A 278,841-nucleotide genomic window follows, 5' to 3' on the forward strand; every position below is an offset into this window, starting at 1 on the left:
ACAACAATTTTTTTTTTTCTTTTTTTTCGGTACGCGAGCCTCTCACTGTTGTGGCCTCTCCCGTTGCGGAGCACAGGCTCCGGACGCGCAGGCTCAGCGGCCATGGCTCACGGGCCTAGCCGCTCCGCAGCACGTGGGATCCTCCCGGACTGGGGCACGAACCCGTGTTGCCTGCATCGGCAGGCTGACTCTCAATCACTGCGCCACCAGGGAAGCCCCCGAGACAACAATTTTAAGTAGTGGGTTCCCAGCTTACCCACACTTCTGTCTGACTTGGCTATAAATTGGAGGTTCCCACAGTCCCTCCTGCACAGGTGTGATAATTTGCTCTAACGGCTCACAGAACTCAAGGAAATACTTGACTTACTATTACTGATTTATTATAAAGGATACAAATGAACAGCCAGATGAAGATGTATATAGGGTGAGGTCAGGAAGGGTCTCAAGGTGTGGGAGCTTCTGTTCCCATAGAGTTTGGGTTGTGCCACCCTACTGGTAGCTTTCTGAACCCATCATTTAGGGTTTTTATGGAGGTTCCATTACAAAAGCATGATTGATTAAATCATCGACCACTGACGATTAACTGAATCCCTAGTCCCTCTCCTCTCCCTGGAGGTCGCTGGGTGAGGCTGAAAATTCCAGTCCTCTAATCATGTCGTTATTTTCTCTGGCAAACAGCCCTTCCAAGAGTCACTCCATTAGCATATACTCAGGTGTAGTTGACAGGGGCTTATTATGAATAACAAAAGACACTCCTTTCACCCCACCACTCAGGAAATTCCAGGGGGTTTAGGAGCTCTGTGTGAGGAACTGGGGATGAGGACCAAATATGTCTTTCTTATTATATCTACCAAGCCCCAAATCTTAATTTCCAACCTGTGAGGACATGTTTCCTGGACAGTTTACCAATTCTTCAACATTCACACAGCCAAATCCGACTTGACTACCTTCCTTCATTTTTAATCTTATTAATAATTGTTATATTATGGAATTATTAGAATAATTACTTATTAACTTGCTTTTTTAACCTCGCACATCATGGCTAAGTAGAAATTTTAGGGCCAGTGGAAGGGACTGGGAAAAATTGGTCATTTAAAAACTTTGATCGTATTGAGGCAGGAGATAGATGGGCCCCAGGCTGAGCAGCCAGAGTTTGTCCCCTGTGACAGATACTCCAAAATAGCAGGAGGGAGGAGAAGCTGAGCCCTGCCCAGATAAGAGATAAAAGACCACATATTCCTCATTCTCCAAGTCAAGGAGACCTTCCTGACTACACAGGCGCAGAAAGTCTCCTTGGAGGTCAGTAAGGGAGGGGGCACCACCCCATAGTAAGTGATGCCAACCTACACATAGGCCTCTTTGCTAGAATCCATCTTGGCTAAGAGATGCACGCACACACGCACGCACGTGGGAGGACCCTGAGATATACCAAATACGGACTCAAAACCAGGCAAAGGAAGATGATTGGTCAAAGAAAACCCAGAAGAAATGCCCCATAAAAGTGATTCAAACTACCAAGAGGTGCAACTCCCTCTGAGCCCGCCCATGTGTCTATCCATAAGTACTCTTTTTCCTCCTAGTAAACACTTTGCTTGTTTCACTACTTTCCGTGTCTTTGTGGGAATTCATTTCTACAAAGCCGAAAGGCCAGGGCCTTGTCACTGACCACTGGTATAGTGGGTAGGATTCAGCACTCACTACCGCGGCCTGACTTCAGTCTCTGGCTGGGAACCAAAATCCTACTTCAAGCTGCTGCAGGCCAAGGCCACCTGAGATCAGTATTGAATCATCATCTGAAGTAGCTCAAATTTGTCTTCTTTTCCTTTTTGCTGTTTTAATTCAAACCTTTATTATCTTTCTAGTAATAGCTTCTTAATCGATCTTGACTCACATCTGCCCTCTTACTCCGGTGCACCTTGCAGATTGCTGCCAGAGTCTTAACACGAATCTGATGATGTAATCATCCTATGTAGAAATCTTTGCTGCCTTGCTGTGTCCTCAGAATATAAGGTGCACACCATTACCACGCCATTCAGCATCTTCCTCCTTCTGACCCACAGTATTGTCTCTTGTATACTCGGGCATCAAAGCTGAGGCATCATCTCTCTCATCCTGCTCTCATCCTGCTCTGTTCAACACTTTGCCTTTGCAAGATGTCTTTAATAAATTGTCTTTAATAACCTTTTTGCTTTTGGATGTAATCCTGAGCATCCTTCAAGGCTGCTTTATGTATTGTTTTCCCTTTGAAACCTTCCTCAGCACCCTAGGAAGGGCTCTGTTATGAGTTGCTCCTCTTGTATATGTCAGTATTCCTAGGATCTAGCAAAGCACTTTGAGCATACTGTTAGCTTCTTTTTAAAATTTGAAGTCCTTATTTTTAGAAACATCCTTAAAAATGTAGTTTTTATTACCATTTAGTTCTTTACCTGGTACATTTCCTTTGTTTGATTTCTTAGCAAACGAAACTAACATCATCATCACTGTCATCAACACTTTGACAAACATTTAACAGATGTCTAGACTGCTTGCATGCAATTAGGGGGCAGAAAGATTTAACAGTTGGTCCTGCACCACCAGCTCAGTCAGCTCCACGGTAGCCCTGAAGTGATGTTGCGTGATTGTACTTCTTCCAGTGCTGTGCTACCATACAGCCCATGGTGAGTCCTAGCAGAGACTGTGCACAGGAAGATGATGTGCTACTAAGTCTCCAAGTTTCACTTGAAATTCAAGGTCTACCCTGATGCACACTTCACACATTTCTAAGCTTAGTGACTACTCCCTTATATAATTTTAAACAGGTCTCAAGTCAATTTTGCAGTTAAACAAGTCTAGTCGGTTTAGTTTTGTGTCTAAATAGCAACAGATTTCTCAGTCTCCTAGGAAACTGCATGGCAACTAGGAACTCTTTAAATATAGAGCATGCCAGGATCTCTTAAATCTTTAAAAGCAAGGACACTATTAACAGTTTATATAGGTAAGCATGATGACATGGCAGAATGAAATAAAGTCAACTAATGACTGAATCTAACCAAACCAAACCAAACAAACTCAAACAAGTAATTATTTATCTTTAATATCTAACTGGCCCAATATTTTACCATAATTTTATTATTCTATAAAAGGATCACATCCTACAGGTATAATAAAATATATAAAAATGTTGAATGTCAGTCAAACAGAAGTACCTATGCCATGGGATAAATTCTTCTATTTTTACCGACTTGTATACTTGTACAAAGAATGAGTAATTTAAACGACCTTAAAACCCTCACTAGTTTTTGTAGTTATTTGATCGTATTATTGTTAGTATCTATGTTAATAATGTAGATATATAAAGGGTTAGTATTATAAACTGTAAAAGTATATCACATATTAATCATGTTTATTAGACTGAAAGGTCATCAAATGTGCACATGAGAGGTGTTCCAGACTGCTCAAAGCATTCTTCAGTTTCTCTTATTCCCAAGCTCCCCTTGTTCCTTTACCTCTCTCCTCTCTGGCTTGGCAGGAACCTTGCTAGTTTGCGTTGTGTTACACCTGTTGTGAATTAACAAGCAAGTGATAAATAGCAACAGTGGTGACACTGGATCTAGCTGTAAAATGGTTGAAACCATCCAATGACCTCTACTGCTTTGGACATTCAGTTTGGTTGGAACCAGTAGAATAGCTAAATTTTTGTTTCCCACAGTCCAGCAATTCTTTAGTGGTTCTAAATACTCAGGAGAAACAGTCACAGGATTTTCGCGACGTTTTCCTGGAGCATGCTGCCACCTCTTGGCCAGATGAAAGCAGGGCACCTTTTGTAGGATCCCAGTGGAGCCTGCAGTATAATTCCTCATTCCCACTAAAATTTAATGCTTTCTGAACAGAGTAATTTGGATTTTCAACATCTAGAGGATTCATCAAATATTTGAATTATAAATAAAAATCATATAACAGCCAAAGGGACCAAATAATCTGAAATACTTCCCACAGAGTTATACAAGGATGCTGCAAAAGAGTAAACTCTATTACAGCTAATTTTGAGTTATATAAACAGAAAGAAAATTAGCCTTGGAGAATTTTATAGTGAAACTCTTAAGGATCAATTCCTCTTATGCTTATTCAGTCTTATAAGTTTGTCATCTCTTTTTAACAGAGAAAGGTTTATCGCAGGACCAAAAGGGATGTCGGCTCCCCTGGCCCCGAGGGAGCCACCAACTGATAAACCTTTCTCTGTTCCAGACTCCGGCGTTTTGTTATTGTCTGGCCTCACTGTGCGTCATTGGGCACATGGACTTGCATCTTGGTAACAAAAATATCAATAGAGTCAATAGGTGCTACACCTAAATTTTTTGATATCTAATCAAATCAACAATGTCTATTAATCATCATCAAGCCAAACACTCTACTAGGTTCTGTGACTACTACAGTGAATAGAAGACAAAGGGTCCTGCCTTCTGGAAACCCGTCTAGAGGGTGTCATGGAGACATCAACAGAATTCTAGAACACAGTAAGGTGCATTATACATAGAGTACTTTGGGAGCATGCGGGAGGAACTCTCAACCCCATCTTGGATTATGGAAAATAAAAGACAAAGCAGATTAATGTAAATAGTCTTTAATAGGCACACCAGTTTGCAGCTGACTACAAATTTATGTCTCCCCTAACAAAAACTTAAGCCCCAGTTTTATATTGTCAGGTTTCTATCCAAAGTGTATATTATTCATTGTAAATTTCCCTTTTTCTTCTCTCAAGGTAAAATACTTAAATTTGGAAAAATTGTGTACTCTTTCCATAGTTAAGATGTAAATCATTTAATAACTAAAGCTTAGAAATGACTAGAAGCTATGAAAGTTATATTTATAGTCTCTCTGGGTTTAATATTTAGTGTCTTAGGAATGATCACTTTTACTTTTTTATGATCACTTACCAATGTGGTAATCATGCTGCCCTCCCATTTTATAATTTAGGCTTATGTTCTGTAAAAAATTGCTTCTTTAAATAGATTTTTAGCTCTGTAGGTCTGAAATCTTTAAGAATATAATTCCCTTCAGCTTTTAAATTTATTTTGTTTGAAATGAAAGGACAAGGAATACAGTGTAGAAGTTCCTCAGAAAACTAAAAATAGAATTACCACATGATCCAGCAATCCCACTCCTGGGCATATACCCAGACAAAACTAATTTAAAAAGATACATGCTCCCCAATGTTCATAGCAGCACTATTCACGATAGCCAAGACATGGAAGCAACCTAAATGTCCATTGACAGAGATATGGATAAAGAAGATGTGGTACATATATACAATGGAATACTATTCAACCATAAAAATGAACAAAATAATGCCGTTTGCAGCAACATGGATGCAACCAGAGATTATCATACTAAGTGAAGTAAGTCAGAAAGAGAAAGACAAATACCATATGATATCACTTATATGTGGAATCTAAAATGTGGCACAAATGAACCTATCTACAAAACAGAAACAGACTCACAGACATAGAGAACAGACTTCTGGTTGCCAAGGGGGAGGGGGTGGGAGAGGGAAGGACTGAAAGTGTGGGATTAGCAGATGTAAACTATTATATAAAGGATGTATAAACAACAAGGTCCTACTGTATAGCACAGGGAACTGTACTCAGTATCCTGTGATAAATCCTAATGGAAAAGGATATAAAGAAGAATGTCTGTATGTGTATCACTGAGTCACTGTGCTGTACAGCAGAGATTCCTACAACTTTGTAAATCAACTCTACTTCAATTAAAAAAAAATGAAATAACATGAAAGTTATCAGTCTGGGATGAATGAATGAATGACTAAAATAAACAAGTACATAAGTAAACAAATGAATAAATAGGTAAACACACACAGTACACAGATAATAAGCTGTTGGAATATTTCTCTCAAACTTTAGGTTGCTGCTGTAGTTATCTGTAGCTCTTTGGTATTTCCTACTAGTCATCTTCCTACTGCAAAACTGCTTCCCCCACCCCTGCCAATTGTCCACCTTCATTGTTGTCTTTAAACAATATATTTTTTCTCTTTAAAATAGTGTGGCATTTCTAGACCTCAGAATTTCATAAAATTCAGTTGTTAATGCCTTTAAAATTTGCTAAAATACTTTTATGATTGTTCCTATTTTTAAGTAAATTTAAACTAATTTCTTAGACTGTTGAGTGGGAAATCATTTTTCAGTATTTTGACTCAGGGGCTCTTGGTAGCATCTTAAGACCTCCCAGTCTCTGATTACGTGTTTATAAGAATATTTTCAGTCTATTCAAATTGCTTGGGATACCTTTTAATGGAGGTTAAAATGAATAAAATAATCTTTTCCTAATCTGCTTAAAAGTTGTTTTAAAAATCTAATATTTTGAACAGATAAAATTTTGAATGATTCAAAAAAGTAACAAAAAGTATAAAATGAAAAATTTTTTCTTATCTACTCAGTTCCCACCTACCTGCCTACCCCTGGATAGCCAATATAAGTGGTTTATTATATATCATTACAGAGTTTCTTTTTGCATATAAGCAATGTATATATATATTTATATTTTCTTAAGTTACCCTTTTACTCAAAAGGAAGCATACCATATATTCTGTTTTCACTTTACTTTTTTAAAAAAACTAATAATAGTTTTAATAATAGATACCTTTCTGTATTATTTAACTGAAGAACTTTTCCATTTTTTCACAACTGCATAATATTCTATCATGTAAAATTTACTAAACTGTAACTTAATCAGGTTATTGCTGATGGACATTTAGGTTGTTTCCAATTTTTTGCTGTTATAAACAGTGCTACAGGAATAACCAGATATGTTTTTAAAGAGGATTATTGATCTTATTGTTTTCTGTGAATATTTTTCCTCATTTATTCTTTGCTTTTTTGCTTTTCTTCTTTTTTTTTGAGATTTTTTTGGTTTTGTTTTTGTCATGCAGAACTTTTTGATTTTATATAGTCAGTTTTGTTAATTGTTTCTTCTATGGCTTCTTTGTTTTGTATCATGGTAAGAAAAGCCTGCCTTACTGTAAGGTTAGAAAGAAGTTTCTATTTTCTTCTAGTACTTTCATTGCTTTATCTTCACACCTAAGTCTTTGATCCATTTAGAATTTATACTGATGTAAAGTGTGGGTCTAACCTTTACTTCCAGGTGGCTGTCCAATTGCTACAACACAGTTTATTGGATATTCCAACTTTCCCTGACCAATTTCAGATAACACCCTTTATATATACTTAACTCCCAAATGTATTTGATTTATTTCTTGGCTTCCTATTCTGTTCCTCTGGGTTTGTCTGGCTATATATGTGTCAGGTTTTCTAATTGCTTTTGATTAATTAAACAGTATGATTTTTGTTTGCTTTTGTTCAATAAATTATATGGCTAGTAAACATCCTGTGCTTTGGGAGGCATATTTTGATTCTCAAGGTAGGGTGTGAATAAAGTCAGAGAGTAGAACTGCCCATGCCTATCCTTGATATGCTCAGTGTCTAGTTCTCTTGTTTTCAGCCTGCAGGCCAACGTTTTCTTAGATGTGTTGGAGAGATGCTTAAAACATTTTATTAGTCATATAGGCTCCCTGATAAGAGCTGTATGATTTGGACATGAAGTAGATCGTGTAAATAATCAAAGATGAAAAGAGGACTTGATCTTGCTCAGATCTACAACAAAGGAAAGTCAGAAATATGCAAATAATCACTTAGTACTCATAGAACAGTTTTTCTTATAATGTATTATTTCAGTTATTTCTTGCCATGACGTGGTAGATAATGTTATTTTGTTTAAGGATGACAAAACCAAGGCACAGATTGGTTAAATGAGCTCAAGTTCACACAGGGGGTGGTGGAGCCTGGATTTGAACTTAGGCAGAGCTTTTTCTTTGTTTTGTTTTGTTTTCGAGATAACTACAGACTCACAGGAAGCTGCAGAATAGTACAGAGAGGTCCTGTGTACCCTCTACTCAGTTTTCCCCAGTGATTACATAAGATGTAACATAACCACTGGGGAAACTAGATACAGGCATACTTCAGTTTATTATGTTTTGCAGATATGTTTTTAACAAACTGAAGGTTTGTGGCAACGCTGCATTGAGCAAGTCTATCAGTGCCATTCTCCCAACAGCATTTGTTCACTTGGTGTCTCTGTGTCACATTTTGGTAATTCTTGCAATACTTCAAACTTTTCCATTATTATTATATTTGTTATGGTGATCTGTGATCAGTGATCTTTGATGTTACTATGGCAAAAAAAAATTACAACTTGTTGAAAGCTCAGATGATGGTTAGCTTTTTTTTTTTTTTTTTTTTTTTTGCGGTACACGGGCCTCTCACTGCTGTGGCCTCTCCCATTGCGGAGCACAGGCTCCAGACGCGCAGGCCCAGCGGCCATGGCTCACGGGCCTAGCCGCTCTGCGGCACGTGGGATCCTCCTGGACAGGGGCACGAACCCGAGTCCCCTGCATCAGCAGGCGGACTCTCAACCACTGCGCCACCAGGGAAGCTCGATGGTTAGCATTTTTAAGCAAAAAAGTATTTTTTAAATTGAAGTATAGTTGATTTACAATGTTTTGTTAGTTTCTGGTGTACAGAAAAGTGATTCAGTCATATATATATATATATATATGTATATATATATATATATACACACACACACACACACATATTCTTTTTCATATTCTTTTCTATTACAGTTTATTACAGGATGTTGAATATAGTTCCCTGTGCTATACAGTAGGACCTTGTTGTTTATCTATTTTATATATAGTAGTTTGTATCTGCTAATCCCAAACTCCTAATTTATCCCTATCCCAACCCCTTTCCCCTTTGGTAACCATAAGTTTGTTTTTTGTGTCTGTGAGTCTGTTTCTGTTTTGTAAATAAGTTCATTTGTGTCATGTTTTACATTCCACATATAAGTGGTATCATATGGTATTTGTCTTTCTCTGTCAAACTTACTTCGCTTAGTATGATCATTTCTAGGTCCATCCATGTTGCTGCAAATGGCATGATTTCATTCTTTTTTATGGATGAGTAGTATTCCACTGTGTATATGTACCACATCTTCTTTATCCATTTATCTGTTGATGGCCATTTAGGTTGCTTCCATGTCTTGGCTATTGTAAACAGTGCTGCAGTGAACTTTGGTATCTTTTCAAATTTTAGTTTTCTCTGGATATATGCCCAGGAGTGGGATTGCTGGATCATATGGAGACTCTATTTTTAGTTTTTTAAGGAAACTCCATACTGCTCTCCATAGGGGCTGCACCAATTTACATTCCTACCAACAGGGTAGGAGAGTTCCCTTTTCTCCACACCCTCTCCAGCATTTGTTATTTGTAGACTTTTTAGTGATGGCCATTCTGACTGGTGTGAGGTGGTACCTCATTGTAGTTTTGATCTGCATTTCTCTAATAATTAGCGATGTTGAGCATCTTTTCATGTGCTTTTTGGCCATCTGTCTTCTTTGGAGAAATGTCTGTTTAGGTTCTCTGCCCTTTTTTTTTTTGATTGCATTGTTTGTTTTTTTGTTATTGAGTTGTATGAGCTGTTTCTATATTTTGGAAATTAAGCCCTTGTCAGTAACATTGCTTGCAAATATTTTCTCCCAGTCTGTAGATTGTTTTTTGTTTTGTTTATCGTTTCCTTTGCTGTGCAAAAGCTTATAAGTTTGATTAGGTCCCATTTGTTTATTTTTGCTTTTCTTTCTATTGCCTTGGGAGACTGACCTAAAAAACCATTGGTACGATTTATGTCAGAGAATGTTTTGCCTATGTTCTCTTCAGGAGTTTTGTGGTGTCATGTCTTATATTTAAGTCTTTAAGCCATTTTGAGTTTATTTTTGTGTATGGTATGAGGGTATGTTCTAAATTCATTGATTTACATGTGGCTGTCCAGCTTTCTCAACACCACTTGCTGAAGAGACTGTCTTTTCTTCATTGTATATTCTTGCCTCCTTTGTTGAAGATTAATTGACTGTAGGTATGAGAGTTTATTTCTGGGCTCTGTATTCTGTTCCATTGATCCATATTTCTGTTTCTGTAAACAATAAAGTATTTTTAAATTAAGGTGTACCTTTTAAAAAAATAATGCTGTTGCACACTTGAGAGACAAAAGTATGGTGTAAACATAGCTTTTTAAAAAAAATTTGTATTGGAGTACAGTTGATTTACAATGTTGTGTTAGTTTCTGCTGTACAGCAAAGTGAATCAGTTATACATAATCATATATCCACTCTTTTTTAGATTCTGGTCCCATATAAGTCATTACAGAGTATTGAGTAGAATTCCCTGTGCTGTACAGTAGGTTCTTATTAGTTATCTATTTTATATATAGTAGTGTGTATATGTCAATCCCAATCTCCCAATTTATCTCTCCCCCCCCAAGCATAACTTTTATATGCACTGGGAAACTAAACAATTCATGACTCTCTTTGTTGCAATATTTGCTTTATTGTGGTGATCTGGAAGTGAACCTGCAATATCTCTGCAGTATGCCTATAAAAGGGTTACATCTTATGTAACCATGATACAATATTAATACTAGAAAACTGACATTGGTGCAATGTGTGTGTATAGTTCTATGCCATTCTATAACATGTAGATTTGTGTAACTGCCACTGTAATTAAGATACAGAACTATTCCTTTACTGCAAAGAGTTCCCTAATGCTATCCCTTTATAGGCACGCCCACCCCAACCCTAACCCTGGTAACTGCTAATCTGTTCTCCATATTTTTAATTTTGTCATTTTGAGAATGTTATATAAGTGGAAAAATACAGTATGTGACCTTCTGAGGACTTTTTTCACCCAGCATCATGACCTTGAGTGCCATCCAAGTTGTTGCATGCAGTTTGCTGCAGACAGCGTATATCTGGGTCATGGTTTTTATCCACTCTGCCAATCTCTGTTTAAGTGGGGAACTTAGACTATTTTCATTTAATGTAATTATTGATATCTTATAGCTTAAGTATTCCATCTTATTTTTCATTTTCTGTTTGTTCTCTCTGTTTCTCCATTTTGCCTTCCTGTGGGTTGCTAAAACATTCTTTGGAATTCCGTCTTAATTCATCTATAGTGTTTTGAGTGTATGTCTTTGTATAGCTTTCTGAGTGGTTGCTGTAGGCATTGTATTATGATACATAACTTATCACAGTCTACTGATGTTGGCCTTTGCCATTTCAAATAAAGTATAGAAACCTTACCTCCACCATTTATAATGTAATTGTCTTAAATATTGATATTTCCTCTACTTACATTTAGAACCACATCAAATAATGCTATAATTTTTTTACTTCAACCATTAAACACAGTTTAGAAAACTCAAGAGGTGAAGGCATGTCTATTGTATTTGCCTAAATTTTTACTCTTTTTGTTCTTTCTTCCTTCCTGATGTTCCAAGTTTCCTTCTTTTATCATTCCTTTCTGATTTAAGAACTTCTTTTAGCCATTCTTTAGGGTAGCCTGCTGGCAACAAATTCTCTTACTTTTCTTTCATCTGAGAATGTCTGATTTTCCTTTCATTCTTGAAGGATATTTTCATGGATATAGAGTTTTTTTCTTTCACTGCTGCAAGAATATTCAGAGTCTTCTTATGTGTGTTTTATATATAATGTCCCAGGATTTTAGCAACGCTTAGCAGGAGGATTAGGGAGAGGTACATTTATGCCATCTTGTCTTGGAACCAGAAACCCATTGGGCAGTTTTTAATATTTAGTGTTATTTGTATTCAGATTTGGAAAATGGAGACTCCAGGAGTTATCCAACATGTAGTTGATTTTTTCAAATATTCTAGAATTATTGTCAGCGGTACTAAAATCATATGTCCTGTATATATAATGGAATATTACTCAGCCATAAAAAGGAATGAAATTGGGTCATTTGTAGAGACATGGATGGATCTAGAGACTGTCATACAGAGTGAAGTAAGAAAGAGAAAAACAAATATCGTATATTAACACATACATATGGAATCTGAAAAAATTCGTTTAGACGACCTTATTTACAAAGCAGAAATAGAGACACAGATATAGAGAACAAACATATGGATACCAAGGGGGGAAAGCGGGAGGGGTGGTGGTGGTGGGATGAATTGGGAGATTGGGATTGACACTATTGATACTATGTATAAAACAGATAACTAATGAGAACCTACTGTATAGCTCAGGGAACTCTACTCAGTGCTCTGTGGTGACCTAAATGGGAAGGAAATCCAAAAAAGAGGGGATATATATATGCGTATAGCTGATTCACTTTGCTGTACAGTAGAAACTAACACAATATTGTAAAGCAACTATACTCCAATAGAAATTTTTTAAAACATCATATGTCCTGAAGCCACCAGAAAATGATGTCAAGAACAAAGCTTAAGATATTGGATGCAAACTCTAGATGCATTTCTAAGAAGTGTAAAATAATTTATTTACCAACAGAAAAAGATATTAGAGTACAAATAAAAAAGCCAGCTGAATATGTCCAGTGTTTGTCACTCAGTCTGTTTTAGATTGATTACTTTCTGGGAGCTTAATGGAATAGCTCTTTGAGAAAGGAAAGGACTCCTTTCCAAAATTACGCGTGCAGGGTTTTAGTGAGACACACACTCATTAGTGTTGATTGGAGTTAAGTAACTCATATCACCTAGGGCATTTAGCTCGCTTTGTTAGTGTCTAATCTGGTGCCAGACTCCCAAAAGGCCCTGAATTTGGCAAGGCCACAGTAAGATGAAATGCATAGCTGTTTCTTAAAAAAAATAAATGCAGTCCAAGCTGTTCTCTATAAGTTTTAAGCTTAGATTTAATCAAGTCTAGCCAAAATTATTCCACCCAGGAGCTATTATCACATTCTTCCTTTTGAAAGCATCTAAAACCATGGAATTGTTGGCAGTCACATCCAATCCTTTAGAAACGAAAAATTCTTATAGCCTCCCAATTCCTAACTCCAACTTCCTTTTCCTGTTTAACATGTTTGTGGAGTTATTTGGGAAAAAAAAAGATTTGAGTTTTAATTTGTAAATCTTCAATTTAATGCAAGGTAACTTTCTGGTAATGAAAAGGATACTGAATCTGGGAGAAAAAGTAATTGGAAAGCTGGTTTACAAAGGGATTAATACAGATTTATTTCTCTCTCTCTCTCTCTTTAGTTAGCAAAAGATAACATAAGAACAAAACCCAAGAGATAATGGCAGTAACCTCAGACTGACTTTAAGAACTACCAGTTTTTATTTATTTAAATACTTTTTGAGCTGAAAAACTCAAAGCTGGACTTAGCCATAATTCCCCCTCCCCCATCCAAATCTGTTTCTTCACCTTTTTTAAAATAGATGTTTACATGAAAAAGAAAATACTTAAAGATGTATATGTTCTACTAATACCTTGTCAGAACCATCTGTGGTTTTGTTTGGGATCTCTTTCTGTTTATGCAATAGCCACCTGCAGCTTAATAAACAGATACTTTTTAATTGGTTGGGCAGTTCACGTTAGGGAAGGCCTTTTAGAGCTGATCATGCGTGGTACAGGATGTGCTCATTCTAAACAAAGTTGAGAAATACATGGAAGCATGCTTTTGGCTCTTTCTTAAATCAGTACCCTGTTTCTCTTTCCTGAGTTCACCCATTTCTACCTATCCTGAGGCCTGATTGTACTTTCACAGGGCTGTCGGCAGATCTTTGCTACCATTAGCTTAAGGTATATATACAAAATGATTTAAGTAAGGTAAGGTTCCTCCCAATGTGTTTTGCTTTTTAAACAGGATCTTTGGAAGATAAAAAGGTGCTTTTCCTCTTCCACTCTGCCTGCCTGAGGCCAGAAGGAGTTAGTTAGCATGCCATCTTGAAGGAGTATGAACCCCTGGTCTGTGCCTGTTTGATATACACATTAGACTTTTTATGAATTATGGAAGCACTTCTGGGAGGAGAAGGGCTCCAACGTGAACAAATCACTGGAGTCTAGCCATCCGGGGCTCTCAAGGGAAGAGCTTAAGCTAAAGGCCTTCCCTCACTGGGCCATCAATCCAAATCAAACAATAAATTGCAAGTGACCATCTGCTCTCTTAATCATGTGCTTCTTTCTTTCCTTGGGCAGGCTGTCATCCTCTGGTCTGGCCCCTTTTACTAATTAGCTGAAGCTTGATCTTTAGGTGAACCACAGTTTCATTTTATCCTGAATGGAATATGGGTTTATTTATTCTTCCACTTGGTTAAACCATTTGAGGGAAAATTTAAAAAATTGTTGTTACTCTGAAGTTTACAAAAGCTGGTTATTTAGAATCTGGGTTGATATTTTACTTTTGCTGGGTACCTTTGAATGCTCCCAAATGAATGGTTTTATTTTATTCCTTTTCTCAGCTTGGCAGTGAAAATGGTAATGTTTACATTTACTGTTTTTTAGAGCTAGACAGTATTCTTTGTTGTTTATTAAGTTTATTAAGTAATACATATATATCACAAAGGATCTAGTTATATTGTATAAAGGCAAAGTTTAGATAACTGGTGCTAACAGTTTGGTATGCATCCTTTTGCTATGTTTATACGAATACAAGATGAACTCAGTATTTAAATGTAGCAAAGCTATCGGGGAATATTTCTATAACGTGGTGGGGTGGGATATTGGAGTGAAGGAGGGGAGCTTTGTAGGCAAGACGGAAAACCCGGAAGCTTAAAGTCAGATCTGAACTACATTAAAAGTTGAACTTTCTGAAGACGATAACCAGTTTGGGAAGTTGTTTATGATTCCCAAACAGTTGAATGTTTATTTCATCAAGCATAGTGTTTTCAAGGTCCATCCATGTTGTAGCATATATCATGCCATTTAGGCAAGGAACTCCAGAGTCATGGGGACCTGGAGAATATTCTAGAATGGGGATGTTTCGTGCTAAGAGGAGTGGAGAGGAGGACCAGAGTGGGGGCTCAGGGTCCTCATACAGCACGTGAGGAGCAGCATTACGTTATTTATTGAAGCAAGTTATTAGAAATGTTGAACTGCCTAACAATAGAGGGAAGGTTGAGTGTATCCCCTTAATAAGAAGCCATAAACCACCAAAAACTTTAAACTTGGAGGTTATATAGCAACATGGAAAATGTTTATTGTGTATAAAATCCAATGTGAAATGTCCAGACTGTAAAATTGAATGGATACTATGACTTTAACTATAATACATAAAACATCAGCTAAAGAAGTTCCACTTCTAGGAATGTATCCCACCAATATACTCTCATATCTGCATAAATATATGAGTACCAGAATGTTTGTTGTGGCATTGTTTGTAATAACAAAAAATTACGAACAAGTGATTTGGTATTTTATAGGGACTGGGTAAATAAATTATGCTACATCGTACACTGAAATAACATGCAGGCATTAAAAAGAGTGAGGCAGCTTTAAATACCAATATGAATGCGTCTCCAAGAAATATTTTAGGTGAAAAAAAAAAAGCAAGGTGCATATAATATACTCCTTTTGGTGTAAAAGAAAGGATTTTATATATATGAAAAAACAAGACTAGACGGGGATAATGCAAATGATAATAGTTTTAAGGTGGCAGGGATGTGCATGGTGATTTTTCTTCATTTTCTAAACATTCTTTAGTGCTTTTTTTTTTTTTTTTGTGGTACGCGGGCCTCTCACTGTTGTGGCCTCTCCCGTTGCGGAGCACAGGCTCTGGACGCACAGGCTCAGCGGCCATGGCTCACGGGCCCAGCCACTCCGCGGCATGTGGGATCTTCCCGGACCGGGGCACGAACCCGTGTCCCCTGCATCGGCAGGCGGACTCTCAACCACTGCGCCACCAGGGAAGCCCTCTTTAGTGCTTTTTAACTTAAAAAGGAAGATTAAGGAAAAATGAATGCCTAAGCAGCCATGAGAGGGAGGTTTCATGAGCCTTAATCACCTCTTCTTATGCTGCTGAATTCTGGCACTACCTAAATTTCAGCAGACTTGTTCATATCACAAGTCTTCATTGTCCCTGTTGTGTTCAGAGGCAGAGTGTTATGATTTGGCTTCTATTAATACAGTCATGTAAACATTGAGTATGTCTGTACGTTATAAAATGATGAAAAATATGGTTTCTGAACCTCATTATTGGGTTGCACGATGTAGCTACACTCAAGAGAGAAGGCTGAATTCTAGAGAAATCTCTGGCTTTGGCTAAGATTTACCAAATGGTTCATTTCTGTTAATGATTTTTGGCACATTTCTTATGAATAAAATAAGGCACCTGGATGCTTTTTTTAGCTTTTCTAATTGAGCCTTAGCTTGCATCATTTTATCTTTAGATATTGTACTTCCTTTCATACCTACCCTTCTGACTCTTGATAACTGTTTGGTCCTAATAGAAGAATTAAGGCAGATAACTTCTACAGCAAAAGGATCTGGTACTATTTTGAAAAGCCTGGGGTATTGTGGTGATAAAATCAATTAAATCTTCTGAGTTTCTTCATTCTCTGTGTTCTGCAAGACTTAGCAAACTCATAAATATCTATTATTGGCCTGCTTGGCTATATAGGTGACATTTCAAGGGCTAAGCTGGTACTTATTTCTTATTAGCAGCACCTATGGAAGTGCCTGACTTATTACTCCATGTTAGATTTCCAGTTGGTGCTAAATTTCTACCCTAGTTCTTGCGTTCCAGTACTTTTAATTTTTTTCCAAATTCTTGGTAATAATTACATAAATAAATTACTCTTTTTTTTTGCACAGATGAAAAGGAAATGATCCTAGATTGATTAAATTTTATTCCAGGCACAGGCAAATTGTTTATGATTATAGCTTCCTTAATTGGCACGTAAACTAACCTTTAACTGTAGCTTATCTCCTAAAAGATATGATTCATTAAAATTGGAGAAATCCTCTTGATTTATGCTTACAGTTTTCATGTACCCTTTGCTGATGCTTCATTCAGATTAGTAAGTAATCAGATTGCCAAGTTATGCTCACAACTGGTGTTCTAATTAGTTTGGGATGGCAGCTCATTCATTTGAACCCACATAATAAGCTGGGAAAAGGGTGTTATATTTTTGAATTGAATTGTTGTCTCAGATCAGAATTCTGTTGCATTTTTTACCTTCTAGTTTTTGAATTTAAAATCTCTCTATTCAAGAGACAGCACATTCTGTATATTTATTCTGTAAACTTTGCCATATTTTCCTCTAGGAGGTTATCAGATTGATAATGGAGAGAGTAAGACATTTTATAAGCAGAGTTCCTGACTGGTTTAAAAATTATGTCTTTTCCCTTGTAAAATTTGGCAGGCAGCAGAGTATGTTAAAAACAACATGGGTTTGAAGTAGGCCAAGGTTGGAATGCTAACGTACTAATTACTAGTTACTTTCACACAAGTTACTAGATGTGTACATTGGCAAATTAAGCTTTCTAACACACAATTGCTTCAAATATAAAGTAGGCATATAATCTTTGTCATGCTGGGAAGTTGTGAGACATAATAAGAGAATATATAAAACTCTGGCATGTATGATTTTCAGTTTGGCCTTCAATTCAATAAATGCATACTACATTCTCAATATCTCTTAAAAATAAATCTTCTTGATGACTTCTTTTTTTTTTTTTTTTAACTGCTCCACATGGCATGCGGGATCTTGTTTCCCCAACTAGGTCTCAAACCCATGCCCCCTGCAGTGGAAGCTCGGAGTCCGAACCACTGGACCTCCAGGGAACTCCCCTTAATGACTTCTAAATAAAAGGATACGTCACAGAATACTGTGCTATAGTAAAAGAATAATTGATATTTTATCATCTGGACACCTCTCTTATTCAGTATTTCTGCATATCTATTATATAATAACGATGATTAATGTTTATTAGTGTAACCCTGAGCCCAGAGGATCCTCCCAAATGATTAAAAATAGGGAATTCATATGATTTCCTCTTTAAGCATTTTTATTATGTTCTAATTCCTTAAAAGTCAGTAATCCACTTGATTGGGTTTCCTTTTGGGTACAGGCAAAAAGTCCATGGTTTAATACTACATATTACTTTTAACAATGATAAATATATATATGAAAACTGTCTGCTGACTAGAATATAGTTTTTCATAATCATGCCAGATAACCAGTCCATTGAAAAGTACTAAGAATAACATAATAATACCACCCATTACCCAGTGCTTCCAATGTGCCAAACTCTTGTACGTTTCTCATCTGATCTCAACATCTAATCTTAACATTAACTTGGACCACGAGGGATGTGTAGTATTATTCCAATTTCACAGATTAAGGAAGTCAGAGAGGTTAAATAAATTGTTCAAGGTCATACAGGAAGTGAGGGACAGAACACAGACTTGAGCCTATAGCTGTCTTACTTAGCCACCTTACTCCAAAGCTTGAGCTCTTAACCTCCGTGGAATTCTAGACTGCCTCTTATAACTAGCTTCTCCTTAGTGTTTTTCTTATGCCTTGTGGTCAAACCCCTTTCTCTGAATGATTCTGTGCTAGGAAAATGGATTGTGCCTTATTATTATGTGTTCTGATATACAAGTCAAGACTATTTCAGCAGGAGGGAAAATGTACTGGCAAGTAGCAAAACAACACCACATCTGTGAGGCTGATGGGGTAGAAAGGTCACACCAAACTTAGCATCATTGTTGAAGATGTGGGGGTTCAACAGTGTGGAAAGTCCATTGTGAGTCATTTCCCTATGTCATGGCCAGAATATAGTAATGGAAACGGTACATTTCACACCCAGTAGAAAACAAAATCAAAGACTGGGAGGGCTTGCTGGTAATATCTGCAGAGAGATGACCTGGCAACATTAACCTGTGACTGAGAAGGATTCTAATCTCTCAGTGGAGACACCCCTAAAGTTGGCAGCCATCTAGACTGTTGTATGTGGGATATGTGTTTTTTTTCTGGGCAGAGGGTCCAACAGCACTGTCAAATTCTCTATGGTACTCATAATGAAAATAGTTAAGAATTAGCTCATCTAAATTTAGCCTTACAAAGTGATTTAAAAAAGTTATAAAGATATAATTGAAGATACTTTCTGAGGATGTAATTATGTATGGTTTTATGTTAACCACTCCAGATAAAGAGAACTTTATGGGCAATATTACCTAAAGTTTAAGAGCAGTAAGTTTTGGAAGTCAGTGAGTGGGTTTGAATCATTATAACTGTCCTAGCCATTTCTAACTTAACTTCTGAGGCTCAACTTCCACATCTGTAAAATGGGAATAGTAATATATACTTCAGTGGGTTGTTATGGGGATTATATGAGGGAAATTGAATTATCTGAGCAAAGAAAAATATAAATTATCCAAATAGAGCAAACAGTATGATAAGGGTTCATAGGTATTCAGTATATGATTATAGTCAGAGTCCCATAGCCTTTATTTCAAAACTTAAAACAGCTAAGTGAATCTAGCCCATGTCCAGGACACAGGAAACATAACAAAAAGAGTAAATTAGTTTAAGTCAAGGAAAGTGACTTTTCAGCAAAATTGAGGCAGGAAGTGTGAGAGAAGGCAGAGAGTTTGTTGTAGATGAAGCAAATATCCAGGTTACCTTGGGAAGGCTGGGTGGAGGATTTAGGAGTGATCTGATTGAGCAGTTGCTGGAAGAATGTGATGCTGCTTTGAGGTTACCTCAGATGCAAGAGTGGATCACACACCATAGGTACCATGTTCAGAGCTTCAGTGTTTAATTATGTAAATGACTTCTTGAGGGGATATTCCAGCTGCTTGCAAAGCCATGCCTCATTTATTATAGTCATGAACACACACAAGTCCTCATATTGAAAAATATATTAGTTTGTAATTGGGGTGGGGGTGGGAGATGAAAAGGAAGGCCTTGATAACTAAAAATTCTCCAGAGGTCCCATTGCCCTTAATAACAGTCAGAAGATGGGCAGGCACAATCCTTCACCTCAAGCAGGAGAGAGACTCCTTCACAGGTCAGCTTTCCTCAGCCTGCTTTTAAAAGAAGGTGTTAGTACAATATAAAAGAAATGCACTTTCACAATAAAATTAAAAATTTCCCAACAGAAATTGAAATAAGAGAAAATTTTTAATGACAATCAGCAATCGTCAAAACTTGAAGATGGAAACTAACATTTTAAATTAGCTATTTCCTTAATGTAATAATTTATATTAAATTTCCTAGCATGGAGCTTGTAGCATAGTAGGCTTCACATATTTTTTTCTCCCCTGCCCTTTCATATCTTTCCTGTTGAATGAAAACTTCAGAACTCAGTAGGGAACCTGGTCACAATACTACAGTGGTGTTCTCTAATGAATGACAAGGCACATTTATGTGATAAAATATCTTTTTTTTAAAACTTTCAAAATATATCCTGCGTAAGATTTTCATGCCGTTTCAGAGCTAAACATTCTCTGTTCTCCAAGAATATGAGAGCTGAAGACTTTTAACAAATAGAAACGGGATTTTTTTTTTTTTTCTCTGCAGTAAAGGCCATAGAAAAGTTTATGGACTTGTCCTTGGCTTTTATGAATGGGACGTGAAAACACCCACTTCCCTTTCCCAGAGACTGTTTCAGGGAAAACCTCTTTTCTCATTCTACTTATATTCTAAATCCTTACACAAAACTATTAATTTATATTTGCTGATTTGACTGAATGTATAATCTCAATCTTAAGGCATTTCAAGTTCTTTTTGGCAATCACAGGAAGTTTCCATGTTCCGAAAGGGATGTTCAGTTTACTTTCTTCTTTAATTATGAGTTTTTAAACCTATCAGAAGTGATACGTTTTGATTGAAAGGATATCTAGATACTATGATGGGGTGGTGAGGGACAATCAAATCATGAAGACTGTTCAGCAAGCAGCAAGTTAAAATTGACCTCCCGTCCTTGGTACTATCAGAACACCAATAGCCAGGATTTGTCTACTTTATTCAGATTTAAAGGGATAAATTCCAAACCTCATAGTAGTATCCCGTTGCTTATAGTGACAAACATCATTACTTTTCATCCAGATGACCCATAATTTTGTGTTATAAGAGGACTTTGGGCTAAATTTTTATATCTATAGTCATTAATTTTACATGAAACATGATAATTTTCTAGTGTTTTCTCTTGTTTTTTAAACAGCATATTTTGGTAGCACAGTATTGTCCCAAATTATCCCTTAGGGGACATAGTAACTTCTAGGCTTATAGCAAATTGGGAAAAGATGCTGGATAAAGATCTAGAAACCTTAATAAGGTGTCTGAGAACATCCAAATGCCAGGATAGATTTGGGACCCTCAGCGTCTCCCTGTGTTTCCCTTGTTAGAAGTCTCACATAGAACTACAATGAACCTGGGACCCACTTGAATGATTAGTGGCAAAAGTAATCTGCTCTGGGTACCAGCCAGACTTGGAGAGCTTCAGGAGTCCCTGAAAGGGCGGATGAATTTTTGAGAGCTCTTATCACAGTCAAAAGCTCACAGGAGTGGGTGGCAAGCTGTGGTCTCTGTGGTCAGACTGTCTGGTTTCAAGTTCTAGTTCTGCCGTTTACTGGTTGTACAACCCTGGGAAAGTTATTCAACCTCTCTGTGCCTTAGTTTTCTCATCTGTAAAGTGGGAAGATGATAACAGCAGAGTTGTTTCGAGGATTGAATAAATTAATTTTTAAAAAGCCGAATAGGGCCTGGGACATAGTAACTGTGCATGTTTAGAAAAGAAACTACCAGAGAAGAGGAAGATCAATATAGTCTAGAGCAGGAGGTGGTAAATTATCACCCGTAGGCCAAATCTGGCTTGCCTCTCTCTTTTTTTGTAAATAAAGTTTTATTGGAACACTGCTACACCTATTCATTTATGTACTGTCTATGGCTGTTTTCATGATACAACAGAAGAGTTTAGTAGTTGTCACAGAGACCTAATGGCCTGCAAAATCTAAAATATTTACTATTTGGCCCTTCACAGGCTCTGAACTATGGTCTTCATTCTTTTACATTAGTGTATTTCCTTTATTCAATAGTAAATGCTTTTGCCACAGATCCAGCAAAAGTGCTTCCAGCCACTCTTTCCCTCTCCAAATGCGTGGGAGTCTGTAGGTCATGAAACTCCCACGAAGCAGCATATTATACCAAGCCAACAGGCCGCCCATGTCACAGAATGAATTGTGACTGGATCTTTTGTGGTGGTACTGTGGACCATTGAGACTAATATGACAATTACCTTCTGAGTATTTATGTGAGATAATTTAATTTTAGAGCTCATAAACAAGATCAGAGTTATGTGGTTTAACAAAAGGTCTCCTTATGTGTACATACTCTTGCCAAAAACATGATGAAATCCTGAAACACGGCAAACTTAATGTGCACTTTTAGATTTACATGTGGCAAACAGAATTGAGTAGCGTATCTGTTCGTAAATATTCCTGCTGCTATTAGCTATTAGGAGGCACTTGGGAAACCTGGATAGTTCTATTCAATATGAAAATGATTTCCTCCCTCACTGTGGAGCCCCCTCCCAGTAAATACACTCATACCAAAACCCTGCAGGTGATTTTTCTTTTTAAAATTTTATGTTCACTCGTACCTGGCCTTGCTTACGCTGCCTGCTCATTGTAAAAGGAACTCCTGTCTTGAGGCTGCCCTGGTGCCGTGTCTGCCAGAGGCTCCAAAAGCATAGCAGGATACAAGAAAAGTTAAGTCTGTACTGGTACTAGGTTAAAAATTAGATTTGGTTTATTTACCTAACTTTTCAGGTAACTTTAACATTAAAAACAACCTTTTTTCTTTCAACCCAATTTGAAAACACCAGGCCCAGTCATGCCTACACGTCAACTGGAAAAGAATTGGTAGAGGAAAATGTGTTCAAATTAATTCAAAGTTATTGAAGAGATACACAACCACTCAGCAATGCACTGATAATCAGGGGCTTTTTTTTTTAAAGGAGATGGTTTTATTACCTTTGCTGACAGCAAAGGCCACCAGTGATCAGTTTGGTTCAGCAAGTACTTATTTAGTACAGATTCAGTACAAAGCTTGTGTGGCCATACTTCTTTAAATTAGATATAGTGGAACCAGTTTTCTAATTACCTGACTATAGATTCGAATAAAGATATTTTAGCAATTTTGATTTTTAAACACAATATATATATAATATAAGCATTTAATCACTGTAAATATAATAGTATGTATGAAAAAAGGACGGTAGTCATCTTATGAAAAATGCATACTGTATAAAACCTCACTGATAATTAAAAGAAGCAGACCAAAATAAGATATCACTTTTTACTTACAGATTGGCAAAGTTTGATAATGTGCCATGTGTTGGGTATGAGGGGAAATGATGACTCCCATACACTGTTGGTGGAAGTTTAAATTTGACAAACCTTTTTGGAGGGCAGTTTGGCAATAGGTACGAAAATATATTCCTTTGACTCAGCAGTTCTGCTTCTAGGAGTTTATTCTACAGATATACTCACACATGTTCAAAGATACATGTACAACGATATTCATTGCAGCACTGTTATAATGGTAAAAAGCTGAAAACAGCAGAATTTATAATGCATTTGTTATGGACTGAATTGTGTTCCCCCCAAATTCATATGTTGAAGTCCTAACCCCCAGTATCTTAGAATGTGACTATATTTGGAAATAGGGCCTTTAAAGAGGTGATTAAGTTGAAATGAGGTCATCAGGGTGGGGCCTTAATTCAATATGACTGGTGTCCTTATAAGAAGAGAAAGAGACCAGGGGGCACACACAGAGAGGAAAGGCCATGTGAAGACACAATGAGAAGGTAGCTGTCTGCAAGGCAAGGAGAGAGGCCTCAGGAGAAAACAAACCTATTGGCACCTTGATCTTGGACTTCTAGCCGCCAGAACTGTGAGAAAGTAAATTTCTGTTGTTTTAAGCCACCCGGTCTGTTGTATTTTATTGGGCAGCCCTGGCAAACCAATGCAGCATCCATCCAATGAAGTACTGTACAGTTTCAGTGTAAGGTATATTATCCTCCCATTTATTGGATTCAAAAACATTTTAAAGATATACTATGGTATGCTTGTATATTCATAAACATTTTGCAGTTTTTTTGGGGGGAAAGTCCTCCTAAGTGGGGCTTGGGAGTAGGTGAGGGAGGCTTTTATTTTTCATTATATACCATTTTGTATTGCTTGAATGTATTTCTAAGAACTTATAGGTTTTATAATAATAAAGCATCCGGTTAAAATAGATAAAAGCAAAACAACATTCTGCCTAGAATATAAATATTATTTGACAGATAGGGGATGGAGTACCCCCCCCGACACCATACATACTTATAGAATAGTGTTTGTTTTATTGTCGTTTTTTCCCATTGAATTTCAGCATTGAGGAATTTATCCTAAGGATAGGATCAGAGATAGGTAAAATTATAGATATTCAAAGGTGCCCAATGTAGCTATGCTTATGAGAATGAAATATTGGGAATTTAAACAACAGGGTGTGGTGTAAGACCTAGAGTTAAGTTTCAAGATTATGTACTGCCTTCTGCTATATTTAAAATAGATAACCAACAAGGGCCTACTGTAGAGCACAGGGGACTCTTCTCAATATTATGTAATAACCTAAATAGGAAAAGAATTTGAAAAAGAATAGATACATGTATATGTATAACTGAATCACTTTGCTGTACACCTGAAACTAACACAACATTGTTAATCATCGATACGCCAATATAAAATAAAAAGTTAAAAAAATAAATAAAAAGATGATGTGCTGCCTTGACATCTGAAACTGTGTGTGTGGAGAGGCTTCAGTGGCTTAACTGCAAATTCCCCCCCCCCGCACCCCCCCCCGCCCAATTCTGCTCCCTCGGATAAGATACACTGGCCCAAACCTCTCCTTATTGGGGGGCCAGGCACAGTGCTGCTTATCCCTGAGTAGTGGGTTTCAGTTTCCTGCCAGTCTGCAGGATTATTCAGAGAAGCCAATGGCACCCTCCTGCAGGCACTAGGGGTCACCTCACCCTATTGTTTCAATGGAGCCTGCCTCTCACAGACCCTGCTTGTTCACTCTGTTCCCGGGGGGGTAGCCCCCAGGCGGCTCCATGTGTTATGCAGTGTCTTCCCTGGGACGTGAGTATATGGGAGCAATAAACTGTTGTTGGTCTCATCGGTCCAGGTATCATGTATCTGGCCATCCCTGTCACCCTAGGGCAGGAATCCCTCCCTCACCAGTGGGGTGAAGTGGAAGTAAATAAAACACAGGGGATTGATGAATTAAATTATGGTACATCCAAAAGCCAAAAGGCTATACAGTCATTAAAAATCTTGTAAAATATTTAATAATATGTAAAACTGCTTATAATATATTAGGCTTAATAAGTAAACACTTTGAGATGTTGTGTCATCTGTCAATCTCTTGGTGGTTTTGAGAACTAAATGGACACAGGGGACAGTACTTGGAGGAACAACAGAAAGTCCCCCAGGACTCCAAGAGTTTGATTAATGGTATCAGACTTTTAGACTGGAAATCCATGGAGGTCACTTCTTGCCCTGATGTGTTGACTCATCTGAAAAATGAAGAGGTTGGACCGCTTCCTTTTTTATCTCTGAGGTCTCTTCTAGCTGTAACATTGTGATTCTATAGGATCAATTTCAAGGGGAATTGCATTCCAAGCAGCAATGTTAGAGTCACATTACAGTCCCCTGAGCGTAGTGACAGTACTTCCTGCATTGACACAGGGACCAGGGCCTCTTTTGGGACTGCTTGTGTATGTAAGACACACACACACACAACAGAGGCACACGTACAGTCTCTTTTCTACTCTCTGTCTTGGAGAATATAGCAATAATTACCTGCACACTAATATGCCTAGTGAAAAATTGGCTCTTGGGTCTCATGAAACCCCAGGACCATCATTATGACGTGTCAGAGCATTCCACAGTGTTGGTTGGGAAATGGTACTCTAGGAATAGGGAGACAGAAATAAGCCCTATTCCTAGGTATTTTTTCTTCTCACCATTTTTGCCTTTCAACATTCTAAAGAACTTGAGCAGAAATATTCATAGTAGTCTTTACTGCTTAGATTCTCATAAAAGAAAAACTAAAGCCTAGACCGTTGAGACCTAGAGAGAAAAAGCATAAAATTTTTTGAGAGATCAAATTTCATTGGAAATGATTAATTTCAAAAGTATTCAAACTGATAATTCCATACCATAATATAACATGTAATATGATATAGAAGGGAATAAAGTAGTAAAGGGAAGGCGTAAGAAAACTATTTAACAGACTTGGATTCCAGGAGGCCCCACAGAGGTCAGAACTATTCTAAGGTAACACTGGAGCCCATTTACATTTATCCTGGAGAGAGAAAACCTGAGATTCTCCAGTAATTTAGGAGGTAGTTTAACATGGTGGTTGAGAACATGATTTCTGGAGTCGGACTGTAATAGGGTTCCAACAGGAATCAAACTATACGTTCAAATTAGGTTAATCTATGGAGGATTTAATTCAGGGACAGTTTACAAGGATAGAAATCCCATTGGATAGTGTGTATCCAGAGCTAGTAGCAATATAGCTGTTACCAGCTCTGGCTTGAAGGGATGAAGGAGTGGGGGCATTTGGTTCCTGGAACCCTTCAGGAGAGAATCATCTAGAGAGCCACGTCTTGAGAAGAGCAGTGATATCACTTGAGGGGCATAGAAACTTGAGGTGACTCCACAGGCAGGAAGCCCAGGGAATAAGCAGCCCAGCCTTAGTCTCCTTCTTCCCTCTGACCTCCTGCCTCGGCTCCTATGGGCTAAACAACTGCCATCCAGAAGGCAAGGAAGCCCATTGATGCGATTCACAGAGGTCAACCGCCTGGGTATAAAATTGGCACAATTTATCACATTGGTGCAGAGATTAGGGTGGAAGGTAGATCTGGGGGGACAAACGAAGAGGTTCAGTGCGAAGACCCATCTGAGTCTGGGTTGAGGCCTTGCTAGTTCTTAGCTGTGTAACTTCGGGCAAGTTATTCGGTCATCATAAGCTTATTTCTCATATGTAAACTGGGCTTGATAATCCTATCCAGAGTCATTGTAAGGTTTAAGCGAGCTAATTTAGATCATGCTCTGTGTGGTGCTTCACTTGTAGAAATGAACAATAAACGCCAGCTATTTTCGTTGTCATCACCGTATCCTCCTCCTCCTCCACAGATCATGTTTCTCAATGCACGACTACCCTGGGTTTGATTTCAAGGATCTATTGACTAAGACAAGGATCCCTTAGGGGCGGTTTTGATCCCTTGCAGAGGGGAAGCAGTGTCTCACGCTGATTTTTATGTCCTCTCAAGCCAGGGCAACAGATTTATTGTTGAAATGACCTGATACTTTAGTTACAAAAAGGTTTTTTTCTTGTGAAGATAACTTTTAAGATCTATTCTCTAAGCAACTTTTAAATATGCAGTATGGTATTAACTATAGTCACCACACTCTATATTACATCTCCAAGACTGGCTTATTTTATTTATTTATTTATTTATTTTATTTTTTTTGTGGTACGCGGGCCTCTCACTGTTGTGGCCTCTCCCGTTGCGGCCTCTCCCGTTGCGGAGCACAGGCTCCGCACACGCAGGCTCAGCGGTCATGGCTCACGGGCCCAGCTGCTCCGCAGCATGTGGGATCTTCCCGGACCGGGGCACGAACCTGCGTCCCCTGCATTGGCAGGCAGACTCTCAACCACTGCGCCACCAGGGAAGCCCTGGTTTATTTTATAACTGGAAATTTGTACCTCTGAACACCCTTAACCCCCTTTTTTTTTTAATGTTTCTTTTTACATGAATACATAATGTTGTCAGAATGTGATAATGTCTATTGTCTGGTAATAAGTTTAGAAAGTCCATCAGACACAAAATATCACCATAGTGGGGAAAAGGACAATCACTAAACATGTTAACTGCCATGATCCTTGGAACAGTTTCTGAAAAACTGTGTGAACTTTTTCTGGAGCCTACCTGTGTGCAATTCATTTTATTTTTGTTTAAAAACGTGCTGTTTTAAATTTGTGTTTAGAAAAGGTATCTGTGCATCTCATAATAAAACACAAAGTGAATAGTACATGACATTTCATTGAATGGGAAAACATTACCTTCTTGACAGTGAGTACAGCTTAATTCATCAGAGAAGGAAGATGTGTGAGAAAATTTCTTAGAGGAACATGTCTTTATAATTATGATTCCTTGGATTGTGGTTATTTTTATCATAACAACCATATATTGAAACCGTGTGAAATGAGCCAGTTAAAAATCAGGGTTCTGGGCCTCCAACTGAGGTGTCCTCCATTCACAGTTTGTCAAGTAAAGTTCTTATTACATAACCCCAAACGTCTATGGCAACAATATCCCATGATCTCTTCATACTCCCTCATAGCCTCAAAAAGTTACTATAACATGCTGCACTCGGGACCCAAGGATTAATATGTGTCCGAGACTTCCGTGCTTTAGGAAGGTCAATTGAGAAGAAAGTCTTTTCATTTCATTTCCTTTCATTTTTTAATTTCAGAGAGTACTAGTTATCCCATTGCCTTTGTTAGAACTGCTTAAGGGATACACTGCCCTTTTTCACTTTAAACAGTTAATGTCAGATGATACAAGGAGGAAAATAAAGGTTAAAAATGAAAATGTATGTCAATATTGCATGTTTCTTTTTCTAAGAATTCAAAATACTTTTCATGATGTATAATAATTTCATAAAATATCAGATTTTAAGTAAAATCCATGTTAATCCCCTTCCCTCACTCCTCAAACACACACACACACACACACACACACTCACGCACGCATACATACACACACATCATGTGCCAAAAGGGAAATCAGCCATTGTCCTTAGAAATGGTGGTGGTTTGGTTAACTAAAAACTCAAGTACATCCCAGACCTCATCCAGCGTCAAAGCTGAAATGTTGTGGAAAATCAACTCCAGAAGAGCATGGGAGATATTTCCTAACTTCACCAAAGTTTTTTTTTTTTGTAATGGAAATCTATAGTAGTGATTCATACAGTCTCCAAATTGCAAATTGATTTTGTTCCAAAAGTTCACTTGTAAGCCAGTTGTCATCGCTCAGAACTCATTTTTCCATATAAGCAATGTTTTACTGTTCCGTTCCCAGGCTGGTTCCTGAAAGCTTATTTAACACATGTGCAATTGAGCAATGCTGCTCTAGACTCGCAGATTATTAGTACCTGAGGTATCTTCAGAGGTCTTCAAGTTGAGTAAAAACATTAACTCATACAAAGGATGGGAGAAGGTAAGTGACTTGTTTGGGGTTATCCAGCAGAGCCAGGACTGGATCCATGTCTGACTTTCAGGTTGTGACCTTTCCAGTGTCCTGTAATTTATAAAATTAGACCACTATTTACCAGCTTATATCTCTAAATAGTTTACTTCTGAATAAGTATGTATCGCTATAGCACTTGGAAAATGCTTTCCCACATAGTAGGCTCACAAAATCTTCACAACAATCCTATGAAGATGGTAGAGCAGATGGTCTTCCCATTTTAAGGGTAAAGACATGGAAGCTGAAAGAGGTGAAATAAAGTATCCGTCGACACACAATTAGGAAGTGGAGGACTTCGGACTCAAGCCCAGCTCTTCGGAGTCTGAGGCCAGTGTCTGCTCCTCCGTAGACATTCTGGCAGGAGTGCAGCCCAGGGCTTGCTTGCACACCAGGTGTCCCGAGCAGGGAATGGCAGCTGCTGTGCAAGCTGGAGGCTGGGTCAGTCCTGGAGCTGAGGGGCACCTGCCGAGGGAGGCTGCATGGCTGATGGGGCAGCAGAGGGGAGGAGAGAGGATGGGAGGGGAGATCAAGGGCTCCGGTGATGGTATAGCTTAGGGCAGTTCCTGGCGCCATGGTGGGGTGTAGGTGGTGCTCCGTGGCAGGAGGTTGAAATGAACGGGTGAGTTGTGCTTGTTGATCTGTTCACATCACTTTTCCTTAGGAACTGCCTATACATAAAGGTGAGCTTTAATATATCATCTAGCATATGGTCGACAGTTTAATTTTTTAAGTTTGTGTGGATTAGACCATAGTACCTTGATATAAGTAGGCACTTGTAACGTAAATCCTTATTGAATTAACCTAACTGGAATTAACCTAAAACTTCTTTATAAACAGATGAAATGGCTACAAAGTGCCTTAAAACAAAACCAAAACCAAAACTAATCCCCGCTTGAAGAGCAAGTGCTTAACTGGGCAATATAGGCTAATAATTTTACTAAGTCTCCCTTTACAGCTTTATGGATTTTAACCACTACCTTTTTAGAAAGAAATATTTACCTATAAAAACAAACCTAATGAATATGGAAGAAAAATTGATGACGGCTACAGGGTTTTAAAGGCTCTAACATTTTTGAGCATTCTGAATGTGATTTTTAAAATTCCCTGAAAGGGAGAGCAAGAGAGAAAACTTTAGGAAGAGTGTGACTTTCCCCTGGCGTGTGTCACTGCTGCTTGCCACTCAGCCCTTCAACCTGCTGGATAAAGGTGTTGGCAGGTGTGGGTGTGGTTGGGAGCATGAAGATTCCTCCTGCTTGTTCAGTAGTAAAGATGGAGTCAGATTCCAATGTACACTGGTGGACTAAGGGGGGAAGACATAAAATCTGCAGCAGCAGCCTGCAGTCTGGAGGCTCGCTGCAGAACTGACAATGCTTCCAGAACAACATCATGTTTCAGTGCCACGTGCCACATTTCTAAGCATTATGTCATGTCGGGATTTAATTTGCATTCCTCAGTGCTTAATTTTCATTGTGAGGGTCTGTTTGCTCACTGATGCTTTCAATTTATTACCCTCCTATTGCAAAATGTAGCACTCAAAGTTGCTGATCCTGTTAATGTTAGGAAAGGGAGGGGAAAACCCACATGGCAGGACATGGAACTAATTTATGAAATGATTGGAAATCTGCATCTGCCTTCTGCTTTATGCCATTCATTTTACCCCCCAACTTCTTTGTCCCACTCTTTCCTCTAATTTTTGGTTTTTTCTTGTTCTATGTTCCTTTTACTTTCTTTAACTCTTGTCTTTCTCCATCTCCAGATTTCACCTTATCTCCTAGTTCTTTTTATGCCTCCTTTATATATAATCCTTCCTCTCCCACTCTCTTCTTATTCTTTGAGTCTCAGGATTCTTTCCCATTCCTCCTCCAGAACTCACGCACAGTTACCCCCTACCCACCTACTGTCTTTGGTTTATTCATTTTTCTTTCTTTGTCCGTAATAATGCTGTTTATTTTTAATTATGTCTTGTACTATAAGAAAGAGAGTCTGGTTCTAAGCTTGTGGGCTCTATCCTAAGGTGCCATTTGAGAAGAGGGGATAATTTTCACAATCTCATGGTCTAGGATTACTGAACCATCTCAGAGACATTGGAAAAAAGGTAGTGTATGCATCCAACATACTTGCCACATTTGCATTATTATGTCTGCTAATAATAACTATGTAATGATGAGTTACATCTACTTTGCAGGTCTTCCAACTTGGTTATGTACTAGTTCAAGCAAATGTCATAGTTTCTATTTTGGAGAGGCAAGGCAGCACAATATTGTGAGAAAAATCATGGACTTTTGAGTCAAACAGATGTGAATTTAAATTTTGGTTCTGCCCTTAATTAGCACTATAACATGGGCAAATTATTACCATCGTTATTGATTTTTTTAATTATGAAGTATCTGAAGCTCAGAAAGATGTATATACAATACCATGTTTAGCCACCATTGTAACTTTGTCAGATCTTATCATTTTGCCATATTAATTTCAGATCCCTTCCTTTTTTGTTAAGAAATAAAACGTTACAGCAATTACATAGTTGCTCTGATTTGCAGTTTCTTCTACTCTGAAATGTGTCTAATTATATTTCTACTCCAGAGTCGTTAGAATTAAACAGCATGACATATCTAAAGGGTCTGCCGTATTTTAAGGCATGTAGACAAGTTGTTATGTAGACAATCATGAATAAATCACTTTAGTGGCCTTTTAAAAACTTCAAATGAATTAAAAAAAAAAGACAACATAATTTTGCTAATTCTAGGTAGGCCCTAACCTTGATTTTGTTACTAGAAAAATAAAGATGATTTTCTCTACCACTGACTTAGAAAAATAACTCCAAATTTAGTATTTCCTGAGTCTAAGTTTTTCTAAGTATTAAACTTTCACAAGTATTAGAATTTTTTTCTTCAACATCTTTATTGGAGTATAATTGCTTACAATGTTGTGTTAGTTTCTGCTGTATAACAAAGTCAATCAGCTATATGCATACGTATATCCCCATATCCCCTCCCTCTTTGTTTCCCTCCCGCCCTCCTTTATTTTTTAACACCTTTATTAGAGTATAATTGCTTTACAATGGTGTGTTAGTTTCTGCTGTATAACAAAGTGAATCAGCTATACATATACATACATCCCCATATCTCCTCCCTCTTGCGTCTCCCTCCCACCTTCCCTATCCCACCCCTATAGGTGGTAACAAAGCACCAAGCTGATCTCCCTGTGCTATGCGGCTGCTTCGCACTAGCTATCTATTTTACATTTGGTAGTGTATATATGTCAATGCCACTCTTTCACTTGTCCCAGCTTACCCTTCCCCCTCCCCGTGTCCTCAAGTCCATTCTCTATATCTGCATCTTTGTTCCTGTCCTGCCCCTAGGTTCTTCAGAACCTTTTTTTTTTAGATTCCATATATATGTGTTAGCATATGGTATTTGTTTTTCTCTTTCTGACTTACTTCACTCTGTATGACAGTCCCTAGGTCCATCTACCTCACTACAAATAACTCAATATCGTTTATTTTTATGGCTGAGTAATATTCCATTGTATATATGTGCCACATCTTCTTTATCCATTCATCTGTCGATGGACACTTAGGTTGCTTCCATGTCCTGGCTATTGTAAACAGAGCTGCAATGAACATTTTGGTACATGACTCTTTTTGAATTATGGTTTTCTCAGGGTATATGCCCAGTAGTGGGATTGCTGGGTCGTATGGTAGTTCTATTTTTAGTTTTTAAAAGAACCTCCATACTGTTCTCCATAGTGGCTGTATCAATTTACATTCCCACCAACAGTGCAAGAGGGTTCCCTTTTCTCCACACCCTCTCTAGCATTTATTGTTTGTAGCTTTTTTGATGATGGCCATTCTGACTGGTGTGAGGTGATACCTCATTGTAGTTTTGATTTGCATTTCTCTAATGATTAGTGATACTAAGCATCCTTTCATGTGTTTGTTGACAATCTGTATATCTTCTTTGGAGAAATGTCTATTTAGGTCTTCTGCCCATTTTTGGATTGGGTTGTTTGTTTTTTTGATATTGACTTGCTTGTAAATTTTGGAGATTAATCCTTTGTCAGTTGCTTCATTTGCAAATATTTTCTCCCATTCTGAGGGTTGTCTTTTGGTCTTGTTTATGGTTTCCTTTTCTGTGCAAAAGTTTCTAAGTTTCATTAGGTCCCATTTGTTTATTTTTGTTTTTATTTCCATTTCTCTAGGAAGTGGGTCAAAAAGGATCTTGTGTGATTTATGTCACAGAGTGTTCTGCTTATGTTTTCCTCTAAGAGTTTTACAGTGTCTGGCCTTATATTTAGGTCTTTAATCTATTTTGAGTTTATTTTTGTATATAGTGTTAGGGAATGTTCTAATTTCATTCTGTTACATGTAGCTGTCCAGTTTTCCCAGCACCATTTATTGAAGAAGCTGTCTTTTCTCCATTGTATATTCTTGCCTACTTTATCAAAGATAAGATGACCATATGTGCGTGGGCTTTTCTCTGGGCTTTCTATTTTGTTCCATTGATCTATATTTCTGTTTTTGTGCCAGTATCATTCTGTCTTGATTACTGTAGCTTTGTAGTATAGTCTAAAGTCCAGGGGTCTGATTCCTCCAGCTCCGTTTTTCTTCCTCAAGATTGCTTTGGCTCTTCAGGGTCTTTTGTGTTTCCATACAGTTGTGAAATTTTTTGTTGTAGTTACTTGAAAAATGCCATTGGTAGTTTGATAGGGATTGCATTGAATCTGTAAATTGCTTTGGGTAGTATAGTCATTTTCACAATGTTGATTCTTCCAATGCAAGAACATGGTATATCTCTCCATGTGTTTGTATCATCTTTAATTTCTTTCATCAGTGTCTTATAATTTTCTGCATACAGGTCTTTTGTCTCCTTAGGTAGGTTTATTCCTAGGTATTTTATTATTTTTGTTGCAGTGGTAAATGGGAGTGTTTCCTTAATTTCTCTTTCAGATTTTTCATCATTAGTGTATAGGAATGCCAGAGATTTCTGTGCATTAATTTTGTATCCTGCTACTTTACCAAATTCATTGATTAACTCTAGTAGTTTTCTGGTAGCATCTTTAGGATTCTCTATGTATAGTATCATGTCATCTGCAAACAGTGACAGCTTTACTTCTTCTTTTCCGATTTGGATTCCTTTTATTTCCTTTTCTTCTCTGATTGCTGTGGCTAAAACTTTCAAAACTATATTGAATAAGAGTGGTGAGAGTGGGCAACCTTGTCTTGTTCCTGATCTTAGAGGAAATGCTTTCAGTTTTTCACCATTGAGGATGATGTTGGCTGTGGGTTTGTCATATATGGCCTTTATTATGTTAAGGAAAGTTCCCTCTATGCCTACTTTCTGCAGGGTTTTTATCATAAATGGGTGTTGAATTTTTTCAAAAGCTTTCTCTGCATCTGTTGAGATGATCATATGGTTTTTCTCCTTCAATTTGTTAATATGGTTTATCACATTGATTGATTTGCGTATATTGAAGAATCCTTGCATGCCTGGGATAAACCCCACTTGATCATGCTGTAGGATCCTTTTAATGTGCTGTTGGATTCTGTTTGCTAGTATTTTGTTAAGGATTTTTGCATCTATGTACATCAGTGATATTGGCCTGTAGTTTTCTTTCTTTGTGACATCCTTGTCTGGTTTTGGTATCAAGGTGATGGTGGCCTCGTAGAAGGAGTTTGGGAGTGTTCCTCCCTCTGCTATATTTTGGAAGAGTTTGAGAAGGATAGGTGTTAGCTCTTCTCTAAATGTTTGATAGAATTCGCCTGTGAAGCCATCTGGTCCTGGGCTTTTCTTTGTTGGAAGATTTTTAATCACAGTTTCAATTTCAGTGCTTGTGATTGGTCTCTTCATATTTTCTATTTCTTCCTGATTCAGTCTTGGCAGGTTGTGCATTTCTAAGAATTTGTCCATTTCTTCCAGGTTGTCCATTTTATTGGCATAGAGTTGCTTGTAGTAATCTCTCATGATTTTTGTATTTCTGCCGTGTCAGTTGTTACTTCTCCCTTTTCATTTCTAATTCTATTGATTTGAGTCTTCTCCCTTTTTTTCTTGATGAGTCTGGCTAGTGGTTTATCAAGTTTGTTTATCTTCTCAAAGAACCAGCTTTTAGTTTTATTGATCTTAGCTATTGTTTCCTTCATTTCTTTTCATTTATTTCTGATCTGATCTTTATGATTTCTTTCCTTCTGCTACCTTTGGGCCTTTTTTGTTCCTTTCTCTAATTTCTTTAGGTGTAAGGTTAGGTTGTTTCTTTGAGAGGTTTCTTGTTTCCTGAGGTAGGATTGTATTGCTGTAAACTTCCCTCTTAGAACTGCTTTTGCTGCATCCCATAGGTTTTGGGTCATCGTGTTTTCATTGTCATTTGTTTCAAGGTATTTTTTGATTTCCTCTTTGATTTCTTCAGTGATCTCTTGGTTATTTAGTAGTGTATTTTTTAGCCTCTATGTGTTTCTATTTTTTACAGTTTTTTTTCTTGTAATTGATATCTAGTCTCATAGGGTTGTGGTCGGAAAAGATACTTGATACAATTTCAATTTTCTTAAATTTACCAAGGATTGATTTGTGACCCAAGATATGATCTATCCTGGAGAATGTTCCATGAGCACTTGAGAACAAAGTGTATTGTGTTGTGTTTGGATTGAATGTCCTATAAATATCAATTAAGTCCATCTTGTTTAATGTGTTTAAAGCTTGTGTTTCCTTGTTTATTTTCATTTTGGATGATCTGTCCATTGGTGAAAGTGGGGTGTTAAAGTCCCCTACTATGAATGTGTTACTGTCGATTTCCCCTTTTATGGCTGTTAGTATTTGCCTTATGTATTGAGGTGCTGCTACGTTGGATGTGTAAATATTTACAATTGTTATATATTCTTCTTGGATTGATCCCTTGATCATTATATAGTGTGCTTCTTTGTCTCTTGTAATAGTCTTTATTTTATTTTTAAGCATTTCCAATGACCCTCTTAATTCTTTTTTTTTAAATTAATGTTATTTATTTTTGCTGTTTTGGGTCTTCCTTTCAATGCATGGGCTTTCTCTAGTTGTGGCAAGCGGGGGCCACTCTTCATCGTGGTGCACAGGCCTCTCACTATCGCGGCCTGTCTTGTTGCAGAGCACAGGCTCCAGACGCGCAGGCTCAGTAGTTGTGGCTCACGGGCCCAGTCGCTCCGCGGCATGCGGGATCCTCCCAGACCAGGGCTCGAACCCGTGCCCCCTGCATTAGCAGGCAGACTCTCAACCACTGCACCACCAGGGAAGCCCAATAGTCTTTATTTTAAAGTCTAGTTTGTTTGATATGAGAATTGCTACTCCAGCTTTCTTTTGATTTCCATTTGCATGGAATATCTTTTTCCATCCCCTCACTTTCAGTCTGTATGTGTCCCTATGTCTGAAGTGGGTCTCTTGTAGACAGCATATGTACAGGTCTTGTTTCTTTATCCATTCAGCCAGTCTGTGTCTTTTGGTTGGAGTATTTAATCTGTTTACATATAAGGTAATTAGCGATATGTATGTTCCTATTACCATTTTCTTAATTGTTTTGTGTTTGTTTTTGTAGGTCTTTTCCTTCTTTTGTGTTTCCTGCCTAGAGAAGTTCCTTTAGCACTTGTTGTAAAGCTTGTTTGGTGGTGCTGAATTCTCTTAATTTTTGCTTATGTGTAAAGGTTTTAATTTCTCCTTCATTCTGAATGAGATACTTGCTGGTTAGAGTAATCTTGGTTGTAGATTTTCCCCTTTCATCACTTTAAATATGTCCTGACACTCCCTTCTGGCTTGCAGAGTTTCTGCTGAAAGATCAGCTGTTACCCTTATGGGGATTCCCTTGTATGTTATTTGTTGCTTTTCCCTGCTGCTTTTAATATTTTTTCTTTGTATTTAATTTTGATAGTTTGATTTATATGTGTCTTGGCATGTTTCTCTTTGGGTTTATCCTGTGTGGTACTCTTTGTGCTTCCTGGGCTTGATTGACTATTTCCTTTCCCATGTTTGGGATGTTTTCAACTGTAATCTCTTCAAATATTTTCTCAGACCCTTTTTCTCTTCTTCTTCTGGCGCCCTGATAATTCGCATGTTGGTGCATTTAATGTTGTCCCAGAGGTGTTTGAGACTGTCCTCAATTCTTTTCTTTTTTTTCTTTATTCTGCTCCCTGGCAATTACTTCCGCTATTTTATCTTCTAGCTCACTTATCCATTCTTCTGCCTCAGTTATTCTGTTACTGATTCCTTCTAGGGTATTTTAAATTTCAGTAATTGTGTTGTTCATCACTGTTTGTTTGCTCTTGAGTTTTTCTAGGACTTTGTTACATGTTTCTTGTGTTTTCTCCATTCTGTTTCTGAGATTTTGGATCATCTTTACTATCATTACTCTGAATTCTTTTTCAGGTAGTTTGCCCAGTTCTTCTTCATTTATTTGGTCTTGCAGGTTTTTACCTCGCTCCTTCATCTATAACATATTTTTTTGTCATTTCATTTTTTTTTTTTTTTGATGGGTGGTTCTGTATTCCTGTCTTACTGGTTGTTTGGCCTGAGATGTCCAGCACTGGAATTTGCAGGCTGTTGGATAGAGCTGGGTCTTGGTGCTGAGGTGAGGACCTCCAGGAGGCCTCACTCTGATTGATATTCCCTGGGGTCTGAGGTTCTCTGTTAGTCCAGCTGTTTGGACTCAGAGCTCCCACCTTAGGAGCTTGGGCCCGACCTCTGGCCTGGGCACCAAGATACCGCAAGCTTCATGGCGCAGTTGGAAAAAAAAAAAGGAAGAAAGAAAGAAAAAAAGAAGTAGTACAATGTGAAAGAATAAAAAACAAAATAAAATTAGAAAGAAAAAATATATTAGGAAAAATAAAACTATAATTGAAACAACTGCAACAAGGTAAACTAAAAGCACAACAGAAAAAAGAAAGAAAAAGGGGGGAACAAATGAAAACGAGAGAACAATAACGAAGTATAAAGAATAAAATAAAATTAGAAAAATAAAAGATTTTTTAGGAAAAATAAGAATATAAAAGAATCAACAACAATAAATCAACAAGATAAAACAGAACCCCAATCTAAAAGGGGAAAAAAGAAAAAAAAAAAAAACCTTGGCCATGGGGGTGGAGTTTAGGTGGGTGTGGAACTTAGGCAGGGGTGGGGTTTTGGGTGGGGCGGGACCTAGGCAGTTGTGGGGGGTGACATTTGAGTGTGGGGCAGGGCCTATGCAGGGCGAGGTTCAAGCATGGGCAGGGCCTCTGTTTAGTACCTGCACAGAAGGGGAGAGGCAGCACATGGAAAGGAGGGCCTCTGGAGTGTGGAGTTCTGGCGTTTGGAGGTAGGGCCCTGTGTGGGGGTGTGTGGGTGGGGTTTAGGCCTAGCGCATTGGAGGGGGTCTCAGAGGGAGTCTCCGAATGTAGAGGTGCAGCACTGGGTGGCGGTGTAGGGGCGGGGCTTGGGCACTGCACTGCAGGAGGGAGGCTCCAAGGGCAGAGGATTAGGCTTCCCGGTCCCTAAGTGGACAGGGAAGGCACTGGCCCCGTTCCCTTCCGTTCCTTCGTGCCCCTCCCCCACTGTCTCCCCCAGGGTTTCCCCCGTCCACGCTGGACCCCTAACCGTGGGTGGATCCCGCTGGGTGTAGGAACTCCTCCCCTCCCCCAGCCACCCCTCAGGGGCGCTGGTCCCGGAGGTCCGGCCTTTACTTTTGCTCCCCCTTCCCTCCCTCCCACTCCCTCAGGACTCGCCCGGCTGGAGGGGGCCTAGGTGGGCAGAGAATCGGGCCTGGGATCTCAGCAGGTTCCTGGGGGCCCAAGTGGGCAGGGGAAACCTGGCCACTCTCCCTTTTGATCCTCTGCCCTCTCAGTGGTTCCCCAATTTCCCCCTTGGGGTGTGGGGTCCCTTCCCCTCCCCCAGCCGCCCCTCAGGGGCGCCAGTCCCATCCCACCTCCACTCCTCCTCCCCCTTCACTCCTCCCCATGTCCCATGTCTTACCCGGTCACTGGGTGTTCCTCCCGTCCCCTTAGGTGTCCGTGGTCCCCCACCGGTGCCTGGTAGGTGCCCTAGTTGTGAGGAGACGTGAATTTGGCATCCTCCTAGTAGGCCATCTTGACTCCGAACCAGGTATTTGAATTTTTAAGTACCAACTAGTTCCTCATTAAATGCATTTTGAAAACTCATATTTTATAGTCACTTGGCTACTTGGTAAAAAGTGAAAGAGTTACTTTTCCTGGCACATGAGGTTTGAAAGTCTTTCTAAGTGAATTTTCCAGATGTTGGGATGGGAAGTGTTTCCTTCAGTAGTTGATTCTGCTGCAGCAGCAGCTGCCCTAAAATAAGCTGTTGTCCAGGCAGATGAGGAAAGAGTGTCCCAGGTGGGGAGAGGGTGGCACGTCAGGGAGGCGTGATTGCCAGGGAACCTAGGAGGATCACTGCCTAGAAAATGCTAAGGCTGTCTGAAACCAGCTAAGCAGTGGAAGCTTGTCATTAGTTTGTGTTTATTAAGTGCTTACTGAATGCCAGGTGCTACTCTATGCACTTGGGATTCAGGGATGAACCAACGGTCAAAAACCCCTTTGTCATGGAGGTTACATTCAGAGGGACGTGGAGACGAGGAGATAATAAGTAAAAGAAATAAGTAAATTTATAGCATGTTAGAGGCAATAAGTGCTATGGAGGGGAAAAAACAAAGGAGGGGAGGGGGTTAGGAAATGCTGGGTGGGGGCACGGTTTACAATGGCTGTGGCTTTATTTAATATGTTCATTCATTTATTCAACAAACATTTGTTGACAACCATGTTACCTGGGCCATCTGGGTAGTGTAGCAAGACAGTTCAGGATCAGAAGTTACTTAAGGCATTTCAGCTTTTTAGGTTAGGGAGGGCTTCTTGGAAGAGGAGACAGTTTTGTTCTGTTTTTTTTTCCTCTTTTTAAAAAAATTGAAGTATAGTTGATTTACAATGATTCAGGTGTACAGCAAAGTGATTCAGTTTATATATATATATATTCTTTTTCAGATTATTTTTCATTATAGATTAAGGTACTGAATATAATTCCCTGTGCTATACAGTCCTTGTTGGTTATCTATTTTATGTATAGTAGTGTGTATCTGTTAATACCAAATTCCCAGTTTATCCCTCCTCTCCTCCCCCTTTGGTAACGATAAGTTTGTTTTCTATGTCTGTGCATCTATTTCTGTTTCATAAATAAGTTCATTTGTATCATTTTTTTAGATTCCACGTATACGTGATATCATATTTGTCTTTCTCTGTCTGACTTACCTCACTTAGTATGATAATTTCTGGGCCCGTCCGTGTTGCTGCAAATAGCATTATTTCATTCTTTATGGCTGAGTAATAGTCCATTGTATGTATGTATGTATATATATATTTTTATATATATATATATGTACACACACACACACACACACACACACATACCACATCTTCTTTATGCATTAATCTGTTGATGAACATATAGGTTGCTTCCATGTCTTGGCTATTGTAAATAGTGCTGCTATGAACGTTGTGATGCATGTATCTTTTTGAATTAGAATTTTCGTCTTTTCGGGATATACGCCCAGGAGTGGGATTGCTGGATTATATGGCAACTCTATTTTCAGTTTTTAAAGGAACCTCCATAGTGTTCTCCATAGTGGCTACACCAATTTACGGTCCACCAACAGTGTAGGAGGGTTCCCTTTTATCCACACCCTGTCCAGCATTTATTATCTGTAGGCTTTTTGGTGATGGCCATTCTGACCGGTGTGAGGTGGTACCTCATCATAGTTTAGATTTGCATTTTGAGGAGACAGTGTTGAGTAATAATAAAGAGTTGGAATCGATGGGACATAACTGGAAGTTGGGGCTGACTGAGGCAAGGTGTCCAGGACAAGGCCTGGTTCCGGCATGGCAAGCTGGGTGGCAGTGGTTCTGTCTCATTCAGTCAGGGGATGCAGGAGGAGATCGGTGGTTTGGGTGTGGTGATGAGCTCTGTCTAATGCCTTTGGGAATCTGGGGCAGTCGAATAGATGCGCTCACAGCAGAGAAGTCTGGCCTGGAGAAACCACATGGTGCAGTGGGGGATTCCTGGCAGGTTGTCCAGAACGCATCGTGCTCATAAGCACAGCTCCCTTCTGTGCAGAATGACTTAGAAGAAGAAAGGGGTCTCACAGACTGCCTGGTGCACTCTTTTATGTGGGCCAGCCACAGATCTTTCTGTCCCTGCCCTTGTTCCCTTCTTATGATCTTACACCCATGCTTTAGGATTAATCTTTGGGGGAAATTAAGGAACCCTTGTTTAAGAGCTCAGGCAGGTCAGCCTTGTGGCCACTCATACGCAGAACCTCAGCACCTATCACCTGCCTAGGACCTCGACCACCACACAATTTAATAACTGGGCCTTTATTTTCCCAGATTCTAAATCCTGTCCTGATACCAAGTCTTAGACTCTTACTCCCTTAAGACTAGTTCCCTGCTTTGACCTTGATAGTTCAGTTCCGTTTATTCCTGAGCACTTGCAAAGTATCGAGCACCAAAGGAACCATGCAAGGTGCTGAGATTCAAAAATGAGTTAAACATGGTCCCTCACAGACCTACTGGAGAACGTACTTGAGGATATGGGGAGGGGGAAGGGTGAGCTGTGACAGGGCGAGAGAGAGTCATGGACTTATACACACTAACAAACGTAAGGTAGATAGCTAGTGGGAAGCAGCCGCATGGCACAGGGATATCGGTTCGGTGCTTTGTGACCGCCTGGAGGGGTGGGATAGGGAGGGTGGGAGGGAGGGAGACGCAAGAGGGAAGAGATATGGGAACATATGTATATGTATAACTGATTCACTTTGTTATAAAGCAGAAACTAACACACCATTGTAAAGCAATTATACCCCAATAAAGATGTTAAAAATAAATAAAAATTAAAAAAAAAAAAAAAAACATGGTCCCTGCCTTTATGGAGCATATTAGTCTAGTAGGACAGCTGGTCAGATAAGCATGCAATGATGATACTGTATGATTTGGTATAATAATAGAAGATTGTTTTCTGTCTAGAGGAAGTACAGTTCTGCCGAGGAGTAGGGGTACTAAAACCCAATCCTGGCCTCAGAGCCACATGTACCTGCTGTAAGATTTCCCTGTTGGTGGCTTCCCAACACTATTCCTCACTCTGATTTTATAGGACTGACCCATCAGTGGCTCTAAGCATTCTTTTGGGAGTCTAGACACTGTGTTTTGCCTGGTGCCTCCACTGCCTTTCTCTACTAAAGACCTGAACTGAGCAGCCTGTGTCCCTTCCCTCTGTGCCCTCCCATCTCACTTTGACCTCATGTGTACACTAGTTCCTAGTCCCCATTCTTAACATGGAAATTAACCCATGTAAGAGTCTCAAATCTGTATCAGAATTTGAATCCATTGTCCTGGAGTCCTAGCACAGTGCTCCTCCCACGAAAGCTCCTGGCCACGTATTTGAAAGGATGATGAGGAATCTGCATTTTCAATAAATACAGTACGGTGGTTTTAAAACACACCTGCAAATTCTTTGACATTCCTCCTATCAAAAGGTGGAATCTAATCCCCCTCTTTGAGTATGGACTGCCCTTTGTCATTTGATTTTAGAGAATAGAATGTGGCAGAATGACAGTGATTGACTTAAAAGGCTAGGTTAGAAGAGGTGACGTGGCTTATAGCTGGCTCTCTCTTGGGATGTTGGTGTGTGGGACCCAGATGCCATGTTGTGAGGAAGCCCAGGCCACACAGAAAGGCTTTGTGCTGTGGCTCTAGTCCAGCTAAGGTCCCAGCTGACAGCTAACTTCAACCACTGGACTTGTGATCAACGAGCCTTCAGATGCTTGCAGCTCTCAGCCTTTGTGCCATCTGAGATGGCTCTGAGTGAAACAGAAATGAGCTGTTCCTGTTGGGTTCTGACCAAACTGTATATAAGACACTAGCTTTTGCAGTGGTTTTTGATATAGCAGTAGATCATCAGAACACATAATAAACAGAATTACTGGTCATGTTAAAAGTTGTTTGTAAGGTATCTGAAACCTTGATTTTGCATAAGGAAGGCAAAGAAAAATAGCAAAACCGTTCCTTCTTGTACTAGAATTGTTTGATCATCTGTGAATCACACACATTTATAACATTCTTTTGAAGAACTAAATCCTTCTCAGCTTTTGTATGGGACTGATTTGTCTATTTGCAGTTAGTTATGCCTATCTGTACAAGTGATATAATTTCAGTAGATTCGAGCAGAAGGAGGCCAGTCTCTAGTTTCTTACGTGTTATTTTTTTAAAAAAACAGCTTTATTGAGGTATAATTGACATTCAATACTGTACATGTTTAAAGTGTGTGCAGATAGTATTGATACATTTTGACCTATGTACACACTGGTGAAATCATCATTACAATCAAAATAATGAACATATCCATCACCTCCCAAAAGTTTCCGTATGACCCTTTGCAATCTCTCCCTCCTGAGAGATCTGAGGCAACCACGTTGATCTGTTTTCTGTCCCTGTAGATTAGTTTTCTAACGTTTCATATAAATGGAATCATATTTTTTATATATATATATATTTGTCCTTTTTTATTCAGCATAATTATTTTAAGATTCCTCCTTGTGTTACATGTATCATTACTTCATTCTTTTTATTTCTCAGGAATATTCCATCATATGGATATATTACAATTTGTTTAACAATTCACCTGTGAGTGTGCCTCTGGGTTGTTTCCAGGTTTTGGTTATTACAAATAGAACTGCTATGAACATTTGTGTACAAATCTTTGGGTGGAATGGCTGGATCATATGGCAGGTGTATATTTTACTTTTTAAGATATTAACAAATTGTTTTCCAAACTGGGTATACCATTCTACATTCTCACCAGCAGTGTATGAGTGTTTAAAGTTGCTCAGTTTACTGTCACCAACACTTGTTCCTGTGAATCTTTGTAATTTTAGCCATTCTAATAGGTGTGTAGTGGTGTCTCTTTGCTATTTTAATTTGTATTTCCCTAATTACTAATGATGTTGAGCATCCTTTCATGTACTTACTTGCTACTTGTATATCTTCTTTGATGATATCTGTTCACATCTTTTGTCTATATGTCTGTTGGATTGTTTGTGCTGTCATTTTGGAATTTTGAGAAATCTTTATATATTCTGGATACAAATCTTTTATAAGATAAATGCTTTGTAGGTATTTTCTTCCAGTCCGAGGACTGTCCTTTCATCTCTTAACAGGTTTTAGTTTTCATGAAGTCCAGTTTATCAATTTGTTTTCTTATGAATCATGCTTTTGACGTTGTAGCTAAGAAATCTTTGCCTAACCCAAGGTCATAAAGGTTTTCATATATGTTTTATTTCTGAAGTTTTATCATTTTAGGTTTTACATTTAGGTCTATGATACATTTAAAATTAATCTTTGTATAGGGTGTGAAGTATTGATCTAAGTTCACTTTTTATGCATATTCTAGCACCATTTGTTGAAAAGATCCTTCCTCCACTGAATTGCTTTCACATCTTTGTTGAAAGTCAGTTGGCCATATATGTTTGGGCCTTTTTTATAAGCTCTTTAGGCATTTCCATTGATGCACTTGTTTATCTTCATGACAATACCACACCATCTTTATTACTGTAGCTTTATAACACCTTTTGAAATCAAGTAGTGTTAGTCCTTTAACTTTGTTCTTTAAAAACACTTTTTCTATTGTTATTCTGGATCCTTTGCAGTTCCATATGAATTTTCTAATCATCTTGTCCTCGTCTGCAAAAAGTCAGCTGGGATTTTGATAGGAATTATGCTGAATCTATAGATCAGTTTGGGGAGAGCTGCCTTCTGAATAGTATTGAGTCTTTTGACCCATAAACAATGAGCAGATTTCCAATCATTTAAGTGTTCTTTAATTTTTTCCAGCAATGTTTTATAGTTTCAGTGTATATATCTTTCAATGTATATATCTTTTATCATTGTGTAAAAGATGTTTATATACATCTTTTTTCATATTTTTGATGCTATTGTAAATAATATTTTATTTCAATTTCCAATTATTCATCACTAGTCTATAGGTACATAGAAATACAATTGATTTTGTACATTGCTTGTATCCTGCAGTGTGTTAAATTCACCTATTAATTCTTGTAGCTTTAAAAAGTATTCCTTAGGATTTTCTACATAGAAAATTATGTCATATGCAAATGAACACTGTTTTACTTTTTGCTTTTTAAGCCAGATGCCTTTTATTCCTTTTCTTGCCTTATTAAACTGGCCAACATCTCCTGGGACATCCCACAAATGGATTTCCACTTGGAATTTCCCCCAGTCAGTAAGCTAGGTAAATCATAGGGCTCACCTCATTTGTTTCCTATTTCTCAGGAATCACTGTCCACAACTGTATGATATGCAGTATCTTGAAAACCATTGTTTCATACATTTTGTCTGTTTTTTGCTTTTATTTTTTAACCTTTCAGGTAGAAGGGTAAATCTGATCCTTGTTACTCTATGATGCTTGGAAGTGGAAGTTCTTATGTATTCTTAAAAAAAAAAGAAATTCATTTACAGGCTTTACTTTGATAGTAGAGTTCAGTGTTCAGTTTACTTAGCCTAAAATTTATCTTCTCTTTCACCCTTCAGACACCAGACCTGACATTACTTTCACTAAGAGATAGAGTGTTGTAATTAAAAGCTCAGATTTTCTTCCTCTTCATGAGAATTATCAACTTTCTGATATACTATATAGTTTGGTTATTTATTTTATTTATTTACTTTCTGTCCCTCCCCCTCCCAACAAGTGCTGTGAAGAAAAGGATTTTTGTCTGTTTGATTTCTGCTGAGAGTCAGATCCTAACTTTGCCACTTTTACTAACTGGACTATATACTTCACCTCTCTCTGCCTCAGAATCATCATTTATAAAGTGGGAATAATAGTGCCCATTCTCAGTGTGTTGTTGTGAGGATTAAATGTGTTATGTATAGCACTTAGAACAGCGCATGGAATATAGTAAGTCATTTTTCTTAGAGATGTTACTGAATATTCCTCGCTAGAGATTGGACAGGGTAACAGGAGATGATAAATGCAAGCTCAGCGCTCTCAGGTCAGCCACCAGCCAGTAGCTCTTAACACAGTTTGGATGGGGGTGTATATTGGAATGATCCATTTACGTATGACTATTAGATTATGTGCAGACGTAATAGCTATCCTTTTCTGAATTAAAAAAATTGAACATTGACTATTAAATTAGTAAAAGGGCTCTGATGACCTAAAGGAAGTAAATAGTAAAATTGTGTGCTTTGTGACTCTCTGTTTCTCATCAGAAAAGTAGAGATAGCTGAAATTCTTGTGTCTAGGTATGTTTTAGAATTCAGATATTTTTAGAAAGAAAAAGGTGCATATGTATTCTATAATACATAGTATGTTACATCCCAGTAGAGCCTGGGACTGTGCCCTCAAATCCAACACATTAACTCATTTGGCAGCAAAATGTATGGATGTTCACACCAAGTGGATAAATACTGTAAAAACCCAGTTTTGGTTCACGTTAGGTTTTGCCACAAAAAGAGTTTCCTGTATACTTAGGAAAATACATTTGGGTTTTCAGAACTTTTAAATTTTAGAATTGTGGATGTGAATTATGGACCTTTTATCATAAGATTTGGGAGAGGATTAAATATATAAAGCACCTGGAATATAATAGGAACTCAATCAGTTATTATTACCGTTGTTATTCATTGCCTCAATATTATTAGTAGGAAAATGTTGTAGTAGGATAGTATTGTAGTAGTAATTATTTCAAGACTGTAGAAGTATGCAAATATAAAGAAAAATAGACAAATGGGATCTAATTAAACTCAAAAGCTTTTACACAGCAAAGGAAACCATAAATAAAATGAAAAGACAACCCACAGAATGGGAGAAAATATTTGCAAATGATGCAACTGACAAAGGATTAGTCTTCAAAATTTACCAATGGCTTATGTGGCTCAATACCATAAAACAAACAACCTGGACTTCCCTGGTGGCGTAGTGGTTGAGAATCTGCCTGCCAATGCAGGGGACATGGGTTCGATCCCTGGTCGGGGAAGATCCCACATACTGTGGAGCAACTAAGCCCACGCACCACAACTAGTGAGCCTGCACTCTAGAGCCCGCGAGCCACAGCTGCTGAAGCCCACGCGGATAGAGCCCGTGCTCCACAACAAAAGAAGCCGCCGCAGTGAGAAGCCAGTGCACCACAACAAAGAGTAGCCCACGCTCGCTGCAACTAGAAAGCCTGTGCGTGCAGCAACGAAGACCCAATGCAGCCAAAAAATTAATTAATTAATTAAAAAAAAAGCCCTCATAAAAAACAAAAAACAACCCAATCAAAAAATGGGCAGAGTGGAGCTTCCCTGGTGGCACAGTGGTTGAGAGTCTGCCTGCCAATGCAGGGGACATGAGTTCGTGCCCCGGTCCGGGAAGATCCCACGTGCCGCAGAGTGGCTGGGCCGGTGAGCCATGGCTGCTGAGCCTGCGCGTCCGGAGCCTGTGCTCTGCAACGGGAGAGGCCACAGCAGTGAGAGGCCCGCATACCGCACAAAAAAAAAAAAAAAAAAGAGAAAAAAATGGGCAGAGGCCGTAAATAGACATTTCTCCAAAGAAGATATACAGATGTCGAAGAGGCACATGAAAAGATGTTCAACATCGCTAATTATTAGAGAAATGCAAATCAAAACTACAATAAGGTATCACCTCACACCAGTCAGAATGGTCATCATCAAAAAATCTACAAACAATAAATGCTGGAGAGGGTGTGGAAAAAAGGGAACCCTCCTACACTGTTGATGGGAATGTAAATTGGTGCAGTCACTATGGAGAACAGTGTGGAGGTTCCTTAAAAAACGAAAAATAGAGCTACCATATGATCCAGCAATCCTACTCCTGGGCATATATCTGGAGAAAAACTTGGTTCGAAAGTATGTATGCACCCCAAGGTTCATTGCAGCACTGTTTACAATAACCCAAGACATGGAAGCAACCTAAATGTCCATTGACAGATGAATATATAAAGAAGATGTGGTACATATATACAATGGAATATTACTCAGCCATTAAAAAGAATGAAATACTGCCATTTGCAGCAACATGGATGGACCTGGAGATTATCATACTAAGCGAAGTAAGTCACACAGAGAAAGACAAATGTCATACGGTATCACTTATATGCAGAATCTGAAAAAAAATGATACAAATGAACTTATTTACAACACAGAAACAGATTCACAGAACCTAGGGAATGAATTTATGGTTACCAGGGGAAGGGTGGGGGGAAGAGATAGATTGGGAATTTGGAATTGATATGTATACACTGCTATATTTAAAATAGACAACCAACAAGGACCTACTGTATAGCGCACACACACACACACACACACACACACACACACACACACACACACACACACACAAAAGACTATAAAAGTAAAGCCCTGTTAGAAATGTTACCCAGTTTCCTTGTTCATTCAAGCCAGGTTGAAACTATGGGTGGTGTTTTAGGGAGGGTTTAGATAGAAATAAAGGGACTGGGAAGCCCATTCTTCGTGGTCTTTCATACGTTTACTGGGGATGAGGCAGAGAGTCTGTTGATAAGTGTACATAGTGGAGGTGAGTAGGAGCTCTAGGTAGCATTGGTTCCCCAGATACTGGGAACTGCCTTTTTCCTCCTCCTCTTCCTCCTCCCCTTTCCCCTTCTCCTTCTCCTTCTTTTATGTACTCAGTCTCATGACTGTCATCTCACGAGACAAAGGAAATTACTTTAGCCATGGGCTAGAGGTTGAGGTTCACATGTAGGTGGTGGAAGCCTTGAACAAAGTGTTCTTGATCCTCTGAGAGTAAAGAGATCATTCGTTATTGCCTGCATGGGGGAAGGTGAGACTCAAACTTAACATGAGTTTGCATATTAATGAGTCTGCATATTAATGAGTCTGCATATTAATGCTAACAGCTTTCCAGTTACATTTCGGTCATTCACTGATTCAGTAGCACCTTGTTTTGCTCTTCTTTCCTGGATTTAGGTAATGAACAAACTGACCAACTTGGGGATTGCTAGGTTGGGGTAGGTTCCTAAGGAAGCTGGTAGACTTACGATTTTTCTAGTAGTCATCTTGCCTTAACTGGAGGGTAAGGTGGTTTATGAAGGCTGATGCCTGGTGCCTCAGAAATATCATAGACTTTGGAGTACTTTGAATCCTACCTACCTCCTCCTTTGTAAGTGTGGGCAAGTCTTTTAGCCTCTCTGAGCCTCAGTTTCATGAGACATAAAAATAAAAAGAACAACAGCCTCCTTAGAGTTGTTAGAGTTAAATGTGCAAATACCTAGTATATTCTCCAGTGCATAGCATGTGCCCCATTAAAAGTAGCTACATTATCTGTATACTTTCTTAATTTTTATCTAGTAAGAACATGCTAAGAATGATCATTTGAATTTTCTTTATAGTTAAAAAATGATGATGAATTGTAACAAATGTGTTAGTCTGGTGAGGGATGTTGATAATGGGTGAGGCTACGCATGTGTGGGGACAGAGGGTATATGGGACATCTCTGTACTTTCTGCTCAATTTTGCTGTGAACCTGAAACTGCTCATAAAAAAATAAAGTCTATCAAACAGTAATAAAAATATGATGATGATGTGGTAACTGCAATAGCAGCTGTAGAGATATTCAACATTATACAGTAAAACAGGTTATTTCTCAAATAATTTAGAACATGATGCTGCTGTGGAAAGAACCTGAGGTTCAGTAACAGAATACCTGGCTTCCAGCCTGAGTTTTACTGATTGTATGAACTTGAACAAATCACTTAATTGAATTTATCTTTACTGTCAGTAAAATGAGGATTATGATGTAGACTTTGTCTACCTCCCAGGGCTGATGTGAAGATCAAATGAGGGAATCTATATGGAAGCATTGTGTAACACTCTGATATGTCATAGAAGGGATAGGGTTTGGGTTTTGTAAACTTATTCTTTTCTTTGCCTTTTTGGCAAAAGGACCCCGGGTTCTGATCCAAGGGAGAAGGGTTAATCATAGGGTAATAGCCTGCATTCAAACGGAGTCTCCTCCTCCTCATTTCCTGCCAAAGCAACATTTTGGTTAGAAGCAGGGGAATACTGTCACTGAACGCAGTGGGAAGAGGATAGGCAGGGAAGAGCCTTTAAAAATGAAGTAAAATGAATAAAACACACAGAAATTCCCTATTTTGCCCTTTCTCATTTAATACCTAGCTCATTTCTGGCAATGTATACCTGCTTCCCTCCTCCTGCTGGTGTTTTCATTTATGTAAATTTCTTTATTTCCTTTTATATAAATCAAATTAACAGTGTCATTATTTGGAACATAGAGAATGCTTGCTGCTCTGTGCACTGAGTGGGCCAACTTGGCTATTGTAACCCCAGATCATAGTTTTTTCTTCCTGTACTATGTTGTCAAGTGGTTTTACTTTTATTCCAAGTGCTCTCCTTATTATAATAGCCCTTGAAAGGTAGCCTAGAGTTTCAGTGACACTGACTTAATTACTAAAAGGCCCTGGGAAAGGCGGCCTGGCACAGTGGCAGGAGCACGGGTTTGGAATCCTCAGACCTGGCTTTGAATCCTGGCTCTGCCACTTGATAGCTTTGTGACATGAAAAGTCAAGTGACCTGTCTGAACCTCACCTTCCTCACGTGGAAAGTGAGGATAATACCCCTCTGCTTTTTAGGGTGGTTTATAATGGTTATAAATATTGGTTTGGCCAAAAAGTTCATTTGGGTTTTATGGAAAAAACCCAATAGCTTAGGACAGTACTCAATACAGGGAAGTCTGGTTTTTTTAATCCAGCTATAGGCAAGTCACGTAATGTTCCTGAGTGTCAGTCCACTCAGGTGTGACAAGGGGATCACAGCAATTCCTATCTACCAGGGTTATTCTGAAAATTAAAGATAATGGAATTAAAGTTCTGGGAAGTGGTGGGAACTGGCTCTTCTTAATGCTGCTTGTTCAGTGGCTGAGTTTGCAGCCAGAAGGACCTGGGTTTAAATCCTAATTCTGCCACTTAGCTCCTTGAACATCTTCCCCTTAGAAAAATGGAGATAACATCTTCCTTGCATAGTTTTTGTGACGATTAGAGATAATGTATAGAAAACGTCTGGCACTTTGGTAAAACAGCTCAATAGATGCTAGGATTATATTGTAATATGCAGTATAAGTACATCACTAGGGTTTGATTTGCTAATTGTGATTCTTCCTTTACTGGAAAATATCCAGTAACTGACAGGAGTGTTTAAACTTTAACTCTTGTCTTTCTAGACCTGTGAGCATTGCAGCAATGGAAAAACCGAGTTCTTGATTTAGTTAAAGGAAGAAATGAGGCTGGGCAGATGGCATCTGGTCTGAAGGCGCAGTATGGGGAAAACAGTTCAAAGTTTTTCAGGCTCATGTGACAGTGGCCTCTGTTCTCACCCTCACACCTAGGAAAGGTCCAATAACCTGAGTCTCTCGGCCTCCAAGGGAATTAAGCTGAGTTTATTCCTGAAGTATAAACTTTCAAACAGTGGCTCTTTTTTTTTTCCCTTTTAGAATATGGTTTGGAACCTGATGCCAAAGCTAAAAGGTTGATTGTATATTGAACCAGAAAGCTAGATAGCTGGTCCAGGTAACTCAAACCAGACATTTTTCTAAAATCTGAACCAATGGATTAAATTTAGTCATATAATTTTAATGGTTTTCTAAACTGTTTTTCTGCCTGTGTGGATCCAATTCAAACATATAATTGCCAATTAATAGTGCAGCATGTTTTCTGACTTTCGGCTTTGTAGACCAGCTTGCCTGTAGAAATTACAAGGCCGTTGTGCGATCCTCCCTCGTACTCAAAAGAGAGGATCTTTTTGATTCTAGAGTAGAAAGATGATTCCCTTATCCCCAGTTGAGTATCTTATCAGTGGAATGATTGTAAAGTAATAATTACAAAGTTGCTCTGGAATCAAGACAATCAGTTAAAGAAACCTCAGTTTCAGGGCACATTGTTGCAACCTGAATAATTTGAAAATGTGGGTATCTAACCAGATCTCAGCTCAATTTACTGCATCCAAATAATGGGTGCATTGGTTTCCTAGGGCTGTCATAACAACGTACCATAAACTGGGTGGCTTAAAATAACAGAAATATATCGCTTCAGAGTTCTGGAGACAAAAATCAAAGTGTTGGCAGGATCGTGTTCCCTCTGAAGGCGCTAGAGAAGAGTTTGTTCCAGGCCTGTCTCTTATCTTCTGGTAGCCTCAGGCATCCCTTGCCTCACAGATCATCACTCCAGTCCTCTGTCCTCACATGGTGTTTTTCCTGTGTGTCTTCACAACATTTTCCCTCTGTGTATATCTGTTTCTGTGTCCAGATTTCCCCTTTTTATAAGGACACCATTCACATTGGATTAGGGCCCACCCTAATGCCCTTGAGGTCACATTCTGAGGTACTAGCGGTGAGGACTTTGACATCTCTTTCCTGGGGGACATGATTCACCCCATAATGATGGGCTTGGGTTTCTCACCAAAGAAAGCTTGTGAACTTTTCAGTATTCACCCTGTGACTAAGGGACTCTGCTAATCTCTCCCTCTCCATCAGATGCATCTCTTAAAGGCATGAAACGTTCACAAATTCCAGGGGCTATAGTTCTTACAGAATTTCTTGTAAGATAAAGAACTGAGAGTTTAGCTGTATGTATATATGACTTAAAATTTACAGAGTTGGCAAACAGAGATGCTGATGCAAATTTTTTTGTTGACTAAGTACATAAATATCCATGGTCAATAGAGCAGAGCTAATGTAGAAAAGATTTAAGAGGAGGAGGATTTAAATTGGAGCTTGAAGTGAGGAAAAGAGGAATTTATATTGCTAGAGAGGTTGGGGAAAGTCAGTCTAAAAAGGGAACCGTGACACAGATAAAACTTCAGAGAATAGAATGGGCAAGTTGGTGGTCTGGTGGACTTTAGTCAATTAATATTCACCCAGTGTGTCTATATTCTAGGCCCTTGGAATATCTCAGTGAACAAAATATAAAAATCACTGCCCTGATGGAGCTTGTACTCTTGGTGTGTATGTGTGTGTTGTGGGAAGAAACAAAATAAACAAGTAAGTAAATATTAGAAGGTGATAAGTACTTTAGAGAAAGAAAAAAAAATGTACGGTAGGGGAAAGAGGATTGGGAGTTGGGGAGAGGGTGGCTGCAATTTTAAGCAGGCATTCAGAGTGGGCCTCACTAAGAAGGAAACTGTTGAGCAAAGACTTGAAGAAGGTGAGGGGACCCTATGGCTCTCTGAGGGAGGAACATTCTAGAAAGAGAGAAGCACCAGTGCAAAGGACCTAAGGGAGGAACGTGCCTGAGATGTTTAAGGAACAGCAGGTGGCCTTTGTGATCAGAGCAGGTTGATCAAAGGGGAGAAGAAGGAAACCAGTCCATTGTGAGGACTTTTGTTTTTACCTGCGTGAAACAGGTAGTCTGGGTAGTCGTTACTGAGTTGATGCGGAGGAATGAAATGATATGACTGATGTTTAAAGAGGATCCCCTTGGCTATCCAGGGGACAAGGTTGGAAGCAGAGAGAGAATTTTGGAGGCCATTAGGTAACCCAGGTAAGAAATAATGGAACCTGGATCAGGGTAGTACCTGTGAAAGTGATAAGGAAACAGACTGGATCCTGGATATAAGGTTTTCTTGAGGGCTTTCTTACAGCCAATAGGATTTTCTGACAGATTGAATGTGGAGAGTGAGAGTCAAGTGTAACACTATAACTTGTCTTGAGCAACTGTAAGGATGGAGTTGTCATTAGCTGAGAACAGGAAGCCTTGTAGGGGCAGGATGTTTGTGGGATGGCGTAGGGAGAAACTGGGACTTCCATTTGGGACACAGAAGTTTGAGATGTCTATTAGACATCCAAATGGAGATATTAAACAGGCAGTTGTGTATGTAAGTCTGGAATTCAGCAGAGAGGTTGGAGCTGAAAATATAAATTTGAGAGTCTCTGGAATATGAAGACGGGATGAACTCTCCAAGGTTGTGAGTGATGATAGAAAAGACATCCAAGGACTGAGCCCTGGGACCTTCCGACGTTAAAAGGAGAAAGAAGAAAAAGAGACTGAGAAGGAGTAACCAGTGAGGTAGAAAGAACAGCAATAGGATTTGTTTGACTAGCTGAGGGTTAGTAATCTGTTGAGACAGGACAAGGGATAAATTGGTAAAAGGACTTGAAGACCAAGCATAGTCCCTAGATTCTTTTAGAGGCTGAAACTAAGGCATAACTTGATAAAAGATTTGTCTAAAATGACTTCATGGTAAATATCTCCTTCTAATCCCAGTCCCTTGATTCAATCAGAATCCTCATGGTTGAGGAAAATTTTGTAATGTGCAAGGTTTAGAGATATGTATCCCACTCTACCATGGAATTCGATAAGAGAGGCTGTTTCATTCTGAGTTGTTCAGAATAACAAATTCTTCATCTACTGGGTGTGTGTGTGTCTGTGTATGTATTTCTGATCAGTGGCATTTTAGAGAAGCATCCACAAAGCCACCAAAGTTAATAGGTCAGTATTACTTTCTTCAAACGTAGTTTTACTCACAAGCTTGATAAAGGCTAGAGGGTGCAGGCTCAAAAGCCAGACTTAAGGAAAGAGTTCCCTGCATCCTGTTTCTGGTCTCATGCTCTTTTGTTTTTGTTGAGATAATTTGTCTTGCTTGTTGATCTTTGACCTGAGACTTAGGGTTTTCTTTTTTGCAGGATGAAATTAAAGTTTGAAATTAAAGACCAGTAGATTCCAAAGGAGACTGAAATAATACCTTCGGAAGTTCAAGTGTGATGTAACAGTATACTAGAGAGGAAGACGTGGAAATTCAACAATATCACACAAGAGAGCTGAAGAATCAGAGGTGGTGGTTTGGCACCTCCTATGACACACAGATCCCAGGTGGGTCATCCCGAACTTGGAAAAAGAACATGTAGTAGAATTTTCACTAATTTCTGTTTGTGGCTCTAGGGTAATTGCTGACTAAACTGATGCTTCAAATAAGTAACTAAGTGTTGGCATTTTATAGCCTTTGAAACTTGTTTTTAGACATTTTTTGGTCTGATTTCTCTGTCGCCTTTTTGATCTAAACTCTCAAACTCTTTCAGAACTGAAGCAGGAAATTTAGATTTAACCTCAAGAGTCAATGTTTTGTCTTGTGTCTCCTCTAATATAATACAGATGTGAGGATGGCTGTATTTTACTTGAACACTTATTGAATTTCTGCCTTACTCCTTTCTCTTTCTAATGGGAAACAGTCTAACTCTAGTCCTCATTAAACTCAGAGAACCCAAGCTGTAATCTTGAGAATGTACATGGAGAGAAGATATATTTAGGTTATTTACTTAGGTTACAAAGCCTTAAACTGCTTCACTATTTGAGGAAAAATATCTCCTGTCTATGAAAGACAATGAGAAACAAAGAAAAATGTTAAAGATTTAAAAAGTGTTAAAGAATTGAAAAAATGGCCCTTCAAAATGCTCTTTTCTGACTAGAATGAGTGTCAGTTCATTACCTGGGCAGTCTGTAATGTAGTGAGATGTCCCTTTTGAACACTCTACATTCTAGCTTGACAATGCCTATATTTCCTTTCTTTCTTTCTTTCTTTTTTAAAACATCTTTATTGCAGTATAATTGCTTTACAGTGTTGTGTTAGTTGCTGCTGTATAACAAAGTGAATCAACTATACGTATACATATATCCCCATATCCCTTCACTCTTGCTTCTCCCTCCCGCCCTCCCTATTCCCACCCCTCTAGGTGGTCACAGAGCACGGAGCTGTTCTCCCTGTGCTATGCGGCTGCTTCCCACTAGCTACCTATTTTACATTTGGTAGTTCATATATGTCCATGCCACTCTCTCACTTTGTCCCACCTTACCCTTCCCCCTCCCCATGTCCTCAAGTCCATTCTCTACATTTGTGTCTTTATTCCTGTCCTTTCCCTAGGTTCTTCAGAACCATTTTTTTTTTTTTAGATTCCATATATATGTGTTAGCATATGGTATTTGTTTTTCTCTTTCTGACTTACTTCACTCTGTACGACAGACTCTAGGTCCATCCACCTCACTACGAATAACTCAATTTCGTTTCGTTTTATGGCTGAGTAATATTCCATTGTATATACGTGCCACATCTCCTTTATCCGTTCATCTGTCGATGGACACAGGTTGCTTCCATGTCCTGGCTATTGTAAATAGTGCTGCAGTGAACGTGGTGGTACATGACTCTATTTGAATTATGGTTTTCTTAGGGTATATGTCCAGTAGTGGGATTGCTGAGTCATATGGTAATTCTATTTTTAGTTTTTTAAGGAACCTCCATACTGTTCTCCATAGTGGCTGTATCAATTTACATTCCCACCGACAGTGCAAGAGGGTTCCCTTTTCTCCACACCCTCTCCAGCATTTATTGTTTGTAGATTTTTTGATGATGACAATGCCTATATTTTCTATCTACAAAGCTAGTTCTCCCAAATTGTGCTATTCCAGAGAACTGCGCAGACTGAATATTTCAGCAACTTTGAGATCACCATCTCAGCTTCCTGTGGCATAAATCTTCTGTAGGTCAGTTGGGCAGAGAAGGGCCCAACTTGTCCAGTGACTGTGATACAGACAATGACACCCAGCTCCTTTGGCCGAAGTGCTACATTTATCTATCAGTACTGATCCAACAATCTGAATTTTTTTTTCAGGTTGGTGGCAAATGTATTTCAGAGGGAAAAAATACTTCATAGTGTAGACGTGTAATGTGAGCTCATTTATATGGTTTAGGAATGATTTCTTCAGTGGCCCAGTGACCTGATCTGCTTCAACTAGTCTAAACATGTGTCACAATTATGTTTGTACCTCTCTTTGGATTTATTTGATTAGAGGCTTTCTTGTTGACTTGTGTTACAGGGGAAAATAAACACGTATCCCTGTCCTCAGACCAGTCACTGGTTTGTTTACTCTGATGGTTGCAACCAATCATGAAACAGAGCTCTCCAAAGATGGCATGGTGGCCTCTCCTAGGACACAGTGAGCTTTCGGTCGGTGTAACCAGGGACAGACACGACCCTGGCATGCAGCCAGGTGGCTTCATGGCCAGGGTCTTAGAAGGAGACTCATGACTGAAGGACCAGTTGGTCTAGATGGCTTCCACATCCCCTTCTCACTCCCAGCTGCTTTGATCAGTGCATTTGATTCAATCCTTTCAGGACTGACAGTATCTGGAGAGCTTGGTTAGTAAATGAACAGTTTGGAGTCATGTTTACATCTGGTCCATTGGGTGCCAGTGAACCAGCTAATAATCACATGTGTACACTTGGCCATGGTGTGGAGAATCAGCATTCTGTGGGAGGAACATTTAAAATCACTTTTTGTTTTGGCATTGACATTTTCTTTGAAATTTAAATTTTCTATCATGTCCTCATTAGAAATGCTGGGCATCTGATTTTAAAAAAAAACAAAAACCCCAAACAACCTATGTTAGCTGACACTTCTAAAGTAATATATATTTATAAATATATAAGAGTATAATAATAAAACTAATGATCATGTCAGCAGTACCACTACTGTGGCAGAGTGCAATTTGGTATATCTGGTCAAGAATTATATTATTTTCTAATAAGACAGTAAAATATTTCTATTGTTGTCACTATGGTACACCTTACCATTGTGGAATTATAACAAATCCTCATTTATTCCCTCCTCCCGATCCTGCCGTGTGTTCCTTGCTTTGCATAGACGTTACATAACATTTACATGTAAGTTTAAACCTAGAAAGGTGAACTAGAAGGTACTAGAGGAAAGAGTACGGAGCTGTTGGTTCAGATTGTTCTGGGTTTGAAACTCTGCTGTGAAACTCATCAGCTGTGTTGCATAGTTTCCAACTTCTTCGATTCTTTGGAAAAAGACCCTGGGCTTCATGAAATTCTGCTTGATGTACATCCTGTGTCCAGAGAGACATCGTTCATAAGAGGGACCGTTATTCCCAGTTGGGCCTGGGGCATTAGCGGGAACAAGGCGCAACAAAGTAGTTGAGAAGCGACAGCATCCTTTTTCATCTGTGTTATTGGCTTGTCCCTTGTTCAGTGGTTGATTGGAGATCAAAGGTGGAAGGGAAACCAGGGTGTGCTCAACAACAAGGATCTTGATGTTCTTGAAAGACAGTATTTAGCTCAAATACTTCTGTGTGGCAAAGATGAATGCATATTAGATTTCTGAGAGTTTTTGTGATGACCAGGAAGTCTTCTAGTCAGTATTTGTTTGTTTTTCTTTATAGGGCGTATCTGAAGAAAGCCCCAAAGAAAGATGGTTTTTATGAAGCTTTGCTCCTTTTGGTGTTTCCTGCCTTGTTTTCCTTCCTTACTCCAAGGGCAGCCTTGCTCTATGTGATGTATGACCAGGCAGCCCAGACTTCTTTTTTTCTTTTTAAAGGATTTGTTTGTTTATTTATTTATTTATGGCTGCATTGGCTCTTCTTTGCTGTGTGCAGGCTTTCTCTAGTTGTGGCCAGTAGGGGGCTAGTCTTCAGTTGGGGTGCACAGGCTTCTCACTGTGGTGGCTTCTCTTGTTGCGGAGCACAGGTTCTAGGCATGCGGGCTTCAGTCGCTGTGGCTTGCGGGCTCTCTAGAGTGCAGGCTCAGTAGTTGTGGCGCATTGGCTTAGTTGCTCCACAGCATGTGGGATCTTCCTGGACCAGGGCTCGAACCCATGTCCCCTGCATTGGCAGGTGGATTCTTAACTGCTTTGCCACCAGGGAAACCCCAGACTTCTTATATTCATGTCTGGTGCTGCATTCTCCAGTGTGTCTGTAGAATCTCAAGGCCTTGCTAGTGTTGTTTCCCTGGCAAAGGCTCTTCCAAAGTGGAAGTGTGAGTTCTTGAACCAAGCTTGCTCTGACCAAGCCAGCCAGTATATACACTGCACATTTAGTAACGGCCTATCTTTTCAAAAGAGAGCTAGCTTCAGGCCTTCAGGTGCTGGGATGGCAAAAGTTTTCAGGATGCCCTTCTCATATTTGATGATCCCACATCAAGACTTGGAATTTATATGGATTTATATATAGAAGATTCTCAAAACTAAAGTTCTTGGATGCAAGGAACTTGAATTTAAATCACGCGACTTATGTGTTTTGACATTCATACCTGCTGATGATCACCAATTGTTGTGTAAGATGACTTACGGAGGATCTAGCAAAATATACTCTGAATCATGTGACATTGCTGTTCTAATTTACAATTAATTTATCATGGCATGAATGACAGATTTTAATTAGTTTGGTTAATACAGGGGATGAGAAGTCATATAGTTCAGTAGAAGCATCAGAGGGACCCTCATATATGTGATCATTTTTGTCAGACACACTGAATCAGTGAATTCTTTCCTTCTCTTTGGGAAGATGTTGCACTTGGGTGACATAGCGGGAAGCTCAGTGATGTTGGAGAATGTCTGTAGATAAAACTGATCTGTGTCCAAACCATTCCACTTGATAGGCAAGTGGCTTGGAGTTGCAAAGACTGGGGCTCCTAGAGCTGGAGATGGGTTCAGAGGAAGGGCAGGGCTGGCCTGGCCCTTGGGCTGCACAGCACAGAGCCTTAGGAGATTGAACAACAGCATCTAGACCAAAGCCCGAGTCGGGTGCCAGACTAGGTGAAGGAGCAAACCAGAGTAGAGAGAGGAAGACTGGGCATGAGGCTATATAGCAAGGTATCTGAGGCCACTAGACCAAGAAAGTGAGGGTACAGGGCAGGCAGGAGGCAGAACACAAGGGCCTGGGTCAGGGTCTGACAACCTAGCTAATTGGAGAGCTATGTATAACCAGCTTACTCACTTGGCAGTGAACATGTCTTAAGGCAAATGCACTGTGCAGAAGATCTGATCACTGGATACCCTAATTTTGATTCCTTGGGATCCCCGGGCTTGCAGATCTGACTCTTCTGGTTTCGGAAGAGTGAACTCTGGAAAGTGACTGGGTTATCCCCAAAGAAGCTGGGGAAATCTGACCCTTCCCTCCTCTACCTTCCCTCACCAGTCAAAAAAAGTAGCAAACCTCATAGCAGGTCTCAGGAATGTTCATGGTTAATGGAAAATGCTGGAGAAGAGGTAGGAAATTTTGGTCCTTTATAACTGGTTTGAAGCTTTACATTCTGGCAGCTGAAGATGTATTGAGTCCTCATTCCCTGTCATCTGCTTTTGCTATTTGGCCTGCAATATCATGCATTTAATGCATGTCTACTCTTGAATTTTTGTATGGGCCTATAAATATTAGAAGTTAACAGTGAAGGGGACAGGGACATTTTAGTGGAGTAAGCCGTTAGATGGTCTTGGTTTCCAGTTTCCTTTCGTTAATTGATGGTCTGCTCATTTTAATCTGAAATACAAAGGAGCTATTGAAGTGGAGGAATGTTTTCATGTTCTCATATCAGAGCCACATGAGCAAAACATTAAAGAATAGTACTAGTTCAAATGGTTTCCAAATCAGTCACATTTCTCTATAATTTTCTCATTCTGATTCCTGTTTGTATTTTCTGTGGAGGCCAACTTGTGGTTGTCATAGCAATTCCTTTTTTCTACACGAATCTCTGATATTTCGATTTTTATTATTTGTACCTCATAGCAAGTCAAGATCTATTAAAATCTAAATATTTTCTTTAAAATAACCAGAATAGATCTTTAACCTTCACCTCATTACTCCTAATGTCTTTTGACCTCTGATTTATAGGATTTCTTAGGATTCTCTTTTGATGTAATAAGAAATAGTCCCGTGAACAGGGTGGTTTGAAGACGATGAAAGTCTGTGAGTCCTGGTACCCACCATTCTTCCCTTTGCTTTTAGCACCTTCAGCGGCTCTGAAGCCATTGGGTATTTCTATCATGGCTGTACACAGGTGGTCCTGGCTTAAATACCAAGAGTCTTTGCTGGATTTTGTTCCCTTTTCTTTCTCCCATCCTTATTATTTCCTTCCGTATGCTTTTAGATTTTTTTCCATGCAGTTTTCATGTATTGTTTTGACTCTACTAAAATTTTTCTATTAAAAAGTTTTGTTTGAAGCTGGCAATGATCCGATTCTTGTCAAATCCATAGCTTCTCAGAATTTACCATTGTACCTTTTCTGTGGCTTTGATATTGTTGACCAGTCAATCCTCCTTGAAGCTGTCTCCTCTGGGTTTTTTTTTTTTTCCTCTTTTTTGTCTTTCCATCTTCCCACCCATCCAGTGGCTATGTCATGAATACCGTGCAGGGTCCTGCATTGTTCTGGTTATCTGGCTTGGCCTTTCCCAACGTCTCCTAGGCTCTTCTTTAGTTCCTGCTCCAAAAAGGAGCCCCTCATCCCAGGTTCTGCCTTGAACAGCTCCAGGTTCCACATGCACTTCCTGGGTGGGCTTATTCACCCTCTGGATGCCACCTGTCATGAGAGAAGGCTAACTAACCCTCAAATCCATATCCCTGGTTTGGACCGCTCACCTCCACTGCAGTTCTCTGTCTCCAAAGAGCGATTGAGACATTGCAGGACATCTCCACTTTCAGGACCTGCCATCTAACAGTGGGTTCATATCTTCTCTCCCAGTTCCAACCTGGCTATTCTCAACTACCAGAGGCACTAGCTTCCTGCCAGTTGCCTAGCCTAAAAACCTTTAAATCTTTGACTCTTACTGTTTTGCATTTTCTATATCCAGTTTAATATGAATGGTCGCTACTATTGGGCTGGCCAAAAAGTTCGTTCGGACTTTTCTGTAAGATGCGACCCAAAACCCGAACGAACTTTTTGGCCAACCCAATAATTACTTCACAATACTTTTCCGATCCCAGCCTCTATGTTTACTGTCACCTTCTAATGTTACAGGTGAGGCCATGGAGCTTAGAGTGCTTCTTTGCCTCTTTATCAGTTACAACATAGAAAAGCCAGGACCTGATCTCCTGATTCAAATGCAAATCCCTGGTTGAAGACCATGGGTTTAGAGCAGTGGTTCTCACACTTAATGGTCTCAGACCCTATTTAGACTCAAGAAATATTGAAGACTCCAAAGAACTTTTATTTATATGGGTTATAGTTATTGATATTTATCATTTTAGAAACTAAAACTGGGAAGTTAAAAATACTAATTCTTTTTAAAAAGCAATAATAAACATTATATACGAACAAAGAATATTTTTACAAAAAATAACTTTTTGCAAAACAAAAACAGTGAGAAAAGTGATATTATTTTACATTTTTTTGGCAAATTTTCTTAAGGTCTGGCTTAGTAGAAGACAGTTGGACTGTTAAACCTGCTATTGCTGTGATGTCATCCTGTAACCCTGGGAAAGATCCGCTGTACACTGACTGGTGAAAGGATGGGAGTGAGAAAGGCAGATAACATCTTAATATCATCATGGAAATGATTTGATTTCAAGGACTCCCTGAAATGGTCTTGGAGATCTCCAAGGGTCTCAGGACCATATTTTGAGAATCACTGGCCTAGAGGGTTGCTAAGTCTTTTTCTGACTCAACATCTTCTTGTTCTTGTCATGACCTTTCCATTTTTGTTTTGAGGTTTATATAAGAAAAGTTCAAAGTCGAACATAATCATGTAATCAGAATCTAATATATATTGAGGAATTCAATCTCTAAAGCTTGAAAATACAGCATATGATGAAGTGGTAGCTTTTTAAGAATCATGATGTTAAATTTCCATGCTCATGACCAAGAGGCCACACTTCATTGTTTTCTCCAATTCTGTGTTCTCATCTCTCTAGTTCTTCTGACCACCTGGATTGTAATTTTCTTTAATATAAAGCTAAATTTTTGTTATTTGTGTTAATGGAGAGCAAAATGGAGATATAGGAAATAACTCTAAACTCTATCACGGCGCCTTTCCCCTTCTTTATTTGGTAATCAATCATACACTGAGTTTTGCTCTGTGCTCAAACTGCTCAATGCTGGGATATTAAATTTATAGCCACAGTGGTCCCATCCCTGAATTCATACCTTGGTATGAACACAGGCTTAAACACCAGTAATCACAATGTAATGTGTTAAGAGAGAAGACCTAACTCCTTTGAGAGAAACCTGTGGTGACACCAAGCAAGGTCATTCTCTCTTTTAAGACACTGCTAGATGAACAATGATCTCCAGTCCCCTTTTGGTCAAAAGAAACTGTTTGGAACATGTAGATCCAACGGTTTCCAGTGTTTAGTGTTGATCAGAAAGCTTATCATCTATCAGTTAACTGTGGAAACTTTTTTTTTTTTTGTGCGGTACGCGGGCCTCTCACTGTTGTGACCTCTCCCGTTGCGGAGCACAGGCTCCGGACACGCAGGCTCAGCGGCCATGGCTCACGGGCCCAGCCGCTTCGTGGCATGTGGGAACCTCCCAGACTGGGGCACGAACCTGTGTCCCCTGCATCGGCAGGCGGACTCTCAACCACTGCACCACCACGGAAGCCCAACTGTGGACTCTCTATTCTTCTAGAGACTGAACATAAGCCAGAAGAGTATATCATGGTGGGTAGATTGTGGAGAGAGGAGGCAGGAATTTAGAGCTAGAAACGAAAATGGTGGTGATGGGGATCTGAAAAAAGCACTAGCGCAGGGACTGTCTCTGGATGGCTGCTTCCCTCTCTGGAGAACAGAGAGAGTATCACCTTTTCACACAATTCAGGCATGGATTGAGAGAAATAATACCACCACCACCACAACTGCTATTACTACTATTACTACACTACTAATTGTAGCAGGCAACAACGTACTGAGTACAGGCATACCTCAGAGATATTTTGGGTTTGCTTCTAGACCACTGCAATAAAGTAGATATAGCAATAAGGTGAGTCACACAAATGTTTTTGGTTTCCCAGGGCATATAAAAGTTATGGTTACACTACACTGTAGTCTATTAAGTGTGCAATAGCATTATGTCTAAAAAATGTACATGCTTTAAATAAAAGTATTTTATTGCTAAAAAATGCTAACCGTCATCTGATAGGGTTGCCACACACCTTCAACTGTAAAATGCAATTATCTGCAAAGTGCAATAAATTGAATCACAGTAAAATAAGGTATACCTGTACTGATTATGTGCCAGGCACAATGCTAAGCTCTTTGCATGCATTATTTTACTGATTGATTGAAGTATAGTTTATTTGCAATGTTGTATTAATTTCTGCTATACAGCAAAGTGATTCAATTATACATATATATATATATTCTTTTTTATATTCTTTTCCATTATGGCTTATCACAAAATACTGAATATACTTCCCTGTGCTATACAGTAGGACCTTATTCTGTATATAACAGTTTGCATCTGCTAACCCCAAACTCCCAATCCATCCCTCCCCCACACCCTCTCCCCCTTGGCAACCACAAGTCTGTTCTTTATGTCTGTGAGTCTGTTTCTGTTTGTAGATATGTTCATTTGTGTCATATTTTAGATTCCACATATAAGTAATATCATATGGTATTTGTCTTTCTCTTTCTGACTTACTTCACTTAGTATGATAATCTCTAGGTCCATCCATGTTACTGCAAATGGCATTCTTTCATTCTTTTTTATGGCTGAGTAATATTCCACTGTATATGTATACCACATCTTCTTTATCCATTCATCTGTCAATGGGCATTTAGGTTGTTTTCATGTCTTGGTTATTGTGAATAGTGCTGCTATGAACACAGGGGTGCATGTATCTTTTTGAATTATACTTTAGTCCAGATATATGCCCAGGGGTGGGATTGCTGGATCATATGGCAACTCTATTATTAGTTTTTGAGGAACCTCCATACTGTTTTCCATAGTGGCTGCAACAACTTATATTCCCACCAACAGTGTAGGAGGGTTCCCTTTTCTCCATACCTTCCCCAGTATTTGTTATTTGTAGACTTTTTAATGATGGCCATTCTGACTGGTGTGAGGTGGTACCTCATTGGCATGCAGTAGTTTATTAAATCTTCATAACAACCCTCTGTAGAGGCAGTTTTCACTCACCAATAGGTGTATTGTGCACCTCCTGTGTATCAGCTCAGGGGGCTAGATGCTAGGGCCGGAATGTTGAGCCATACAGATACAGTCTATGTGGCTATGGTGCATGGAATTTAGTAGCGATGACAAGATTAGAAATTAGCCAAATAATTACACTGATAAATATACATAGGTGATTATACACTGTGCTGAATGCTCATGTATGTAACTGTTATTTGTTGAGCACCTATGATGTGCTAGGCTGTGGCCATACAGCAGGGCTACCATTATTCTCCCTGTTCTAGATAAGCAAACTGAGTAAGTTTTAGCAAATGGCCAAAAAACTTGCCAGGCTTCAAAGATGGGTCCTTGTACACTGTTCTGGTAGATGAATCACTGAGCGCATGTTGGGGTGTCAGGGAACGGACCGCCTGCAGGGTCACCGCCTTTGCCGTGGTTGCCATCAGACGTGGCTAAAGCAGAATGTGCTGGTGGGTCTCACTAGGCAGTTGGGAGCTAAGATCCTGATGAATGTGGCAAGGCTAGGTTTTCCCCCTGGACATTCAGAAGTTGGGAATACGGAGAAAGGTGGACAGTGTGATTTCTATGTTGAAAGCGAAGAGCCAGTCCAGTGAGGTATGTTTTTAAAATTATCTCTGAACTGTTTTAAAAATGTATCCAAGGGACTTCCCTGGTGGTGCAGTGGTTGAGTCCACCCGCCAATGCAGGGGACACGGGTTCAATCCCTGGTCCAGGAAGATCCCACATGCCATGGAGCAACTAAGCCCGTGCACCACAACTATTGAGCCTGTGCTCTAGAGCCCGCGAGCCACAACTACTGAGCCCGCATGCCACAACTACTGAGCCCATGTGCTGCAACTACTGAAGCCCCCACGCCTAGAGCCTGTGTTCCGCAACAAGAAAAGCCACTGCAATGAGAAGCCCATGCACCGCAACGAAGAGTAGCCCCCACTTGACGCAACTAGAGAAAGCCTGCGCACAGCAATGAAGACCCAACACAGCCAAAAATAAATAAATAAATAAATAATAAAATTTTAAAAATCACTAAAATGTATCCAAAGTATTTCCCATAAATAGTCTTTTGGAAATAGCCCAGGTTTTCTCAGTATAAGGAAGGCAGTTTCAGGGAAAGGAAGTTTTGGGGAGAGAGCAGCACAGAAAGAACAGGAAACTTTTATAGATAATGGCGACTTTTAGTGTGCTTCCTTTAGCCATAGCTGCCTCGCTGGTTACCTGGACGTGTGCTTGTTTGTTATTTTGATAGTGAGTGATCATCACATCAGAGCCCTTTCACTGGCTCTTTCTCCTGGCCCCATGGTCCTCTCTGCAGTTACAAGGCTTCTGGAAAGCCTAGAGGAATTGATACTTGTCCTGTTCACGGCGTCAAAAACTGTATCATGGGCTTCCCTGGTAGCGCAGTGGTTGAGAGTCCGCCTGCTGATGCAGGGGACGTGGGTTCGTGCCCCGGTCCAGGAAGATCCCACATGCCGCGGAGCGGCGGGGCCCGTGAGCCAGGGCCGCTGAGCCTGCGCGTCCGGAGCCTGTGCTCCGCAACGGGAGAGGCCACAACAGTGAGAGGCCCGCATATCACAAAAAACAACAACAACAACAACAAAAAAAACAACAAAAAAAACCTGTATCATGTCCACTGCAGAGGGTGGGATGAGTATATGATCATTTTTTTCTTCTTAGGAGTGAAAAGAGGTGCCCGAAATGAGGTGGGCGCAGGTGAGCCTCCATGTCCTTATATTTGAGAGGGGGGTTTAGGAAGGTGGGTGTTGTATGTAAAGGGGGTGTCCCTGTGGCCTCCACCTGCTCTACTGCCCTGGGAGGGGATACCCTGAGTGGCAGCAGGTTGGGTAGACATGCCCGTTGGCTGGAAAGCTAGTAGAGGAGAGTGAAGGGAGAAAACAGAGATCATTGTTTAACTTGTGTTGAAAATTCACTTTGAACCTGTATGTATTTACTCTTCCTTATTTCATTTGCTCAGGAAGTGACCTCAGAGCATATAAGTGAGTGAGAAAAAACAAATTAAATCTAAATACCCATGAAAGTGACATTTCAATGCAAACAACATATTTTGAGCACTGACTATGGGTAGAGGATAGCAGCCTCTAAAAGCAGAGTTTTATTTCACATTTGACTTTTCTCCAAATGCCTCCAAGGTAGGAACGCTAGGCCTCACTCAGGGAACTGTCCCTTCAGGGACTTGGGTTTTTGATTGTTATTTGTCGGGAGTCAGAATTTTTAAGCACCAGATTGGTCTGGCTCGTAGTCAGGCCATGTGGTCACTGGCAACCATAGGTTGACTGCCCCTGGGTTAGACGTCCACTCTGGACCATCGGCTGTGGTGGAGAGGGGGCAGGATTCTGTGGTATAATATACGGCTGCTAGGGCTGCTCCTGCAGGGGTGATGGGAGCAGTGGGCAGTAGTGAGATGTCTAGTACCAGGGTTGTAGTAGTATAATATCTATATTACCTCCTTCACAGGACTATCAAAGCCAAAACTAGTAACAGTAGCTACTATTTATTAACTATCTACTATGTGTAAGGTACTTCATACATGTAATCTCATTTATTCTTCAAAACAAGTTTGCCAGGTAGGTTTTCTCTACATATTCAGAAGAGGAAATGGAGACTAAGAAATGGTATGTGGTCTGTTGAAAATCACACAGCTAGAAGTGGGGTGGCTGGGATTTGACTTCAGGTCAGAGCATTTTCAAAGCCTATTCTCTTTTTCCTCCACGCGGTTATTTGGGAAACTATTTTGCAACCCGTAAAGGGTTTTATAGATACAGTTAAGATTTTTATTAAAATATTATCCCTTCTTTCCCTGCAGACTTAGGTTTGGACTTAGTCCACTGACAGATGGTGTTTCCTATCTCTAGGATAATTTTGAGGGTTATGGGAGTAACAGCCAGTAGTTTCATATTTGCAATCTACACTGAAAACTGCCTTATCGGTAAATTGCCAAGAATAATAGAAAAAACAGAAACTCACAAGTCAGATCTTACAATGCTCTGGGGAAAACTGTGACCCTGCGCATGGGCCTCCTGCCTTCTCCATGAGCGGTGCGGTGGCCTGCACTTCCAGCCGTGTCCCGGCCAGGCTCCTCAGCCTTCAGCATGAACTGCTGCCCCACACCCAAGGTGGGCTGACTGTCAGGAAAGGGACTGGGTCTTGATAGGTAGCCTTCAGTCCTAGAGCTGCCCTCTAGTGCCGGTCAGGTCACAGAAGGGCACACTCTCTGCCCTGCAGGGTCCACCTCAGCCTCCACGGCGAGGAGTTGAACCTGTAGCAGCCCCACCACACACGCTGTTCCTCTGGATACTCTTCATCCTGGGATGAAGCCCGAAACTCCGGGGGCTAGTTCCATGTACAGACAGTTTTGGTCCCTGGTAGACTAGTCTTTACTGAACTGAGTCTTGGCATTATGTCATCAGGGATAGTCCTGATGATTAATAGGGACAGGCCAGTTAGACCATTACTGTATTTGCTGTGAGATACTGTGAAAGTCAGGTTCCCTGCATCGTTAATTTCTTAGGAGGAGGAGCCATGGAGAAATGTCTCTTAGGCCTAAGTATATGTACTCCTAAGCAACTGATTTGTTTTCAGCTTATGGACACTTTGGAGTGATGATTACTTCCTCTCTGTGCTGGCAAGTAGGAAGGTCAGAGATAATTTTCCCCCCTTGGTCCTTGTAAAGTCTAGAAGACCTTTAGGGCATGTGTGAGGCCACTGACATACTGCTGGCTTCATTGTTCCCTCCTTCTCGCTGATGTCCTCACTTATGTGTAATATACTGCTTTAAAAAATATGTGAACTGCTTCAGTTTAATTTCTATGGACTGAAGCAGGTATGGATTCAGAGTGCCTCTTTAGAGTATTCGAGGGACAGTGATATGATATTTTAGTAGTAAAAAGTCACTGGTGACTGCTGCGTTTTGCCCATGCTCGGTGCTCAGCTTTTGAAAACAATTAAATTGGAGGAGAAAATAAAAACACTCTTCCCTTACCCCTGCCTTCTTTTTAGCTTAAAAATTTCTTATGGGTATATCTGAGGAAGAATTAGCAGCTTTCTTGGATATGTGTTTTACATATAAAGAGAGCTGTGTTAGGTAATTTTTTTCTCCCTCAATTTCTCTTGAGGAGACAGTTGAGTGAGCCTTTGAACATATACACCTTTCCATGTAAAAAATGTGCCCAGGAATAAACACCCTTTCTGCGAAGCAGCAGCCACTTCCTGTTCTGGATTCCAGGGCATGGTTTCTCCCAAGGAGCAATGTTAATGGGCCAAATGACCAAAGGCCTTCATGTTTTGTTTTTTTTTTTTAAACATATGCAGATTACATTTATTCAGCACTTACTATGTGGCACATGTGATACGTGTTCTGCTTATATTTTCTTTCTTTTAACATCTTTATTGGAGTATAATTGCTTTACAATGGTGTGTTAGTTTCTGCTGTATAACAAAGTGAATCAGCTATACATATATCTATATCCCCATATCCCTCCCTCTTCCGTCTCCCTCTGACCTTCCCTATCCCACCCCACATCTGTGTCTTTATTCCTGTCCTGCCTCTAGGTTTATGAGAACCTTTTTTTTTTTTTTCAGATTCCATATATATGTGTTAGCATATGGTATTTTTCTCTTTCTGACTTACTTCACTGTATATGACAGTCTGTAGGTCCATCCACCTCACTACAAATAACTCAATTTCGTTTCCTTTTATGGCTGAGTAATATTCCATTGTATATATGTGCCACGTCTTCTTTATCCATTCATCTGTCGATGGACACTTAGGTTGCTTCCATGTCCTGGCTATTGTAATACAGCTGCAGTGAACATTTTGGTACATGACTCTTTTTGAATTCTGGTTTTCTCAGGGTATATGCCCAGCAGTGGGATTCTTGGGTCATATGGTAGTTCTATTTTTAGTTTCTTAAGGAACCTCCATACTGCTCTCCACAGTGGCTGTATTAGTTTACATTCCCACCAACAGTACACGAGGGTTCCCTCTTCTCCACACCCTCTCCAGCATTTATTGTTTGTAGATTTTTTGATAATGGCCATTCTGACCGGTGTGAGGTGATACCTCATTGTAGTTTTGATTTGCATTTCTCTAATGATTAGTGATACTAAGAATCCTTTCATGTGTTTGTTGGCAATCTGTATATCTTCTTTGGAGAAATGTCTATTTAGGTCTTCTGCCCATTTTTGGATTGGGTTGTTTGTTTTTTTGGTATTGAGCTGCATGAGCTGCTTGTAAATTTTGGAGATTAATCCTTTGTCAGTTACTTCATTTGCAAATACTCTCTCCCATTCTGAGGGTTGTCTTTTCATCTTGTTTATGGTTTCCTTTGCTGTGCAAAAGCTTTGAAGTTTCATTAGGTCCCATTTGTTTATTTTTGTTTTTATATCCATTACTCTAGGAGGTGGGTCAAAAAGGATCTTGCTGTGATTTATGTCATAGAGTGTTCTGCCTATGTTATCCTCTAAGAGTTTTATAGTGTCTGGCCTTACATTTAAGTCTTTAATCCATTTTGAGTTTATTTTTGGGTATGTGTTAGGGAGTGTGCTAATTTCATTCTTTTACATGTAGCTGTCCAGTTTTCCTAGCACCACTTGTTGAAGAGGCTGTGTTTTCTCCATTTTATATTCTTGCCTCCTTTATCAAAAATAAGGTGACCATGTGTGCGTGGGTTTATCTCTGGGCTTTTTATCCTGTTCCATTGATCTATATTTCTGTTTTTGTGCCAGTACCACACAGTCTTGATGACTGTAGCTTTGTAGTGTAGTCTGAAGTCAGGGAGCCTGATTCCTCCAGCTCTGGTTTTCTTTCTCAAGATTGCTTTGGCTATTCGGGGTCTTTTGTGTTTCCATGCAAATTGTGAAATTTTTTTTCTAGTTGTGTGAAAAATGCCATTGGTAGTTTGATAGGGATTGCATTGAATCTGTAGATTGCTTTGGGTAGTACAGTCATTTTCATAATGTTGATTCCTCCAAGAACATGGTATATCTCTCCATGTGTTTGTATCATCTTTAATTTCTTTCATCAGTGTCTTATAGTTTTCTGCATACAGGTCTTTTGTCTCCTTAGGTAGGTTTATTCCTAGGTATTTTATTATTTTTGTTATAATGGTAAATGGGAGTGTTTCCTTAATTTCACTTTCAGATTTTTCATCATTAATGTATAGGATGCAAGAGATTTCTGTGCATTAATTTTATATCCTGCTACTTTACCAAATTCATTGATTAACTCTAGTAGTTTTCTGGTAGCATCTTTAGGAATCTCTATGTATAGTATCATGTCATCTGCAAACAGTGACAGTTTTACTTCTTCTTTTCCAATTTGGATTCCTTTTATTTCTTTTTCTTCTCTGACTGCTGTGGCTAAAGCTTCCAAAAGTATGTTGATTAATAGCGGTGACAGTTGGCAACCTTCTCTTGTTCCTGATCTTAGTGGAAATGGTTTCAGTTTTTCACCATTGAGAACGATGTTGGCTGTGGGTTTGCCTTATATGGCCTTTATTTTGTTGCGGTAAGTTCCCTCTATGCCTACTTTCTGGAGAGTTTTTATCATAAATGGGTGTTGAATTTTGTCAAAAGCTTTTTCTGCATCTATTGAGATGATCATATGGTTTTTCTCCTTCAGTTTGTTAATATGGTTTTTCACATGGATTGATTTGCATATATTGAAGAATCCTTGCATTCCTGGGATAAACCCCACTTGATCATGGTGTACGATCCTTTTAATGTGCCGTTGGATTCTGTTTGCTAGTATTTTGTTGAGGAGTTTTGCATCTATGTTCATCAGAGATATTGGCCTGTAGTTTTCTTTTTTTGTGACATCTTTGTCTGGTTTTGGTATCAGGGTGATGGAGGCCTCATAGAATGGGTTTGGGAGTGTTCCTCCCTCTGCTATATTTTGGAAGAGTTTGAGAAGGATAGGTGTTAGCTCTTCTCTAAATGTTTGATAGAATTTGTCTGTGAAGCTGTCCTGGTCCTGTTTGTTGGAAGATTTTTAATCACAGTTTCAATTTCAGTGCTTGTGATTGGTCTGTTTATATTTTCTATTTTTCCTGGTTCAGTCTCAGAAGGTTGTGGTTTTCTAAGAATGTGTCCATTTCTTCCAGGTTGTCCATTTTATTGGCGTATTGTGACTTGTAGTAATCTCTCATGATCCTTTTTATTTCTGCAGTGTCAGTTCTTACTTCTCCTTTTTAATTTCTAATTCTGTTGATTTGAGTCTTCTCCCTTTTTGTCTTGATGAGTCTGGCTAGTGGTTTATCAATTTTGTTTATCTTCTCAAAGAACCAGCTGTTAGTTTTATTGATGTTAGCTATTGTTTTCTTCATTTATTTTTTATTTATTCCTGATCTGATCTTTATGATTTCTTTCCTTCTGCTAACTTTGGGGTTTTTTTGTTCTTCTTTCTCTAATTACTTTAGTTGTAAGGTTAGGTTGTTTATTTGAGATGTTTCTTGTTTGTTGAGGTAGGATTGTATTGCTATAAACTTCCCTCTTAGAACTGCTTTTGCTGCATCCCATAGGTTTTGGGTCATCGTGTTTTCATTGTCATTTGTTTTTAGATATTTTTTTGATTTCCTCTTTGATTTCTTCAGTGATCTGTTGGTTATTTAGTAGTGTATTGTTTAGCCTTCATGTGTTTGTGTTTTCACAGATGTTTTCCTGTAATTGATATCTAGTCTCATAGAATTGTGGTCAGGGAAGCCCTAGTCTGTGTCTTTTGGTTGGAGCATTTAATCCATTTACATTTAAGGTAGTTATTGATATGTATGTTCCTATTACCATTTTCTTATTTGTTTTGGGTTTGTTATTGTAGATCTTTTCCTTCTCTGTGTTTCCTGCCTAGAGAAGTTCCTTTAGCATTTTTTGTAAAGCTGGTTTGGTGGTGCTGAATTCTCTTAGCTTTTGCTTGTCTGTAAAGGTTTTAATTTCTCTGTCAAACGTGAATGAGGGGCTTCCCTGGTGGCTCAGTGGTTGAGAGTCCACCTGCCGATGCAGGGGACATGGGTTCGTGCCCTGGTCCGGGAAGATCCCACATGCCACGGAGCGGCTGGGCCCGTGAGCCATGGCTGCTGAGCCTGCGCGTCCGGAGCCTGTGCTCTGCAACGGGAGAGGCCACAACAGTGAGAGGCCCGCGTACCGCAAAAAAAAAAAAAAAAAAAGTGAATGAGATCCTTGCTGGGTAGAGTAATCTTGGTTGTAGGTTTTTCTCTTTCATCACTTTGAACATGTCCTGCCATTCCCTTCTGGCTTGCAGAGTTTCTGCTGAAAGATCAGCTCGTAACCTTATGGGGATTCCCTTGTATGTTATTTGTTGCTTTTCCCTTGCTGGTTTTAATATTCTTTCTTTGTATTTAATTTTTGATAATTTGATTATTATGTGTTTTGGTGTGTTTGTCATTGGATTTATCCTGTATGGGACACTCTTTGCTTCCTGGACTTGATTGACTATTTCCTTTCCCATATTAGGGAAGTTTTCAACTATAATCTCTTCAAATATTTTCTCAGTCCCTTTCTTTTTCTCTTCTTCTTCTGGGACCCCTATAATTCGAATGTTGGTGTGTTTAATGTTTTCCCAGAGGTCTCTGAGACTGTCCTCAATTCTTTTCATTCTTTTTTCTTTGTTCTGCTCTGCAGTAGTTATTTCCACTATTTTACCTTCCAGGTCACTTATTTGTTCTTCTGCCTCAGTTATTCTGCTACTGTTTCCTTCTAGAGAATTTTAAGTTTCATTTATTGTGTTGTTCATCATTGTTTGTTTGCTCTGTAGTTCTTGGTCCTTGTTAAATGTTTCTTGTAGTTTCTTCATTCTGTGTCCAAAGTTTTGGATAATCTTCACTATCATTACTCTGAATTCTGTTTCAGGTATACTGCCTATTTCCTCTTCATTTGTTAGTTCTTGTGGGTTTTTACCTTGGTCTTTCATCTGCTGTGTATTTCTCTGTCTCTCATTTTGATTAACTTACCGTGTTTGCAGTCTCCTTTCTGCAGGCTGCAGGTTCGTAGTTCCCGTTGTTTTTGGTGTCTGCCTCCAGTGGGTAAGGCTGGTTCAGTGGGTTGTGTAGGCTTCTTGGCGGAGGGGACTTATGCCTGTGTTCTGGTGGATGAGGCTGGATCTTATCTTTCTGGTGGGCAGGACTGCATCTGGTGGTGTGTTGGGGTGTCTGTAAACTTATTATGATTTTATGATTAGCAGAGACGCAGCCTCTCTGCTAATGGGTGGGGTTGTGTTCCTGTGTTGCTATTTATTTGGCATAGGGTGTCTAGCACTGTAGTTTGTTGGTCGTTGAGTGGAGCTGGGTCTTAGTGTTCAGATGGAGATCTCTGAGAGAGCTTTCGCCGTCTGATATTACGTGGGGCCGGGAGGACTCTGGTGGACCAATATCCTAAACTCGGCTCTCCCACCTCAGAGGCTCAGGCCTGACACCCGGCTGGAGCACCAAGACTGTCAGCCACCCGGCTCAGTAGAAAAGGGAGAAAAAAAAGGAAAGAAAGAAAGAAAAAATAAAATAAAATAAAGTAATTAAAAAATATATTATTAAAAATAAAAAGGTAGTAAAAAAAAAAAAAGGGAGAGCAACCAAACCAAAAGACAAATCCACCAATGTTAACAAGCGCTAAAAACTATACTAAAAAAAAAAAAGAGACAGAACCTTAGGATAAATGGTAAAAGCAAAGCTATATAGACAAAACCACACAAAGAAGCATACACATACAGACCCTCAAAAGGAAAAAACATATATATATAAAAGGAAGAGAGCCACCAAATCAATAAACAAATCTACCAATGATAATAAGCTCTAAATACTAAACTAAGGTAAACATAAAACCAGAAACAAATTATGTGCAGAAAGCAAACCCCAAGTCTACAGTTGATCCCAAAGCCCACTGCCTCAATTTTGGGATGATTCATTGCCTATTCAGGTATTCCACAGATGCAGGGTACATCGAGTTGATTGTGGAGATTTAATCCACTGCTCCTGAGGCTGCTGGGAGAAATTCCCTTTCTCTTCTTTGTTCACACAGCTCCTGGGGTTCAGCTTTGGATTTGGCCCCGCCTCTGCGTGTAGGTCGCCTGAGGGCATCTGTTACCCACCCAGACAGGGCGGGGTTGAAGTAGCAGCTGATTAGGGGGCTCTGGCTCACTCAGGCCGAGGGAGGGGAGGGAGGGGTACGGAGTGCTGGGTGAGCCTGCAGCAGCAGAGGCTGGCGTGACGTTGCAACAGCCTTAGGCACGCCGTGTGTTCTCCCGGGGAAGTTGTCCCTGGAACACGGGACCCTGGCAGTGGCGGGCTGTACAGGCTCCCAGGAGGGGAGGTGTGAATAGTTACCTGTGCTCGCACACAGGCTTCTTGGTGGCGGCAGCAGCAGCCTTAGCGTCTCATGCCCGTCTCTGGGGTCCGCGCTGATAGCCGCGGCTCGCACCCGTCTCTGGAGCTCCTTTAAGCAGCGCTCTTAATCCCTTCTCCTCGCGCACCAGGAAACAAAGAGGAAAGAAAAAGTCTCTTGCCTCTTCGGCAGCTCCAGACTTTTTCCCAGACTCCCTCCCGGCTAGCTGTGGCGCACTAACCCCCCTTCAGGCTGTGTTCACGCAGCCAACGCCAGTCCTCTCCCTGGGATCCGCCCACCGAAGCCGGAGCCTCAGCTCCCAGCCCCCACCTGTCCTGGCCGGTGGGTGAGCAGACAAGCCTCTCAGGCTGGTGAGTGCTGGTCGGCACCGATCCTCTGTGCGGGAATCTCTCCACTTTGCCCTCCACACCCCTATTGCTGCGCTCTCCTCCACGGCTCCGAAGATTACCCGCCCCCCGCCCACCTGCCGTCTCCGCCAGTGAAGGGGCTTCCTAGTGTGTGGAAGCTTTTCCTCCTTCACAGCTCCCTCCCAGAGGTGCAGGGCCCTTCCCTATTCTTTTGTCTCTGTTTATTCTTTTATCTTTTGCCCTACCCAGGTACGTGGGGAGTTTCTTGCTTTTTGGGAAGTCTGAGGTCTTCTGACAGCTTTCAGTAGGTGTTCTGTAGGAGTTGTTCCATATGTAGATATATTTTTGATGTATTTGTGGGGAGGAAGTTGATCTCCATGTCTTACTCCTCCGCCATCTTGAAGCTCTCTCTGCCTCATGGTTTTTTGTTTTAAGCTCAGGTAACTGGACAGTGTCCATGTCTACAGGACAGGAAGGTCCCTGAATCTGTCTTTGAGACGGCTTAGCTTATGAGACATTTTCTTTCTCTGACATAACTTTCATGCTGGTAAAAAACTGTTCCATTGGTAGGAGGCTACATTTCACCTGCATCATAAATGTATCAGACTGGAAGAGAGTGTCCTAGTAGTAAGCTGTGAACTTGAATTAGACTAAAATTCTGAAATCATTTATGGGAACTTTTCATTACTTCTGTAATTTCTAAAGCCTCATTTAAATGGTCAGATTTGACCAATACATTTTAGTGAATAAGATAAATGTATCTTAAAAATTTTTTTTTAATATAATATACAGGTAACCTTCAAGACTGAAAGGAATACCATAGTGTAAAATATGAGGGGCTCTTGCTACACAGAAAGAAATGTGTACTTTATTTTCTGAAAAAGAATGCATTTAGGTACTGGGCTAGTTGGTTATGAACAGCATCAATTCAAAGGTACATTAATGTGCTCTTGCTCTTTAAAAACAATTTACACCCTGTCTTGATAAAATAGTTATAAAATATAAAAAGAAACCTGTTTAAGAAATTAAAACTTGGCAAAAGGTTCAACATTTTAGGTCAGTGGCAAGAGAGAAAAAGGCATTCAACAAGTAAGCTCCAGCTGGGCGTTCCATTCTTTTGTTCCAATCCTAAACCCAACAGGAGGAGGCAAGGCCTTAGCAAATGCATCTTCTGTGTAAGCCCTACTGGGGTCCAGGTCACAGCCTGGGGGAAGGGTCTGCCCTTGGGCAGTCTTGTGAGCTGAAGTCCTGGTGCCATCTGAGGGTCAAGGGTTCAAAGGATTTTACGCTTTGCCTTCTGTTAGGCAGTAAAGCCCGAGCTCTTCCAGTGAATGGAGAGTGTCTCATGAGTTCCCAGTTCAGCAAAACAGGAGCTGTTAGACATACAGGGAGATGCTCTGTTCTCACACTTGGTGCTGTTTGGCGACTCTGCGTTAGTGCTGAGAAGTTGGGTCAGTGACTATTTACTCATAATAGCAGCCTGAACGGTCACGGTGGCTGTGTTCTAGCCATTAAGAGGAAGCATAAGAAAGGTCAGAGAAAGGAAGTTTGTGTTTAATTTTAGAGAACTGGCATCTTGTAACTCGAACTTAGTGTAAGTATATTAACTTTTTCCCCTTCCCTCTGGACTCATGGGCCTACCCATAATACCAGTAGGAACACCACAAATTTTTATCGATGATCTCAGATTTAATAAAATGGAGCAAACATGTTATCTCACCACTTTTGAACTGTTTGTGATGTGTTTAGAGTCCACCAGTGTGCCTTTTAAGTAAAATGAATCACGTGTATTCTTGAGTATTTGTGCACAAATGTCTAAGATCTAGTATTTAAAACCCTAGGGTTGGTGAATTAAATGGAAACACGTGTGCTTTGAGTATGAGCTTTCCCAACCCAGGTAACGGCTCAGACTTCCATCACGTAAGTACCCTGTGGAGTAATGTGTAGGTGGAGAGCAGTGGTGGTAGCTTTATTTTCCTGCTTCTCTGCTTTTAAAAGGAAAGGGCCTAAAGGCAAATGAATGGAAAACAGTTGCCAGAGGACAGTACAGAAACAAAACTGGGCTCTAGGTGGTGCTTGAAAGCAGGTTCAGTAAGGCTGGCATCCTTCAGGGTAAAAGGGTGTCCGCTGAACCTCAGTAACCTGGAGGCTCCTGGGCAAAGTCTTCAACAGACTGTCGTCACCTGTTCTACAGGGTCACCAGGAGGGCAGTGGGCCAGTTCAAATACATTTTTTCAGTTATTCCTGTAAGATTGGTATTCCATTTATGTCTATAAATCATCACTGTTAAACTCAGCAAACTGGTAGGCGGGGAGGGAGGAGAATACACTTAATCAAAGAGCTTTTGCCAATCACAGGTCGTTTTGCCACAAAGCTTTACATCGAAACACCTGCCTGCTTTTGCCCAGCCTTTGTGTTGTCCAGATGGAGCAGGTGAACCTGCAGGAGCGAGGCCTTTGTTTGCTTTGCAAGTGGAATGTTCCCTAAGGGAATGAATGGTGTATCTTTCTTTTTGGTCAGAAAATATTTTTGGCAGGGTTTTAGAAAGGTAGTACAGCTGCTACATTGGATATCAAATACTAACCTGTAATTCCTGTTAAAACATTTGCCGTCAATAAAAACAAGGCCCCCCACCATGTAAATCATAATAAAATGTGGGATCTATGTGTGAATTTACATAAATAGCCAGTTCGTATAACTGTGCTCACTCAAAAGGAAACCTTTAGCATAAACATTTAAGACTCTATAGATCCAGGCCGATTTTAACATATACCTTTTTTTTTTATTAAATATGTAAAAAGATAAATGCAAGTCAAGTTATTCACATATTCAGAGACAAAAAACTATTCTACCATGCGACAGTAGGTGGGTAATGTAAAATGAATGTGATACATCTGAATAAGACTTTTTCATCTATTATGTCATTACTTATCTATATTTATAATTAACAATACATATGTTTACATTCCTTTCAGTTTACATTTAATATATAACAAAAGCTTTATGGTGTACTATTTAGTAAAAGTAATTTGAATGCATATTAAACCTTAACGGAATAATGGGAATACTCACCAGGGAAGGGAGGAGTTCCTGGTTCCCTTCTGGAGTTTACTTCTCTCGGGTCAACAGGGTGTGTCTTTGTCTTTTCTTTTTCTGCTTTTCTGCTCTTTTCTCTTTACCCCCTGCTTCAATCACTTCCTACCTGATATGAGCAGTGGAAGTACTATAACCAGCTGCGGCGGGTGTGAAGGGGACTCCAAGACCGAAGTCTGGCTTCTGAGAGGGAGGAGCAGAGCACACACCAGGGGATGCGTCTCGGCCCAGCATGACGACACGTGACGGGGTCCACAGAGGAAAGCACGCACTGCCTGCCGAGATGAGAGAATGACGGGGTAAAGCCATCAGGGAGAAAGGAGCAGTCCTGGGAAATGAGAGGTGGTCTGCACAGAAGCTGGGGTGCAGCCGAAGAGGACCGGGATACTTAGCTGTCAAAGATTCCCCAGAGCATCAGTGATGTCCCATGCGATGCAGGGCAGTGGAAGACGTTTCAGATGTTGACAAAAAGAGAAGTATATAGCTCCTTTCTAAATAAATGAATAGTCTGCCCCAAGACTCCGGGAAGGAGAAGGAAGGATGACTGGCGAAAGTTGTCTTTGCCAGATATATGGCCAGTGTGTTTGTAGCTGAGAAAGTTGGGGATTTGGGGAGGAACAGAGTGGCTGAGTGTCACTGGTGAGGCTTATGCACGTTACCCAGTAATCACGTGCACCCACATGATGGGAGTGTGGTTCCCGATCCACCTGGCACTGGGTATTACTGACATGTCCAAGGCAAGCAAAGAACTGCCCAGGAACCACTGAAGGATCACCTGCATGGAATTATTTATTGTGCCTCTTTACAAGAGCTGTTTAGAAAGAAGGAAACTCAGTGAGTGCAACAGGCTTGGCGGGGGGGGGGGGGGTGCGGGGGGGGAGGGGGTGGGGACGACACACTGTTAAGCACGATGCTGCGTATAGCACGACCACTCCCTGCGACCAGGTGTGGGAGGATGTCACCGCCGAGAGCCAGGCCGTATTCCAGCCTGAGAGAAACGAGCTGCCGCTGTAGTGCAGAGCAAGCAGGAGAGAGAAGAAAGGGAAACCAAACCCCATGAAACATCTGTCCAGTTCTGCACAGTGTCCTGTAATAACCTCAAAAATACAAGCAATCTTTTTCACATGTTACTCAGTAAATACCACTCTGCCACAGAAGATTTATTTTGAGAAGACTTCTTTTGGTGGAAAGCTTCAATGCTAGAATTTAGGATTAGTATGTCATCAGTTAATAAAGAAATGTCAAAGCTTTATGATACATAATTCAGAAATTTATTTTAAGCTTTTCAATTAAGAGGAAAGTGGGGTGGGCACACTTGTTTGCTGTTTGTTTTTGTTGTACCTGCTAAGTCAAATAACAAGTGAAAGAAAATCTAAAGTCAGAAACCGAGTGAAATGAATGATCCAGGAAGGGAAACCATCTGTCAAAGGGCGGGGTGGGGAAGAGGCAAAGATTTGGAAAGATACTAAGAAAATGTGCAAATCTTAGTTAAAAAAAATAAGGAATGCTTTTAATTCATTAATGTTTCCTCTGTTTATGAACTGCCACGATTTAGCGAAGGTCAATGACAAGGAGGGCCATAGTATTGAAGAGGGGGAATTCTTTATTCCACAAGGCATTGGGAGTCAGATTTTCCTGTGCTGTCATTCCAGTGTCAACAGCAGACTTCAGAACCAGGATTCTCCCTTGGGCTTACGCTCCTATTCATAAGGTCTTCACTCCCAGCCTTCCAGCATGATGCGGGACCCTGCCGCCCGGGGCTGCACACCCTGAAGTCATTCTTTAGTAGGAATCCCCTAGTGTGGATGAGAGGATCTGGGCTGAAACCCACAGGAGGAGGCAGGAGGACCTGTGCCCATGCAGACCCCCTCTGACTGCAGACAACTGATGACAGCTTTTGAGGAGAGTGGCTCCCCACCAAAGAGGACCCTGAGAAAGAAAAGAGCATGAGAATCTGGGTGGGGGGAGGCGAGGGAAAGGGCAAGCAGTTAGAGGGCCAAGTCGAGATGGTGTTTTCCTTGAGTGAATGTCTTTCAAAACTAACAACATACTGTGTGGTTGTCTAACATGCTGATGTCTGAACACTGCTGGGCCCTGACGTCCTAGTTTTGATTCCTTTTTTTTTTTTCCCTTTTGTTTGTGAGTAGAGGGAGAAACTGACTTGGTGTTTTTCCCCGTGAAATAAGTCACTGTCATATGGCTTTCATATCAAGTATCTCTTTCCCTTTGTTCCAATTTATTATCTGACCAAATTTATGTTCAGAGGTTAGACTTGCAAACATCAAAGCACCACAAATGTGTGTGACATCTAGTGACACTGGGTTGAGAAATGCCAATATAAATACCATATATCAAATTACCATTGTTTCACACCAGGATAAAAAGGGGGTGGGGTGGGGGTGGGGACAGTTGTTCTGGAAAGAAATGCAAAGAGCAGAACCAATCTCAAGCAGCCAGGTGGTGAAGTTGAAGGTATGTGACCCCGTGATGTCTTGGGGAGGCTGCCCACGGCCGCAGCTAGTGTGTCTTGGCGAAGGAAATGGGAACCGAGCGCGGTGGCTGGCATGGGCGCCGGCGCAGTGATGGGACAGCAGGCTGGGAACAACCGGTTTCTGATGAGCTTGAGGCCACAGGTGTTCCAATTCTCCAGAAGAAAAGTTCCCACCAGAACGGAAGTGTGGAGAGCTGCCGAGACGGTTCAGTACTCTTCCTGCTGCTGGGGCTGCTGTTCGTGGACTTGTTCCTCTGCTTCCGGCTCCTCCGGGTGGCCCTCCTGTGGGGCAGGGGGAGAGGTTTCAGCTGAAGCGGTCCACTGCCGGCAGCCCTGCAGCGTCCCCAGCCCCACCATCGCTGCGCAGCACGGCATCGCCACGGCTTTTGCCACGCAAGTGCCTCCCCGCTCCCAGGAACGGCCCATTCTGGAGCGCGGCCAGCAGGCTTTAGGCACCACGTTTTCCTTCTGACCGTTTTGGAAGGACGTCATCACAGAACATACGACATCCTTTCCCACCCGCTGTACGACAGTAAACCAGATGCAAGGACTCAAGAGCGTCACGATAACCACGAGTGAGCCTGCTGTGACACAGCACAGGGCCCCAGGCCCCTGCAGTGTGTCTGATGGCTTCCTGTTTCCTGCCCTGCTGTCCTCCTCCTCACCTGGTAGCATGTCTGCTAAGCAGACTCCGTGTTATAATCTGTTACTCATCTGATGCAGAGAAGCAGCTCGTTAGAGTGGGTAGGTAAGGAAAGGACAATAACTATGGTTCTGGGTTGCCCCCAGCCAGACGGCGTCTCCAACAGGGGAGCTCAGGAGCTTGTGCTCAGGGACTTCGGGACATCTATTTTGGGTATGTGAGGACTTTTTTTGCTTACTTTCTGATGGTTGAGGTGTTCCTCTACTTGGCTTCAAATGACCTATTTACTCACTTGCGTATAACCCGGGGAAGCACATCATGAACACAAAACTCCAGGGAACATAAACCCTGGTCAGCTATATCTGCCAATTCTTTTTTTTTTTTTTTTAATCTCACAAAGGATAATTAGCTCTTTACTACCCAAGCAGAGGGAGCGTAGCTAATCAATAGGGCCGACTGCTCCCTCCAGAATGCACAATGCTTTTGCGATGCAGTCGGGAGCATACGCTGGGACGTACAGACGTGCTTGTGTTCGCTTGCACTTTGCAAACCCCCCTTCTGTCTGGCCCGTATTCCCTTTAGCCAAGGACACACCCGTCAAGATCCAACTCAAATACAGCAGCATCATTTCCCCCGATCCCTGAGCCAGGATTCTCTCCCTCCTCCTGCATTTTTGCTTCTTCCTTGGCCTTAAAACTTTTGACTTGTAATCTTGTTTGTCTTGAACCTTGTGGCCTCGTCCACTGGATCCTGAGGGTACTGAAGTCGGGATAGGGCCTCATCCATCTGTGTCAGACCTTGCTTACTGTACAACTCAATGCATGTGTGTCAGGAAGAAGACATCAGAGAGGGTGCACGAACAGATGATCGAGACTATCAGACAAGGTCACGTGCCACTTGTCTTCTGAGAGGCAGCATAATGTCAAGGTTATAAGCATGGAACTGGAGTTCATCTCCCAGATCCATTATGTACAAGCTGGGCGACTTAACTCTTCTGTGCCTCGGTTTTCTCATCTGTGCAAGTGGGAGATAGGCCAAAAGCGCCCATTTACCAGAGTTTTCGATGAGTGTCATTGGTCAATGAATCGATGGAGTCACTGAGTTCAACAGAGAGCTCTGAGTTAAAACAGGTGAAGTGCCTAGAACAGTGTTTGGCACATAATATAAGTGTGAGCTGTGATTCTTTTTTCTTGGTAACTCATTGGAATATGTTCTAGAAGTAAAAATAATTTTTTAAAAAATAGTCTTTTCTATGACAAGAGCAGAAAATGACATCGTATTGAAGACCTGGGCTCAAATCTAGCACCGTCCCTTACTGCCTTGGTGTCTTCAAGCAGCACATTATTTAATTTAATAAACATTAGCTCACCCCATGAGCACACCCCGTCTTCATACCTAAAACTGCTCCACCTCTGAAATGTGAAGGCCCAAATCCTACTCTCCCTGCCCACATCCTGCTGTCCTTCGGGACACCTCGCTCCTTAATTCCTTAACCACGATGTCCTCTGACCTCAGAGCCCCAAGCCCCGCTTTGCTCCAGGCTCTGCCAGCTCGTCCCCGGGCCGGCCCTGCAGCGTCCTCCACAAGCCTCTTTGCCCACCGCTCAGCACACGTTGAGGGTGGTCCTCTCGGCTCAGTTAGTGCCTCAGGGACAGAGGTGCCCTCCTGGGAGCAGGAGAGCACCTCTTGCTGGGATAGAACAAGCGAGGAAGAGCCACCAGCCTCCCTCTAGTCCAGGGGCAAAGAAGGAAAGTCACACTCATGGGAATTGACCAGGATGGTGGACCAGGAGCTCCGGGTGTCTGCTCTGCCGCACACTCCTCCCCACGCCTTTCTCACTGCCTTCACCCCAGAACGGATCACTCCTCTGAGCTTTACATCCTTGATTCCTGCTTCCATCCGGTTGCACACTGCAGCCCTGTGTGTGTATGGGCGCGTGCTTGTGTGTCCCCACTGGCTGGCTCCACGGCTGCCTCTTCAGCCAGGCTCTGAGCCTCTGAGTCCCTTAAGGGGTAGAGATGTTGTTGTATTCGTCATCCTAACCTGTTAATGCCAGTGTGGTGCCTTCCGTATCATATTGCCCAGACTTCAGCTGGTCTGAAGTGCACTTTTCTTACATAATCGTTTCTGTGAGTGTTAGGCTGCTGATGGGAAGATCGTCAGAAATGAGGATCTGTTTGACATTTTACAGAAAATCTTATTTGCTCACATCATGGACTGCGAGTTAACTGTGGGATAATGGATTTAATTCAGGACTGAGAGTCAGAAGATTTGGATTCAAGTAACTGTGGGCCTGTCAAACCAGCTGCGGGAAGAGAAACGCACTAGATAAGGCTCCCCCTCGGGCCTCCTTTCCATACTTGATGAGCCAGGGGGTGGGTGTGGTGCCCTTGTCTCCAGCTGGCCAAGGGCAGCTCCCTCACTCACGGTGCACCGCTGTGAGGTCATGCATCTCATCTGCAGGAACTGCGGACCCCAGATCACTCTTATTGGGTACCGTGGCTATAAAGAACAAACGTCCTGGGTTACCAATGGATTGCTAATGCTTGGGGTTCAAATTAAGGTGCTCTGAAAGTCTGGCAGGACGCACCTGTAACTCTGAGGCAGCTGTAGCCCATCACCACTGGGAGCTCCCCACCCACGCGTGGAGGCACTCACACACCAAAATGATCTTTCTCTTATGCCCCACGCAAGACTGAAGAAGAACTTAAACGCACAGGTGAGGAGGAGGCCAGGCGAAACCTAGGCCAAACATGTGACTAAAGCACTGGGGTGCCACCTACTTAATTAAGTCTAATATTTGCATATAAATCCACCCACAGCTGTGAGTGACGCTTTGGAGTTCCTTATTCTTATAATAATCATTAGAAGGAGAAGCAAGCAGGAAGACAGTACTGAAGAATGCTCTCGGCTACTGTGGGAGGAGAGCGGGGACAAAGGAGGGGAGGAGGGGGAGGGCCGTCAAGAAGCTGGGCTGCAGGGAGTGGGGAGAGGGCATGGCTCCCACCTTCCCAGATGTAGGAGGCAGCGCACAACAGGCTCATCTGCCGCCACTCACACCAGCGAGTCCGGCTGTTCTGTCCTCTCTGCTTTGTTCCTGCCATTTCCTCTGCTGAAAAAATACTCCCCCGTCTTACCTCTGTAACTGCTGACATTCCTAATCATCTTTCCACGGCCAACACAAATGTCATCTTCTCTGTGAAGTCCTTGCCTGTCCCTCCAGGCTCTCTTTATGTGCTCCCCACACAAGTTTATTTATGTCTCTATTACTGCGTTTATCACAACCTGACAAATTCCAGTTAGTGGTGTCCCTGTCTGTCTCAAGGGGACTGTGAGCTCTTCTAAGGCAGGGGCTGTGTCTGTTTTCTATAAACCCAATGCTGCGTCCAGTGACAGAAACGCAGGCTGAATTCAAAAGATGTGGCCTGAAGGGGGGAGTATCTTTAGGTCATTCGACAGTGGCTTCCGTGACAGGAACTCAGGAAACAAGTGTCTCTGTATTAGCAGGTGACCCTCAGCCTACAGATCCACAGGGCAGCAGCTAACCAACGACGTTAAGCCCAGACACCTGTGGCCCCTAGTTAAGTAGTAAAGATAATGAGAATCATGATGCGAGGCACTGGACGGCCAGCTGGCCATCTGCTCTGGAAACTTCCATTAGGTTTCTGTGACTGCAAACTGAACTGCCTCTGTTTACTTCCACACTCAAAACTCTCACCTGGATTTCTACATCTTCCAAACATGTTATCCTAGGATTGCTTGATCAAGAGAATCAAAGAGCAGACATCACTAAATAAAGACTGAAGGAGGAGGCCTCTCCAGGGAATGCCTCCACCTGAAGTGTCAACGTCGGGTCCATCTGTGGTGAACTGAAGAGCAGGCACTCACTGCAGCCTCTGATTCCTCAGCACCCCTCTCATCTCCAGAGGGAGGCAACCAACCAGAAATCTCTGCCTCTCGGATGTGCACAGAAGTCCGACCGGCGGCATCATGCATAAAGTACCGGCATTTTTTCCCAGACATCATGCCCCCCGTGGCTGCACGTCCACCTAGCACTGAAGTGTGTGAATGGCCTGAAAACAGGACACAGTGTCAGGGTCAAGCACAGCGAGGGACAAAGGAGGCTCCGAGAGCTTGCGGGTGGGTGCAGTGGCCCAGCAACCTCTGAGCACATTTTTTCCCAAGTGATGCCTTTCCTAGGCAAGCGTGGAAGCTTTTTAAAGGCTCACTGCCTCAATGGTAGAAGCTGGATAAGCTGGGAGGCTACCACAGAATCAGGACTCGCTACGCTTAGGGAGGGAGGCAAACGCTTGCGGCTCTAAGGTGTCTAGGACGGTTCCATGAACCTCCAGGAAGGGAAGCAGAGAGCAGAGCAGGCCAGCCGCTCCTGAGCCTCTCGCCATCCGCCTCTGTAAGAAGTGTCATGTGTGTGCGTGTGCAGCATGGAAAATACCGTGCAGTGTCCAGGCACGTGGCAGACAGCCTTCGCCTTCTCTCTATATAGAAACCGAAGTTTAAAAAAATGGGTCTTGTCACATTCTAAACAAGGACGCTTGGCATATTCCAGCTTATTCTCTATAGAAAACTCAGCATAGCCTGATGTGTTTCTTTTGGAGCTGTCCAGACACAGAGTTGCATTAGAAGTTATCCTGGAATGAGAAGAATTAAGGCAGCAGCTGCATTTGAAGACTTTGCACTGGTAACCCACACGTGTTACGTTTGTGTTAAGTCTGTTTTCCCTTCCAGATTCCAGTAGCCTGGTTACTGCCTCTAAATCTCTTCCTGGACTTTGGATACTCCTTAGCTTACACTCAACAGTGATGCCACTGTCTCTCTCTCCTCCCTGCCACGTTTCTCTCTATTTGATGACATCAGCACAGTGCCAGTCAGAACAACGAAGGTGGGTTTAGTGACACTACCTGCCAGAAAAAAATGGAGGTTCTCGCCGGATGAAAAACTGGAGATTCTTGCCGGATGCTGAATTAAACAGACTGCCCAGAGAAAGAGGCCAAGACAATACTTTTGAAGGTGTCAAACAACAAAACAAGGTGAAGGGAATTATTTGGAGAAAATCCAGGCAGGAATTTGACTGCTCCCTTCTTCACATACAGAACACGTGCAACTCAATACTGTCAATTAGACAAAGTCTGTCCTGCAGTTTCCCCCAAGAGGTACTGCCTTTACTTTTTCCCTTCCCCATGGCACCCAATATACTGAGAGGCAGGGAACATAGTCCTTAAGATTCTGGGCTCTGAGTTAGAGAAACCTGGGTAGTGACGGAGCTTATTAAAAATGGGTCATTGGGCTTCCCTGGTGGCGCAGTGGTTAAGAGTCCGCCTGCCGATGCAGGGGACACGGGTTCGTGACCCAGTCCGGGAAGATCCCACATGCCATGGAGCGGCTGGGCCTGTGAGCCATGGCCGCTGAGCCTGCGTGTCCGGAGCCTGTGCTCTGCAACGGGAGAGGCCACAACAGTGAGAGGCCCGCGTACCGCAAAAAAAAAAAAATAAATAAATAAACATGGGTCATTGAGCAAGTAATTTTTATCTGTAAAGCAGAGATAAGTAATAGTACACCACATAAGGATGTGGTGAGAAATATATATATAGAATATAAACGTAGTATCTAGCACATGCTAAATGCTCAAGGTTAGCTATTACTACTATCATGTTCCCCATTTAAAAGGTGGCTCAGCTTGAGGTTATGGGGAGGGGGAAGGGTGAGCTGTGACAGGGCGAGAGAGAGTCATGGGCATATACACACTAACAAACGCAGTAAGGTAGATAGCTAGTGGGAAGCAGCTGCATGGCACAGGGATATTGGCTCGGTGCTTTGTGACAGCCTGGAGGGGTGGGATGGGGAGGGTGGGAGGGAGGGAGACGCAACAGGGAAGACATATGGGAACATATGTTTATGTATGACTGATTCACTTTGTTATAAAGCAGAAACTAACACACCATTGTAAAGCAATTATACCCCAATAAAGATGTAAAAAAATAAAAAAAATAATAAAAAAAAAAAAGGTGGCTCAGGCTTGGAGAAGGGAGGGCACGAACTCGGGACTCGAGTTCAAATGCAAATTACGCTGCTTATTCACTCGGGAACGTTATTTAACCTCTCGGCTGCCTTAGTTTCTCTCATCTATAAATGGGCTAACACCCATATCTACCTAATAGGATTCTCCAGACAATTAAAGGAGCTGATACATGTAAAGCCCTTGGCCTTCCCCCTCATCTCCCATCCCAAGAGTTTAAGGAAAGGACCTGCTAAACCCATTAGTCTTAATGACTGATGATACTCTGAAGTATTACTTCTTTGAGGGGCGTGTGCGTTAACTGCCCATACACTGCAAGAATGGCTCTCTGAATCCAGGCCTCGGTAAGCTGGTGCTGGTGTGTGTGCTGGAGGTGTTGGAGATATAAATGGTCTAACAGAAGCTGAGTGTAGTCATCCAGGAAGACACTCCTGAACTCTCAGGAGGCAAGAGCTCTTGCCGAAGGCCAGCCCCACCTGCCATTAGCTAGGGATTCAGTGGCCCTGCCAACCCTTAATTTGGAGTTCACCTAACGGCGCTACCTCACAACGACTCCTCCTTTGGGACAAGATCTGGCTCGAGGTTAGCATCAGAAGGCTAGAGGTGAGCATCAGCAGGGAGATTCCATCCTGCAAGCCGCCTTGCTCCCGCGAGCGGGCACCGTCCCGGATGGGCAGCAGCACGGTTCACTCGGGCTCACGGGGCTGCTGCACAGACCTCATCGAATTCAGCCTCAAACAAGCTTGTGAAGAGAATAACCATAATTCGTCTCGCGCTTGACAGATGACAAAGCACTCTCTACATACAGAACGTCATAAAAATGCCACTTTGGGTGGTGCAGATACACACACTACAAAGTAACCTTTGGTTTCTTCCGTCAGATCTGAAAATACTGAGAATATTTTGTAAAGCCGTCGCTATCTCTGGGACCTGGGCAGGTGGATCCCCAGGGCTTCAAGATCTATAGCGTGAGCTAACCGAGAAAGAGGTTTAAGAATATATACATATCCAGGGGAAACAAAAAAAGTGCTGGAGAGTCCCCAAACTCCAGACAGTTTCTTACAGTTTAGGAGAATTTCAGAGCTAGGATTTTAATCTTACACGGAGTAAACAACTGCCTGGTATTCGGCTGAAATAAGATAAAAGTAAACTTGCTGGTGGCTTCCTATGTTCTGTGGAAATACCAACACACGTGCAACTCGACCACAGAGCCCTCAGGGCACCTGCAGGCCTCCTAATCACACCTACCCAAACACTTCCTCAGCCCCAACCTGGCAGCAGGACGCCTGCAACCCTGGCCCGTGCTCTCCTGCCTTTCACTGCGCCGCCCTCATGAAAGTGAAGCCCCACGGGGCTCCCACTGCGGCTGCCAGGGCCTCTCCCTGCCTGTCTGGGCGGACTTGGGGTGACCTGCCTTGGGCCCTGCCGTTTATCCTGCCCCTTCCCCTCCTCGCTTCCTGAGACTCATGTTCCTCCGCTGCTCCTCACATCGGCTTTCCATGCACAGACGGAGCCACATCCTGGGTCCCCCCTCGGCACATCCACTCGTGGGGAGCCACCCTGGTGGGCAGGGCCTCCACAGAGGAGGCCTTCCAGAAGTATTTTTCCACAAAGGGCTGTCACACAATGCTGCTCTGTACTGGCAAAGTGTAACCAAGACAACCAGCTATGAAGGAAAAAACAGTTGTGGGACTTCTGGGGATGGGAAAAGCATCTAGATTAATTTTTCCTTTAACCACATTCTGATCTGTGTGAAGAATCTTTGCACACATTCTTACTGCTCATTTGCTCAGAGAGCTGAAAACCACTTGAGATTTGGCTGTGTAAGCCTATTTTTCTCAATCGAAGCCCCCCGGTCCCCTGCCCCCAACAACTGGCAACCATCCGCGCATCTCTTCCCAGATTGATGAATGCAGGTCCCATAAGCATGGGTCAATGGATCACGACGCTCGTGCTTATTCCTCTGGGAACATCACATGCACTGGCTGAGCTGCAAGCCTCACTAAGGTCCCAGGGCAGTATCTGAAGGCTCGGCGCCACTGCACTCGGACCAAGAGCATCACTCTGGGACACAAGCCTCAGGGCTCTGCTCACACTCACGTGTTCTTCCGAAGCGTAGAGGACTTCCATGAGTCGCTGCACGAGGTCATCGTTTTCCTGCCCGTGTTCCTGGCAGAGGAGCTCAATCTCTCTCAACTTTCCGAAGTAGAAATCCCTCTCCTTTTCCACGCCTTCAAGGGCAAGTTTTAACGAATGTACCTGTGAGGGAGGGAAGGTGGAAAAGAAAACCCTCAAACGACAGCATAAGAAATAAATGACCAACTGTGCCTGCGTATAAAGATGCGAAACATGAAAAGACAGATGTGCAAAAATAACCAACATGCAGGTCCGGGGAGAGACGAGGGGCTGCTGCTGGAGCTTGAGCCTGGGCCTGAATGCCCAGCTTCAACAGCACACTTGTCACTCCTGTCAACCGACCGTTTATACCCAGAGGCCCGGGGATCCTTCTGCCCGAGACAGTTCCACCCGGGCTCCGAGTCAGCCTTCCTCTCCTGGTAACTAACCTGGGCTGGGGCACATCTTTCCCCCAACTGGTTCATCCTCTACAGGGAGGGGAGAGGCGAGAGCGGGAGGAGGGAGGGGCTGGACTGTGGTCCCTTGAGACGCGCTTTGCGGAACCTCCTTTCTTCACGTCACTTGAGAGCCGCCCTCGACTTTGGAGCCCTTCATACATGTTCCTGAACCAACCTAGACAAATGCTCCTACTGAGGGACTGGGGCATGGCTGCACAAAGAAAACTGGGTGAGACTAAAAGCAGGCTGAGTGGACCTGTCTTAACTCCTCTAGTTCTGGCTTCGAGCTCATCACGTGAAAGGCGGGAAGATGTGGAAGCTCCAGTCCCTCAGCAGAACAGCCCTCATTCCCTTTTTTCTCCCTTGATGCGGGTTCAAGGGCCTTGCAGCTTCTCACCGTGGTTACGGAGATGGCGCTGGTGAAGGGAAGAGGGCAAGGGTTGAGGCTGGCAGAGCCGTCACCTGGGCTGAAGAAACACCACAGGCAGTGTAGACAGATCTGGTCTCAAATTCCAGGCTGCAGGCCGAGCAGCTCCACACAGGCCCAAACCATCACCCCCTTCCTGCTCTCGGAGAATCCCTCAAGTTTTCTGAACCCTTTGATCATTTATATTTCTGCAGAGAATATCTTTAGGAGGTGAATTAGGTCTCTCATGGTTCTCCTCAGGAGAAATCTCTCTTTCAGTATATGAAAAATCACCCTTCACAGACTTCCAAAGATTACATTTGGAGTGGAAAATCTGTTTCTAGTAACTCCGGGCCTTGGTACATACTATTTATCTGTCTGGAGTTATTGACTCGTTCAAACAGATACTCAGCACATGCTGTGTCCGTCTCCTTGTGCACCTGGCAAACTTGTGTCCATCCAGTAAGACTCAAGGATATGGTTTTTCCGCAGAGTTAACCTCACTGATGCCCTCATGTAGCTGGTTCCAAAGCAAAGGAGGATCAGTTGCTAACTTTTTTTTTTGGCCACGCCTTGCGGCTTGCAGGATCTTAGTTCCCTGACGAGGCACTGAACCTATGCCCCACTGCAGTGGAAGCACGGAGTCTTTAACCACTGGACTGCCAGGGAATTCCCTCAGTCACTAACTTTCAGCTCTTATTTCTGATAATACTATGGCTTGGACATTTGTAAAAACTGAAGGCAACCCAGTTGGCTGAATTCTAGAGGAAAGAAAACTGTTTATTCTAGAACCTCCCCCCCACCCCGCCCAGACTCGACCACAGACCCATCTCACGCCTGCACTGGTGCCACCAGCGGGTCTGTGGTAGTTTAGGCGTCTGCTGTCTGCCAGCTCCCCTTCCCTGTGTCGGGCAAGAAGGGCCTCTGGATGCCTCTGACCCACGGAAACCAGGCTTGTCAGCCTCTCAAGTGCTGTGGTCTGTACGGTGAACCAAGAGCTGAGGCTTTGTAGAAACACCCAGCCCAGGTTGGCCTGTGCTGCTATTCCAGAGGCATGAGGTTAACAGATGCACAGCTATAAACTTTCCCTGGTAAAAACCAACAGGAGCTAAACTACTTGATGAAAGATCCGTTGGCAAATGGGATGCCATTTTCACAGTCCCACTCCGATGCCTCCTTGCTCCCGCACGTGTCAGAGCAGGAGCCTAAGCAGTGGAGGGGATGCTGGGGATGGACCCTTGAGAAAAGTCAAGGGGAAGTTCTCTTCTCCCAATTCTCTACCGCTCAGGTGTCCACACACTGTAGATCCGCCCAGCCTTCCAGTCCGAGCCACGGACAGTGTCTGTGCGGGCTAACCAGGCCCCACTCTTCAGCCCCCGTGGTCCCCGAGCACAAGCAGGGACCCCATCCCACCACCTGTTTGCTCACCTACTCTCCAGAAACAACCCCTGATTATTTTAGTCATGTCTTCTCCTCCCCTGTGTCTTTTGGTTCATTTCTATCATTGAAATTCTCTAACACAGTGGTGCTTTCATAGCATGTCATGGGAGACTGCCCAAATCAAGGCATGAGGCCAAGTGAATGAGAATTCTTAAAGTTTACGGCACTGGTCACTTTGTCTATTACCACTGTAATTCAGTCTTTGGTCCGGGCATTTTTACTTGGCCCTTCCTCGTCTTCGTGTCCTCAATTCCAACACAGTGATGACTGTGAGTGGCTCCCCCCAGTTTGGGGGAGCACCCTGTAGGCTTCGGGGACAGAAAATGGAGGGAGCATTAACATAGCCTTGGAAATACAGCTGAAGGAGGCGCTCAGTAAACAGCTGGTGAATGAAGGCTTACGATGTAGGATGGGTCCGACCTTCCCTCTGGGGGACAGATGGAGGTGCGGGGACACTCTCCTCCATGTGAATGCATGGGGGGACAGCCCGGGAGTGAGGCCTTTGGAAGTAATGAAGGAATTACAAGCAGGAGGAGGAAGGCCACTGGAATGTGCTTCTCCTTGTCGTCTCTAGAGTGGCATTTTGGATGGGACAGCAGTTTAGCTGAAGCATCGTAGAGGGCTGGGGCCCTTGGGGCTCTGTGTGTGATTGGAGAGCTACTGGGAGCCCAGAGCCAGCCCCAAGGAGAGGAAGTGGGGCTGGTTGGCGAAGGCCGTAAGCGAGAGAGGGGCAGGCAGGATCTCGAGGTTCCAATGTGTTTCTACTTTGGGTTGGTGGTTTGGGAAACTGGGTGTGGTAGGGGTAGATGAAGAAACATTTGATAATAAAGATATCAAAAGAATTTGAGTCCTACGGAGAAAAGGGTTATAAATCTAAAGTATTACAGACCCACACCCGACTCTCTTCAGGTCTACTTGCTTAGAGCCTCAGGCATGTGGCCCAAGGCTAATTAGGGCTGTCCTAACTGCCTTTTTTTTTTTTAAAAATTTTATTTATTTTTGGCCGCGTTGGGTCTTTGTTGCTGCTTGCGGGCTTTCTCTAGTTGCGGTGAGTGGGGGCTACTCTTCATTGCGGTGCGCGGGCTTCTCATTGTGGTGGCTTCTCTTGTTGCAGAGCATGGGCTCTAGGCACGCGGGCTTCAGTAGTTGCGGCACACGGGCTCAGCAGCTGTGGCTCGCGGGCTCTAGAGCTCAGTCTCAGTACTAACTGCCTTTCATTCTAGAAGAACTCATTGCTGGAAATTGTATAAGGGCTCAAACTGAGAATCAGCAGGTAATTAGAACATTCCACAGTTTCTAAATCAAAGTCCTACGCACCGGATGACTTAAGGTTTTACCTTTTTCATTAAAGTGTTCAGAATTGTAAAGAAACACCCTAGTTAAGCAACTGCTTGCTTTTTAACTAGATTCTTGTTTGCAAATATACAACTATCTCAAAAACTGTTTCCAGACTCTTGCTGGCTCATCAAGAATCAGATTAATCACCGGGATCTGCCCATGCCCAGTGAGTAGCTGGGAACAGCCTGGGCACCTGGGATAATGGCTTTTCTCCCAGGGGTGGGAGTGGCCAGGATAAAAGACTCTCCTCCTGGACTTCCCTGGTGGCACAGTGGTTGAGAGTCCGCCTGCTGATGCAGGGGATGCGGGTTCGTGCCCCCCGTCCGGGAAGATCCCACATGCTGCGGAGCAGCTAGGCCCGTGAGCCATGGCCGCTGAGCCTGCGCGTCCGAAGCCTGTGCTCCGCAACGGGAAAGGCCACAGCAGTGAGAGGCCCGCGTACAGCAAAAAGACTCTCCTAACTCAGGGCAAGGGTGGATGGTTTCTGCACTGGGCCCTATGCTACCAATTGTTTTATTACTTTTAAACTATGTATACTCTTGGGCAAAATTAGCTATTGTTAGTTAGAAAGCGTACCTAAGCTTTTATATTGAAAATTTCGAAGGCAGTAGACCTAGATTTACTGCAATCCTAGGGATATTAGATAAAAAGGAAAATTCTATTTAACTGTGGCCTTTCTGATGCCCTATTCCTGGGTTCAGTGCTCCTGTGTACTTTCACTCTTGCGGGAAGTGTTCGGCCGTTTGGCTTTTGCTTGTGTAATAGACAATAGTGTGTGGCTGCTATCTGTAAATTCTAGGAGGGAAGGGAAGCTCTCTATCTTGCTGCCATTATATTATCAGCATCAAGTATAGTGTCTGTCACATCGAACAGGCTTAACAGATAGCTGCTGAAAGAAAGGAAGGAAGGAGGGAGACTAACCCCTGATGCCTTTAACACAATCTAGACTGGCTAGAAGTGGCCATGGTCTAGCCTGGAGCTCCTAACAGGCACTGAGGTGTACGGGAGGGCAAGGCTGGCCTGCAGACCTGCATTTACCTAAAGCCGAGTCATCTGTCCCTCTGCCTCAATGTATAGCTTTGAGATTTGTGACTTAACATCTTTTATTCACAGTGGGCCACTGATTATCTGCCCCAATAGTTCCTTTCATTCTTACTTGCTTGAAGCCACTGATTCCCGCCGCTTCCCTCCCCGTATCCCAAGCCCACAGGAGTTTGCTCATCTCACCCCCTGACACCTGTCACTGCTCCCAGAGACACAGCTGGGGATGCCGAGTTACCTGTTCATTAAGCTGTATGACCTGTGTTTCTAAATCTCTATCAGATCTGGATGCTGAGCTGCTGGACGAAGCCCTTTTGGCTGATGAGGGACGAGAAGGTGTGGATCCTGGTTTAGACGCTGGACTTGATTTAGCCGCACCTGAAAGGACCCAGAATAAATTATGAATATTGGCAACATCAGAAATGCTTTTTAGGTATGTAGCAAAAGTGTGATATAAAAGGAATTTACTCAGACACAGAAGAGACACTGCCAGTGATCTCTTGCCAGCACAGAAGAAGCACAGATACGCTTAGAAAGAGTGTACTCGATAAAACGACAGAATCATCCTGGGCAACTTACTTAACCTTTCTGAGCACTGGTTGTTCTTCTCAAGTGACATGAGATTAATGCAGTTGTCCCTTCTCCCTCCAGAGAGATGAGAACAGATACAAAGGGATTTTAAGTTTGTTTGTTTTTTTTAAAGAGGAAAGGTTCTTTGATAAGCTCAGAGCATCACCATAATTGAATTTCTAACACAGACCTTATAAGAGAGTAACACTTTAGGAGAAATATCAATGCACGTGTCTATTTTTTCCTCTTTTAATGTATTTCCTAGTTTTAGCCATTAAAAGAGTCTAGGAGCCATGATATCTCTGTAGCAACAGGCACTCCTGGTGCCCAAGTCCTGGTTTCTAAATGTTATTCTGCAATAAAAGGGCTTCTTGAGATATGATATGGCTGATTCCAGGGCTGGGGCAGGGAAAGGACAAGGTGGGCCTGGGACATCTCATGTCAAAAAGCAAGGATGGGGCTTCCCTGGTGGCGCAGTGGTTGAGAGTCCGCCTGCCGATGCAGGGGACGTGGGTTCGTGCCCCCGTCTGGGAGGATCCCACATGCCGCGGAGTCCGGAGCCTGTGCTCCGCAGCGGGAGAGGACACGGCAGTGAGAGGCCCGCATACCGCAAAAAAAAAAAAAAAAAAGCAAGGATGTGCTCAAGGATTAATGAATGTCAGGGGCCAGCCCAAAGGGGCTCCCAACTGGCCAGACTTGGACCATTTGCATACCCAAAAGAGTGATGGCTGTAATGTATTACAATGCACTGAATAAATAAAAATCTAGTCCATAATGAGGGTAGGGGAGAGGGAGAATCCAAATATCTCCACAGAACACTGACAGCCAGTAAATGCTAAAGAAATGCTAGAAAAATCAGTTTTGCAATACACATAACTGATTCAGGAAAGTTTCATCAATTGACTCTAAAACACTGAGAAGTGTCTGGAGGACGGGATGTTTACACGTGTCAAGGTGTTACCCTATAAGTTGCTTATCAAGGGTGAAAGATATGCCTTTACAACAGGGAAGCCTGAGGATTGGGACCTTAACCAAGTTATTCAGTAGCATCACTAATAATGATAGAAATTGGCAAAAAAAAAAAAAAATAGGACCATTGATGTCAGGTAAGAACTCATCTACCTGAAGCTCAGCTCATGACAGGCTCTCACTGTCTAGAACTTGACAGACACAGGAAATGGCCTCTGCAGCCAAAACAGATGGCACAAGATATATGCAGTGAAGTCTATACACTCCATGGGTTTAGAAATTCAGGGTCCCAGGGGCCCAGCCATTCCCTCTTACTCAGAACAGCTCAGTCTGGTGTAGGTGCTCCCACTGGCCCAATTCTCCACCACAGTCCCCCCCACTCTGCTCCTCTGGTTCTTGGAGGGCAAGGAACTCATCATACTCAGCTTTGCAACCTCAGTGCTTAGCACAGTACTTGGCGGAACACATATTTGGTGAAGGAACAAATGTTTAAATACACGAACAAGTAAATAAAACCTGGTTGTATGGTTTCCAATTTTACAGTTTACTGGTACTAAGAGATTAGAAAAAGGCAAGCACCCTGGCAGCAGTTACAAGTTTCAACCAATCTCCTAATTACAAAGTAGCAAGCAGGAAGACTATAAAATTCCTATCTGTATGTCTTCAGAGTCGTGAGAGATGCAGAGTCATACACACCCTCAAGAAGCACTGACAGTAACATACCGTTTAAAATACATGCCTGTTATAAAGAAAGAAAGAATTCTTCTACAAATACAGGGAAATGCCTAATATATGTAAAACTGAGGATGCTTAAGTTAGGAATGACTTAAAAAGTTTGAGTATTCAAACCTTCAGTGACCTGGAAACCTCAGGTCATGGAACCTTATGCAGCGGAACTTCCCAAGTTGTCTAGAGAGCGGATGCTTTGCTTTGCTCAACAGCTGTGAGGAGGCTTCATCACTGGAAAAGCCCAGAAAACACACTCCTGGACATAGCTTCCGTGTCCCATTGGCCAGCTTCTCTAACTCCACGCTAAGCCAACAGGGTAAAGAACACAGCGTGGAAAACAGCAGGAGAGGCAGGGCGAGGACGTGCTGACCTGACAAACAGCCTTCTCCAAGGGTGGCCACCAGCCAGCCTCGCTGGGGAAGCAGCTTTTGAAAAATCAAGTTACTTCAGACCTTTTCATGAGCAATCTGTCGTATTTTAATATAAAAATAGTCTAACAGAAAGTGGCTCAAAGACTGTCTATGACCAACCCCTCTAATTTACTAAATACATATTTATTAAGTGCCTACCATGAGCCCTGTACTGGAAGTCCCTGCTCTACAGGAGCTCATGGCCTGGTGGGAGTGGGTCATTTAAGAATGCCCACAGACAGAAAGACAAATACTCTATGTTATCACTTACATGTGGAATCTAAAAAATAAAGCAAATGAATGTATATTTAAAAAAAACAAACAAACAAAAAAGCCCAGGCATGGCCACACTCAACATTCTCAGGAAAAAGGCAATGTTCTAGACATGACCACGGATTGGGATCGGGCTGTGTTCCCTCTGCCTGAAATTCTTCCTCCCCTCCTTTGAGTGACTATGTCTAACAGCCTTCGGGTCTCAGCTTAAATGTGGTGGCTCACACATCCTTCACACAGCACCCATCAACGGTAATGGTACAGTGATTTATTTAATGCCTACTTCTCCCATTAGACTTAATCTCCACGAGGTAGGAGTTGAGTCTGTTTTGTTTACTATTTTATGTTCCCAAGGCCAAGTACAATGCCTGACCCAGAGGAGACACTCAATAATAAGTTTTTATAACTCATGAAAGCACGCCTAGGACAGGCATCTATCCAGGGTAAAGATCCCAGGGGAAGCTCGAGGAGCTGATGCCAACCTCAAAGTCACTGACAGCAGGAGCCAGCAACACCTGAAGGAAACGAAACAAAACCCACCAGCCTCCCAGAAAGAGATCTCTTACTTGGTTTCAAGTTCACCTTCCATTATTACTTAGGCCCTGTATAGATGGAGTCAAGACAGTAGTTCATGTGGGTAAATTTAAATTCAGTCAGTAAACAGTTAACTCTGAGTAGGGAGGAGCAAGATGGTTTGTGCTGGGCTGTCCTATCCAAGTCTCTGCCATGCTTCTGTCCATGCCTCTTCTGAAGAGAACAGCTCTGGGGAAGGGGCTTCCCCTAGAGAGCAAGTGACCCACCCACCCAGCCTGGGCAGGCCTCCCTAAGCAGGTCAGCAGCTATGACGTGGCTGGTTGCAGGAGCTGAGCGAGGTCCACCAGACACACTCATGTTCTTATACTCTGCCTCACCCAGTCTCATGTAAATTTTCAAAGAAAAGCGTGGAAGGAATAGAAGCTGATTGCTTGTAAAACAAGGTTATCACTGATTATATTATCAGGACATCATCAAATGCAGCTTGGAAAAACCTGAAACGTTTGATATGAAGTTAAAGTAGAAGAGGCCATGGCAAGCCAAAGCCCCACGTAAGACCAAGTTATCAGGGAAAGAAAGCCTAAAAATACGCAGGGGAAGCTGGCTGGGAGGGAAATGGGGTCACGGGAGATGCCGGGTGGCTCACGGCAGAGAGGCCAGAGCTGCTGCAGTTACTGACGCTGTCCCAGTTCCAGCTTTTTCCTGAAGAAACACATTCCTTGCTACTGACAGAGTCCAACTTTACTGTGGTTCACAGGGTCTCGGCATTAAAGTGGCATCTGTGTTTCACGGATCCTGTAAAGGTCAGCTGGGGTGCAGAGCCCCAGGTCCTTCAAACTGGCTCACGTGCATGCAGGCTGTGGGTCTCTGAGACGAGAAAGATGAAAGCAGTGAGAGTCAGACCTGGCATCCCCCTGCTGCAGGGCAGGGAGGGGACAGTGGAGAAGAGGGGGTCTGGTCCACGCTCTACCCGCTACGCTCCCTACACGGGGGACAGAAGAAAAGCTTCTGCCCCCAGAATATGGACAAAGAAGGGAAAACAAATTTGAAAAATTTAATAGTTCAATTAAGTAATTAGAATTTGAAATTTAAAATGAGAGGGGTTTTGAAATTCTGATTAAGTTGTTTGGAAAGAAACTGATAATCGAGGGAAATGCATGTCTGATGAATGAGAATACAAGAGGTCAGCACCAAGTTAACTGTACATTTCTACCTTCTAACGAATAAACGCAAAGAAATGAAAGACCAGGAAAGACAGAGGGAGATCTTAGTATCTTCAGAGGTTAAAAGTTTTTAAAAACCACACAAAGCTCATTTTCAAAAGAATGTAAACTGAGCTCTTTAAATCCTCACAGGCTGCAATTTGATATGAACGTAATTGACCACTCACGGCTATCACTTGATTAAAGCTAAAATACTAAAATGTATAAAGATGAAAATGCAACCTTTTGTTCATTGTGTTGAATGATTTCATGGTTTAACTTATTAGAATAAATAATGATAGACAATATCCTGTATTATATCACGCTCATTAGTCAGTTAAACACTAGGTTTTTGTTTATTTGTTTTACAAGCCTTGCTACCTTCTTTCAAAACACCATGCCCTAAGGAGTACCCAGCTTCTGGGGTGACAGATATTCTTTTTTCACTTACCCAGGCTGCTATAATAAGGATGTTATCAGAAAACTGTACAATGTCAGTAAATTTAACACTGATATAATACTTTTATGTAAATTAACATTCATATTCCATTTTTGTGAAGTGACCCAATAATGTCCTCTATAGTGTCTAATCCTGGCTTTAGACACTGAGGATCTCAAAAGCTGCCTTCATGCTTCCCTAAATGCCTCCAAGTCCACTGGTGATTTCACTACTGGGCCTTCCCATGCCTCTCTGCTCAATGATGCTTACACGAAAAACATTTTACATAATAGCTTTTAAAGGGAGTACAGCTACTTTGGCAATAATAATAATAATACAGATAATAGATTTTTTTTTCCCTGCAGCTATCAAACATTTCAATTTTTTTGTCGAGCTGCATTTAATGATGTCCTGAAAATATAATTAGTGGTAGTCCTGTTTTACAAGAATCATTTTTCCCTCAAGCTTTTCTCTCTCTCCACTAATTTCCCCTTTCAAAATAAAAAAGGAGTTTCAGAAGCGGCGGAAAGTAGACATAAATTCCTTGCAAGTCCCTATAATTCTCTGACTTTACCCATTGGATATGGACATGATTTACAATGCTAGTCTTTGAGCAGTTGTCTTAATTAATGCCTTCAGGAGTCGGGGTATAAATATGATGCTAAAACATTTTAAACCATAGTTGTAAAATACAAAGAGTGGCCTGATTCACTGCCTTAGTGAAGCCAGAGCACTGCTGTGTCTAATGTCAATAATTAGTAGCTTGCTTAATGTTTATGGAAAATGTGCCAACATTTTGGGCCTATGAGGCCCAATGAATTCATAACAATGAGCAAATAAAAGCACTTTATCCTTTTTTATACTTGGCTTTATCCTTCGCAGCCAGGGTTCTGATGGAATTTAGAAATTCTTCTCACATAATCTGCCGTATTCTTTCTGCCAAAATCATAAACAGAGGAGCTAAAAATATGGCATTAATACTGTTGACAAGAACCACAGAGACATTAAGAACACACACACACTCAGGAAGCAACCACGCTTCTGGTCGTCCCCAGCTTCTTCCCTACTTTGAGAGCATCCCCCCAGCCCCCCCGCCACTGAATTAAAAAGCCCATGGCGGGGAGTGGGAGGGATGAAATGGGTGAAGGGGATCAAAAGGTAAAGCTTCCAGTTATAAAATAAATAAGTCCTGGGATGTAATGTACAGCATGGCATTACACAGTTACAGTAATAATATACTTAGTAATACTGTATTGCATATTTGAAAGTTGCTAAGAGAACAGAGCTTAAAAGTTCTCATCACAAGAGGAAAATAACTTGTAACTCTGTGTAATGATGGTTGTTAACTAGATTTGTTGTGATGATCATTTTGTAATATATATAAACATTGAATCATTGTTGTACACCTGAAACTAATAATTTTTTTGTTTTTTTAAATTTATTTTTTATACAGCAGGTTCTTATTAGTTATCTACTTTATACATATTAGTGTATATATGTCAATCCCAATCTCCCAATTCATCCCACCACCACCCCCTACCCTGCTTTCCCCCCTTGGTGTCCATACGTTTGTTCTCTACATCTGTGTCTCTATTTCTGCCTTGCAAACTGTGAAACTAATATAAGGTTTTATGTCAATTATATATCAATAAAAACAAACCTAAACCCCACAGAACTGAAACATGACAGAAGATACCTTGTACCTACACTGATTAATCATTTGTGGATGGACCTGACATCATTTCCTTATCCCATTTACCTTGGCAAACAGGTTTTATTGTTTAACTGAGATATGAACCAGGTAAAAATAAATAAGTAAATAAGGCCACTGCTGGGGGAGAGGATATGGGGTTGGACTGATGAAAAGAGACAATTCCCACAGGAAGAGGGTTTCCTAAGTGATTAAACTGACACCAGAGCTGTCACTTGCGGAATGACTAACAGCTCCCACACAACCCTGACCATCACAAATTCAAGATCTCACACTTTCCTTCGAAAATGTCTCCATACCTTCACTTTGTAGGTTCTGTAGTCTGCTCTGCCCTGAGAGCAAAAAAAAAAAAAAAAAAAAAAAAAAACAAGAAAAACCCCACCTCAGGGCTTCCCTGGTGGCGCAGTGGTTGAGAGTCCGCCTGCTGATGCAGGGGATGCGGGTTCGTGCCCCGGTCCGGGAAGATCCCACATGCCGCAGAGCGGCTGAGCCCGTGAGCCATGGCCGCTAAGCCTGCGCGTCCGGAGCCTGTGCTCCGCAACGGGAGAGGCCACAACAGTGAGAGGCCCGCGTACCGCAAAAAAACCCCCAAAAAACAAAACACCCCTCAGAGGCCAGTGTTGTGTCCAAATGGAACTTTAACAGGGGTTCTGGGATGCCCTGATTCATGAGGTCTTTAAGAGGGTGGCTCTTTTAGTCTCAAATTAGTAGTTCAGAGCCCTTATGGCTTCTGTCCCACCAGAGCAGCCACTGGCAAAATTGGGCTCTTCCTTTTTGCCACTTTGGTGTCAGCTTATAAAAGTGGGCAGCTCCACTTCTGAGCAGCTTGGGGAGGGGCTCCACACAGCCGAGACTGAACCACATCAATCCTGTGGGAATGAAGACCTGGTATGAACTGGGTGTCCTTCGTCCTCCCCGAGGGAGGCAGTGGTTAAGAGCGGGGGCGCCCTGCAGCCTGCAGCCTTCGTAGGAATCCTGGCTCTGCTGCTTGCTTGGTGGCGTGACTTTGCTGCCACCCGGATTTCTTTATGTTCTACAGAGTCAGTAGCAGTGCCTCCTTCCCAGAGCTGGGAAGAGTACCTGAGTTAATACATGGAAAGTTCCTACACAAGAGCCTGGCACACAGTAAGTGTACCCGATCATTATTACTCAGCAAACGAGGCCTGATTCAACCAATGACGAGAAAGCACACGGGTTTCCCATTTCTAGACACTAGCAAGATAAAAACTAAACTGCTGAAATAATAAGGAAATGAGACTCATTTTATTTAAAGAAAATCTTTATAAAGAAAATCTTTATAAAAACTGGTTAACTCATAACCCACCAGTGGGCTCCCAGGCTTCGGTTCCCCCATTCCGCACTCTCTGTCTTGAGAACTGGTGGACTGTCACCCAAGTCTCTGTGCGCCTTCTGAAATTTCCCCAATTCACTCATTCCTGCCGCAAGTATTTACTGCACCCCTACTGTGTACCTGGCAAGCTACAGGCACTTGGGATAGAACACTGAATGAAACACAAAAGATGCTGGGCCTTGTGGAATTTACATCCTAACAGGGAAATTAGATAATAAACGGTAACAATAATAAATTAATAAGTGACATAATAAACTAGAAAGTAAATGCCATGGAGAGAGGCAGAGCAGGGCAGGGGTAAGGAGTGCTGGGTAGGGCTGGGTGAGTGGCGGTTTTAAACAGGAACTTCAGGGAAGGCCTGAGCGCCCATCATGATCCCCTCCAGTCTCAACCCCTCACTCAGAAGGGTCCACCCAGACCCTGAGTCCACCCAGAAGGACAGGGGTCAAAATGCCCAAGTCCCCTTGGTGACAGTCGTGCAGCAGCCCAGCAGGGATGCAAGGAGGCGAGATCCACACCGGGTGTGCATGGGGCTCACCCCAGCTCACAGCCTCCCTTCTCACAGAAGACGACGTGTGTTGTAACAGCTCCACAGTTGCAACTTCCAGGATCCCTGCAGGGGACATGCCATTTACAGGAGTCACCTTGACTTCTTCAAGGCCTCGTTGGGAAAGTGAGATCTGAGCGAAGACCTGAGAGAGGTGCAGCTGGCCTTCCGGACGGCCAGGAGCAGAATATTCCAGGCAGAGGAAAGGCCCAGCGCCAGTGCCAAGGCGTGGCCTCGCCTGCTCGGCAGCCAGTCCAGATGCTGTAGCAGAGGGAGCACGGGCGCCGCGGGAGGAGGGTGCAGGTCACCAAGGACCTCACGGGCTACTGCTGGAGGCTGGCTTTCATTATGATGGAAAAGGTCAGCCATGGCAGGGTCCTGAGCAGAGTGACATGGCCTGACTTGGGTTTTAGGAGGCCCCCTCTGCCAGCTGGGAGGCTACTGCAGTCATACCCCTGGGGACGAGCAGTGAGTGCTCAAGATGAGTTCTGGTTTTGGGAAAGCGTTTACAATGCTACAGTTTAGAAAACCCTACGATATACCCTATAGAACAGGCACCAAATATCCAGGCATTTATCACAACTTAAGTTGTGCAACATCAACAGCAACTAAGAGACATTCTGGGATCAACAGCATCTGCTCTTGGTTCCAAGGGGACGGCTGAAGGAGGACGAGGCGGTGACAAGAGCTGTGAGTCAGCTGGTGTCCCTCCCAGCCTACTCCCAGCTCGGGGTCATCACACAGTGTGCTGACCGGCTCTGCCCTGCAAAAATATGCCAGAGCAACACCGACAGCCAGGGCCCAGAGCCCCAGTGCCGGAGGCTTCCCTGACCGGTGGCCACTGAGATGGGCGAGTGGGCCTGACTCAGCCGAGCATGTCCAGCCAGTGTGAGCATTCAAGAACTGAGCTACTTCTGCCCTGGTTACTGTCCCTGCTGGAGATGATGTGCTTATTTTTAGCCATCATGTGATTCTCCAATATTTTCCAGGCTCTGCTTGAGTCACTCTGGTTTTGGAGAATTTTTCAGAGGGAAAAAAAAAATGCAGGAAAGAACTCCTCATCTTAAAATTAGCTCAAATATTAAAAATTCTGATGTGTAAGAAGTTACATGAACGTGGTATATATTTCTTTCGATAAGCTGACTTTTCACACCTCTCACACCCTGGTAGAGAATTAAGTGTGCTTTGAAACGCATTAGGTGCCAAACAATTACTATCTTAGTTCAAATTCCTGTTTTTAAATTGTTCTCAGAGCAATTTTTCTCTAGAAACGGTGAGGTTCCCTCACCCCCGTGAAAACAAGATGCACCAGAATCCCAACAATAATTGAGGGGAACACTCCCTTGCCTGTTTGCTGCAGCAGTAAGGAAAGCTGGTGATTGAAAGAGTCCAACAAACTGAGACAGCCTGCTGAGAATAAAGACACACAGGCATCACCATGACAACAACATCACTGTGTCATGCATTCCTGGCATACATCAGTCATTTAAGCAAAAAGCTTAGGAACCAAGACGGCCATTTCAGGGGAACACAACTATTTAGTTCCTTTACGATGTTCAGAGTCCTGCTGATTCCATTGGCAAGACCAAGTGTTTCAGGTTGTTTTGCTGATGGTGGGAAGTCTGCTGTGCTCCACTAACACTACCTTACCGGGACTCCCTTGCAAAGAGAGACAGTCTGAGGCCACAGAGCCGCTGGAGCTCGGGGAGGTGAGAATCAGAGCTGAGCCCCACTGGAATCATCCACTCTACTCTACTCCAGCTGGCTCCCGCTCCAGGTTTTCTGCTTCCCCCAACCATTGACCAAGCCAGAAACTGTGCATCATTTATCCTTGGCTTCCCCTGTCCTTCACCTCTCATATCCCATCACCATCAAGTTTTGTTGACTAAACCTGCTTAAAAGTCTCTAGAACCCACATGGCCATGACCTTTATTCAGGCCAACCTCCACTCCTACATGTTTGGCTGCAACAGCTTCTTAGCTGTTGTACTTAAAACCTTTCAGTGGGCTTCCCTGGTGGCGCAGTGGTTGAGAGTCCGCCTGCCGATGCAGGGGATACGGGTTCGTGCCCCAGTCCGGGAAGATCCCACATGCCGCGGAGCAGCTGGGCCCGTGAGCCATGGCTGCTGAGCCTGTGTGTCCGCAGCCTGTGCTCTGCAACGGGAGAGGCCACAGCAGTGAGAGGCCCGCGTACCGCAAAAAACAAAAACAAAAACAAAAAACCTTTCAGTGACTCCCCAGAGTCCCCACAGTAAACTGTAAACGTCTGTGACTACAGAAGGTGACTGCGACATCTTCACTTCCCACTATTCCCACCTTTGTGCAGTCCTCTCCCCTGGAATGTGGGTGGGACCTGGGGCTTGCTTCTAACCAACAGAATATGGGAAAGGGGATGGGATGTGACTCCCCTCATACGGAACCCAATTCAAAGGGAGTATAGAAAATTCTTCAGGTCAAAACTCTTTTCTATTCCTGCCCAACATACCAAGGGACAAAAAAAGGCACCAATGATAAAGAAAAATAGGCTCACTGGTGATCTGTGATGTTCTGCTCATGGACACTGAAATAAATGGTAAGCTATGGCCTATTTGAGGTTTGACAAGTTTTATGGTGAGGCTGAGAAGCTAAATGCCAAGTTGTTATATCTATGGAGAGAAAAGGAACGATCCATCACAGGAACACGTGCGGTTGAGCTGCAGAACTGATTAATAGTTCAGCATGTAGAGGGAGCAGCTATAAAAGAATGGCCCAGTGCTGGTTATGAAAGGACCAGCATTGTTTAACAAAGGGCTAGGATGGCTTGCTTCCCAGGTGCAGCTGGGGCAACGATGGAGGCCCTTACCCTCTTCTGCAAAGTCCGCTGTGAGGGCACAGAGTATGACATGCTGAAATTCGGGCCAGTTTTGTCTGAAGCACTTACTCTTCACTTTGCAATCACCCAGACCATTAACTCAGAGAATTATCTGAATTGAAGGATTAAGAAATCAGAGATAAGTAATCCCACTAACCTAGGGCTCAGTTTTCTGGGCCTTATACACATTTCTACTTCGGGGCTGATAAGAGGCCTGGAACAAGTGGCTTAACGTTTCCTGCATTTACAAACATATATCAAATATAGTGACTCTCACCCAAGAGCCTATTGCAAGGATGACGGGAATGTTTTTGAACATTTAAAAATTATTGCTCTTGGGACTTCCCTGGTGGTGCAGTGGTTAAGAATCTGCCTGTCAATGCAGGGGACACAGGTTTGATCCCTGGTCCGAGAAGATCCCACATGCCGCGGAGCAAGTAAGCCCGTGCGCCACAACTACTGAGCCTGCGCTCTAGAGCCTGCGAGCTACAACTACTGAAGCCGGCGTGCCTACAGCCCATGCTCCGCAACAAGAGAAGCCACCGCAACGAGAAGCCCATGCACCACAACGAAGAGTAGTCCCCGCTCACGGCAACTAGAGAAAGCCCATGTGCAGCAACAAAGACCCAACGCAGCCAAAAATAAATAAATAAATTTATTTTTAAAAAACCCTTAAAAAAATAAAAAATAAATAAAAATTATTGCTCTTTAAAAAAATAAATGCCATTTGAATAGAACAGCATGTGCTGTTTCAAACCTTTACAACAGTGGTCGCCAACTTTTTTGGCACCAGGGACCGGTTCCGTGGAAGACAATTTTTCCACGGACTGGGGGAGGGGGGGATGGTTTAGCAGTAATGTGACACTGGGGAGCGATGGGGAGCGGCTGTAAATACAGATGAAGCTTTGCCTGCCTGCTGCTCGCCTGCCTGCCGCTCGCCTGCCGCTCACCTCCTGCTGTGCGGCCCGGTTCCTAACAGGCCACGGACTGCTACCAGTCTGTGGCCCGGGGGTTGGGGACCCCTGCTTTATAACACTGGAGGGCCTTTTATTTCCTCCATTCAGTATGCAATTTGAATTTCGTTTGTGAAAATTTACGCGGTTCAGTATAGTGTGGGGAGCAGATAAGAACATAAGACCATATCCATGATATTTGAGAGGGGCAATATAATAATATAATGGTTAGAGAGCATCGGGCTCTGGAATCACAGGGTTCCCTATTTCCAGTGTGTGACCCTGACAAGTTGCTGAACCTCTCTGTGCCTCAGTTTCCTCAACTTTAAAATAGGGGTGTAATGGGAACTCTCTACCATTTAGGATTGTTGTGAAGCTAAACTGAGCTAACACAGGCTAAGTGTTTAGAACAATAGCTGGCATTTAGTATGTATTCAATACTTACTCCCTCTATATTTGATGACTCCCTCTACATTTTAAATGTTTTCCTTTTCCCTAACTTCCATTAAAAATTCTATTCATATTAGATTTGGATTTTGAGAGTTACACAACAATAACACCACAACATTTTGTAGGTTTTGATCTCCAAGCTTGAAAAAATTCCGGTTTTAAAAAAAACGAAACTCTGACATATTTTGATCCCCCAAAGCCAAAACAATTAAAAATTATAAACTGAATTAGTAAATTGTCTGTCAAAGGTGCTGTTTCCTTAAGCAAACTCATTGTGATGGAAATGAAAAATGCAGGGCTCTTCCTTGGAAGAAGCCCTTGGCCTCTTACACAGGCACTGCCAGAAGATTCCTATCTGAAGCTCCTGAATTCTTCATGACTCTTTGCTCCTCTCTGTGCCCAATATTCCAAACTCATAGATACTCAGTCTCCTGGCAAGGCAGAGCACTGCTCATATGTGATGCTGTGGTTTTATCAGTGTTATAGATACGGAAATGCCGTTTTAATTATTCTTCGAGGAGAAAAGTATCCCAACGCCTATCTTATATATTTCACATACGATAGATGTGTAACTGGAGGAACAAAACCACCAATACCCCTCTTCTCCTTCTAGGGAGTAGGGAATGTCATCTAAGAATTTAATTAATTGGACCATCATAATTTTTTCCCATTTTCTCCAGGCCTACTTGTAGCTAAGGGTGTAGCCATTAACTGGTATGCAGCTTAGCAATGGGATGGTTTCTCAACATGAACAGGCCAAGGGCATGCAATGCTGATATAGGGCAGGGACTGAGTGAAAGATACATTGTTCAGATAATAAGGAGACGTGCTAACACCTATTTGAAAAGAAGTCTTGTTAATTACGGGACTGGTAAGAAAAATGCATTTCTTCCTTGTTATGAGTTGATATTGCATGATCTTTTAAAATTAACATTGGATCCTTGAAGTAAGTAGGTATAGGGATAGTACAGTATGTGGTTAGGTGACTGGGGACTGTGAGACAGCAGTACCAGGCAGATATACACTGGGAAGTTGTAAGAATAAATACCCCTGACTTCTCTTTGATGGAGAGATCATGAAGGGACCAGAAAGGTGGCACTGCCTGTGCCTATCCTAACAGGGTTCTGGAAAGTAAATGCCATTATGGACTGCTTAAGTCTAAAGAGAAGACATGGGAAATATTCATTTCTTAGAGTAAATGATAGCTTTGGGGTGAGACTAACATTTATGTTTAAAGGGTGGAGTTTCTCAAAAGATAAATGAAGATTTGCATCCTGGCAATAATAAGGAAAAAGGTCTTGTATAATGGTACAGGCTTGAGGCCAAGGTTAGAACCCTTGAGTGAAATATAACTTTTTGAGTACTTTTTACTTGGACTCTGAGTTAATACCTGTTACATCAGAAACATCAACACTCTGCAGAGCAATATAACAAAATCCAGAGTCTCCATAATATAACATCACAATGTCTAGGACACAACCCAAAATTACTCAACATATGAAGAGTCAGGAAATGGTGGAATTAGCAGACAAGAACTTTAAAGCAGCTATCATAACCATTCCCAGTCAGGTAAAGTATGCTCATAATAAATGAAAGATAGGCAATCTCAAGAGAGAAAGAAAAAAAATTAAAACTGAAAAAAAAAAGTTGAAATTTAAAAAATGCTCAGTAGTAGAATGTAGATGACAGAGGAAGAAGAGGGCTAACTTGAAGATACATTAATAGAAACCATCTAAACAATAGAGAGAATACTGGAAAAAAATGAGCCTCAGGGACCTGAGGGATAATTTCAAAAGCTCTAACATATGGAAATATGAAGTCCCAGAAAAATAGGATAGAGAGAATGGAGCTGAAAGAAATTTGACAAAATAATGGCTGAAAATCTCCCAAATGTGGTAAAAGACATAAACTTATAGATTTAAGAAGTCTAATGAACTCCAAAACAAGATAAGTTCAAAGAGAACATCATAGCCACACTACTGAAACCCACAGATAAAGAGTCTTGACTGCATCCAGAGAAAAACAACTTATCATTATAGGGGAAGGTGATTAGAATGAGTATGCATTTCTTATCTCTAGAGGTCACAGATAGTGGAAAGATATCTTTAACAGGAGGGAGGGAGGAATAAAAGATCAGTCTGAATTCTTTACCTAGGAAAATTTTCTTTAAGAATGAAGGTGAGGGGCTTCCCTGGTGGTGCAGTGGTTGAGAGTCCGCCTGCCGATGCAGGGGACACGGGTTCGTGCCCCGGTCCGGGAAGATCCCACATGCCGCGGAGCGGCTGCGCCCGTGAGCCATGGCCACTGAGTCTGCGCATACGGAGCCTGTGCTCCGCAACAGGAGAGGCCGCAACAGTGAGAGGCCCGCGTACCACAAAAAAAAAAAAAAAAAAAAAAATGAAGGTGAGGTCTTCCCTGGTGGCACAATGGTTAAGAATCCATCTGCCAATGCAGGTGACACAGGTTCAAGCCCTGGTCCAGGAAGATCCCACATGCCGCGGAGCAACTAAGCCTGTGCCTCACAACTGCTGAGCCTACGCTCTAGAGCCTGCGAGCCACAACTACTGAAGCCCGCGCTCTACAAGAGAAGCCACCGCAATGAGAGGCCCGTGCATTGCAACGAAGAGTAGCCCCCGCTCACCGCAACTAGAGAAAGCCCGCACACAGCAATGAAGACCCAACGCAGCCGTAAATAAATAAATAAATAATTAAATTAAAAAAAAGGTGTACTTTGATGCACAGAAGTTTAAAAAACAAAAGAATGAAGGTGAAATAAAGACATTCATAGAAAAAGGAAAACTAAAAGAATTTGTTGCCATTGCACCTGCTCTACAAGAAATGCTGAAGAAAGTTATTCAGTCTCAAGAGAAATTAAATTAGTAGGGAACTCAGATGTTCAGGAATGAATGAAGAACACTGGAAATGGTAAAAATATGAAAAATAAATGAGTTTTTTCTCTTAATATCTTTAAAATTCATATGACTATTTAAAGCAGCATTGCCTAATAGAAATATAATGGGAACCATGTAAGTAAACATTTTCTAGTAGCCACATTAAAAAAAATCTTGAGATGAATTTTAATATATATGCAAAATGTACACAATATATGCAAATTATAATTTCTATGTGTAATCAATATAAAAATTATTAACTAGTTTTATATTTTTTCCCATACCAAGTCTTCTAAATTCAGCACGCATTGTATACCTGCAGCACATTTCAAGGCAGAATAAGCACATTTCAAGTGCTCACAAGCCACGATGTCAGACAGTGTTGATTTAAAACAAAAGTTATAACACTGTCTCGTGGGGTTTATAATGTAACACATATGACAGCCAAAACAAACGACAGTGGAGGGAAGCGTTGCCAGGGTTCCACATTTTACATGAAATATTAAGTACACTGTGAAAAGGTAAGAATATATACGGTAATCGTTAGAACAGCCACTGGAAAAGAAAATCAATGCAAAGCGGTACCGTTAAAAAGGCAATGGATAAATTAAGATGGAATGCTAAAAAATATTTTTAAAATTCAGAAGCCAACAGGAAAAAATAAACGGAGAAACAAAAAACAAAGGGGACAAGCAGAAAACAAATGATAGATCTAAATCCAACCAAATCAATAATTACATTAACAATGGACTGTATGCTCCAATGTCCAGAGATTATCAGAATGAATAAAAAATGCAAGACCCAATTACATGCTGTTTGTAAGAGACACACTTTAAATATAAAGACAAAGATAGGTGGAAATTTACCTATTATGGAGAAAGATACACCACGCAAACAGTAAGCATAAGAAAGCTGGAGTGGCTATATTAATAATTAGATAAAATAGACTTCAAGACAAAGAGCATTACCAAAGATAAAGAGGGAAGCCTTATAAAATACAAAGGTCAATTCATCAGCATGACTCAACAATCAGAAATATCTATGCATCTAACAACAGAGCCCTAAATACAGGAAACAAAAATTGAGAGAATTAAAGGGACAAACCGGTAATTCCACAATAAATGTTAACACTCTCTTTGCAGCAATTGTTAGAATGAGACAACAACAACAAATCAGTAAAAACAGAGATGATCTGAATAACACCATCTACTACCTTGATACTGATATTTCTAAAACACCATACGACCAACAACTGCAGAATGCATATTCTTTTCAAGTGACACTGACCAAGGGAGACCACATTCTGGGCCAGAAAATCAAGATCAGAACAAGGATAAAAAACCCCACTGTAAACTGCTACATTTCATTGCTTCTCCTAAAAAAAACCCCCCAAAACCCCCAAACTTTTGGGGAAAGTAAAAGCAACTCTTCTTTCCGCAAAGGTGATAGGCGATGCTTACTTAAATTTCAGGTACTCAAAGAATATGCAAACACTGGTAAACAAATAAAATCAATAAACATAATCACTTTGTTAAGGTTGTAGGAACAGCCTTAGAGAACCCAAAATCAAAGATAATTAAGAGTGAGAGTATTCATATACTCAATACAGTTTTTGAAAGTCGCTGTTAGGATTTATTTAAATCTCCATGTAGGAATTTAATTATGATCATTCAAATGCTTTATTCTATTCAATTCTAATTCTTAGGTTGCTTCCTTTTTGAAATCATTTTTCTAGTATTTCTACTAATCTTATTTTGAGGCTACAATGCCTAAAGGAAAGTCCCTAAGGAAAAGAGAAAGCTCAGAATCAATTTCCATAGCAACTCTAAATCCATCACACTATATTTGTATATGGGAGTTTGATTTCAATGCATTAATATATGTGGATTTGCAACATGTCTAAGCTGTGGTTGCTATAGGAACCGCAACCTCAAATTTCGTTTTAAGTTTAGTTAAGTGCTCACACATAAAAACTGATCCCGCTGACAGCTATCTCGAGTTGCAGATATGGCTCATAGCAATAAATTTATAAACATCATGACTCACGATGACATATGCACTTAATAGATATCTGTCATTATAAGAATGTGTATTTTAACATATGCTCCTTGTTGGGAGATCAAAAGCAATTCAAGACGCAATTCCTCAGGATGTAGACAGAATAAGACTTGCCAGGCAGCCATCCACCCTTAGCGACAGCCTCTGCTCATGCTGAAGCTTGTTACGGCCCAGGTAAGTCACCCAGACTTACACACAGACACGGGTTCTATGGCTTCTCTGAATCCACGGAATACTGGTGTCTATACTGAAATGGCAGAAAAATCTAGCACGTTTTATAGTCAGGACATGCAAATGACTTTTAATATTAGTTTAAGGATATATTTGGAGAGAGAGAAAGCCACTGCAAAATGAACCAAATATCCCAAAGCCAAAAGGAAAAAATAATTAAAGATCATCTCCTGTTTTCGATTACACCAGACGTTGCTTGTTTCCACTAATACAGATGATTAACGGCCAAGGCCTAGAGATGGGCACAGAAATTACTGCTGAATGCTACTGACCTGGCATCACTGGGAGATGACTGGCATAGATATGTGAATTTCCCAGACAGCTGACCCTCACCTCATCAAACACTTTAATCTGTCTTAAATTTTGGATGGACACAATCAGACTTATGTACGACGAGGATGGTCTCGAATGGTTTCAGACCAGAGGCAGACAGGCTAGTTTAGAGACTGTAAAATAATTCATGGGAGAGATGATTATAAATAGAAAATTAAAATCTTAAGGATTAGAAGAGAACTCTGAGTGTATCGATTAGTACATGCTGGTGTCACACAGATCTTGAGGGCTACTGAGAGACACGGAGCTCTTTCATTCAGCAATAGAGATCTCAGGCTGCTGGACTATTTATAAGGTTTCATTAAGAGTTTTTGGCTCTTCTTTGACTGATGTTCACATTTTGTAGTGCTATCAGTATACTCCTTGCCCTAATAAGATACACGCTGAGAAACCATATCCCCATGTTTGTTATAATTATATCCAAGTCAAGAAAGAGCAAATAAAGGGGGGTCGAGAAGTACAAGTTTCCAGTTATAAACTAAATAAGTCATGCGGGTGTAAAGTACAGCATGGGGAATATAGTCAATAATATCGTATTAACTTTGTATGGTACAGATGGTAACTGGAATCATTGTGGTGATCATTTTGCAATGTGTACAAATGCCAAATCACTATGTTGTACACCTGAAACTAATACAATGTGGTGCGTCAATTAGATGTCAATTTTAAAAATAAATAAGTATATATAAAAGAAAGAGCAAACAGACTCTGGGTAAGTATTCTAGGAACTCTCCCTTGTGGAAAGAGTAAAGTGTATGAATTTTATAGCACAGATTTTACAACACCTATTCTGACTTTTAGAAGACGTTCTGGCTCACACTTTCTTGGCTGTTTTCCCAAGAGTTGGATACATGACCTCTAGAAAAAAATGAGGTCTCACTGTATTTATAGGAGCCTTTCTCCTATTATAGCTTTTAAAACAATGTTCTACATGTGATGTATACCTTGCTAGAATTTTTTCAGTATAGTTTTACTACCCCACCATGTCCAAGAGTCAGAACATGTCTCATAAAAAACCATCTGACTGGTTTGACTTCTGGAAATATCCTTCCTCCTTGATTAAGACCAATGAGGTAAACATGGTCGAGGTATCAGGAACACAAGCCTTGGCAATACTGTCTTCCAGAACATTAAAAACCAGATTTATGATCTGCTGACTTTAATGTGTTTCCTGAGCTTTGTCACCAGAGAAGTTAAGCTCTGGAAACAACGTATTTCTTTTCCAGGTTCATGGACATTCTTTCTATCAAAATGGCACAAGTTTCTCTGTGGCTTTTGTGAAAGACAGATGAGGGAATTCCTTGAAAATGAGGCCAAGGCAGCATAATGACAGTTCTGTTTGGGGGCGGGGTGGGGTTAGAATGGTTGGTGCCAATTTAAGGACACGTTATGACTGTAGAAGAAAAATGTTCTGAGGCCTGTCCGGTTCCACTGCTGAAAACTTGAAAAAGTAGCAGCTGAGTTTCAAGATGAATCTGTACATCATTAGCAGCTGCAGAAAAAGAGCTTGCGGTGAGAGCTACCAGCTGCTCTTGGTTTTCCTACCTTCCTGTCCCCCAACTCCATCTGCCTGTGTCTCCCCAGCTCTGAAGGAGACACACCACTCCCCTTCTCTATCCTGGTCCTAGAATAATGACACTTTCTGACAAAAGCTGAAGGCCCGTTTGAACTGCAATAAACTTTTGTTCCCCAAACTCCCTGTGGCTTCATTTTTACCCAAACTCTTCCCAGCACTTCTGTTCTGAAAAAGGTAAACATTCCCTTTCCTCGCCAAATCTCTTTCGATGCCCTTGACCCCATTTTTTCCCTCCAGCCCCAGGGTCATTGTTCCACCAGTTTCCCCTCCTTTTTCCTATTATTCCTTCTCACGGACCTTTCTCCCATCTTATAAACCTGCTCCTTGTGCCGTGTCCTAAAAGCAAACAAAATCAAATCGAGGACAATACCGTTCTCTCCCCAATCTTACTTCCTAAAGCAACTGTCAGCTTTTTCCCCGACACCAACAAAATGTTTTTATTTCCTCCACTTATTCTCCTGATTTGGTGAAGGTGGAATCTCCTCTCGCATCACTTTCACGTTTGTGTGTCATGCCCTTGTTAATAAGCCGCTGCCATCTAGGTGTATGGATTCAGCATTTCTACAGACCAATTCTCTAAAGAACTCTTAATCACCTCCCAGGAGCCAGATTTCTTTCTTTGGACTATTTTCAGGCTTCATCCTATCTGATCTCTCCAACAATTAATACTCAGCGCTGTTGGTGATCCCTCTTTCTAAAAACGTCCTACTGTTTGTTCTCTGATGTTGAGCTGGTTTTTCCCCTGATGTTCCTCCTTTTCTCAGCTTCCTCTTTTTCCTCTTGCCTCTTAAATGTATGTATTCCCAAAGATCTGTGCTTCATTTAAGCGTATTTATTCTATGGCGTTGAAGTTGGATTTTTATGCTGTCTCAGTTTCCTTCCTCCAATTCCTCAGCCCCCTCCTGGACCCATCATTCCACTGAGTGACCCCAAAGGACCCTTCCAGTCCTCGTTGTACTTGACTCCTCAGCAGATTTAGACACTGGTGACCGTTCTGCTCCCTTCCTTCTATTTCCCTGACACGTCATTCCTTCATTTCTTTCAATCTTTCTGGTGTCTTCCCTGGTCCTATGTAAGCCCTTCCTTTTCTACCAAAACATTAAATGTTCGAGTTCCTCAGGGACTCTACCCTTCTCACTGGGGACTCACTTCCAGCTTCAATTACCTGGATATGGAAGACTCACCAATGTTTACCTCTAGCCGACACTTCCTTGAGTTCCAGACACATGTCCACACAGTTTAGTATTAGTCTTGTTATAATCATTTCTAATAATTCTCATTGGAAGTTGGGCATAAATAAGGAATTTGCATTCTTACAGAATTAAGGCTGTTGACTTAACAAGTGTGAACACTGGTGTTCAGGATGGAAAAACATGGTTTCTGAGGATTTCATCGTTTAACTCTGCAGTATCACAGCTGATGTTTATACTAATGACCCTCATCGGACAAGAACACATTCTGCTTGGTAAAGTCTGTTTTCTACACAAGAATGTTTGTAATGTATTTTAGAAAGATTTTTCTCTAAAATAGTTAAAACATTTTTTAAAGTTCTAGGTATTTATCCTCAGTGACTCCACTTTGGGATGAAGTTGGCTAAGTGAGGTCTTGCTGAATGTTGTCACATAGAAATTGGCACTGCCCACACGGGAGACAGGATGGATATTTCATGAATTTCCTCTGAAGGATTATAGAAGATGATCCATATTTAAAAGTGTAAATCGGTTCTCAGTACGGCGCAGGAGGGCCTGTGAAAGTGACTCTAGGATTTCATTGTTACGGTACCTGCTGTCGGGGAGTTTGCATGGTGAGACTTCTTGGGCAGGTTGAAGATCTGTTCGCCGGGGTCGGGAGGAGGAATTGCATCTTGCCCTTGTCGTGCTTCTACGGGGTCATACTCCTTGCCATCGTAGTTAGCATCATAGAACTTCTTAAACCACTGAATAAAATCCAGGTTGTCCTGGAAACGCCCTTTCACGAGCTTTTCCACTGGAATTACCTGCAATATAAAATCACCTGGTGAGTCACGACCCTCAGCCTTGTTTGTATTGAATACAACTGAAGTGTTCCCTAAATATAACTTTACACCTGCAATTCATGTCTGCTGGCCTCTCCCCCAGTGTCTTAGCCAGTGGTACTCCAGAATTCATATAATTTTTCATTATATTAAAGAAAAATTAAAATGTCGTAGTTGGTTCTCCTGGAATATTTAATACATCTGAACAAACCATACGAAACAAGGAATACCCTGAGCTGTCAAGAGGGGCTGACCCTCTTCGTAGAATGTTTATTGCCAAAGCATATCCCCCCCAAAACATGGGTCTGGGATGTTGTGCTGTTTCAAGGTTGAAAGGTTTTCCTTATTTCTTTGTAACACTTGGTCTAGCTGTGTTGGAATAAGCTCTTAAAAGGACTGTAGCTATTAGAGAGTACGAATGAATAAGACTCAAGTCAATGAAAACTCACACTAATCTAACGGTTCCTATGAAACAAAATGAGCTTTCATGGAGTGTCTTTACAATGTAGAGAGACAAGCATAAAATAAAAACAACTAACCACAAAACAGGGCTCAGTAATTCATGGGTTACACTGGAACACAGTTAATGTGCCAGGGGGGTACACGTCTTAAACAGGTTTCTTTTTGTATTTTGTAACTATCTTATCAAGACTGGGTGTAAATTAAGTGTTTTTAAAGGGCAGTCTAAAGAGCCAATCAGTATTCCCTTTCGAGGTCTTTTCATTGTACTATTTAAGTATTTTCATGTTTTCTGACTTATAAGTTTTGTTTATGCTGGTATTGTGATCGTTTTAGAAAGTGCCTTCTTGGAGCATAAGGCCCTTTAATTAACATGCTACTATATTTTGCTCTCTGCCAAACGTGAACATTTATAAACAGTTTTAGATGATGATGATGCATTAGCCATTCAAAGCAGGCACTTAACTTCTGTTGACTTGACTTAGCAATTCCTATCAAAATGAAAGTTCCGGGGTCATAAGTTCAAAATCTGAGGTGGCGAGGAAATATTTGTACATGTGCTTCCCACGTGCTGTCACAGGCTATGACAAACATGAACAGGGATCACTGTCTCTATACCAGGATCTTTGGGTAGAATCATAGCATATTAAGCTAGAGAGGCCAACAAAGGTCATAAAGGTCAGTGTTCCTCCAGTACAAGAATTTTATCTTCAAATTTCTTTTTTTCTTTTTTTGGGCCACACCGTGGCTTGCAGGATCCCAGTTCCCTAACACAGGATTGAACCTGTGCCCTCGGCAGTGAAAGCTGGGAGTCCTAACCACTGGTCTGCCAGGGAATTCCCTATCTTCAAATTTCTTAACAATGGCTGACCCACTCTCTTGAGTGTACACTTCTACGGAGATATGGAGTCCCCAACTTTGTTACATAGCAAGTTCCGTCAATAAACCTATGAATGGGTGTTTCTTTCCTTTTTGATCTAGAAGCATGTATAGAAAAATGATACAGAAGTGTACAGAGAAGTGATGCTAGTAAGGAAGAAGAATCTATATAACTCTGGTTTTGAATAAATACAGAAGGAGCTAATTGGAAATTAACCACAGCAAAGGATATCAAGTTGAAAAGGAGTCAAAAAATTAAAATGTTAAAGAGGATATATGTTTTGCAATAAAAATTGTGAGAAAATGAGAAGCCAAAATTTTCTTAATATTTTGATAAGAATGCTTTGATTTAGGAAGATATTAATTGCATAAATTAAAAAATATATAGAGTTCAGCAAACTTTTCTTTCCTTTTTAACCTCTATCTCTTATAACCCAAAATTTAAATTTTTTTTTTTTTTTTTTTTTTTTGCGGTACGCGGGCCTCTCACTGCTGTGGCCTCTCCCGTTGCGGAGCACAGGCTCCGGATGCGCAGGTTCAGCGGCCATGGCTCACGGGCCCAGCTGTTCCACGGCATGTGGGATCTTCTCGGACCGGGGCACGAACCCTTGCATCGGCAGGCAGACTCTCAACCACTGCGCCACCAGGGAAGCCCCCAAATTTAAATTTTTATTTCCATAGCCTATTTATTGCTACTATCTATGAAAAGAAAACTTTCTATTTCTCCCCTGCTGTTTTTTCTCTTTTCCCTTATTCAAAATGCATTTCTTTCCAAACTGTTCTCTCCAAGAGCTATATCCTAAATAAAGACTATGAACGTAATATGTATTTGAATAGCAGGAAACATGCAGAGCCTGAAGGGGCTTCAGCAATAGTCCTCTATGGGGGAAAAAGGACTCTAGTCTAACTTCATTTGTATCACTCTAGAATAAAATGATGAAGTTCAAAGTGGGTGAAAGAATATTTTATGGACATTGAGTGAGAATCTGAGTGTATATACTGGACACTTTAACAAGCAGTCCTCACTTTAATTTCATAACCACAGGGAAGGGGGTTTTAGTCCCATTTTACAGATGGGTAAACTCAGACTCAAATAATTTAAATAACTTGCTCAAGTCATGGTGCTGGGATTCAAACCCGTGCCATTTCTACCGTACCATGCTATTTCTTTAAAGAAACAAAACACACAAAGAACCACAGTGGCATCTGGCAAACATAAAGATTTCTCATCTGCAATGCTAATACAGATTAACAACATTTCAGCACTCATAATTTCTGTTAGCGTTTTTAGTCTAATGGCTACAAGTTTAGAAATCTCCTCAAATAAAAACCTCATGCAAATATGGGAAGTGAGGGTTGGTGCTTTATGCCCAGTACAGGACCCAACCTACTATAGTGATGTCAAGATATATCCCATTGACACATTTTTGGATTTTTGCATCTCTGCATAAAAACCATTTTAAGCAAAGACAATGCATTTTATGGAGGTACAAGTGTGTCTCCTACCTTATCAACATTCATTCGCTTAAACGATGCTTGCAGAAGCTTAAAATTGTGAATGTACTCATGTTCCAACTTCGCTTGAAATTTTACTTTCTTCAAACTAATGCAACCAGGAAAGAGCATGTCCATGAACTGGCAGTAGGCTGCTCCTGGAAAGAGACAAGAAAAGGACCAGTGTGAGTCTGACTGTACCACGTGCGACTGAGGGTTGCTGGGCAGGAGGGAGCTGGGAGCCCAGAGCCCTCAGCCCTCCTGCCGTGTGTGCTCCTTTCCTCATTGCACCCACATCTCCTCATCCACCAGGGGAGGGTGCTGGTGGGCAGGGATGTGCCTTGATGCAGCTCCTGCCACTTCCCCATCCCTAACCACTGTGATACCGACGCTGTTCACCAGAGCATCACCAGATTCCACAAACAGTGAACAGAACTTCATTCTTCAACACCAAGGAAATCAGCGTATGAACAACTCTTCTTAGCTTCTATCAGAAAAAAAAGGAACACATTTTTCCTTCCATCTAGCTGCTACTGGCTCCAAATCATTAAAATACATAAGAGAAAAATAGCAGAAAATTTCAACATGAGCAAACTACATGAAATATGGAGCTCAAAAAAATATGCATACGCCGCCCGAGCTGTTTTATGTCCACCCTGCAAAGTGACTGAGGTGAAACCATTTAACGAAGCCAACTAACACCAAGAACAGTTGTATACCGATTTAATTTCAGTCCAGAGCAATGAGGTTCCTATATTAACGTGAAGGATGGAGACATGGAGACGCTGAAACTTACAGAAGTTCAGAGTCATGCCGTTTATGACTGAGAAATAAAAATAACAGACATGTTCAATGAGTTCCCTGAGGAAACAGTCATAGAAAAAAGGATATTAGTAAGTCTTTCATATATATATATATACATTTTATGCAGAACTCTTAGATCATAACAATATCAACTAGAAAATCCCAGGAAGATCATACATATCGACTCACAAAGGCTAAAGGCATTTAGAAATTCCAAGCCAGAATGATTATTTTTCTTTTACAAGTAGGAAAAGCAACTGAGTGGTGAGAATGGAACAAATGGCCATTTCTGTGTTCTTTCTTTCTTTGCTTCTCCAGATCTCTTGGTCTGTTTCTGTAACGTGTCAACGATATGCCTTTCTGAACATAAAGGGTTCTCCTCCATCCTTTGGTATCAAGGTTTCTGTGAGGAGCCTTTCATTCTGTTTGGGCGACTCACCTTTGCACAGGAAGAGCCCACTTGGTCTCTTCTGTCAAATAGATGTTGAGCATCCTTTACTGAGATAGGAATCCCAGGAAAGAGGGAACCAGATATTAAGAATCTAAAGGCTGCTACAACAGGAAATGGTGGGGCAACTCATAATTTGTAGGCAAGAGTATAAAGTGATGAAATAGAGGCCACAATAAACATTACCTCCAGAATCCTTATATCTGTGATGCTTTCCTTTAGATGCCAATACCCTAAGTACAAACTGGTACTTTTGTAGTCAAGCAGATGGGTTCTCTTAAAAACAAGACAAAATAAAACAAACCAAAACAAAAAACACTGGAGGAGGTGAGAGAAGCATCAATCTTGGGGGGCATTCTGACAGCCATCATCCAATTATTCACGTCCTCCTTTTGAAGCGCCACCAGATGGAGCCAATACCAAAAGCCATTCAACATGATTTTTATACAGATGGGGGTGTCTACACACAAGTGTCTCATTACCTGCTCTTTAAAGAGTTATTTTCACTTTTGTAGTGGTTAGCATAAAATTTACTTATGGAGACACCAGTATCTATGTGTTCGTACAAATCCAGCAAGCAAATCTTCCAAAATTAAAAAGCAATAACAGCTTTTGAAACAAACAAGAAAACCCCACCAAACTTGAATACAGAGCGTGAAGGAAGAAATGAAAAATCATCTCTGGTCTCATCATCCAGAGAAAACCACTGTTAATATTCTGGCATATAACATTCTATTTTTTAAAAAATTTAACAGACCATGGTTCCCTTTCTGGATCATTAAATATTCGCTACTGACATTTTTAATGGCCTTCTGATTTTTATATCATGCTTAGCAACTTTCCCAAGCCAAGATTACATAAATATTCATGTGTATTTTCCTTAAGTACTTTTATGGTCTCAAGTTTCACATTTACATTCTGAATAGACGTGGAATTTATTTTGGCCTATGATATAAAGGACGGTTCTAATTTTAGTTATTCCAAATGTTAGTGGAAATTTTTGGCTCCCCAGCATTTGGACACCTTCCTATCTGACTTGATGCACCAGGGCCCTGCCTCTCACCACAGTACCAAAAGTGGGCAGATATCCCCTTCCCAACACCCAGGGTAAGATGCAGGCCTGTGACCTAGGCTCTGCCTTTGGATGCTCTTGCCCGGGTCTCAGAGTCTTAAGGGAGTGAGTGAAACATGCAAGGATCATTAGAATTTGGTCATGGTGGCAGCGGTGGGATCTAGCAGATGCTTCAGGAGCACAGCAGCATCCTAACCATCCTAGTCCAGTGGCTCAAGGGAGGATCTATTCCTAGTTTCTTCACATCTTTTGGATGCTGTCACCTTCTGAGCTTGGTTCCCCACTGACTGTGAGAGCTGCCCAATGTGATTTCTGTAAATCTGTCTCTGCTTAAACTTGCCAGAATTATTTTCTGCTATTTTCAACCACAATTGCTGACTGATAAAATTAGCTAGGTGTTGAACACCATAATTTCATAGATAATCTATACTTTTCCCACTGAGGAAGCACTAATTTTACTCTCTCTGTGACTTTCCAAATACATGCATTTAAAGTGTCTTCAAGGGTTTTTTTTGGGGGGGGCAGGTCCTGTCCCCATGATAGTTTCACAGTCTTCATTATTTAAATACATATATAATATGTATTACTATCCGTAGAATAATTTCTCCTCTCCTTTTTCTCAAAATTTTCTTAAATTCTGTCATGCATTCGTTCTTTTCATTATAATTTTGAATTATAATGGCATGAAGAAACTAGATCTTAAAATTTTAGTCATTTATTGAGATAGCCTAATCCACCAGAGGGCAGACAGCAGAAGCAAGAAGAACTACAATCCAGCAGCCTGTGGAAAGAAAACCACATTGACAGAAAGACAGACAAAATGAAAAGACAGAGGGCTACGTACCAGATGAAGGAACAAGATAAAACCCCAGAAAAACAATTAAACGAAGTGGAGATAAACAACCTTCCAGAAAAATAGTTCAGAATAATGATAGTAAAGATGATCCAGGACCTAGGGAAAAGAATGGAGGCAAAGATGGAGAAAATGAAAGAAAGGTTTAACAAAGACCTAGAAGAATTAAAGAACAAACAAAGAGAGATGAACAATACAATAACTGAAATGAAAGATACACTAGAAGGAATCAATAGCAGAAAAACTGAGGCAGAAGAATGGATAAGTGTCCTGGAAGACAGAATGGTGGAATACACTGCCGCAGAACAGAAAAAGGAAAAATAATGAAAAGAAATGAAGACAGCCTAAAAGACTTCTGGGACAATATTAAATGCACCAACATTCACATTGTAGGGGTCCCAGAAGGAGAAGAGAGAGAGAAAGGACCAGAGAAAATATATGAAGAGATGATAGTTGAAAACATCACTAACATGGGAAAGGAAATAGTCACCCAAGTCCAGGAAGTGCAGAGTCCCAGGCAGGATAAAGCCAAGGAGAAATACAACGAGACACATAGTAATCAAATTGACAAAAATTAAAGACAAAGAAAAATTATTAAAAGCAACAAGGGAAAAACAACAAATAACATATAAGGGAACTCCCATAATGTTAACAGCTGATTTCTCAGCAGAAATTCTGCAAGCCAGAAGGGAGTGGCATGATATATTTAAAGTGATGAAAGGGAAGAACCTACAACCAAGATTACTCTACCCAGCAAGGATCTCATTCAGGTTCAACAGAGAAATCAAAAGCTTTACAGACAAGCAAAAGCTAAGAGAATTCAGCACCACCAAACCAGCTCTACAACAAATGCTAAAGGAACTTCTCTAAGTGGGAAACACAAGAGAAGAAAAGGACCTACAAAAACTAACCCAAAACATTTAAGAAAATGGTAGCAGGAATATACATATCGATAATTACCTTAAATGTGAATGAATTAAATGCTCCAACCAAAAGACACAGGCTCACTGAATGGATACAAAAACAAAACCCATATATATGCTGTCTGTAAGACACCCATTTCGGACCTAGGGACAAATACAGACTGAAAGTGAGGGGATGGATAAGATATTCCATGCAAATAGAAATGAAAAGAAAGCTAGAGTAGCAATACTCATATCAGATAAAATAGACTTTAAAATAAAGAATGTTACAAGAGACAAGGAAGGACACTACTAATGATCAAAGGATCAATTCAAAAAGAGGATAAAACAATTATAAATATATATGCACCCAACATAGGAGCACCTCAATACATAAGGCAACTGCTAACAGCTATAAAAGAGGAAATCGACAGTAACACAATAATAGTGGGGGACTTTAACACCTCACTTACACCAACAGACAGATAATTCAGACAGAAAATTAATAAGGAAACACAAGCTTTAAATGACACAATGGACCAGATAGATTTAACTGATATTTATAGGACATTCCATCCAAAAACAGCAGATTACACTTTCTTCTCAAGTGCACATGTAACATTCTCTAGGAGAATGTACACACATCTTGGGTCACAAATCAAGCCTCAGTAAACTGAAGAAAACTGAAATCATATCAAGTATCTTTTCTGACCACAGTGCTATGAGGTTAGAAATCAATTACAGGGAAAAATAACATAAAAAACACAAACACATGGAGGCTAAACAATATGTTACTAAATAACCAAGAGATCACTAAAGAAATCAAAGAGGAAATTAAAAAATACCTAGAGACAAATGACAATGAAAACACGATGATCCAAAACCTATGGGATGCAGCAAAAGCAGTTCTAAGAGGGAAGTTTATAGCAATACAATCCTACCTCAAGAAAGAAGGAAAATCTCAAATAAACAATCTAAACTTACACCTAAAGGAACTAGAGAAAGAAGAACAAACAAAACCCAAAGTTAGTAGAAGGAAAGAATCATAAAGATCAGAGCAGAAATAAATGAAATAGAAACAAAGAAAACAATAGCAAAGATCAATAAAACTAAAAGCTGGTTCTTTGAGAAGATAAACAAAATTGATAAACCTTTAGCCAGACTCACCAAGAAAAAGAGGGAGATGACTCAAATCAATAAACTTAGAAAAGAAAAAGGAAAAGTTACAACAGACAACGCAGAAATACAAAGCATCTTAAGAGACTACGACAAGCAACACTAAGCCAATAAAATGGACAACCTGGAAGACATGAACAAACTCTTAGAAAGGTATAACCTTCCAGGACTGAACCAGGAAGAAACAGAAAACATGAACAGACCAATCACAAGTAATGAAATTGAAACCATGATTAAAAACCTTCCAACAAACAAAACTCCAGTACCAGATGGCTCCACAAGTGAATTCTATCCAACATTTAAAGAAGAGCTAACACCCATCCTTCTCAAACTCTTCCAAAAAACTGCAGAGGAAGGAACACTCCCAAACTCATTCTACAAGGTCACCGTCACCCTGATATCAAAACCAGACAAAGATACTACAAAAAAAGAAAATTACAGACCAATATCACTGATGAATATAGATGCAAAAATCCTCAACAAAATACCAACAAACAGAATCCAAATACACATTAAAAGGATCATACACCATGAATAAGTGGGATTTATCCCAGGGATACAAGGATTCTTCAATATACGCAAATCAATCAATGTGATACACCATATTAACAAACTGAAGAATAAAAACCATATGATCATCTCAGTAGATGCAGAAAAAGCTTTTGACAAAATTCAACACCCATTTATGATAATAACTCTCCAGAAAGTGGGCACAGAGGGAACCTACCTCAACATAATCAAGGCCATATATGACAAGCCCACAGCAAACATCATTCTCAATGGTGAAAAACTGAAAGCATTTCCTCTAAGATCAGGAAAAGAAAAGGATGTCCACTCTCACCACTATTATTCAACATAGTTTTGGAAGTCCTAGCCACAGCAATCAGAGAAGAAAAAGAAATAAAAGGAATACAAATTGGAAAAGAAGAAATAAAACTGTCACTGTTTGCACATGACATGATACTATACATAGACAATCCTAAAGATGCCACCAGAAAACTACTAGAGCTAATCAATGAATTTGGTAAAGTTGCAGGATACAAAATTAATGCACAGAAATCCTTTGCATTCCTATACACTAACAACAAAAGATCAGAAAGAGAAATTAAGGAAACAATCCCATTCACCATTGCAACAAAAAGAATAAAATACCTAGGAATAAATCCACCTAAGGAGGTAAAAGACCTATACTCAGAAAACTATAAGACACTGATGAAAGAAATCAAAGATGACACAGATGGAGAGACACATACCATGTTCTTGCACTGGAAGAATCAATATTGTGAAAATGACTATACTACCCAAAGCAATCTACAGATTCAATGCAACCCCTATCAAATTACCAATGGCATTTTTTACAGAACTAGAACAAAAAGTCTTAAAATTTGTATGGAGACACAAAAGACCCCGAAGAGCCAAAGCAGTCTTGAGGGGAAAAAACGGAGCCAGAGGAATCAGACTCCCTGACTTCAGACTATATTACAAAGCTACAGTAATCAAGACAATATGGTACTGGCAGAAAAACAGAAATGTAGATCAATGGAACAGGATTGAAAGCTCAGAATAAACTCATGCACATATGGTCACCTTATCTTTGATAAAAGAGGCAAGAATATACAATGGAGAAAAGACAGCCTCTTCAATAAGTAGTGCTGGAAAAACTGGACAGCTACATGTAAAAGAATTAAATCAGAACACTCCCTAACACCATACACAAAAATAAACTCAAAATGGATTCAAGACCTAAATGTAAGACTGGACACTATAAAACTCTTAGAGGAAAACATAGGAAGAACACTCTGACATAAATCACAGCAAGATCTCTTTTGACCCACCTCCTAGACTAATGGAAATAAATACAAAAATAAACAAATGGGACCTAATGAAACTTAAAAGCTTTTGCACAGCAAAGGAAACTATAAACAAGATGAAAAGACAACGCTCAGAATGGGAGAAAATATTTGCAAATGAATCAACAAAGGATTAATCTCCAAAGTATATAAACAGCTCAGGCAGCTCAATATTAAAAAAAACAAACAATGCAATCAATAAATGGGCAGAAGATCTACACAGACATTTCTCAAAAGAAGACATACAGATGGCCAAGAGGCACATGAAAAGATGCTCAACATCACTAATTATTAGAGAAATGCATATCCAAACTACAATGAGGTATCACCTCACAGCAGTTAGAATGGGCATCATAGAAAATCTACAAACAACAAATGCTGGAGAGGGTGTGGAGAAAAGGAAACCCTCTTGCACTGTTGGTGGGAATGTAAATTGATAGTAGCCATTATAGAGAACAGTATGGAGGTTCCTCAAAAAACTAAAATAGAATTATCGAATGACCCAGCAATCCCACTACTGGGCATATATCCTGAGAAAACCATAATTCAAAAAGACACATGCACCCCAATGTTCATTGCAGCTCTATTTACAATAGCCAGGTCATGGAAGCAACCTAAATAAATGCCCATCAACAGACGAATGGATAAAGATGTGGTACATATATACAGTGGAATATTACTCAGCCATGAAAAGGAATGAAATGGGGTAATTTGCAGAGATGTGGATGGACCTAGAGACTGTCACACAGATTGAAGTAAGTCAGAAAGAGAAAAAGAAATATCGAATATTAACACATATATGTGAAATCTAGAAAAATGGTACAGATGAACCAGTTTACAAGGCAGAAATAGAGACAGAGATGTAGAGAACAAACGTATGGACACCAAGGCGGGGAAAGCGGGGTCGGCAGGGGGTGGTGGGGTGAATTGGGAGGTTGGGCTTGACATATATACACTAATATGTATAAAATAGATAACTAATAAGAACCTGCTGTATAAAAAAATAAATTCAAAAAAAATTTAGTCATTTATTATGTAATGATAGAGGTTTATTGAAATATAATTCATATACCATAAAGTTCAATCTTTTAAAGTTTATAATTCAGTGGTTTTTAATATATTCACAGAATCATGCACCTATCACCACTCTCTAATTCCAGAAGATTCTCATTAGCCCCCCCCTCCCCAAACAAACCCCATACATATTAGCAGCCACTCTTGATTCTCTCCTCCCACCAGACCCTGGTAACCACTAATCTATTTTCTGTCTCTACAGATTTACTTATTTTGGCCATTTCATATAAATGCAATCATAAAATACGTGGCCTTTGTGTCTAGTTTCACTCACTTAGCAAAATGTTTCCCAGGTTCATCCATGTTGTGGCACATATCAGAATGTCATATTCCTTTTTATGGCTGAATAATATTCCATTGTATGAATGTAACACATTTTATTGATTGAATCATCAGTTGATGAACATCTGAGTTGTTTTCACTCTGGGGCTATTATCAGCAATGCTGCTATAAACATTCATGCAGATGATTTTGTGTGAACCTAATTTTCAATTCTCTTGGGATATACCTAGGAGTGGAAAATGGTACCACTGTGTTTTAACATTTTGAGGAACTGCCAGACTGTTTTCCAAAGCAGGTGCTCCATTTCATACTCCCACCAGCAACATATGAGGGTTCAAGTTTCTCCAGATCTTCACCAACACTTGTGTTTTTGATTCTAGCCATCCTAGTGTGTGTAAATTTTGATTTGATTTCCCTAATGGCTAATGATGTTGAACACCTTTTTCATATGCTTTTTTACCATTTGTATAACTTCTTTGGAGAAATGTTTATGCAAATCCTTTGCCCATTTTTAAAGTGGGTTAAATGCCTTTTTGTTGGTGAGTTATTAAGAGTTCTTTCTACATTTCGGATACAGGTCGCTTATCAGATATCTGATGTGTAAATATCTTCTCCTGTTCTGTGGATTGTCTTTTTCTTGATGGTATCCTTTGAAGCACAAACCTTTTTCATTTTGATGAAAACTTTATCCATTTTTTCTTTTGTTACTTGGCTTTCGTCACATCTAAGAAACCACTGCTTAATCCAAATGCATAATGATTTCACTTACATTTCTTCTAAAAGTTGTATGGTTTAGTTCTTACATTAAGGTCAATGATCCATTTTCAGTTATTTCTTCTATATGGTGTGAGGTTTGGATCCAAACTTCATTATTTTGCATGTGACCAATCAGTTATCCCAGCACCATTTAATTATCTTGGCACTCTTGTTAAAATCAATTAATTATAAATATATGGGTTATATCTGGACTCTCAGTTCTATTCCATCTATACACCTATCCTTGGGCCAGTAACACTGTCTTGATTACTGCAGGTCTGTAGTCAGTTTTTAAATCAAAAGTAGAAGTCCTGGAACTTTGTTCTTCCATTTGAAGATTGTTTCAGCTATTCTGGGTCCCACGAATTTATCTATTAATCTCAGAATCAGCTTGTCAATTTGTGTAAAAAGGTAGTTGACTACTTCTGCATCTCTATTCCTGCCCTGCAAATAGGTTCATCTGTACCATTTTTCTAGATTCAACATGGACACGGGGTGGGAGGGAAGGGGCGAATGGGATGAATTGGGAGATAGGAATTGACATATATACACTACCATGTGTAAAACAGATAGCTAGTGGGAACCTGCGGTATAGCACAGGGAGCTCAGCTTGCTGCTCTGTGGTGACCTAGATGGCTGGGATGGGGGGTGGGGTGGGAGGGAGGTCCAAGAAGGAGGGGATATATGTATACATATAGCTGATTCACTTTGTTGTACAGCAGACACTAACACAACATTGTAAAGCAACTATACCCCAATTAAAAAAATAAAAATAAAAAAAAAACACAGAATGTTCTTTGTGGGGAAAAAAAAAGTAGATGAGATTTTGACAGGGACTGAATTGAATCTAGAGATTAATCTGGGGAGTACCGCCATCTTAACAACATAAAGTTTTCCAATCCACGAACATGAGATATCTTTCCACTTAAGTTCCTCCAATGATATTTTAAAGTTTTTAGCATATAAGTCTTATACTTCTTTGTTAAATTTATTCCTATTGTATTCTCTTTAATGCTACTTTAAGTGGAATTGTACTCTTAATTTTATTTTTGGATAGTTAATTAATGTTAATAAGGTTGATTTTGGGGTACTGATCTTGTATCCACCAACCCTGCTTAACTGACTTATTAGTCGTAATAGTTTTTTGTTGGTTCCTTAGGATTTCTACATACAAGATCATGGCTCTGCAAACAGAGATAGTTTTACTTCTTTCTTTCTAAGCTGAATGCCTCATTTCTTTTTCTTGCCCAATTGCCCTGGCCAGAACCTCTAGTAAAATGTTGAATAGAAGTGCCAGGAGTGGACATCCTGTCCCGTTCCTTGTCTTAGTGGGGAAGCATCTATTCACTGCTAAGTATGATAGTAGCTACGGGTTTTTCATAGATAGCATTATTATCACACTGAGGAAGTTTCCTTCTATTCCTAGTTTTAGTGTTTTTAATCATGAAAGGGTATTGAATTTTGTCAAATGCTTCTTTAAATATCCACTGAGAGTATCATGTGGCTTTTGTCCTTTATTCTATTAATATGGTGTATAACACTGATTGCTTTTCATATGTTAAGACAACCTTGCATTAATCCTATTTGATCATGTGCATAATCCTTTTTATATGTTGCTGGATTTATTCTGCTAGTATTTTGTTGAGGATTTTTACGTCTATATTCATAAGAGATACTGGTCTATAGTTTTCTTGTGATGTCTTTGTTTGTTTGTTTGTTTTGGGCCACTCTGTGCCACATGTGGGATCTTAGTTCCCTAACCAGGGATTGAGCCCATGCCACCTGCATTGGAAGCACGGAGTCTTAACCAATGGACCGCCAGGGAAGTCCCTGGTTTTGTTATCAGGGTAATATTGGCCTCACAGAATGAGTTGTAAAGTGTTCCCCTCTCTTTTGCTTTTTGGAAGAGTTTTTAAAGGATTGGTGTTAGTTTTTCTTTAAATATTTGGTAGAATTCACCATTAAGTTATTTGGGCCTGGGCTTTTCTTTGTGGAAATTTGTATTGCAATTACTAATTCAATCTCTTGTTTTATAGGTCTATTCAGAATTTCTATTTAAGTAGTTTATGTCTTTCTAGGTATTTATCCATTTCATCTAGATTACTGAAAATTATTGATTTTTAAACATTTACTTCTATTGTTACAGAGTTATTACTCATAAGTGCTAATAAATTTTCAGTTATGTCTCTGGTTTTCTAGGGTGAAATCAACGCAGAAAGTAATGCCTTTGTTATACCATATATACATGTATATTTTTTGTATATACATGTATATACAAAATATATTTTGTATATTTTTTGTATACAAAAAATATGTACCAACTACCTTTCCAACCACCATGGAGATAATAAAAATGGTTTCCTTCTTTGATTAATATGATCAGTCATAATCATTGATTTCCTAATGTTGAATCATCTTTGCATTCTTAGACTAGTCCTACTTGGTAATGTTTACAAAGTCTTCATTACAGTGCTGGTTTAGATTTGCAAACTCATAAGTGAGACTGTGTGCAACATTTATTGTGTGCTTTTGTCTTATTTTCTTATGGCTCTTTTAAGTTTAAAAAATAAATATAAAATATGGGAAGGACTTCCCTGGTGGTGCAGTGGTTGGGAATCTGCCTGCCAATGCAGGGGACACAGGTTCAAGCCCTGGTCCAGGAAGATCCCACATGCCGTGGAGCAACTAAGCCCATGTGCCACAACTACTGAGCCTGTGCTCTAGAGTCCGCGAGCCATAACTACTGAGCCTGCATGCCACAACTACTGAAGCCCACGTGCCTAGAGCCCGTGCTCCGCAACAAGGAAAGCCACCACAATGAGAAGTCCACACACCGCAATGAAGAGTAGCCCCCACTCACCACAACTAGAGAAAGCCTGCACGCAGCAACGAAGACCCAACGCAGCCAAAAATACATAAATAAGTAAATAAATAAATAAATTTTAAAAAATTAAATAAAAACTTGAGTGCTAAAGTTAAAAAAAATTTTGATTAGAATCCTAACTGCACAACTTGCTACCTGTATGTCCTGGGCTTTTCACACCTTCCCTATGCATTTCAGAGCCCCATGAGCATCAAATAAGCTGACTAATTTTTTCAATAAACAATGAAGAAAGGGTGGATCACATTAAGATTTCCAGTAAATGGCATGTTATATGATCATTTAGGTATAATATCGTATGCCATCTTCTAGGGTCAAAGGAGCCTCTGAGAATTTTTAAGAATTATCTTATTGACTTTGTGAACTATGCTAAAGATTTCTTGCTATTGCCTCTGGTTATGTCCATTTGGGTATTTTCAACTTCCATTCCTCAAATATCTAGTGCTTAAAGAGACATCAGGAAAAGGATACCTTGACATTAATTTTTGCTACTAAGAACATCATCAGTGGTTCTTGTAGAGCAGGAAACCACACTCAGGCATAACCTGAACAAGGCTGCCATGTTCTGATTCCCATCAAAGGTCGACCCGCCACCTCTTCTCTGGATCACGTCTCCCCTCCCGTTCTCGTTGATGTCATTCCTGCAACTATCCTCACCCTCTCTTGCAATGTCAATTTCTTTCCATATGGACTGTTCTTAACATGTGCAAACATGCTCTAGTATCATGTGACTTTGACAAAATAAGATAAAAAAGCTTCCTTAACTCCACATGATCCATTAGCTATTATGCTATTTATCTCCTCCTATACACAGCAAAACTTGACAAAATTGTCTATTTCCATTGTTTCATCTACCATTCAAATCAGTTCTGTTGTCTTCCAATCTTACCCTGTCCTGGTCAAGGCCATCAATAGCTTCTCTGTTACTGAATCTAACAGTCACTTTTCTTTCTTCATCCAACTCAACCTCTGAATAGTATTTGGCTCTGGTGACCACTCCCTCCTTGAAATTCTGTATTTTATTCCTTAATTAGACAAAATGGGTACCAACTAACTTGAAAATTCAGGAATCACTGCCATTGTCCTGAAAGTCTAGCCAGCCACAAATTAGAATGTTCCTCATTGAGAGGTGTAGAGATTTTGGGGTCATTTCATTAATCTCGCAATAATGTGGGCCTACATTTTACACAGATCCCACTTTCATCGAATTATGCCAAGGCTGCCGTTATTCATGTACTGCCCCTTGCTAAGGATTCCACAGTGGTTCCTATGAAACCACTACAAAATCCAAACTCCTTCCCTGACCTGCAGTGTCGACCAGGCCTCTGTCCACCTCTCCCTGGAAGCTCCTTTCACACTGGCTTCCTTGTTACTCCATGTTCTTGCTATTCAGATCAAGGCTTGGACGTCACTTCCTCAGAGAGGTCCTTCCTGACCATGCCATCTGAAGTCACCCTCCAGTTACTCTACCACCTCATCCAGTTTTATGTCTGGTATTTTACTGTTAACTCATATGTTGGTTTGTGGTTTACTGCCCCCCTCACTGGAATGAATGTAGGTTTCAAGAGAGTCTGCACTTGAATCGATCTTGGTCCCCTCTGTATCCAAGCCTTTACTGCAGAACCTGCCATAGTGTGGGCTTCAATAAACATCCGGTTAATGAATGGAGGTCTACAAGTTGTATAGCAGTTGAACCACAACAAGGGATGGTAAATGATAAAATTCTAATGTTACCAAAGTCCCAAATATGAGGTATTCCTGGAAGAGTTGCTACATATTCTTTTAAAAATTGATGGGGTATGAATACATTAAAAACAGAACAAAATAAAACAAGCAAACAAAAACCTAACCAAAACAAGAGCCACTCTGGAAATCAGTCTTCAGTAAAGTGAAAAATAAGCTTCAAAAGGCAAAATATTAGATATCACACCAAAGTAAAAGCATTCCAAATTGTAGGATGTTGTGTTCACCAAGAGATTAACTATGATGGGCTATGCTCTAAGCCTATCAGCTCAAGGTGCTACTGCAGTTATGAAGGTCAGCAAGATTCTGGAAATAATCAGGAAATGAGTAGAAAAAGGGAAAAGATTCTGTCTTTGTACAGTGCCATGCTATGTCTGTGCCTATAGTCCCAAGGATGATTTCAGTTGTTATATATCAAAAGTGACATAATGGAGCTGAAAAACTTGGGGATAGGAATCTAAAAGGAACAGTTGGGGCACTGTATAAAGGCAGAACTCAAAAATGAATCTCCACACTCAAAAGATTTGAGGATGTATGATTTCAGTGAGTGTATGAAATCATGAAAAGCATGAGAAGACAAATCGTCTCATTTTTACCAGATCCCAGGACCTCAGGAGAAGAATATCAGGATAAACTGACATTTTTAAAAGGAAAATTTCAGATAACAAAAGGGAAAGGAAATCTTACTTTATAAGTTTGTGGACTGCATTATGCCAAGAAATATAAGAAATGAAAACACCTACATTTGTATAAAATCTATTAAAGCTTCCATATCTATTTTAAACATTCTGAACCCCACAGAGATAAGTATTTTTAATTATCATCATCCTATTTTAGAGACTTGGGAACAGGCTCAGAAAGTCATTCAGCTAACAAAAGTAACAAAAGTAGAATTTACACTCTGTTCTGAACTCCAGTTAAAAATTTTTTTTCTTCTTCTCTATGCTGTTTCTAGGGATTATAAAATTTTAGGGTTCAAAGAGAGTTTAGAAAATTTGCTAGATTATAATTTTATAAGGAGTCACAAAGGAAACTGCAAGAGAACATATGAACCTTTCAGACTGACAGGAGGAGTGTCAGCCATACGTTTCCTCTTCATAGAACAATCCTGGGCTAGACAGATAGCTCATTAATCTGCTCCAAGGTCATGGTTTTATATTTTAGTATATATACTCATAATAACTTTATTTTACATATATAGTGTATATATGTAAATATAATAAGCACATCCTTTCTCAATAATATATTACTATTCACTTTGTTGTACACCTGTAACTAATACAACATTGTAAGTCAACTATACGCCAATAAAAATTAAAATAAATAAATAAATAACATTCTATATTCCTTGAAAAAAAATATATTACTGCTGTCAAGATTTCACAGTACTCTCCCAGAAGTGGGACACAATCTGTGGAGAAGATATCAAGCTATTTTGGGTTCAGCCACGAACCGCTACTCAAATTGCCCATCTGATTTTCTCCCAGGCCAAATAAAACAAACAGCAGCCCTTATACAGAAAAGCCTATGTCATTGAGGTCTTCAGTTACTACTTTTCTACAATCTTACTTGGTACCGATGAAGGGTCAGAAGAAAAGAACGACAACGTCTATTCACTGGACACATCTATGCCATTATACCTTTAATTACAGAAATCGTTACAGGCAAACAACTTTTTAAAAAGCTTATTCTCTCAAACTAGTATCAGTGAGGACCAGGGAGGGAGCGGGAAGGATAGAGAACCAGACTGTCGGAACTTGGATCTAAGCCTCAATCATCTTGAACGGACTGTGACATGTCATCACACCCTTCTAAGCCAACAGTATTTCTAGCTGCAAAATGTCTGGTCTGGACAGATCTCTAAGCTCTAAAATTAGATGATTCTCTAATTCAAAGTCCATCACCAACTTGTCTTTTAAGGGATACTTGATATTTCTGCTAATTAGGATGCAACAATGTCTTTCATCCTCCCATGACTAAGACTTTTGCCAGCGCGCCTGCTTGTAGCCATCACCGTCCTTTGCCACAGTTGCTGTAGGAGCCAGGAGTACACAGCTGCACCTGGAGGGGTGCTCCCAGGGGCACCCAGTCATGTCCTTCCCAGATTATATCTTCCAGGTACTCCTCTCTGAGCTCTTGATATTAATACACTCAGCAACATAACCATATTTTCTGTCATCTTCAGCAGCTGACTATTAAATATCTTTCCTGTTAGAATATTGTTTTTACACATAATCACAAAATCATTTCAGTTCTGTTTTCGCATTAAGCCCCGTCTTTCCTGGAACTGATCTCACTGCAGAACTGCATATGTTACCAAAGCCCAAACCTCATGCTGAAGGCAGTATTTCCCTTTGGGAAATCAGGGCTTCCTAACGAGGAAAGTGAGGCTGCAAAACGCAGGGTTACATATTTCCAACACATCAGCAGAAATCGCTCTACCTACACAAACAGAAGGCTTGAAGAGCTTAATGGCAACTGTGAGATAATAATGCTTTGAAACATTAACATTTTAAAGGAATTTAAAATCCCAAACTTCAACTGCATTTTTCTAATACAACAAAAATATGCTGAAATTGGTAGTAGCTCTGTGCTGTTTTTATAGGCATCTTTCACATTCCTGGCATGAACAGCAGCTTCATAGCTTCAGTTACCACAGTATTATTTAACTCTGTGAAAGTGAACTTAGAACACTGTCTACTTCACCTGCCCCAAGTCACAAATGCAAAAATAAAGATCTGCAGTTCAGAAACATGGTTTCAACTGAGCTTCTTGCCGGGAATTCCCACGGTCCTCAACTGGGCTTCCTACTTCCTCTCACTGCTTGGAGTTATGTCAGAAACTTTTAATTCAAATTTTAAATGAGTCTCAAAGACAAATAGCTTTCAAACCAATTCCTTGAAGAGGAAAAGGAGTTAGAACCAGCAGGAAGATTTCAACTCCCGCAGACCTAGAGACAGAAGGCTTCTGTGGCTTGTGCCGAGTGCTGAAAGCATGCTATCCGTGCCCTTCTCCACACTCAGAGGAAGCTGTCAAAGGACATTTTCATCACCTTTCTTTTATAGAAAAAGAAATAAGCCAGCAATCATTATTCCGGCAGATGGATTTTTAAGAGTATCAGCAGATATATTAAAAATCCTTGTTAAACCACGTGGCTGGGCTTTCATCTGATACATGCCCTCAAGTTTTACTGATTCATATGATATCAAACCTTTTTAAGAATCTTATACGGCTGCAGCAAATTGCAGTTAAAGATACCAATGTTCCCTGTTCACAACCTGCCTTCAAAACCCAGGAGTACTTTTTAAAAAGTAACGTTACCTTTAAATCAGATTTTTATTAAGAAACTTGCAGAACAATGTTAAAAGGGACACCTTCCATAGAGATAATCGATCAGATATTAAGATCAATGTACTGAGTTGATTTAGAGCCTCTTCATCAAAAAATCATGGAAGAATGAAGACTGTTTTCCTCTATCTTTCAAAAGGAAATTTCAATGTAGTAAAAATCTACATACCAAATAGCCCTTGATTAAGATTTAGGTACCAATATTTTTATTTAAAAAGTAAATTTTAGAGAAATAATTAGATGATAACAGATAGAAATACATAATACTCAGAACAGAGCTGGTACTTTAAGAGTGGTATTTGTGAAAATAATTTTCATAGAAATTAACTGCAACTCTATCTGTGTTGAAAACTGGAATGCAAAGCACGCTAAAGTCTAACTGGACTGTTTACAGTTGTTTTATTCAACGAAATCATAATTACCCTGTAACTTAACATCTTGCATTTGAGTGCCTTAGGGAAAAACAGAAAACTCCAAATGTGCCTGTGGATGCAGACAGAGATTCAGTCAATTGAAACAAGAAAGAAATGGCAGAAATACGAAATCATCGTATTGGTTTGAAAGATTTCTTTTTAGCTGCTAATTGACGACCCAGAGCTGGGTGTTTGGTTTCACTTCTAGTTTCTAACACCAGTGATTTCCTTTAGGGTAACGTGCTCATCAAATTTTACCCAAACAAGCTGCCTGACATATGCAGCTTCGTACCATAAGATCTGGCTTCTACGTGGGAATCATGAATGAAGCAAGGGGGAGAGGCACTTGGCGCGCAGGCAGGAATGGTGTGCAGGACAAAATGTCACTGGCTCCCAGGGAGTCTGATACCGAAACTGGCAGCGAGACATACCGAAGGCTGAAGGCCTAGAATAGAGCTGAAGTTAGAATTTGGCATTCCAGACAGAGAAGGACAAGGAGGCACCGAAAAGCCTTTATTGTGAAAAACAAGAAAGAAAGGTACATATGAAACCCATTCTGAAGGGGTCAGTTTTCTCATTAGGGTGATCAAAATAGAAAGTTCTATAAAGCTGTAGTATCAGAGGATATAAACAGTTTCTCTGTGTCTCCATTCAGGTATTTTCACACATTTGTTTGTATTACCTCCTCTACTTGAAAGGACAAAAAGTTTTTTAAGTACTGAAATTACATGTGTGACTATGTAAAAATGCAAGATTTAAATTAAGAAAAGCTTGAGGAGAAGGTAAGAATCTGAAAAGATAGATTTCCTATCTAATTTCTGTGGTTACAGGCTAAAGAAACGCCCACCTTTAGGTGGCACAGAGGGATGTCACTTTGTTTATTAATCAATGAAAAACCAATAAACCAACAACTACTTATTGAGGAATATGATTTTACTCTTAAAGGATCAAGGAATTTAGTTTTGAGAGACCAGAGAAACACACATGGAAAAACTAGCAAAAGTACGAAACAACTCTAAGTGTTAACCTATGAGACACAGAAATACTAAAGGAGTTACTTCAAAAATTCTGCCCAATAAACTCCCCCCAAAGAGTAATCAATATTAACAAATGAAGTCAAGTCAAACTTGCATGGTCATTTCCAGTCCTCAAGGACCTTGACCTCTAATGTTGAGGTTACAGGTACTCAATGACCTTAAGACTTGAAGAGGGAGCACACAGAGTTTGTTGAAGGAATGGGCTGGAAGGTGGCATTGGAGATGGTCCTCAAAGGAGGCATTCCAAGCAAAAATGGGGAATTACAATATCTGATGAAAGATGAGTTTGGGCAACTGCAGGCTATGGGTAGGGGAGTCATGGGGGTAGATGCTAGAAAGATGGTTGCAGCCAGACTGTTCAAGGTTTTAAAAGCAGCAGCTTAATTTAATTTGGTAGGTAGTGGGGAACCAATGCTTATTTCTTGGCACAAGTATCTTTAGAGAAGAGTCCTAAATTGTGCCATTTTAAAGCTCCAATTGTAAGAACGTATCTATTTTAGGGACAAATGAGATTACAGATAAGTAAACTAAAGCTGTCCATCTACAGGTGAATGGATAAAGAAAATGTACACACACACACACACACACACACACACACACACACAGGAATATTACTCAGCCATAAAAAAAGAATGAAATAATGCCATTTGCAGTAACATGGATGGACCTAGAGATTATCATACTAAGGGAAGTAAGTCACAAAGATAAATATCATATGATATCACTTATATGTGGAATCTAAAATATGACACAAATGAACTTATTTATGAAACAGAAACAGACTCACAGACATAGAGAACAGACTTGTGGCTGCCAAGGGGGAGGGAAGGATTGGGAGTTTGGGATTAGCAGAGGCAGACTATTATATATAGGATGGATAAACAAGGTCCTACTGTATAGCAGGGAACTATATTCGACATCCTGTGATAAACCATAATGGAAAAGAATATGAAAAAGAATATATATAACTGATCACTTCATTGTACAGCAGAAATTAACAGAACACTGTAAGTCAACTATACTTCAATAAAGTTTTTTTAAAAATCCCTAAAGGTTATAAACTTTTCCCAATTTTTCAGGGAATTTCTACTGAATCATTGCTCATATCATTCTATCAACAGTTCTATATGCAGGCCACTACGTGAACTCTGGGTATCATAGCTGATGAAGAGGCTTTTAGTATAGTGGAAGATGCAGTGGTGTGAACTGACCAGCATAAACCCGCAGTCCATTTCTACACTATGGACCACTCGCTCAGGTTGCCTTTTGAATGGCTAAAGTCACTGTCCCTGGGACTCAGAGCTGCAGGGTTCTTCCCAGATCAAAGCCATTTCACCTGCTTTCCAAGGCTTGCAGGTGAGGGTTTCTTCTCTACTGCCACTCCCCATCACATCCAGTCTACTGGCTCTCACCAATACCAGTACCAATACCAATACCATCCCCTATTTTCCAGAGGTAAGCACTCTTCCCCACAGCTCCCTGAGAAGAGGCCTAGAGGCCACAGAAAGCCCAGAAGGCCAGGGGTGGTACCAAAGGAAGCCCCCAGCAATTACAGAGGAACTACCACGCAACATTCATGCAGACTGTGATACCTAAGACAGTATTTTTCTATAAGAAATTGCTTTCTGTATATTTTGCTGGTTAACCCCAGAACACTTTGCTTTTCTAAGCACAATTCTAGTATTAGGAGGAACCCAAATTAGTATGAGGACTGTATAAGTATTTACTTCTGAGATTCAATCATATGATCACAGAATAAACAGAAAGGCTGGAATTTAACTTGAGTTAAAAAAAAAAGAACAAAAAAGGCAGGAAAGGAGTTTTTTTTAAACACTGAATTTAAACACAATTATGTGTAATTTTAAAGTTGCCATACACCATGAATTGTCATTACAAATGTAATCTAAAAGAAATCATAGTGGAGAAATGACCCTCCTTATGGAGGATGTCAAGAGGAACTGCAGGAAATTGTGCTGTCATGAGTTTCACATTTACATGCTTCTTATTGTCAAATAATTTGGTCATAAGAGCTTATGAGTGTTGATACTTGGATAAGAACAAACTTGCAAGGGAGGGGACAAATAAGAGAGGTAACTTGCAATCGGCCTGAATTATGTAATGGTTACAGGGTGGAAAAAAATCCAATCTGCGGAGTGATGGTTAGTTTAAGGGGTGCCAAGCAATTCAATTCTTCTGTTTCCAGGTATGTAATTCTAACATGCCCAAACATTTGACAGTGACTTCTGACACTCCTTTTTAAATAGTGTTTACATGGCTGATAAACTGTAAATTTAAAACACAATTTGGGAAAAAATAGGTTAGAAAAAATATTTCCTTTTGAAGAACAGCAGAACTCGAAGATGCTTGGCTTCATCATCTCAGTTGTGTAGAAACTGGACAGCCTACTACTGCTTCAGATATTCAGAGCACAGACTGCCCATTCGTGTTATAAGGCCATCTGATGGTGAGACAGGCTGGAGGACCAGGACTTTTTGTTCAGGGTCCTTGCTCCACCTTTGCTTTGCACTGGGGAAAGCTGAGAAAAAGGATCTTGAAAGCTCTGGATACAAATGTGTCAAAGGAGAACTTTGGTAGTAAAGGAATGGGTCCTAACTCAGTATAGTCTGTATTGCTTTTCGTACCTAGCTGTATCCCCAGATCCTGGCCCGCCTTCTGACACACTGTAGGCACTCAATAAATATCTGCTGACTTTAGGAATACATAAAGTGATATGTTAGAACATCAAAAAAATATCTGAATAGCACCTTTACTTGAAATCCCCAACTTTCTCTTCTCAGCCTGAATCTTATCTGTATGAAAAACCTAGTTAGGAGAGCATTTCAATTAAACTCCATTTCATAAATATTTATTGACCATCCACTAAATCTGCATGGCTGTTTGGCCAAAGACCCAAGAAGCTTTTCTAGGCTGACATCATTTCCCCTTTCTTCGAATACTACGGCATTTATTACCTGCCACTTCACTGCCCCCTCTTCTGCTGCCTTGAATCCTAACTTAGGTTTCAGAGTCTCATGTGTGCATGTACGTGCATAAAATGCTGCACCTTCTCTCTGCCTTGATCAAACGTTTTCTGCCTAAAATGTCACCTAAGTTTCTGCCTAAAATTTGCCACCTTTTACATTTGAACAGAAATTTCTCATTTGTTAAGTTTAGCCCAAACATCACCTCCTCTGTGGAGTTTTTCTGTTCCCAGTGCAGAATTAACTGTTTCACTATAATAGCTACAGAAGCCCCGCAGTAAGTTGGACTTGCGTTTTAATTAGCGAGCTCTCTTAGCTGACTGCTGGGTAACTCTTTAAGACCGGGGATGGGGTACAATTCATCTCTCTACTGGGCTGGCACAGTGTCCACTATGACTATAAACCACTGGCAGCTCTAGAATTTCCTCTATGGCAAACAGATACGGTAATAAGGGGACAGAACTGGATGGGAGACAGATGACTATTCTTAAATGTTGCACCAGCATGTCCCTTTGTACAAGACTGAGAAAACATCAACTTTTCACATGAAAGGAGTTGGAGAAGAGGTGACAGAGGTGCTCAGCACAGCGACAGCAATCCAGGTTCACTGAACAGAATGAAATACGTGGGAAACAGTGATTCCTTGAGTCGTAAATCCTTTGGGAGACCAAGCTGACAACGTTATCCTAGAAGATGTTCTTTTTTCTCAGTAGCATAGATATTGAGGAAATGAGGATGTTAATTGTCCTCTAAGGTCCAAGCTTATTAAAATAAGCCTGGGTTCAGCGTGAGGAAAGGGCCACATTCTTGGGCTTCAAATGTGCACGTGTCTCCAAGGAGCCATTATTTTGGTTACTGTTCCACTGACCAGGGATTATCCTGAGAGAACCGAATCGCTGCAGGTGGCAAACTTTCAGAGCCCCCTCATCTTGCTTGGAGGGCAAGAGAGTTTAGAGCAGGAGAGGAAGCAAGAAGAACAGACAGAGAGAAGGGGAGCCTCTTCCCCCACCCACTCTCAGCACGTAGAACTTGCTAAGAGCGGGAGCAAATGTATGTTTCTACTCGCATCTCGGCTACCTTTGGTAAGAAAGTTCTTGATGATGATACTAGGTCACAGTGTGCAATCAGCCGAATTACCAGATGTGTCTCATTATCTCAATTAGTAATTTAAAGGGTGGGGATGTGGACTTCTAACTCCTCTGTTCCTAGAGATGTTCAGTGGGCTCCTGATAAGTGGATATGGAAAAAAATCAAAAACGTGCACACGCACACACCCCTCTTCCACATCTACAGCGGCTGCACACACGACGAACAAGGAGAGCGTAAGGCTGTGATCCAGGGAGGCCCCAGCTAGCATCAGCCGTGAACACTTGGCTTCTCTGGGCTTTTATCCTCTTATATAAAATAGGAATAAAAAAGTCCTATTCTTCTTCTGCACACAGTTGTTATAAGACTTAAAATAAATAATAAATATAAAAGCACAATGAAAATGCTAACGGACGATACATAAAGGTTGAGGTCCTATGACATCATTTTGCCCCTAATGTACAAAACCATGTATTATGTGGCTGGTTAAAATAATTGGAGCTATAAAAATGAAGAGGATGGAATGGGATTGTTTCAGCTATGAAATATGAATCTCCAAAATGCATGTTTGAGATTCAAAGGGCAAAGAACCAAAGAACAAAATGAGGTCCTTGGCCTCTCCTGCTAGCAAAGAAAGGGGATGAACACATTCCTAAGATCCTCCAGTTTATTGACTGAAAAACATTTGAGGGCTTCTCCAGTCCTTAAGTCTTTTCCCCAGATAAACATATGAGGTGCTTAAGTAATCACAAATTCATTTATAAAAGGAAATGACTATTTTCCACCAATTTTCTACTCTTCCTGTTAAAGTCTTTAGATGATTTAAACTGAAGAGGAGAAAAGGGAAAGAAAAAAAATAGCAATATAAATACAAAATAATGTTTCATAAAGAATATATCCATCACATAAAGTAATAACATCTTTAGGAAAATCAAAATAACTTACAATGTGTTGGAACATACCTTTCTTTTTCCTTAAGATACTTGTTTTTAAAGATCTTGGTGAATGATTTCAAAATAAATGTATCATCATATGCTAAGCATCTTATCATAAAGCAAAGACAAAATCAGAGGAGAAGGAGCTCTAAAGGTTTCTGAAATTAGAATTATGAATCACAAAACCCAACATGTCCTTGGGCTCCAGCCCTATGATTCCCACACCCTTCACCAATATTTCTGGGGCCGTTGAGTCAGGGCTCCAGGCATAACACTAACGGAGTCAATGTTGGGGATTTGGAGATTCATTCCTTGGTCTAAGTCCTATACTCTCATCGGTATCATCTTCATCACCTGGACACACCCTACACTTCTTTTGATGACCTGCCCCCAGTACAACAATTCTCATTTCCAGACTCACAACCATGGACCCATTCATGGTTTTGGAGCAGGTGAAACCTGGCAGAGTCTTACTATAGTAGATTAGAAGAAAAAGAATCTGAACCCAAGGGGAGACTGCATGATAAAGATTTTGCGAATTAGTGATATACTTAAGAACCCTGAAGACAGGATTCATCTATGTCATCTGGGAATTTTCCCAGATAAGGGAAAACAGTAAAAGATGAACGTCTAGGATTTAATTAAGGGTACTGCCTTGTATAAATTCCTGCAATTATTAAATTGTGTGACTTTATTGAGAATTCTCAAAGGCAATCATTAAAATTTCTAATAACATGTCACCAGTTTGCTTTGTTCCTGTTAAGACACAATGTTAAGCTCATAGTGATTACATGTTCCTTGATTTTTTGTTAGTATATAAACTGCCAGTCTTCATTCCAGGTGATCTGTTTTCCCTGTTTTCCTTCCCCTAGTTTATGGTGTTCATCTCTACTTAGGAGGGATTCCAGTAGAAATGGGTAAGAAAAGAAACGACACATCTGTAGGTCTGTCCCTCTGGAAAATACTAACAGAGTTGCCCGACACCTATTCAGTTAGAGGCCTGTCCAGTTATTGTATCACTGAGGATTGGCTTTACGGAACTGAAAATATTTGTTGCATTTCTTCCAAAGAACCGAGCAATTCTATGGTTTCCGAGAAAATCCCAGATGTACGCACAGTTTCTTCAAAGAAATAGAGAAAAAACAATTTTCACATACTCATATGATATCATCCGGAAAAACTCTACATTTCTCTTAGAGAAACAACATACTTCACGTATTTAAGGGCTGGACCTAATAAAACACACATTATCCTGCGTCCTGGTCACTCCATGTGACTCAAGAGGAGGATTTCTGAGGTGTTTCACAAACTTTGGCCATTCTTCAGCCATTCTAAGGCAGCATCCACTAACTCCCAAAGAATCTGAAGGAAGGTGTTTCTCCACAGACTCGCTGTGTTCCCCACCTCTCCTTTGTAAGCTCAAAGCTCTTCCAAATCAGCACTGGCCACAGTGTGCTTTCTAGTTTTCTGCAGGACAGTGCCCTGCCATACTGAACTCTTAGAGGACCACGACCCCATCTTATTAATCCAGATCCCCGGGGCCTAGGCCAAAGAAGGGCTCAAAACGTGTGTAAATAGAAGTAAATTGATTGTCAGAACTTAATACAGTAATGAGATAGATGAAGAGATGGCTGACTGCTTTCAGCATCAATACATATATGTGTGTGTGTGTGTGTGTGTGTGTGTGTGTGTGTATCAATGCATATATCATCTATGTAAAAAAACAAAATTTATAGGGGCAGTTGGATAAATGGAGGTGAATGCATACATTTTTTTTCACTATGGTATTTAGCATTACAAAATGCAGTAAACCACAACAAAAACACCAATTTATGTTTACTTTTGGTAACAAAGTAGCAAATATCTATAAATAAACATGTTTAGAAGGAAAAATATACTACTGTATCCCATATTCTGCTAAAAAAATAAACTCCCTTTTGACAGGTACATTAGTGGAGACACAGGAGTGTATTATCCACTGCAACAACTGAACCCAATGTTGGACTTCCCTCCCCACCTTTTTCCAGCTCACTTTTTTTCCCACCCCCCTGCCCCGCTCGCCAATTAGTTGGTTTGCTGAGACCAAGCAAACGGATTTTAAAATTAACTTCAGCAAAATAAAATCAGAGAAAACCTGTCAGCAAAACCCCTAAAAACCCACCTCTCTACATAGTACATCGCAAATATGAATAATAGTCCGCTATAATACAATTACATCTGTAACAACAGTAACACAATCCAAGATGACTTAACTTTCTGAAAGCAAATAACAGTCTATGATTTTATAAAGCTAAGTAAGCTCTGGAGCTACCAGACATCGACGAAATATCCTTACTTGGTTTTAGTTCAAGAGAGCCAACTCTCTTGAGAAGGTCTACTAAATTTAGACTCTGAGCTGATTTCATCAGTAACCTGTCCTCCTGACAGAGGTCTCTGTGGACAGGAGGAAGAAGGCATAGGGGACCCCATACTAGGGTGAGATCAACCTATTTCACAGGCACAGATGGCAGCCAAAAACGTCACAAAGAACGCTCTGCGGGGCTCAGAGCACCTGTCCTACAGGTCCCAGGCACGGCTGACAACCACATCTCTGAATCTTGCAGTGTTACTGTAAAGCCTAGCCCCTTCTGGGAGCCATGAAGGACTGAGAATTGTCATTTTTGACTATGATGTGACCAGCTGTATTCAGGAACTTTCCTGGAAGAAGAAAACACCAAAAACTTGATCCAAGACAAAGCCTGAAACAATGTGGAGAAGCACAAAATGAAGCTGAATCGAATCCTGATTTTTCTTTTATAAAAAATTATTTATTTATTTAATGTATTTTGGCTGTGCCAGGTCTTAATTGTGGCACACGGACTCTTAGTTGCAGCACGCATGCGGGATCTAGTCCCCTGACCAGGGATCGAAGCCGGGCCCCCTACATTGGGAGCACAGAGTCTTACCCACTGGACCACCAGGGAAGTCCCTCTGTCTTTTTTTTTAATGCTAGTCAAGAAAAGATCTAAAAATTTCCATTATAAAAAAATGGTTTCATCCAAACCAAATTTTATTCAAATACTAAAATGAAAATCACTGAGCTGTTATAACTAGCCTAGTGACAGTACTGGAATCTGAGCATCAGTGGTTTGCTTGTGCTGTGGACAGAGCGGGGAGGAGGAAAGGAAGGTGGCACAGAGAGAAGGGCAGGCTGCCTCTCTAGCCTCTCTCTCCCATGCATGGGAGAGTCGCTCGTCAGGTGCCCACTGGCCAAGCTCTGGCAGCGACCCAGCAGTGGACCTATGGCTCTGCTGCCTGCATCCCAGTTGAGGGGAGAGGACTGGGACACAGAAAAATGGATGTCAGAAAAAAGTTTCCAAGGAAATTTGTATGTTAGAGCAGAGGATGGCGGGTGAAGAGGCAAAGGAAAGATACATTCCTTCCACTCCCAACCAACTCCCTGCCTCATTTCTTTTCACTCTTCTGCTCCAGACAGCTCACTACCTTTCCTATCATCTCCAATATGGTACCTCGAGTCACTAAAGTGGATTTATAACTATACTGCCTATTCTCTCTTTGAAAAAAATTTTTTATTTAAAAATTTTCATTTTTCTCTTAACTATATGTCCATTCTCTCTCTTGAATCCCTTATAAAATATCTAGTAAACTGGTTTGAGCCGGTACTAAAGTAAAACCAAAATGTGTCACCCCACAAAAAGCCCTAAACATTTTATTAGGCAATTGAACTAAACACATAAAATATTTTTAAGCCAAACAAATCTGGTATTTCATGTGGTTCAATCCCCCATCCCAACGTGGGAAATCCACAAATATTCATTTTCAAATCAAATGTAGATAAGCCGTATACTGTCATATTATTATAGGCAGTTTTCATACCCATTGACAGCCTGTTCATTTATACAGTCCAGCTTTTCACTTGAAACGTAAAGGTTGCTGTTCACAAGAAGTGAATGCGAACTAGATATGCATATGACTGTATGACCCAGATTTCATGTCCAAAGACAATTTCATAAGGTTACATCCTTGGGATAAAATTAAGAGGAGAAAAGAGTCAGTTTCATTCTTTTGCAACTTACTGCAACGTGTTTCTAAGTGTTAAACCTCATACCATCTCTCCTTTAAAAAGCTTTTAAAATGCTTAGATGGAAACAAATGAGATGTTATATAAAGGCAGAAATTTCTGCAGAAAAAGGCACACACACGTGAAGCAGTATTTCAGTTCTTTATGAGCTAAAGGAAGCTGATGTTAGTTTTAATATTAGCTGGAGGGCAATCTCTTAGCTGGAAATTTAAAAAAAAGAAATAGGAAATAATGCAAATGGGGGAAAAATGCCAAAGGGGGACTGCTAGGATTGGAACATAAACATTTAGGAAAAAGAGTAAGGAACAATTTTATTGAACAAGAAAAAAAATCAGTTAAATACGTGAAGGTATTTTGTGTATGTTTTTCCACAACACACTGCTAAAATAATATCACACAGAGTAAACTAAAGAAATTAAAATGAAACTGAAAGGAAAAGATATTTTCCAAGAAATCTGACTGACTACTCATTAAGTATGCTGAGGATAAATCATTTAGGTCACCAATATTTGGTTTTGTTCTTATCCTAATAGCATTGTCCTAGCTGCCTTCAATGTCTTCTAGAACAAAGAAGGGTATAAATAAATAAATTCATAAATAAATAAAAAGATAGCACTTCCTGCTAAGTGCAATTGCTGAAGGCAAGAGAAAAGTCACAGACTAAATTATGAATGAGGACATCGTGCCAGATAAATTTTGGATGTTTTAACTTTACTTTTAGTGGTTTGGAGTTTCTCTAAGATGCACTGCAAGCTCTTGGCTGCAGCACAGAAGTACTTGGGATGCTTGTTAGAATGCACACTTTAGGCTTCACACATCCAGAGACACTGATTTAGAAGGTGAATGAACCCAAGAACCTGCATTCTTAAGCAGCTTCTCAGAAGATTATAAATGCACATGGGCCGCAGTTCACACTCTGATGAAACTACTGCCGAAAATAAAAGACATGTCTCTCTACTGTGGACATTGACATGTTTTTGAGCCAAAAAAACCCACAAAAAAACAAAAAAATATCCAAAAAACCAAGACAAACGAACATATTTCAATAAAGAAAGGAACCTTTAAATATAATTTAAATATATATTTAAATATTCTTCTGAACCATCAACCTTGTAACCTTAGGTAACTAGTGAGTTATCCTAACGGAAATTATCTATTCTCATGATCAAAATGGTTTCTACAGGTTTCATCAAGCCACGCTGGATAGCAACATAGCTACATACGACTATAAAATGCACACCAATACTTTCTTTAAGGAAACTGTACAAGAACTCTTCACAGATGCTACCAAAATTTTTGTTGGATTTGGCTTATGTGAAATTTGAAAGATATGCAAAGAAATTTTACATATTTATATAAATAATAGGTACACACACATACACACACATATATATGCACACATACACTCCAGCATTTATTACCGCTGTATCTAAAAATTCGAATTTGCTTCTCATTTCGTTTGTCAGCAAAAACTCCCCAAGTGCATTACATAGGAAGCTCCTCATGGGCTCCTTCAACACTTTAGACCCATGACTGGCGATTTTCTCTATGACTCTTTTTCTTATCTCCTTCCTTCCTGTGTCTCTTTTTCTTTGGTAACCAACCCCATGACCCTTATCCACAGGTACATACAGCCACTTTATGGGAAAGATACACAGTTTTGTCTTTGCCCCACAGCAGTTTCCAACTGATTTTCATTCATCCCAATATGACCATTTCTGACGGAAGAGTATGTGTCAGGCCGTATGGAGAAACAGACCCACAAGTACAATATAAAGTGGTACTTGCTATTAACAGAAAAGGGATGGCTAATAACAGAAAACACTCTGGGTTGCATTTCCCTCCAGCAAATTAAAAATAAAATATTAGAGACCTCCAGACGCACAGCAAGAACAGCACCAGAAAACTTGACTGAGTGGAGTTTGCAGTTGAGAAGTGTGCAACAGGGGCTGTTTCTGTCAGTAACTTTTAGAAGTCATTTCGAGAGGCCAACAACACATATCTGGGGTGTCATCATATTCTAAGTCAGCTTTTCTCTAGCTCGTACTGCAGGGCAAAGAACTGGCCAGTTAGCTTCCATTATTGACCTCACAAATCACAGTATTGATATTAGAGGCCTGGGTGCAGAAAGGGTGGGTGAGGCAATGCCTAGGTTCTGGCCACCCTCACCGTCTTGCTCGTGAGAAAATGGTGATGGGAGAAGAGGTGTCAGCAGATGGGAAGTTTGTCCGCTAGTCGATTCTAATCCAGTCTAGATGTGGAGAACGGAGAGTGTATTCACTGGGGGGTTGGATTCGGGCACATCGGAGAGTGACTAGTGCGGGCGTTCCAAATTCTGACGGCACCGCGTGAAATCCTTCACACGCGACCCACTGAGAAAGCCAGCAGAACGCCCTTCTGCTGCCCCAACACCACTGCACCAGCTCTACCTGATGACTATTTTGCACCTATCGTGTCTCATGGGATTTCACATGAATACATTTCAGTAATAGTTTCTAGTAACACCATATCCGGTCAGAGCCAGAGGCAGAGAGGAAATCTCTTACCTGTTAGTTCACAAGAAAATACTTCCTGTTCCCAAAGGAAGACTATTTCTTTGATAAATACTCTAACCTAAGAATGAATTACTTTACTAGTGACATGTTCTTTAACAAGCCCCTACTTTATCATTAAAGTCAAATCTTTTTTTTTTTAAAACAAGTTTAGCTCAATACGCATTTCCTGCAGACCTACTTTATAGCAGGCAGGCAGGGTGCCACCGCAGACACATGACAAAGGATGAAACACAGTCCTGTCCTCAAGGGCTCTGGGTACCTTCGGGGGAGTAAGAGCTGGACCTTCCAACACAGTGTGGCATGCATTATTCTGCAAGGGTGGGCACAGCGCTCCATGAACACTGTGGAGCCTGGGAGATCTGGGGAACCCTTCGGGGGGGCGGGTGACAACCGAGTTGGATTTTAAAGTGTGAATGAGATTTTACTGCAAATGAAAAGAAGGGCAAAGGGAGCCTGGAAAAAAGCTGTGGGACGCAAAAGGGAAGGAGTCTTTAGGGAACAAAGAGTATTTTGTGGGACTGAGGCACAGGGGAGAGAGACGTGGAGGATGATGACACCAAGGAGATGCGTTGCAGCCAGAACAGAAAGGACCTTATCAGCCACATCAAGGAGTGGATTTTATCCTGTAGGAAGGACAATGTGCAGCCTGGAAGGTTTTTAAGGAGAGGTGTTGCAGGACCCAATCTGCATATTAGGAGGAGACATGTGGTGGCTGACAGGGGGTGACGGAGAAAAGGCTGGGAGACCAGTTACAGAGCTTAAGCGAGACCATTCATAACATGTGTCGTGGAGGCTCGATGCTCTTAGGTGGCCATCATTTTCCCCATATGTTCTTCAATTATATCTGGGCTTTCCCCCTTTAATTATATATCAATACGGATACATATATTTTTTCCTATCCAAAATACATCATCTGTGGTCCATAAAATCCCATTCCACACGATAGGGAGTAAACGTTTATGTAAATACTTAAAAGGGTCTCTTACCTGAACAAAGCTGTTCCACTTTCGTGTAGTTTAGAGACACTATGTCATTAACCCAGGCAATGATGTCATGTCGGCTCATAGTCTCCTGGGTTATCGAGGTAGAATACACGTTGACTGCCATTCCCCAGCTAGAAAAAACAAACAAAGTTTATTTACCTACAAGGAAAAAAGTAACTCAGAAAGATGACAGACATCCATTCAAGCTCTGGATCCCTGACAGAACTCTAAGGCTTGTAAAAGTCCTGCTCTGGCTAAGCTCTTTCTCTTCCCTTTGTCTCTGTTCTACGTGTTTGCTATAATATGGTTAAATCTCATATATTGTTCGTGCAGGATCATTTTTTGTCTCCCTCAACTTGACTCAAATGTTTTTCAGGTTCTGAGATTCCTAATCTCTCATGTAATTTAGTGAGTCACTTAGAAGGTAAGTTGGGGAATTCCCTGGTGGTCCAGTGGTTAGGACTCCACGCTCTGACTGCTAAGGGCCTGGGTTCTATCCCTGGATGGGGAACTAAGATCCCATGAGCCGTGCGGCCCAGGCAAAAAAAAAAAAAAAAAGTGAATATTTTTTATCAGCTTTAGAGAAAAGGAAATTCACTTTAGAAACAGGTTACAAATACACTCCATTAGAAAAAAAATCCTTGGGACTTCCCTGGTGGCACAGTGGTTAAGAATCTACCTGCCAATGCGGGGGACATGGGTTCTAGCCCTGGTCCGGGAAGATCCCATATGCCGCGGAGCAGCTAAGCCCGTGCGCCACAACTACTGAGCCCACATGCCACAACTACAGAAGGCCGCGTGCCTAGAGCCCATGCTCCGCAACAAGAGAAGCCACCACAATGAGAAGCCCGCGCACCGCAATGAAGAGTAGCCCCCACTCGCCGCAACTAGAGAAAGCCTGCGTGCAGCAACGAAGACCAAACACAGCCAAAAATAAATAAATAAATTTATTAAAAAAAAAAGAAGAAGAAGAAAAGTCCTCACCTGATAGTCTCTATCAGTCTCTAAAAGCTTTGGATAAAGCCTTGAAAAAATATATATACAAAAAGTATTTGGATAATCTGGAAGTCCTGCCTGACTGCACAAGTCTTCCTTTCAGCTATGATTGTTAATATACTCCTTCTGACCATTTCATAACACTTACTATTTCCCCCAACTTTTCACAGGAGGAGCACACATTGGCCATAGAAAAGGTAATAGAAAAGGTTTGTTTTGCTTAAAATGCTTTGATAGCTAGAGTTTGGTGTAATTGGTCTCCTTTTCTTAATTAATAAACTTTATTTTTTAGAGCAGCTTTAGGTTCACTGCAAAATTGAGTGGAATGTACAGAGTTTTCCCACATACCCCCCTGTCCTCCACTGCCCCCCTCCAATCTCCCCAACCGGCTGGCACGTGTTAAAATTGGTGAACCTACAATGATACATTATCACCCAGGTTCCATAGTTTACATTAGGTTCACTCTTGGTGTTATACATTGTGCAGGCTGTGACGAATGTACAGTGCCGTGTATCCACCACTGTAGTACCAAACAGAATAGCTTCAGTGCCCTAAAAATCCTCTGTGTTCTGCTGATTCATCCCTCCCTCCCACCATTCCTGGAAAACACTGATTTCTTTTAATGTCTCCATAGTTTTACCTTTTCCAGAATGTCGCATAGTTGGAACCACAGACTGGCTTCCTTCAGTAATGCACATTTAAAGTGCCTCCATGCCTTTTCATGGCTTGAGAGCTCACTTCTTTTTAGCGCTGAATAATACTGCACTGTCTCAATGTACCACTCACCTACTGAAAGACATCTTGGTTGCCATCAAGTTTTGGCAATTATGAATAAAGCTGCTATAAATATCCATGTGCAGGTTTTTATAAGTTTTCATTCATTTGGGTCAATACCAAACAGCATGACTAATGGGTTGCAATGGTAAGAGTATATTCAATTTTATAAGAAATTACCAAACTGTCTTGCAAAGTCGCTGCACCATTTTGCATTCCCAACAGCAATGAATGAAAGTTACTATAGACTAGTTTGCATTTTCTAGAATTTTCTATAAATAGAATCACATAGTATATACATTTGTATGGCTTCTTTCATAAAACCGTGAGATCCATGCTGCACTGTATATCAGTAGTTCACACCTTTTCATTGCTGAGTAGTGCTCCATTGTATGTATATATTGAGTTTGTTTATTCATTTACCTGTTGATGGACATTTGGGTTGTTTACAGTTTGGGGCTATTATAAATAAAGTCATTATGAACATTAAAAAAAAAAGAAAGTTCTGGGACTTCCCTGGTGGCGCAGTGGTTGAGAATCCACCCACCGGTGCACGGGACACAGGATCGATCCCTGGTCTGGGGGGGATCCCGCATGCCACGGAGCAACTAGGCCCGTGCGCCTGCGCTCTGAAGCCCGTGAGCCACGACTGCTGGGCCCGCGCACCTGGAGCCCGTGCCCTGCAGCAGGGGAGACCACCACGGTGGGAGGCCTGCGCACCAGCGGCGAAGGGTGGCCCCCACTCGTCGCAGCTGGAGGGGGCCCACGCGCAACAGCGGGGACCCAACGCAGCCAAAAAATAAAATAAAATAAAAAAATAAATAAATAAAGGAAAGTTCCTATTGCTTCATATCCTCACCAAAATTTGGTATTGTCGGTATTTTGGATTTTGGCCGTTCTAATAGGTGTACAGTGGTAACAAATTCTTTTTAATATTTAAACCTGGTTGAAATTTTGCAATTTTACTAATTTTGTACAATTATACCACACATAATTTTTTATAAAATGTGTGTATATATATATACACTTCTATTTTGAAAGTTTTCTGATATATGCAAAAGGAGAGAGAACAGAATAACAAATTAGTTGTGTTCACTTCTTGGTTTCAACAATTATCTATACTTGGCCAATCTTGTTTCACTTATATTCCCATCAACACTCCCATCCTCCCACCCTCCATCTCCCAAGCCAGATTACTTTGAAGTAAATGCCAAGCATTATATGGTCTCACCTCTAAGTATTTTTGTATGTGTCTCTAAAAGATAAGGACATTAAAAAGAAAACAAAACAACAGCATTATCACACCTAAAAATAAAATTTCTTAATACCATCAAATATGCATTATAATTGTTTCAATTTGTTTGAATCTGAATTCAAATAAGATTCATACATTGTGATTCTTTGATATGTACTTTCTTTTATCTATAGGTTTCTTCTCCATTTCTAATATTTCCCTTGCATTTAAAAAAACTGTTGTTGAAGGAATGGGTTGTTTGTCTTGTAGAATTTCCACAATCTAGATTTTTCTCGCTGCATCCCATTGGTGCCTTTTAACATATTCCTCTCTCCCTTGTATTCCCAGAAACTGTAATTTGACCTAGAAGCTTGCTCTGATTCAAGTTCTAATGGAGGAGAGGGGACAAGACTATTTCATGCAGTGTTTCAACTTCCATCAGGAGACACATACTGTCTGATTGACTCCTTAAGTGATATAGTTAGCCATTGATGGCATCTGCCTAGGTCCAACAACTCTTTAGAGACTTCAAAGTGATATTCTATTATTCATTCTTTTTTCTTAAATTGAAGTATAGTTGATTTATAATGTTGTATACATCAAAGTGATTCAGTCATACATACATACATATATATCCCTATGTATTCTTTTCAGATTTTTTTCCATTATAGGTTATTTCAAGTTATTGAATATATTTCCCTGTGCTCTACAGTAGGTCCCTGTCGTTTATCTATTTTATACTTACTGGTGTGTACATGTTAATCCCAAACTCCTAATTTATCCCTCCCCCTGCCCCTTTTCCCTTTGGTAACCATGAGTTTGTTTTCCATGTCTGTATGTTTCTGTTTTGTAAATAAGTTCAGTTGCATTTTTTTTTTTAGATTCCACATGTAAGTGACATCATGTGATATTTGTCTTTCTCTGTCAGACTTACTCCACTTAGTGTGATAATCTCTAGATCCATCCATGTTGCTGCAAATGGCATTATTTCATTTTTTATGGCTGAGTGATATTTCATTTTACACACACACACACACACACACACACACACACACACACACCTGTCGATGGACACTTAGGTTGCTTCCATGTCTTGGCTATTATAAGTAGTGCTGCTATGAACAATGGGGTCCATGGATCTTTTCGAATTAGAGTTTTCCTCTTTCCTGGATATATGCCCAGGAGTGTTACTGCTGGATCATATGGTAACTTTATTTTTAGTTTTTTAAGGAACCTCCATATTGTTCTCCATAGTGGCTGCACCAATTTACATTCCCACCAACAGTGTAGGAGGGTTCCCTTTTGCCTACACCCTGTCCAGCATTTATTATTTGTAGTCTTCTTGTTGATGGCCATTCTGACCAGTGTGAGGTGGTACCTAATTGTAGTTTTGACTTGCATTTCTCTAATAATGAACGATGTTGAACATCTTTTCATGTGCCTATTGGCCATCTATATGTCTTCTTTGGAGAAATGTCTATTTAGATCTTCTGCTCATTTTGTATTGGGTTGTTTGTTTTTTGATATTGAACTACATGAGCTGTTTGTATATTTAGGAAATTAAGCCCTTGTCAGTTGCATTGTTTGCAAATCTTTTCTCCCATTGTATTTTCGTTTTGTTTATGGTTTCCTTTGCTGGGCAAAAGCTTATACGTTTGATTAGGTCCCATTTGTTTATTTTTGCTTTTACTTCTATTACCTTAGGAGACTGATCTAAGAAGGTATTGCTACGATTTATGTCAGAATGTTTTGCCTATGTTCTCTTCTAAGAGCTTTATAGTGTCACATCTTATATTTAAGTCTTTAGCCATCTTGGGTTTATTTATTTTTTATAAATTTATTTATTTATTTTTGGCTGTGTTGGGTCTTTGTTGCTGTGTGTGGGCTTTTTCTAATTGTGGTGAGCGGGGCCTACTCTTCGTTGTGGTGCACAGGCTTCTCATCGCAGTGGCTTCTCTTGTTGCAAAGTACAGGCTCTAGGTACATGGGCTTCAGTAGTTGTGGCACGTGGGCTCAGTAGTTGTGGCTCGCAGGCTCTAGAGCACAGGCTCAGTAGTGGTGGCGCACGGGCTTAGTTGCTCTGTGGCATGTGGGATCTTCCTGGACCAGGGCTTGAACCCGTGTCCCCTGCATTGGCAGGCAGATTCTTAACCACTGCGCCACCAGGAAAGTCCAAGTTTATTTTTGTGTATGGTGTAAGAGAGTGTTCTAACTTCACTGATTTACATGCGGCTGTTCAGCTTTCCTAACACCACTTGCTGAAGAGACTGTCTTTTCTCCATTTTATATTCTTGCCCTCTTGTCGAACAGTAGTTAACCGTAGGTATGTGGGTTTATTTCTGGGCTCTCTATTCTGTTCCATTGATCCATATGTCTGTTTTTGTGCCAATACCACACTGTTTTGATTACTGTAGCTTTGTAGTATTGTCTGAAATCCATGAGGGTTATGCCTCCAGCTTTGTTCTTTTTCCTCAGGATTGCTTTGGCAATTCTGGGTCTTTTGTGGTTCCATATAAGTTTTAGGATTATTTGTTCTAGTTGTGTGAAAAATGTCATGGGTAATTTGATAGGGATGGCATTAAATCTGTAGATTGCTTTGGGTAGTATGGCCATTTTAACAATATTAATTCTTCCAATCCAAGAGCATGAGCTACCTTTCCATTTCTTTGAATGATCTTCAATTTCCTTTATCAATGTTTTATAGCTCTTAGCCTGTAAGTCTCTAACCCCCTTGGTCAGTTTTATTCCTAAGTCTTTTTATTTTTGATGCAATTTTAAAAGGGATTTTTTTTCTTTCTCTTTCTGATACTTCATTATTAGTGTAAAAAAGCACAACAGATTTCTGTATATAAATCTTGTATCCTGATACCTTGATGAATTTGTTTATCAGTTCTAATAGTTTTTGTGTGGAGTCTTTAGGGTTTTCTATAGAGAGTTTCATGTCATCTGCATATAATGACAATTGTATCACTTCCCTTCCAATTTGGACTTTTATTTCTTTTTCTTGTCCAACTGCTGTGGCTAGGCCTTCCAATACTATGTTGAATAGAAGTGGTGAGAGTGGGCATCCTTGCCTTGTTCCAGAATTTAGTGGAAAGGTTTTCAGCTTTTCACTGTTGAGTATCATGTTGGCTGTGGGTTTGTCATAAATAGCTTCTATTATGTTGAAATACGTTCCCTCTATATCCATTTAGGTGAGAGTTTTTATCAAGAATGGATGTTGAATTTCATCAAATACTTTCCCTGCATCTGTTGAAATGATCATGTGGTTTTTGTCTTTTCTTTTGTTGATGTGGTGCATCACACTAATTGATTTGCACATGTTGAACCATCCTCATGACCCTAGAATGAATCCAACTTGATCATGGTGTATGATCCTTTTCATGTGTTGTTGGATCCAGTTTGCTAATATATTGTTGAGGATTTCCGCATCTACATTCATCAAAGATATTGGCCTGTAATTTTCTTTTTTGGTAGTGTCTTTGTCTGGTTTTGGCATCAGGGTGATGGTGGTTTCATAGAATGACTTAGGGAGTGTTCCCTCTTCTTCGGTCTTTTGGGAGAACCTGTGAAGGATCAGTATAAGTTCTTTTTTGCATGTTTGGTAGAATTCCCCAGTGAAGACATCTGGTCCTGGACTTGTGTTTTCAGGGAGTTTTTTAAATTACAGATTCTATTTAACTTCTAGTGATCGGTCTGTTCAAATTATCTACTTCTTCTTGATTCAGTTTGGGTGAGCTGTATGGTTCTAGAAACTTGTCCATTTCTTCTAGGTTGTCCAATCTGGTGGCATATAATTGTTCATACTATTCTCTTATGATTTTTTGTATTTCTGCAGTATTGGTTGTTATTTCTCCTCTTTCATTTCTTATTTTGTTTATTTGAATCCTCTCTCTTTTCTTCTATTCATTCTTGATTTATTAGCTAGAATAATTCTACAAACAGAAATTTGCCCTTTGAGATACTGAGCATATAGGAAAGGCAAGACAGATGCTCGATTCTTTCCTTTTATTTACAGATTTTCAAAACAATGAGGTAAGTTCCTAATATTCTCCAAACACGACCAATGAGGTTTTTATTTTTTAAGTGTAATTATGAACTCATGGATTTAAACACATTTGATACGTTTCAATCCAATGCAGTTTATGCCTTTATTCAAACTGGTTTCTAGGTTCTTTTGAGAAGATCCTAGTAGTCTTTGCTAATTTCCCTGCTTTCTGGTATGACAAAATGCTTCAGGCTTGACTTGTACCTTTGCTGCCTTAGACCTAAAACCAGTCATTTCTCCAAGGATTCCTTATTCCTTTGGTCACAAATGGTATTTAGAGATAATATTTTTAAGCACGACTATATAGGACAGAAAAATCTAGTCTTACGCGTTTTACACAAAAATCTATACATTTATGAAACAGTTGTGTTTGGAATTCTTATTAATCCTAAAGCAACAAAAATCTGCTTTTTACTTAAAGTGCTAAGTAAAGATTTTATTATTATTATTATTATTTTTTAATTGTTAACATGTTTTAATTTCTCGATTTTTCTACATATTGTTTTGCCTACTTTTTTTTTTTAACATCTTTATTGGGGTATAATTGCTTTACAATGGTGTGTTAGTTTCTGCTTTATAACAAAGTGAATCAGTTATACATATACATATGTTCCCATATCTCTTCCCTCTTGCGTCTCCCTCCCTCCCACCCTCCTTATCCCACCCCTCCAGGTGGTCACATATAGGTATAAAAATAAATATCCACCCATCCCCAGAAGCACCCTTGTCTCTAGATTCTCTTGCCCTGAAGATCTAAAAAAAACTCATGTCACTGACATCCCAGATAATGTGACTACAGTAACTGCTTTTCCATAACATTATTAAAAGGTTTTTCATTTTTTGGTTAATAACTTCCACTGTTTTCTTTAGTCTATCACTTAGTAAACAAAACCATTTGCTTTTAGTTACTAGTCAATTTTTAAAATCAACTACGTATATTACATAAAACCTCAGAAAAAAATTCAAAATTTTAAGTGTTTTGGACAGTCTGGTATAATTTTCACATACTGGCATAACTTCTGGCAGTTCGCGTACTTTTCTAATGGCTTTGCCTATAGGCAGTAGTGAGAAGCTTTTGCTTTACCAGGCGATGTATTGATGGAGGAGGAGGCACCAAGGCCCAGAATTGTGCCAGATGGCATTAAGCCAAGTTGGGATGAAATTTTTGCTCTAGATGACTTAAAAACAAAACTAAACGCCAAGTGGGACAGACACAATCAGACCTGTGTTTTAGAAAGATAATCCATATATAAGTGAGTAAAGATGTTCTGTGGTTAAATAGAAAGAAAGGTACAACCAAAGGGCAGGTAGAAGAGTTATGATAGCTTTTAAAAAATCCATAAGAACAAGGAAGCAAGTCATTTGCTGCAGGTTCTGTCGATGAATCACACTCTTTTCTGCACCTTTATTGACAACGTTCACCAAAGGACAACAATCCTTTCATATCAAGACAGTCGGCTCACAACAGCAAGCAAAGCATTATCTGCCTTCAAGGAGCTCATTAAGATGACCAGGTAAACAGTGGAATAGCACCTGATTTTTGCTTTATTAATACTCCAGTTAATTAGTTACTAGACTCACCACTCTAACCTCTACCACATCCCCATCTCCATCTGACACAACTGCAATCCCTAGAAACCCTGCAGTAAAAACAACCATTGTTAAGGGCCCTGTGGGAAAACTAGGATAGAGGACAGAGTAAGGGTGAATCAGTCAGGGTTAGGAACAGTTCCTTACATTTTCTAAGATAAAACATTAACAACACATCAAATAGATCTCCATACCTACTTCAAATTAACAGCAATGGACTCAACACAGTTAATTTCTATTTACCATCCATGCTGATTAGAATATTCTTATCATCGATCTTGCTCCGAATTTTACCAAGATACTTCTAAATTCATTTCACTTTGTGGTTATCTCTCACTTCCTTTATTAGTTCCCCATCCAAATGTGTGGCACCTTCAGATTTTAGGAGGGAGAGCTGAGTCCTGATTCTCTCTCTGCGGAGAGGGAAGTGCTCTTCCCAACCTCTAGTAAGTCAGGGGGCAGCTAACATGGAAAAAGAATTCTATTCCTGCTCTGCCCATCCACTTTTTTCTCCCCCTAATTCCTTCAGAAAAAAGACAACTTTTTCTTTCTACAGGTGCAACTTCAATACCTTCAAGCCTAAATTATTCGAGTTGACTCAACAGTTTGTAGAAGAAAATTTATATTTTTCCAAATGTTAAACTCAGGGTTGGTGGAGTTTAACAGTCTTAGCTCTTCTGTAGATATCCACTAGAATCTGAAGATTTCCTTATAATTTCCTGGATGTCAACCTATATTACAATATAAAGGTGAAAGTACTGGTCCCTGCTTATTCTTCAGAAGTGTTGTGTGGATAACAAAAGGAAGTTTTCTATCATTTTAGAGTTAAAGTGATTCCATGCTTCCGTTTTGATTCTTGAAAAAATCCCGTGAGGGGAGCCGGTCAGGAACTGTATTCTTCCCTAACAAATGTGGATTCCTAGTCCTTTTGAAGGTATGAATTAAAACACTTTGAAATATTAATTTTTTAAAAATGTACTGAGTAATTTCCAGAGACTCAGGCAAGCAAAGTGAGTGGCTACGAAAGGTGAGGTAATACTGAATGCTACAGAATAAGGAGCCAATGCACTGTGCATGGTTTATTCTGTTTGGATCTTCAGCGTTATATCTTCCACAGAAATAACTGTTTATTCTTCGATGACCTGACATCTGTTCTTTAGAACAAGCATTTCTCTCATTGTCATCCTTGTAAAAAAGGAAGTCAAAGCACTGTCCTCTTATTTGCGGCTTTCAGTCGGAACTTTAACCAGATCACTATGTGTTTAAAACCTGGTAAGTACAAAAGCACTGAGAGCAGTAGGTAAGGGACAATTTTCTGGCATGTCAGTCTCTGGGTCACATATTTTGAAAATGGCATTGAAATTTTATTTTAAAACGAATTTGCACAGCAGAAATTAACACAACATTGTAAATCAACTATACTTCAATAAAATAAATTTTACAAAATGAATTTGCATCCATTGCTTCTTGAAAGTAAACCAATAATCAGTAAACCAATAATCAATATAGTTTACACAATTTCTGTGAATGTCCAAATGCCTTTCTGGGAAGCTGGCGCTCTCTCTCTCTCTCCCTCTCTCTCTCTCTCTCTCTCTCTCTCTCTCTCTCTCTCTATATATATATATATATGTATGTGTGTGTATATATATATGTATGTATATATATTTTATTTTTACAAGTGAGAGAAACAAAAACCCAGAAAAATGAAAATCCCTTCATACCTCGAGCAGGTGAAGTCGTATTTCTGGCTTGTCTGTGGATAGTGACCACTGACACATGTGACTTCAGAAAAAGGCCAGCCTCAGGCTGAGGGCCACTGTGTTGATTTTGCCCCATTTCAATCTTGTATTCAGCACTTGGGGGTGCGGGCAGGAAACGTACGGCAAGTTTATGCCTTGCAGCAGTCGCTCAGCCATAGAAATGAGAAATTACATTTCTGCTACTGAAACAAAAGGAATTTTATGGACTGAGACTTGAGTTCGCCTACTGAACAAAGCCTGGATAAAGACTTGGCAAGTCCCGAACCGTGGAAACCAAAGCATGGATTCTACCACCTTACTAGTCATGGGCCCCTAAACCAGTTACAAAATAGTCCACAGTTGTGTCCAAGAACAAACTGGGCAAGGTTTATTCATTATTCCAGAGGAGTGTCTCTTCAAAACGTAGCAAACACGTAAAATGTCATAGCTAGCATTATAGGTGCCCTTCAACTGGAATTATTTCTTATGTAATTCATTTCATCTCTCCGCCCCACCCTTACCAAGAGACCACAGCCACACTGTGTACATTTAGGGGGAAACGTGACTGATGACTCCATTTGGAGGAAAACGCAGTGTTTTTTCAGCAAGCCTCACGATGTGAGGTGTCTCAGGTGTCTCAGGACCCTGGCTCTGATGCTGTTTTGGGTGCGTGGCTGTAAGGAGAGGGGCTTGAGAAATTAATTTTGGGACTGAGGCATATGGAACCTATTTTGATTTTGATTTTTTTTTCACAACTATCGTCTGAGTTTGCCAGAATTCCCAAGTTTAGACACGACCATCTGCAGAAGAACTGCCTTCCGTAAGTGGTTGACTTCTGTCTGCTGCTCTGTAAGTAGGCTCTGTTTGGCTTTGATTTACCCCAAACGCATTTTGAAGCTGAACCTTTAAAAGCCGCCCCACCCCACACACCCTGACTTAAGTTACTTTATTTCATTCCCTAAAGGAGTCTATACACAACTGGAAATTTCATGTTCAATATAAAATGTTCTGTAAATTCACCGCCCCCCCCCATGGCAATACACTCTGTTCACACAATTTTGTGCTGACAACTGACAACTATACTCATGTCTGTGACCGTCTTTCTTCTCTCTCTCTCACAACAATCTGTATTTTCACTGGGGGAAGTAATCCACCTCCACCAGCCTAAGACCGACACATGCAACCCACCCTCTACCCAGTTACAAAACAAAGAACAGACTGGAAAAGAGGTATGAAGAATAATGGCATTTTTCTTTCACCTGGGAAACACATCTTTGAGCTTGGGCACAGAAGGATTTCTGAAGTCCATTAATAATCTATAATCTGAGTGGTTTCTTAAGTAACGTCTAAAGGTATCTATGCTTCGTAGGAAGCCATGTCCTGCTGACCAAAACGGCTCTGAAGTCTCCATATATGTCAAGGTGGAGAAGTACCTGTGAGTCACAAGAACACATTCTTTACCAATCACTGGACTTACACTTGGTCTAGGTCAAGGCCTCACCTTTAATTCCCTTCCCACAGGGCTGTCCTTTGGTTCATATCTTTTAGCATTGTCAAGGTTGGCCTGTTCCTACATACTAGGTAAAGGGAGGCGCATTATTTCAAACACACTCGTAAATGTGGCTTTTTACTCAGAAAGAATTTGCGGGGGGGGGGTCATCCTAACAGAAATAGCCATTTTGCAAACACTTCTATGTACCCACAAGTATTATGATAAGAATTTAAAAAGAGATCAAGACAATCACTGATCTAAAAATGAATTATTTCCTTCTCTTACAAGTGGCATCTTTCTAAAGTAACCTGTAAATATACACTGAAGAAAACAAGTGTATATTTATACCCACTGATTAAATATGGAGACAAAGGAAGGAACTCCAAAAGTTGCTCATCAACCTGAGGGGGGATGAAGAGATTGGGTCCCAATGGCAGACATTCACTTAAATGTCAGAGTTTTCCTCTGCAAAGCTTTGTAACAACAGAAATAGATTCTGCCTGAGTGTCTGCTTCCTGGCTCCCTCCTCATAAAAGGCTGATGTGAAATCCCTGTGGCTGTCCCTGATAATGAACTGGGCATCCGTTGGGAGTAACTGGTAAGTGTCCCCTGAACCAGAAACTTCTCCGCCTTTCAGCTGTGCATAATTCATTCTCCAGATTCAATACCGTGAGGGGGAGGATTTAAACATCTCACCAAAGAAAGAGCATCTCCAGATAATTCTCGATTCATCATTTGCTCTTTATTTGCGACCCAGAATATGGGGGCAGGGGGACAGTATTTGGTTGGGGAGGGAGATCAGGATGGAGGGAAGCTGGAGTCACAGAGGGTCTCTGAAAGACAAACACTGACAAGATGAAATCTCCCTGGAGAGACATTCTGGAAACTGTACTGAGTTTCATTGAAAATTGGGTATTAAGGCTTCCACTTAACTTGTGGAATAATGGATGGCTGCATGGACTCTAGGGCTGGGAGGGGAATTTCAGGGGTCATTTATTGTCTTCAGGTAATAATAACACACTTAAGCCACCGTGGGCAGACGTGCACCTGTTTTATTTTTACAGGGCTCTACGACTGTCTTATGGGATGAGAGAGACAACGCAAAACGGACTCTTCCAGGCACCAACCCTCCCCAGAGAGCTCAGCGGGGGCAGAGGCCTGGGTGCAGTACTAACTTTAGACAAGGACAGCAGAGAAGCATCAAGATACACCCACAATTATAAAATGCATATATTTTATTAAAACACAGGATGTGAAATATACTAATTTTTCCTCGAAATTAGGCTATTCACAATTTAGAGCTAGTGAAGAAAACCAGTGTAAAAGAACTTTAATACTAAGCTGCTTAGAGAAACATTGCATAAAATATGAGTTTTATCAGAGGGCCCATTAGCCTGCTCTTTTTTCCAGGCTCTTCCAAGCGGCCTACCATTGCGACTATTAACGTGCCCTTCGTTATCATCCACTGCTTGATGATAATGCTTTTAATTGTGGCGCAAAGCTCCATGTCGTCTCACAATCAGAGGTCCTACCTCCAGCTAATCATTGCCGTCTCCCAGAGAGAATGAACAGAAAATAATACCCTTTTGCAGGGTGTCCATCCCATCTACCATTAACTGTTCCTTTTAAAAACAGAGATCAAGCTCCTTCCTGCCATATCAGCAAGTATTCCAAGGACTATTTTTTAAAAACAGAATATGATTACAACAGATTTCTCCAACCGCCTGCAAAAGGAGACTCTCTAACTAGCCTTGAAAATCAACCTCCACTTAACAGCCTTGTGGTTATCTGCGTGAACCCCACCAGGTACTATTCAGTAGGCGGCTCCTTAGCTTGGCTACCCCCAATATTGTAAGGAGATGAAACAGAAATGCAATTTTCAAGATAGCATACACATATAAGCATAACGGAGTCACTTTGCTGTACACCGGAAACTAACACAACATTGTAGATCAACTAGACTTCAATAAATTACAAAACAAAAAAACACTCCTGCATGGCTCCATCCCCTAAGGTCCAGAGAGTGGTTGTTTAGCTTGTCTGAGATTTTGAGGTCATGCTGAATGATGAAAGACATAGACGATTTGTGTTCATTTATTCAATGTGTTAAAATTGCATGCTAAGTAAAATATTAATTGATTTGTTAAAAAAAAAACCCCAGCATATAAAGGGTTTGGGTTTTTAAATTCAGAATTAACAGTCAATTGCTACGGCCCTGAAATGACTTGGAAACTTGGCTCTTATCCAAGGAGTGAAGAAATTTGGGAATTCTAAAAGTTTTTTGTGGCATTCATAACATTCACGGACATGAATGAAATTCAACTGCGTATAACGGAAGCAAAAAGTTTAAAGCCGTAAGCACACATACACACACACACACGCACACACACACACACACGCCATATGGTCAGAAATGCAACTGATTATAACTGACTACATTTGCCTACATGTCCATCTGTTTCAAACAGTGAGTGGCTTGGTCCATGCTCTGAAAATAACTTCAATGACCCAGAGCTCATTCCCATGCCACAGGCTTGGCTGGCCTCCTCAGGGCACCAACTTTTGCCCAGTCCCCCCGCCCCTCCTCAACTTGGCTCCGGGTACATCCACTCGATCTGGACCATATGCCTTCTGTTTAACTTTCCTAGCCCTACTTGGCCCTGTTCCTTCTCACCCTGACCTTAGCTCTCTCCCATGATCCTAAGTCATTTCCAGTCCCAAGCCTCCCCCACCCCGCATGACCTCGGGTCAACCCTTCAGGGCATGGGTGCTGCTGCCACCATGGTGGGCGGTCATGCTCAGTTGCTAATGCCCCCTGCATAAAACCAGGTGCGTAAGACGTAGCAGAAGAGTATGTGATGACTGCATGAACACACCACCGATACCAGGCAAAGCCGGGTGGGGGGCAAATTTTGTTAGAAGTGCCCCCCACCTCCGGTTCTGAACTATTTTGTGCTCTTGGTGGTGCTGATTCCTCCTCAGGTACTTCTCATCCTCAGCTGTGTGACTTCCTGAAAACTTCGCGTAATAAAAAACAAATGAGGGATGACAGCTTCAACGTTGATCCTTAGGGATAATTGGGGCTCAAGGTCTTACACGAAGGAAGGGGTCATTCCCAGCACTTGGCACCATGGGTTACATCTCATGCTTCAGGTTCAGCTCAAATGTCACCTTCTCAGCAAGCCCTCCCTGACCACACTCTAAAGTGGCCTCCTCCAGGTACTCCTCCACCACCTGTTCTTTCCTCCGTGATACTAACACAAGCTGTGATTATCCCGTTAGTTTACTGTCTGTCCGCTACCTCTTGCCCTAATGAAGTTAGCTCTATGAAGGCAGGTTCTTTATAGAATACATTTTGTTACCGTGTGTCTCCTATGTCTAGAGCAGTGCCTGGCACGTAGTGGGTGCACAGTAAATAAAACCCGAATGGATGCATGTGAGGGAGAATTTCGTGGGGAGGAGAAACTTACAGGGTTCCCGAAATCATGCCATGTAAGCCAACTGTCAATACACGTCTCTAGTGCTGTGTGAGATGATCAGGTGAGGATAAATTAGGGTTGAGTGAACTAAAGGACTCTGGTGTCTGCTGTCTAAAAGAAAGAAGGGAGTAGAGAAACATGCCATTCTTCATGTCTCCAACACCAGGATGAAAAGCGCGCTCACTATTTGTACACATTTCAGCTTCATGAGACCGCTGATCTGGCTTCTAACCCCAGAGCTACCACCAACCAGCTAGGCGAACTTGGGCACATGTGCCTAACCTCTTTGGATCTCCTTTCCTTCCCAGGAGTACGTCGTTAACACTCATCTTCTCATTTAGTCTTCACGACAATGCTATGTGACTACTGCATTTATGCCATGATGGAGGAGAAGGTACACAGACTCGGGGAGGGTTAGGCACTCGCCCAGTCACAGTTATTAAATGCAAGAGCTGGGATCTGGACCCAGGGCTGATTCCAGGAATCCTGCCCTCAACCAAGTCCCTTTCTGCTCTCGGGTTTTATGATGTCACGAGAGTAAGTGAGAAGAAGACAGACCTCCAAGTGTGAATACCACTGTGGCCTTGAATAAAAACCATTCTTCCTTTTTTAGTCCTCATTGTACATTTTCCCTTTAACCAAGATGACCTTTTAACATAAGTTTTCCTGAAGAAGAGCCTGAAATGGAGAGATTTGGGTAACTAGTTTTACTCAGTTTAATGCTGGGAATGAGTTTTGGCTCAAAAACCTGCCAGCTGTAACATATAAGCCATGCTAATATTTTAGGAATCACCACATTTTGCATTTCTAGTTACTACGTATCTTGGACTCAAGTCTCTCAATTTTCTTTCTGTGGTAGCTTAGTCAAAATGGACAGAGACCACGTACACTATTACTGCTTATAATTTTTTTCAACTAATAAAAGGCTTCAGATTGATGCCTTGACTATGTGTTTAAAAAAACCAATTTCTTAAAAAACAAATACCAAACACAGATCTCTGGGTATCTCACTCTCAGAGACTGGTGCCTATCCAAAGGTCTGTATTTACACTGTGGCAAAATTCATTTTTAAATTTACGAGAACATTCTGAAACGGAAATGGAAACTGAAGTACCAATAAAATTAAGCCCAAAAGAAAAAGGGAAGTACAGGCCAGTGTTAAAATATGTCCCAGTGAATTTAACTCTAAAATGGATGATATACACCCACATACCCCCAGCCCTGTCCATGCCACCCACTCTTCTTAATTCTTTCCTTACACTTCTTAAATACCACCTTTAGTTGACAAGGTACTGATTGGCTTTGGACCTCAAACCCACTCCCCAACCCCAGAGGACATCCTGTGAATTACATCCAAGATGGCTGCAAGTCATGAGCACAGGAAATGGAAATTTCTGTCTAAGATTAGTCACGTTCAGCCAAACTGGTATAGCAGTGAGGAAATACCATCAAAACTTGGAGCACTATTTCATCACCAGTTCCCCAGGCCATCATTCCCCAAACTTCCTTTCCCAGGTGAAATGATTCATTTAGGCCAGAGAATAAACTCCCCGCTATCTGCCTACAATTCCACCCCAGAGTCAGTGTTCATCCTTCTTTCCCCTTCCCTAGTTTCCTGCTACTCTTGTCTGGGCAACCAAACACCAATCCTATCTGCCTTGTATTGGAGTAGAAAAGTTTTGTTTGTTTGTCTGTTTTAAGCCAATAAACTCATTTACTATTTATTTATGGGAACGAAGAAAGGGCTGATAGACTTGCATCAAAATACCCAACAGCCCCTGACAAAAATCAGTTCACACACACACACACACACACACACACACACACACACTCACTCACTCTTAACCTGCAGTACCTCTCCACTCTCCTATCTGCTGCCTTTTCACAGGTCAAAAGTTAAAACATTTCCAGCCATCAGTGTAAGAACACTATGATTCTCAAAAGGAAGTGCAGGTACTGAGCATGTGAGGAAAAAGTGGATAAGAACTGTGCCATGTTCAAACTGAATCAGGTACAGAAATACCAGAGGGGCAGATACACAGTCAGACCCTTGGGGTTAGGAAAGAGTTGGATGTATAGCAGTTACTTGAATTGAAGCCTCGTGTTTTGATTCTGCAGTTCTACGGTATGAGGCCCCCCAGGAGCAAAGGACAAAATTTAATATACTGTTGTAGTTTAAGAAACGTGGGGGATTGTGGTCCCTGCTGGATTTGGAATGTTTTGTTAAACGTGGGATAAAGACAGAAAAATAACAGTTGATTGATGAGCACTCAGAAATTATTAAGGGAAAGGAAATTACTAATGAGAAGACTTTATGAACAACTTGACTAAATAGAGGTGTTACTAGAGACAGGAAAGTCTAAAGGCATTCGGGGAGTAAATGACGTCAGTTCCAGAGTGAATGTGTATGTTAAAAACTGACCAGTATTTGAGTCAATCTGAATGGATGAAATTTGGCAAAGTGCCTCCCCATCCTGCCCCCATGCCTAGTTTCTAGGTTCCTAAGATTAATTTAACTTAGAGACTTTAAAACATATTTTTAAAATGAATTTGAATTCAGCAACTGAGTATAATTGTAACTTTTTTTTTTTTTTCTGTACGCGGGCCTCTCACTGCTGTGGCCTCTCCCATTGCGGAGCACAGGCTCCGGACGCGCAGGCTCAGCGGCCATGGCTCACGGGCCCAGCCACTCCGCGGCATGTGGGATCTTCCCGGACCGGGGCACGAACCCGTGTCCCCTGCATCGGCAGGCGGACTCTCAACCACTGCGCCACCAGGGAAGCCCAATTGTAACGTGTGTGTGTGTGTGTGTGTGTGTGTGTGTGTGTGTGTGTGTGTGTGTGTGTGTGTGTGTGTGTGTGTGTGTGTGTGTGTGTGTGTGTGTGTGTGTGTGTGTGGTTCCCCAGACTTAAACCAAAGGTCTGATATTATACTGGTTGACCCAAAGTCGCAAAGACCTAGTTTACTTTACTTCAGTGTTAGTTATTGTTATACTAAGCATAATAAACACAATTAATACCATAAAAATATGAATTGACTCTATATATTTTTCTGTATATATGCTACAAAGGATTAATTTCTATTTTAAATTAAGGTTAAAAAATCTCATAATAGTGTGATGAAGCAAAGAAAACAATTTCAAGGTAGAATGCTAGTTTAAAAAAACTACTATTTTTAAAAAGTAGATGTCAAAGTGCTATTTTTTTATTTTTAAAAATATTTTATATTAAAAAATCAGTACATTTTCACTAGAGAAAAAGTAGAAAATAAAGATAAAAATAAAATTAAAGACCTCTTTTATATGAGTGTGTGGGGTGTATATTTTATACATGTACATTTATAAAAACAGTTATACACACACACACACACACACACACACACGCACACATTACGTACACTAGATTTAATAGTGTGCCCCCCTGGAATTCACGTCCACTCGAAACCTCAGAATATGATCTTATTAGGAAAGAGAGTCTTTGCAGGTGTAATTAGATAAGATGAGGTTAGGGCCCTAAATTCAATGACTGGTGTCCTTATGAGAAGACCGTTTAGAGACCCAGAGAGACACAGATACACAGGGAAGGAAGTCATGTGATAAGAGAGCAGAGATTGAAGTGATGCGGCTACAAGCCAAGGGACACAGAGGGCAACCACGCAGAAGAGGAAAAGAATGAATTCCCTTCAGAGCCTTCAGAGGGAGCAGAGCTCTTGCATCACCTTCATTTCAGACTTCCAGCCTCCATAACTGTGAGAGAATATGTATCAAGCCACCTAGTTTGTGGAAATTTGTTATCGCAGCCCTAGGAAACCAATACAATGCACACGTATTTTTGTACTAATCAGCTTACTTCTCTTAACATATTTTGAACATTTTCCATATCTTCTTCATGCGTAGTACTTGCACTACATTTCATTGTTCAGATATACCATAATATACCCGATTCCAGATTTTATGTTAACATATTTAATTCCTAGAACTTCTAATTTGGTCTAGTTTCCTCCCTTTTTCAGTTATTATTTCAGGACAACAGAACCAGCAGTCACTTAAATGCAAACAATGACCAAATCATTGTTGGCTCACATAAAAAGACCTGGACGTTCGTCTATGTCCTATAATTCTTTTTTTTTTTTGCGGTATGTGGATCTCTCACTGTTGTGGCCTCTCCCGCCGCAGAGCACAGGCTCTGGAAGCGCAGGCTCAGCGGCCATGGCTCACGGGCCCAGCCGCTCCGCGGCATGTGGGATCTTCCCGGACCGGGGCACGAACCCGTGTCCCCTGCATCGGCAGGCGGACTCTCAACCACTGCGCCACCAGGGAAGCCCATGTCCTATAATTCTTTAGGTGATTTTGGAGCGAGGTTTAGTTGTTTGCTAGTTATTGTCCTTAAAGCCAAATGGACACCATCGGTTCTGGGCTCCCTTGTTAACAGGAAAGGAAGCAAGCAATCATCTTATAAAAAAAAAAGTCATGTTCTTGGCCATCGTAAACTAAGGGAATCACAGGATGTCCTGTTGAGTGGTATTTGGCTTCCTTTCATGGAACAACCTCAATTAAAGCAAAAAGAACACTTTCAACTCTCAACTGATCCTCGAGTGGCTATAACTTGCTCAGTCCTAAACAGAACACAGAAAATAATCATCCATGACCTAGACAGCAAGAGATTACTGCCATCATAGAAGCAGTAATTCAGCTGAAATCTGGCCTCACGGTTTTGCAATGAAATGAATAAGTGACAGATGAAAGAAGTTGCACTCGAAATCTACTAGTAGACCTATGGCATTTGTGAAGTCACAAGTGACCTTTATTTTATAGTATCTTTGGGTTTTGAAACATATGTGGTTAAGAAATTTGGTTTTCAGCTGCAAAGATTCTGGAAGCCAAGCATTCCTACCCTTTCAAAAATCACAAGGGCCCTCAGCAGATCCTTTCAGGTAAACCTAGGACCTTACTGAGCTTTTGCTTCCCCGTTTCTAAACTCTACTTGAGGCAATTTCTCCTTAGGGGTTTTGAGAAGTCAGGAGCCAAACTGGCAACAACAACAGAAGTGCCAGATTAGACAGAATGAAAAGGAGTGAGCAAGATTTAAAAAAAAAAAAAGGGCGGGGGAGGCATGTAATGCTTTGATTATCCTGGGCAAAATTTCGAAAGTATGAAAATGGCTCCTTGCTCTCTTTAAAGAAGAAAATGTTTCTACACACATTTTCCTTTTAAATTCAATAGCAGAAAGTTTCATACAGCGTTAAGGGAACACTCAATAGAAAGAAAAGAGTATCTACAGAATTACAGGGTTCTTCCCCACAGAGTTAAAAGAGCATCTCATATCTATCAAGGCCCCAAAGAAAACACAGCTCCAAAATTTAACTCTTTAATATAACTTTTTAAGTGGATTTAGTGGTTTTTCCCTGAGTTAATATAATGATCCTGTTATTATTTTGCAGTCTATTTTAATAGAATCATTTAATATATATTTGCTAAGAGCTGGACCTAATTGCTAGAAAAGGCAGTGGGGATAAAGAACACGTAGAAAAAACTATTCTTTTTCTTGAGAGGTATTATATTCAGGTTAAAAACACAAGACTCAAACCCATTAAAATCTAAGTCAAGACTATATTATAGTATCTAGGTTATACTTTTTATAATCCTCTTATAACAATAAACCAACTAATTTTTTTAAACAGGCAAAGCATCTGAACACACACTCCACTAAAGAATATACACAAATGGCCAGTAAACACATAAAAGACACTGAACATCATTAATCATCAAAAAAACATAACTTAAAATCTCAACAGTATACCTGTACACATCTGTAAGGATGGCCAAATTGAAAAGACTGACAATACCAAGTGCTGACAAGGATGTGAAGCCACTGGAACTCTCCTACGCTTCTGGTAGAAATGTGAAATGGTACAACCACATTGGACAACTATTTGCAGTTTCTTAAGTTTCTTAAACACCAATGATATTACCCAAACATTCCACTCCTAGATATTTACCTCAGAGAAATGAAAACATTTGCTCCACAAAGATTTATACATGAATATTCATAGAAGTTGTATTCATAATTACCAAGAACTGGAATCAACCCAAATGTTCACAAGCTGGTAAATGATAAAATATGGTATAGCCATACAGTGGAATACTACTCAGCCACAAAAAGTAACAATGTGCTGGTAAACCCAGCGTGGATGAATCTCAAAATCATTACGCCGAGTAAAAGAAGTCAGACACTAAAGAGTACAATTTGTACGATTCCATTTATATAAAATGTAGTCTAATTTACAGTGACAGAAAGCAGAGCAGTGGTTGCCTGGGGCTGTGGACAGAAGACATATGAACTGCAAAGGGTACCAGGACTCTTTTGGGAGTGATGGCTTCAAAGGCATACATACCACCAATACTCATGGAATCATATACTTTAAATGGATACAGTTTACGGTATGCAAAATTAATTCTTAATAGAGTTGGTAAGGTGGGGGACAGCACAGTATAATTTGTTTGAATTTTTCCCAGACTGAATTTGAACTTTTAATGAACATCTGCTATGTGCCAAGTATTGTAACACGTACCGACGACACAAAGGTCATAGCTAATTATAAAGACAGGGTAAAAGGGTACATTGAAATTACAAGCAACAGTACTAGCTAACATTTTTAAAGGCATTTACTTTTGCACCATTCACTGCTTGGTATACTTTATATTCCGTATCTCATTTAAGTCCTCATTAAGAACTGTGAGGTTGATGCTATTATTATTTCCATTAGCACATTAGGAAAATGAGGCTTAGAGAGGCTAAAAAATTCACCCTGGATGAAACGGTTAGAAAGGGGTGGCAGAGTGTCTCAGGCCAGAGACCAAGCTTTGCCTGCTACCGCTCCCTGCTTCTCTGAGCAGCAATCTGGGACTTTGAGAGCCCCAGTTGGTCTTACTGGGGGGTACACTAAGTTTTGAATGGGAGGTGAGGTAGCAGTGACACTCATCACACAGCCTGCAATGCATGTTCACACTGACATCTTAAAGTCGGTGATATGACAATGCTATCTGCCTGTCAGAAATTCCAGGGAAAGACAAACCGGCTTCCCAAACATCAAACCTGCTTTTCCGTTTATTGTGTGTTGCCAGCCCCTCTAAGGGGTGTTGGAAAGACTTACAGGTCCCCTTGCCTTCCTGTCCTCAGCCCCCTGCCTAGGCGGCTGATGACTCTCATCTCTTTTTCCTTCTCCCTGGAGAATACGTGCTGGAGGGACAGATGTACTAGGCCCCCAGAAACAGAAAGAGATGGGAAGCCAGGGGGGAAGGGGAGGGGCTGACACATCCACCCCAAGAAGCCCTCATCCTGCGCTCCCCTCTCCACCCCACGGCACCCACCAATCACTCCCTCTTCCGCTTCCTCCTTTTCTAGCAGAGACCTTGGCTCACGAGCTCCGCAAGCTTTCTATTTCGCGGCTGCCACCGCCGGTGAGCAGCAGGTCCCTATAGCTGGGATAATGTATTCAAAGCTCTCCTATTGTTTCTTCTTAATTGGTCAGTCTCCATGGGATCCACTCAGCCTTCACCCAGACGGGCAAGGGAGGGGCTGGTGAATGCAGATGGCCTGTTTCCTAGCTGGTGTCTAGCACGACCGCGGGGTGTCCCATCAAGGCCAGATATTGCTCAATAACTTCCAAAAGGGGGCGAGTCAGACTCAGAGCTGGGGGCGGGAGGTGGGGCTTGGGGCAGAGGACAGCAGCAGAGTGGCTAAGAAATGGCCATAACCCGCAATCTCACATTTTTAAGGGCCCCTGCACAATACCTAACACACACCAGGTGCTCAATAAATGAGCAGAGAAACACCCAAAGCGGATACTGACAAAGAATCCTCACAAAAGATTATTTTGCAGTTAGTGCAAGATTCCTGTTGCATACTAAGCAGGCTGGCCGCATCACAAAAAAAGAACGATACCGATCACGCTCCGATGGCCTCTGGGGGAAAGGAAACAAAACATGGACTGTGCATTGCTATGTGTGAAACCTCAAGGGGCGGATGCTGTGCGAGCACGTTTCATCTGTGATTTGCGACGTTTTAAAGGGCGGTACTTGCGTTAGGCAAATCTTTAATATCATCCATGTGACTTCAACAAGTCCATGATATTTTGAGATGCTTCCCAACACACTTCAGCACGTACAACTCACTGTTAAAAATCAAAACTCATTTAATTTTTAAAATGCTGCTAAGGTGTTAAATGAAACACCATTGATTGATTAGGTAGTGCATTTACATAGTCGTAAGCTTTTTTGTTAAACAAAGAAAGGTACCCAGGGACGGTCTGTACAGTTCCACTGCGATTAGTCTATATTCCTTCAGTTTCTCCATGCACATCAAGGAAATATGAATATATAAATTTTCTTTACATAAAAGTTAGAATACTGTACTATTTTAAACATAGTGATGGTCAGTACAAATATAAAACTTGGCGGATCAAAAGAGATAAGCCTTTTACTTTTCCCCAAGTGACTACCTTCCCACCACGTAGGTCACTCAACAATGCTCAAACCTGTGCCTTGGGGCTGTATAAAAACTTATACACAGAGGTCGTGGTAGGGAACACACACACTCAAACATAGCTTTTATTTACATGCGCCATTTCTAACAGCTTCTGAAAATTACAGGAGTGGTAATTTTGCCCTGGCCGAGCATCAGCACAAGAATCACAGAATTACTTTCTTGGGGTCAGAGGTACCTCTTCACCTCAGATTTCTTCCGTCAAGCACTGCCTTCCTGCCTGCTGTCCCCAATACTAGAGGCTTTTCAAGAAGGGGCTTTGCATGATTTATCTCTGAATTCAAGTGCCTGGCATGGAGCCTGGCGTACAGAAGGAACCCCGTAAGTTTGCTGAAAGAACAGATTCTTAGACTGCCGGAATTCTCGCTTAAATTTTGTTGTTGTTATTGTTGTTTGCAATACGCGGGCCTCTCACTGTTGTGGCCTCTCCCGTTGCGGAGCACAGGCTCCGGACGCACAGGCTCAGCGGCCATGGCCCACGGGCCCAGCCGCTCCACAGCATGTGGGATCTTCCCGGACCGGGGCACGAACCCGTGTCCCCTGCATCGGCAGGCGGACTCTCAACCACTGCGCCACCAGGGAAGCCCTGGCTTAAATTTTAATACAACAATAATTGTGCAATTATTTAAAGAGTGGAAATTTAAAAGATTTTATTATTAATAACCTGAAAACACGTTTTGGCTTTCCAAAATGACAAAATGGAAGTAGACTGGGGTGGAGGAAGAGGAGCCCATGTTAGTGGCTGCGCCTTCTCCTGATTTGCTGAGCACCAAATGCAAACCTTGCGCGGAACCAGGCGGGCTCTTGCATGAGGGGAGACTACTGTTTGTAACCAAAGTAGAACTGTGAACCCAAGAACAACGCCCTGAGATGTCAATGCCGCTGGCATTTTTGACAAATTACCTCTCAGGGCTTTGCCAGAGTAGGCTCTCTTAAGAACAAAGAATTAATGTGTTATAAAAGAAAAATAAACACTACTTCTAGGAAAAATAAAACAGTGTGCCTCATAGGAAGAGCACTGTCATGTTACGGATGATGTAACAAGCACTGGCTATAAACCTCGGGACCAATTCTGTACGCAAGATCCCAAGTTTTACAGACTTCTGCCAATGCACACTCTATAACGCGTGCTCTTCATTTTCAAGTCTCTTGCCCTACTCCTCTTCTGTTCCACGTCATAACCCAAATCTGGCTCTTTGGGCACATTTTACCTGCCCGAAGCAAATGAGGTCTAGAAAAAAGACAAAGACTGAGCTCTAGTTACACTTCCTTTACTAGATACATTACACAAAAGCATCCATCACTAAAAGCAGCCATCAACTTGACCATCCCATGCATCTATCACCACCTTCCGCTCCTTCAGAAAAAACAAGATAACGCTTTAAGTCAGTCCTGGTTCAAGTGAGTAAAATTCGAATTAGCCTGGGGAGTTTGGGAGGATCAAAATAGTGTAAACTCTATACAACAGCCATCTCTTTAGCCCGGTAACTATGAAGTGGGCAGCTGTAAATACAGAAGCCACCATCTGACCTAAGTACCAAACCCGTTATGGGAAGAAGTTGCCCTGATTGGTTCTACTGAGGGAAAGATGACTTGAGCCAGGAACATCTACCTACACTAGAGCTGGAGAGTTCTTTCTACTAGAGCAAGCTAAGTATTCGCTAGGAATTCTGGGCTCTGCAGGGTGGGGCACTGGAGGATTCCATTTTCCTTTCAACTCTCACTGCAAAACGGGAGATCAATTCCAGCACGCACCTCTGTTTTTACTATGTTGTCTTCCAATTAATGTGCTTTCAATGGCTTTCTATTTTCAAGTTCTGGTCACCTGCCTGCCTTCCAATGCTCCTGCCCTACTCTCCACTTCTGCCCAATATGTGCCTTGCCAGGCCCATGAAAATTCTGATTCTAAAGTCTGCACTCTCTTTTCACCCAAATTGTTGGTCTCCACCAATGTCTCTTAGCTCCCTACAGCACACTGGCCTGGAGGGTGTCTTTTTCTACTTTGAGTCACTGTGGGCTCAGGAAGTGCAATCCACTTTGGCTATCAGACCAAGCCAAATATTCACAACAAAGTAAACCTGTTACAAAATGAACAGCTCACACATCTGACTTTGAAATAGAACTCAAGGTCCTTGAAGGCACATCTGGCAGAGAGCTTGGCCAGAGTACGACTCTCAAGCGTTTGTCAAATTAATTCTCCAAGCCAAACGGAATATTTAGATTAGTCCTGATATTTCCCCCTCCGCTGACCTAAGGGATTATTCATTGCAGCTTCAAGAGGTCTCTGTATATACAGGATAGATACTGCGTATGGAAATCAACCTCCTAAATTCAGAGGACCATCTCAAACCACTGTTCTACTAAGGTAATGTACCATAAAGAGAGAAGACCAGTGACAACCACTGCTGAGCAGGGGTGAGCCTCTCACCAAGGGCACCAGGAAGACCATCCCCTTAGCAGACGCCCTGACAAAGGACCCTGAAAAGAAGTTCAAAAATTGGGCACCTAATAATCAAGGCATCAAGTACCCTTTAAAAATACTAAGAAAAATGTAAAGGACAAAAATCACTTTTTCAAAAACCTCCTATGACAGGAGTAAACCCAGATGATACTAATATATACATAATGGAGATGTATGAAGGAGACTTCTGCTGTCTGCAGCTCCTATTCAGGGGAATGTGATCTGAAGTCTACATTCTGGTTAAAGTGAGGCGTGTTGCAATAGCTTCTATTAAACAGAACACGCTTTCACAACTATCTTTTGTGCACATGCCTGTGCACACACACACACATTATTTCTTTTTGTTTTCCTTACCACGAGTTCATTTTTCAAAACTGGCAAAGTTGGATGTCAGAGCCAATGTTTTAGGCTTAAGTTTTCGTTGTGCTTTTCTTTACAGTCCATTGCCTGGGGCCAAGTAATTTATTATTATTTTTTTAAGTATTCAGAAACACATGCTACTGTAGTTGCGTGTTCTAACACCCATGTGGAACCAGTCCTCTGGACTTATACATTCATTCTTAAAAGCCTGGAGTATGCAAACAAAGATGCAGTGGGCAGAGGGCCAGTTAATAAATTTCATTTCCTACGAGCATCTGCATGAAACAGAGCTATAGAGAGTCGCCCCTCCCAGCAGAGCAAGAGCTCGACTTGTTCGCTCTGTGAATTAAACAGTCACCTCAGATGGCCCACACCACATTTATTTTTTAGGCAGCTCTTAAAATATATGGATTTCTATCGCTCATAAATGCAATGAGGAAGCTGGGGCTGAGAAGGATATCACACAGGAGTGGACGTGAGCCGTGGAAACACGTCCAGTCAGCTCTGCTGAGCCATTTTTGCACTTGCTCTTTTCAATTGAAATTGCTAATGGAAGGGTAATTTTCTAAAGGAAACTTGCTCTGCTAATCGAAGTGCACTCTGTTTCAATAATGATTTACCACCCCCTCTAGTCCAGTCTGTAAAAATGGGTTCTGTTTATACCAAGAGATACCTGGATCAAGATATCTGGGTTGTGAACCATATTTGATCCTTATTTATAAACAATCTCGTGCAAATATTATGACAATAATGTCTCCTCCTGGGAAGAGTGACCACTTGCCCCCAGATGGAGCTGGAAAGAACAGTCTTGTTCTCTGAGTGTCTGCTTCTCCTCTCACCTGTGCTCCCAGCCAGGTGAGGGGTGTTCTTGTCCTGCAGTACCTGGAAGAGTCCCCTTTCAGTAATAACTGCGCTCATCTTATATCTACATACCTCTTAAGATGGTGTTTGTTTTAAATATTTGAAGTTAACTTCACAAAAACTTTTATAAGAATGTGATGAGAGAGTCTATATGTAATAAGAAAAGGTAGAAAATAAAGCCAAAGATTGAAGGACCTGCTGCGGCCCTACCTAGAAGTCAGTAAAGGAACCACAAAGAGAATTCCCTGTGATACTCCCAGGGCTCTCGGCTGACTCAGGCCCCTCCGTGGCACTCCAACAGAACTCTCAAGCTCACCTCATCGTTGGGGGCCAAAATGAACCTACAGCCAAAGTAAAACTTATGTGGTTAAATCTCTCCTCTGGCTTTCAAATTGCCTTCCAAGTTTCCTCAGCAATTAAATGGCAATATTACTCCAGCCTCAGGACGCCAAGATAATTATGGAACACTTCCTGGATAGAAAAACGTGTCACATTTTTCCTTCCCCTCCACCCCTCCAAAAAAATAAGTGGTAGTTATACTACGTTGGTCATCCACTTTGAAAGAAAAACAGACCAAGGAAAATATCAAGTGTGTCTATCTCCATGTGCACTCTTTACATAACACAATACAAATGTAATTTTGGAGTCTTCTTTCATTTAACCTATGACATCTCTCACTATAGCATCCAATACTCCTATTATATTAAATACAAAGGTGATGATGCTCTTAGTGACTTAAGATTTTGCTCAGTCAGATCTTTATTCAAATTCAGTTTTGTTTTTCACATAATTTCAGGTACCATACAGGGACTCAGACAGCAAACTGGAAATAGTTCAGGAAATGGAAATAATAACTTGGACTGAATTTAAAAGGTGAATAAATTTTTATTTTAAAGCAATAATTCATCAACAAAAGGTAGCATTTAACCTTTCTACCAAATGATTTTTCCACTGCCATTGCAAGTTCGCTCATATGACTAATAAAACCCAACCAGGCGACTGCCTTCGTTCGGCCCATGTGGTAAAATTCGAACTCTGTCTTGAAAACAACTGCTACCTAAGTGCCAGAGGTGAAATCACTGAAGAAATATGGGCTTCAAATTTATCACCTATAAGAGCAGTTTAAATAAGTGCGGTTTAAAAGCAACTCAGAGTTTTTGTTTTTGTTTTTAAATTCTACTTTAAGCTTTGGAATGTCCAGAGAAAGGTGGAGAGAAGTAAAGGAGAGAAGGGACCCAAAGTTCCAGTCTCATGGGTCTCCAAAAGGAGAGTCCCAGAGGTTGTGGACCAATTTTGGTTGATATTAAGCAAATTTATATTAACCAATTTTGGTTTATATTAAGTGCTTGGTTTAACCAGCACTTGGAATCTCTAAGGATGCCATGTCAACATATTACTTGGAACCATAGGCATGAGATTTTGGTGACCTCATGGGCACAGCCAAAATTAACTCCCACTATTTATGTAACTGCCAGAGATGACAGGGCAAAGATTGCTTATAATTTTTTTTTTTCAGTCAGCTCATAGCATTTCTTTGGTCAAAGAGAGAGGATGTGGGGGTACTTTGGGCTCTATTTTTAAAATATGCAATATTTACACACACACAGACTAGTCTGCCCATAATACCATTTGAATGTTTAGATGAAGGCATTAAAAAAAAAAGTTATTTCCTGTTGCTCGCTGAGAGGATGCATTTCAGAGGTATGTGCGCTCTGCCTCAAAGCAAAAGCATTGTTAGCGGTTATCAAGGTAACATTTAAAAATAACTACCCCAGTACAAAAGAACTTCAGAGGAAATACGAGCGAAGCTATCAGTCTCCCTTAAAGTCTGGCCTTGAGCTGCATTAGACTCTAGCTGCATTCTCCATTACATTGTTATCCTTATCAAACAATGCAAACAATTTTAATGAGCTTATCTACTAGAACATATTGCCAGATATGCTAATGTAAAAATGATGCCAACCGTACAGGCTGCCTCATTAATCAAAAGGCTCACAACACAATGACCAAGATCAGTCCCATCCTCAAATCAGACCTCAGCAAAATACCAGGAATTACCTTCCTACTGTAAATAAGAAGGGCGGGCTCCCCCACCCATGCGGAGGCCATAAACTCCTAAGAAAATGCATAACGGCACCCAGTTCTTTTCAGGTCCATTGCAGTCCAGTCTCTTTCTAATAAACCTTGGGTTCTATGGAGAAAATTTTGATGAATGTCTGACACCGTGACCTCTGCTGTCAATCCTTGCACCAATCAGCGAGCAGAATTCTTACAAAGCTCCATCAATCTGGCGGTTCAACATCACAGACTGCAGCTTAATCTAGAGGATTCCATCTTTCCTGCACACACGCACACCAGGGCAAGCGCAAACCTTTTCCTCACCATCCTCCTGGTTCCCTGTCTTCAGGCACAGCCTACCTCATGGTTCCTTTAAAATCTAAAAAGGAAGGAGGAAAGGAAGTGCTCCAGCCTGTCTCCCTTTGGAGAGGGGGAGAAAATTGCTTGCATTTTGAAATCAATGTGGAAGGAAAGAGATGGAGGGAGACCCCTTGCAGGCAGCAAACCTATTCACAAAATGCTTTCCATCTGCAATCGGGAAGCCTCCGTGCACACCCAACATGACACATGGAAACAGATAGCAAATAATCACAACCGCCTTTACAAACGCCCGTCTGCAGCCGGGTCCGGGGGCAGCGTCTGCTCCATTATATAACGGGCGGACTTCCGCGCGCCCGCCCGCCGCGGTCCCCCGCCCGGCGCCGCTCCCGTGCCAGCCCCATTACCTGTAGGAACGCTCCCCGCGCACTGTGTGCTTCCGGAAAGGAATGATGGTCCCGTTATCCTGGATGATGTCGTTGTTGTTCTCGCCATTTGGGGACAGGGTTTGGGTCGGCCCGGGCATTGGCGCACTCCCGAGGATGGAAACAAACCGCTGTGGGCTGGCTGGTGAGGAAGGTGTCTGCGTCTCGCCTTCCCGCTCGCCTGCTCCTCGCGCAGACCGCGCCTGCCGCCTGCTCGCTGCTCGCAGCTCCCTTCTCCTCTTCGGATCCCGCCCCGCCCTCTCGAGGCCCGCCCTCCCGGCTGCTGACGTCAAAGCGCCGGCAGCAGCACCCTGGTCACGTGGCCCGGCCCATCCCCATAGCAACCCGCTAACTCATCACCTCGTCTTGATTAGCGCTGGGCCCCGGCGTGACCACGCCAGCGGCTCCAAGCAGGCACCCGGGCAGGCCTACATCTGGCATGTAAAACCCCAGGCCACCCCCGGCCCCCCTCGCAGACTCGCCTGGGTCTGAAAACCAGCTCTTCCTCTAACCATTTCCTTTCCAACCCGTGCTCCCACTGCAGCTGTGTACACAAAAGAACGATTCAGGCAGAGGGGTGTGGGAGACCCTTTAACTCCTTCGATACCAAGTTCTTGTGTCATGAAAATTAAACTCCGTCTGGTTTCAGAAAAATATAAGACGACCTGGTAGCCTCCTTCTAGAAAGTATATCAGACTAAGGGGTTAAAACTTCCAGGTTCCTCCCCCATTCTCCAAACAGCAGCAGCCGCCTCCCCGAAAGTAGCCCCAGACCTGAAAAGCTAAGAGGAAGCTGCATTTCCTTCTAATCAATTTACCTTTACGTTAATAATGAGAAGATCAAAGATTGCAAATTAAGAGATTTTCTGCACAAAAGAATCCCCAGAGTTAAAAAAAAAAGATAACCACCATTTTAGAACATCATGATTACACACGACCTCCCAATTCAAATTCTTATACTGTCTCCTGATACACATAATTAAATCCTTGTCATGTATTTTATTTCCTTTGAATTAAACACGTGAACATCCAATTTAGTATTTGGAGGCTCTCAACGTTCAAGCTGTTCTGTATCATTGCAATGGAGCTTTCAAATACATTGGCTAGGAGCCAGGTACTATTATTATTACCATCCCTATTTTAAAGATGAGTAAACTAGTGAGATTAAGCAACATGCTCAAGGTCACACAGCCAGGAAGTAGTGAACTGGAACTTCAAAATGACATGCTTTTATCAATGTGATTGGACAGTGGTGGTCTATGTTTAATGTGAACTCATAAATGTTATAGATCAAGGTAAGAATCAAGTACTTTATGTACTTCTCAACATGACCACTGTGAAAAGAGAGCCGTGAATAGAATTGCTAGTACTGTGCAAAGTGTATGGATTAGATTATAAATTCTGAACAGATTCCAGATGTGTCCAGTGCTTTCCTTCAGAAAGAAGAAGGGAGTTTGAAGGATTCTCTGCTTATCAAAAGTGGTCTCTGACCCTTTGTGGGGTGGGAAAGGAAGGAGAATTGGAATGTAAAAGACAGAATAAATACATGTAGCAGAAAGTACTAGGCTCATGCCTTCACATCATTGTATGGCTTACCAGCTTTATCATTTTGTGATACAGATGTTAAAACAAGTAAAAAAATTTGTCATTCCTGACAATTCTCCAGCATATTTCCCTGGTAATAAGTTATTTCTGGCATCAAGATCCTAGAATTAGAGTCAAATGGTTTACAACCCAGATGGTAATGATAATCTTAAATAAGGGGGCATTTTTTCCTATTCTGAATTCTCCTTTTGAACTATATTTTAATAATTTTATTTTCTACTTTCTCCAGTGAATTCACAGTGCACAAGTTGATTCCTTCATCCATATCTCAACTGACATGAGAATTTTTTTCGTACAATAAGGATCCAGTTCTGACCTAAGACTTCACAAGGTACAACAGATAAATATCTGAGTACAAGAGATACACAGCAAGCCTCACATTGCACAGTGAGCTAAAGGGGCATGAGAGTGTAGTTACTGCTACAAAGATCAACACTTCCTCTTACTATTTCTGTTACTTGACCCATGGCTGTTAATTTCCTTACTAATTTGTTCCTCTTCACAAAAGCTTCCCCTTTCTTTGGGAACAGTCTGAAGTTAAAAGGCACAGTCTACAAATCAAATATTTAATGTTTTCCGCATACATTCTCTCATTTGGGGCTCTTTTGAATAGCTTTCTTTTCCATGATCCCATATTTAAGTAATAGGTTACATAACTGGTGTTATCCTAGGGACTATGTTTGTCAGAATTTGAATGTATATATAGATCATTGGTTTTACCAACTAATTTTGTGGAGCGAATACTCCCATTGTTTCTGGGCTGTCCATGAAAAAGAGGACTATGGCCAGGAATTTGGGTGAATGGGCTGAAAGGGGAGGGGTAGTGAGGCAGGTGGAGGAGGTACCTAAGAGTCTTGTAAGTCTTCCTCCAGGACTGCTCTGAACCACACCACTCTAAAGGGACCCAGAGAGCCCCCAGAGACTTGTGATTACCCTCCAAGATGCAGGGGTAACAGGGGTAATAATTTGAAAATATTAAACAGATGTGTTTTCATTCCTCTCCCCATAAATCAGGTTACCTGGCAGCCATTCTCCAGTTTAGCCCTGGGGAGAAGGGGAAGGCACATTCCACTTTGGGAAGGAGGATGCTAGGACAGAGAGAAACGCCAAACAGGCAGGAAGAGGGCGGGGAGAGTACCCTTTCCAACCCCAAGGTTGGAAAGAAGCAGGTGGAAGTGGGAAAAAGCAGAATCTCCCACCTCCGGGTCCCTGAAGGGAGACGTTAGAGAGGTTTTGGCTTTGTTCTCAGCCTAAGGGAATTTCTTTTGCCTAATGAGGCAGAAGTCCCATTTGAGACTCTGGGAAGAGATGGCTTTCAAAGAGTGTCTCCCCAACACCTTCCTCCCCAATCAAGGTGCAGCCTCATCACACTAAAATCAGTGGCTTGGTACAGTTAGGCAGAGAACCCAGGGAGAGAGGAGGACATCTAAAAGACTGAATATTCACGCAAGAGACTGAGCGCTCCAAAGACAGTCTAAACTGGAAGAGGCTGTAATACTGTGAACTTTTTAAAACCTTTCATTTCCCGTCCCCCTCAGCGGGGCCAAGAGAGTCGCACAGATCACATACACACAAATAAGCTAAAATGTCTCGTGTACATCTGACTGTAGGTTAAGGTTTGTCTTACGTACACAGACGTATCTAAAATAAAGTATATCCAGACCATCATCCTACATCTCCAACTGCCCCATAGAGAAATGGCTCCTCTTACGAAGCATCATGGATTGAAGCTGGGGCTCTGGCATCAGGCAGACTTGGGTCCCTGGCTTGGTTTCACCACCTGCGGGCTATGTGACCCTAGCAAGTTACTCTGCATCTCTAAGATTTAGTTTCCTCATCTATGAAGTAGGTGTAATAATACTGGTTTCATAGTGTTGCCGTGAAGATTAAATTACGTAATACAGTTGAAGCAATTGACGTAGTCTCTGGCCTATAGCAAATGGTCTTTAGTGGTAGATGCTATTTTTAAACAATAAGTTAAGCATACTCTGAAATGTTCATTCACTCATTCACTTGACACATATAGCTGGATTTCTTGTGTACTACAAGCTGGTAACATAAGAAGAAAAGTCCCAGGCTCTGTCCTCAAGGAACTCAGAGCTGTAGACGAGCAAGAGGAAAATATTGGCAATTATGACACAACATGATGCTGTGATAACGGCACCATACAGTGTGATATAGAGCCATAGAAGATGAGCACCTAATTCAGAAAGGAAACTGGGACGTAGGTCTGAAAAGTTTCCCCAAGGAGCTATTACTCAAGCCTTGGGTGAGTAATAATTATAACCTTTTTTGTTCACTTTCTCTGTGCTAAACAGAATACAAGATCCCTTAGGGAGGGGCTTCCACTGCTTTGCCCACTGCTATATCTTTGGTTCTCAGCGTAAGGGCTGGCAGGTAGTAGGCACTACATGAATACATAATTCACTGATTCAACAAATATCTGATTTGATTCTTTCTGACCCTAATGATGAAATTGAGGCTCAAAGAGCAAAAGCAACTTGTCCAGGATGTCTTGGCCCCAAAGTTGACATGCTTCTCCACTAGGCTCTACTGTCATTTAAAAGAGGAACGGTAGTGTAGAGGGGAGACAAAGGGCTTCTCAAGCAGATATACTTAGGTACAGAGGTACGAAAGGGTGTGATATCCCTGGGAGACAGCAAGTTGTTTAGTATGGATGGAGAACAGAATGCACGATGGCAGAGGACAGGGCCAGGGCCAGGACCAGGTGCAGGAGGGGCTGTGGCCAAGCTATGAAGCTTGACCTTCACTCTGAAGGTGTTTTGGAACCATGAAGTGCTTTAGGAAGGGAAATTCATGGTGAAATTTGCATATCAAGAAGGTCTGATGCTTTAGTAGCATAGAAGACATGTTGGAGTATTTATTTATTTGTTTGTTTATTTTTGGCTTTGTCGGGTCTTCGTTGCTTGCTGTGCACAGGCCCTCTCCAGCTGCAGCGAGCGGGGGCCACTCTTCATTGCGGTGCGTGGACTTCTCATTGTGGTGGCTTCTCTTGTTGTGGAGTACGGGCTCTAGGTGCACGGGCTTCAGTAGCTGTGTCACGTGGACTCAGTAGTTGTGGCTCTCGGGGTCTAGAGAGCAGGCTCAGTCGTTGTGGCGCACGGGCCTAGTTGCTCCGCGGCATGTGGGATCTTCCCAGACCAGGGCTCGAACCTGCGTCCCCCATGCTGGCAGGTGGATTCTTAACCACTGCACCACCCAGGAAGTCCCATGTTGGAGATCAAAATGCATCAAACAGGGATGAAGGCCTAAACTTAGACAGGAGCCAAGGGGTTGTAGGAGCAAGCACAGATCTGAGATATTCAGAGGGAATAACTGCTATGATTTGTTGGACTAAATGGATGTGGGCACGATGTTGATGGGGATTAAGGGTGGGCAGTGAAGGAGAAAGATATTTCAAGTGAATCCTAAGTTTGTGGCTTGGGTGACCAAGGGGATAACGATATCATTCATCAAGATGGGAAATACATGGGCTTCCCTGGTGGCGCAGTGGTTGAGAGTCCGCCTGCCGATGCAGGGGACACGGGTTCGTGCCCTGGTCCGGGAGGATCCCACATGCTGCGGAGCGGCTGGGCCCGTGAGCCATGGCCGCTGAGCCTGCACGTCCGGAGCCTGTGCTCCGTAACGGGAGAGGCCACAACAGTGAGAGGCCCGCGTACCACAAAAAAAAAAAAAAAAAAAAAGATGGGAAATACAGATTGAATTGTCCTTCTGGAAGAGAGATTCTCATAGCATGTTTTGGACATAGAGAAGTACCTATAGGACATCCTAGTGGTGACAATGATTGGTCACCAGGCTTCACACATAGTGGGTGTTCGTTAAGTATTTGTTGAATAAGGGAACATGTGGGTCTTTGAACGTATATGTTTCACTTGGAGATACATATGATTTGGAGGAAATTGTCTCATGGGTGATCATTGAAGCTGAGCGTGTGGATGCCCTCACTCAAGGAGAAAGAGAAGGCCTGGGATGGAACTCTCTAAAAGCTGAGTGATAAAAAAGAAGCCTGCAAAGAGACGGCAAAGGATTTGGCCCGATGGGGCCAATCACAAGAGGGAGTGGTTTCACTGGGCCCAGGGGAGAAGTGAGTATCAGAGAGGAGGGAGGTGTCTCTTGGGCCAGATGTGTTTGAATCAGATAAGGGCAGAGAATGGGACTTCCCTGGCGGTCCCGTGGTTAGGACTCCACGCTTCCACTGCAGGGGGCACGGGTTCAATCCCTGGTTGGGGAACTAAGATCCTGCATGCTGCGAGGAGCGCACAAAAAAACAAACAAAAAACAGATGAGGGCACAGAAGTGTTGACTGGATTTGATAAGGTGCTCTCAAAGGTATTTTTAAGAGATTGAATTTCAGATCAGACCCATCAGTGATTACTGAAGAAAATAAAGAAATCTTCAATAAGTAGGGAAACTGCAATTCTTAGCAAGATCACTAGTATTCTGACCTAACAAATATACTGAAGGAATGAGGTGACATTAAATTACAGGTCATGTATATATGGTCAGCAACTAACTAGCATCAACAAGTATTTGCACTAAAAAGCTCTTGGCAGTATTGGAGGAGCCAATATGTTCATTAACGAGCACTTGTTAGGCACCAGATGTGTCCCCTTCTATGGGGTCAAGACCCACCCTTCCCCCCAAAAGTCAAACGAATATTTACAATGTGTGTTTGGAGAGCAGGATTATTAAGGCAGACCCAGCGGACACAGAGCCAGAGCAACGAGCGAAAAAGGAAACCAGCCGCCGTCCCAGTCCACAGGCACAATCAAGGAAGATGGAACTGGGCACCAACACAGATTTTAATTTTCCAAGTTCCTAGGTTATAGCACAGTCCTGTTTCTCTTGAGGTTTAGGCCAGAGAGCACCGATAATTGCATCCTGGCAGAAATCATTGTCTATTTCTCCAACATGTGAGGTTTGTCTAAAACAGGGATTTTGCATGGCCTTGGATTTGAGAAATCCAAAATACAACAGTAGAGAAGATGTGAAATCATCAGCCAGGAACGGATGCTAATCCTGATTCCATCCCAGCACTACCTGCTCCTCACGAATGCCTTTTCCAAGTTAAAATGTGTTCACTGAAGCTGATAATCACTGCTGTCAAAGGCACTCACAGCTGTCACACCACCTTAGATGGAGGGAGGGGAGCTTCCTTAGATTGTTATCGCCTCTGAATGCAGACAGAAGATTCCACTTAGCAGTCACCACTGCTGCCCTGGGACAAGCAATTTTCCCATGCATATGTCTTGGTATTTTCCAGCAGGGAATGGCAGGGACAGGTTATCAATCAGTGGCTTAAAATATGCTCCACACCCAAAATGACAGCAGTGAATAAATACATGATTGGCCAGCCAGCGGCATTGGCTCTGAAATCACATCGGTGGCATAGAGATGTACTTGAGAGTGGTCCTTGCTCGCTACTTTCACCCTGAGGCATAGAAGATTTTATTAGTTCTTTCTTTAGATCTGATGAGAATTCTATAATATGTATATGCCTCCTGGCTTTTAGTAATAGCGTTGTATTTAGGAAAAATAGGTAAATGTTTTCCCCCAGATGAAGAATGCCCTCCTTCAAAACCAACCTGAGCAGGTGGACTCTTCCAGGATTGACTTTTGAGATTACTTGTATTTGAAGAGTATTTATCAGCCACAATTATAGCTATGCCGATATGTCCACAAGGCAGAGTTTTGCAAGCCTCCTTCCTATTTGCTAGTAAAAAAGCGAGGTTTCTGTAATGTCAAAATATAGAACGTGCCATTGCTTAAGGGAAGATTTCTCTGTGTGTTGGGATTTGCTTTCTAATTCGCTTTTTCTTGGATTTTCTCAAGGTTGGACTTAATTTTGTGGAATAACTCACAGAACATGATGGGAACGCAATTCACAAACTTGCAGAACATTATGATTTCTGCAACCAATCAAATCTGTGCAATTTAAGGTTTCACTCTATTAAGTAAAAATGTGCTTCTGAATTATACCATCTTGTTAAACTGAAGAACTTTAAATATGTTTTCCATAAAAATACAATGTGATAAATGTTATAATTGAAGAATGTATTAAGTAGCACAGGAATATAGAAAAGAAAGCAACCATGACTGGAGAGACAGGAAAAGCTTCACCAAGGCCATGATATTTGTACTGGGGCTCGGTCATTCACTCAACACGCATTTACTGAACACCTACTACATGCTAGGAATAACGGGTGCTGGAGAGCCAGAAATGAGCAAAACAGGCAAAATTCTCTGCCCTTGTGAATCTTATACTTGAGCGTGTGATGTGTGTGTTGTTGGGTAGGAGGGTGGTTGTAGGAGGTGAGGGTAGAAAAGATTGCAGTGACCAGAATGTACAGGGCTTTGAATGGCCATTGTGAGGACTTTGGCTTAAAACCAAAGTTAGGAGCCATCACTCTGCAGCAGGCTTCACAGTGTCTATTGGTCCAGATGCAGAATCCTCTCCAGCAACAAAGACAACGATAACAGCAATGCCTAATATTTACTGGGTACTTTTTAGGGACCAAGTGCTCTGTTTCAATTGGGTAGGTATTTTTAATCCTCACAGAAACTTATGAGGAAAGGGGGATTTTAAGTCCTGTTTGTCAGAGGAGGCAGCTAGTTAAATAACTTAGCCAGTTCATCAGCCAGGAAGTGGCAAAGCTGGGCGTGAACACACCCGCCAGGCATCAAAGCTGTCATCCTTGTTCACTAGCTCAGGCTGCCTTCCACTAGGGTCTGATAAAACCTGGGTGCAAGAATGCAGAATCTAGGACTGGGGAGCAGCAGGGTTGAGACGACAGGACATGGAAGCAAGAGAAGGTAGACCGCTGCCCTGAAGGCAATTCAGTCTAGGGAGCGAGGAAGTAACGCCAGGAAAAGGGTGGAGAAAGAGAGAATAAGGTGGGTGGGGATGAGAGGTAGGATAAGAGAGCAGTATTCATGGCAGTAAGGGATGGAGACTGGAAGGATAGGAGTTGTAAAGGAGGGTTAAGGAGGACTTCCCTGGTGGCGCAGTGGTTAAGAATCTGCCCGCTAACGTGGGGACACGGGTTGGAGCCCTGGTCCAGGAAGATCCCACATGCCGCGGAGCAACTAAGCCCATGTGCCACAACTACTGAGCCTGCGCGCCTAGTGCCCGTGCTCTGCAACTAGAGAAGCCACTGCAATGAGAAACCCGCGCACCGCAACGAAGAGCAGCCCTCGCTTGCCGCAACTAGAGAAAGCCCGCCCACAGCAACAAAGTTGCTATAGTCAAAATAAATAAATAAGTAATAAAATAAAAGATACTAAAAAAAAATTATGGTTAAGGGAGAGGGAGGGAGGAGGAGATACCACGACTGGGGGTTAACGGTATATGTGATTAGTAGGGAAAATTAATTTTCTTACCCTTATTTATAGCGATTAACTATTTTCTTTTTCTGAGTAAGCCTCAACCATCAATATACATTTCTTTGATATCTTCTGGAGGGGAGAGGAGACCACAGGCATTTTTTGGTATTTGTTTTCAAAGCTGAAATCTGCTTTCATTTTCACTATGCTAAGACTGTGACAATTCAACTCTCCAACGCTAGACATGCCTAGTCGAACGTTCTTACTGAAATGTGTCCATGCCCAAGTTCATGAAATTCCTTTACCTCCTTCCCCTATTTTATTTCCACGTTTAAACAAAACAGGTCTTGATGAACGGGCTGGGTAGGACAACTGAGAAAGAATAAAAGGCACCCTGGGCTCGGTTGTGGGGCAAAGGAAAGGAAGGGGCAAATGTTACCATTAACAAGTAAATTATCTTCCAGAAGCCTCACAAGCTTTCAAGAGACAATTTCCTTAGGGCTATCAAAAGTTAACTAGCCCACTAGACTTTATTTCTGATTTTGATATTAAAAAGTACCAACTGAGTAAAGAGACTCCTTAATATAAATTCAAAGCCAAGGTGGAGGGATGGGAAGACAGGAGTTCTAACAGGTACCAGTGGCCTCTAGAGTTTCAGAGCTACTCAGGACCTAGGCCACCCATGGCAGGGACACTGGGAGGGAGGGTGTTCCTGAGCTTGGGGCTTCTCTGACAAGGCTGGTGTGTGGGGGGCAGAACTACGGCTCACGGGTGGCTCCTCAACAGCGTGTCAAGTGAACATGAGGCCAGCAGCTGGGACGCAGTGTGAGTAATGGAAGAGAAATTCCCCAATTTCTGACCTCATCCAAATAAAATTTTTAAAAAGAAAATTAAAAAAGCTTACTTCATTAAAAAAGAGAGGGAGAGAATGCAACTGGAAATCATGAATTAAGATCTAAGTCTCCATAAGAAATGTTCTAATTAGCACTTACGTTTTGTTTACTCGAGAGCTTATAATGCCAAGTATCTTTTCTCAATTCACACTCGCTATAGGGCATGAGCATGAGGGGTCCAACTACAGAGTATAGTACATAAAAGCATGAAGGCTTACCTTCAAGTAGCTTCCACTTAATTTCTATGTGAAGGAATCAGACTCCTAGGAAATCCAAAGGGATCTTAACATATAGGGAACCACGATGAGTTAACAGTCAGCTGAGAGAGCGAGATCAACTCTTGGGATTAACTCCTCACACAGCCTGCCTTTCATACCCTCCCCCAAAGGCCCATCTCCAGTCTCTTCAATGAGGATGTCATAAGCCTTCAAAGAGGCAGCAATGGAATCAATATGAATGAGACATAATGGCATGTAGTGCAAAAAGCATGTCTAGTGCATTTCTATTATTTTTGTCTTCCCCTCCTTCTTCTGGGAACTATTCCTTCAAACCTTGTGATTCTAGTAAAGCTTGCCAATTATAATATTCCATCCTCCCAGACCTAAAGATTGGTTCAAGGTTAGGTCTGTGACCCGAGCCAGGCCACTGAATATTTCTCTAGGATTAAAAAAAATTAGAACTGCAGTAGGTGTGTTTTCGAGGTGGGATGTGGGAGACGGTATCTTCCTTACTGAAGATAGCACTTTAGAATTAATATAGTATACTGTTAGGCAATAAAAATAAATAACAGGCATCCAAATCAGAAAGGAAGAAGTAAAACTGTCACTATTTGCAGATAGCATGATATAGTACATAGAAAAGCCCAAAGACTCCACCAAAAAACTGTTAGAACTAATAAATGCAGTAAAGTTGCAGGATACAAAACCAATATACAAAAACCTGTTGCATTTTTATACACTAATAGTGAACTGTTAAGAAAACAATCCCACTACAATTGCATTAAAAATAATAAAGGAATAAACCTAACAAAGTAGGTGAAAGACGTGTACATTGGAAAGTATGATGAAAGAAATTTAAAGAATTAAAGAATACACAAATAAATGTAAAGATATTCCACGCTCGTGGATTGGAAGAATATTGTTAAAACGTCCATATTATCCAAAGCAATCTGCAGATGCAATGTAATCCCTATCAAACTACCAATGGCATTTTTCCCAGAAATAAATAAACAATCCTAAAATTTGTATGAAACCACAAAAAATCCCAAATAACCAAAGCAGCTTGAGAAAGAGGAACAAACCTGGAGGTACGTGCCCCAATTTCAAACAAGATTACAAAGCTATAGTAATCAAGACAGTATGGTATTGGCATAAAAACAGATTCAAAGATCAGTGGAACAGAATATATAGTCCAGAAATAAACCCATAAATACATGGTCAATTAATTTATGCAAGGGAGCCAAGAATACACAATAGGGAAAGACACTCCCTTCAATAAATGGTGTTGGGAAAACTGGACAGCCACATGCAAGAGAATGAAACTGGACCACTGTCTTATGCTATAAACAAAAATTAACTTAAAATGGTTTAAAGGGACTTCCCTGGTGGCGCAGTGGTTAAGAATCCGCCTGCCAATGCAGGGGATATGGGAAGATCCCACATGCCACGGAGCAAATAAGCCTGTGCGCTACAACTACTGAGCCTGTGCTCTAGAGACCGCGAGCCACAGCTACTGAAGCCCGCGTGCCTAGAGCCCATGCTCTGCAGCAAGAGAAGCCACCACAATGACAAGACTGTGCACCTCAACGAAGAGTAGCCACCACTCGCCGCAACTAGAGAAAGCCCGCGTGCAGCAACCAAGACCCAATGCAGGCACACACATACACACACAAAATTAATTAATCAATTAATTTAAAGAAATGGATTAAAGACTTGAACATAAGACCTGAAACTATAAAACTCTCAGAAGAAAACACAGTAAGCTCCTTGACATCAGTCTTGGTGGTGATTTTTTGAATTTGACTCTAAAAACAAAGGTAACAAAAGCACAAATAAGTGGGACTGCATCAAACTAAAAAACTTCTGCACAGGAGAGGAAACCATCCACAAAATGAAAAGGCAACCTACCAAATGGGAGAAAATACTTGCAAATCATACATCTGATAGGGGTTAATAACCAAAATATATAGGGAACTCATACAACTCAATAGGAAAAAAAACCAGCAACATGGTTTTTTAAAAATGGGCAGAGGATCTGAATAGACATTTTTCCAAAGAAGACATCCAGATGACCAACAGGTACATGAAAAGCTGCTCAATATCACTAATCATCAGGGAAATGCAAATCAAAATCACAGTGAGATATCACCTCACACCTGTTAGAATGGCTATTATAAAAAAATAAGCGTTGGTGAGACTGGAGAAAAGGGAATGCTCATACACCGTTGGCGGGAAAGTAAGACTGGTGCAGCCACTACGGAAAACAGTACGGAGTTTCCTCAAAAAATTAAAAATAGAATCACCATATGATCTAGCAATTACACTCTGGGTATTTACCTGAAGGAAACAAAAACACTAACTCGAAAAGATATGTGCACCTCCATATTTACAGCAGCATTATTTACAGTAGCCAAAACATGGAAGCAACCTGAGTGCTCATCAACAGATGAATGGATAAAGAAAACTGGCTCACATGAGCATGTGTGTGTGCGTGCATGCACGCGCGCGCGCACACACACACAAACACACACACACACAAATATTATTCAGCCATAGTGAAGAAGGAAACCTTGCCATTTGCAACAAAACAGATGGACCTTGTGGGCATTATGCTAAGTGAAATAAGTCAGACAGAGAAAGACAAATTCCATATAATCTCAATTATACGTGGAAACCGCCCCCCCCAACAAAACGACAAATTCAAACTCATAGACACAAAGAACAGATTGGTGGTTGCCAGAGGTGGGGGGTGAGGGGTGGGTTTAATGGGTGAAGGGGGCCAAAAGGTACAAACTTCCAGTTACAAAATAAGTAAGTGCTGGGGATGTAATGTACAGCACGGTGCCTATAGTTAATAATACTGTATCGTATATTTGAAAGTTGCTAAGAGAGTACATCTTAAAAGTTCTCATCACAAGAAAAATATTTGGAACTGTGTGGTGACGGATGTTAACTAGACTTACTGTGGTGATCATGTCACAATGTATACAAATATTGAATTGCTGTGCTGTACACCTGAAACTAGTATGTTATGTCAACGATATCTCAATTAGAACATAAAGTGTAGTACAAATTGTACATTTACTATATTTTTCACAGAAGAGAAGTGAAAAGAGGTCATGGTTTGGATCCATACAGACTTGGATTTGAAACCAGATGCTGGTTCTTAACAAGTTGAGTAACCTTGGACAATTACTTCTCCCAGCCTCAGTTTCTTCATCTGTAATGGGGGTACTAAGATTTACAAAGTAATATTTTGAGATATAAAGCTAGGTTCCCACTTTGTGCTCTGGGGCTATAATTTTTTTTTGAATTTTATTTTATTTACTTTTTATACAGCAGGTTCTTATTAGGTATCTATTTTATACATATTACTTTATATATGTCAATCCCAATCTCCCAATTCATCCCACCACCACCAACCTCCCAGCCACTTTCCCCCGTTGGTGTCCATACATTTGTTCTCTACATCTGTGTCTCTATTTCTGCCCTGCGAACCAGTTCATCTGTACCGTTTTTCTAGGTTCCACATATATGTGTTAATATACGATATTTGTTTTTCTCTTTCTGACTTACTTCACTCTGTATGACAGTTTCTAGATCCATCCACGTCTCTACAAATGACCCAATTTTGTTTGTTTTCATGGCTGAGTAATATTCCATTGTATATATGTACCACATCTTCTTTATCCATTCATCTGTCGATGAGCATTTAGATTGCTTCCATGACCTGGCTACTGTAAATAGTGCTGCAATGAACATTGGGGTGCATGTGTCTTTTTGAATTATGGTTTTCTCAGGGTATATGCCCAGTAGTGGGATTGCTGGTAATTCTATTAGTTTTTTAAGGAACCTCCATACTGTTCTCCATAGTGACTGTATCAATTTACATTCCCACCAACAGTGCAAGAGGGTTCCCTTTTCTCCACACCCTCTCCAGCATTTGTTGTTTGTAGATTTTCTGATGATGATCATTCTAACTGGTGTGAGGTGATACCTCATTGTAGTTTTGATTTTCATTTCTCTAATAATTAGTGATGTTGAGCAGCTTTTCATGTGCTTCTTGGTCATCTGTATGTCTTTGGAGAAATGTGTATTTAGGTCTCCTGCCCAATTTTTTTTTTTTTTTTTTTTTTTTTGTGATATACGGGCCTCTCACAGTTGTGGCCTCTCCCGCCGTGGAGCACAGGCTCTGGACGTGCAGGCTCAGCGGGCATGGCCCACGGGCCCAGCCACTCCACAGCATGTGGGATCCTTCCAGACAGGGGCACGAACCCGTGTTCCCTGCATTGGCAGGCGGACTCCCAACCACCGCGCCACCAGGGAAGCCCTCCTGCCCATTTTTTGATTGGGTTGTTTGTTCTTTTAATATTGAGCTGCTTGAACTGTTTATATATTTTTGAGATTAATCCTTTGTCCATTGATTCACTTGCAAATATTTTCTCCCATTCTGAGGGTTGTCTTTTCCTCTTGTTTATGGTTTCCTTTGCTGTACAAAAGCTTTGAAGTTTCATTAGGTCCCATTTGTTTATTTTTGTTTCCATTTCCATTTCCATTTCCTCCTAGAGTAATTTCCATTACTCTAGGAGGTGGATCAAAAAAGGTCTTGCTGTGATTTATGTCAGAGTGTTCTTCCTATGTTTTCCTTGAAGAGTTTTATAGTGTCTGGCCTTACATTTAGGTCTCGAATCTATTTTGAGTTTATTTTTGTGTATGGTGTTATGGAGTGTTCTAATTTCATTCTTTTACATGTAGCTGTCCAGTTTTCCCAGCACCACTTATTGAAGAGACTGTCTTTTCTCCATTGTATATCCTTCCCTCCTTTGTCATAGATTAGTTGACCATAGGTGCATGGGTTTATCCCTGGGCTTTCTATCCTGTTCCATTGATCTATATTTCTGTTTTTATGCCAGTACCATATTGTCTTGATTAAAGTAGCTTTGTAGTATAGTCTGAAGTCAGGGAGTCTGATTCCTCCAGCTCAGGTTTTTTCCCTCAAGACTGCTTTGGCTATTCAGGGGCTTTTTGTGTCTCCATACAAATTTTAAGATTTTTTGTTCTAGTTCTGTAAAAAATGCCATTGATAATTTGATAGGGGTTGCATTGAATCTGTAGATTGCTTTGAGTAGTATAGTCATTTTCACAGTATTGATTCTTCCAATTCAAGAACATGGTATATCTCTCCATCTGTTTGTGTCATCTTTGATTTCTTTCATCAGTGTCTTATAGTTTTCTGAGTATAGGTCTTTTACCTCCTTAGGTAGGTTTATTCCTAGGTATTTTATTCTTTTTGTTGCAATGGTGAATGGGATTGTTTCCCTAATTTCTCTTTCTGATCTTTTGTTATTAGTGTATAGGAATGCAAGAGATTTCTGTGCATTAATTTTGTATCCTGCAACTTTACCAAATTCATTGATTAGCTCTAGCAGTTTTCTGGTGGCATCTTTAGGATTCTCTATGTATAGTATCATGTCATCTGCAAACAGTGACAGTTCTAGTTCTTCTTTTCCAATTTGTAACAGCAATCATTTTGTTATCTCTTGTTATTCTGGAGGCTGACTGGGCTCAGCTAGGTGGTTGTCACTTATCTCTCACACAATTGTAATTAGAAGGTGGCTGACTACTGAAGTCATCTTAATGCTTCCTCAGTCTCACAACTGGTGGTTGATGTTGCCTTTTGGTTGGGACCTCAGCTGGGGCTCTGGCAGAACACCTACACAGACCACTCCTTGTGGCCTGGGCTCCCTCACAGCATGGTGGCTGGGTTCCCAGCACTCTGATCCCTAAAGAGAGGGCAGAAGTGCATGGCAGTTTTAAATCTAGTCTTAGAAGTCACAGACCATAACTTCTGTCATACTTTGCTGGTCAAGGCAACCACTGAAGTCCATCAAGATTCAAGAGGGGGCTTCCCTGGTGGCGCAGTGGTTGAGAGTCCGCCTGCCGATGCCAGGGACACGGGTTCGTGCCCCAGTCCGGGAAGATCCCACATGCCGCAGAGTGGCTAGGCCCGTGAGCCATGGTCGCTAAGCCTGCGCATCTGGAGCCTGTGCTCCGCAACGGGAGAGGTCACAACAGTGAGAGGCCCGCGTACCGCAAAAAAAAAAAAAAAAAAAAAAAAAAAAAGATTCAAGAGGAAGGGATATTGACTTCATTGATATGCTCAGTGGGAGGAATATCAACATTACACTGTAAGGAAACATGTGGATGTACTGTGGCAGCCAGCTTTGGGAAATGCATTCTGCCACACACACCCTGCTTCACCTTCTTCTCCCTATTTCTTCAGCATGGGGTTGTTACAGCAGGAATTCCAGGGAAGAAAAGAATCAGGGCTGAAGCACTAATTTTCAAAATAGACTTTTAATCCCACGGCAAATAGGATAAGCTGAAGACATTAGTGAGCCTCAGAAGTTTGATTTACAATGATGAAAGGCTTAAGATCCTTGAATGACTCAGAACCTAAAGTTCATGCCATCAGTCATAGGACTCCATGACTAGTTGGAGACAACTGAGGTAGAGGTTGGTGAGTATCCCTGAGAGGAATCCTGCCCTATGTCCAGCCACACCCCAAGCTGGCTTGGGAATTTACAAATAGAGGGAACCTGTTCTTTTTCATACCTGGAGCCCTGAGGGATGGGAAAGCCACACAGAAGTTCCTGACTCACCACAGCACAAGGAAAGGAGAGGACAGATGTTGGTGAAGGGTTTCGGGTGACACCGATTTTTCTTCAAAGCTGCCCAATATTTCCAGGGAAGGAGGGAGAACACACCTGACCCTGTGCGGTAGTGACAGAAACGTCAGCAGCAAAGAATAGGCCTGTGTACTGACGAGCCAGTTTTCCTGATGGACAGCTGTCATGAGAGCAACTCAAAAAATCAAATCTCCACTCAGGTTTCCAGAAGTACCTCGTAAAAATGTGGTGTGATGTCTACAGTCATCGCTGCCTTCTCTCACTTACTGAAGAAGCAGACCAGAGGCAGAAGCAGAAATTAGGTTGGCACCATTGGTTTGGACAATTCACAGTGCATTTAACGAGGAAGATTCTCCCCTACTTGGCTCCCTCTCTTTCCGCATCTCCTGCTTGAACAGACTCAAATCCAGCAATGAGTTTTGAATCCTCAGCTTTTTGCCCACCCTTCCTCCCCATCTCTCTGATTTGGTCACTTACCTGTTCATTTCACAATGTGGCATTTAGGCGTCTCCCACTTCTGACACCCTTACTGTGGACGTTATGCCTGGCTTGAGAGACTCCGGAGGGGTTTCCTTGCTTCCTGATGCTCCTCTCCGTGCTTCTGACGTAACGACACGACATCTACCTTTTCTCCCTTCTTTTCCAAAAGTCTTCAATGGCTCCCTATCACTTTCAGGATGAAAATTCCACGTTTTACTTTTGGCGCTTAGGCCCTACACAATCTAACTACCCTTAGAAACGTAACCTCCACCACATATGGTAAGAGAGGAATTTAACCTGGTTAACTCTTAACCAGGAATGCTAGTTCTGCCTCCTGGTATCAGCAGAAGAAAAGACTTCCTCTACACGTAATTAGCGGAGAGAAGCACGTAACCGTTCCGATTGCGAGTCTTTTACAAATGTTCCTGTAGAAATAGATTCTTCCATGTGATTATTGTATTGGACTAGGTTCAGTGGGACTGCGAGACCTCTAAGCTACCACTTTAAAATAACTCAGCTTGCTTCATCATAGAGCTCGGAAGACGAGATAAACTTGGTCAGATGAATTATGATGTAAATGTAACAGTATCTGAGTTGTCCTCGCAGCGTCCCTGTCCATCCAGGATGAGGAGAGAGAGCCAGGAACATTCAGCTACTGCCATCTCATCCTTACAATTGTTCTGACTAATCAGATTACATCACTGAAGTCCAAATCACTCTGCGTTCAGCAAATTAAAATATCAGCTGAAAAATTCATAAGGCGATTATTGCTTAGAAGAAATAAAGAATTGTAGGGTTGCTATTTCCTACTGCTGGTTAGAACATTCAAAGTTCCTCAGAGGCTGGATGACAGGTCCAAAGAAAAGGCTCTTCGGCCGGTCACTTACATTTGGACACAACCCGTTAAACAGCTGGATGACAGGTCCAAAGAAAAGGCTCTTCGGCCGGTCACTTACATTTGGACACAACCCGTTAAACAGCAGCCTCACATTCTGCACGCAAAACACTCAACTCAGGGTGAAGGAAATCATTCCCCAAACGGCCTCCTCCCACATTTGCAATATTTGAGGAGAGTTCCTGAAGTCTGGACACAGTGCTGTGGAGCTGAGCCAATAAACTTCACAGCGGTTACGAAACAGCTGCAAATCCATGCTTATGTCATGCTTTGTACAAATACTATATAAAGGACACATTCAGATCAAGAGAAGAAATATGGCTTTGCTAGTGTTAAAGCAAGATGCTCGATTTCACTAGGAAGATTTCAGAAGAACCTCCAATGTTTCCTAATTATGTGGTTCTAAAATGTATAGTTAACCTGGATTACTTTTATTTTATCTTCTCCGTTTCCCCTACTCCAAGCCAAAGAATCATTTACTTCCACCCTTTAAATTCATCACTCTAGCCATTGACAACATGGAGGGAAAAAACCCAACCACAACCCCAAACAAAAAGAATCTGTCCAAACTCTCAGAGTCTCTTCACACTGACTTTACCTGGCAAAAGACAGTGCCTTATAGTGATGAGAGATGCTGCTGTCCATAATATTGTCTGTGGTATAAAGATACTAAATTTACTGAAAAGACATTTTCTTGATTCCTTTCGAACGTCAGGCAAATGTAAGAGCCAAATTTTCTGCATAATTTTACACACGATTATAATTCTTTCCAAAATGGGAAATGGAGGTTAAGTGAACTTTTGGATCCTGTTTCACAGATCTTAGTAAATTTTATTAATCTTGAGATTCTTATTTTTATTTGCTGAAGAAAAGCAAGTTATGTAGTTATCAGAAAACATGTTTGTTTGTATAAAATGCTTTGTTCTACTGCAGTCTAAAAAAAGTGGTATTTATAGCCAAAAGCTTTCAACAAAGGATATTCCACGAGTGAGGGATGAGGTCAGGGTGTGAATGAAGGAAGAGGGATGTGAAGAGTTCGTAATTTACGTAAAAACCTTTAGTGAATAGGATCAAGCCCAGGAAGCTGCTAAAATTCCAGCTCATGGTAGCAGAGGAAGATTAGAAGCTTATTGAAAACTCAACAAATATTCTGAGCCCTGGGACTTTGAGAACTTCTAATGTAATAAAATGTGAGCACTTTCCCTCTGCCACAGATCAAATCATTGAAAGAGATCTGATCTAACAGTACACACAGTTAGCCTGAAGCATCAATTCTTGGTTGTATATATGAAAGTTTTGACCAAAAAATGATGTTATTAACTTATCCTTTACTGTAGCCTATAGTGGTTCTTTAGTGTAATATATTTGGCATTTATGATTAAATAAAAAATATTTGGGTTATCATATTCTTATTATGATAAATATTCGACCATATTATAAATATCACCTAATAAAATGCTACATTTTCACCTTTCAACTAGCCTGGAGACATACCACTGGGTAAGAAACAGCAAGGTAATGATAAGTTTAAAAATAAGTATATTATCCTGGGTATCATTTTGTCAGTAGCTTCAGTGTAGATTACCTTGTAAGGATATTCACGAAGTGTGAAAATATCATATATCTTTGCTTCACCCTTTTTTAAAAAATCTGTCCTATTCAAATATCTGCACAACCACCAAATGCCTCTTCTCAAATTGCCTCAAACATTTTTTGTTTGTTTGTTTTGGATTTTTGTTTTGTTTTTTTTGTTTCCATCAAATCTGTGTCCCCTGAGAGGCAGAGAAATGTGATAGCTTCTGGGAGTCTTCCTGGCTAAACTCGTTCCTTCCAATCCATTCTATATATATGAATAGTTATTTGTAGTTTATAAAAGTAATATGCACACGTTAAGCATCGGAGGACTACAGAATGTATAATATTAAATGTGTAGTTAATGTTTTTTTAAACTATGTTTAGCTCTTGTGAGGTTACAATTGTATCTCTAAAAATTCAGCCGTTTTTATTCTTGATTTATCAACATAGTATCTATTTTCTACTATAAAAGAAATTCGACATAACTTCTATTAACTTTCTCTTCTCAATTATTGTTAATATTTAAAGTTGTTCCAGTGGTTACCTTTACAACTTCAAGCAATATCCTTAAAACTTCTTGACTCATTCCAAGGAATATTACTTATTAACTCTTCATTTTATATGTTTCTTCTCAACTTTCCACTATTATTTTTATTTATTTAATTATTTGCGGTACGCGGGCCTCTCACTGTTGTGGCCTCTCCCGTTGCGGAGCACAGGCTCCGGACACGCAGGCTCAGTGGCCATGGCTCACGGGCCCAGCCGCTCCGCGGCATGTGGGATCTTCCTGGACCGGGGAACGAACCTGCGTCCCCTGCATCGGCAGGCGGACTCTCAACCACTGCGCCACCAGGGAAGCCCCGTTCCTAGACATTTTAACAATTTTTTTTTGGACAGAAGAAATATATACCATCATCTCATGATAAAAAATACTCAGATTCTAAATCTAGATATATATAATAGAATGACTTTTTTTTCTGTAAGACATTCATCATGGAACCCACTATCTAATTTGGATCAACTGATTTGATATTACTGATGGCATCCTGATATTTCTTATAATTGGACTCTTCCATTAGTTCCATAATTTTTTGGATGTTAATTTATCCTTTATTTTATTCTCTTGTATTTTCCTGGACTACATCTTCAAGTTGTTTTTTGAGAGGCTAAGAGAAGTATTCAAGGCTTTTCATGTCTGAAAATGTCTATTTGTTCTCATACTTTATTCTTAGTTGGGCTGAGTACAGAACCATGGTTTCAAAACCAATCCCCTCTGAACTTTGAACACATGGTTCCACTGTCTCCCAGTCTCCAGTATTATGTATCAAAGTTTATGCCATTCAGGTGATCACTCTTCTGTGGGTAATGCTCTCATTGTCTGACTTTTCACCCCAGAAGCTCTAAATCTCTTTTATCCTGAACTTTCACCAACATGGGTTTGGGATTTTTTTATTTATTTTACTCAATGGTCAGTAGCCTCTCTTAATCTGAATCCTTATGTCTTTATTTCTTTCTCTCCAATGTCTCTACTTTTCCTTTTTTTTTTAACATCTTTATTGGAGTATAATTGCTTTACAATGGTGTGTTAGTTTCTGCTTTATAACAAAGTGAATCAGTTATACATATACATATGTTCCCATATCTCTTCCCTCTTGCGTCTCCCTCCCTCCCTATCCCACCCCTCCAGGCGGTCAAAAAGCACCGAGCCGATATCCCTGTGCCATGCGGCTGCTTCCCACTAGCTATCTACCTTACGTTTGTTAGCGTATATATGTCCATGTCTACTTTTCCTTTAAGGACTCTTCTTAACCTTGAACTTCAAGATCACCTTTCCATATCACTAATACTTTTCTTACATTTTCCATCTTCTCATCTTTTGCTCTATACTCCGGAATACTCTAGCTACATTCAGGAAGTCTTTCTCTTGATTTTTAGTTTGCAGGAACTCATGTTTTCTAACTGCTTCTTATCCATAGCTACTCTTCTTTTGAAAAGGGGGTAGTGAAGTTTAATAGATGCAATACTTTTCATACTGTCTAAGGATAGTAATTAGATTTTTTTGTTGTTTTCCTCTATCCTCAGAATTATTTTATCTGGATTATAATAATTCTGTGAATGATTTCATCTCTTTTTTCATTTTTCTTTTGATTAAAAAAATTACCTAGCAATATAGTCCTATCTCTTTCTATCTTCTAGAAGTTTGTCAATTTCTGGTCCTCATTCATGTTTCCAGGATTGCCATGCTTTTATTCTTTTTAAATTTTATTTCAAATGAAGATCTGGAGAGAAGGGAAACAACCGTGTAGACTACCATCTTAAAACTAATTTTTCCATAGAGTATTGCATCATGTTCAATATTTCCTACTATCTAAAATGTAAAGTTTAAATAACAGTCTGGTATTTGGGAATTGGTATGGTTAGAGCCCAGCTTGTCTTTCTTCTTAACCCTCCATTTATCACATTAAAGAATCAGTCATCCCCTTACCCCATTGAGAGGGGTTACGCTCTGTTCCCTGTATCTTCTGACTGTTGCCTGCAGTGTCCTTTTTCCTTTTTTTTATTTTAATGTAACCATATTTTACAAAGGTAGGCTCAGCTCAAAGTCTGCCTCTTCTGAAGTCTTTATGAGCATCCTAAGATGGCCAACATTCTGTATTACTTAAAAACATTTGAGTTCTGTACAAATGATTGTTCTTTGAGCCAGCAATGTCAGTTTTTTCAACCAAAATTTTATCTACTATTGATATTTTTTGGACCCTAAAGTCCAAAATAATTTTACCGAAGTGGGATTAACTTTTAAAAGCAAATGTTTCATGTTTTGATATCTTACTATACAATAAAAATATCAATGTTTTGATGAGATGCAGCTTAAAAAATAGTGCGCCTGAGTTAGGCAATTTTTATTATACATTGTTTTCTTGATCAGGTGGTAAGAGTAGTTGGATATTCTTCTTTCAAGACACCTGTATAGCATTGCTATGGTGTAATTACACAATGTTCCAAGCACTCAGTTCTTTTTTTTTTTTTTTTTTTTTGCCGTACGCGGGCCACTCACTGTTGTGGTCTCTCCCATTGCGGAGCACAGGATCCGGACGCGCAGGCTCAGCGGCCATGGCTCACGGGCTCAGCCACTCCGCGGCATGTGGGATCTTCCCAGACCGGGGCACGAACCCGTGTCCCCTGCATCGGCAGGCGGACTCTCAACCACTGTGCCACCAGTGAAGCCCATCAGTTCATATTTTTTGACAGACCAAGCAAAGTTTCTAAGCCAGGCACGGGAAAAAGATGCTAATGGTTCAATCCAGCTTATAAGCCAAAGTAATGCTGCGTGAGTGGCATTACCTCACACAAATCTGAAACATATCTCTCCCCAAGAGCAAAAGTAAAGTTAGAGACACAAGAATCCCATGAGAGAAACTCTACCAGGCAGGTATTATATAGCCTAGTCATTGCCTTGAAAAATAACAGAACAACACCTCAGCAGTTTGAAACGTCATGGTCCAGTAAAGGTTTAACACCGTATTCCAAAGCAGAAGTATGAAGTACTGGAAAATAAAAAATCCTCATGGCCTAGAATTTAGTCCTCTAGGGAGGCACTCTGAGGCTTATTCTAGCCTTGACTGTTCATGTTCCCTAATATAGTTTGATATCAACTTGATCACCTGTGATTCATTTGAAAGGATTTCTTGAAGACTCAAACATGACTAACTTTAGAACAGAGACAAACACGTCAGTGCATGCATTTTAGGCAGAATGATATTTGAGGTGAGGGATGCTGAAAATCTGTTATCCGCAAGTCACTGGGCAACCTGATTCCAAGCCAGTTTTATAGACTATACAGAATTCAAGAAGCATATATTACGTAACTAATGTCTGGGAGAGGGGGTGGTAATTAAAATAGAATGCATCATCTGTTGCTCTTGAGAATATCACGTTTTAGAAGTTAAAAATTACATATGTGAAAAATTTGTTTAAAATCCAAGGTAATATCCAATTAGGAATTCCACAGTATAATAACTCTTCACAGGGGATGTGGAAACACACAGATAGGAGACTTCCAGCCAGGGGTATTAACCAACCAATTATGATCTATAGGTTTAAAACCTGCCGAAGTTAGTTTTTCAACAGACTCTACACATCAGACAATGGAAGGTTGGAATAATAATGGTAAGTAGACTCTAAATACTATTGTATAGATATTAACACTGTGATCATGAGTATGTGTGGCAGCATGGAAACTGCTCATGACAAAGTGAAATAAAAAGCAGTGTCCTAAAGTATGCACAAGGTATGCTTATAACTATGTCAAATTATATGAAGGGGGGCATTTGTTAGGGTAGGATCATAGGTGTTTGCTTTTCATGATTTCCACCATTATTTTCAATAGTGGACATTTTGGAAATGCCATAGAAGTAGAAGAAAATATACACGTAAGAGACATGTGAGAAGGCAGGCAGCATTTGAACTCTGGGAGATGTTTGATTAGATGACTGTAGATAATCTAACCTACCTCTCGTAAGACATATCATAAATATATAGAAGTACCAGGAAGCTTGAGACTTTGCTGTGATGGTAACTAAGCTGTTGGGATCTGTCTTTATTTCTTGAGTCAGTCCGAATGACTGTACATCTATGACACTAATAGTTGTATTTCTATGGGGGGCGTAAGCTACAATCAACATAACTGAAGTGGTAGGGGGTAGGGAGGGCAGGGAGGAGAGGTGGCACACAGGTACAACTTCCGAGATAATTGGATTAAACACACACACACGCACACACACACACACACACACACACACGGAATTAAAGTCTGTGAGTACTGCTTGTGGAAATAACTTTGGATTCACACCTGCTTGGATTCGCATCCTGTCTCTACCACTTACTATGTGCCTTGAACAAGCCAGTCATCTCTCTGAAAACTCAATTTTCTCATTTCAAAAAAGCAGAAACAAGGTTCACAGCGGACATATATGATAACCGAGACATTAATGTGTGAAGTTGCTAGCTGGGTATTTGTACACAGTAGGCATTAAGTTTGTTCTCTCTCCCACACTTTTCTTTGTACACAGGACTCCAGTGTTCAGGTATCAGAGACAAAATTCAGGTAGAAATGAAGGTGACTCTCCCCTAGCAGTAGGTTGTTTTCAGATCTTGCCCCCTCCCCCATGCTTACCCTCACATGGGCCAGCGTCCCTAGGTTATAACCAACTTGATGGCAGGATGAGGCCAGGCCAGAATTGTTTGGCCATCAAAGACCAGAGTGAGTTTCCTGGGTTAGCTCTGCTTGTATGCTGCATTTAAATTTTCTGTACTGTCTAATCTGGCTTCTAGAAATGGACGGTCCAATACAGTACCACTGGCCACATGTGGCTATTTACATTGAATTAAAATAAAATAAAATAAAATAATAAAATCTTCCTTAATCACATAGCCACATCTCAAATATTCAATGGGCACATATGCCTAGGGGCTCCCCAAATAGTTGGTATAGATAGAACATTTTTATCACTACAGAACATTTAGAACTCTGCTCTGAAGCTGTGGGGTATCAGTGGGAATAAGAAATGTCATAGGCTTCGTACTCATCATCTTTGTTCATTAATTCTTTGATTTTTTTTAATGACTTTCAGGCCAGAAAAATAAACTTAGAGAGTGAAGCCAGGTAGAAGAAACATTTCCTGATTAGGGGGCCTCAATATATACAAGCATTCCAGGCACCAGCCTATGAGACATCAATAGCATTCTTTCCACATACCACAGCCCACTTGTAAAGAAAATTGTGATAAGATATGTCAACCTCAGAGTAATTTAAGTGACACTTTTGCTAGCAAAAATGAGTATTTCTTAACCAGATCCTGGTGCTCTATGCATAAGGCAGAAATCTCCTCTAGGGATATACAATCTATTAACGGTTTGCCAAGCAGTTCGGCAGTTTTATTTCTTCACACAATGCAATGGTTGCCTGTGGCGCCACCAATGACAGGCAATACAGGTTTGTGAATGGGAGATGTGACACCAAACTACTCAATAAGCTGTTCAAAGTTTCATTCTGAACCAATCGAATGTTAATTAAGGGTGGCCCCCAACAATCTATTCTGTCAGCAGGGGGCCCTCGGGAGTTAGTTACAATTCCTGTACAAATATCGAACTCATAAACCAAACAATCAAGAGCTCTTAACCCAGTCATTTGGCTCGTGCAACATTTTAAAAAGAAAGAATAAAGCATTTGCCCACTTGAAAGTAAACATATTGTCCTTGAGATCAATTTCATGTTTCCCCAAAAAGGAACCCTTATAAAGTTTTCATCTACTCACTTACATATGCCTTGTTTGAACTGTTGAACCCTGCTGGGGGGCAGGGGGAAGAGGCACCCTGCATAGAAGATCAGCACAACTATAAATTCATGCCCTCCACACCTGAGTGGGTGTCAATGCTTCCAGGTCATCCTTCTGCTTCCCTACTCAGCACTCTGTCATTATTCACAAACCAGCAATTCAATACTTTTTCAGTTTCTTTAGATCTCTGACCTTTCCACCTTCCCTCCCTCAGCAGATAGCCTTGTCCTTGACTTCAGAGGGTAATTGAAGCCATTAGACAAGAATTTAAGTTTCCTGCCCCAAACCTACACATTTACCTGCACGGTAGTCATCTTATTCTGTTTTGGGCTTATTTAAAGCTGCCCTCTCCACGCCTCCATTTCCCCCTCACTCCTCAGCTTCCATGCTGGGTTCCACATTGGCCACGAGATTGAAATCGTCATCACCAAGATCACTAACAACCTTTTGCTTGCTAAACGAATAGGCACTTTTAGTCATTATCTTACTTAACCTCTGTGGAACATTTGGGTTTATCAATCCTTGGCTTTTGCTCAGTCTTGAAATGCTATTTTCCCTTGGCTTCCATGAGAGCATATACAACTGGTCTTTTCCCCATGTTTCTGGCTAATCATTATCAGTCTCTCTCTCTCACTGTAGTAAAACACATATAACATAGAACTTACCATTTTAACCACTTAAGTGTAGAGTTCAGTGAAGTGGCTACTCTAGGTACCTCATATAAGTGGAATCATACAGTACTTGTTTTTTTGTGACTGATGTTTCACCTAACATAACGTCCTCAAGGTTCATCCATGTTGTAGCATGTAGCAGAATTACCTTCCTTTTTTAAGGCTGAATAATATTCCACTGTATGTATAAACCATATTTGGTTTATCCATTCATCTGTCGATGGACATCTTGGTTGCCTTTGGCTATTGTGAATAATGCTGCTATAATCTACCCCTTAAATATTGGTGATCTTCAAGGTTCTGTTCTCCTTGGACAGTTTTACCTAGATTCACAGCTTACTGGTTACATGCTAGTGACTCCAAAAACTATACTTGTGGTTCATTTTTCCCTCTTTTGGGATTCAGATCCCAAATCTCTATATACGTACTCTTGGATGTCATGGGCACCCTCAACTCAACATATTTAATACCGAGTTTCTGATCCTTGCCATCGCACTTTCAGTGTTCCCTCAACCCTGTGTTTCCTATCTCAGTAAATACCACTAGAGCTCCCACTTACTTATATCAGGCACCTGGGCATCATCCTCTGCAAACCGCAGCACTGCCATTGGCGGAGCTCCCAGGGAAGCCCACTGAACTCCACGGTTGCCAAGTGACTACTTCTTACTTTGACATCCCTGAAGGGGGTCCCGAAGGATAATGAGTGCTTTGGCGAAAGACCCCTCTCCATTAGTCCCTTCTATACACACCCTGTATTCCCTATAGCCCTTACCTGACTTTTCCTTCTCAGCACTGAAATAGGCTTACCCCATAGCAAGCACTCAATACACGTGTTGAATGAATGAATTAGACCTTGACCTCTCCCTTACCCATGCTGGCTATTTTGCTTTCTAAACTATACTCAAACCCACCTACTTCTCTCTACCCCAGCTGCCACCATCAGCTAATCTAGATGCTCATCAACATCCTCCACTTTGTGTCTCCACTTCTAATCTTATCCCCTCCCGATCACTTTCATACAGTTGCCAGAGTGACCATCCTAAGATAAAAATGATAGAAGTTTTACTTCTCTACTTAAAACACCTCAACCATCACTTTCAGGATAACAACTCAAAGTTCTTCACTGGCCTCACAAGGCCCTTCCTGATCTGCTTGTCCATCCAACCCTCCTTTTGACTACTACCTTGATGCTGCAGCTCGTTACTGAATGTCTTTCAATTTTGCTAAAATGTCATATGCTTCCCTTATCTTCTTTCCAGGTCTTTGAAGATGCTACTCTTTCTGCCCAAACAATCCCTCATTCCCTGCAGTCCCCCGCTCCCCAACACCTGCTAGCTCCTCCTTTTTCTTTGGGTCTTAGATGAGATGTCACTCCCTCTTGGAAGCCCCATCTGACCTCCCTGCACCAGTCGTGGCTTTGCTGTCACTGCTAGGAGGGTCACAGGATACCATGGGAGCCCCTACCATAGCCATTAGCACCCTGTAGAGGAAGTTGCCTGTCTTATTAGTGTCCGCTATGGTGGGCCATAGCTCCATCAGTGTTGAGACCCTGACTTTCTTGCCCAAAACATACCCTCGGCACCTTGCATGGTGATGGGGCCATGGTAGAAGCTTCATATTTAATATGTAATCCTCCAAAAATAATTTGACTTGGGACATTTCAAACATCCAGAAAAGTAGAAAAAATTGTAGAATAGCATAACGTACACCATACCCACCAGCTATGTTCTGTAGTTAACATTTAGCCATATTTTCTTCATCTAATCATCTTTCTCTCTTTGACAAATCATTTTGAAATAAGTCATGGAGAAAATGAATGAATTCTAAGTCTCACCAGCATGTTCACAGACCATATAAAATAAGCTACTGAAGAAAAGGATAAAGAACCACGAATAAAAACCTTTAAATCTCTACTTAACTGTAGTCCAGTGAAATTCAGAAATGAGAACATTGAGCTGTGCACCAGATACTTTTTTATGAATGTACTCTCACTCCATCATTTAATTCTCATGAGTCTTACAAGGTCACCTCATTAATAAACAAAAGGAAATCTGTCAAGAACCTGTAGCTCCAGGAGGTAAAGGAGAAAGAAAATAAACATTTGCTGAGTGCCCATAATGTATCCAACACTTAACCTTACTGCCAATTATTCTCACAACAAACTCAAGATGTAAAAACTCAGTGAGGTCAAGTTATTTGCCCAGAATCTAAGGGAGGTAAATGGCTGATGCAGGAATTTGTTCCAAGTTCCCTCTCTTTCTACCACTATTCATTACTTTTAAAATTAAAAATATTTACTTTAAAATTATTTTTTGCTGTGGTCTGAGAGGGGTAAAACACATATTGCTTCTACAGCACAAGGAATGCTTAGGCTAACACTTTTTAGTTCTTTTTACTTTGGTGGTATAGATGAGGCAGAAGAAATGACAGCAGTGAATATGGCACAAGAGCATGTGAGAGTCAGAAGCCAGGGTTCTGGTGCCGTGGCATTGTCACCAAATGTCTGACACTAGGCTAGTCACCCAACTCTCTTCACAAAGAACGTGCATCTGTCAGATGAGTGAGTTGGATTAGATTATTACGGAGGTTCCTTCCAGCTGTTAGAAAACAAAACACCCATGAAACCCTGTACTTCTTAGTGCTTTGCTTCAGTCATCAGCTGGTGAGGGCCAGGATGTAGGTCTTGCTGATCCCAGCCTTCGGCTCTGTGCATTCTCAGTTAATATGCCCACTGGGGGAACCAGCTGTAAATGTAGGCCAATTTTAATTGGAATGTTGGTCAGTACAACTAGAGTAACCTTCAAACTTCCAGAAGCAGATCTCCCACAGATTCTGACCCAATAACTGATGATGAAGACAGTGCCAAAAGAGGAGCCAGGGAAAAGCTCCTCTTCAAAGAAAACCCTGGTTTCATCCCTACCTCCATGTGTATCCTCTGCTAGATAAGCCATCCCATCGATCACACTTACAATTTTATTTTTAAAGGCTGTCTACTCCACTAGAGAGTAAGCTTTGAGAGCTCTGTCTGTTCCCCTTTATATCCCGAGCTTGTAGCACAGGACTTGGCATGTAGTTGTCAATCAAGACATGCTTATGGAATGAAGGGCAAATCTCACCATCTCCAAGCATCCCAATCCAATTTACCTTCAAAGTTTGGCTCAGATGCCATTTCTACCTCCCCTCACCCCTCCCAAACGCCTTCATATTTTAACTATATTTCTCCTATGGTGTGTCTCATCTTGTGTATTTTATTACAGTTATTTACTAGGTATCTTAGCTCCCCAGTAAGGACAAACTCAGACAGAAGCTATCTTCTGCTCACCATTAAAATCTTACAATACACAGTTCATAGTAGGCACTCAATAAATGTTTCTGGAAGGAGCACATCATTTATATATTGATACATATATGTTTACATATACACACACACACGAAGTAATTGGCACAGTTCTTTACGTATAGAAGACATTCAATAAATATTATTGAATAAATTAAGTGCTACTTCTCACAAAGTTGTGGTGAACCTAATACCCTCAAACTGTAAACACTTGTAAAGTACTCCAAACCTTTTAAGAAAAGACGTGGGGGGCTTCCCTGGTGATACCCAGGTGGTTGGGAATCCACCTGCCAATGCCAGGGGACACAGGTTCGAGCCCTGGTCCGGAAAGATCCCACATGCCACGGAGCAACAAAAACCTGTGTGCCACAACTACTGAAGCCCGCGTGCCTAGAGCCTGTGCTCTGCAACAAGAGAAGCCATTGCAATGAGAAGCCTGCGCACCGCAATGAAGAGTAGCCCCGGCTAACCGTAACTAGAGAAAGTCCGCGCACAGAAACAAAGACCCAACGCAGCCAAAAATAAAATAAATTAAAAAAAAACAAAAACATGTGGTAAACTAGATTAAAAGTCATACAAATGGTCATAGCCTTGGATAATAATCTTCTGGGATTTTGTCCTAAGGAAATAAACAAAACCAAAGAAAAAACAAACAACTAAACTGAACCAACCAAAACAATAACAAAGTCTACAAAAAATTTAGTATAGCATTTTTTAGTGAAAAATTAGAAGATATTTTATGGCACATTGATACAACATAATACTATTCTAATGATTGTTCTGATGACTCATGAAAGATGCTTGTGATTAATATCAAATAAAACACAAAAGTCACATGTGCTATGTTATCCACTATAGAAAAACAGGAATACTTAAGGGAATAGCAAATATGCAAAAAAAAAAATAAAGAAAGAAATAAAAGAAAGAAAAATAGTTATTTTGGGGTGGTATTGTTATGGGCGATTTTTTTCCCCTAAAGTTTCCTTTAAATTTATTATTTTTATAATAAAAATTCTGGTAGAATCAACATAAAAGTTTCCTTAATGTGGCTGTATTTCCTATAGACAGTTACTTAGTGAGGACCAAAGCATAAATTACAATGTCTGTTAATGGCTATCGCTCCAGTATTTGACACTAGGACTCAAGTGATACCTGAGTAGGGATGCTATTCTGTGTCATGAGGTACAAAGCACAGGCACGGTGTGCAGGTGCAGGAACAGATTTGGACGAGAAGAAAGCAGTTAGACCCAGCAAAGGAATCTTGGGAACCACACAACTGATGATGAAATTGCTCACTCAAGGAAACTATTAATACTAGCTTCCGAGAGGGTTAAATGAGGAGGCTGCAACCCAGAAGGGATATGAAGAGAAGGGAGAAGAATGAAGGATGGCCGTCTTCTTGGTTCTCCACCATTTCCTATTTCCTTACTGTCTACTATCTCAGACAAGGCTGTATACCCTGCCAGCCAGCTGCTGGCTGCCTGTTTTTGTAAATAAAGTTTTATTGGAAGCCAGCCAAACCCATTCATTTATGTTTATTATGTTTTCACGCTACAATGAATTGAATAGCTGTGACAGAGACTGTACGACCAACAAAGCAGAAAACTATTTACTATGTGGCTCTTTACAGAAAAAGAATTTGTCCCATAGCCCCATATATATAAGGAGGTTTATACACAGACACCTAATTTAGATATCAGGCCATCTTTTTCTATTACTTTTTCTTCAAACACGCCAGCTTGGAAGATAAATTATACAATCACCTTATTATCCAGACAGAATTTTGAGGGTGAAAGGGGGTGGTAAAGATGATATTCCAGGACAGCAGAAGTTAACTAGGACTGTCCTGGACACCAGATATACAGGCCCCCTCCTAGGGCACAGGAGTGGGTTTCAAAGGGCACTCAGTGCCTGTCCAGGGACTGCTTTTTTTTTTTTTGATGAAGTATAGTTGATTTACAATGTTGTGTTAATTTCTGTTGTACATCAAAATGATTCAATTTATATACACATCCTTTTTCAAAAATATTCCTTTGCATTATGGTTCATCATAGGATTTTTTTTGTTTTTTCTTTTTGCGATACGCGGGCCTCTCACTCTTGTGGCCTCTCCCGTTTCGGAGCACAGGCTCCAGACGCGCAGGCTCAGCGGCCATGGCTCACGGGCCCAGCCGCTCCGCGGCATGTGGGATCTTCCCGGACTGGGGCACGAACCCGTGTCCCCTGCATCGGCAGGTGGACTCTCAACCACTGAGCTACCAGGGAAGCCCCATCATAGGATATTGAATATAGTTTCTCATGCTATATAGTAGGACCTTGTTTATCCATTCTGTATATAATAGCTTACATCTGCTAATCCCAACCTCCCACTCCATCCCTCCCCCAACCCCCTCCCCCTTGGCAACCACAAGTCTGTTCTCTATATCCATGAGTCTGTTTCTGTTTCATAGATAGGTTCATTTGTGTCATATTTTAGATTCCACATATAAGTGATATCATATGGTATTCATCTTTCTCTTTCTGACTTACTTCACTTAGTATGATAATCTCTAGTTTCATCCATGTTGCTGCAAATGGCATTATTTCATTCTTTTTATGGCTGAGTAGTATTCCATTGTAAATATAATACATACTACATCTTCTTTATCCATTCATCTGATGATGGACATTTAGGTTGTCTCCATGTTCTGGCTATTGTGAACAGTGCTGCTATGAACTTAGGGGCTCATGTATCTTTTTGAATTATAGTTTTGTCTGGAAATATGCCCAGGAGTGGGATTGCTGGATCATATGGTAATTCTGTTTTTAGTTTTCTGAGGAACCTTCATACTGTTTTCCATAGTGCAGCCACTTACATTCCCATCAACAGTGTCTGAGGGTTCTGCTCAGGGACTGCTTTTACGTGCACATGGAAAGCTCAGGCGGCTCCTCTTATTGGTTCTTCCTATTTCAATTGCCCTCAGATGCCTTTCTACTTCCTTCCCTCTGTCCCAGCTCTGTCCTAGAGCCAGTTCTGATTGTTGAAGAGGGCAGCTCTTTGGGCACCACTCAGGGTACATACAGCATCTCTACTTTCATTAGAGCAAAAGGGGCAAAGTTTACTCATCCTATTTAAATAAACCTTAATTATTTCAAATCATTACAAACAAGAATTTTGTACCTGTAAATTTCACTTGGTTTACTATCTAGGCAACTCCTTAAAATTCTACTCTTCTTTAGAATTTTCTGTTTCTCTTCTCAAACAATTCATTTAAAAATGACCATCAATCATAGCATTTATCACAAAGAGACCCCAAGACAAATGTGGTATATTACCCATTGATTTGAGCTTTTAAGACTCACCAATACTGTTTGGAGAATTATTGAAGAATGAAGTTTCTAATTTTATCCTTCCAGAATGATAAACAAAAGAAAACAACACATACCCCCCACACACCTATTTTCCCCCTAGTAAAAATTTCGATGCTGTGGGCAAAGAGTAAAACAAAATATGTTTAAAGCACCCTTAACGAAATGTAGGACTTTACACTTTGTGAGACTATTCTCGGTGTGAACAATAAATAGCTTAAATCTTTGAAACCTTACTGGATGGCTTTCCAAATATTGCCATCTGGTGGAATTTCAGTTAATTGTTCCTTTGTTCTAGTGAGCTCCTGGAATAGTAGGTGGAACACCAATGGGAAACAACAGAAGGTCAAATGATTTTGTCTCAAACACAAATCCCAAACTGAAAAAATGAGGCTTCCCGAGGTTTCATCTCCTTTAAGATGCCCACCTCTACTGTAAAGCCAACAGAGCAGTTGCCTGGATTTTTAACAAATAATCCCTTCTTCATAATTAGAAATGTCATGAGGTCATTTGACTATATCTTAAATTTCTCTCACTTCACTTCTCACCAATAAGATCTCCAAAGTTCAACTTTAACTGGCTTGAGCATTTTTAGAGGAATTGCGGATAACAGTTAATTAGCCCTTAGTACATATGGGAAATGGAATGTAGTTTGAAAAACAATGTTTTAATGAAGCATGTTTACTCAAATACCCGCTTTAACTGTATAATGGAATTTTGAAAATAAATTTGTTACAAAGGCATTAATAATACGCACTCCAATTTAATCTGTAAACAGGGAGTCATGCAACATAATTTACGTTGAAATCTTACCTTGAGCATCCAGGCTCTCTCCCTGGCTGTCGAGAAGAAATGTTCCTCTGAGAAACAGGATACTGGGATCGTAAAAATGAAAAGAAAAAAAGCATTTACTGTGCTGAAAACATCAGAGCAAAGGGTTGTTTAGTTCATTGGGTGTGGCCAGCAATGGAAGAGAAAATTAAAAAGCACACATCCAAATTCGGTTGACTTTATCATATAAGAGAGTAACTCAGCCAAACAACAGGGTTGTCAGCTACATTATTATATCAGTTCTTGGGTTGATTAATCATAGTTTGAGAGTATTTAGATAATGTCAGTCCTATGAAGAGAATTTTTTTTACCCTCCCCCCCATAGCCTCATGTGATGAGAATCATGTGTTAGCAGATAACCCAAGGAACCAATGTCCCCAGTGAGGTATCAAATGCCAACGTCAATTAAAGTATTGACTTTCCCAAACTTGGGTTAATCTGCAGACTTTATATCTAGTATCAACACAGGCTTATTCTTCTAGTTAAAAGATGTGTTTAGGGACTTCCCTAGTGGCACAGTCGTTAAGACTCCGTGCTCCCAAGGTGGGGGGCCTGGGTTTGATGCCTGGTCAGGGAACTTGGTCCCACATGCATGCTGCAACTAAGGAGCCCACGTACCGCAACTAAGGAGCCTGCATGGCGCAACTAAGACCCGGCGCAACCAAATAAATAAATATTTTAAAAAAGATGTGCTTAATTTTAACAGGACAAGCATTGCCAGGATCAAACTTCAAAATATATACACCATCAAGGAATTATTTACTTTCTTTATATGAATTTGCTATTTATCTTCAAAACATGCTCTGACTAAATGATAAGACAATAAATTGATGAAGGACAGGTCCAATTCCAGAGGTTAAAACATGTGTGTGAGCTGTGGGTTTTGAGGGGCCCAGGTTGGGGGTGGGGTGGATGATAACTGGGGAGGCTGCTTGTGGCTCAAGCAGTTGCTCCTAAAAGGGACCCGAGATGCAGATGTGTGTGAGCCTTAGTGGTCTTCCCACCACACCCAAGAAACAGACTAGAAAGGACCCCTCTCCACCTGCCACCTAAGCCCTCACCCTGCACATTGCTCTTCCGTGTTTTCTGTAAATGGCCATTTCAGAAATGCCTTTGGTGCTTGTTTAGTTTAACATCAATTGTATAAAAATAAAGTATTTGTGGCAGATCCAACACAATGTGATTAATCCCAGACATAGTTCTAGAGATGCCACTGGGAGAAAGATTTTAAGAAAGGGAAGAGGGAGGCATTTTATATATATATATATATATATATATATATATATATATATATATATTTTTTTTTTCTTTTAATAAGAGAAAGAGGAGATGGTGAAAGGAAATAAATGCAAATAACAAAATGTAAGTGCTGAGAGAATAAACAAAGGTGATAGCTGAATTTTCAATGTTATACCATTCAATAAGGGAGTTCAAAAGTAATTCATAGAATTTGGCTTGTATAAAAATCAGAAAATTTAACGTGGATGGTTTCAAGAACTGACCTCGGATAAGCTGACAATTTATTCCCTTCAGATAGAACAGGTAGAATTTCTTCACATATTTTACAGAATTTAATTTTATGAGTGTTTCACATTTTTCCCGTAATTTAATGAGAGTTGATAATACTAAAAAACTCAGGTTTAAAAAAATCTGTTCCCATCCATGTCAGTTTCTTTTCCTAAGTCCATCTTTGAGATATTTTAACTGAATCAGAATAAAATTTTCATTTGCCCTCTTTATTTAACTAGTACCAGTAGCTACGTTACTAGGCGAAGTATTGGCTACCAAGCTAGGAAGCAAGAGTATAAGTTTCCTAGTTTATCTGTAAACCAGATAATTAGCCCTTAGAAAATTCGGGACCAGCTGTATACAACTGGTCTTTTCTGTTCTGACAACAAGAGCCCGTTGCTAACATTCTCAACAGCTGCCATGGATCAGTTTGGAGAAGAATGAGACCATTTATTGAATACCCCTGCACAAGTCATTTGACATATTTTATCTAATTTAATACTCAAAACCATCTTATTACAAATGAAAAAACAGAGGCTCAGAGCAGTGGAGCAGTTTCCCAGTATCATGCAGCTCAACTAACAAGTTCTAACTGAGTCTGACAGACTCTGCTGTTTTGTCCACACAACACCACGTTAAAAGCCAGGCCTCTGACATTGATTCGAGACACCTGGAGAGCTCTTGGTCTACTCCTGGGATGTGGTAGGTGCTCAATAATGCACGGCCTTGTGAGGGTGGAGGTCTAGGGTCCCCACTGGTGGGGATGGCAGGGAAGACAAACAGTGTTTTCTGTGCTGCCTGGCATAAGCAGAGCAGTTATTGTCTCTAAGTTTCACACTTTTTAAAAAGATGAACTCAAAATAGGTCACTATGTACATGTGAAATGCAGAACTATGAAACTTTTAGAAAAAATTAAAACAGGAGAAAAGCTTTGGGATCTAGGGCCTGACAAAGAGTTTTAAGTTTTTGACAACAAAAAACACAGTCCATGCAAGGAAAAAATGGATAAATTGGACTTCATCAAAATTAAGAACTGTTGTCCATCGGGTGTAAATATAAGGTGTAATTAGGAGAAAATATTTGCAGACCACATAGCTGACAAAGGACAAGTATCTAGAATAAGTTAAGAACCCTCAAAACTCAGCTAAAAAAACCAAACAACTAGGAAATGGGCAAAAGACACTGACAGACATTTCACTGAGGAGGATATACAGATAGCAGATGAAATGATATTCAATGTCATTAGCCATTAGGTAAGTGAAAAAAACAAAACCATAATGAGATATCACTAGACATTTATCAGAAGGGCCAAAATAAGGACAAGTAACAATCTGAAATTCTGATGAGGATGAGAAGAAACTAGACCATTCATATATTGCTTGTGAGGATATAAAATGGTTCAGCTACCCTAGAAAACATTTGACTGTTGTAAAAAACAAAAGAAAACAAAACCAAAAATGAAACGTGCAACTACCATACAACCCACCAACGATACTCTTGGCATTTTTCCAGAAAATTTAAAACTTTTCTTTATTAGCAGATTTATTCATAGTAGCCAAAATTGAGACAACACTGATGTCCTTTCACGGGTTAATGTTTAAACAAACCAGTAGATCCATAAAATGGAATGCTACTAATCAATTAAAAAAAGAACTACTGATACCTGCAAAATCCTGGATCAACCTCCAGAGAATTACGCTGAGTGAAAAAAGCCAGTCCATAGGTTAGATACTGTATGATTCCATTTAGCTAACGTTCTTGAAATTAGAAAACTACAGAAAGGGAGCAGAGACTCGTGGTTGCCAGGGGTTGAGGAGGGAGGCGGGGCTGGAGGGAAGAGGCTGTGATTATAAAAGGGTAATACTAGGTACCTTTGTGGTGACAGAAACATTCTGTACCTGGCACATGTATCAATGTCAATTACCTGGTTGTGACCCTGTACATAGAGCTTCCAGATGTTACCATCGAGGGGGAAACTGAGCAGAGGGTACAGAGGTCTCTTTGTATCGTTTCTTATAGCTACATGTTAACGTACAATTGTTTCAAATTAAAAAGTTTAACTTAAAAAAAAATCAGGAGATTGGACAGCAACTAGAATTGAGCAAGATACCTCCTTTCTTTTTGGTTTTTTTTTTTTAACCTTTTCAGAGAAGAACAAAAGCCCCAAGGCAGCGGACCAGTTGGGTCAGGAATTTGTTCCATGTTGCGCAGATCCGAGAAAAATAACCTCTCACCCACAACTTTAGCATTCAGAACTCATGCCAAGCATTCGCTGTCCAGTCTTGCCTGTCTTGGAATCTTCTCTGCTGTTATGCTCTCTTGCTCCTACATTTACCTTCCCAAACTTAAAATTCAAAATACTGACACAAATCCACACACCCCAAACCAGAAATGACTTCTAAATGGCAGTGTGATACGCTCTGCATTTTGGAAACCATCTCTTATACTTTCGAGTTCATGCTTTCCATAAATTTTCAAAATTCCCACATCTTACTGGCACAGGAATAGAATTTCATCCTTTGTGGTTCGTTGATGACAAGGCAGGTGTTCTCTATTCTAACTTGGGCCACACACTAAATAAGGCTCTAACTGTAATCACCCCACAAAGAGGAGCTGGCGGACTTTCCCTTCACCTTAGGAGAGACCCCATTGACTTTTCCCATTTTGAGCACTAGGCAGCCCTCAGAAATGAACAGCCATAAGCCAGCTGCCTTCCCCTGGCCTGTCTGTTGGATTTGTTTTCCTTAAAAAGACCAAATAGCTTTGTTAGGATAAGAGTCATGACATGGTCGGACTCTTTTAACAAAGCACATTTTGTTTTCCCTCAACCTCTGGAAATTTCAAATCCTCTTTCTTTGAACAAACTCAGAATTCTGGCATCCCATGTGTGAGGCACAGCAGAACTTCTGTCCTAGCTCCAAAATCACCCCCAAAGGCTGCTTCCTTGTCTGGCCATAAAACCGCCGGCACATAACGTATACATCAGAATGAAAACAGAGTTGTAAAAATATTGCCAATCATGCCATACCATTGAAAGGAAGAGTTCTTTTTTCAATGCTACGTATCCAGCCAATGAGGCATCTGCTCAATGCAAGGTTAAAGCATTCTCCTTGCAAAGAGCCAGGAATTATAGCCTCCTGCCAGCTGCTCCTAGCTTTTCGGAGAAGAGAACGCTGCTGGGATCTGAACCTAGGTTTTCCTACCAGGAGTTAACTCAGCTATCTTTGGATCTTCAGAATGAGCTGTATCTTGAATTCCAAACTCCCCGTAGCAGCTTGGAGATACTGAATCACTCCAGTTGTAGATCACAGTCTTTAGTGTGGGAGGTCCACAGCTTTCTAGGAAGAAAGCAGCTTGGGAGCAGAAGGTCACAGAGGATGACTCCTTACACAGATCCTACTTGATGTCAGCCTTCCAGAGTGCCCTCCACCAACCACTGCCTCAATTAGGGGTCTCCAGTTGGGCTCAGGGCCTTCCCAGAGGCACCGGAGAGAGGCCAAGAGCCTGCCCAGTTCAACTCCCTCAGGGGACCAGAGGCATGACTGCCGGGAAGCAAAGAGCTGAGCACACACCAGGGAAACCAAACCCAAATGAGGTTATCTGGCAAGAAAATGTCAAACTGCACCGAATCTTGGGTATTGGATACGGTACAACGCATTCCTTGACTTAAGAAAGGCAGACTACAAATGACCCATATTGTATATAAAAGTGCTTTTGAAAAATTGTAGCTGGCTGATAAAGGGATTTTGGGGGGATATATTAAGAATGGTAATGATGTTATAAACTTCTTATGGTCGTGTGATTTGGGCTTCTATAAAAATAAGAGAATCCCAAGAGACTATTTTATAATTAAATAAAAATTCAGTTCTTTTCATACAAACTGGGCCTAACCCTCTCTTCTAGAATACTCCTTGATCCATCTGCTACTACCTACAGAAGTAGACAGATTGACCTTTCTATTCTAGAATAGAATAGACCTTCTATTCTAGAAATTTTAAAAAATGACATGAGACAAACTACATGAGAAATACCACATTCACTGTACTTCTATGAAATATTTTTGATAACTATTTTTCACTTATCCTTTTATCCACTTTAAATCAGATATCCTTGAAAATAGAGTAGCTGGAGTAGAAGAACGGCTCCTTTGCTCATAAGTATGAACGATAATGAAATGTAGCAGAATGTTCATGAAGCAGGAAAGCAGCACAGAGAATGGTATCAGATTCACTTAGAGTCCAGGGTTCGAGCTTATTGCTCAGATCACACTGAAAACTGGAACCCTGCTTTACACGTGTCCTGGCTGTAGTTTGTTATTCCTTTGACCACCCAAAGAAGGAACGCAGTAACATGTTAAAAGTGTAAAAAGGGTAATATGAAATCTAAATAAGACTTCGGCAATGGCAAGAGCGTTGCTAAGATCTCCCTCAAAAGATGGATAGTCATTGTCTAACTTGTGCGGAAATCTTTTCAAACTCTAACATTTTCAACAGAGTCTGTTAGAAGTCTTGGTAAGTGGACAGAACTTGTTAAAATGTGCAGGAATTTTTGCATAGCCTTTGCCCATGAGTTTTCTGTTTGAGCCATGTGGTCCCTAGAATGCTGATCTGGCAACAACTAACACTGCTCGTGGGATCCCAGCTGTGGGGTTTGGTTTACAGAGGAGTCCACTTATGAACCGTTTGGGGGCTGTCTTAGTAACTAGATTCCTTGATGGAGAAATTCATGCTGAATTCCACTCACCTGGGAAATAACCTAGTGACGTTCTAGAGCAGAAGCTAATTTTCTTCATAATTGTTTTTTCCCTAACCAATCTATTATGGGCAATAAATCTAGGTAAAATATCCAACTTGAAAATATAGCTGGACTATTTGCAGATGATGGTACCATACACAGAATCCTAAAGATGTTACCAGAAAACTACCAGAGCTAATCAATGAATTTGGTAAAGTAGCAGGATACAAAATTAATGCACAGAAATCTCTTGCATTCCTATACACTAATGATGAAAAATCTGGAACAGAAAGTAAGGAAATACTTCCATTTACCATTGCAACAAAAAGAATAAAATACCTAGGAATAAACCTACCTAAGGAGACAAAAGACCTGTATGCAGAAAACTATAAGACACTGATGAAAGAAATTAAAGATGATACAAACAGACAGAGAGATATACCATGTTCTTGGATTGGAAGAATCAACCTTGTGAAAATGGCCATATTGCCCAAAGCAATCTACAGATTCAATACAATCCCTATCAAACCACCAATGGCATTTTTCACAGAACTAGAACAAAAAATTTCACAATTTGTATGGAAACACAAAAGACCCCGAATAGCGAAAGCAATCTTGAGAAAGAAAAACGGAGCTGGACGAATCAGGCTCCCTGACTTCAGACTATACTACAAAGCTACAGTAATCAATACAGTGTGGTACTGGCACAAAAACAGAAATATAGATCAATGGAACAGGATAGAAAGCCCAGAGATAAATCCATGCACATATGGTCACCTTATCTTTGATAAAGGAGGCAAGAATATACAATGGAGAAAAGACAGTCTCTTTAATAAGTGGTGCTGGGAAAACTGGATAGCTACGTGTAAAAGAATGAAATTAGAATACTCCCTAACACTGTATACAAAAAGAAACTCAAAATGGGTTAAAGACCTAAATGTAAGGCCAGACACTATAAAACTCTTAGAGGAAAACATAGGCAGAACACTCTATGACATACATCACAGCAAGATCCTTTTTGACCTACCTCCTAGGGAAATGAAAATAAAAACAAAAATGAACAAATGGGACCTAATGAAACTTAAAAGCTTTTGCACAGCAAAGGAAACTATAAACAAGATGAAAAGTCAACCCTCAGAATGGGAGAAAATATTTGCAAACGAAGCAACTGACAAAGGACTAATCTCCAAAATATATAAACAGCTCAAGCAGCTCAATATTAATAAAAACAAACAACCCAATCCAAAAATGGGCAAAAGACCTAAATAGACATTTCTCCAAAGAAGATATACAGATTGCCAATAAACACATGAAAAGATGCTCAACATCACTAATCATTAGAGAAATGCAAATCAAAAGTACAATGAGGTATCACCTCACACAGGTCAGGATGGCCATCATCAAAAAATCTACAAACAATAAATGCTGGAGAGGGTGTGGAGAAAAAGCGAACCCTCTTGCTCTGTTGGTGGGAATGTAAACTGATAGAGCCACTATGGAGAACAGTACGGAGGTTCCTCAAAAAACTAAAAATAGAACTACCAGATGACCCAGCAACCGCACTACTGGGCATATACCCTGAGAAAACCATAATTAAAAAAGAGTCATGCACCACAGTGTTCATTGCAGCTCTATTTACAATAGCCAGGACATGGAAGCAACCTAAGTGTCCATCGACAGATGAATGGATAAAGAAGATGTGGCACATATATACAATGGAATATCACTCAGCCATAAAAAGAAACGAGATTGGGTAATTTGTAATGAGGTGGATGGACCTAGAGTCTGTCATACAGAGTGAAGTAAGTCAGAAAGAGAAAAACAAATACCATATGCTAACATATATATATGGAATCTAAAAGAAAAAAAATGGTTATGAAGAACCTGGGGCAGGACAGGAATAAAGACGCAGACATAGAGAATTGACTTGAGGTTACAGGGGGGCATGGGTGGAGGGTAAGCTGGGATGAAGTGAGATAGTGGCATGGACATATATACACTACCAAACGTAAGGTAGATAGCTAGTGGGAAGCAGCTGCATAGCACAGGGAGATCAGCTTTGTGCTGTGTGACCATCTAGAGGGGTGGGATAGAGAGGGTGGGAGAGAGATGCAAGAGGAAGGGGATATGGGGATATATGTATACATATAGCTGATACACTTTGTTATACAGCAGAAATTAACACAACATTGTTAAGCAATTATACTCCAATAAAGATGTTAAAAAAATAAAGGGGAATAATAATAAAAATATATATATAGTCAGTTCCAGGAAAATACAATACGGTTCCAGGACCGTCCATGGATACCCAAATCCACACATGCTCAAGTCCCTTATACACAATGGTGCAGTTGGCCTTCCGTATCTGCAGGTTCTGCATCCGTGGATTCAATCAACCGTGTACTGAATTTGATCCAGAGGCTGACTATTCCTTAAAGCCTTTTCTTTCCTTTTCATCGTTATACATGTCTATAGCTCTTAAGTTTGCAAGATTCTTTCACATATACCAGGGGTCTCCAACCCCCGGGCCGCAGACTGCTACCGGTGTGCGGTCTGCTAGGAACCGGGTGGTACAGCAGGAGGTGAGTGGCGAGTGAGCAAGTGAAGCTTCATCTGCCGTTCCCCGTGGCTCACATTACTGCCTGAACCAAGCACCCCTGCCCCGTGGAAAAATTGTCTTCCACGAAATCGGTCCCTAGTGCCAAAAATGTTGGGACCACTGACATATACCATCTCCCCTAGATCTTGAAATCATAATTCTTCTACTGCTAGAGGTTCACTCTGCTTGCTTTTTGGCTAGCTGCTTTTCTCTCCTTTGTATCTTTCCTTAGGAACTCTCATCTCATACCAAGTTGCAGAGCCAAACTTCTAATTCAGAGTTTTTTCATTGTCTCCCTCCCTCACCACCTGTCCACAGGGAGGTTTGAAAGATTTTTTCTGTGCCATACTACCCCTTACCCTAAAGAAATGAAATACAAAGGAATAGGATTTTGTTAGTGTTGCGTTTTGGAGGGCCACAGTCCATTCTAATACCCAATTGTCATCCCGTTGACATTGCATGCTCTGATTCAATTGAGCAAACATCCATTATGGGGCATCTCCTAAGTGCCAGGGCTGTGCTGAGAGGTAGGGATACTTTGTCAGTTACAAAACTTTTTTTTGCATAAGCCGAGAAAAAAAAAGAGGACCGCTGATCCCATTCTTCAGATGAAGAAACTGAGGCTCAGTGAGCTTGTGTGTTGTAGGAGATCACACAGCTAGTAAAGGACAGAGTTGGGATCCAAACTCTGGTCTGGTTCCAAATCGCATGCTTTCCTATAAATCCATTCTGACCCATTCTACCTTTTCCTTCTCTTACGTGAGGCGTCCTTTGCATATTGTTTTAAAATTCAATTTCATATATTTGAAGCAACAGGGCACCAAGTATTGACCATCTTTCAGTTTTTTTCTTTCCACATGAAGTTCCTATTCATTCACTTGTTCAACACTCATTGAGCCCATAACAACAGCTACTACTTACACACAGCAAGCGTGCATCAGGTGCTGCGCTACGTATGTCACAGGCATCAGCTCATTTACTCCCAATAACCCTGTGCAGGGTGCTATTTTTATTCCTATCTTATAGGTACATGAACTGAGCTTTGTGGCGGGGCTGGGATTCAAACTCAGATTTGTGGATCTCAGAGCTGGAGCTCTTGAGTGCCACCTATACACCTATTTTATCCCAGGCATTATGCAAGGTGCTGAGGCTCTAATACACAGTGCAGCCCCCAAGGCACTTACAGACACAATAATTATATCATGGGGCTGTGAACGCAATGATTGACGGGGCGCATGGAACAAAGGGGAAAAATGTACAACTGCTGTCCTCTTGGATATTATGTAGTTTGAGTTTTTCAAGAGTCACCTGGAAATCCTGTTAAAGTTCCGATTATGTTTTGATAGATCTTGGGTAAGGTCTGAGGCCACCTTTCTAAAAACCTCTAGATGATGCTGCTGCTGCTGATCTGGGGGCCACACTTTGAGTTGCAAGTTCTCTCCACCTCTGAGCTCTTTTCACAATCTGCTGGGTGGTAATCTAGCCTGTGCTTAGTCAGATGGGCCACTCAGTCTATTTCAACTGGGATCATCTGAACAACTTACAGCTCAGACCTTGTTATCCAGGACAGATCAAAGCAAAATTAAGGAGGTAAATTCCATCCTTGGGGTACCCCATCATTTTCCTCTTGCTTCTCCTCTCTCTTCACATCCCTAGTCTCCCAGGGGTCATGTACACATCCAGAGTTTTAGGTCTTTAGAGAAAGCTCTCTCCTTTCCAAGATGATACATACTTAATTGAATAATGAATCTGTGTAAATGGGTTACAGTGTGATAATAACAGACATTTGTTATTTCTTCTCTGCTGATCTGAATGGCTGGTTCTGAATCATGTTACATGAGCAGCCTCAATGAAGCCACTGTTATTTTTCTCGTGTGTAGACCATTGATTCAGGTGAAGCCACCACACATACATCCAGTGTGCTAGAGAGTCAGGATGACGCTCGGACGACCTGCCAGACACTGGCAGAAGTATACAAGGAGCTAAAAGCTTAACTTTGCAAATACTAAGGATCTCCACAACACTACAGTGTACCTGGACCATCGTTCTGCCTCAAAGCGTCAGGTTCAAAGGGATTTTTTTAAAAAAATGTCTTTATTGGAGTATAACTGCTTTACAATGCTGTGTTACAAAGTGACTTTTGAGATTGCCAGCACTCTCTAACAACACTCCTGGGCGAATCAGGGCCTTGCTAGCTGCACTTGCATTTTCAAACTGAGGGAAAAGAAGTGACCATCAAGGTCTGAGTATCGGGAGACTTCATTTGCGGTCGACTGTGTACTAAAAATGGATTTGTCAACCAATTTTTTTGAAACCCCATGCATCTTTCCATGGGAAATACAAAGAGGCTAGAGGTTAAGATGTTGTTATAATTCAGTACCTTTATGGGTTAAAGGGACCACTGAGGGCTACTCAGAGAATCCGACTATCATTTGTAAATCTGCCTGGTGGAAGGAACATTGGACCTGGGATAACATTCCCTGAGGTTGAGGTTTTCCCAATTGTGTGGCTTTGGGCATGCCATTTAAACTCTCGGCCCTAAGTTTTATGGTTTTCTGTAAAGTGCAGCTACTGAGTGTTGCTGCTATGCGTAAAACTTCTTTAGCAACTGTAAATTTCTAGGTAAATGGAAAATACTTATGTTTATCATTATTACTGTTAAATAACTGAATTTGAACACATATCCCTCATCAACTGGGTCTGAGTATTAATTAGATTGTCAGGAAATATCAAAATAATATCGACTCTAGGGAAACCCAATAGCTTAAACAGAATGGGAGAGAAAGCCTGAATGAAAGAGATCTTGTAGGCGTGGCCTGGATGAAAGAGACCCAAAGGAATCCTTTCAGCAGGACCCTTACTGGCCCTTCTGACACCTATTTTGCTGCCTTTTTTGGAGGGGGCTGTAGTCTGTGACCTCAGCAAACCCCACATTTTGACTATCACCTCTCTAAGGTTGGCAGCCAAGGGAAAAACAAAACTTTATCTTTTGACCCCAAGTGGAACTTTTCTTGTAGAACCCTAGCTCATAAGACTGTTGGAGGGGTTTCAGGCTTTGTAGATATCACTTCATTTCATGCAGTGCTCATGTAATAGTCTCATTTCTTTCAAGTCTTTTGGATCCTGAGAGGCTTATTTTTCTGCCTTATTGTTCCTCCCCACCCCACAAAGTCCTTCCTGTCTGCTCCTCAAGGGGACTGCCAATGCTGAGCTGTTAGCTGAGCACCTTAACGAGGACCGTGTGCTCAAGAACCAGGAGGATGCTTAGATGACCCGCCAAACACTGTCAAAGCAAACAATGAGCTGAAAAAAAAAAAAACCAACTTTAAGACTCTGAAATTACTAAGTTTTTAGTAGGAGAAGTCTCCATGCCTCAGTTTTTCATCTAGAAAAATAATGGGATTTAAATGAGATGACTGCCAAGGCTACGTGTGGCTCTAAAAATAGAGTTGACCCTTGAACAAGGTGGGTATTAATCCGAGTATAACTTACAGTCGGCCCTCTGTATCCAAGGTTCCTCTACATCCGGGGAGTCAACCAGCCAGGGACCATGCAGTACCGTAGTATTTACTGTTGCAAAATCTCCAAGTATAAGTGGACCCATGCGGTTCAAACCCACATTGTTCAAGGGTCAACTGTACTTGGCATAATGAAGGGTCAATCCAACTTGGCATAATGAAAAGCATACAGAGAGTTAGGTACCGATTTTGTGAGACCATCTCTGCCAGAACCCACTGATGATGCCAGACCTCCAAGATGGGTGGAACACACCTGCTGTGTTTATTCCCACCAGGAGTGGGAAGGCACCCAACGGCCGTGTCTCCAGAGGCCGGCATGCAGTGACATTATGGGCCGGTTAGGGGAAGGCTTTGTTCATCATAAACCCCTCCTCAAGCACCATCTGGCATTAATGATGGTACCATAAGACAACAGTGGCAATGATTTTTACCTCTGGCCACAAATGTTGACGTTTGGCCTATCTACTTTTTCTAGCACACAACTGCAGTCTTATAAAAGGGAACGTCCTTTGTACCATGGGATGCAGGCTTTTTTGTCTTTGCCTGTATCTGGGGGCAGCACAATATAACTCAATGCTAGACTGAGTCTGTGTCTCTGCTTTACCCGTGTCCTCCCTTCCCTCTAACAGGATGTGATTATATGACATCTCCATATCTCAGCCCAAGCTGATTGGTGGAGAGATGACCCAATGCCAATTACCACATGCACAGGGAAAAGTGAGCGCAGGAGGGTTTCCGAGTGGACGCTTTATAAAATGCATCTGCTCTGCTAGAAATCCCATTGCTTTCCTATTTTGGCGAGCTGCAATGGCATTCTCTGTATGTTAAGTGGAAGTTTGAATCTTACCACTGCATCTGCCTGTTACGACTTAACTCGATCATTCGATGTGCTAGTGGATTATCAAAACTATTTTCCTCATGTTTTGAACAATGTGTAGATTCTCCAGAGGAAAAAGAAAATACAGTCCTCAGTGCATTTTCTACGGTATTGTATTGTAAGAAAGCTGGATTAACAACAACCTTTCAGAGCACAGGGATATCTTGTGGGGAAAGGATAAGTTAAAGACAAGAGCCCCTCTTTACTGATGAGTTGGGGCCACAGGTGAGTTGAGCTGTTTTGGTTGCCCTTTGAGCAGAACTGGGACGAGAACCAGGTCCTCTGACAATCAGTTTAAACTGACTTATTGTTAATAATAAAAACAATAAGGACAGGGCTTCCCTGGTGGCGCAGTGGTTGAGAGTCTGCCTGCCGATGCAGGGGACATGGGTTCGCGCCCCGGTCCAGGAAGATCCCACATGCCGCGGAGAGACTGGGTTCGTGAGCCATGGCCGCTGAGCCTGCGCGTCCGGAGCCTGTGCTCCGCAACGGGAGAGGCCACAACAGTGAGAAGCCCGCATACCGCAAAAAAACAAAAGAAAACAATAAGGACAAAGTTATGCCTAACTTGCAAAGATTTTAAGAGAAGAGCCTTGTTTGAATAGGAGGTTAGAGACAACCATTTTTTTGGTCTTAACTCAGGTTTACTTTTCTTTTCAATATTTTGGTAGCTGTTGCTGCTGCTTCTTTGTTTATCATCTTTCTGGTTCTTCATATCTGGAATAATTTTAACTTACTCTTTTAATGTTTTAATCTCTAGAGCCTCTACTCATGATCATTAGTAACAAACATTTGTATCGTTTTTCGGATAGAGAAATCAAGGTGTAAAACTCTCTCAACCAAATTCATACAAAATTATTAACATAATCAAAGTCCAAGGTTAGTAACAAGGTTATTTAACATTTTAAAACAAACCCCCCAAATGTGAAAAACAAACAAAAAATGCACATAGCTTTGAGAATCCAAGAGCAACCCTTAAAACACCACCAAGCCTCACAAGGATATGTTAAAAATCGCTTTCCTCTGGGATGGGCCACAACTACCACGGGAAAATATGACTCAAATGGACCTAGGCTTGATGTTATAGCATGTAGAACACACGATTGTTCTGCCCATCCTGCATGGCTCACCTGTGTCAGATTACTCAACAAGGTACACTCTGAAGGCATCAAATGACTTACAAACCCCACCCAAGGTCCAAAGTCTGGGCAAATTACCATGAATAGTATCATCACAGACACTCAGGTAAGCAGTTTGAGACAGAAAGACAACCTCATACACTCTTCCACAAGGGATAAACCTAACTCAGATTCACCATTCCTCTGGAGTTGGTGTCCGTGGTGATGCGTAAGTACAGGGCTAGACTCCCAAGGGGGCGGGGCACGCCACACATTCTTCTTTTTTTTAATAAATGTATTTATTTTTGGCTGCATTGGGTCTTTGTTTCTGCGTGCAGGCTTTTCTCTAGTTGTGGCGAGCGGGGGCTACTCTTTGTTGCAGTGCGCAACGCTTCAGTAGTTGTGGCACACGGGCTCAGTAGTTGTAGTTTGCAGGCTCTAGAGCACAGGCTCAGTGGTTGTGGCACACAGTTGCTCCACGGCATGTGGGATCTTCCCGGACCAGGGCTCGAACCCGTGTCCCCTGCATTGGCAAGTGGATTCTTAACCACTGCGCCACCAGGGAAGTCCCACACATTCTTGGACATAATTATACTCCTTGTGGTCTGTGTGGCTAATTGTGAGAGCTGTTGGTAAGCAGTACCAGGATCCTCTCGTTCCTTTCAAATATGACGAACAATAGCCCTGCAGGACAGATGCTCCTTGTTTCTGGGTACAGTTTGATTCCAAAGCCTTAATCAGTTTCCTGCTACTTCAAAACAGCAGCCTCCAGGGCTGAGCCTCCCTCCATCTGACTGTCCATCCCCAAGTTCACGAAACACTCCTTCCACAATGAAAAGACTTAGTGGTTCATGAAAACAGTGGAAGCTCCCCATGCTTCAGGTGTTGCCTAGTTTGAATGTGAGTTTAGAAACATCGGTATAGATGTACCTGCACTTTGTCTACAATTTAAAAACAAACATTTGAAAAGAAAAATCGCCAGGGTAGCAGTTTAGTTTTGCTCTGAATGTAGGGGGTGGATGAAATTTGTCATAGATGAGATGCAGGATGGGGGAGAAAAGTCCAACCTGAGATTTTTTTTTTTTTTGGCTGCACCTCGCGGCACACAGAACTTCCTCCACCAGAGATCCAAATCGCGCCGCCTGCAGAGGAAGCACGGAGTCCTAACCCCTGAACCACCAGGGAAGCCCCATCCTGAGGTTTTTTTTTTTTTTTTTTTTTTTGCGGTACGTGGGCCTCTCACTGCTGTGGCCTCTCCCGTTGCGGAGCACAGGCTCTGGACGCGCAGGCTCAGCGGCCATGGCTCACGGGCCCAGCCGCTCCGCGGCATGTGGGATCTTCCCGGACCGGGGCACGAACCCGTGTCCCCTGCATCGGCAGGCGGACTCTCAACCACTGCGCCACCAGGGAAGCCCCTGAGATTTTTATAGATTAAAAAATGTGATTTTTTTAAATGGAAAAGCGTATGATTCAAGACAAAACTATTGTAACATCTGTCAGAATTAGACGTTGTTTTGCAGCATTCCACTATCTTTTCTATCACCTACTAGTGTTCCGTATCTTTTCCCGTCAGATAACCAGTATCTGTCGCTAAACACTTACCCAGACCTGCCAGCTGCTCCACCTTCAAACCGAGGGTAAAGCGCGATTCCTCTCAGAGGTGTTGGTGTTTAATAGATATTAATATTTTAAGTAAAAGAAATAAAGTTCCAGCAGTGGACTTTCAGAAATTACTTGCAGACAGAGAATCATCCCCCACCTCATAAGTTTTCCATAATAAAGACTGCAACAAACGGGACCCCCAAACGGCAGGCCAATGGCCAAGAGAGCCCTGAGTACCCCATTTCCCAGTAGGAAGAAAAACTTATTTCTGCATTTCTTCATCTGCGAAAGCAGTGGTGTTGGAAAACAATGAAACAATTCCAAATATAAAACTCTTACATGTCAAGTGCTGCACCAGAACCTGGGGATGTGGCGATGACTATGCATCCATCACCATCTCCAACCAGTTTATGTGCTGGGGAGGCCCACGTGGGGGGAATTAAAGGGCAACCGCAAGGATCCACCTAACTTGTCCTGGATGGGAGGACCAGTGGGAGGTGGTGGGAAGCAACGGTTAGGAGCTTAGGAAATTGTTCCAGAACAATGTTTCTCAAATTTAACCCACAACAATGACACCTGTGGATCTTATTAAAGGAAAGATTCTGATGGAGAATGTCTGGGGTGGAGCCTGAGCTTGGGCATTTATAAGATGCTCCACTGGTCCCGGGAGAACACTTTGAGGGGTGGGGACCTAAAAGGATTAACACCTGTGGTAAGACAAAGGCTGGAAAACACATCCCAGGCAAGGCATCCCAGGCAGAGGAACGTGCCAAGACACTGAAGCTAGAAACACTGTTGAATATGGGAAACAACATTCAACATGCTAAGGAAAATTTCAGGCGAAATATGGTTGAATGCGATCACAGACAATAAGAGCTTTGCACAAAAATAAAAATAGATTTGTGATAGTTGCATGAAGGTGGTAAGATGAGAAGTGCTTCCCCTCACGCCCCCCCCTCATCTTCTTCAGACCCTCACTAATGAATTTGTTTCTGTAATGAATTTATTAAAACAACAACAAAACAAATGAGTTTCTCCTCCATGGGCTGCGGGGGGTGGGTAGAATTCTGCACTGGGGTTCCTTTAACAAAATGACCAGGCAGCTTCTTCCAATCTTGGATTATGTGATTGTTTGACACCAAGCTACTTAATAACTGATTACAACAATTATATAGCGATGTGCTTATGATGACAACATAAAAACGTGTTTTCAAAGGACTAATATTTTATTTTAAAAGTTAATTAAAAATACTGAAATGCGTTTTTATAACCCATTAGAAAATTTTTCCTGGGAAAAAAAATGCAGGAGGAATTGTATAGAATTCTGGCAGCAAAAAGCCTTGTGTCATTTGACTTCACAGAGCCATGAGTGGTACCCTGATAAGGAATTCATTGCTTGGCTCCCCAGGACACGTCGCTGTCCCCAGCCAGGAGGAGAACTTTAAGTTTCTGTGGCGAAGAAGGGAGAGTTGTGCTGGCCATGGACATCAAGCTGCATGTCTATGAGATATGTGCTCGATGGTTCCATAGATGGCGCCGTTAAAATGACCACCACCTTTCTTCCAGATCAGGCGTGTTGTAGGAAACCACATCATGTAGTATTTAGTCAACGGCCAGCCGTGTCTGAAGCGGGTCACTAAACAAATCATACGACCACAGCACCATACACAACACAGTCATCACGAAAACCCACACATAGAATTATCTAATTTGATCCTTACAAGAATCTTGTGCGGCTTCCCTGGGGGCGCAGTGGTTGAGAATCCGCCTGCCAATGCAGGGGACACGGGTTCGATCCCTGGTCCGGGAAGATCCCACATGTGGCGGAGCAACGAAGCCTGTGCCTCACAACTACTGAGCCTGTGCTCTAGAGCCCGCGAGCCACAACTACTGAGCCCGTGTGCCACAACTACTGAGCCTGTGTGCCACAACTACTGAAGCCCACACGCCTAGAGCCCGTGCTCCGCAACAAGAGACGCTACCGCAATAAGAAGCCCACGCACCGCAACGAAGAGCAGTCCTCACTCGCCACAACTAGAGAAAGCCTGCGTTCAGCAATGAAGACCCAAGGCAGCCAAAAATAAATAAATAAATTTATATATATAAAAAAAGAATCTTGTGAGACAATTTCAGACCCCACAGTCTCTATCTGACAGACGAGGAACAGTTTGAGGGATGGTGATGAAGGATGTTAAGGTCTCCAAAATCACCAAGTCCCGTCAGCTGCAGAACTGGTTATAAACATCAGGCCTTCTGATGTTCTCGCTCCAACATCTCTAATTCTTCCTATGATACAACCCTATAACATCTAAAAAACAAGCAGGCAAGCATAGAGAAGGAAGGTTTTTGAACTCAAAAGGGATTAAGACCTATGGGACCTTTTAAATTACTTTTTAAAACTTAGAATTTCATAAGTGTAGTTTGGAATTTGCCATAGCTCCAAACTGTATGTCCTTTGTTCAGCTTTAGAGGAACCCAGGGATACCATGAATGTGTGGTGTTGGATTACAAATATTCTTATGTAAGTTGCAATAAATGAAGTAACAAAGCATGAAAAAGATTTATTGGTGATTTGAGGGCCAGGAACTATTTGTCACCTAATTCATTCGAGGGCAACCCAGAATGTTTTAATAGGCTGTTGAATTAGTTCTAGTGAGTCTTTTTTAAACTTACATTTGTCTTATTTTATTACATATGCTCATTATGAAACAATATTAGAAATGGTCATTTAGAATTTTCATATGAATAAAATAGAAATACAATAGTTGCCTATCTTGAAGATATTTGATCAAAATAAACCATTCCTTCCTGTGTGTTAAAAGAAACAGTTTCTTAAGGATTATTGCAACGTGATATTAAACATAAAGACCAATTTAAGGTGAAAAAGTGGATCCTTTAGTTCAGGGCTTCTCAAACTTTAAGGTGTATACGAATCAGTTATGGATCTTGTTAAAGTGAAGATTCTGATTGAGAAGGTCTGGGGTGGAGCCCAAAATTCTGCATTTCAAGGCATCCCAGGAGATGCTGATGCTACAGGTCCCAGGACCTCGCTTGACTAGCAAGGCATCATTGGAATCACCTGAGATTGAACTTCAATCAACAATGTCCTGTGGACATGGTTAATGGGTTTCTCACATTACCCCAATTGAGCTAATAATTTACCCATTAAACTATCTACTTTATTAAAAGGTCTGTGAAAGAATAGAAAGTACCTTAAGATATCTTACAAATAAAAAATTGCTAACTTTCGAGATCTGGCTTTACTTTTTATTTCCCTTCTTAATTAAGCAAAATGTGCAGAAAACTTCCGATAATGGCTTGAGTTTTCTCTTTAGTAGGTGAAGGCAGCTCAGATATTTTATTAACCCAGAAATAGAGTCTCGGATCAGATATTTTACAGACCAGGAAAGCTAGTCATTTTGAGATTATGAGATAAAAGTAGGATTGTGAAATTTAGCAAAAACAAAAAGAGAAAACAAAAATAAAACAAAACTTCAATCAACCACCATCAAAAAGATGGGATGCCCAGTTAAATTTGAAATTTAGATAAAAGATTAATTTTTTCAGTATGAGAATACCCCATGCAATATATGGGACATACTTATACTAAAAAAAAAAAATCACTGTTAAGCTGAAATTCAGATTTAACTGGGCGTCCTGTGTTTTATGCAGCAACCATTGCTAAAAACATACCCTGGATTCTAACTTACATTTAGGTGTTAAGGGAGCAGATGCTGGGATGAAGAATTAACAGACCCACTGACAGTGTTGCTTAAACATTCCAGCTGCACAGAGAATTGCTTTCTGGACTTGGCAATACCACATGGAGTACTTGGCTATTACAGCTGTTGATTCATGGAAATTCCTTTTAAGAGATTTGTGCCCAAAAGACCACACTTAAAAAAAAAATCATGATAGAGGGCAAGCTGGAAGTGAAGCTAACAGGAGTCTTATATCAATAGCTTCCTTTCTGGGGAAGGACCAGGTGGTGCAAAGCAGGAAAGTGTTTCTTCTAGTTGCCTGTCTTTTCCGCTTCTGGAGAACTGAAGATGCTCAGTGGGAAAATGGAGATCGTGGTTTCTTACACTCATGAGAAGTTCTTAATACATCACATTTTGGCAGGGTGGTTAGATTTAACATTATTTTCGAAGGAAGGAAAGTGTAAGGTGATTGCAGGCACTCTCTCCCTTCTTGCTTATCAGTTGCTGAAAGCCGACTTAACCAGCTTTTGAAGACGGTAATTTAGTCCTCTGATTTCACTTTTAAGTATGACAGCCAATAAAAAGTTTCAGATACTTTAGCAAAAAAAACAGGAATTACCTCATTTTCCAGCTGCCTTTTCTTGCTTATTTTCCCTTCTACTGACTTTAAATATCAATAGCATTCCTGCCATGATGTTTATGATTAACTCTAAGTTAGAACCAAGGTTTGTGTGTTAGTAAAATGCTTTTGAGTGTTTTGCCCCTGCTTAAGCAATTGACAATTATGAATTCCCTATTCTGGTAAAAATATAGTCAATCCAATTAGTTCCTGATTTTAGGAACTACTTTGGAGAGAACTATGAGTGATATATGTACGGCAGACACTATATCAAACAAAATGTATTTCATAAAAAAATTTAGTGAAATCTAAATGATGATAAGGGTGGAAAGTTAATTTCACTTGGACTAGTTCCTTACCCAGTCAGCACAGGAGTTAGACAATCTGTCTTCTGTTGTCTCCCTCCTCCCCTTCCACAATTACTCCTGTCAGGAACACTAGTGGGTTAAGTTACATTGGAAGTTAGTTGCTTACAAGCCATTACTACCAATAGCCCTAGGATGGGATTAAATACACTTACAATCTGTTTTAGTTTTCAGAAATGATTTACCTGACCTCAGGCACCTCAAAATTTACATTACTTATAATGCAATGTTTGATTTTTTCGGTCTCTAAATTGCAGGTGTACTGATTCTGGAAGGGATGAAGAGGACACAAATGATATATAACCCTTAAAATTGCTCTATTAATCTAAGTGAAACTCACTTGCAAATAGCCTGTGACATTAACAAGTCATCAAAAAGAGGAAGTTCTCTTAAATGAAGGAAATTTTATGAGAGGCAACACTTAGAGTAAAAAATTAAGACAAGTTCCTATCAATGTAGTTGTCCTTTCCAATATTCCTTCTAGAATCTTAAGAGTAATCTGTCCAGCCTTGAGCAGAAGGCATATAATTTGAATTTCTGGATCATAATTGATCTGTTTTTGAATTTAGAAATTTCAAACTAAATTGTCCATGGCATACTGTCAGCCTTTAGTGATATAAGTGACTATATGTATATCTGCTTATTACCTAATGATCATTGCCTTTGTAAGTAGCAAGCAATTTACCTTAAATGTATACTTTAGAAGAGTGGTGCTATTTCCCAAAGCAGCAAGTTTCCACATCATGTTTTAAGTGTATGAAGTGACAGTCAATGAAAAACATCTAAATCTGAATAGATCCTCAAATTATGCATTAATATACTAAACCAAATAAGAATATAAACGCCCTCCTAGGGTGGAAGAAAAGGAAGTTTCTACGGCTAAAGAATTGAGGCAAGTGTGACCATGGGCTTGTTGTCAAGGGTATGTTTTCCTATTTTCTAGAGTTCTGGAAACAGTGAGGTAGCTCAATGTAAGTTAGTATTGCACTGTTTGGGCTGTTTAGGTTCAGAAGTTTTACAGCTGACCACATCACTAAAATTCACATATTATTTAGAAATGTACTGCTTTTGCAAATATACTCAACAGGGGAATAAATACACAGAAAAGGGGAATGTGAAACTAAACTATCTTTGGAGATTAGTTGACCTATGTTTGGAAACAAAATTTTTCCCCTTCTCTAAAGGGGAAAAAACTGAAAAAATACCAAGGTTTTCAGTGAGCAAATTCTCATTTAAAACAGAAGTATATTGAGTTGGAATAAACCCAGGGTCTGCAAACCTTGACTGTAAATATTCAGTAAATATTTCCGGTGTTGTGGCCCATACAGTCTTCGGTGCAACTATTCTATTTCACTGCAGCAGGACAAAAGCAGCCACGGGCAACATATATGTGAGTAAGTATGACTGTAGTCCAACAAAACTATTTTGGACACTTAAATTTGAATTTCACATGATTTTCAAGGGTCCACAAATGTTTTTCTTCTTTTGCTCTATTTTCAACCATTAAAAAATACAAAAACCAATCCTAATTCATAGGCTATACAAAAAGAGATATTGGGTCATAGGGGCTGATCCCTGATCGAGTTTGCTGATCTGTTGATGGACTCATGGGTTTCAACTCAACATAAGCTTAATGCCATTGCATGAAGTTTGTCAGTAGTCATTTCTGAAGTGCGTAGATTATTAGGTTTGTTGGAAGCAAATTTACTGATAATTCTATTCTATGAGGCTCTGGTGTAACAAACCACAATTTTGAATACTTCTCTTAAAATGTGTGGTTATAGATTTGGAGCAAAAATCTTGTGCAGTTAACAGATTTGAAATACTTTAGCCAGATTGTCCTGATTAAGGAGAATCAATTCACTTTAAACACTTAGGATGGTTGCAGGTGAACATGTAAAAGAGTTGGGTGTGTTCTTTGTGGTCTCCAGTCAGTGAATGCTGCTGAGAGCCTCCTGTGAATGGAATGTGCTGCCAGGAAGACAGTGAAGCATCAGTTGAAGGACTATTTAGTAAAGATGCTGTACCGGGCATTTACGCTTTTGCTGGATGATACGACTAACATTTAAGAACCCTCATACAAGTTAAAAATTCTTACTTTGCTTATCTGGATAAGAAGCCAACGATGTGGCTCCAATTGTTTGGGGTTGGCCTAGTTCAAAGGTTGATAATTTGAGAATAAATGAGAGCATGATATAGGTGAAGAGTTTCTCCTACTTTAAGAAGGGATGATATAATTAGAACTGAGCTTGCCTACCCAAAACCTCCAGACAAGATTACATCAAAGCTAGTCAAGAAAGAGCAGGATGATAGACCAGACCCTGGAAAAGGAGTGAGGGCTCCAGATTTCTCCCCACTTTGAAGATCATTTAATTCCCGGACCTGTGCTATTTGGCACATGGGAATACTATCTACCCAACTGTGTTTAGGCCCTGATAGGTTAATAAGATCAATGGGCTGTATAAATTTAAGGTAATAAGACTGGGTGGTTCTCATCTGTTCTCAAAAACTTCAGGGCTTCTAAAGTTGAGGCTATACCCTTTCTTTGTACCTCGCCCTCTTGGGCTACTTGTAAATATCACAGAGCTAGGTTTGTACTATCCTCTCATGAACAGTTTCTGATTTATCTGAATCAGTCCCATTTTTCTAGACTATGTTTCAGCCTTTCAGTATCTTACACCTTCCCTAAAAGGAGTTGAAATTTCAGAAGTGCATTCCCAGAGAATTTTCTCAGCTACACAGAAATGAGAACGGGTCCATTTACATCATTTTGGCTTTTGGAAATTCTTATTAACATTTATTTTTGCTGGTATCCAGCAAGGAATACATCCAAATTTCCATTTTTAAATATGTTGGATATTTAAATATATTTGTGCTATTTTTAATGTAGGTAGAAGACAATAAAAGCTGTCTAACTATTAACCTGCCATTTATCCTACTCTGAAATAACTCTCCTAGCTTAATTAGTTCCTTTTGGAAAAAATACGTGTTTTTTCCATAATAATGGGTAGAGAGTGAAATTTTCATGAAGTGAATCTTGGATCCATGAGACTGTAGTTAAGTATTATAACAATTATTAGTTATTCTCAGGATGCTAAATTGTTTTATGTAAAAATGTAAGCAAACAAATGAGCTACCATTTTATGGCTCTTAAGAATGGTAACAGAACTTTGGCTCCTACATATCCAGAATGTCTGTCTTGGAAAAAAATAAAAATGAATGTACTCAGGATGCTTTGCTTATAAATATGCTCCCCACCTTCTCATAATGTTCAGTACAAACACGAAAGGCCTGTGCTCTGTGCTATAGGGGCTGTAGACATTAAAGACCCCTTCTAGATAACAGAATACCAAGCAGGGTACATAGGTGTTATGAGGGGTTCAAATACAGTTCAACAGCTGATGATATTGAATGCTTGCTATGTGATAGGCATGGTTGTTCCCCCTTAAAGAAACTGAGAATGCAGAAGAAAGTGTTTAGGCAAGAGAGTTAAGATGATATAAAGAATAATAGGAAAAGAGAGATAACTGAAGTTAATAGTAATAAAAATAAGTACTTCATAAACTGTGTACATCTATAAATAGGCTATCTTATTAGGATCATGCCTGAGGATGATTTTTTTTTTAAGCAAGAAACCTTTGGTTAATAACATAAGATTCCTCATAAAATGTTAGATGTAACCATTTCTATTTAAATAGATCCTTTAATTTACCTCTGAATGTGTAATCAGTTATTTGACTTTTTTGTATTCAAAATTTGTTTTGCAAATTCATCCTCTCTGTTTCGCATAATTGAAATAACCCAAACTACTTTCCAACATTTTTTTTTTCTACATGCCTCTCACCAAGGAAATTACAAGACGTCTATCTAGTTGGCTTTGTGTTTTACAGGGCTGGAACAGGGAGCGGCTCAAACAAGCAAACAGATCCTGATCACATATTCAAAAGTGCTTTCAAAGGAGTGGAGTAGTGGGTGTCAATAAGCTACTCCATGTAATTACTTCCTATTCTCAGGATCCGCCTTTGAGTGCAGGCTTCTGACTCACCAGGCTGCTCCAAGTTAGTTTCTGCTGGGTTTCCCCACTGCCTGCTACACGTGAATCACCTCTGGAATGAAGTTTCTCCCGTATCCTTAACAACCGTGCAGAAACCAGGCACTGACAGTGAACTTCGATCTTTCCACTAAGAACCAGACCCTAGGCTGAGAGGGTGAAAAATGATGTGGCAGGTACCACCGCCAGCCAAGCTGCCAGATGACAGTCCCCGCGACCCCAGGCATTGGTCAGCAGCACTCCAGTTTCAGTGTGGTTTTCCCCACCCACCCGGGTAGTTAAACTGGCATCTTGTCTTGCAGCTTGCAGCTGCCGGCCACTGAACTCTGCCCTTGCCTCACTGGTTCTCAAATTTGGCTGCACAATGGAATCACCTGGAGATGAACACACAAACACACACCACAACACACCACAACAACAACCCCAAACCTCACTGTCATCTCAAAACAGTCTAATTATGGTTTGGGATGAGATATGGACATCAGGATTTTTCAAAGTTCCCCAGGCAGCAAAATTTGGGAACCTTTGCGTTGAAGAAGCATTATTCTTCCCACGCAAGTGAAACTTGCCAGTTGAGCTTACCTAACGACCACTCGGTGGGCTCCCAACCCCCATATCTTGGAGATCTATTGACAGCCCCTAACCGGTATCTTAATTAATTTGGCAGCAAAGAACGCTAGCAAAGCAAGGGGCATTTCCAGAATGGAAGGTTGGCAAGGACCCCTGCCCCTGCCCCCCACCCTTGCTAAAAACTAAGCTAAATTTAGTGCTTAAGCGAAGCATCTCAAACGTTGCTATTCTTTCGGTTACCTTCTGATCTCTGTTCTGTTTCATTCCACAGTGTATTGTTCGGCAAAGTTGGAAGGCTCGGGTCCTTCAGATTGGAAGCAGGTGCTGCGTCAAACCTCAATCGAGAGGGGACTGCACTCTTCACCTCGCTGGGACCGACCCGCCGCGTCGCAGTGCGGCCCCCAGGGCAGATACTATGCTAATCAAGAAAGTTCTTCCGTCTCCTCGCGGGCGGGCGGGTGCAGGTTTGAACACTTAACCCTTGATTTTACGTGACTGCACTACAGTGCGTTTAGTAACCTCCTCTTGCCTAGCGGGTCTGGACCACATTCCATGTTTTTGGAAAAGAAGAGGATGTGCGCAAGAGATGGAGAAACCCGCAGGGAGGGTACAGCAGTGTTGGCTGGTGCCCGGGCGAAGGGGCGGCTAATGTTTGGAATATTAATTAGTCTACGCGCTACTGACCCAGCGAGGACTAGCAGAAGGGGTCTGGGGGTTAAGACAAAGGCTCCTCCTGAGCTGCAGCGCCCCTGCCTCCGAGGTTACAGCTCTGCCCTCTGCACTGGGCGGCCCTTGGCACGGGACTGGCAGAGTGACTCAAGGGGTGACCTAGTCCACTGGCCCTTTCGGGGTCTCAAAGTCTGCGTGACCGAGCGCTCCGGGTTCAGAAGGGAGGGTCTTTCTGTGCCCACCCCTCCTGCCCGCCCTTTGTGGGATTTGTGGTCACTGCCCAGTCCTTTGAAGGGTGGACTGAAGAATTTCTTACTTAAACAGAATGGGGAGTCGCTGAGTTGCTCCCGCCCTGAGCGCAGGGTGCTCCTTGCAGAAAACCACTTGCGATCAGAATAATAACCCGCTCTCTTTCCCACCCATCCGGCTCCCGCGTCCCGGGCGCCGGGAGCACAGGCGGGAACCGGAGTCGGAATGGAGAGGTGGGGCTGCTTTTCGCTGGAGAAGTCCCGGGGGAGGCAGCTGGGCTGGGGGGGGGCCGGTCCAAGGTTTGATCCCCAGCCGGCTGTCGCCCGTGCGCTGCACTTCCTGGTCTGCCGCGAAGCGCACAGCCCCTGCCAGCGCCCCTAGTTCTCAGTCCCCGCGCCCCAACTCCGTCGCCTTGAGGTCCGCGCGCTACGGGCGCGCACTCGCAAGACCCCCTCCTTCTCCAGCGCCAAGAGTCCTGGCCAGCCCGGCTCTCAACCCCCGAGCCGGTCCACTTTGCCTCTGCCAGCGTGGCAGCCCTGATTCCCTCCCCTTTCCCGGGGTGCGCAGCTCTGGGGCCCCGAAGGAGGGATGTGGCCCGCAGGAGCGCAGCGGATGCACACCCAGGGGCCCCGGCGCCAACCCCTGCACAACTTCTTGCTGGGCTTGGAGACCCCCGGTCCCGCCGGCTGAGCGACTGGCGGACTGAGCCCCCAGGCGGCGGAAGGAGGCGCGGCCAGCGTCTGACCTGGGAGGGACTGCGCCAGGCCTGGGGGTGTCCGGGTGCGCCAGGGCGGTACCGCTTTAAATGCACTTGACTCACCTGCTCCGGCGCCGTCGCCTCCTTCCTCTACTGACAGCTGGGGGCTTTGTTTTCTCCACCCACCCGACCGGTCGCGCTCCGCCCCCTCCGCCACACGTGACTCGCCGTCTGCCACCGCCGCCGCCCGGCGGGGCCACCCGTGACAGCCCGGCCAGGGCCACCCCTTCCCGGGGGGTGCGGGGTGCAGGTGGGGACTGCCGCCGCCGACAGGCCTGGGCAGGTCGGAGGCGACCCGCCGGCGGGTCAGTCCCTAACGCTGGTTAGGGCCCTAGGAAGCCAGGGTGAGTTGGTGACAAGGAATAAAGTGGTAGCCGGTGAAAGGAGCCGAACTGTTGGGCCCCAGCCGAGAGGGAGGAGGCCGGCGCGGCTCAGAAAGGGGACTTAAGAGGCGACCCCACACCCTGAATTAAGTACCTGTAACTGGGGGCCTGCACACCAACCGGCTTGCATCTGCTTTTTACACCAAGTGTTTGTACTCATACCTGGGGAACAATGGATACTGCAGAGCAAACTAGTTTTGTCCTGAACATTATTAATTAAACTAGGCAATTCTAAGCTGAACAATATGATAAACAATGTAATAAGTAATAGCAAGTTCTACTGAGGTTTGAAATCTGCTTGTTGGTGCTGGTTGAGATCTGGATTCTGTTTGGGAAATGGAATCAGGCTGGAGGCGCTAACTCCAGATTATCGATGTGGGCACTTGTCCACCTGGAAGAGCACACGGAGTTTTAATGAAATGAATTGAGAAAATGTTCTGGCTTCAGGATCCAGCTCCGTATCTGCTGCCTTTGGAAGTGGTCCTGACTGTTGCTGATCTCCAGTGTTTGAAACTGCAAGAACCTGTTGTCTGAATCCTTCCTTTTGCCCTTGGAGAACACACATATACCTTTGTTCTCCCGCAAATTGCAACTCAGGAGAAAGCTTGTCCCCATCTCCCCAGCATCCATTAAAGTGAAGTCTGCAGAGTGGAGTGACTTTGCTCTGTGCTTCCCAAACTTTAATGTGCAGAGGGATCATCTGGGGGCCTTGTTAAAACCAAATTCTGTTTGAGTGGGTCTGAGGTTGGACCTGAGAGTCTGTATTTTTGCAAACTCTTAGGTAACATCAGTGTTGCTGGTTTGAGGACCACACTTTGAGTAGCAAGGTTCAGAGCACCCTTTTGGCGTTGGCCAGCGTATTTTGAGTCTGACTGCACCACTTAATAGCTTTGTGACTTTAGGCAAGTTTCTTTTCTTCCTTCCTTCCTTCCTCCCTCCCTCCCTCCCTCCCTTCCTTTAAAAATATTTATTTATTTATTTGGCTGTGTCAGGTCTTAGTTGCAGCATGCGGGATCTTCAGTTGCGACATTTGAACTCTTAGTTGCGGCATGCATGTGGGATCCCTGACCAGGGATGGAAGCCGGGCTCCCTGCATGGGGAGTGCGGAATCTTACCCACTGGACCACCACAGAAGTCCCTAGGCAAGTTTCTTAACACTTAAGCCTCCACAGCTGTAAAATAGGGATGCTCCAACTCAATCTTGAAGATTAAGTGAGAAAACCCATTTAAAGCACCTAGTGTAGTGCCTGGCCCACAAACCTAGGGTTTAACAAACGTTAGCTAATTAGCTCTTGGGGGCATCCTTGCGGGAGCAAAGCTGGCACAAAGTCCAACATACCAGCAGGGGAAGCAGTGTGTGAAATGGGCTCAGGGGATGAGGCAGCCTGCCCGAGGCTAAGTACTCTATGCCCAAGGGCACCTAACACCACCAGATGTGTAAATAAGTTTGTTAAATAAATGAACAACCATAATGCAGAGCAAATCACACATGTTTAAAAGTTCTTCTGTTTCTTCTGAAAAACTCTAAATCTTGATAAATTAGTTCTGGGACATTGAATTAAAAAATCATTTTGCTTTTTATTACAGATAATGTCCAGGTGCCTGTCGGATGGGTAATCTATTTTAATCTCTGAGGGAGTAAATGGATTATTACGGAGTAGTACATTTTTTATCCTCATTAAAAACCTTGAAATTTAACTGGAAATGAATTTATTAATGAAGATATGGTATTCTTAGCTTTCAAAATGAATGGGTATTGTCATCATAGTTCCCATATTTCCCGTCTTTGCTTCTCCTCTCTCTGCCCGTCCCCATATCACTGTTTCCTAAGACTCTTTTCTTGGCTTTTTATTTTTCTCACTTTCTGCTATTTCCCTTGGAAATTTTATTTCTATCTTATTTTCACCTTTCAAGTGTGTGGAGATTACTTCTGAATCTATACCCACATTCTTGACCCATTTCCAAGCTCCATTTCTGGATTACCAATTACTTGCTAGGCATTTCCACTGATTTTCCCCACTAGCCTAGAAGTTTCAGTGTGTTCTAAATTAAACTCCTCTCTCCTCTCATAAAATGGATACCTCCTCAGTAATAAATCAAGATGATCATTTGCATTGGAAAGCCCTCAGTGCTAATTCATGGACCTGTCAGGGGTGTGGCTCACGCAGTATGATTGCTCCAGCTACCTTCTTGCTGCTACCAGATATTTCTGTGAGACTGTCCTTCAATAATGACTGGGGCCAACTCATGTGTAAACACAACTCGCTAGTATAACAGCCACATATGCTGCTGTGGGCTGCTGCATAAATGGTGATCAAGGTGAACTGATCGGGTGGGAGACTGCACCCATCAGAGTAGCCTAGATTATGCTGCTGTGACAGACACCACCAAAATCTCAGTGGCTTTGCTTCATATGACAAAAATTAATTTCCCGCTCAATGCAAAGTCTCCAGGGCAGCTCTCAGGGTGAATCACCATCTAGCCTGCTTCATTCCTGTGACCTCTCCATGAGCACCATGGCAAGGGAAGAGAATATGGAAAACTGTGCACCAAACCTTAAATGCTTTCACCCAGTCAAAGGAAGGGGCATGGTCATTACCTAACTTTAAGGGGGTATGTGCTCAGAAGGAATGGGGGAGTAGAAATCTTGGGGGGCATGAGTAGTGTCTACCATAGGAATCCATTCTACTACTACATAGGAGGGTTAGGGATAAAATTAAACTGAAAACAGTCTAGTTATAGTAGAGGGTGAGTGTAGATTACCAGTTTGAGGAAGCTGCATGTGGAGCCTTTGGGAAAACAACACCATTGCTGTTATGATACAATATTGATATTATGTAGACAGACACTTATAAGTGAGAAATTCTGTCTCTCTGCCTGTCAGGGTCACCTTATGATTTAGTCAAGGTCAGTCTTTCCAGGAATTGATCATCCAAACTCCTCTGTCACACAAGAGTGGGGAAGTATCTTACATCTTGATTATACCCTGAGGAACACACCAACCATTAAATAAGTAAGCTTACATTGACACAAGCAAATGTGCTAATTTTGCTGACTTTGTTGGTCATTCTCTACTTGAGGAATGAATATGTATCTCAAGAAGGAAATATTTTAGCAGTTTCAAATTGTCCCATATTTCTCCTATGATTGACTGAGACAAATTATGCCCCTGACAAAGAATGTTCTTGTCTTCAAGAGAATGTTGAAATGTAGCCCTGAGTATAAAAATCAGTCCATAAGCAAGGGGAATAAAATCACTTATCATTGGGAATAAAATAAAATCATGGTTTTCAATAAGCTTTCAGGCTTCTTTCCCTAAAGAGCAGAGATTCTGTCAACTGAACTTGCTTCCTACATCTCCCAACGCTTCACGTGCCTAAAAAGGATAAAACATTGATGAATGCTGTAAACTCTAAGATGCTGTACAGATATAGGATATTATAATATGTTGTTGGGCACTAAAATAGTGCCTTTGATCACAACAATTTTATATTGTCTCTGTCCACATCCATCAGTGATACCCCTTTTGAAACATTTACCTCTCATAAAACAGTTCCCAAATAAATATTTTTATATAACACCAGTATCTTCCTAAGGCTATATTCTGAAAGCTTCAATCCCACATTTCCACAAATATCTAACATGGGAGAGTAAAAAGGAGAGGCAGAGTTTATCAATTAATATTTTAAATTGTTTGCTCAAATCCTTTTCATTTTATCTGATTTATTTTTAACTCTGAGTCTTTGCTAAGCTGTAATAGTGCTCTAAGTATAAATCATAACCTCAAGAGATATGCTGCAGTGAACCACTTACAAATGTATCAGTAATACCATGTAAGATGGAGATGGATGTGTTCATTACCAAGATATGATAGCATTTATCAAGATGAGCAGTAAAGGCGGCATAAGAGGACAGCTTCACAGGGATCACTGCCTTGTGATGACTCTAGTTACAGAGTAAATGTTGGAATAAAAATCAATGCCACCTTCAAAACAATGTGTGAGCTCTTATGAGTAAATATTTGTGAGTTAGCTAAAAAGCATTGTTATTTCATAGATGACGTTAAAGAGAGAACTTAAATGACTGATCCGAGTCCTAATTTCTAGCTATGCTGCTGGCAAAAAGTGCTGCCTCCATAAGATACTACAGAATGGCAGAGAGGAAATATGCTTATTATATACTATATATTGGTGTATACATCATAAGCTATGTTTAATGTCCATCAAAAGGAACAAAATGTTACCTTGGCTCATAAAAAGCCATTGTGGCATAGAGGTCTATGTTTATACCACACTGAAAAAAACTCATATACAAAGAAATAAGTTGGACATATATTTCTATATGCTGCTTAGAACACAGTAGAACAATTGTAGGAGAATCACTTGTATTCAGTATTTTTATTACAGCACATTTCGACAGCAGCTGATATACTTAATTAATTTGTTGATTAGTAATTATCTCTTAAAGGATGAAGTCTGAGGCCAAGAGATGAAACCTGTTTAAGTTTTCTATGGCAGTTCCGTGGAGCTTCTAGGGACCAGTGGGATCATCACTGTCTCACCTTGGGATCCCTTGGGAGACAATTCAGTCAATTTTTGTTGACTTGAAAGCTAGTTTTGATTTATTAAAGACTATCTTGCCAATTGCATTTTCTTTTTGATTCTCCTATATCCTGTCCGTGGGTTGGTCAACCAGTGTGAGAATAATAGGTAATTGATTCCTTGTGTCTTCTCAGAACCTTCTAGAAAGAAGTCTTTGATTCTTCAAAAGAAGTTTGCGCTTCTTCAGCTTTTCTAATTTTAAAATTGCTTAACTCTTGCTAAGTTGTAATTTATCCAACAAAGAGTTATGTGATGCCTTTTACTGGGCAGTCACCAAGTTAGGTGCCTGTGGTTGCCCAAATGGTCTTTGGTCTCAAGGGACTTACAGGATAGGGAAACATGGAGTGTGCATAGTGTGGCTTGAGGGGTATTAAAGGTATGAATAATATGTTAAGAGAACACTGGACAGTGAGGAAGAACATCAGAGAAGGGCTCACATTTGGGTTGAGTCTTGAAGGATGAACAAGAGAGTACCAGGTGAGGATGCTTTGGGGTGAGACAGAGTGTGTGGACAGAGTATTCCAGAGACGGAATGGGAAAGCAAAGATCTGATCAGAGATTGACCAGAGATACGATCAAAGAATGATGAGAAGTTCCATGTGGCTGAAGGATAGGGTGTTGGAAGGGTGACCCCAGTGGGGTAGACTAGGAAGGGCCTAGCTGAGATGTCTGGATGTAATATACTGGCCAGTGGTCTCCTAAGTGGGGTAAGAACACACTAGGGTTGTGTGAGCTGATACACTGGAGTGTGGGAAGGAAGTGTGAAAACTGAAAATATGAGAAAGGACTTAGTAACATATGGATTGACATTGGTGCCCTTGCGTGTTTGTAATGTCAGACAGACAGAGGGACTTATGAGGTGCAAAGAATACTGAAGGAAGTGTTGGGATCCACAACATTGAAGAGGTGTCCCTATCCTCCTTCCTAACTCTGAAAACAACTGCAATTAATTAACAGTTTATGTGTGCTTGGTTAAGTGGATCTATGTGTATTATCTCGGTTGACTAATCTAAGCCTCGTGGAATGGATAAATGACTTTAAAAGGTTGAAGATAGCATGAATAACGCAAGCATTAGTCAATTTTCACAAAAGTCCTTGCAAAATTGGTGGATGATTATGAAAAATGAGTATCACAATCTCATCCAATGATACACTTCCTCCGTTTGTATATGGGGCTCTTTGTAAAATGTATGCTGCAGCCCTGACAGCCATGAAAGTAAACATTGAAATAAACTGCACTTAGAACCAGATTTTAAGTTGCTTTATCACAAGGCAATAAATCTTTATAGAAATTACGAAGCATATTCAACCACATTACTCTCACTAAATAACATTTTAATGATAGCAAAATATTTCATCTACCATTAACAAATAGAATATAAAATAACGTATATTTTATCTTGCCCTTTAAAATTTCAAGTTTTATGATACGTTTTCTTATGTGTACAATATATTAATGCAGTAGTTGTGTATCTATATTATTTACAAATGAATACGTATATGTGAGATAAGAAATGTTTTACCTATAGTAATGTGTAGGCAGAAGGGAGCCAATAAAGGTATTAGAGCAAAGGTGCCTATGGTCAGGTTCGTTTTTAGGAAGATGACTTAGGCAACAGTGTGGAATGGAGAATGAGAGACCAGTGTTCAGAAGATCAGCCAGAAGGCTAGTATTGTGATCCAGAGGAAAGCTGATGATCAAGAAGAAAAATGATGATGGTGATGGAGAGATCATTGAAGAATGTGGTCTTCAGTTAAAGTGTGTGTGTGTGTGTGTGTGTGTGTGTGTGTGTGAGAGAGAGAGAGAGAGAGAGAGAGAGAGAGAGAGAGAGAGAGAGGGATTCCCAGGTTTGTAGCTTGCTAGTCTGAGTGAATGGTGGAACTGTTACTTGAGATGAAGAAATGGGATATTGAACAAGATAAAGAGTTCAGTTTAGGATGTGTTAAGTCAGAGGTGCCCAAAGGATTCCCTGGAGATTGACTAATGGATGTTTTAAATATAATTCTGAAGCTAAGGAAAGCTTATACAGATTTTATATACCTTTAATTTCTCAATCTGTAGCCCTTTCTACAACTGCTGATCCTAAAAATATTCCTCCACCTAGAGACAAAGTAACACAACAGTTTAACATCTGTAATTATTTATAATGAAATGAAAATGATTAAGAATCAGCATACCACTGCGTAAGGGTAAGACATCATCACTAAACAGACAATCTTAGAATTTTAATTTGACATTTAGGCTAGTTCTGCATTCTACTTAACCTCTTTAAAAGTATATTGTCCTTTGGTGAATTTCCATGTTTACTCTTTTTACTATTTTGTTATTTCTCAAGTGTCACTGAGGCTATAGTTTACTGTAAGGTAGTCACTCTCTCTTACACCCATTTTGCTTTTGTGGGGGAAGGTGAGCTCCATGTCTCCTACTCCGCCATCTTGATCTCCCCTTAGTCTGCGCCACATTCTGTCTTTCCACACCTAAAACCCTGTTGTTCACATCAGCCAGTTCTTTTATTATACTGTAGAAATTGTGAATGTTTTCTGATTCTGCTGTACATATATCCCTTCTTCAGGAATCTCGAACTGTGTGAAACTCTGGTGTGATATCCTCCATCCTCTCCATGTTGTTTATTGACCAACCTGTCAAAGCATGTTTTTGCTCAGTTATAAGGATGCCTTTCATATAATGCCATTTCCCCCAGTTCCTTACCTTATAATGGGTTGGCCGAAAGGTTCGTTTGTTTTTTCTCTGTAAGATGGCTCTAGTAGCACTTAGTTGGCTTTAACTTCATTAGAAACAATTTTCTTAGATTGTATTGTGACAGCTGTCATATCAGCGTGCATTAAAAAAAAGACATCAAAATCGGTGAATTTTTGTGTAGCCATTTTAATATTGAAGATGGAAGAAAAAAGCAACATTTTCATCATATTACGTTTTATTATTTCAAGAAAGGTAAAAACGCAACTGAAACAAAAAAAAAAGGTTTGTGCAGTGCATGGAGAAGGTGCTGTGACTGATCGAACGTGTCCAGAGTGGTTTGCAAAGTTTCGTGCTGGAGATTTCTCGCTGGACAATTCTCCATGGTCGGGTAGACCAGTTGAAGTCGATAGTGATCAAATCAAGACATTAACTGAGAACAATCAATGTTATACCACGTGGGAGATAGACGACATACTCAAAATATCCAAATCAAGTGCTGAAAATCATTTGCACAAGCTTGGTTATGTGAATTGCTTTGATGTTTGGGTTCCACATAAGTTAAGCGAAAAAAACCTTCTTGACTGTATTTCCGCATGTGATTCCCTACTTAAATGCAATGAAAATGTTCCGTTTTTAAAACAAATTGTGACGGGCAATGAAAAGTGCATACTGTACAATAATGTGGCATAAAAGAGATTGTGGGGCAAGCGAAATGAACCACCACCAATCACACAGAAGGCCGGTCTTTAGAACCAAAATGGTGATGTTGTGTATATGGTGGGATTGGAAGGGAGTCCTCTATGATGAGCTCCTTCTGGAAAACCAAACAATTAATTCCAACAAGTACCTCTCAATTAGACCAACTGAAAACAGCACTCGATGAAAAGCGTCCGGAATTAGTCAACAGAAAACGCATAATCTTCCATCAGGATAACTCAAGACCGCATGTTTCTTTTTTTCTTTTTTTTTTGCCGTACGCGGGCCTCCCACCGCTGTGGCCTCTCCCGTTGCGGAGCACAGGCTCAGGACGTGCAGGCTCAGCGGCCATGGCTCACGGGCCCAGCCACTCCGCGACAATGTGGGATCTTCCTGGACCGGGGTACGAACCCGCGTCCCCTGCATCGGCAGGCGGACTTTCAACCACTACGCCACCAGGGAAGCCCAAGACCGCATGTTTCTTTGATGACCAGGCAAAAACTGTCACAGCTTGGCTGGGAAGTTCTGATTCATCCGCCGTATTCACCAGACACTGCACCTTCGGATTTCCATTTATTTCGGTCTTTACAGAATTCTCTTAATGGAAAAAAATTTCATTCCCTGGAAGACTGTAAAAGGCACCTGGAATAGTTCTTTGCTGAAAAAGATAGAAAGTTTTGGGAAGGTGGAATTATGAATTTGCCTGAAAAATGGCAGAAGGTAGTGGAACAAAAGGGTGAATACATTGTTCAATAAAGTTCTTGGTGAAAATGAAAAATGTCTTTTATTTTTACTTAAAAAACGAAGGCACTTTTTGGCCAACCCAATACTTACTAAGAATCTGTGGATAATTTAGCAGTTTAATTTTCAGGTTTCATACAATTCTATTTTTAACCTCATAAATAAGATGTTATAAGTAAATAATGCCAAATAAGCATTTATTTAAAATTTGAAATTTCTTATATCGTGGTTTTGTGGCATTTTTATTATTTAACATCTCAAGCACTTATGCACTGTCATCGTCATTAAATTGGAATTTAATTCAGGGGCACATCTCTCTCCACTAGAGCGTAAGCCCCATGAGGGCAAGAATTTTTGTCTGTTTTGTTTACTGTTCTGTGTCCAGTGTGCTGAACTGTGCCTGGGACATGATAGATGATAACTAAATATTTTTGAATGATTGAATGAATATATAAATAAATGAAGGAACAGAGTAGACTGATAAATTTGTGTTGATTTGAATTATTTCCCTTCCTTAAAAAAAAATCTAAATCTTCTTTATCATATTGTATTATTTATCTATAATTTAGCCACTCCACTAATGTTTTTTAAAACTCAGTTTAGCATAAGTTTATTGTGAGGTCATTCCTTTCACACGTACAACAACTTTAATCTTTCAGCACCTGGGAGTTTTTTCAACCTTCTTTCAGCTTACAGATATTCTAAAGACCTCAAATACATTTTACATGAGTTTCCCAGTGATATTTAGGTAGGACGGTTAAATATAGCCTTAAAAATAAAACCCAGCATTCAAAAGCAAAGTTATCTCTAAAATATGACAAATAAGTAAATAAATAAAAAGGAAATTCATAAAATATATTAAAATACTAGAACAGGAGACCTAGAAATCCGTTTCTTGAAGAAACGCTATAATCATATGCTACATTTCAATGTCTTGCTAAAATTGCATTTCACCACAGCCGCAAATTAATTGTTGTCATTAGTCTCACCATTTCACAAAATGTTTTTTTCCCTCCATCTAAAGTCTGAGAAGAGTAATTGGGAAAAAATGCCACTTAACTGTTTCAGAGAAATCCAGCTGCTGGGAGCTGTATGTTGTCTCTGGGGACTTGCATCAGGCCCTCTGTCAATGAGGGTAATGGATGGAGAGTGAAATCTGCAGTGGCAGGGATGTCAGGTCCAGAAACCCCCCAGGCAATTGTGCTTCGGAGAAATGCTGGTGTGGTCTGCCAGGCGGCCATATGTTTCTTTGTTCTTCAAGAATGTCCATTCTGTTCACCACTCATGAGCGCACATTCAGTTTTCTCTCATAATTAGGAGTGTGAATCAGTAAATACAGGATACAGAACATGTTCCTACTGAGATTCTATACAGGACCATTCATAACTCGTCTTCCTCCTTTTATTTTCCTTGGTGTTGTTGTTTTCATTCCTTTGAGGATCTTGCAAGAGTAAACACATTTTTGGACAAGTCACAAACATTACTATGTTACTTGAAAACAAATGTATGCCCTTAAAGTGATGATGACTTAGGAGCAGGGACCAGAGGTCTACGTCACTGCCCCAAAGACCTTCATGGTAGGTGCAGATCTTCGTGGTTATCTCCAGAAGAGTGATATGTTTTTGATGCCAGGTCAGATCATTCTGGCTAAACCCTGCATTGGCAACACACTCTTTATTCATAATAAGCTCTAGCCAACCCCAAGTGCAACACTTTTCTCTGACATATAAAAAGCTGTACATACTTAATTTATACAGGTTGATGAGTCAGGAGATGAGTGTATACCTGCCAAGTGCAACCCTTTTGGTCCTGATCTCTGGAGGCCTCAAGATTCCAGAAGTGGCTCCTAACTGGCTTTTCACATCAGGAGAGAGGGCTGTGTATTTAGAGAATAAAATGAAATCATCCAAAAGCCCAGAAACAGTCAAACGGATTATAGTTCAGTTATGTAATGGATTATTTGGTAACTGCTAAAAAAAAAATCACGTTAAAATATTTAAGGGCATGGAAAAATGATCACCTTAACAAATAAAGGGACAAAACCAAAATTCAAAAGTTCTGAGTCTTGCATATCCAGTATGATGTCATTTGAGTAAAATGTTTCCATATGTTTTTATGCATAGAAAAGTAAATAAATAAAGTTGGAGAAAATATTTTAAAATGGTATTCCTGGGGGTTAGGGTGGGGAGAGTGAGAGAATGAGAGAGATTAAGGAATTGGCTCCCACAATTGTAGGATGATTGAGGGGGCTGGCAAGTCCGAAATCTGTAGGGCAGGCCAGGAGGCTGAAGACGCAGATAAGCGTTGATGTTGCATTCTTGAGGAGAATTCCTTATTCTGTGGAAAAGCTCAGTCATTTTTGAGGCCCACCCACATTATGGAGGGTAATCTAATTACGTCTTAAAAATACCCTCACAGCAACATCTAGACTAGCATTTGGCCAAGCAACTGGGCATCAGAGCCTAGCCAGGTTGACGCATAAAATTAACCATCACAGATTTCAAGCAATTCCCCCCCTTCCCCATTGTTTTTTGTTTTTTTGTTTTTTTTCTAGCAATAGGCAGATTTTCTGGTTGGGTATTACTCCCTTCCCCATGCAGTCCGTGTACTTTTCACGTACATTTTGCATTTTCTAAGCAGCAGTTACAGCTCAGGTGAGGTGAGATGATGGAGATGATCTGAAGAGTACAGGTGAATTTCAGAATTCTTGCTTGGAGTGCCAGGATAGAAGCCCTATCTTCAGTGTGGATTGAGGTGCAGATGGGACACCTGGAACCCATACCATGAAAGAAGTTTGTCTCAGGAAGGCTGACACCATGGAAGGCAGATCAGAGAGTGGAAAGAAACTTCTTTTGAGATAGCCTTCAGGCCCTGAATGAAACCAACCCTAACCTCTGTCCTTCCAATGGATTTCCAGTTACGCAAACTCTTATTTAATCTAGTTTTTCTGTTGCTTGCAACCATGTTTCTGCTAATACACAGTCTTTGGCAATTTTTCAAGAAATATGGATTCCTTTTATAATAAGACAGTAATTATTATATTCATTGATTCTAAGACATAATTTTTTTTTTCATTTTAAAATCTCTGGAATTGGGATGTGTCATGGCATGTCATAGTTTAGTAGAACTTCCTTTTGTAGTGTATATTAAAAAAATGGTGTATCTTATATTCAATAATAATTTAGACTTGATGAAAAAATATGATGTTTTACATTTGATAAAAGTTATTTTTAAGAAAGATGGAATGTAAATTCTCAAGACACTTGGAAGGATGGCTCATACTCCTAGGACTATACGGTGAGCTGGATGTCCCTGTAGTTTTGGAATGGTTCAAGAAGAAATTTAAAAACCTAGGAGTTGGTTTTGCTGTACTGCTTAAAACTGATATAAACTAGACTGATACAGAACACTTAGTTCCAAATATTGGAAATGGGAGCAAATCTTTTCCTTTCAAGGGATCTGTAGATCACTGCTTGGAATGGCCTAGCAGTAGATGACTTTTCAATGTCTATTTTTCTTTTTCTTGGACTCTATCATTTTTTCTTACTTTAGTTTCAAATGGTTTCAAAATCTACCCCACCAATTTTACTATTTCAGGCTCTTCCACACATGAGTATTAATAATAATAATATCATACATTTTCTCCTCTATGTAGTATTTTTTAAAAACTTTGAAACATATTTTTGGATCTATTATGTGATATGAATCCCATAATATTTATGTGAGTTAGGCAGGTTATTATGATTCTTTTAGTGTTCAAGAGACTTACGTGCTGTCATGGAGTAGTTAGTGGTAGAGGTGGACTTCCACTGGACTAGAAAGAAAGGGCTGAAATGAAATGAAGTTTTATTGCATGAAGTTATGATCTGTGTCATTAGCAAAGACAGAATACAATTTTAGAGTTTTTGAACCCTGGTTCAAGGTTATAGTCATCAATTCATGACCATCTTTCTGTTCACATATATATTCCTGTCACTAAAAATGGTCATTGGTGACCTGAGGTCATTGTGATTCACTGGTTTTTAAAAAGCCCTATTTATTTTGCGCTCACATCATGCTGTAAATAATTCAGCAATGCACTATCCTAGGAACTAAGGTCTTAAGCACTATTATAATTTATTAGACTGATTTGAATTTTAAAAATGATTTGGAATGTGTCTTACATTTACATTTTTCTAAAAGGGATCCAGCAGAAGTTAAAGATAGGAGAATGATCATAAATTAGAAATTAGGAAATAGTTAGAATGAATTCAGGGAAAAACCCCAGGTAACTACATTTTTTACTTCCAGTTGTTTTTATAAAACTCTGCTTTTATAAAACTTTACTTCCAGTTGCTTTTATAAAACTGTGAATGACAGTCCCATCTCACTCAGCTACACTTACTATCTTTTGTTTATTTTTTCCCACATCCTCCTCTTCACTAGGCAATGCTTTTCTGGAAGGCAGAGACTGAATCTTACTTTCCTCTAGGTATATTCTTTCTAGCATACTGCCTAGTGCTTCAAGACATGTTAGCTGGATGGCTGTGCAAGGAAAGATAAGGGATAGTCTTTATTTTCTTGGTGAAGTTAGTGGTTTCATCTGCTGAGAGTTGAGTAGGATCAGACTTGGGAACTTGAAAGCATGAAAGCAAAATTTCTAAGTTTTAGTCACAGGATTTGCAAGCAACATGGAGATTCCAGATGAGGTTGGCAGCCACAGGATTTGGGCTTGGATTTGGGGTGGGGCAGATTGGGAATTCTCAACTGCCTGCTGCTTGCATTTTATATAAGAGTGGCAGTGAATCAGACAGATGGAATATTTGGGTCTTTTAGCCTCACCTTCTGACTGATTTATGGCAGTGAACAGTAACCAACACTTTTAAAAGTTTAAGTATTTTACTTATCTTTTTTTGAGAAGCCCATTACATAAAGCAAATACAACCATTACTATTCAGAACTCCCTAGAAAAACAGGGCAATGCAGTGCTTTGTTTTATTTCCCTGGACAATGCCCTGTAACCTTCTAGGAAAGTCACTGAAATAAAGATTCCTTCTAATAAGGAAAGAAAATGTTTTAGCTAAGTCATTAAAGTAAAACAAAGAAAACAAATTAAAAAATCCCCACATACACCCCAAATCCTGAACATAAAACAGTTTCATTTATTTAAAGGAATTGATATTTTCCCCTCATATAATTGTAAAAATTCAGTTAATCAGGATAACAGACATAGACAATGACATTATTCTGATCATTTTAAGGAGGGGGAAAAGAAGTAAAGGAGATACAAAGTTCCCATGTGATTTAACTTGTGGATGGTTGAGGTGTAGAGAATGTCATTAGCATGGCTGTTTATAGGGTTGATCACAGTTGCAGAGTGCAATTGGAGGTCCTTTTACTATCTCTGAGACTGTGGCCTGGAGAGGAAGACTATGAAAATAATTCCAAAAAGAATCAGGCAGTAGATAGAGGAAATTCAGACAAGAGGGTGAGAGGGTTGAAAATGCAAATCATTGAGAACTTGTAATTCAGGGAACTTGGGGGCTCTAGACTGCCCCCTTTTAAGATACAAAATCCATAGTGGTTATAAACATGGTTTCACGGCATCCCACTCTTGAAAGGGTGAGTCTTTTGGTTGTCTTTGAGAGCAGGACAATTTATACTTGCTTTGATTTGTAAAACTTAATATTTGATTTATGAAAGTTGCAAATTCAAACCCCAGTTTTTCCTTCATTTTAAAATTTGAACTTATAAATACAATTATTCTGCTTATAAATCTAGTCTATTTAAAAAATTAATTTTAAGGAGTATACATAAATTTAATATATTTAATTTTTTAAAATCAGTTAAATTATCAGAACAAACACCTTCCCAGGCATTTAAATTATTCTTAAAATCTATTAAATTATATTTATAAACATGAGGATTCTAAACATATTACTTATTCTGAATGTTACAATACTACTTAAAAGTCCATAATTCTTTTATATATTTCTATTTAAAATCACAAGTCTGAATGAATTACCTAACTGCACGTTTAAAATAGGAATCACAAGATTCATTTGACTGATCCTTTATTTTCCATTTTTACACTCAATGCCAATTACACATATGTTTTTTCTAACATTTAGCACAAGCATATTATATATTGAATTTACCTTTTCACCTTCTTCCCTTAATCTAAAAGTTTTTCCTGGGGCGGTGGGTGGGGAACAAAGAGAAAAATTTCAAGCCAGTAAATTGAGGTTACTCTACTAAGACTTTCTTAGATGGACAAGGTCGCATATCTGATGTAATTTTGTTTGGATCATAGGATGTTTGTTGTCCTGAGACACTGCCAAGGCCTTGGGGCAGCGTGAGCCCTGTGTATAGTGGCTTTAACAGGTCCTGACAAGAGTAGTATCTCAGCCCACTCAAGTCCCAATTCAGTTTATACAAAATCCAATTCTTCCTCCTTGCAGTTGCTTTACCAATTAGTAGGAGTCAACTAATCTCTTTATCCCTTGAGTCTATTCTGAATTTGTCTCATATTTTTCTAACCTGATAGGGCCCAAACTTTTATAAATATTTAAATAATATCTGATTGGATTCTGCATATTCCTCATGGCTTTGCCTGGTTCTTTAGGTGCAACACTGAAGTCATATTAATGATGGATAAGACCATTTGATTTAATCTGGATGTCCCCCAAAGCAGACCCTGAGACTAGGACTGGAGATTAGGTAGGATGTAAAGCAAACTGGGAAGGGAGACAGAGAATGAAGTCAACTATTAAGAAGTGTATCATCAATCCAGTTATCACTGTGGGCTACTGGAGTTTAATGCCAATGAGGAAACTCTGGGAACCAGTGTAGAACATGCATCTCAGAGTCATCTATTCTAAGGGTGAGGGAGCTGGGGTATTTATACACCAATACCTGTTGCTCATGGGTTGAATGCTGTTCCTGGACATCATTAATTCCCAGCACTTTAAGTCTACTGCACACAAGGGCAAAATGGCTTCAGTGGCCAAGAATGCTCTCAGGCAAAGGAATACAGGAGCTGAGTTGGTAGGAGCATGGGTCTGCCTGTCTTTTTCTTCCTTCAGAGCTTCAATTGCACTTAACAACAACAAGCCGATTTCGTCATTCTTAATCACTGTTACCCTCAAATCTTCTAAATGCTGGAGTTACTGCATCATCCATACATCCTCTTCCATCTGTATCATGCCCCAGTTCATTCTTGCTGAGTGGCTTATTAATTGGGTTGCCACAGCATGTCTGGGATTGTTATCACTCCACTTGCCACAAGAAATGGACCCCTCATTGTCTTTTGTCTGGTAAGTCATTCAGTTCTAGAGTCCCAGCCTGAGGATCTGCTTCTCAGGACCTCTTATCTCACTAACTGTCTTAATTTAAGCTTTCACAGAAGTAGACTATTAGAAAAAGATTGAATGCAAAAAGTTTATTTGGGAGGTGAAGCAAACCTCAGTAGGAGAATTGGGCAGTAAGACAGGGAGGGATGACAGCCAATAAAAAGGTACATTGTCCGGCCAGGTACCACTGTGGGCTACTGGGTGCAATCCCACCAGGCGGTGGGGGGGGGGGGGTTGTCCTTTGGGAGCTTATGTAGAACACACACCTCCGTGTTATCTGCTCCCCTCCAGTGTAAGGGATCTGGAGTATTTATTTACTAATTCCCTTCCACATTAGTGGAGAGCTCCTGTAGAGGGAGGCTAATTCCCTGGCAATTTTGACCTGCTGCATAGTGGCTAGAAAAAGCCCTTAGGGAAAGGAACACAGGTGCTGGACACATGCACAAAGCAGTAAGGTCGAGGGATATTAATGGGGTACTCACTAGCATCTCTTATGCTATTTTTTCCCACTTAAGATATTTGCTCTAATTTAATGTTAGGTATTTATATAAATAAGAATAGTTAAAGATCAAAAAAACTAATTAAAATTTCCAAAATTGCCAAACCTTTTAAAATAACTATGAGGCATTTTCAGAGTGCTGGATAGTAACTGTGAATTTGCAGGAGAGGGCAGATTTGCTAAGCTAAGTTATTTATTTTTACTTCTACTAATAAGACTCCCAGATGTAGATGTAAAGGAATAGAATAAACATGTTTCTTGGATCACTAGAGAAAGGAAAGAATATGAGTCATGTGTATATAGACAGATGGTGATTTGTTCAGAGAGGATTAGCACTGCTGGGCATTAATACACTTATTTTAGAATAAGTAAATGAACTAGCACTGAGGGTTGAGACCCTTCTGGTACCATGTGATTGTAACAATGGAAATAGGAAAGTTTTATTTTAATATTTAGCATTATTGAACTAAGTTTTTTTTTAAGGAACATGTTTGGTAGAGATTAAAGGAAATTATTACCGATAATACATGAGCCAGGGCTGGTCTTGTGTTAAGGTGATGACCATAATGAAATTTCTGGTTATCTAAAATTTTGTAAACACCTGGTTATCTAAAATTTTGTAAACACCAAAGTCGAAAGTGAGGAACATAATATCAGTTGTCAATAAAACTTTTTAAAACAACATTTTATGTCCGAGCCACTTTCTAATTACATACGTATTCTGAAGATATCATAAGGAAGTGTAATTAATTGCAGTTAGGTATTTGGATAAAGTAATAGCCCTAACAATACAAATAATTTTTCTGTGTGTAGGAAAAGCAGAACCGGTTCTTCTGATTTCCAAAATCACTTAGCAATTTGCACTCTTCCATGTCAAGCATTAGGTTTTTAATTTACTGAAATCTATAACGTCATTTGGCATCTATAGTGTGCAAAGCCTTCTTCTGGGCACTATGGGTAATACAAAGTCAAGTTCCGTAGCTGCTGCCTACAGCATGCTTATGGACCAATATGAGACAGAATTCAACTCAGTTAGTTATAAAACGATGGGGATCCTTCAGACCTTTGTAGAGAGACTTCAACGATGGGGCTAGTGACTCTACCATAAAACTAGGTCCTGAATGAAACTATTGGCAAGAAATTATAGGCCACACATGGTTATAAGAGTGAATGGTAACCCCTGAGAAGAGTTTCTGAGTGGTCCTGTACAATGTGAAGGCTGCTAGAAAGATTCATCCCAAATGGAATCCTCTTAGGCAGGCAGTGCTCCCATTTGGAAGAAAGCTGGTCTCCTCTTCACAGCTTCTCTACGTGGCTGCAGGTATGGGGTGGAGATCCCTACGAACACTCGATGCACAGTATATTTTGGCAAAATAAATTCTAGGAGAGGAGTTGAGTTTCTGCTAGCTCCTTGGTCTGCATGATCCAATTTATGTGAGCCATTAGCTGTGATTACAGTTGATTGTCCTGGTCTAGTTGCCTAGTAGTCAGTAAATAGAGCTGCTTCATTATCCACTTTGTGGAATCACTGGAGAGTCAGTAGTCCTGTCCAGCTCTGTGTGTCATGGTATTAAGTAGGTGGGCAGCCAGCCTGGAGGAACTTCTCTGCACTGTCACCACAGCCTCCCTAAACCCTCTCCTGAACGGAAGCCGGATCTGAGGCTTACCCACTCTGTCATCCTCCATAGAACTGCTTAGAAAGTGGGGAGCAAATGAGTCCTGTGTAATATGCTTTCAAAAGAGCAATAAACAAAGCTCAACGTGATCTGGCAGAAAAGCTAACGTTTCTTTCAGTTACCTTGCTTGGTGTGAATTTTTTTTAAGGCAGAAGCAAAACCCAGACCATAATCTGTATTTGTGCCTTGACTACCTGTTAGAAGAAAACGGGTCAATCAGCACATTCAGGGCAGGAGAGAGACAAACTTTGATTGATGAGTCTGTTATTCAGAGTAGAATAAATTGGTTGGAGTGAAAACAAGTACCTAATGTAGGACAACACAACAGTCACTGATAAAGAGAATCAATAAGTATTTATATTTTAAAAGTAATTCGTCTTAAGCTTTTTTTTTTAAGGAAAAACTTTTTATTTAAACATGAGGCTCTACAAGCTCAATACCACATTTTTAGATTGGAAAGGGATCTGATTTGCAAGATAACCTGATAGACATTCTTTCATATGCTGTATTTTCCTTCCAGACAGTAGTAGCAGCCCCTGGACTTATTCATCCAAACCCCAAACTTTGAGGAGTAGTGAATTCACTTAAGGAAAATAAAAGGCTTTATCCATACATCTTTCAATAATCTCCAGAGTCGGTCTGCTTGAGTGGCTGGTAGCTCTGCGGTAATGTTCTTGAGGTCAGTTGAGGTCATAGTTAATCTTCCTTGAAGAGATGAAAGATCATTTTATAAAACCAGCCCATGTTTTGGAACAGCTAGTTATTTTTGCTTAAGAGAAGGTGGCAATGAAGAAATTCTACAAGGTATGAGGAAAAGTACAACGTGACGATATGCTGCTGTCTTTTCATATTGTATGCATATTTCAGGGCATCTGTTATTTGGAATGTGGTCTTCTCCAGGTCAAAGATCAAAAGCTTTAAATATGTGTGACTCAGCATCTTACATATTCATGGCTTTTAATGTTGATTTAAAATAAACACTTATACAATATAAGGCATGTATGACAGACTTTCTTGTGTATAAAGCATTATATTAATTAAAGGTCATAGCCACATCATTCTGTACTTTAGGAATTTAGATAATGATTCTCCTCTCATTTCTTTTGTCTGCTACCAATTTTAATGTAGGCCAGTGATAAATGTTTAAGAATATGTGCTTGCAGTGTTCTGATAAAAATGACTATCAAATGTGAATACACTCCACACGTCCTTCATATTCCATCACTCATTATTGGAGGAAAAAATGTGAATAGTTTAATGGTAAAAAGTTCGAATTAATCTGCTGACAACTTAAATCATGCTTAATGGTTCCTAAGGATGTGGGGCTTTGGGGAAAAAAAGGCATGCTCTTTGTTAATAAGAAGAGTGACTCCCTGAAGGACCAAGAAAATAATTTCACCTCCTACAGAAAAAGTCAGCACACAATTATCAAATCTGTTTCCTCGCAGTGTAATTATCTCAGGTAAACATTTCTTCTTTCATTACATTTATAACTGTTTGGTAACTCTAAATGTACCAGTTTTATGTGGATTCATCCACAGATATGTAATAAAGTAATATAGTTTGTTTAAAATTCTCTGTTAGGGCACCTTCAAGATGGAGGAGGAGTAAGATATGGAGATCATCTTCCTCTCCACAAATACATCAGATATACATCTACATGTGGAACAACTCCTACAGAACACCTACTGAACACTGGCAGAAGACCTCAGGCTTCCCAAAACACTCCCTCAGGCAACCTACACGCAGAGGCAGGGCCAAATCCAAAGCTGAACCCCAGGAGCTGTGCGAACAAAGAAGAGAAAGGGAAATCTCTCCCAGCAGCCTCAGGAGCAGCAGATTAAATCTCCATAATCAACTTAAGATACCCTGAATCTGTGGAATACCTGAATAGACAACGAATCATCCCAAAATTGAGGTGGTGGACTTTGGGAGCAACTGTAGAATTGGGTTTGCTCTCTGCATCTAATTTGTTTCTGGTTTTATGTTTATCTTAGTTTAGTATTTAGAGCTTATTATCATTGGTAGATTTGTTTATTGATTTGGTTGCTCTCTTCCTTTGTTTATCTTTATATATATACATATTTTCCTTTTTCTCTTTTTGTGAGTGTGTATGTATATGCTTCTTTGTGTGATTTTGTCTGTATAGCTTTGCTTTTGCCATTTGCCTAGGGTTCAGTCTGTCCATTTTTTTTCTTTTTGTATAGTTTTTAGCGCTTGTTATCATTGGTGGATTTGTTTTTTGGTTTGATTGCTCTCTTCTTTCTTTCACTCTTTTTTAAATTACTTTTTAATTTTTTATTCTTAGTAATTTTTTCTATTTTAATAACTTTATTTTATTTATATTTCTTCATTCCTTCCCTCCTTCCTTTCCTTCCTTCCTTCTTTCTTTCTTTCTTTCTTTCTTTCTTCCTTCCTTTCTTTCTTTCTTTCTTTCTTTCTTTCTTTCTTTCTTTCTTTCTTCTTTCTTTCTTTCTTTCTTTCTTTCTTTCTTTCTTTCTTTCTTTCTTTCTTCTTTCTTTCCTCCCTTTTCTTCTGAGCCATGTGGCTCACACGGTCTCAGTGCTCTGGCTGGGTGTCAGGCCTGAGCCTCTGAGGTGGGAGAGCTGAGTTCAGGACATTGGTCCACCAGGGACCTCCCAGCCCCATGTAATATCAAATGGCAAAAGCTCTCCCAGAGATCTCCACCTCAACGCTAAGACCCAGCTCCACTCAACAACCAGCAAGCTACAGTGCTGTACACCCTATGCCAAACAACTAGCAAGACAGGAAGACAGCCCCACCCATTAGCAGAGAGGCTGCCTAAAATCATAATAAGTTCACAGACACCCCAAAACACACCACTGGACGTGGTCCTGCCCACCAGAAAGACAAGATCCAGCCTCATCCACCATAACACAGGCACCAGTCCCCTCCATCAGGAAGCCTACACAACCCACTGAACCAACCTTAGCCACTGGGGACAGACACTAAAAACAATGGGAACTAGGAACCTGCAGCCTGCAAAAAGGAGACCCCAAACACAGTAAGATAAGCAAAAAGATAAGACAGAAAAACACAGCAGATGAAGGAGCAAGGTAAAAACCCACCAGACCAAACAAATGAAGAAGAAATAGGCAGTCTACCTGAAAAAGAATTCAGAGTAATGATAGTGAAGATGATTCAAAATCTTGGAAACAGAATGGGGAAAACACAAGAAATGTTTAACAAGGACCTAGAAGAACTAAAGAGCAAACAAACAATGATGAACAACACAATAAATGAAATAAAAAATTCTCTAGAAGGAATCAATGGCAGAATAACTGAGGCAGAAGAATGGATAAGTGACCTGGAAGATAAAATAGTGGAAATAACTACTGCAGAGCAGAATAAAGAAAAAAGAATGAAAAGAATTGAGGACAATCTCAGAGACCTCTGGGACAACATTAAACACACCAACATTTGAAATATAGGGGCCCCAGAAGAAGAAGAGAAAAAGAAAGGGACTGAGAAAATATTTGAAGAGATTATTGTTGAAAACTTCCGTAATATGGGTAAGGAAATGTCAATCAAGTCCGGGAAGTGCAGAGAGTCCCATACAGGATAAATCCAAGGAGAAACACGTCAAGACACATATTAATCAAACTATCAAAAATTAAATACAGGGCTTCCCTGGTGGCGCAGTGGTTGAGAGTCCGCCTGCAGTTGCAGGGGACACGGATTTGTGCCCCGGTCCGGGAAGATCCCACATGCCACAGAGCAGCTGGGCCTGTGAGCCATGGCCACTGGGCCTGCGCATCCAGGGCCTGTGCTCCACAATGGGAGAGGCCACGATGGTGAGAGGCATGCGTACCGCAAAAAAAAAAAAAAATTAAATACAAAGAAAAAATGTTAAAAGCAGCAAGGGAAAAGCAACAATTAACATACAAGGGAATCCCCATAAGGTTAACAGCTGATCTTTCAGCAGAAACTCTGCAAGCCAGAAGGGAGTGGCAGGACATACTGAAAGTGATGAAAGGGAAAAAGCTACAACCAAGATTACTCTACCCAGCAAGGATCTCATTCAGATTTGACAGAGAAATCAAAAGCTTTACAGACAAGCAAAAGCTAAGAGAACTCAGTACCACCAAACCAGCTCTACAACAAATGCTAAAGGAATTTCTCCAGGCAGGAAACACAAGAGAAGGAAAAGATTACAATAACAAACCCAAAACAATTAAGAAATGGTAATAGGAACATACATATCGATAACTACCTTAAATGTAAATGGATTAAATGCTCCAACCAAAAGACAAAACTGGCTGAGTGGATACCAAACAAGACCCATACATATGCTGTCTACAAGAGACCCACTTCAGACCTAGGGACACATACAGACTGAAAGTGAGGGGATGGAAAAAGATATTCCATGCAAATGGAAATCAAAAGAAAGTTGGAGTGGGCACTCCAGCCCTGCCCCACTCCACCAGGGCCGCACCCCAGAAGTGCAGTGGGGTCATGTGTAGGATCTCCTGGAGCAGATGGTCAGCATCGGTTCACAGCATGTGGCTCAGCACGTAGCCGAGTGTCGGGCACCAGGCACCCTGGAGCCAGCCTGACTCGGTTGCTGAGGTGGTGTCGTCCCTCACCATTGCTGACGTGGTCCTTGTGGCCAGTGAGAGCCTAGCCCCGGAGCTTCCGGAGCCCCCTCAGTGGTTCATCTGCTCCTTCCCCGACTGCAGCGCCAATTACAACAAGGCCCGGAAATTAGACGCACACCTGTGCAAGTACACGGGGAAGAGACCGTTTGTTTGTGACCATGAAGGTTGTGCCAAGGCCTTCATCAGGGATTACGACCTCAGCTCCCATGCCCTGTTCACACTGGAGAAAAGCCCTTTGTTTGTACAGCTAGTGGCTGTGAACAAAAATTCAACACAAAATCAAACTTGAAGAAACATTTTGAAAGCAAACATGAAAACCAGCACAAACAATATGTATGCAGTTTTAAGGTTGTAAGAAGACCTTTAAGAAGCATCAGCAGCTGAAAATTCATCAGTGCCAGCACACCAATGAACCGCTGTTCAGGTGTACCCACAAAGGATGTGGAAAAAACTTTGCTTCCCCCAGCAGTCTGAAGTGACATGGGAAGGTGCACGAGGGCTATATAGGTCAAAAAGAATGTTCTTTTGTGGCACAAACATGGACAGAGCTTCTGGAACATGTGAGAGAAACCCATAAAGAGGACATAACATGTGACGTGTGCCAGAAAATATTTAAACACAAGGATTTCCTGAAGCAGCACATGAGAATTCATGCTCCAGAGAGGGATGTGTGTCAGTGTCCCATGGAAGGCTGTGGCTGCACCTAAACCACCGTGTTCAAGCTCCAGAGCCACATCCTCTTGTTCCACGAGGAGTAGCACCTGTTTGAGTGTGAGCACACTGGCTGTGGCAAGACATCTGCCAGGAAGCAGAGCCTCAGCAGGCAAGCTGCTGTGCATGACCCTGAAAAGAAGAAAATGAAGCTCAAAGTGAGACCATCTCGTGAAAAATGGAGTCTGGCCTCTCTGCTCGGTGGGTACACCCCTCCTAAAAGGAAACAGGGCTGGGTGTGTCTTTGCCCAGAAATGGGGAGTCGCTGAACTGCACTGAGAGCAACGTGCCCTACGCCGCAGTGACACTGGCCCCAGCTACACACCAGACTGCCTTGTTTGAAGGACTGCAGACCAGCCAGCTCAGATATTTTCTCTCAGAAGCACGTTTTTATTAAAATCACTGGTGCAGAGCATTGGAAAAAAAAAAAGTAGACTAGCAATTGTCATATCAGACAAAATAGACTTCAAAATAAAGACTATTACAAGAGACAAAAAAGGAAACTACGTAATGATCAAGGGATAAATCCAAGAAGAAGATATAACAATTGTAAATATTTATGCACCCAACATAGGAGCACCTAAATACATAAGGCAAATGGTAACAGCCATAAAAGGGGAAATCGACAGTAACACAATTGTAGTAGGGGACTTTAACACCCCACTTTCACCAATGGACAGATCATGCAAAATGAAAATAAATAAGGAAACACAAGCTTTAAATGATACATTAAACAAGATGGACTTAATTGATATTTATAGGACATTCCATCCAAAAACAACAGAATACACTTTCTTCTCAAGTGCTCATGGAACATTCTCCAGGATAGATCACATCTTGGGTCACAAATCAAGCCTTGATTAATTTAAGAAAATTGAAATCATATCAAGTATCTTTTCTGATCACAATGCTATGAGATTAGAAATCAGTTACATGGAAAAAAACATAAAAAACACAAACACATGAAGGCTAAACAATATGCTACTAAACAACCAAGAGATCACTGAAGAAGTCAAAGAGGAAATCAAAAAATACCTAGAAACAAATGACAATGAAAACACGATGACCCAAAACCTATGGGATGCAGCAAAAGCAGTTCTAAGAGGGAAGTTTATAGTAATACAATCCTATCTCAAGAAACAAGAAACATCTCAAATAAACAACCTAAACTTACGCCTAAAGCAATTAGAGAAAGAAGAACAAAAAACCCCAAAGTTAGCAGAAGGAAAGAAATCATAAAGATCAGATCAGAAATAAATGAAAAAGAAATGAAGGAAACAATAGCTAAGATCAATAAAACTAAATGCTGGTTCTTTGAGAAGGTAAGTAAAATTGATAAACCATTAGCTAGACTCACAAAGAAAAAAGGGAGAAGACTCAGATCAATAGAATTAGAAATGAAAAAGCAGGAGTAACAACTGACACTGCAGCAATACAAAGGATCATGAGAGATTACTACAAGCAACTATATGCCAATAAAATGGACAACCTGGAAGAAATGGACAAATTTTTAGAAAAGCACAATCTTCTGAGACTGAACCAGGAAGAAATAGAAAATATAAACAGACCAATCACAACACTGAAATTGAAACTGTGATTTAAAATCTTCCAACAAACAAAAGCCCAGGACTAGATGGCTTCACAGGCGAATTCTATCAAATATTTAGAGAAGAGAAAACACCTATTCTTCTCAAGCTCTTCCAAAGTATAGCAGAGGGAGGGACACTCCCAAACTCATTCTACAAGACCACCATCATCCTGATACCAAAACCAGACACAGATGCCACAAAAAAAGAAAACTACAGGCCAATATCTCTGATGAAAATTGATGCAAAACTCCTCAACAAAATACTAGAAAACAGAACCCAAAGCACATTAAAAGGATCATACAGCATGATCAAGTGAGGTTTATCCCAGGAATGCAAGGATTCTTCAATATACGCAAATCAATCAATGTGATAAACCATATTAACAAATTGAAGGAGAAAAACCATATGATCATCTCGGTAGATGCAGAAATAGCTTTTGACAAAATTCAACAATGATTTATGATAAAAAGCCTCCAGAAAGTAGGCATAGAGGGAACTTACCTCAACATAAAAAAGGCCATATATGACAAATCCACAGCCAACATCATTCTCAATGGTGAAAAACAGAAACCATTTCCACTAAGATCAGGAATAAGACAAGGTTGCTCACTCTCACCACTATTATTCAACATAGTCTTGGAAGTTTTTGCTACAGCAATCAGAAGAAAAAGAAATAAAAGGAATCCAAATCGGAAAAGAAGTAAAACTGTCACTGTTTGCAGATGACATGATACTACAGATAGAGATTCCTAAAGATGCTACCAGAAAACTACTAGAGCTAATCAATGAATTTGGTAAAGTAGCAGGATACAAAATTAATGCACAGAAATCTCTTGCATTCCTATACACTAATAATGAAAGATCAGAAAGAGAAGTTAAGGAAACAATCCCATTCACCATTGCAACAAAAAGAATAAATTACCTAGGAATAAACCTACCTAAGGAGACAAAAGACCTGTATGCAGAAAACTATAAGACACTGATGAAAGAAATTAAAGATGATACCAACAGATGGAGATATATACCATGTTCTTGGATTGGAAGAATCAACATTGTGAAAATGACTATACTACCCAAAGCAATCTACATATTCAATACAATCCCTATCAAACTACCAATGGCATTTTTCACAGAACTAGAACAAAAAATTTCACAATTTGTATGGAAACACAAAAGACCCCAAATAGTGAAAGCAGTCTTGAGAAAGAAAAATGGAGCTGAAGGAATCAGGCTCCCTTACTTCAGACTATACTACAAAGCTACAGGAATCAAGACAGTATGGTACTGGCACAAAAACAGAAATATAGATCAATGGAACAGGATAGAAAGCCCAGAGATAAACCCATACACCTATGGTCATCTTATCTTTGATAAAGGAGGCAAGAATATACAATGGAGAAAAGACAGCCTCTTCAATAAGTGGTGTTGAGAAAACTGGACAGCTACATGTAAAAGAATGAAATTAGAACACTCCCTAACACCATATATAAAAATAAACTCAAAATAGATTCAGACCTAAATGTAAGGCCAGACACTATAAAACTCTTAGAGTAAAATATAGGCAGAACACTCTATGACATAAATCACAGTAAGATCCTTTTTGACCCACCTCCTAAGGAAATGGAAATAAAAACAAAAATAAACAAATGATACCTAATGAAACTTTAATGTTTTGCATAGCAAAGGAAACCATAAACAAGGCAAAAAGACAACCCTCAGAATGGGAGAAAATATTTGCAAACGAACCAACTGACAAAGGACTAATCTCCAAAATATACAAGCAGCTTATGCAGCTCAATATCAAAAAGACAAGCAACCCAATCCAAAAATGGGCAAAAGACCTAAATAGACGTTTCTCCAAAGAAGATATACAGATTACCAAGAAACACGAAAGGATGCTCAACATCACTAATCATCAGAGAAATGCAAATCAAAAGTACAGTTAGGTATCACATCACCCCAGTCAGAATGGCCATTATCCAAAAATCTACAGACAATAAATGCTGTAGAAGGTGTGGAGAAAAGGGAACCCTCTTGCAGTGTTGGTGAGAATATAAATTGATACAGCCACTGTGGAGAACAGTATGGAGGTTCCTCAAAAAACTAAAAATAGAACTACCAGACGACACAGCAACCACACTAGTGGGCATATACCCTGAGAAAACCATAATTAAAAAAGAGTCATGCACCACAATGTTCACTGCAGCTCTATTTACAATAGCCAGGACATGGAAGCAACCTAAGTGTCCATCGACAGATGAATGGTTAAAGAACATGTGACACATATATACAATGGAATATTATTCAGCCATAAAAAGAAATGAAATTGAGTTATTTGTAGTGAGGTGGATGGACTTACAGACTGTCATACAGAGTGAAGTAAGTCAGAAAGAGAAAAACAAATGCCATATGCTAACACAAAATATGGAATCCAAAAAAAAAACAAAAGGTTCTGAAGAACCTAGGGGCAGGAGAGGAGTAAAGACACAGATATAGTGAATGGACTTGAGGACACGGGGAGAGGGAAGGGTAAGCTGGGATGAAGTAAGAGAGTGGCATGGACATATATACACTACCAATGTAAAATAGATAGCTAGTGGGAAGTAGCCGCATAGCACAGGGAGAAGAGCTTGGTGCTTTGTGTCCCCCTAGAGGGGTGGGATAGGGAGGGTGGGAGGGAGGCTCAAGAGGGAGGCAATATGGGGTTAGGTATATGTATAGCTGATTCACTTTGTTATGCAGCAGAAACTAACACACCATTGTAAATTATACTCCAATTATACTGCAATAAAGATGTTAAAAAATAAAAATAAAATAAAATTCTTATTTATTTATTTATTTTGCGGTACGCGGGCCTCTCACTGCTGTGGCTTCTCCCATTGTGGAGCACAGGCTCAGCGGCCATGGCTCATGGGCCCAGCCACTCCGTGGCATGTGGGATCTTAGCTCCCCAACCAGGGATCGAACCTGCACCCCTTTCAGTTGAAGGCAAAGTCCTAACCACTGGATCACCAGGGAAGTCCCAAAAGATCCATTTTAGATCATTACATTTGAAAAAATTAAAAATACTTAAATTTAGAATGAAAAAATCAATATCATTAAAAAGCACAAATTATATAGAATAGCAGTCTTCACAGAGAAGGCAGGTGGGAAGAGGGATTGAAATGTAGTAAGAGAAGATTTTTGACAATAAGGGGTAGGAGAAGAGAAAATAAGTGAATTAAGATAGTTTGAGAATTGCCAATTTTAGGCAAAATTTAGGTGAATTATAATAACAATCAAAAAGTTAAGGTGGACTGAACACTTATCATGTTATATGTGTAATGTTTTCCATTTAATTCTCAAAATGATCCCTCAAGATGGATGCTATGGTTTTTCCTGTTTTCAGATGAGGAAACTGAGGCACAGATTTGTTTCTTAAGATCATAGAGCTTTTAAGCTTTTGAGTCTGTGTCAGCCTGAAGAAGTTGGGGTTCATGTTCTTGAAGACTCTGCTCTGCTGTTCGGTCTGCCGCTCTTCTACCTCTGTGTTTGCCTGCCAATGTTCCACTCTGCAGGACCATGTTCCACGGAGATAGCTGGTCAGATACTTTTCTAGAATGATGTTCACTCACTGACTCCACTTCCTCACCTCCTTTTGCCTGATCAACCCTGCAATCTCACCAATTTTTATAAAATAACTTTGTATTTTGAAATAATTTGACTCACCCTGGTGGTGCAGTAATTAAGAATCCACCTGCCAATGCAAGGGACATGGGTTCGAGCCCTGGTCCCGGAAGATCCCACATGCCATAGAGCAACTAAGCCCGTGCGCCACAACTACTGAGCCTGCACTCTAAAGCCCACGAGCCACAACTACTGAGCCCACGTGCCACAGCTACTGAGCCCATGTGCCACAACTACTGAAGCCCATGCACCTAGAGCCCGTGCTCTTCAACAAGAGAAGCCCCTACTCACCACAACTAGAGAAAGTCCGCGCACAGCCATGAAGACTCAACGCAGCCAAAATAAATAAATGAATAAATAAATAAATAAGTAAATGAAATAGTTTGACTCACAAGAAGTAACAAAAATAGTCGGTATTATAAGTATTTTTTAAATTTTAGCCATTCTAATAGGTGTGTAGAGGTATCTCCCTGTAGCTTTAATTTGCATTTCCCTAATGGCTAAAGATATTGAGGATTTTTTCATGTCCTTACTTGCCATTTATATATGCCTGGCAAAATATCCCTTCATCTTTCATCTATTTTCTAACTGGATTGTTTGTTTACTGCTGAGTTTAGAGAGTTCTTTACACATTCTGAATACAAGTCCACTGTGAGGTACATGATTTGTGGCTTATCTTTTCATCAGAGCAAAAGTTTTAATTTTGGTGAAGTCCAATTTATGGATTTTATTCTCTTAGGGATCATGTCTTTGGTGTCATGCCTAAGAACTCTCCTCCTAACTCCACATCATGAAGTTTTCCTCTTACGCTTTCATCAAAAGTTCTAGGTTTTGCATTTCATATTTAGATCCGTGAGTTATTTTAAGTTTTTATAAGGTGTGAAGTTTAGGCCAAGGTCCTTTTTACTCTTTTGCCTGTGATTGTCTGATTGTTCCAACACCATTTGTTGACAAGACTATCTTTCCTCCCCACCAATTTTAAAAAACTACTCTCACCATGGTTGCCAACGGTGTCCTATTTTCCTAATCGAAGGAACAGTGGCCTGTAATGAATTTTAGCAATGTAGTATTGATGTAGACGGTGTGCTTCATAACAGAGTGACGCCAGGAGTTCACTCACCTGGATGTTGAGAGGATGGAGGGGAGTGCTGGTCCCAGCCACCACCAATGGAGGAATGACACACATTCAGGGATGGCGGGAGTAGCCCTGCCTCTGTACATGCCCTGCTCAGGTAGAACAAACCAGGTCTGTCCACACATCCTTTTCCAAACTGTGTTAGAATACAATCTTTCCAGAATATTTTCCACCTTTACTTCTTGAAATAAGACAATGTTGTAGTTTTAATTTCTACTTTTACAATGATTTTTTTTTCCTATTGCAAAAGTTATATATGCTCATTGTAATACATCTGAAAAACATTAAAATACCTCCTCCTCTTCTTTTTGCACTATCTCCTCCTTCCCTCCTGTTCTCCCTCTTCCAGCTCCTTCTCTTCTATTTTCTTCTTCTTCTCCTCATTCATGGGGATGATACACAAAGACCTTGCAATGGTGTCTACTTCTGTGGAAGAAGAGGAAATAAGAGTGAGTGGCTGAGGTACATCGATGGATAGATACAGAAGTTGGAGCGAATATGTAAGAAGTTAACATGTTTAATCTTGGTAGTAGGGATACAGGAGTCTCTGTTCTATTTTGGTCTGTAGGCTTGAAATGTTTCAGGAATAAAATGAACGTGAATAAAAACCCTCAAGGCATTCACTTTCAGATGAAAAGACACTAAACATTTATCACCTTTTTTATTAAAATACACTGACAGGATGTCAGAAGCAAAGTAGTCCCACCATCCCAGAGATGGTTGAATGCTGCTCTTTACTGTTTAAAATGCACCAGTACTGTTATTAAATGACATGAAAAATAAGAGAATATAATCTATTCTGGATGTTTGGGGAGGTGATGGATAGGAGATGGACGATATTTTCTCTTGCTCTTTTTATAGGCATGCTATTTCTTGGCAAATGTGACAGAATGAATAAATGACCTGTATGGCAATTTTGGGAAATTTCCCGATGTGTTAAGGTAATAAGAACAGGCAAGTGAGCTGACTGCAAGCTATTAGCTCTGCAGGTCAGAATTGCCCTTCAGAGTCAAGTCACAAATTTTATAAAAGGTTTTCTAGGTTTAGTTTGCTGGTGGGTCTGTTACATTCAAATATGTTCCTTTCTGCCCCCCCATCTGCCACCTGATTAGGCTCCAGAGACTTAATATTGAAGTATAAATATTAATAGTTTCTAAAGATGGAGGTGTCTATCTAAAAGGTGTAGCATTTTAAATTTGTACTGTATAGTGGTGTCCATGTATTAAAGTGAAGCAGAGAATTAGGGCAATCATTTAGATGATTGAAGAAAAAAAATTTACAAGTCTCCAGTTACCTGGACATTTCCAGCTAAATCTATTTTCGGTACAAAATATTCAGAAAGTTACTTAATCTATATATGTCTATGCAAAATGATGTCAAACAAGACTTGTTTGCCTGTTCCTGAACACATCATTTTACACATATGCTTTTTTTTTCCCCTTGGAAAAATGAGAGCAATGCTTTTTCTTGGAAAATTTTCCTAATGTTGGAATCTTTTCTCACCTTGGACAAGTCTCTTACTCCCTCTGGATCTCCCTGTCCTTGGCTATAGATTGTAGGGTTTGGTCTTTATGAACTTTAAGCTACCTTTTATCTTCATGCTTGTAAATAAAAACCCTTATGAGTCCCCCTTCTTATTTAAAAAAATAAAAACAATAAAAAATTTTTTTTATGGTCCTAACTAGATCTGTGAATTTGGGGATTAAATCAGCATATAGATGGGGTTTAAAGCCAAGACTGACTGAGACTTCATGAAATCCCCAGAGAAGTGAGGTGGAACAAAGAGGGCAAAGGACAGAGCCCTGGGGCACTCCAGTGATTAGAGGTTAGAAAAAGGAACAGGAACCAGCAAAGCAGACTGATGGAGCAGCCAGAAAGGGAGAAGGAAAACCAGGAAAGAGTGATGTGAAGCCAAGGGAAGAAAGTGTCAGAGAAGAGGGAGTCACCAGCTGTGCCAGACCCTGGGAGGGGTGGGGGGTAAAGGGAGGACTGAGAATTGATCATTGGAGTCAGCAAGTCCAAGTCCCTGGTGACCTTGACAAGAGCAGTAAGAGTGGATTCGAGAAGAGAAATCGAACACAGAAGTATTGACACTCTTTGAGTTTTCTTGTAAAAGGAAGGAAAGAAATGAGTAGTATTTAGAGAAATAAGTGGAATTGAGAAAGGATAAAACCAATTTTTTTAAGAGCAGTTTTAGGCTCACAGGAAAATTAAGAAGAAGGTACAGGGATTACCCCGCCCTCATGCATGTATGCATAGCCTTTCCCAGTATCAACGTCCCCCACCAGGGGGGTGTTATAGGCTCAAGGAGTGCACGTTGTTACAGCTGATGGACCTATATCTACACATCATGATCACTCAAAGTCCATAGTTTACATTAGGGCTCACTCTTTGTGTTATATATTCTATGGGTTTGGACAAATGTCTAATGACAAGTATCCATCATCATAGTATCCTACAGAGTATTGTACATATAGTACCATACAGAGTATTTTCGCTGCTCTAAAAATCCTCTGTGCTCCACTGATTTATCCTTCTTCCTCCTCTCTGCTCCACAAAATCCCTGGCAACCACTGATCTTTCCACTGTCTCCAGAGGTTTGCCTTTTCCAGAATGTTGTATAGTGGGAATCATGCAATATGTATGTAGCCTTTTTCAGATTTGCTTCTTTCACTCACTAATACGCATTTAAGTTTTCTTCATGTCTTTTCATGGTTTGATAACTCGTTTCATTTTAGCACTGAATAATATCCTTTGTCTGAATGTACCAGTTTGTTTACTGAAGGACATCTTGGTTGCTTCCAAGTTTTGGCAATTATGAATAAAGCTGCTGTAAACATCTGTGTGCAGGTTTTTGTGTGGACATAAGTTTCCAACTCTTTGAGTAAATACCAAGGAGTGCAACTGCTGGATCATATGGTAAGAGTATGGTCAGTTTTGTAAGAAACCACCAAACCATCTTCCAAAATGGCTGTATCATTTTGCATCCCACCAGCAATGAATGAGCGTTCCTGTTGCTCCATATACTCTTCAGGATTTGGTGCTGTCAGAGTTCCAGATTTTGTCCATTCCAATAGGTGTGTAGTGGCACCTCATTGTCGTTTAAATTTACATTTCTCTGATGGCATATGATGTAGAGCATCTTTTGATGCTTATTTTTCACCTGTACACATTCTTTGGTGAAGTGTCTAAGTCTCTGCCTCATTTTTTAATTGGGTTCTTGGGTTGCTTTCTGTTGAATTTTAAGACTTCTTTGCATATTTTAGATAACAGTCCTTTATTAGATGCATCTTTTGCAAATATTTTCTCGCAGTCTATGGCTTGTCTTTTCATTCTCTTGACTCTGTCTTTCACAGAGCAGTTTTTAATTTTAATGAAATTCAGCTTATTATTTCTTTTATGGATTGTGCCTTTGGTATTATATCTAAAAAAGTCATCACAATACCTAAAGTCATCTAGGTTTTCTCCTATGTTATCTTCTAGGAGTTTTATAGTCTTGTGCTTTACATTTGCATTTTGCATTAGGTCTATGATATATTTATAATTAATTTTTGTGAAAATGATGTAAGAACTGTGTCGAGTCTTTTTTTTTTTTTTTTTTGGTATGTGGATATCCAGTTGTTCCTGTCCAATTTGTTGAAAAAACTATCTGTTCTCCACTATATTGCTTTTGCTACTTTGTCAAAGATCAGTTGACTCTACGTGGTCCTATTTCTGGGCTTTCAATTCTTTTGTGTTGATCTGTTTGTCTATTCTTTCACAAATACCACATTGTCTTGATTACTGTAGCTTTATACTAAGTCTTTTTTTTAATGTTTTTTAAAAAATTAATTTAATTTAATTTATTTTATTTTTGGCTGCGTTGGGTCTTCATTGCTGCATGCAGGCTTTCTCTAGCTGTGGCGAGCAGGGGCTACTCTTTGTTGCGGTGTGCAGGCTTCTCATTGTGGTGGCTTCTCTTGTTGCGGAGCGTGGGCTCTAGGTACCCTGGCTTCAGTAGTTGTGGCACACAGGCTCAGTAGTTGTGACTCCCGGGATCTAGAGTGCAGGCTCAATAGCTATGGTGCACAGGCTTAGTTGCCCCATGGCATGTGAGATCTTCCTAGACAAGGGCTCAAACCCATGTCCTCTGCATTGGCAGGTGGATTCTTAACCACTGTATCACCAGGGAAGCCCTATACTAAGTCTTGAAGTTGAGTAGTGTTGAGCCTCCAGCTTTGTTCTGTTCTTCAGTATTGTGTTGTCTATTCTGATTCTCTTGCCTCTCCATATAAACTTTAGAATCAGTTTGTCTATATCCACAAAATAACTTGCTGGGATTTTATTGGCCTTGCCTTGAATCTATAGATCAAAATGGGAAGAACTGACACCTTGACAATATTTAGCCTTCCTATCCATGAACATGGAATATCTCTCCATTTATTTAGTTATTCCTTGACTTTGTTCATCAGAATTTTGTAGTTTTCCTCATATGGATCTTGTACATATTTTGTTAAATTCGTACCTATTTTGTATTGCATTTTTGGGGGTGTTAATATAAGTGGAGATATGTTTTTAATTTCAAATTCCACTTATTCATTGTTGGTATATAAGAAAGTAATTGACTTTTGTATATTGACCTTATATCCAGAAACAAGTACAGGAGGTGGGTTGTCTTTTCATCTTTGACTGGAGGAAAGGAGATAAGGGAGTAATCACATGAAGAAAATTTGAGGAAGGAGAGGGTATTAAGAACGCTGCTTGAGAGAGCTCCAGGGACGGGCGCGAGCCGCGGCTAAAAGTGCGGAGCCCAGAGACGGGCATGAGACGCTAAGGCCGCTGCTGCCGCCGCCAGGAGGCCTGTGTGCGAACACAGGTCACTAGCCACACGCCCTTCCGGGGAGCCTGTGCAGCCCACCACTGCCAGGGTCCCGGGATCCAGGGACGGCTCCCCCGGGAGAACGCACAGCGCGCCTCAGGCTGCAACGTCACGCCGGCCTCTGCCGCTGCAGGCCCGCCCCGCACTCCGTGACCCTCCCTACCCCCCGGCCTGGGTGAGCCAGAGCCTCCGAATCAGCGGCTCCTTTAACCCCGTCCTGTCTGAGCAAAGAACAGACGCCCTCCGGCGACCTACACGCACAGGCGGGGCCAAATCCAAAGATGAGCCCCTGGGAACTGTGAGAACAAAGAAGAGAAAGGGAAATCTCTCCCAGCAGCCTCAGAAGCAGCGGATTAAAGCTCCACAATCAACTTGATATACCCTGCATCTGTGGAATACCTGAATAGACAACGAATCATCCCAAATTAAGGAGCCCTGTGGATGAAAGGCTCTTGGTGCTGCAGCCAGGAGTCAGTGCTGTGCCTCTGAGGTGGGAGAGCCAACTTCAGGACACTGGTCCACAAGAGGCCCCCCAGCTGCACATAATATCAAACAGCAAAAATCTCCGAGAGATCTCCATCTCAACGCCAGCACCCAGCTTCACTCAACGACCAGCAAGCTACAGTGCTGGACATCCTATGCCAAACAACTAGCAAGACAGGAACACAACCCCACCCATTAGCAGAGAGGCTGCCCAAAATCATAATAAGTCTACAGACACCCCAAAACACACCACCAGACATGGACCTGCCCACCAGAAAGACAAGATCCAGCCTCATCCACCAGAACACAGGCACTAGCACCCTCCACCAGGAAGCCTACACAACCCACTGAACCAACCTTAGCCACTGGGGACAGACACAAAAAACAACAGGAACTACGAACCTTCAGCCTGCAAAAAAGGAGACCCCAAACACAGTAAGATAAGCAAAATGAAAAGACAGAAAAACACACAGCAGATGAAGGAGCAAGATAAAAACCTACGAGACCTAACAAATGAAG

General features: G+C 40.9%; 1 protein-coding gene and 1 pseudogene across 4 annotated transcripts; one reads left to right on the forward strand and one right to left on the reverse strand.

Moving 5' to 3' along the window:
- Window positions 1-80,197: 80,197 nt before the first annotated feature.
- MAPRE2 (microtubule associated protein RP/EB family member 2) lies at window positions 80,198-242,775 on the reverse strand. Of its 4 annotated transcripts, none has more exons than XM_060170224.1 (8): window positions 242,697-242,775; window positions 215,678-215,739; window positions 151,102-151,229; window positions 119,851-119,996; window positions 116,775-116,988; window positions 95,154-95,293; window positions 90,218-90,376; window positions 80,198-81,722 (listed from the first exon to the last, which is right to left on the reverse strand). In XM_060170224.1, exons 3-8 carry the CDS (start codon window positions 151,220-151,222, stop codon window positions 81,648-81,650), a joined length of 855 nt encoding a protein of 284 aa, XP_060026207.1. In that variant the 5' UTR covers window positions 151,223-151,229; window positions 215,678-215,739; window positions 242,697-242,775; the 3' UTR covers window positions 80,198-81,647. The 4 variants fall into 4 exon arrangements, with proteins under 4 accessions (XP_060026207.1, XP_060026206.1, XP_060026205.1 ...); XM_060170223.1 differs by lacking the exon at window positions 242,697-242,775 and adding an exon at window positions 241,199-241,409; XM_060170222.1 differs by lacking the exons at window positions 215,678-215,739; window positions 242,697-242,775 and adding an exon at window positions 181,459-181,718.
- A 19,272-nt stretch (window positions 242,776-262,047) lies between these two features.
- LOC132532187 (transcription factor IIIA-like) lies at window positions 262,048-266,988 on the forward strand (annotated as a pseudogene).
- Window positions 266,989-278,841: the final 11,853 nt, after the last annotated feature.

Source organism: Lagenorhynchus albirostris, chromosome 14 (genome assembly GCF_949774975.1).
Source record: "Lagenorhynchus albirostris chromosome 14, mLagAlb1.1, whole genome shotgun sequence".
In the NCBI taxonomy this organism is placed as follows: domain Eukaryota; kingdom Metazoa; phylum Chordata; class Mammalia; order Artiodactyla; family Delphinidae; genus Lagenorhynchus; species Lagenorhynchus albirostris.

Excerpts from the sequence above, each read along its gene's own strand:
- MAPRE2 (XM_060170222.1), bottom strand. The coding sequence starts at position 181,577 with ATGCCCGGGCCGACCCAAACCCTGTCCCCAAATGGCGAGAACAACAAC. Across the intron at positions 116,989-119,850 it reads AGCGAATGAATGTTGATAAG|GTAATTCCAGTGGAAAAGCT; the intron begins GTAGGAGACACA and ends TTTATATTGCAG. Across the intron at positions 90,377-95,153 it reads TCATACAGCTTAATGAACAG|GTACATTCGTTAAAACTTGC; the intron begins GTAACTCGGCAT and ends CCTCCCTCACAG.